Below are 263,324 nucleotides of genomic sequence, written 5' to 3'. Positions count from 1 at the left end.
CGCCAGCCCTACACCTCTATCCATTTCAAATTGAAGTGCCCCCCCGGGCTTTTAGTGGGATAACGGTAATTTTGACGGGATATATCCACTTTTGGGGGGCGTAGTGGTCAGCGACAAAAAGTGTACTGAGGCTTGTGGATCAACGCCTAGGCGTACGTTGTGCCTGTGCGTAGTGCACTATAAATCACTGCGCTTTTTTGCACGTGAGCAATTTTTTTGACGACCCAAATAAATTCCTGGCTACGGGCATAGTCCATTGCCATAGCCCATCAAAGTTGAATACTTTTACGGAATTTACTTGCTTGATTTTCAACAAATGAACCAACCTGGTCAGTCACGGTGGTAATTTCTGATGACTTTGAGATTTTCTTTCTTTATTGTAAAACCGATGACATCAAAATCAAAGTTAATACTGCTAATAGTACTTTTTATAGTTCGTGCAAGTCAGTTCCAGTTCACTGTACAAATATATAGTACAAAGTCAGCAAGTTTTCTAATTTATTTTGGTTCATTGAATCCCTGATGACAATAACAAACAAATTGACAAATTATTTTGATTATTTGTAACGGTACTTTGCAAAGAGGCAATGGCATACAATAATGATTTATACATAATTCTAAATGATATTCTTAAGGAATCGGATAGCAACATTTGTACAGTATTTTTGTGGGACCTGAGAGTACATCAGACATATCGAATTGCATTCTGAATACGAGGAATGTCCTTCTGATATCGAATAATTTTGATTTTGTGTTTGTTAAATATCGCGATATAATACAATTAAATCAATGAGAAGAAAAAACATTAAAAATATGTTCCCTGTTCTTAGTTCTGTTTAAATACGCACATTATTGGTAAATATCTTAATTTTGGGTATAAAAAAGTGTTATCCCAGCAAAATTGGACCTGGAATAATACTCATTTGCCATTTTTTCCTTGCCCCCCCCACTCCAGTATAAAGAAATCGACACGCCACTGAAAATGAACTGCACATGCTAATCTTCAATTAAGCCTTCATAAGTTTTTCCAACTTTTATGTTCACTATAACAGTATAAAAGATGTCCACCCCCTGCGTCGCTTACCATGCAGTCATATTTCACAAACATTGTGTCCCCTCCACCTTCAACTTCGGATTGACGCCCTGCTACCGAACTGTGACAGAGAGATGGATGTCCACTCTCTGCGTATGTCCCTCAATGCGTGCATCCCAAGATTTGTGTCACGTGACCCGGTTAGTTATGGTCTCTTTAAGGCGACGAAAAAAAGAAAACCTGTTCTACGGGCGGCCGGACCTTTCAAGTAGAGTCGGTCGGTCGGGCTTTTTTTTCTTTCTTTTTTTGGAAATGACCCCAAAAATCATCAAAATCTGTAAATATTTGCAATTTGGGAAAATACACAAAAAAAACATTGTTCCTGAAATTGTCGAAATTTGGGTCGGTATTCATTTGTACAGGAAATTTTTCCCCAATTTGTTCAATATCTGGGTCGGTCGGGCCCGTAGAACAGGGTTTTCTTTTTTCGTCGCCTTACAGAAACTTTTAGCACATCCCCTAGTATTCCTTTAATAGCCAAGCCTTACCCTGTAGAAGATATCCGTATCCCATTTATTTTATTTTTTTGATATCGGAAGATCCGAAAAAGTCAAGACGAAGAAGAATTTTTGACTTGGCACCCCCGGGATTCGACCTTTGCCCCCCGCATGCCAACCACACGATCACGGACCGGTTGCTACACGGGTTATTGCTGCCCGGCCAGTAATTCCGTGCGCATATAACACTTAGGGTGATTGCGTCATCGCAGACCCTGGTATGCATATGCATCGTGGTATTCTGTGGTATTTACGGGTGTTAGGGTTAATATATCTGGAACACCAAAATATAAGGTTTTTCTTAAAGAAATATGGTTTAAAGCAAACAAATAGCCTAAATCAAGCTGTTTCTTTTAACTTCCACTTCAATAAGCAGGACTCTTTCCCCCCTGTTGTGCCCCCACCCACCAGTAAAAACCCAAAATTACGAAAATTTCACCTTTTTGCGGTAATTTTGCGCACAATTTGTTGATTTTGCCCACCCCCCTGAAATTCACTTTGCCCCCTCAATACAACTAATGAATGGTGCCATAAGCTATACTCCAATGACTAGGTCTATACACTTTGTTGATTTCTTTTGATCCGATTTGATTTAGGTCAATGAAGTCAAGCTCAAAGTGTCGCCGAATATTCGAGCATGTATTTGCAGGCATAACCATGCTAACCCCGTGTGATATTCTTTACTTAACCAGTTAACATTAACTGATTACTTGATACCAACCAGTATGTCTTGCAACTACTTTCTCCTTGCCGTGTTCATCTTTCAATTTTTACTCTCCGGTTCTTTCGCGCAACCCGCGAATGTTTCTGTCGACGCCCAAGTCCTGATCATAGGAGCAGGTCCAGCTGGTCTTTTTGCTTCTGCGATTCTAAATGAAAACAATATTACTGACTACATCATAATAGACGGTGCCGATCATTTACGAGGTTATGTGAAGCAAATCACCTTCGGGGGAATAGAATTTGCTCCTGGATTCTTATGGGCGTACGGTACCGCTGCTTTTGATCGATTTGGTGTTCCTCATATCGTGAATCCGATTATTCATCGTATACAGTTTACACTGACGAAGGTGAAGATATCACACGTGTTGCCATCAAAAGAGAAAACAATCTCGATGAAGCTTTTGATTCCGTTACCGAGGCTACCATAGAAGACATCGAGGAAGGAGCGCGTCCTGATTTGTCACAAAAGGCAACGTTAGCTCGTGGTGGATGGATAGCTACTTCGGCAGTTGATAAAGTTATGGAATGGTTTAACTTTGACTTTGCTGAAGGGAGATCGGCTCGAGATACATCAACAATTCAACCATTTCGCCAAGAAGAACTAATTCCTGATGAATATTTCATTCTTGGAAGCTTAGATCCCACGGTGAAACCTCTAGAATCTATACTAACGGAAGAGCAAGTTCGCTTGAACCAGGTAAGTTGGTCACTTTCGTCTATAACTAGCTTTAGCTTTTGTAAATAAACCTCTATTATTAAAGTACAAGCCAGAATATATGACAATGTTGTATGGCAAATATTGGATTGTCAGTCATCAAATGACGCCTTTGGTAGAATAGAGGTCCACATTTTTATTCACATGATTGATCCCTCAATCACTTTGACCCTTTAGAAGGTACAATTCTAGCCATTAAGCCAAATCCCTTAGAAAAAAAAACCGATTCAGGTAGTAGAGACAAAAAGCTTAATTCTAATTAAAGAAAAATTATAACTAACTGTAATGACTCGTTACCTAGGCAACCATTCCGGGATGTACCAGTAGGTCAACATCAGTAGGATTTAATTGGCAATGACCTATTTTGATGTGTTACTTAAGCAAAAAGTCAATATAGGTGGTTCAAACTATTCTTTATTAGAGTTGTTGTACAGAAAGAGCTAATTGAGACCATTCTCATCAACATTGGAGTATTTTTCCATGTGGAGTTCTCTATTTAACCTTCGACCTTTTTCCGTACTCGTAGATATGTGAAATTATATATTATCTGAATCCTTCGATTTCTGATTTTGTTTGTACCACCAGTAGTATCTTTTAAAAAACCACTTTATCTGGCAAAACCAACCTACCTTGATCTGCCACCGGACTATATCATGGTATATGCTATGGTACATTCAATCGACAATCATTGTACAAGTGTACGGGAATTCCCCAGTGTTGTTTTTACAAAGAAAACAAACATTGCACATAGTCATAATCATGGAGCTATTATATCGATGGAGACACAGTAGATTACGTAACGCATAGTTCCTTTGTGCCGATTTGATTTGAGACACAAAGCTTAATTCTAATTCGCTCCTGTGTGTGTTTATAGCGTGTTACGGTCGTGAACCAAACTGAAGGGTACGTCAGGGCAGTCACAGAGGATGGTATCGAATACACAGGCAACTATGCAATTGTAACCAGCACCGTTGGGGTTATTCAAAATGGCGGCATAACATTTGATCCTCCTCTACCACCGTGGAAGTCCGAAGAGTTTTGTCGATTTCAAATGGGGACCATTGATCCAATCTTCCTCAAATTTGAAACCAAGTTTTGGGATGACACAGAGTTCATTTTGCATGCCAATGACAGACACGGATACTATCCAGCATTCTTGAATTTAGAAGCCGAAGGTCTTCACCCGCCTGGAACGAACATCTTGATTGGATTCCTGACGGGAGATGAGGCATATCGAGCAGAATTATTGACAGACGATGAAGTAAAAGCTGAGGTGAGTATTATATGGTTATGCATTTTTATCTTGGCTTATCTTGGGCTTGGATTCAAAGCCAAGTCAAGCCAAGCTAATTATGTCATTATGTCATTTAGTTCTGGTCTTGGAAGTATTTCGATCTTTGACCTTTGAACCGAAGTACGATACTTCTACACATGCATTTGGTTCGTCCTCATATATAGAACTGGTTCATGGTGTTGTCTCTTCTCTTGCAAATCTAAACTAGTTCCTTGACCCATCTTGCACTGAACAGAGACGAGGGGTCATTCTATCTAAATCACATCTTCGATCCTCTACTGAAGACCAACATTAGAGACAGGAGCACCTCCGGTAAAACAATAACATCGCGTATTTTGCTACTTGATTCGGCACGATGCGATTTTATTTTCCCAGGTGACAAAATGTACATAGACTTTTCTCTCGAAACACGCTATATGAGCACGGCGAGTGAGTGAGTGTTGACTTGTCACGCTATAATGAACTCGTTAGAATAGCCGGTAAGAATCACCCGAAGGAGGAAATGGCCAACATTTTTCACTTTTGAAATGCTCTCTTTTTCCATTCAATTCGGTATAACTTCGGGAATTAAAGTCGGATCGTGCCAAATGAGGTCTCGAAATACGCCAAAAAATTACCCATAAAATGATTATTTTATTTGTTACTTTAGGTTGTTTTTGTTTGTAGTGTTCGGATATTTTTGTGCGCAGTATATTTGGATGTTCTTGTAATTTGTATTTGTGACAGTTTTTACCAGTAACAAAGTGTAATAAATAAAATTAATTAAATCCCGGCTATAAATGCCAGATGCCCCTTACAAGCACTATAATATGATAGGCCCTAATTATTCAGACAGTTTTATAATGACAAATTGTATTTAATTACTTTTAACATTTGCAGATACTTGAAGTATTAAGAAACATGTACGGCGATGACAATGTACCAGACCCTGTGGAATTTTATATGTCCCGATTCGCTACGGATCCTCTTCTCTATGGTACCTTCCCTACTTGGCCAATAGGTATCGTTCCAATGGATGCCCAGATGCGCCTGAGAGCCAACGTTGGAAGGGTCTACTTCGCTCCTGCAGGTTAGTTCTGTATTATTTCATTTTAAATGTAATAGGCGTCACAAAATGGGCACGTCTACGAAGTACCACATCGACAGCTATATATGTCGATTATATTTGTGTGGTGAAAGTAGGATTGAACTGCTTTTGGTTTAAATAGTTTGCGTAATATTTTCTCTATTTTAACACTAAACTAAGTAAAGGCATCATAAAATGTAACGAAAATAATTTTGCCTCAACAGGTGCCGGTAGTGCTGAGTTCATTGGTATTTACAGAGGAAGTATTGCAGATGGTGAGGCGGCGGCAGAAGCAGTCATTGGGTGTCTTCTTGAGGGAGAGTGTGATGAGTATTCTCCTGCAGAACCGAAAGCTCCTCCTCTTTGTAGTGACGTCAAACCCTATAATCCAAATAAGCGTCGTAAGAACTTTAACGTGAGACCATAATCAACGGAGGAAAATCATTATTTTGTCGTATGCAAAATGCATGGTGTATGCGTGATATAATTTAACAAAATACTTTGATCCTTACAAGGGAGTAAAAGCCATATTAGTCTGGAAGCAAACTATTGTTTTATTGGCTTAGATGCTTTTGCCAGTTAAAGTGTTTTTCTTCGCTGATTATTATTCTATAGGTGGTACCAAATGAGATTATGGGGGTGTAGAATTGTCAACCCTGTGCAATTCAAGATTTCCAAGGTCAATGTTTATACAGGGGTCAAAATTTAAAACGCATACCAAAATATTCCTCTGTATAGTTTGACCAAGCCAAAAGGTCAAAGGTTAAATTTGAAGAGCCACAGGGGCTAAACTAGATCAAATGCTCCAATTTTGATGAAAATGTCTCAAATTGTTGACCCTGTTATCTAATAAAGAATAATTATAACCAACTGTAATGACTCGTTACCTAGGTAACCATTCAGAGAAGTACCTAAGCAAAAAGTCAATCTGGGTGGTTCAAACTATTCTTTATTAGAGTTGTAGAGTTACAGAAAGAACCAATTGAGACCATTTTTTGTCCAAATTGAAGCATTTTCCCATTTTAACCCCTATGGAGTACTCTATTTAACCTTTGACCTTTTTGCTCCTAACTATACAACGATATGTTGTAGACGTGTGAAACTATATATTTTCTGAATCCTTATTATGACGAGAGGAATACTTTGACATAGGTGTGGACAAAATCGGACACGTTTTTAATTTTGACCAGGGGTGACAATTTTATTCACCCTTCGATATCTGATTTTGTACCATCCGTAGAACAATACTCCACAAACAAAAACACTTTTAAAATCCCTTTCAGTTTGAACCCAGCGAAAGTGTAAAAAAATTAAAATTGTTTATAAATCGCTTAAAAGTGAAGGATAAGTCATTCAAATTGTAATTTGGTATTTTTGAAATGAAAAATTTGGTAAAAAACAAAGAAATTAGCAGTACTGATGAAATTGAAGCCCCATTCAAATAGATTGAGAAATGTAAAAAAAACGTAAAGCAATCTTTATGTTTATGAAGAAGAAAACAATAGACATTATATTCCTTCAGGAAACACACTGCTGTAAAACTTTAGAAAAACAGTGGAAACGAGAATGGTCAAGTAATATTGTTTTTAGTCATGGAACAAACGATAGTAAAGGTGTAGCTATTTTAGTAAATCCAACGATTACATGTGTGATAAGTGACTCGGAAGGAAGATTCATTTTAGCAAAAGTTAGTATCGAAAAAAAGCCTTTTACCTGTTAAATGTGTACGCTCCCAATAATGACAAAGATCAAGTCATCTTTTTGATCAGTTAAGGGGTACTACACCCATTGATTTTTTTTTGCATTTTTTGCATTTTGTGAAGAAATTACAAAAAAAATGGACAAAGTGGTATGCAAAATGAAGGGGCAAATCTTCTCGTTTTATTGGTGGTATCGGTATCAATGTAGCTTACATGCTTTTACAGATAGAAGCCAAAAGGAGGTACATCACTGATGATTTAAATTCACTTCATTTTGGAAAGCTTACTATCAACGGATTTCGTTAAAATTTTGGATATGTGTTGCTAACACATTAGGGAAATAAAGTTGATATGTAAAATGGGAATAAGTGGTTCCTGATTTCTTTTATGACTTCATGAACTTGGTGCTCCACAACTATCAAAAAAGGAACTGGTTAAAATGCTTCTATTTTCAATGTTGAGCTATATTTTGTATTTTTAACTTGCAACATTATTGCACTGAAACTTAATTAAGCCATAGGTAACAGGTTACAACAACCATACTACAGCAATGATGAAAAAAATTGTATTTCTTGTCACCTATACAACCATATTGGGTAGTTTTCCGTAAGCTTACCTTTTGTGATTTTGGTAACTATTTTGGTAACTATTTTACGGTGACCTAATAGCCTTTTCTTCTCCTAACAACTAATGACTATGCATCTATTGTATAAGTGTGTATTTAATTTATTCAGTGTTATATCATGGTAGGTATTTTGCATGCACCACTATAGATTTTCTATAGAGAGTATAACAAAGGATTTAATGTATTCTATTCATGTACCTACTTGAACATTTTGAAAAGAATAAATTATGGTTTGTTATGAAACACAGATCTGAGTTACTAGGTTACAGTAAACAAAAAATATATAGGGTTAAAATGACTTACTAAAATGGTTGAAAGTCACTTTATATGTAGATATATTTTATAAGTTAAGGACATGAGGTGATAAACATATATATGTACTTAATAAATTTGCAAGAAAAAAAAGAAGAGGGGTACTGATGAAAATCGGGGTATTATATCGCCTTAAGCAAATAATATAGAAAAACATGTAATTAAAGAATACTTGATTATATGAGGCGATATGAATTTAGCTATGGATATCACTTTGGATAGAAAATCTAAAAATAATACTATCAATGATGAGCATAAGAATGGCCAAATTTCCCTCAAACGTCTTCTTTTTAAAAACAATCTAATAGACATTTTTCGTACAAGAAACCCTACCAGAATAGCTTACACATGGTCATTTTGTGAAGAAATTACAAAAAAAAATTGGACAAAGTGGTATGCAAATTGAAGGGGCAAATCTTCTCCTTTTATTGGTGGCATCGGTATCAATGTAGCTTACATGCTTTTGAAGATAGAAGCCAAAAGGAGGTACATCACTGATGATTTAAATTCACTTCATTTTGGAAAGCTTACTATCAACGGATTTCGTTAAAATTTTGGATATGTGTTGCTAACACATTAGGGAAATAATGTTGATATGTAAAATGGGAATAAGTGGTCCCTGATTTCTTTTATGACTTCATGAACTTGGTGCTCCACAACTATCAAAAAACGAACCGGTTAAAATGCTTCTATTTTCAATGTCGAGCTATATTTTGTATAAGAACTTGCAACACTATGTCACTGAAACTTAATTAAGCCATAGGTAACAGGTTACCACAACCACACTACAGCAATGTTGAAAAAGATTGTATTTTTTGTCACCTATACCACCATATTAGGTAGTTTTCCGTAAGCTTACCTTTTGTGATTTTGGTAACTATTTTATATTTATTTGCCCAATCCAACTCAACTAGGCAATCTAAATTGTACTCACCATTTACATCCCAAGGTATTTCCATTTCCATTATATATCCAGTAACAGACAAAATATCAAAATTGATGCCTCATTATGACATGTATGATATCACAGACTATCACATGTATTCCAAATTGATGCCTGAATTTGACCTGAACCAATTGACCTATAACCTGACCTTTGATGACCTTATAGCCTTTTTTTAATCTCTTTTCCTAACTACATATTATAGAAGATACATACATGGTGTAGTATTAATTGTCTATGTGGAAGAGATTATTTAGGCCTATTTAATTTATTCAGAGTTATAATCAGTGAGTATATTTCTATAGATAGTATAACAAAGGATTTAATGTATTCTATTCATGTATTCTACTTGGACATGTTCAATAGAATAAATTATGGTTTGTTATGAAACACACATCTCAGTTACCAGGATACAGTAAACAAAAAAATATATAGGGCTAAAATGATTTTCTAAAATGGTTTAAAACCACTTTTTATGTAGAGATATTTTATAAGTTCAGGACATGAGATGATGAACATATTTATATACTTTATAAATTTGCAACAAAAAAAAGAAGATGGGTACTGATGAAAATCGGGGTATTAAATCGCCTTAAAATGAATATAGTAGATTGTAATATTGTACCAAGTATTATGTCCGATCACCAAACAATTATTATGAAGATTTCTTTGAGTGATACCGAGCCTCGTGGGCCGGGTTTTTGGAAGTTCAATAATAGTCTTCTAGAAGATGTTAATTATCATAATTTAATTAAAAGTGTCATTTTAGATGTTAAACGTGAATATGCTAACTTAAATGATCAACAATTTTGGGAATTTATGAAGTTCAAATTACGTATGGAAACCATATCATATTCAACCACAAAAAATCGAGAAAGAAATGCACGTGAAAGATCTTTGAATAAAAGATTAATTGATCTTGAAGAAAAGATAAATAATGAACTTCAAGAAGAAATTGTACACGAGTATGCCGAAGTGAAGAAAAACTTAGAGGAAATATATAAATACAAAGTTAATGGTAGTATTGTGAGATCAAGAGACAGGTATTATGATGAAGGAGAAAAAAGCTCTAAAAAACTTGGAAAAATGAAATGTTTCAAAAAAGGGAATTGATGAATTACTTGTAAATAATGTCCTTAAAACAACATCAAAAGATATTCTTGGTGAAATCAAAGTCTTTTATGAAGATCTTTTCTCAAGTAAACAAGATGGTGAAGGTTATGAAGATATTGAGGAATATTTAAATCAAATTGAGATGCCAAAGCTTTCTCCACAACAGCAAGAGCTCTGTGAAAAGCGTTTGACTTTGGACGAATGTTACAAAACCTTAAAAGATATGTCTAAAAATAAATCGGGAGTGATGGGTTCTCTAGTGAGTTTTACCTATGTTTCTGGGATTTGCTTGGAAATATTTTAGTTGACTCTTTAAATTTTGGTTACGTAAAGGGTCAACTTTCAACAACGCAATCACAAGCAATAATTTCTCTTCTACCTAAGCCTGGAAAAGATCCAAAGCTTATCAAAAATTGGCGTCCAATATCATTATTAAATATCGATTACAAAATAGGTACAAAGGCAATTGCTAAACGAATGGAAGGTGTACTACCAAGTAGTATAGGTAATCATCAAACAGTCAAAGGTAGATATATTGGAGAAAACATTCGTTTAGTTGAAGATATTCTGCAGTACACAAATGATAACCACATTCCTGGTATGTTACTTTTTGCCGATTTGGAGAAAGCTTTTGATTCTGTTGAATGGAGTTTTCTTATGGCAACCTTGAAAAAATTTAATTTTGGTCCAAACCTGCTTTCATGGGTAAAATGTTTTTATTCAAATATTAAAAGTTGTGTAATAAATAAGGGGTTTTCTACTGGTTGGTTTGATCTGACACGAGGTGTTCGTCAAGGATGCCCGTTATCAACAGCATTATTCGTGTGTGTGATAGAAATGTTGGATTTAATAACTTTGAAATGTAAGGATATTAATGGCATAGAACTCCCAAGTGGGGTGGAGCTTAAGTGCTCCTTTTTTGCACATGATGCAACCTTTTTTCTATCCGATTCAAAATCTGTGGATAATCTTGTAAGAGAAATTGATAAGTTTGGAAAGTTGTCTGGTTTGAAGATAAATTTGGAGAAAACAGAATTGATGAAGATAGGAAGTCTTAGAAACTGTAATGATTATGTTTATGGTATTAAACCAACTAAGGAACCTGTAAAAATATTGGGCTTATTTGTTGGTTATGATAGTAAAAAATGTAATGAGTATAATATTCAACCAAGACTCACAAAATTAAAGGACAAATTAGATATTTGGAGACAAAGAGATCTAACACTTAGAGGAAAGGTCTTATTAGTAAAAAGTATTGGTATTTCACAAATGACTTATTTAATGTCCACAGATTGTGTGAATGGAAATGTGTTATCTGATGTTCAAAAGATACTGTATAACTTCTTATGGAATGGAAAACCAGAAAAAATCAAACGGTCTGTTTTAATTGCCCCAAAAGAAAGCGGAGGAATAGAGATGGTAAATGTATTCAATACAGACAAAGCTTTAAAGATAATGTGGCTAAAAAGATTTTTGAGTGAAAGTTATGCACCGTGGAAAGATGTCCCAAATTATTTCTTTAATGAAATGGGAGGTCTGGAGTTCCTGTTACAATGTAATGTTGATGCTTTTGTTTTTCCTACCAATTTCCCCCAGTTTTACAAAGAAGTCATTTTAAGCTGGCAAAGTTTTAAACAATGTAATAACAAAGAAACAATCAATTTGGAAGATGTATTGCATATGCCACTAAGTTATAACAAGTTGTTTTCAAAAGATGTAAACAAGTCTCTTAATAGAGCTCGAACAAGACTAAGGATGACAAAGATTAAAGATATATTAGATGATAAAGGTTCATTTTATTCATACGAAAAGCTTTGTGAAAAATATGGGCGATGTATTGATTTTGTAACATATTACGGCGTTATAAGTAGTTTACCAAGGGAATGGAAATTAGAAATAAAGAAACTTTCTGAAACAGATATTGGAAAACTTAAAAGTATTGAAAAAAACATTTCGTTTAAAGTAAAGAAGTTAACAACTCGTGATGTCTCTAAACAATTTAACATGTCACAATCAACAAAACCAGTAAATCAGAATTATTATGATCGTTTGTTTGATCATGTGGGTAATCTAAATTTGGAATACATTTGGACATTACAGAATGAGATTTTTTCAATATAAAATCCTTCATCGAATTATTCCAAGCAATAGTTATTTAAAACTTATTAATCTGAAAGAGAACGAAAAGTGTCATTTATGTCAAAATAAAGAAACAATTGATCACATGTTCTGGGAATGCCATCAAATAAACTCTTTTTGGAAGGAGATAGAGACATGGTTAAATGGAAAGATACAGACTCGAATACATCTAAGTTACAAAAATATAATTTTGGGACTGGAAGGACATTTAAGGTTCAAAGTGCTAAACTATATTATTCTGAGTGCTAAGTATTATTTATTTAGGAACAGGTTTTCAAATGAGAAACCATACATCGCCACATTTTTACATTTTCTAAGTAAAAAAATTGAAGAAGAAAAAGGTTGTTTTCAAAGAATAAATAAATTGAATATCTTTCGTATGAAATGGGAAGGTTTTGTGTAAAGAAAATAATGTAATAACAAAGTAATTATATATAATATAAATATAACGTATTATATAACGTATATTGTCTTTCTCATGTACCCACGGACAAACAAAGTATTTGAACGAATTTAAAAATTTAAAAATATGCATAATATTGTATTGTTCTAGTCATGTAAGAGATGCTTTTGTATTTGTGTTGTTTTTATTCTTTCTTTCTATCTTTTTTTTTTCTCAAGTTATTTGTCTTGTGTCCTGTTTAATATTAAAGCAAAATGAATAAAAAAACCTGTAGGCCTACTCGTGGTTAAGCGTTGTAGACCTGTGTTGAAAAAAAAAGAAGAAAAAAAAAGACTTGCTCTAAATTATTTTACCAGGCGATTGCGCGTTTAATTTTGGTGTTCAGCAGGTCTAATACGCCACTGAGTGTTCCTTTTGCCCTGCACATTGCACAGCAATTTCATGATTTTCGTGTTTTATGTTACAATGGTAAGTAGGTGAACTTGGGTACCTCCCGATGGCTTTGTTCTTGACACAATTCCTTCTACTACACATTCCAGAAAAATACAGAACTAATGTTTTGGATTTAAAAAATATTATCCGGATTTACCAAATGCAACATAGCTTCATCCTAATCCTTTAGGTAGTCCTAACTGGCAATAAAAGTCAAATTTATATATTTGGTCAATTTTTGGATATAAGGGCCCAAAACATGCATTTTAGGGTGTTTTTCGACCTTTTTCGTATTCTGTGACAATCAGGCCCAAAGACTTGAACAAAGACTAATTTAAAGTTATGCCTTGTAATTTTTGGAAAACACATTTTCCAATCTTTTTCATAACCAAAAATAAGATATAATATTGAGCTAACTCTTACCCTATACTCAAGATTTTGAATGTTTAGACTTGTGCCAAGTCTTAGAATTACCATTCTACCTCAAATTGCAAAAAATATTAAAAGTTTACTTTTTTTGCCAGTTAGGACTAACTAAAGGATTAGGATTTAGCTATGTTTCATTTAGCAAAACAGGATAATATATTTTTAATTAAAAAAATAGTGCTGTATTTTTCTAGAATGGGGAGTAGAATCTGTGTATAGAAATTCAATTTCTGTAAATAATATTCAATGGGACCGAAAAGGTATCGAAAAGGTTAATGCCGACGATGCCTGACATTCCAGAAAACAATCCAGCAACATAATACATTCACGCACTTGATATTTTAACAATCAATTTCATTCGAACAATTTTGAATAGTTTAATAGTATAATTATGTCTACATGATCGCGTGATCTGAAGAAAATGTAAAATATAACATGAAACTAAGAATATCAGAAATATAAATCTTAAAATATACTGACGATTAGGCTTTGGAGCCTCGATTTACGAAGGGTTGGTTACAATTCCACGTCTTACCTAAATAATGGGATGAAAATTTGATATAAAAAGGTCCATTCATTTAATCAAGTGGGTAACATTTACAGCAAATACTATGGGTAGATAATACAATTTAGTAGAAACTAAACAAAGTCACGAGATAAAACAAACATTTTTATTGATATCTTTTATAATTTATCAGGTTTTTTTTTTATTTTCAAAGCTCAAAAAAAAGAATAAAGCATAGAACCTTACACAAAAGTAAAATGGGCGAAAATCATTCACGCAGTTAAAAAGAGAAGTAAACAAACATGTCATTACAATGGTCAGGTATTTTAAAATAATAATAAATAAATAAAAGAATAAGTTCATGAATTATAGATATTGATGAACAGTTAACTATAAGAACTGCCAAGAGATAGTCCAGATGACCAATTGACTATAAGAACTGTCAAGAGATATTCCAGATGACCAATTGACTATAAGAACGGTCAAGAGATATTCCAGATGACCAATTGACTGTAAGAACTGTCAAGAGATAGTCCAGATGACCATTTGACTATAAGAACTGTCAAAAGATATTCCAGATGACTAATTGACTATAAGAACTGTCAAGAGATATTCCAGATGAACAATTGACTATAAGAACTGTCAAGAGATATTCCAGATGACCAATTGACTATAAGAACTGTCAAGAAATATTCCAGATGACCAATTGACTATAAGAACTGTCAAGAGATATTCCAGATGACCAATTGACTATAAGAACTGTCAAGAGATATTCCAGATGACCAATTGACTGTAAAAACTGTCAAGAGATAGTCCAGATGACCAATTGACTATAAGAACTGTCAAGAGATAGTCCAGATGACCAATTGACTATAAGAACTGTCAAGAGATATTCCAGAGGACCAATTGACTATAAGAACTGTCAAGAGATATTCCAGATGACCAATTGACTATAAGAACTGTCAAGAGATAGTCCAGATGACCAATTGACTATAAGATTTGTCAAGAGATATTCCAGATGACCAATTGACAATAAGAACTGTCAAGAGATATTCCAGATGACCAATTGACTATAAGTACTGTCAAGAGATATTCCAGATGACCAATTGACTATAAGAACTGCCAAGAGATAGTCCAGATGACCAATTGACTATAAGAACTGCCAAGAGATAGTCCAGATGACCAATTGACTATAACAACTGCCAAGAGATATTCCAGATGACCAATTGACTATAAGAACTGTCAAGAGATATTCCAGATGACCAATTGACTATAAGAACTGACAAGAGATATTCCAGATGAACAATTTACTATAAGAACTGTCAAGAGATATTCCAGATGACCAATTGACTATAAGAACTGCCAAGAGATAGTCCAGATGGCCAATTGACTCTAATAACTGCCAAGAGATATTCCAGATGACCAATTGACTATTAGAACTGTCAAGAGATATTCCAGATCAATATTTCATTTTTTTAATCCATGACAATTTTTTATTCCTTCCTTTCAGCAATTATTTACATTTTTGTAAATTTATACGAAGCAATCAAAAGAATCATGTGCTGAAATTTACATAAATAAGATACTTATCTTATGAATAACTATGAAGACTCGTCTCACCTATTTAATGTCAAATTTAATTTGTACATGGCAAAGTGACATCGCCCCGATATCTTCATAGTAGAAATCGCCATGGTAGGTTGAATCCACAGCCACCCATGCCCATTTTATTCGGACCTTATGAGATGCATATTATTAGCGAAGTGACCTGACTAAGGCTTCTGACAAGACGGGGTAATTGATTTCTCGCTGTGTGAGCAAGCTTGTATACGACATTGCGGTCAATGGTTTTACTGTCTCCACTTGAGTGAGTGCCGCTATAGCCTGCTGCGCGCTGTAGTCCATACATGACCAACGCAATATAAAATTGAGAGTTCAAAGCGCACGGCCAATTTTCAAAGCGCACGCTAACGACTATAATATCTGTACAACACGTATTTTCAAGTGTATGAGACCACATCTGGTTTCTTGAGAAAAATTCATTTACGGGAGATATTCATCATTTTCGAACCCAGTATCCGAAGATTTTCGTCTGATATCAAAATCGTGCATAGCAATTCACGTGTATCGATCCCGTGTATTCATTTTAATGTCCCTGCTGCACCAAATAATTATTAGCCAGGCGATGTCGGTGTACATGGTTCTCTGGTAAATCGTGATAAAGATCTCATATTAGATTCAATAAACAATCAAAGCAAGTAAACTTGTTTTCATAATGTGTCAATTGTGGTTCTTGTTGAATGCTTTATACAGCTTTATACCAAATTCCCCTTTATACCTACTAACTTAACAATTATGTAGTTTTCCATTAGGGACTGTGCAATAAGCCCCTAATGGCTTCCCAAAAATTGTTTTCCCCGGCCTGCCAAAATGTATCCCCCCCCCCTGTATGCACATGCCAAATATTTGGGTTCCCGATTTGCAAACCTATATTGTCTATATAATGCAAGCTTTTGAACGTTTCTGCACTGTTTTCCTAAGTCTTTTAGAGTGTGTTATTTAAACGTTGTCCCGTAAATTGTGCCAAATATTGCTTGCCCCTCTCAGCCTTCCAAAATTACTAGTTGGTCCCTCCCCTTTGGCCTTATAAACATCTAAAAAAAAGTAACTACCCCTCCCCCTTAAATAATGACCATTATTCAAAAACGGGTAATTGTATTACAAATTTACCACATTTGCAGCAATTGACTAAATATTGACGTCACAGCGTACATTTAAATCAATGTAACCCAAGATTTGAAATTGTATTGATTTTGTATTCAGTGTAATGGAAGGAAATCTGTGTAATGATATCTGAGTGTTTTTGTATTGTTAAAACTTTCAAATCTGGACCTCACTACATTAAGGGCTGGGGTATGAACGTTTGGACAGTATTTATTTTGGGACATTAGAGCACATCAGACATATCGAATTGCATTCTGAATACGAAGAATGTCATTCTGATATCAAATAATTTTGATTTTTGAAATTCGCAATTTAATACACATTTTATGGCAAATCATTAAAAATTGATATTTTGATATTTAACAGTACTTGAAGTAAACTTTACAAATCTGATGATTTATACTTAAAGTGTATGTAGGTGGGATGAAAAGCCGACGATCAATTGAACATTTTGACCTTTCGTATTGAAGATATGGATTTTTTTCCCAAAACACCCAAAAAAATTAGGTCTTTTTGGGAAAAAAAATCCATATCTTCAATATGAAAGGTCAAAATTTTCAATTGACCGTCGGCTTTTCCTCCCTGCTACATACACTTTAAGAATATGTCATTAGATTTATATAATTTACTTCGAGGACTGTTATATATCAAAAATTTGAAAAATATCAAATGTGTCATAAAATTTGTATTATATTGTGATTTTCAAAAAATGAAAATTATTTGATATCAGAAAGACATGCTTCGTATTCAGAATGCAATTCGATAGGTCTAAGGTGCTCTCATGTCCCACAAAAAATACTGTCGAAACGCAATAAATGCTCATTTTAGATCCCTTAAATTGACCGATGTTTTATTGTTTTCTGGACTATCGTATCAAATGAGGTGTCAACATGCGCAGAAATAAATTCGGCTTCCAACGCATTTTACAGATTTGTAATACAATAGCCCCTTTTTGAATAATAGCCATTATTTAAGGGGGGTTACCCAGCAAACACAAAAACGTTTTAAAAACGTTTTTAATAAGTTATATTTTGGTTTTTGGTTTACATAAAAACGTTTTAATAACATTAAAATGTCGGGTTATATAAAGGTCATGAAAACGTTTTAAAACGTTTTGTATGAAAACACACTACCACAATATTTTTAAAATGTTTTCAAAACATTTTTGCCAAATATTTTGTCAACACTTAAATAACATTATGTTAAAATATTTGCATCCAGCAAACACAAAAATGTTCTTAAAATGTTTTTTTCAAAACGTTTTAATAACATTTAAATGTCGGGTTATATAAAGGTCATGAAAACGTTTTCAAAACGTTATTGCAAATATTTTGGGCAAACATTTTTCGCAAAATATTTTTTCAACCCCAAAATAACATTTTGTTTAGAATGTTTTGTATCAAGTTTTCAAAAAGGAATGTTATTAAAACGTTTTTATACCCTTTATATAACGCGACATTTAAACGTTTTCTGTAAAACATTTTTGTTTGCTGAGCAGTAGATTATCAAAAAATGATTTTCAATGTTATGAAAACGTTTTATACCCTTAATATGCCCTTTATATAACCCGACATTTAAACGTTTTCTGACAACCTTTTATAACCTTTTGCGAATGATGTCGAAAACGTTTTGTGTTTGCTGGTAGTTACTTTTTTTGAGATGTTTACTTTATTAATAGACTACTATAATTAAGGGATCCAAAATGAGCGTTTATTGCGTTTCGACAGTATTTTTTATGGGACATGAGAGCACCTCAGACCTATCGTATTGCATTCTGAATACGAAGCATGTCTTTCTGATATCAAATAATTTTCTTTTTTTTTTAAATCACAATATAATACAAATTTTATGACAAATTATAAAAATTTGATATTTTTCAAATTTTTGATATATAACAGTCCTCGAAGTAAATTATATAAATCTAATGATATATTCTTAAAGTGTATGTAGCAGGAGGAAAAAGCCGACGGTCAATTGAAAATTTTGACCTTTCATATTGAAGATATGGATTTTTTCCCAAAAGACCTAAATTTTTTTGGTGTTTTGGGAAAAAAATCCATATCTTCAATATGAAAGGTCAAAATTTTCAATTGACCGTCGGCTTTTCATCCCACCTACATACACTTTAAGTATAAATCATCAGATTTATAAAGTTTACTTCAAGTACTGTTAAATATCAAAAATATCAATTTTTAATGATTTGCCATAAAATGTGTATTAAATTGCGATTTTCAACAAATCAAAATTATTTGATATCAGAATGACATTCTTCGTATTCAGAATGCAATTCGATATGTCTGATGTGCTCTAATGTCCCAAAATAAATACTGTCCAAACGTTCATACCCCAGCCCTTAAAGACAGAGATAAAAAGAATTTATCGCGTCTGACGTCATCTGTCAATCAAATTCGAGCACTGTTTGTTTACAAGTGTCGTGATGATGACTTGCTGGCCGGCGGTACAACCGGGCGCCTTATTGTTAATTTTGCACCTTCAAACATGCAAACCATCTCAAAAGTTAGGTCTTGATAGTAGGAAACTTTCTTTGGCGAAGGCACCATGTCAACAATGGCTAGAAAAGCTGCTTTTTGCCTTGTAAAAGTACGTAATTTTTCGCCATTTGCTGCTATTCCTTTTCTCCGATCAGCACCAGATAGATCGGTCTTCCTTTACGCGCTATTAACCTGTGTAAACCAATCAAAGATCGTAATTGACAGTGACATCACACGCGATAAATTCTCTTTATCCCTGTCTTTAATTATACAAGTACTTTGTAGTTTGTTCCTTTGCGACATGAACTCTCCCAAATACCAAATAGGAGGGATTTTATTTGAGAAATGTGTAACATCGGATCATGGGTTAAATATTGTGCTTCTACATAATTTCTATCGGACTTTGGCGGTATGAACTCTGAAGGGGGACATGACAATACAAAAATGCATTAAAATTGTAAAATAAGTATATTTTTGAGATTTTTTATGTTAAGGGAGTACTTGAAACCAGTTTCGATGAAATCGGGTCATTTTTTAAATTTTGACCTCTGTGTATGAAATTTTTGACATTTGACCTATTCGACCTTATAACTCCTGAACTAAACAACATAGAAAAATTTAACAATTGACTTTTTTATTCCATGTGATGAGACCAACAAGTTGAGATACATTAGAACATGATGGGACTATTTTTACGTTTTGGCCCCACTTTGACCTTCGACCCCTCGTGGCAACCACAGGGGGCACAGAAAAAATGGAACCAATCAAATTTTTATCATTTCAAGTTTAACAATGCCAAAAAATATTGGCTCCACTAATGTAGGAAAATTAAATCCCAAACCCATAGCGCCCTGTACTATATGTTTGTCCACATTCATGGTACACATGTACATGTATTATGAATATTCGATGCAACATTTCTTCGTTATTTAATCTTTCCCCATTCTAAACTTTTAACGAAAGTTTGAAGATGAGTTGTACTAGTAGTATATCATTACTTCAAAATCCTTGGTTATAGAATAGGTAACCGTGGCAAACCATTCCATGGCGGCGACCTGATGGTAGCAGAGGATACAACGCACATCCTCCACAGTTGACAAACTTGGTCCGCTTTTTAGTGGGAAACGGTACTTTTTTGCACATAAGCAAGTTTTGTTTTGTTTTTTTGTTTTTTGACGACCCACACAAATTCCTGGCTACGGGCATAGTCCATTGTCATAGCGACCCCAAAGTTGAATACTTTTACGGAATTTACTTGATTGATTTTCAACAAATGGACTAACTTTGTTTTTTAATTTGTGATCAGTCACAGTGGTAATTTCTGATGACTTTGAGATTTTTCCGGGAGATTTTCTTTCTTTTTTGTAAACCAAATGTCATAAAAATACTTTTTATGGCACGTGCAAGTCAGTTCCAGTTCAATGTACAAATAGTTCAAAGTCAGCAAGTTTTCTAATTTATTTTGGTTCATTGAATCCCTGATGACAATGGCAAACAAATTGACAGCGTCTTTTGTTGATTATTTGTGACGGTACTTTGCAAAGAAGCAATGGCACACAGTCACAATAATACTTGTTATATAATTCTAAATTATATTCTTAAGGAATCGGATAGCAACATTTGCACAGTATTTTTTGTGGGACCTGAGAGTACATCAGACATATCGAATTGCATTCTGAATATGAGGAATGCCATATCGAATCATTTTGATTTTTTTAAATATCGCGATATAATACAAATTTTATGGAAAATTTATTAAAATTTGATATTTTTGATATTTAACAGTCCTCGAAGTAAACTTTATAAATCTAATGATATGTACTTAAAGTGTATGTAGCTGTGATAAAAAGCCGACCATCAATTGAAACTTTTGAATGATATACATTCCCCCTCCACCCCACCCCCTAAAGACCTACATTTTTTTGGTGTTTTGAGGAAAAAAATATAATATGATGGACGGCTTTCGTTCAGTGTTATCATGGATTGTTATTGTACTTCTTCAAGAATTAGCGTGTGGAAATCTAACCTTGCATTTTAAGTTCTTACATTAACGCTTAATATCAAAACCATTTTTATAGGAGAAAGAGGATAATCATTCCTATAAGCTCAAATAAATAATTTTTACATTTCTTGTGTCGAAAAGATTTTCATACTCCATGGAAACAAACATATGCTAGATTAGCCTCATACCGAACCTTGCCTGAGGCTTTCACTTCACTCTTGAATCCCTGTTACCGAACTGTGACAGAGAGATAGATGTATTCTCTGAGTGCGTCCCACAATGCGTGCGTCCCAAGTTTTGTGTCATGTGACCTGGCTAGTTTTGGGCTCTTACAGAAATTTTTTTCTTCTCCCTAAAGAGCTTCCTTTATTAGCCACACCTTACCCTGTAGAAGCCATTTGAAGTCCCATGTCTTTTTAGAAGTGATGCCTTTAATCTCTGCAATAGCACATGGCTCGATATTTTCCCAGTGATTACTAATACCTCTGGAACCCCAAAATGTTTCTTCAGGGTAGACGAGGTATTGTTGGTCGAAGCATCCAAAAAAATTTCATTATCTAATTCAATATAATTATTATTGAAAAATAACAGTTTGATGTTTTGCAAAATTTCATTCTACAAATCATATACTCTGAAAACTTGCTTGATTTATTGTTGTGAATGAGTTTTACAAAAGTGTTGTTGTTTCAGCCCTCTTTACAACATAACTCAAGAAACACAGGACCTCCAAAAGTATATATGTGATATTTGAATTCCTCTACACACTCGCTCAGTGGCGTAGCCAGGATTTTGGAACCGAGGGGGCACAACTTGTAAATGTACCGACGGAAATATTTTTTGCCGAAGGAAGTTGTGATTTGTTGACCCAAAATTTTTTTGCATGGTTTGAAAAAGTGAAAAGCAAAAAAAAAAAAAAAAAAAAAAAGGATTACTAGTATAGGCGGTGCTATCATAAAAACACACAATTTTTATGTAAAATTCAATTTCATTCACAATTTTTAATCATTTTTTTACAATTCTCCCCTTTTTTCTCTCACCCTGGGTAAAAAATAGTCTATTGTTAACCCAATTTTTTTTCACCAACGCCTTCCGTCTACCGACGGCCTTACATGAACCGACGGCCATGACGAGCGGGGGGCACCGGCCCCCCTGGCCCCCCACTGGCTACGCCACTGCACTCGCTATGAAATGATCAATGTAATTTTTGCCAAAGCTCACTACCATTCGCAAGATGCTATGAACTACCAAATCGCAACAGTTTCAAATTGTTGCTAACTTTAAAGCGATATGATTTAAAGCAAACAAATAAATCACACTGTTTCTTTTCACTTCAAAAAGGAGGGGTCAAGCCCATTTTAATATTTCATTGACACAAATATTTTCATTAGAATCAGTGGTTATTGGTACCATACCTACTGACAACTAATGAATGGTACCATAACCTATACTCCAATGACCAGGTCTATACACTTTCTAACAATGAGTTGTATAGAAATAAACGTTTATTCGACCATATACAAGACAATAAATTCCTGGACTTGTTGATCTGATCCAATTTGATCTGAGGTCAATGAAGTCAAGCTCAAAGTATAGCCGAACATCCGAGCAGTATTTGCAGTTAACTATGCTAACTGTGTTATACGCAGTCAATACTTCTCGTTACCCCGTGTGATCATCTTTACTTATCAGTTTACAATAATTGATTACCTGATTCCAACCAGCATGTCTTGCAACTACTTTCTCCTTGTCCTGTTCGCCTTTCAATGTTCACTCCCCGGTATTTTCGCGCAACCCGCGGATGTCTCTGTCGACGCCCAAGTCCTGATCATAGGAGCAGGTCCGGCTGGTCTTTATGCATCTTCGACTCTCAATGAAAACAACATTACTGACTACATCATAATAGACGGTGCCGATCATTTAGGTGGTTATGGGAAGCAAATCACCTTCGGGGGAATAGAATTTGCTCCTGGATTCTTATGGTCCTACGGTACGGCTACTTTTGATCAATTTGGTATTCCTTATCGTGAATCCAATTATTCATCGTATACAGTTTACACAGATGAAGGTGATGATATCACACGTGTTGCCATCAAAAGAGAAAACAGTCTCGTTGAAGCGTTTGATTCCGCTACCGATGCTACCATAGAAGACATCGAGGAAGGAGCGCGTCCTGATTTGTCGCAAAAGGCAACGTTAGCTCGTGGTGGATGGATAGCTACTTCGGCAGTTGATAAAGTTATGGAATGGTTTAACTTTGACTTTGCTGAAGGGATATCAGCTCGAGATACATCAACAATTCAACCATTTCGCCAAGAAGAACTAATTCCCGATGAATATTTCATTCTCGGAAGCATATACCCCGCGAGGGAACCTCTGGAATCTATACTAACGGAAGAGAAAGTTCGCTTGAACCAGGTAACTTTGTCACTTTCGTCTATAACTAACATGACTAAAGCTTTTTTTTTTTTAAATAAATAAACCACTATTATTAAAGTACAAGTCAGAATATTTAACATGTTGTATAGCAAATATTGGATTGTCAGTCATCAAATGACGCCTTTTGGTAGAATAGGGGTCCACATTTTTATTCACCTGATTGATCCCTCAATCACTTTGACCCCTTAGAAGGTAAAATTCTAGCCATTAAGCCTAATCCAGGCCTTCTCAACTGGCGGCGCGCGCGCCACTTGTGGCGCTTGGAGTTAGTCGAAGTGGCGCACGGTAAATTTACTATTTTTTCACATAAATTTGTAACAAAAAAGCGGTGAAAATACCACCGTCTGAGCCTTTAGAATGCCCTAAAATCTCATAGCTTCCGGGGGCGCTGCCCCCTGCACCCACGCGGCTGGGTCTGGACCCTCCAGGGGTTATAAAGTGAGCCCTTGGACCCGCCCGCTATGCGTTCGGTCGCGAACGCGCTCCCTCGGAAAATACTCCCTTGATATGTTGGCACTTCATGATCACTAAAATTTCCCAGTAGGCACTTCAGATAAAGTTGAAAAGGCCTGGCGAGTCAGGTAGTAGAGACAAAAAGCTTAATTCTAATTCACTCTTGTGTGTGTTAATAGCGTGTTACAGTCGTGAACCAAACTGAAGGATACGTCAGGGCAGTCACAGAGGATGGTATCGAATACACAGGCAACTATGCAATTGTAACTAGCACCGTTGGGGTCATTCAAAATGGCGGCCTAACCTTTGACCCTCCTCTACCACCGTGGAAGTCCGAAGAGTTTTGTCGATTTCAAATGGGTACCATTGATCCAATCTTCCTCAAATTTGAAACCAAGTTTTGGGATGACACAGAGTTCATTTTGCATGCCAATGACAGACACGGATACTATCCAGCATTCTTGAATGTAGAAGCCGAAGGTCTTCACCCACCTGGAACGAACATCTTGATTGGATTTCTGACTGGAGACGAGGCATATCGAGCAGAGTTATTGACAGACGATGAAGTAAAAGCTGAGGTGAGTAATGAGTATTACATATAGTTTTGTAGGATTCTTCTGCACATGCATTTGTTTCGTCCTCATAGAACTGGTGCATGGTGTTGCGAATCTAAACTGGTACATGTTTCCTTGACCCATCTTTACCTGAACAGAGACGAGGGGTTATGCTTTCTAAATCACATATTCGATCCTCTACTCAAGACCACGTTGGAGATGGGAGTACTTACGGTAAAACAATAACATCCTGTCAAGATTCTCCCCCCAAGCAAATGGATCAATAAAAGCATCAAAGTTTGAGAAAGCCAGAATGTTTCCGGCGAAACTGTCAGCAGAAAAAAGGTGTTTTTTTCATGGTCTTGACATAAAACTTTAAATAGCTGATTAATCAACAGACCCGACGAACCTCTCCAGTCACCGTTACGTTTCACTGGTTTGTCATTGTAATTTCACTATCAGACTCTATCTTTTTATATTTATTAATTTTAACCAAATCGGTGCAATATTGTATGCTGCGCACATGAAGTATCCGAACACTTGAAACAAAAGCAATAACTTAAAGACACTAAACCTGATTTACCAAATGAAGCAGTCACTTAACATCATTGTTTATCAACAAAGGCGAGGGACTGGTTTATCGATATACTTAAACGAACCGCTATACTGTTCAATGGCTTTCTTGTACTATATGAAATGTGGTGGGTGATTTAAAATGCACGTGCCCTGAGCAAACTGAACAATGGAAATTATTGCTATAATTCGCGCGCATACTGCCGGGCAATGACCAGGGCTCGACTTTTACACACGCCCGCACGCCAATGGCGTGTTCTTTTGCTGTCGAGCGTGTAACTTTCTAAAAGTGCACGCCCGACTGGCGTGTGGAATGTCGATGCTCATATTTGGCAATTTAGCCTAAAACTGCCAATTTTTGAATTTGCTCCACTTTTGCACCAAAGGCCCCCTTCACAATTTTAGCTTCAATATTATGACAAACATTTTCAAGCGCTTCGCGCGTATTTGTACCATAAACTTAATTTGTCGCCAAAAGGTGCTGGATTCACTATACTTCATGTTTTACTCCCCCCCCCCCATGTCAAAAAGAAATCTACGCCAATGTTAATGAAGAACAAATCACAAGCAGGGCTCACATCTAAATTGTTACATGCAAAATGTATTAAGATTACTTGACTATCGTCTATCATCTTCTTTTTCACATTTATTGTAACATTATTTACTTTGGGCTTGTAAAATTTCTGTCGGGCGTGTAACTTTTTAGAGGTACACGTCCGACTGGCCAGTGCCCAAAAAAGTTAAGGTCGAGCCCTGGCAATGACGTCACATGTCAAGTGGTGTATAGATTGAAAATTTTGTTCTACGTATTTTGATACCGCATTCGGCACGATGATGCGATTTTATTTTCCCAAATTATACCAATTTGAATTTTTAAAAAATTGTCACTTTTGAAATGTTCTCTTTTTCCGTTCATTTTGGTGTAACTTGGGGAAATAAAGTCGGATCGTGCCAAATGAGGTATCGAAATACGCAAAAAGATTTACCCATCTAATGATTACTTTATTTGGTACTTTCGGTTGCTTTTGAATACTTTTTGTGGGTAATAAAATTTGATGTTCTTTTTATTTGCATTTGTGATATTTTACCAGTAATAAATAAATAAATAAATAAATAAATAAATAAATAAATAAATAAATAAATAAATAAATAAATAAATAAATAAATAAATAAATAAATGTCAGATCTTCTTACAAGCACCATATTATGATAGGCCCTAATTTGTATTAATTACTTTTAATACTTGCAGATACTTGAAGTATTGAGAAACATATACGGCGAGAAGAATGTACCAGACCCTGTGGAATTCTATATGTCCCGTTTCGCTACGGATCCTGATCTCTATGGTTCCTTCCCTACTTGGCCAATAGGTATCGTTCCAATGGATGCCCAGATGCGCCTGAGCGCCAACGTTGACAGAGTCTACTTCGCTCCTGAAGGTCAGTTTTGTATTATTTCATTTTAAATGAAATGGGCGTCACAAAATGGGCACGTCCACGAAGCACCATCGACATGTGTTACGTAATCGTCAAAGTATCCACATGTGGTGAAAGTAGGATTGAAATACTTTTGGTTTAAGTGATGGGGTATGAACCTTTGGGCAGTATTTATTGTGGGACATTTGAGCACATCAGACATATCGAATTGCATTCTGAATACGAAGAATGTCCTTCTGATATCAAATAATTTTGATTTTTGAAATTCGCAATGTAATACACATTTTATGGCAAATGATTAAAAATTGATATTTTTGATATTTAAGGGCTGGGGTATGAACGCTTGGGCAGTATTTATTGTGGGACATTAGAGCACATCAGACATATCGAATTGCATTCTGAATACGAAGAATGTCCTTCTGATATCAAATAATTTTGATTTTTTGAAATTCGCAATTTAATACACATTTTATGGCAAATCATTAAAATTGATATTTTTGATATTTAACAGTACTTGAAGTAAACTTTATATAGCTGATGATTTATACTTAAAGTGTATGTAGGTGGGATGAAAAGCCGACGATCAATTGAAAATTTTGACCTTTCGTATTGAAGATATGGATTTTTTTTTCCAAAACACCAAAAAAAATTAGGTCTTTTGGGGGAAAAATCCATATCTTCAATATGAAAGGTCAAAATTTTCAATTGACCGTCGGCTTTTCCTCCCTGCTACATACACTTTAAGAATATGTCATTAGATTTATATAATTTACTTCGAGGACTGTTATATATCAAAAATTTGAAAAATATCAAATTTTTATAATTTGTCATAAAATTTGTATTATATTGTGATTTTCAAAAATGAAAATTATTTGATATCAGAAAGACATGCTTCGTATTCAGAATGATAGGTCTGAGGTGCTCTCATGTCCCACAAAAAATACTGTCGAAACGCAATAAATGCTCATTTTAGATCCCTTAACAGTACTCGAAGTAAACTTTATAAATCTGATGATATGTACTTAAAGTGTATGTAGGTGGGATGAAAAGCCGACGATCAATTGAAGATTTTTTCCCCAAAACACCAAAAAACAATTAGGTCTTTTTGGGGAAAAAATCCATATCTTCAATATGAAAGGTCAAAATTGTCAATTGGTCGTCGGCTTTTCCTCCCAGCTACATACACTTTACGAATATATCATTAGATTTATCTAAATTACTTTGAGGACTGTTATATATCAAAAATGTAACAACTTAATAATAATAATTTGTCATAAAATTTGTATTATATCGTGAATTTCAAAAAATGAAAATTATTTGATATCAGAAAGAAATTCTTTGTATTCAGATTGCAATTCGATATGTCTGATGTGCTCTCATGTCCCACAAAAAATACTGTCGAAACGCTCAAAACGCTCATTCCAGATCCCTTAAGTTTTCTCTGTTTTAACACTAAACTAAGTAAAAGTATCCTAAAATGTAACGAAATAAATGTTGCCTCAACAGGTGCCGGTAATGTTGATTTCATTGGTGTTCTCAGAGGAAGTATTGCAGACGGTGTGGCGGCGGCAGAAGCAGTCATTGGATGTCTTTTGGAGGACGAGTGTGACGAGTATTCTCCTGCAGAACCGAAAGCTCCTCCTCTTTGTAGTGACGTCAAACCCTATAATCCAAATAAACGTCGTAAGAACTTTAACGTGAGACCATAATCAACGGAGGAAAGTCATTATTTTGTCGTGTGCAAAATGCATGGTGTATGCGTGATATAATTTAACAAAATACTTTGATCCTTACAAGGGAGTAAAAGCCCTATAGTCTGGATGCAAACTATTGTTTTATTGGGTTAGATGGTTTTGCCAGTTAAAGTGTTTTTCTTCGCTGATTATTATTCTATAGGTGGTACCAAATGAGATTTTGAGGGAGGGGGGACGTGTAGAATTGTCACCCTGGGCAATTCAAGATTTACAAGGTCAAAGTTTATACAGGGGTCAAAATTTAAAACGCATACTAAAACATTCCTCTGATCCTAAAGTACTCAGAAAATGTATAGTTTGACCAAACTCCGAACTATTGTTTCGGAGTTATAAATCAAAAAGTCAAAGGTTAGATTTAAAGAGGCACAGGGGCTAAAAGAGATCAAATGCTCCAATTTTGATAAAAATGTCTCAAAATCTTGACCCTGTTATCTAATTAAAGAATAATAATAACCAACTGTAATAGTTTAGCTGCTAAGCTCCCAGATTTGGTACAATTGTGCACTTTGTGTTAAAAGCATTGGAGTTTCCGCACATGGTCCAAAGTTTATTTTAAGATGTAGAGCCATTTTGGATTTGATCCCTAGTGACCGCTAGTGGTCACGAAAGGTCACACAGGGGTAAAAAATGCTCCAATCTTGTCGAAGGGTACACAAAATTATATGTCTGATTACAAGGATCTCATAAATGTATAGTTTGTGCTATCTACGACCTATCGTTACAGAGTTATTCTATTAAAAAAATCATTTTGGGGTAAAAACAGTACATTTTTGGTTGTACAGGGGTGAAATTTTCAACTTGCTCCGATTTTGCCAAAATTGGTGGCAATTTTTTTGTCTTGACATAAGAATCAAGAAACAGTATAGTACTTACCATCTAAATTGTACTCCTTACTTGTTATTTGCAATGGAAGTCAAATGATCAACAGGGCCCTATATGGCATTTGACATTTTTAACATCTATCTCAGTAGGTTAACACAGTAGATATGCAAAACTATTCTTTTTATGATTTGTGCCAGCTAAACAATTTGCCACCACTTTTGTCAAATCTAGAGGTCACTAGTGTGGGACATTAGAGCACATCAGACATATCGAATTGCATTCTGAATACGAAGAATGTCATTCTGATATCAAATAATTTTGATTTTTGAAATTCGCAATTTAATACACATTTTATGGCAAATCATTAAAATTGATATTTTTGATATTTAACAGTACTTGAAGTAAACTTTATATAGCTGATGATTTATACTTAAAGTGTATGTAGGTGGGATGAAAAGCCGACGATCAATTGAAAATTTTGACCTTTCGTATTGAAGATATGGATTTTTTTTCCCAAAACACCAAAAAAAATTAGGTCTTTTGGGGGAAAAATCCATATCTTCAATATGAAAGGTCAAAATTTTCAATTGACTGTCGGCTTTTCCTCCCTGCTACATACACTTTAAGAATATGTCATTAGATTTATATAATTTACTTCGAGGACTGTTATATATCAAAATTTGAAAAATATCAAATTTTTATAATTTGTCATAAAATTTGTATTATATTGTGATTTTCAAAAATGAAAATTATTTGATATCAGAAAGACATGCTTCGTATTCAGAATGATAGGTCTGAGGTGCTCTCATGTCCCACAAAAATACTGTCGAAACGCAATAAATGCTCATTTTAGATCCTTAACAGTACTCGAAGTAAACTTTATAAATCTGATGATATGTACTTAAAGTGTATGTAGGTGGGATGAAAAGCCGACGATCAATTGAAGATTTTTCCCCAAAACACCAAAAACAATTAGGTCTTTTTGGGGAAAAAATCCATATCTTCAATATGAAAGGTCAAAATTGTCAATTGGTCGTCGGCTTTTCCTCCCAGCTACATACACTTTACGAATATATCATTAGATTTATAAAATTTACTTCGAGGACTGTTATATATCAAAATGTAAAAATATCAAATTTTAATAATTTGTCATAAAATTTGTATTATATCGTGAATTTCAAAAATGAAAATTATTTGATATCAGAAAGAAATTCTTTGTATTCAGATTGCAATTCGATATGTCTGATGTGCTCTCATGTCCCACAAAAAATACTGTCGAAACGCTCAAAACGCTCATTCCAGATCCCTTAAGTTTTCTCTGTTTTAACACTAAACTAAGTAAAAGTATCCTAAAATGTAACGAAATAAATGTTGCCTCAACAGGTGCCGGTAATGTTGATTTCATTGGTGTTCTCAGAGGAAGTATTGCAGACGGTGTGGCGGCGGCAGAAGCAGTCATTGGATGTCTTTTGGAGGACGAGTGTGACGAGTATTCTCCTGCAGAACCGAAAGCTCCTCCTCTTTGTAGTGACGTCAAACCCTATAATCCAAATAAACGTCGTAAGAACTTTAACGTGAGACCATAATCAACGGAGGAAAGTCATTATTTTGTCGTGTGCAAAATGCATGGTGTATGCGTGATATAATTTAACAAAATACTTTGATCCTTACAAGGGAGTAAAAGCCCTATAGTCTGGATGCAAACTATTGTTTTATTGGGTTAGATGGTTTTGCCAGTTAAAGTGTTTTTCTTCGCTGATTATTATTCTATAGGTGGTACCAAATGAGATTTTGAGGGAGGGGGGACGTGTAGAATTGTCACCCTGGGCAATTCAAGATTTACAAGGTCAAAGTTTATACAGGGGTCAAAATTTAAAACGCATACTAAAACATTCCTCTGATCCTAAAGTACTCAGAAAATGTATAGTTTGACCAAACTCCGAACTATTGTTTCGGAGTTATAAGCCAAAAAGTCAAAGGTTAGATTTAAAGAGGCACAGGGGCTAAAAGAGATCAAATGCTCCAATTTTGATAAAAATGTCTCAAAATCTTGACCCTGTTATCTAATTAAAGAATAATAATAACCAACTGTAATAGTTTAGCTGCTAAGCTCCCAGATTTGGTACAATTGTGCACTTTGTGTTAAAAGCATTGGAGTTTCCGCACATGGTCCAAAGTTTATTTTAAGATGTAGAGCCATTTTGGATTTGATCCCTAGTGACCGCTAGTGGTCACGAAAGGTCACACAGGGGTAAAAAATGCTCCAATCTTGTCGAAGGGTACACAAAATTATATGTCTGATTACAAGGATCTCATAAATGTATAGTTTGTGCTATCTACGACCTATCGTTACAGAGTTATTCTATTAAAAAAATCATTTTGGGGTAAAAACAGTACATTTTTGGTTGTACAGGGGTGAAATTTTCAACTTGCTCGATTTTGCCAAAATTGGTGGCAATTTTTTGTCTTGACATAAGAATCAAGAAACAGTATAGTACTTACCATCTAAATTGTACTCCTTACTTGTTATTTGCAATGGAAGTCAAATGATCAACAGGGCCCTATATGGCATTTGACATTTTTAACATCTATCTCAGTAGGTTAACACAGTAGATATGCAAAACTATTCTTTTTATGATTTGTGCCAGCTAAACAATTTGCCACCACTTTTGTCAAATCTAGAGGTCACTAGGGGTCAAATCCAAAATGGCTTAACATCTTAAAATAAACTTTGGACCATGTGCTTCATGTGTGGGCACTCTCATGCTTTTATTAACAAGTGCATGACTCAGCTTAGCTGTACTATAATGACTCGTTACCTAGGTAATCATTCAGGGAAGCACCAGTATGTCAACATCAGGTGGTTTCGTATTGATGGTATGGATCTTTTCCCCAAAACATCAAAAAGATTAGGTCTTGGGGGGGGGGGGGTATGTATATCTTCAATATGAAAGGTATTGTATTGTATTGTATTGGATTGTATTGGATTGTATTGTTTTGTATTGTATTGCATAATACAACAAAAAGTTCCGCCAGATCCGTTACAAAACCAGACGCTATGGGGATACATTTTTTCCATCTACCATCCCTATATGGAACAACTTGTCTGCAGCAACTGTAAATGCCGCTACCATTGAAGCCTTCAAGATCCAAGTCAACAAAGAATTATGCAACTAAAAATTTTCAATTTAACCTGCACGTCCATCCAAGTCATGCTCTTTTAGTCAAGGTTGGCGATGTTGCCTCTACAAGAGGAGATTCTGCTGACGACGACAGATACAGATACAGATACTAAAAATACGAAATAACATAATTTATTAATAATTTTACGTCACCAAACATTCGTAAGAAGTTAAACATTACTGGAAATAGAATGTGAATAGATTAAATTACAACAATATGTTACATCGAATATTCTACATCGAATACTCGGAGTCTGTAGCGGCCCTAACCATAATGCTAACCTGACTGTAACCTTAACCCTAATCCTAACCCCAACATGCCTAACTCTAACAATTTTCTTCCCAATTACTCTTCGGACCTAACTGTAACCTTAACCCTAATCCTAACCCCAACATGCCTAACTGTAACAATTTTCTTCCCAATTACTCTTCGGACCTAACTGTAACCTTAACCCTAATCCTAACCCCAACATGCCTAACTGTAACAATTTTCTTCCCAATTACTCTTCGGATTACTGGACTGTTCCCATCTACATGTATACGTGGTATATGTTCAAATTAAATTTTATTGGGGATTGGCCTCTGAAAAGGACTACTAAATAACAATCTATTCCTGTAGGTGATTTGATGGTAAAAAATTATTAGTTCACAGTAACAGCACTTTTGTGGAATTTAGATTTGTAGTTTGCAACAAACGATTTTAAATTTATATTTCTTTTGGTCATTTTCTGATGACTTTGCGCAAGGTACATGTACCTTACGATGGGTGCTTTATCTTCTTTGTTAGAAATAAGTATTAACGTTAATACTAGTATTTTTATTTTATTACACGTGCAAGTCAGTTCCAGTTCACTGTTAGCGCGAAGTCAGCAAGCTTTTTATTTTTAATTTGGTTCATTGAATCCTTTTATAATTCTATAGAAAACTAATAGACAATGGATGATCCCTGGGGTTATTTTTGAAGTGTAAAACTATTTACAGAATGGTCGACTGCGGATCCGTCGGATGACGCTTTTTCAATGGGAAATGAACTTTGTTGCTTGGATGATGTCACGATGAGGTCAGCATTTATTCCGTATTGAAAAACGTGTTCCGACGGATCTGCACTCGGTCTCGACCGGCCTCTTATTGCAGTACTTTGCAAAAAGCAACGGCACACAAACTCATGAATAATTCTAAATGATATTTTCCTGTGCATACCTTTTCACAGTAGGGTAACAAGGGGGAAAGGCAACATTCAAGAGGGAATGTCAAAGAAAATGGCCAAAAGAGTTATATGTACAAAAAAGGCCTAAAATCTTAAATATTATGGCTGCCAGCATCCCACGGGGGAAAACTTCTCACAGGAGGCAGTTTCCCCCTGCCCCCCCCCCCCTCCTTTTCTAAATTCTACACCAGTGGAGCATGCAAGGATGACTGGTTTGGATCCAAAATATGATTCGTTTTGTTTTTACCAATCTAGTACTAGAGGGTCGGTCAGTATGTAATAAAAGTTGATTTGTAACCCCTTGATTATTTTCGTGTTATCACATAAACACTGTACCTTTGTATTTCAAATAACACATGAACAAATTATATCACATACTTGATTACGTAACAGCATTAGCATAAAATCAATGGTCTACAGTCACTGGCTGAAAATTAGTCGTTTTTGTTCAGGGAAAATTAAGCTGAAATGTGGTATTGTTGTATATTTTAGATTTTCCCGGGAATTAAAGTATGGCGAGTGCTGCCTTTTAGAATAGTAGTAGAACACAAACTTCCAGCACATAAAACCATCTTTGTTGTGCTGGAAAGGTTTTGGTTTATTTATTTATGTGTGATCAAATATGTGACCCGCTCTGACAAAACCAGGAACAAGTCGCATTTTTGACATTTCATGATTTGAATTAAAATATAAGCACTAGACAATAAACTTTAAAATTATACCAAAATTATATAAATAGCATCAATACTCAGTTTCAAGATATGGATAATTTTGTAAATGATACCTTGATATTTTTGCCAAATTCCTATTCTGAGTAATGGGGCAATTTAGTTTCCTGCCTTACACAGGATTGAATAGGGATTGTCATAGTTCAAATGTTATTTATTGATTAAATAAACCTCTTTTTAATAAGTACTTTCAAGTACTTTCAAGCATTTGAAAGTCCACTTCGTCCCACAGTCAATACCATGAAATTAAGAATTCCAACATTTGATTTTTTATGGGAATGTAATAACTCAAAACCATGTCTGGCGACTTGTTCCGGGTTTTGTTGGAGCTGGTCACATATGTGTTATTTTTGACAAAAACAGGTATTTAATTCTTTCTACAAACTGAATACGACACAACTTGTTTATTGCCATACATTTGTGGAGAAATGGCACATCAGTGGTCAGTTTTCAAGAAGGAGGGAGGAAAATACCTCTTTCTAGATGTGCATTTTGGAATACTCATATCATTGGAATTTACATTATCATGAGTATATGTATTACAGACTTGACATTTAATATGGAATACTGTTTCACAAAATTCCAAGACTGGTCTGGAAGGGGTCTGCATAAACTACACGGGCTAAATATTAATTGGGGTGTGTCGGAAGATGGTGTAAAATAATTGTTTGACAGAAAATGTGCTTTCCATTAGTTTACATTATAGCGCTCATAATGGAGTGAATTAGCCTAAAATGGCGGATTTAAGGTGACTGAATTTGATATTTGTGGGGGTAAAATTTCTGAATTTGAGCCACTTTATTCTGATATTATCAAATTTATTGAGGGTTTGTGATATTTACTGAACCCAAGTACCAATACGCGTTCATCAGAACAGACATGTACTTGTAATCTACAATTTTTGAAAGTGGGAGGAGCTTTAAAAATATTGCCCTTAAAAGTGGTACGCACTCAAACATTTTGAATGCCCCCCTGGGGCCAAATGTTATAAACTTACTGAACAAAAAAGAAACATCATGAGTTCATTGGACAACCAGGAATCCGAGCAGTTGTTTTTGTACCATAAGTTTATACCATTTGACCCCAGGGAGGCCATTCAAATTTTCTGAGTACGTACCATTTTTAAGAGCCATATTTTAAGCTCTTCCCATGTTCAAAAATTGATATATTGCAAGCGTATTTCAGCTGTGATTAATGCCAATTGCTGACGAAGTTTAGGAAATATATAAACTTGATAATAACAGAACAATGTTGCATAAAGTCCGAAATTGTGTCCCCAACAAAGCTCAAATTCAGCCTCCCTAAATCCGCCATTTTAGGCAAATTCACTACATTATGAGCACCATAATCTAAACTTATGGAAAACACGTTTTCTATCAAACAATTATTTTACACCATCTCCCGACACACCCCAATTAATATTTAGCCCGTGCGGTTTATGCAGACCTCTTTCAGACCAGTCTTGGAATTTTGCAAAAATATTCCATATTAAATGTCAAGTCTGTATTATATTTGGCAAAGTTTGGGGCTTAAAGGTCTTCTTGCAGGCCTAATAAGCCACTGAGTGTTCCTTTTGCCCTGCACATTGCACAGCAATTTCATGATTTTCGTGTTTTATGTCACAATGGTAAGTAGGTGAATTTGGGTAACTTCCAACGGCTTTGTTCTTGACAAAATTTTGCAGACATAGATATTCAATTTCTGTAAATAATATTCAATGGGACCGAAAAGGTAAAAGGTATCGAAAAGGTTAATGCCGACGATGCCTGACATTCCAACAAACAATCCAGCAACATACATTCACGCACTGAAAATTTTTACAATCAATTTTATTCGAACAATTGTTATGATTTTTAAAAGTATATGTCTACGTGATCGCATGATCTGAAGAATGTAAAATATAACATGGACACTATTAGTATCAGAAATATAAATCTTAAAATATACTGACGGTTAGGCTTTGGAGCCTCGATTCACGTCTTGCCTAAATAATATATGGGATGAGAATTTGATATAAAAAGGTTCACTCATTTAACCAGTTAGTGGGTGACATTTACAGCTAATAGCAAATACGCAAATACTATGGGTAGATAATAAAATTTGGTAGAAAGTAAACAAAGTCACGAAATAAAACAAAAGGAAATAAACATTTTGATTGATATCTTCATAATTCATCAGGTTCAAGTATAAAGAATAAAGCATAGAACCTTACTAAAAAGTAAAATGGACGAAAATCATGCAATATTATACACACTGACAGTGAAAAAAGACAAGGAAACAAGTATGACATTACAATGGTCAGGTATTTTAAAATAATAATAAATAAATCATATTAACTATAAGAACTGTCAAGAGATATTATCCATTATCCCCCCCAGTTTACCCTCCTCATGGCTCATTATTATTGCACAGCCCTTAAAGGAGTATTTCGTGATCCTAGCATCCTCTTTGTATGACATTTTACAGTAGATATCCACGAAAAAAGCTTATTCCCAAAAATGTTTTTGCTGAACGACTTAATCTGCAAGAAATATTTGGTACATAATCATTATGTAGCCAGAGGTTTCCAGTGGTATAAAAATCTCAACTTTTTTTGAGAAAAGTGGGGGATTAGGCTGTGGATCACGAAATGCCCTTTTAATGTATCTTTCATCTATATTGGGCTATTCCAGTTTAAATTCATACACCCCCTATGAAAGACATGGCCTTGATCTCCCACACAGCGGGTGTAAAATTGAATTGTAGGTAACCCTATTTGAAATGCACTCACTGCCCTGTGTGGAATACTGAGGTCATGCCTTCAATAGAGGGTGTATGGATTTCAACTGGAATAGCTGATTGTAGTTTGCAGTAGTCCGACGAGTAGGACCTTTTTCCCCTTATTTTCCAGACTATGATCACATCTCATATGGCGCAAGAAAGACGAATCGCGTAAGTCCAGTGGGCCAATGACCGCGCCGCCCGATAAAAAAACACCTTTTTTTTCGGGCGGGCGGTTAGTGGACTTTCGCGGTCAATCTTTCTTGAGCGATTAGAGTCTGCATGAGTATAGTTGGTAACCGGAAAAAAACAGGTCCTATTCGTCGGACTAGTTTGCAGTGAACTCTAGATTTTACACATGAACGATGAGGAATGTGTCTTAACAATTTGGTAAAATTGTCATGAATTTAATGACTGGATAAGAATAAGAATCAATAATCCGAGTTTAAGCTTATCCCTGGGAAACTTATACTTAGAATTAATAGAATACAATTTTATGATATTTATTACGACCAGAACTGATTGATCAGACTACTTTCTAGTTTGTTCCTTTGCGACATGAACCCTCTCAAATCCAAAATGACTGTCGGAAAGTGAAAAGAATAAAAATTCCCTTTAAAAGGGAAAGCCAGCCTCAATGTAGAAGAGGTCTTGTAATTAGTTTTGGTCAATGTGAAAGGCATTTTTAGGATCACGGCTTACTACATCCATGTTACATGACAGTCCACCAAACCATCAACGGTGAGAAGATGTACACTGGAAACTGCAGAAAACATTAACTCCTAATCTCCTGTCAACTCTTTAATTCATTATTGTTCATTATTATTAATTCATTATTGTTCTCTAAATTGTTCTGTTCTGGTTTTATTTGTCTTTTCAGCTTTTTACCCACGACATTTCAATTTCCAATTTTTAATACCATAACTTACGAACTCAATATCTTCGCTTAGGAATGTCCGATTTTATTGGGGAAAACGGCGTTGTGGAGCAAAATAGCTCTTTATGTGAAAGCCTCCAAATTTATAAGCTGTCCAAAAGATGTCTGTTTTTGACATGATACGCCACATTTCTTAAAGACCCATTCAGTGATCCCAGTGCAAGAGTAAAAAATTAAAATTGTTTATAAATTGCTTAAAAAGAGAAGGATAGGCCTAAGTCATTCAAATTGTCATTTGGTATTTTTGAAATGCCAAATTCGGCAAAAAATGAAGAAAACAGCAGTACTGACGAAGTTCAAGCCCCGCCATTCAAATACTTGTAGCTAATTTTAGATACTGTCAGTATCTAAAAATACAGATTCGTGTAAAATGTCTTATTTTGTCATAGGCCTACACGGCTTTCGGCTGAACCATTCGCAGACTTAGCACATCTATGTAATAACAAAGGTACGGTACCAAAATTTTGATGATTTTACGATCATCCGGATGAGCAAATCACTGAATGGGCCTTTAATAGTAATATTAGATAAGCTGCCTTTAAAAATATTATTGACAATGTTGAGAGTAGGAATTACCTTAAAAAAGGCTCAAAAATACAAGATGCCAGTTATATTCCGGTCTGAAACGATCAGACAATATTTTAAACATTAATAACATCATAAACCCAAATCGTGAAAAAATCACCCCGGGTAGATTTTTGGCTATTTCTCCATTTACGATCCTGCCCAAAAGTGTCTGCTTTCGATATACCACGTCACAAATACTACACTGCACTGACTGCAGGTTTTAGTTAAAAGGGCATTTCGTGATCCACAGCATCATCCCCCAACTTATCTCAAAAAAAGTTGAGATTTTTATATCACTGGAAACCTCTGGCTACATAATGTTTATTGTACAAAATATTTCTTGCAGATTAATTCGTTTAGCAAAGTAATCGTGAAATTTGAATTTCGTTCTGGTATACCAGAACAAAATTGCAACACATTGTCTACACATAACCATGCATAACTCGTAAAGGCAAAATCGGAATCAACTGAAATTTTTAGAATAAGCTTTTTTTGTGGATATCTACTGAAAAATGTCATAAAAAGAGGATGCTAGGATCACGAAATACTCCTTTAATTCGCCATATAACATAATATAAACTCACCTTACATGTACATTTTTTATTTTAAAATAATTTGATATTAATTCGCAATATATAGTTTACTATATGATAGATGGTGGCAAGAACATTTATAAAGGACTGATTACTCACTGCAATCTTCACTCTTGTGTGTTTTGACTGTAAGTTTATGAATCAAATAAAAAAGATAGAAAGTAGCTTCACTTACGTTATGTGTCATTTTATTTATAACATAGAAGTTATTAAATTAATAAAGTAAGACAATTTATTTATCTATAAGTGCATGTCAAATGGGTACATTGATCAATACTATAGGCCTACATGCATAAATTATGCCCATATTATAGCTAGGCCCTAAAAACTTTATTTTGCATCGGATTTTTCCCGTTGAAAAGGCAAAACTGATGTTTATGATAGCAACTATTTCATCAATAGCATTTTGAGTCATTTTTATCCATAAAACGACACATGATAGGATACAATGGATAGATAATTACTTTGACATCAATATGGTCCATATGATGAAGATTTTGATTCTTAGATCTGTTATCAACATGATATCACGCTGTTCAGTGGTCAAGGACCCCAGGTCAAAGACACTGAAATGACATACTTTTCTTCTGCTGACCATATGATGCTGTATATTAACTATTATTGTTACATTTTAGGCCTATACCTAAAACTTTTAAAGTCATATTAATTCAAACATAACTTTGGTAATACTCACTCGTTTTCATTCGTTGAAACGGCAAAACATACTTACTTTTCCTGACAAATCGAATTACAATAATTTTAAAAATTCCACCGCAAAAAATTTAAAAAATAAGTCATTCCAATACCAATAAAAGTTAATCTCTTGAGCAAACAGACCCGATCCCAGAAATATATACCAGCCCGCGAATGGGCTGGCGATATACCAGCCCGCGAATGGGCTGGCGAAAAAGGAAAGATAGGAAAAGGAGAGATATGTCCATTTCCGTTAGTAAGCTATATAGTAACATACACTGTAAGGCTGATACCATTTCATGGTTCAGCAAAAGCAATGAGGGAAGTACGCTCGACTTGTATTCCCAGATATTATTATTAACAAACAAAAACTTTCGTTAGAATACCACATGTTATATTAAAAGTCATTACACACATTTTGTTGAGCCACTTGTGACCAATATTCAAACTTATTATGAAACTACATTTTCCTTATAAACATATTATAATCACCCATTGACCCTGTACTTCACTGCGATATAGTACCACCAAATACTACTAACACTTTAATTGGGAGCACAATTTGCGTCTAATCTAGTATGTTTAGCATAAGAAGGCCCATCACCGATCACTTTGGGGTTTGAAGAAAATCTACGGTTAAACAATCAATCCTTGTATTTGAATGCTCAAGGCATTAAATTCCGAGTATCGCAAGCCATACGGACGGTATATAACGTATTGCGCACACGCGTTGAGGGAAAAAGTCAACTTGTTAAGATTTCAGCCAATCAGAATACTGTATTTTTCCAAAAAAAAGCTCTGATTGAATGTTTGTCATCGTATTGACTTGCAACGCGTTGAGTTTTTCTCCAAACGCGTTGTCGTAATTCTTATGATCCTAATCGCTTAGGTTAGAGTAAGTCAACGCGTTGAGAAAAAATGTTTAAGTGTAAGCTTTCATCCAATCAGCACACAGTATTGAAGAAATCTATAGCTTAGCGCGTCGACATTGTTTTCTCAAAACGTCGACTTTTTTTCTCAACGTATTGCCGCAATGCATTGTGACCATTGTCATATTTCGTCTCTACTATACCTGAATCATTATTAGGTTCAATGGCTAGAATTTTACCTTTTTAGGGGTTAAAGTGATCGGGGGACCGGGGCACTCCAACTTTGGAGGTGACGCGTATGTAGGGCTGTCAAGACCCCCCTTTTCAGCATCGCTGTCATCCAAAGACCCCATATTTTTTACGAACATATGCTCTGTCACCCGAAGACCCCTATTTTTCCATTTGATCTGTCACCCAAAGACCCTTACAAGTTCAATTTGAACAGCAACTTTCATTTATCACTGATTTTGTTACTTTTTTTTTTAAACAAAGAAATTTGAAGCCATTTAGAACTAGAAATTTGATTTTCGAGGTTTCTGTGGCGCTGTTTCGGTTCTCACCCAATGACCCCATATTTTTTACATTTTGCCCTCACAGAATGCCAAAAATCATGCTCTCACCCAATGACCCCATATTTTTTACATTTGCTCTCACCGAATGCCCCTTAGTGCAAAAGTGCCAACCCTACACCTATATCCATTTCAAATTGAAGTGCCCCCCTCCCAGGTCGGGGGATCATTAAGATGAATTAAAACCTTTTTAGACAGAACGCTATTATTTGATGAGTTTAACATTGCAATTTTTGCTATACAACATGATGATGTCGAACAAATATTCTGGCCTGTACTTTAATAATTCTTCCATTAAAGACGAAAGTGACAAAGTTACCTGGTTCAAGCGAACTTTCTCTTCCGTTAATATAGATTCTAGAGATTCCACCAGGGGGTCGAAGCTTCCTAGAATGAAATATTCATCAGGAATTAGTTCAGCTTGGCGAAATGTTTGAATTGTTGATGTATCTCGAGCCGACCTTCCTTCAGCAAAATCAAAGTTGAACCACTCCATAACTTTATCAACTGCCGAAGTAGCTATCCATCCACCGCGAGCTAACGTTGCCTTTTGTGACAAATCAGGACGTGCTCCTTCCTCGATATCTTCTATTATAGCGTCGGTAGCGTTATCATAGGCTTCGAAGAGATTGTTTTCACTTTTGATGGCAACACGTGTTATATCATCACCTTCATCTGTGTAAACTATAAACGATGAATAATTGGATTCATGAAGAGGAATACCTGCTCTCTCGAATGCAGGCTTGCCAGGTGTGTACGCCCATAAGTTTCCAGGAGCAAATTCCAATCCTCCAAAGTTGAGTTTCTTCAGATAACCACGCAAATGATCGGCACCCTCTAGTACGATAAAGTCAGTAATATTGTTTTCATTTAGAGTCGAAGAAGCAAACATGCTACCTGTACCTGCTCCTATTATCAGGACTTGGGCGTCGACAGACACATCCGCGGGTTGCGCGAAACTCCTGGAGAGTAAGAACTGAAAGGTGAACACGGCAAAGAGAAAGTAGTTGTAAGACATGCTGGTTGGAATCAAGTAATCACTTGTAAACTGATAAGTAAAGATATTCTTTACTTATATCACACGGGGTAACGAACAGCTTTGACTGTGTATAACACAGTTTATGGTTATGCCTACAAGTACTGCTCGGATTCTCGGCTATACTTTGAGCTTGACTTAATTGACCTCAGATCAGATCAACAAGTCCAGGAATTTATTATCTTCTATATGGTTGAATAAACGTTTTATATTTCTAGATCTCATTGTCATAAAATGTATAGACCTGTCATGGCAGTTGAATCACCTCCATTAAGGGTAGACGTGGTATTGTTGGTCGAAATATTGATTTTCATTATCTTTTTTATATTTCAGTGTTTTTTTATTTTTCAAGAAATCACACAAAACAGAATTACATAACAATCATAAAATAAAATCACAAAAGATCACCTTTAACAAAAACAAAATGCACAAATAAAACAATATATTATTGAAAAATAACACTTTGATAACCAGTGATAATAATGAATATTATTTCGGTCAATGAAATTTTGAAATAGACTTAACCTCCCCTGACAACTATACACCTGTTTTTGAAGTGAAAAGAAACAGAGTGAATTATTTATTTGCTTTAAATCATATCTCTTTACGAAAACCTTATAGGGCCTATTTTGGTGCTCCAGAGGTATTAATAATCAACAGAACGCCACATGGTTACGGGGAAAATACCGAAAAATAGCCAATTGAGATTCATCAGGAATACAATAATCAAATTTCAAAGTTTTCATAGAAAAAACTCACGTTTTCCACTACAGTTTCGGCAATCCAGTCTGTTGCCTTTGTCAATGGTGTATGCCAATCGATCCTCTGTTGGATGGTATGACGTCATCGGAAGATGATGACGCCTTCTGGATCAATTGGTCATGGACGTGACTCAATTGGTAGGCCCCCTCGTCGCCGTTCATTAGGCTCTCTTTCACGTGGTTATGATTTCCTCCGGATCCAGATAGACTCCCTAATCCATCTGGTGTTTCTAGTGTCGTCCATCGCAAGGATTTTTAGATTGTCCCAGTTATAAGATGGCTTCCTTTACTGGCGTGTTCTGCAGTTGATGATTTCATTTCAATTGACTGCGAGTCCTTTCGTGTCGCTCGATCGAGTGAAGTTTTGGGCCATCATTTTTTTCCAATTCAACTCTGTGCTCTTTTTTTTAGTACCGAACCGGCAGCCCGTTTCACCTGCATAAGTGGGGTTTTCTTGGCAATTATGGCAAGGAAATTCATAAATGACGCCGGGTTTGTCGTCCATTGCTACCTTGTCGTTCGGATGTACTAAAAGCCGTCTTAAACTAGTATGAGGTTTAACTGAAGACGCAACTAGTATGAGGTTTAACTGAAGACGCGATGTTGTGGATGCGTAATATTTGCTGAACACATTCGGTTAACGGTTACCCCCGGGAGCGTAACATTGGCCCTCTAGTTTTATTCTCAGCTGTCTTGCTGGTGGTCTTTTTCTTAGGTTACTGTTTTTCCTTTTTGACCTTATCAATATAGACCAGTTATGGTATAGCCGCACACGTTAAGAGCTTTCTTTACGTGGTCTTCCTCTATTTTCTTGTCCTCCTGATCTGTTACAATTTTATCTTTTCTGTCCTCACAACCCCTAGTTTTTGATGTAATGGGTATTTTGCAAGTAATTCAAATAAATATTATTATTATAAGCTAAGCAACATTGCAATAACGACATTTCTTTGATGATGTTTTCTAAACACGAAATAAAACAAAATTGACCGGGCCGACTTTACGGCTGATTCGTAGTATCCGGTCACATATATTTGTGACATGCCGTTTGTATAGCTGAAAACATTATTTTGAGATGAATGGTTATACCTTTTTATGTACCAATTACAGGTATGTAAAAGTATACATTGCTGTAAAGCTTTAAGAACAGAAACTGACCCAAACCTGAAGTCAGAGTATACTAGAAGATATACATGGTGTAACAATTGGCGTGCCTTTTTCTTTTTTCTCAATTTTGCTCAAATCTGAACCCAAACCAGAAAGAATACAATATCTCTTTGTTTGTCACTTTTACTAGAGTAATTACTTGCAATTCTTAAAATTGACTGTTTTACATAGAAAATGCATGGACGAGCCTGTAAATGTACTCGTTAGTCTAATCAATGTGATGAAATTACACAAAGTCCATAATGATGCAGTTGGTACAATTAGTGACATCAAATTGGTACGAAATAATCATGGATTTTAGTTTCAACGCGTCGTTGTAGACGTATTTACATACATAGTAGTACAAACCAATAAGAATCACATGAAAATCAATGCCTCCACCAATAAATACTGTTGTGAGTCTTAATGACTCATGGCCAAAATGACCTTTTACCCGAATTCACAAGGTTACATGTATACCATGTGTCATAAGTCTGTTCCTCCCCCCATAAGAAAACCATTTTAACATGCTTAAAATTAAACTCACACAATTAATTTGATATTAATTTGTTACTGGTTATTGTTTTGGATTAATATAAATGTCACTTAGCAATTTATTTGAAGTTGTTGTCTTTTTATGGTCGATAACCTCCGAAAGTCTGCAAACCTCGGTTATTGTTGTTTTTCATTGAAAATCAAGGTTTGCAGACCTCTAAATATGTCAAAACATACAAAATTAGCTCTAAAATTCTAGAACAACGGCCTACAAATTCTTTTCGCTGCAATGAGCCTTAAGGTTCATTGCAGCTAGTAGCCCAAAGGCAAATAAACAGAGGGGTACTTCCATATTGATGCTATGCTCCAGGGGAAGTCAGAATATAGGCGGAACGGACTTTCGACACACGGTAAACCGCATTTTGTGATGGTACAACAAAACAATGTCTTTTTTTCTTCTTCAGATATTATTTATTCGTCCCTCTTGCTTTGTAACGCAAGAAGTCAGGATCTTGTGATCACAAATCCCGACTTCTTGTGTTCCTGACTTAGCCAGTTTGAAATAAAGAGAAAGTAAAGATATCAAAATAAAGAAATAGTTAAGACAACTCAGGATCTCAAGAACTCATGAAATCTGTTCAATTTTTACGGCGTTGGTATTTTAATTGTAAGCCCATCCACGTTAGTTATCTCGAGATCCTATTTTCTTGACTTAAAGTCAGGAACTCGTGAACTCAAGCCACGCTTGAGTTCCTGACTTACTGACTTCAAGTCAGGAACACAGGATCACGAGATCCTGACTACATGACTTTAAAGTCAGGAACTCGTGAACTCAAGCCGCGCTTGTGTTCCTGAGTTCCTGACTTCGTGACTTTAAAGTCAGGAACTCGTGAACACAAGCCGCGCTTGAGATCAATCAATCAATCAATCCCTGAAACTTATATAGCGCCTAAAACCAAGAAAACTTGCACTAAGGCGCTGGACACATACAAAGAACATCATATGCAAACAAATGAAAAGAAATACATACATAATATCAATTCAAAATATACACAATTATACTTCACGACTTTAAAGTCAGGAACTCGTGAACACACGCCGCGCTTGAGTTCACGACTTCCTGACTTTGAACTCGGGAACACAAGAACTCAAGCGCCGCTTGGGTTCACGACTTCCTGACTTTGAACTCAGGAAGTCACGAACACAAGAACTCAAGCACGGCTTGTGTTCGCGACTTCCTGACTTTTGGCACGTGTGTTGCTAACGCCATCATTTGATATTATAATGCATGCATTTAGGCTAGTCCAGGCAAAGTCAGGAAGTCGTGAACCCAAGCGGCGCTTGAGTTCTTGAGTTCAAAGTCAGGAAGTCGTGAACTCAAGCGGCGCTTGAGTTCTTGTGTTCCTGAGTTCAAAGTCAGAAAGTCGTGAACACAAGCGCCGCTTGAGTTCACGAGTTCCTGACTTTAAAGTCATGAAGTCAGGATCTCGTGATCCTGTGTTCCTGACTTGAAGTCAGGAAGTCAGGAACTCAAGCGTGGCTTGAGTTCACGAGTTCTTGACTTTAAGTCAAGAAAATAGGATCTCGAGATAACTCAAGTGGATGGGCTTACAATTAAACTACTAACGTCGTGAAAATTGAACAGATTTCATGAGTTCTTGAGATCCTGAGTTGTCTTAACTATTTCTTTATTTTGATATCTTTACTATCTCTTTATTTCAAACTGGCTAAGTCAGGAACACAAGAAGTCGGGATTTGTGATCACAAGATCCTGACTTCTTGCGTTACAAAGCGAACTCACGTGGCCCTTAGTTACTTCCGTACAATTCCATATCTTAAAAGCAACTTAACTTATAGAGTGGCTAACCATCAAAATATCGCACAACGAAAGTTGAACACACGCACGACTTTTTTTTCAGAATTTTTCTTTATTACTTTTTATGTTTCTCTTATTTTTCATCGTTGAACTTATTGCACAAAAGAAACATATTGAAAAAATAAATATTGCACACTAAAAATAAATCAGTTTTAGAGCTTCTTGACTCTTGGTGGTAACAAATAAAGGAAGATGGTCATTAGAGAAGAACACGTTTTTGGTGAAAGCAGTTCTGCACGCTGACATATCTCCTGTCATCAACATAGTGAAATGAATAACAATCTTTTGCATTAAAGGTCTAAATTTAGCAAGGTCTAAATTTTAGACCTTGCTTGGATTTTGCTGACTTGAAATCGCTGCTGTTTGTTTTTACATTTCCTTTTGAACTCTTGAAATAAAACTGAACAAGTTTTATTCTTTGTTTATCAGAATAAAATACTGCATCTGCCATGCTATGGCTGGTCTGCTCAAGTGCCCCGCCAAATGCACGGTGGCTGTGACGGTGGTATAATGAACCCCCGGGGGGCACTCCAACTTTGGAGGTGACGCGTACATGTAGGGCTGTTAAGACCCCCTTTTTCAGCATCGCTGTCACCCAAAGACCCCATATTTTTTACGAACACATGCTCTGTCACCCGGATACCACATATTTTTCCATTTGATCTGTCACCCAAAGACCCTTACAAGTTCAATTTGTACAGCAACTTTCATTTTTCAATGATTTTGTTACTTAGGGGCCTATTTTGAAAAAAAAAACCAATGAAATTTGAAGCCATTTAGAACTAGAAATTCGATTTTCGAGGTTTTTGTGGCGCTGTTTCGGCTCTCACCCAAAGATTCCATTTAAAAAAAAGGTCATGTTCTCACCCAATGACCCCATATTTTTTACATTTTGCTCTCACCAAATGCCCCTTAGTGTGAAAGTTAAGTGCCAGCCCTACACCTATATATCCATTTCATATTGATGTGCCCCCCCCCCCAGGAATGAACCTCGTGTTGCATTATATCACGTAAAGAGCTTGGCCAGGAATGCCTGGAATGCGGGCTAAGTACGTATGTTATGAACTTGACATTCACAGGGGTAGGCCTACTAGTAGAGGGTACATAGATTATGTCATGAAAAGGATATTTATATTTGTTAACATTAACTTAGATTATTTTGAAAAATCTTATTCACTTGTCCTGCAAAAATCAGCGAAGTACATTGTAGGCCTACACTTGCATTTATATATCCTTGCGTATAAAATCCTCGCACAGAAATGGTGCTGCTTTCTCCAAACACTTAACTCCTTGCGCAGTTCTCCAAACACTTAACTCCTTGCGCATGCAGTTCTCCACAAATGGTGTTTCTTTCACCAATCACTCTCTTTCTCCAGGGAACAGGCTTCTTTCTGCACTGCTCCACTTTATTGACAGATGTGTTGTTTTATAAACCAGACTCCACTCCAGCAAGTCGACAGAAGAATATTAATCCTTTGATGAGGAGGAGCACATTCGTGTACTAAATCTCCTTCGTTGCTGTATTAAAATAACACATTATTGGCTATATACAAACTGGTTCAAATGTACCTCCTTTTGAAGCACAACGACAACCAGCACCTAGAGCTTACAAACTCTCTTCATATTCTAAGTGAGAGCAAACTCACTTGTTTTCCACTTTTGTATTCATCAAAAAAACCCATAGACCATTATGTCACATTACAACACTTCCTGTGGGTACTCCCCATATGATGTCATATCTACTTTATATTATCGGGGATTCCCCTTATGGTGCAACCGTGCAACGCACATTGAATAATTTTAGAGAATAAGGGATTCTCCAAACAATCCAAAATTAGATACGATTCAATTTGTTTTGATCAACTTGATGCATGAGAGGGATTTCCCCAAATGTCTCATGAAATAGATTTTAATTTTAAACACATATAAATAATCAAATTAAATTACTCAGGGCACATCACAATACTTACAAATTATAAATACATAAAATACACCATGAGTATAGGCCTACCCATATATGCCTACAACTCGACCAATTATTTTTACTCAGACAAAGCCTATTACGAATGTAATGTACATATATCATATTATCCTTTTTGTAAACCGTAATAATACAATCTTTATATATTTTCATACCATTTTGTAAGTATATTTCTTATTATTAATAAAACATGTATATTCAATAACGCCTGCAAATTTCATAGTAAAATCAGAACAAAATATACTTGTCTCCCCCAATTTTACTCTTTCCCCAGGGCTCATCATTACTGCTGCATTCAAAAAGAAAGTTTGAATATTCCATGTTGGGGAATCCCCACACCATTAATTGTTTCTTTCATTTTTTGCTCCTCTGTGTGCGTGACCATAACCATTAAACCATGACGTAGTTAAATTAATATTCATAAGGCTATAATGGTATGTGCTTCCGTTGAAATATTAGAACGATTTTTTTCAACATTCTTATAAAAATGTATTCCTTTACCGTATTTATTAAAAATGTATATAAATAAGTAATATCCTAAAATTTATTCTGATTTATTTTAAGCATTGTTGGGATTTAAACCTGATAAAAGCATCGACATTTCTTACAACAATCACGATTACTTAGAACTATTTCTTGGCAGCGGAGACACAAAATAAAAGTTTGATGAGTAAAGAGTCACAACCGGGAAATTCATTTTGTTCCCGGGATTTTGTTATTTTGTAGAAAAGTGTACATTTCTTCTGCCGTATTTCCTTGTCTGTTTCCATCTTTCCTTTAATACATAGAGTTGCAGATTGGTAAAAACTTAAATAGCTGTGACTGAATGCATGATATATAAGCACAATGTCTCTGGCAGAGGAGAGAAAAAGGTAAGCTTAAACTAGTCCGAATAATCAGACCATGACTCCATGAGACCCAGAACTAAATACTAATTTACTAATACTAAATACTAATTTCTGACATGATCGTGTTCTGGGTCTGAACCAGACGTGGTCTAATTCTGCATAAAACCGGGCAGCCTTATTTCTATAGATCTGCTGCGCATTCAAATTGCATTGTATTGCATCGTAATTTCATTTGTATCTATGTAGGTATGCTAGGTGAATTCAAATTTGCCATCAAACTGCATCATTTTATATATCAAATCAAAGCCCTTGAGTAAACAAAGCCAAAACTGAAAACCATTTTTTCATAGCACTTTCCGTAGCAAAGTTACATCTTGTCAAAGATTGACTTTCATCAAAAAGTTTCAGCTAGCAAAATTCCCCAAAACGGCATTTCGGGGTGTTTCTAGATCTTAGTCTCATTATGATAGCAGCTTTTTTAATGGAACTGCTATCCAAATCCTCTAAAATTCCATGTGCGAGTGACTTATCACCATAAAAATCATATATTTGGGTCAAGTGAAGTATAGAAAACATATTTATGTACGTTTCCTTCTTCGACCAGTTGTTTTAAATTTCTATGTAAATATGCATTGACATTGTCGGCGAATTTGGCTGACTAGCAAATGTGTTAACTAAGGTTTGCCTGGGTTACCTAAATTATGTTTAAATACACAACATGAACTCACGTGTTTTCAAGCAAATTAAGCCCATAATAGGTGATCAAAAGCGATCGGAATGTTACAAAAGTACAGATCGCATTCAGCTTACTTCATATTAGATGATCTTTGGAAAAATACGGCATAATTTGTCTTGGTGCTTGCGGAATGCCATGCAGTAAAATATTAAAACGTTGCGGCAATTCATGATTGACATTGACATTGACAACTAGCAATCGGAGTGTCCTTCGTATCTTCCGCTGTCAATTTCTTATCCACTCACTAATCCTCACAAAAGCTTTGTGTTGATTACGTAATGTGTGGAGGCAAATTGCAATAAGTACAATGAAATAATGAGTAGGGCGGGCTCCGAGGCGGGTTTCTTCTTCATCTTACGTAACACTCAGTATTGTTCTCCAAAAAAAACCGGAAGCTTGTCATTTGGCGCTCTAGCTGAAATACAGCAAGATGTAAGATAGTAAATGTAAACCTGTATTTTAGCTAGAGTATCTCGAGCTAGTCTGAACTGTTTCCATTTGAAATCTTGATGCCAAATTGGACAAAAGAAGCACATGGTCCTACTTCACAGTTTTTTAATCTCCTATTCATGTTGCGTGAATCACTCTATTGTGGACCATCCTTTACCTTTTGATACTTGATTATTTGGACAAGAGGAACAGTTTTGACAGGCCCTTTGTCTACCTCTCTGTTTGTAAACAAACGAGGAGGTCGAGATTGTCCTCCTCGGCGAATACGAAAGGCAGCGTAAGAGTACGGCACTAAGCCTAAACATGTTATTGTTAAATATTGTAGGTATGCTAGGTGAATTCAAATTTGCCATCAAACTGCATCATTTTATATCAAATTAAAGCCCTTGAGTAAGGCTAATGGAACTTGATTGTTAGTTTCCTATTGACCGCCCGCATCACCTTTTCAATTTGACCAAAACTTTCATTATTTTTATAAAAAAGTCAATTACCGTAGATTGGGGTGAATAGGGACAGTTTTGGCACTCTCTAGATTGTAGTTTTTTTCCTGTAGCCCCATGAGCCAAACTTTTGAGGGCATACACAATGTATTATGTCCACCCATGATGCTTTTTATCCACCATTATAAAAAATTGAATATATGTGGGGGGTATAACCGGTATATATTTTTTTAATAAACTTTTGGTGTCCCTATCAGGGACAGCACTGGTTTTGATAAGGAAAGTACAACTTTGAAGGAGTGTACTTGCATTTTTACCCCCACATGGAGGGAAAAGGGACACCAAGTGGACACCGTAGGATGGTGTGGTAGTGGGGTAGGGCAGTGGGGATGGTAGGTTTAATGAGGCTAGTGGGGTCAGGGTGTGGTATAGTGATTTAAGGGTGGTGGTGGCAAGGTTAAGGTGGTGGGGTAGGTTCATGAGGGTAGTGGAGTAAGGGTGGAGCAGGGTAGGGTGTGGTGGGGTAAGGGTGGTTGTGGCAAGGGTGTCCCTATTCACCCCGTATTAGGTGACTTTTACCTGAAAAATATTTAAAAAATTGTTATAAAAATTCCTGTCAGAATTAATAAATAATCTTTTAGAGAAAGTTGTAAGACCTACATTGTAACAGGCTAGGTCCTGGTGAATTTCCAGCTCATTTTCTAAAATAGTGGCCGTGGGAGCAGGAAAGTTTTGACCACCCCATTTTTTAGAACTTTTTTTAGATAATTTTATTTTGGACACCCTACATCCTAAATTTATTCTTTAACATCTGCTGAACCATTTTCTAAACACTGTTTGATTGCTCTTTCAATATGTGGAAATAAAAAAAAATAAGTGTTTTAAAACCAAATGTGAAAAAATGAGATTTCAAAAACTTTTCTCATTTTTGTCCCTATTCACCCCTGCGTCCCTATTCACCCCAATCTAAATCTGAAAATTGAGATAGAAATAACCAAAATTGAAACTCTCAAGTCTCAAAACGTCTGACATCCATTGCTGATCATAATCAGCCGTTTTTCTTAGTTGTAAGGGTAGAGGATGTGGTAAATAATGGAAATTAACGGATTACCTCATCATGTTTCTAGTGATTACAAAACTAGCAAATTTCTTTTCATTTTAATAGAAACAAATTCAAATCTTTTCTCAATCTGTTGCAAAATGTCTGTAATGTCTGTAATAATGATCTAAGCATTTAATGGTGACATCCCGCTATCTCTAAGGTCCGCTATCTCTAAGGTTCGCTATCTCTAAGGTTCACTATCACTAACATGTAAAGTCTATGGAGATCAGAATCCCGCTATCTCTAATAGAGAAAAGGGTTCACTATACCTAAAAAAAGGTCCGCTACTTCTAAGGTTCGATATCACTAATTTAGAATAAGGTTCGCTAGTTCTAAGGTTCGATATCACTAATTATAAATAAGGTTCGCTATCACTAATTTTGAATACAGTCCGCTATCACTAATTTATTGAAGGTTCGCTATCTCTAAGGTTCGTTATCACTAGTTCCAATAAAGGTCCGCTATACCTAAGGTTAGCTATCACTAATTTTGTTTCAGGTTCGCTATCCCTAATTAATTAAGGTTCGCTATCTCTAAGGTTTGTTATCACTAATTTCGATTAAGGTTCGCTAGATAGGGGAGATTGGGGTTAGTTGGAACGTGGGGTAAGTTGAAACATTGTATTTTTTTCTGACACAAAAAATTAATTTGGTAAAATACTGGCACCTAGTAATAGGTATTAGTAAGGGTCATCCACCAAATTAGCAACAGCACTGATGCCCCACCAGTGTTGGCTTGGGAAAGGAATATCTGTTTTTGACTTACTGACTAATTTTTATACCCCTCAGAAAAGATGTGTTATCTCCATGGTGTTTGAAAATTCAGGGGATTATTTTTTGAGTATCATAAGCACTAGTAGTAAGTCCCAGAATAATGTTAAATAAAAGTTTTATTGTATTTCTTATTTTGTGTAATGAACTTTGAAATGTAAAAATAGGCATCGGGGTTAGTTGAAACTTTTGAGGTGGGGTTAGTTGACACGTGAAAATCGCATAGAAAAATATGGTTAAAAATTTGACTTTTTAAAAATTTGTAACATGTTTACCATTTCTTCAATATTGCTTTAATGTTAAAAAGCAATAATACAAGCAAAAAGTGCACACAGAAAGTACATTTTATAATATTTTAGGCTTCTCATATTTTGGTCCATGGTGACACTCGTCACCTTGTGTCCAAAGTATTGACCCGCACTCCCACATATTTATTTATTCATTTTTTCACACTGATTGTATGTTAAAGGGTGCCTTCAAGGGAAGTATAACCCTAACAACACAATAATTATTATTTTGAAATTTTTACAAGCCTTGTTTCAACTTACCCCAGGGGTGGGGTTAGTTGAAACACTTTTTTTCAAATTTTCAAATTGGATTATATGAATAATCATAAGCAGGTCCAATAAAGTTTAAGGCTGTATTTGTAGCATGTATGTATATGTTTATACTGATATGGTTAGTGTTTCTTGAAAGTAATCGGTTTGTGTTAAAAAGACGATTTTGTGAAAAATGTTTCAACTAACCCCAATCTCCCCTACCTTTTTTGCGCTGTTTTGGGGAATTTTGCTAGCAGAATCTTTTTGATGAAAGTCAATCTTTGACAAGATGTAACTTTGCTATGGAAAGTGCTATGACAAAAAGGTTTTCAGTTTTGGCTTTCTTTAGGCCAATGGAACTCGATTATTAGTTTCCGATTGGATGTTTGAAAAAAAGGACGAGGTCTCTATTTCATTATTCATTATTCGGTCTCTTTTCATTATCCATTTATGTCAACAAAATCAATGATTTTATGAACAGCTTTCTCCAAATTTAGGTACCCCACCACAGTACCAAAGTATATATTGTTGATGAAAGGCCATTATTAAATGCTTAGATCATTATTACAGACATTACAGACATTTTGCAACAGATTGAGAAAAGATTTGAATTTGTTTTTATTAAAATGAAAAAGATGAAATGAAAGTTTTGTAATCACTAGAAACATGATGAGGTAATCCGTTAATTTCCATTATTTACCACATCCTCTACCCTTACAACTAAGAAAAACTGCTGATTATGATCAGCAATGGATGTCAGACGTTTTGAGAGTTTCAATTTTGGTTATTTCCATCTCAATTTTCAGATACGAATAAATAATTTTAAATCACTACCGGTACTAAAATTGTAAACATTCTGTTTCAGGGCTCAACAGTTATGGCTTCAAAAGTTGAAGAAATTCGCAGAAGTTGAAAGCTGGTATAAACGTTTTCCACTGCTCCCTGAGTACAGCCCAAGGTAAGCATGCATGAAATGTAAGTGGACTAGTAATGGATTAAAGTGGCTGGCAATAGCCCATTAGCCCCCAGGGTCACAAGTTACGGTTAAAGTTAGGGTTTAGGGCATTCTATACATTTAGGATTAAGTATTTTTAAAAGAGAGAAGAGGCCAATTAAGTTGGCTAAGCAATTTTCCATCTTCGCAACAAGCTCAGGGCCCAATATACTCTTATCTTTTTGTTCTATACTTGTCCCTCATGGAGCAATTTTAAATGATTACGTGCTAATTTAGGACAAATGTGCATTTGTTTGTAAGTTCTGTATGTCATCTCATAGGCAAGGCCAACAAGGTGATGATGAATTTAGGCTACATGTAAAATGCTACTATGACACAGTGCACTTGTTTGAAACAATGTTTGTTGCAGGTTAATGGATCCATCTCCATTGTGGCACACATTTCCTCGCCAGAAACAAGCCTTTGATTTTACTGCATCACACCCAGAGGTAAGATGATATTAAAAAACACGGGATATTGGTAGGGATTAGGGAAATCCACAATGGAGTCCGTACATGTTTTTTACTCATTCAAACTATTTTTCATCACACCCAGGGGTAACATGAATGATGATGTTGAAAAAATGGGGTACTGTGAATGGGGTTTCTAGATAACTAGGAGTATAGGTACCTGGGGCTATTTGAGGCTCAGTAATTAAGCCATAATAAAATACTAGCTAGAGGCCTTCTGGTCGCTAGGGCTAAAGTTTGTGCAGCTTGTAATTGGCAAAAAAGAACGAGATCATAACATTGTGTATTGATATAGAATTGCGAGCATGCAGTTGGGCACAGCACTTACGCTAGTTGTGCATTGAGTAATGAGTGACTGGCGCACGCTAAATATGAATTTAGGTGAGCATAATTTGGGACTTTATTGACACGCGCAGTAACAAAGCCGATAATATTTGCTATAACTTAAGCTGAACATTACAAACTTCTGCATTGGTTCATCTATGGTTTGTCTGGACTTTCTAAAAAATAGACCTTTTCCAAAAAATATATAATGGTCAAAAGGATGTTTCTAGCATGAAACCCCCCAAGAACTGAGGATCTGTATTAATTTGCACTGTGCAATCCATCAGATCAGGTCACACAACCCCAGGCTTGGAAATATGAAGCGCCGGACCAGAGACTACTTTGTAAAAAAAAATAGCCCCTGGTTCACAGGGTTTTACAGGGAACCAGGGGCTATTTTCAATGAACCAGAGGCTATTCAATGGATGGGAAAATTTGTGTACATTTTGATACCTCGCTGATCAGGCTGGGAAATAAGAAGCGCCGAACTAGGGGCTACTTTATAAAAAAAATAGCCCCTGGTTCATGGGGTTTTGCAGGGAACCAGGGGCTACTTTCAATGAACCAGGGCTAAATGGCCCTGGTCCCCACTTAATATTTCCCAGCCAGCCTGCACAAACCCAACAGTTTGGTATAAGCTGTAGCTGCATGTCGTAAATGATTTGCTGACCTGAACAGACATGGCATGTTCTTTAACCCCCTGAGCACTCCCTGCCGATCTAACATTGCCTCTGATTGGTCAATTACATGATATCTTCACTTTAATCGCCAATCAGAATGGAGCTTTGCAAATAATTCACCCCAATTTTTTTGTGTGATGAAATTATTCTAACAATGTTGCTGATTGGTCCATTTGATAATGGAAACTTCTTTTTGGCCAATCGGCAGGTAGTTCTCATGGGGTTAACATGGAATTTTCTATTTTCACTCTCAATTGTCTCCAGGATATCCATGTGTTTGCAAAAGAAGAACCGGTACAAGACTCGGGAATCAAAGGTCTGCGTCGCTATTTCGTAACCAACTACCCTCAACTGTGGCATGTGATACGTAGCTTTGCTGACCTTAACAAGCATGCGTCATTTTACGAGGTCATACCTGAGGGCGCTGCGTGCAAGTTGTACTTTGACCTTGAGTTCAGCAAAGAGTTAAACCCAGATCATGACGGGAGTAAAATGGTCAAGACATTTACTGAGGTAGGTCCGGAAATAGACCCTCCCTCGGGTCCATGGAGAACGACTGGTAATGTAGATTACATAGCATTAAAAATCAACCCAATACATGGACCCTCCCAGTCTGTAAGCAATTTGCCTACCAGTTCCCACAAAATGCTGGGAGTTCACTTTTACGGATTTGGAGTCACGCAATCTTTCTATATACCGTACCACGTCCATGTTTTCACTACATTACCGTTTGTGTAAGCGACTAAAACAACGATATTGTATCCGACCAATCAACGCAGCTTGGCAGCACGGGGATATTTGAAAAGCCTTCCCTAGCTAAATAATGTGCAAACATTTGCAAACCGCACGCGATAATATACATAATATGGACAATAGGCCTAAGTCCGAGTCGAGTGGTTGCCTTTTATTATTGCTGCGTACCATGGGTCTATCAGACGCGTGCCACTTGAGCTCAATACCTCTCAGTTGTTGACAAGTGTCCCATCCGATCTTAAGCGTCACATCCCGCGCATAGCTTTGTGCTACCATATTTGAATTGAAACTGGGGGCGGGGCTTTCGTAATTGACATCAGAATCCCCAGGCTCTGTTGAACGAATATTTGGAAGGAGATCTGAAACAGATTGGACCAGTCGAGGATTCAGCGCTCAATGTACTTTCGCGTTCACTAATAATACGAGTATGTTTCTATATTGCTGCACTGACTGTGTGTGTAATCAGTGGCGTCGATTTGTGGATGAAGAGGAATGGGTTTTTGGCATTGAGAAAACTAAGGGGGGGGGTTACAGGAATAGGGCATTATGTAATTATTTATTGTTAATGATTATCCAGAGATGGAACTGAACCGAGACTGGGGCCAGTCTAGTCCGGAAATGGCTGCATGATTGGTTCACAAGTTTTTAAAGGACAATAGAAATTGTTTTCATTGTTAATATTCTATGTGTGAGCTCAACAATTGCCAATAAACCACATGGGTATTCAAAACCTACATTGGTACATGTACATCCATTTCAAAAATTATAGAAATGATTTTAACCACTGTGGTGGATCTAAATTGCATGTCATATTCAAATAAGAATGAGATTACATAAAGGTTTTCCAAGAATAACAAACAATTTTCAACTTTCACTTTACATTTTATTTTCCTCCATAGTTCGTGTGCCAACAGGTTGAAGACACATTTCATCTGAAGTGCAAGCAACGCCACATTATCGACTTTGACGCTAGCACAGAATCTAAGTTCAGTAGACATCTGATTTTCAATCTCCCAAAGGCAGCATTCAAGGACAACATCAACGCAGGTAATTAATTATGCAACTACCTTTTCTTGTATCAGATTTCGTTATAATGAGGGTTTTATTGTAGTATAGCCCAGAAAAGAGGTAATTACTCATTCAACCATGCTATGGCCAAAGAATGCTAACTTCCAGCACTGTCAACATTTGCCTCATTCAAATTATGTCACTTACTGGAAAGCTGGACTAAACAAGGTCATCTGATAACTGATTCTCCATCTGGCTTTATGACAAACTGGTCATCTCAAGGACAGGGAAAGAATGTCTCTTACTGAAAAACTAACAATGTCATCTGATATTTCATTCCATCTGGGTCAACGTCGTATACCCTTGACTTTATGACAAACTCACAAGCTGGTCACTTACTGGAAAGCCAGCCTCAACAAGTTCACCTGGTTTGAGTCTCTTCTTGGTCTTATACCATCGTCTTTATGACAAACTGGTCATCTCAGGGATGGAAAGAATGTCGCCTACTGGAAAGCTGGACTCAACAAGGTCACTTGGTGTAACTGGTCCTCCATCTGGGTCATATACCCTCGTCTCATGACAAACTGGTCAACTTTGGGGCAGGGAAAGAATGTCACTTACTGGAAAGCTGGACTCAACAAGGTCACCTGATTTGACTGATTCTCCATCTGGGTCATATACCCTTGGCTTTATGACAAACTGGTCATTTTAGGGATGTGGAAGTCACTTAATTACTAGAAAGCTGGAAAGAACTCCTTTAGGAACTAAAAGCTATCAAGAAGTGCTGAAACCTTAGATCTATTGTGTGTGTTTTGTATCTCATTGTCTGTACAGTTACTGGCCTAATTTATAGCGACTTTCTCTATCTGTTCTGTTAATTCCAGGCAACTTTGTGCATCATATCTGTGATGAAATTACAAAGCAGATTGCAGGAGCATCAACAGATGGTGACAAGATTGAGGCTAAGAAGCCAAGGTTGGAAAGCAATGATTCACCTCTTGGAGAAGATCTCTGTTGCTTGATGATCAAGGATAAAAATGGAGAGGATATGCTGTTTGTGGATCAAGGTAAGGTGTCCTTAAGATTAGCAACACTATTTTAAACTGTTGTGATTTGGTCATTTTGCTCATTTTTGTGGGAGCAGGTCACATGCTTCACCCTAGCAGTGTGAAGGTAATGCGAGACACAAATGATACATATGTGGATTGGAAATAAATGATGCCAGTATATGTATAATTGGCTGCTGAGACACAGTGAGATATGGGCAGGTGAGATAAACCAGTCTACCCCATATGAACTCGGGTATACAGTGGTATAGTTCTGACTTTTTCACTCTCTTTACTTTACTTTATTATATGTTAGTTTGTCAGAGCTTAAAAATCACTTGTGAAATATACTTAAACATTTTGATCAGGCTTGAAGAATTTAATTCATACAAATAACATTTTGTGTGAAATGGTTTTTTTAAGGATTCTTGTTTGGAAAATTGAAATTTGCAATCTATTCAGGTTAATGTTGTTATTCTTAATTGCTCCAATATTGCTGCCGACAGGTGTTTATACCAGAAACCGTAACTTTCGTCTGTACAAGTGCAGCAAACTGAACAAGGAGAACCCTCTTGAATTGGCATCATCCAATACGTACATGCCAAGGCTAGACATCGGATCACCCAAAACTAAACGCAGAGAGGAATATCAGCTGTTTCTTGATTCCATTATAAGTAATGTGAGGTGAGGTAATAATTAATTAATCAATCAATATTTTTAAATATTTAAAAATACATGTAGTGGAACCAGAAAGAGCTTTATTTTGATGAAAACCCCACCATAATTGGAATTACGGTTTCAGAGATATGGTCATTTTAGTATTGCATAGAACAATATAATACATTCTTATTCAATGGGTGCGTCTTGTAAAGAATTCACGTAATTTGATTGGTTTTCTGGTGTATAATATCTCACAATAGTTGATTGTGATATTAGTCAGGGCGCGTGCCGCCACGCAACGGCGGCACGCTTGTTGCTCCTCAATGATCGCGCGATAATGCGTTCGCGTAATACACGTGCAAGAACTAAGAACGCGATTCGGCGGCTTAGATGTTCGTGATGGTTTCGTTCATTTAAAACAACAGGGATGTCCACACAAAAGTAACTTAAATTTTTTCTGAAAAAAGGCAGTTTTTCTCGCAAAAATTACATTAAAACTGAATAAGAATGAGAATAACAGATAGGATGTTGTCTTTTGCCTATCCAATATCGTGTCATAATCGTAGTGGATACCCGGCTGCGCCGGCATCCACTACTCAAAATATTGGCCAGCCCATCCATTATGACACGATATTGGATAGGCAAAAGACAAAATCCTATCTTTTATTCTCTAAAAGAATGTTGAATACTATTATTGGCTGTATCTCAAAATCAATATCAGGGACGAACGACTCATTTAGCTTGATCACATCACATGTCTTCCAATTCTAATGAAGGCCCCTATACACTGTGCACAACTTATAAGTTCCCCCTGATACTTTTTATAATAAGTCAAAAAATATTTTACGAAATGTAAAAATGTAAAAAGATATGTATAGCCCTCTTTGTTTTACCTCTGTGGACCAAATTTTAGCATCAAACATTATTGCGTTCAGTCACAATGGTTAATTATGTGAGAAAACAAGTTAAACGTTGCACCTGAGCCCATAGCAGTCAGGTTTTCTTTAACAAACACATGAATAGGCCTGGCCTGCTGTATTGTTTGAGAGTTGACTCCTATGGACTTAGATGCAACTTTTAACACAGTTTAAAACTGTCTGTTTTTTTACATAATGAACCATTGTGACTGAACGCAATGACATGTGACGCTATAATTTGTTCCATAGGTGCAAAACAAATAAGGCTACACATGTCTTTTTACAAATTTGCATTTTGTCAAATATTTTTTGATTTATTTTAAAAGGTATTTAGGGGGAACTTGTAAGTTGTACGTATAACTGTGATTTCCAATACAATATTTTTGGTCCATGCATCATGTGAATAACACCTTTGCTATGTAATGCAAGCAATCAGACTTGTAGTGACTCGACTCGAAATGACTCGACTCGACTCGAGTTTTGGTGAGTCAATGACTCGAGGCAAGGTGACTCGACGACTCGACTCGACTCGAGGGTTGATGAATCGATGACTCGACTCGACTCGAAATTTAATGACTCGACTCGATGACTCGAGGCTTGTGACTCGAGTCACCGTGGCTGAATCGACTTTTTAAAAATGACTCGAAAAGCATGTCTTCTTTTCACGTGTTATACTCACAGGTTCTCTTCAGATATTCAGGTCCTTAGTTTTGAGGGTGATGAGAGCAGAAGAAAGACGGCAACTACCCTGGGTGATAAGACAAAAGCAAATGAAACGGAAGCATCAGGTAAGGCTGATTGTAAAAAGGGATGATGGACGAATGGAATTGTTAAGTCTTTGCCGGAGTCAGGCTGAGTGTCCAAAACTTGAATACATGTATGTGTAATTACAATCCAACACAGGTTCACTTGTCAGTAAGATTTACTAAAGTATGACAAGCTTTTGTTCTAAGGTACATGTAGGTCGTGCTTGGCATCAATATACTGTAAACGTTCGCCTAATGGCGCACCTGGGCTCCTTTGCCTTGGGAGTAAATTTCATGTACAAATAGAGAGCTCTCTCCTCTAAAAATCCCTACAAGACTTAAGGGTAGGTGCCCTTATTTGCTGACGGAATTTTTATGGGAGGGCACTTTTAATTTGTGTCTAAAATTCCAGTTATGTCAAGGGAGCCCATAGCGCCATTAGGCGAATGTTTACGGTATTAAATAATGTATAGATAAATTATGATATGTTGTGTTTGTGCTTTTTAAAAGTCACTTTAAACCTACTGAGTTAGACTTGTCACAGAAAACAACATGAAATATATACAGGCCTTGCCGTCTAGATTTTGAAGGCGAGTAGTCAATCTTGCTCTAGTATGTATTGGTCTAATCACTCTCTGAGGTCTGCAGTGGCATAGATTTCTTTTTGAAATGGGGGATGGTGTTGGAAAAACTTTCTTGTGAATCATACAGCACCTTTTGGCGATAAAAAAATTGCCATATTGAAGCTACACTGGTGAAATATGGTGCTGAAATGGAATAAATTTGTGCGAAGCGCACAAAAATTGGCACATTTTAGGCTAAAATGGCCAAATATGAGGTTAAATGGTTCAGAAACCCACATAGAGGAGTCAACATGGGGGGTTATCGATTGTATGGAACATACCCCTATCAAAATACGGGGGGGGGGAGTTATACTCCATTTCCCGGGATCTACGCCTATGTAGGTATGAAAGATCATACATATAGCAATATGAAACACTTAGGTCTACGCACTGTTGATAACACACTCTCGATCGTTTTCAGGGATTAAGGCTAATTTATTAACGATAAATCGAATACATTCAGTAGATTCAATTTTTGAGTGATTCACAGCGGGCAATATTTAGTGTCTATGGCGAGTGGAAAATCGCTCACTAGAAATTGAGTTTGGGCGAGTGGTTGCATGCGAGAGCGATCGTTTGCCTCAAACGGCAAGGCCTGTATATATATGGATTCATTTAAAAAACAAGCATACCATTACCTAATAGTCTAAATTTCATTAATCATTTTTACATTTTATGCATATTTTTCACGGTATATTTTCATTGATAGATAAATCTACAGAGCTCTTGGAGGGTTTCCACCACTCACCCTACCCAGACATAGACAAATTCATCAGGACCTGCGTGACACAAGGCGGTGTCCAAGGGGATATCCGTAGATGGTTGTATTTCACTCGGGGACAAATGATTATCTATGATATCAGCAAGAACAGGTGGTGTGGTAACATAGGAAGACAACACAAGAGTAATAACATTATGTGAGTATACTGCATATATGTGTGCATGTAATGTGACATGATCAAGGGGAATGAGTCACATGTCGGCAATTTTCAATTAGAAGTTTTTTACATCATTTTCTGGCAGTTTATAAATGCTACATTTTGATGCAAACCCCGTCAAAATCGGACATCTGGTTACCAAGTTATGAGCAATTTATCAATGGCTGAAAACAATATAAAACAAAAGAATTTGAACATTGTTTTTGCCAATATCTCCAAAACAATATTAGCGACATCCGACTCATTCCTCTTGATCATGTCACGTATGTGTGCATGTAGCCCATTTTAAATCATGTTTGCTTTAGTTGCCAGGAAAAGAACATAACAAATTTGCCAATAAAAAACAAACAAAAAGTTTGCCTGAAATGCAAAATAAAACAGAAACTACAATTCATAGCTTTTCCCGCCAACAAGAAACAAACAACAGCAAACAAAAGACTTGTATTATTATAGCACAGGTGTTTTGCCAAGTGTTACCGAAGGAGTCTTTCTTGGTCTAGGGAATTATTAGCCAACCTGTTAGGATTTAGAGCAAACTGTCAGGATCACAACATATAGTTGCTTGGTTTGACTGTTGTTTTAGATAAATATACCATTATTGTCATTTCAAAACAAGGTTCTACCATCAAAGTGTGTGTTGTGTGTGCATAACCTGTGTTGTGTGTGCTTACTCCTTTCGCATGCATGAGGCTTTACAACAGTCTACTGGCATGTTACAAAAGCACGCAAAACAAAAATGTACTTTTTGTGCGTGCGTTTGCAAGGAGAACCTCGTTTTGGTAGCAAGATGGCAAATCCATGCAGAGTCAATACTGTAAAAACTTGATAATTAACATATGTGCTTACTATCGAGAGCTTTTGAAAACATGAAATTGTACCATAGTCTGGCGCTTTACCAACTGAGCTAATGGGGTTGAGACACAAATTTGCAGGTTTACTTGTTTGTATATAACTACTAGTATGTGTATCGATGATTTGCTCAAAACCCTTCACACTTTTGTGGATGGGGCTCTTCATGCATTTGATTGATAGTAAGCACATATATATGCAAACTATCAAGTTTTTATGGTATTGGCAGTAGCTTAAAAACTTACCAATTGAAAAGATCTGGGCCTCAACTTATCAAGATGTCAGGCAAAATGTACGCGCATGACACATTTATATCTGTTTTCCGTTTAGGATACTTGTTGATCTCAAATCGGGCATCTACTATCAGAAATGTCACGACCCCGTCTGTAAAACGCAAAACTACAAGTCTCCGGAACACCCTATCCCACCAGATTGCCTTCCAGCATTCTTTGATGAATTTGAAGACGACGTACTCCTAGCAGCCACTCAACAGGCAGAACAGGATGCCAAAGTAGTAACATGTGTACCCGAAGGTGGAGCAAAAATGGGAGGTGCAGGGAGTGATGACTTTGATGATGATGAACTGTTAGCAGCCACTCAGCAGATTGAGCAGATGCAAGCACAAGTGGAGAAGAATGAGGAGGAGAGGACAAGTGGTAGAGGGGTAGGAAGTAATGGTGTAAGAAGAACACTTGGTGGAGGTGATGAAGCTAGTTGGCAACAACAGGACAATCTTGATATTACTGATGATGAGATGCTAGCTGCCATGAGTGAATTGGAAGACAGTGGTATCGAGAGTACGGATACTTGAAAAGACCGGTATTATTCTGAGTCTTTGTCAAGTGTTTGTGTATGCACATAATAATGAGAAGGTACTGAAAGTGATGCAATCTGATCCAGCAAGGCCAAATAAGGTGGAAATTGTGAAATACAGGCAAAAATAGGAGCAAAAAACACTCAAATACCTAAGAAAATTTGGAATCCAAAAGCTTGCACAGGTACACTATCGCCAAGGTACCTGACTGTAATCATGGTAATACATGTGACTCAACTTTCAAAATTTCCTCCATTGGCCTGGTTAGATCAGATCATGGCAGTCACATATGTGATCTGCTACCACGAAATGAGAGTCAAGTCGCAAGTTGGTTGTTTCAAGACATCCTGGCTACTGGAGTTGATGTTCTTTGTTTGTCGCGCACCTGTACAAGCCAGTAGTGTGTCCTTCATGAATGGCCCTTTGTACCCCTATTCACAATGGACATACAGACAGTACTGGCTTGAACAGGTGCATATGAAACAAAGAACACCAATGCCAGGGCATCTCGAAACTACCAACTTGATACTTTACGCTCATCTAGATTGCAACGTTTGAGTGTTTCTACATGTCTGTACCTCTTCCCTTGTTCTTCTGCAGTAGTGAGTTGTTAAAACTCAAGCAGTCACTACCAAAGGTGACATTAATTAAGAAAATTGGAACCAGGGGCCACTTTGGCAAAAAGGTGGCCCCTGGTTCACCAAGATTGGAGTGAACCAGGGGCCACTTTGGATGAACCAGGGACCACTTAGGGGTGAAAATAAGGAGTGATGGACCAGGGGCTACTTTTAGTGCATCTGCTTAAACAAATTTAACTAGGAACCAAGGGGCAATTCCAATCACCCAGGGGCCAATAAAAATACAAATGGATGAGTTAAATAAGCACTAGTTGCTTTGAATTTAATATTTTTGGTTCACTCTCCAGGGGGCCAGTTTTGTGAGAAAATTGTCCCCTAGTCAACTAAAATTGAGATGGACCCAGGGGCCATTTCAGAGTTTCTGGGGAGCAAACAGCTCCAGTCTCCCACTTATTGTCACCTTGGTCACTACCTTTATTCTATCATTTCTATCCAAAAACTTGCATTAATTTTCTAAACATTCTACTGCAGTGCACCAGAAATCTGAAGCGGATTGATAACTGTTCAATGTATCCAATCCATGCAATGTTTAGAGAATAAAAGTATTGTTTTGAGACCCAGCTGTGTATCCCTACTAATAATAATTATTGTACTATTATTTATATTTCTTATAAGTTTGGCTTTTATGCTATCACTTGTATAATATGTATATAATTTTGGCATTTTTATTTTGTACATATGTATATAATTATAATTATGTTTATCAGGGCATCCAGGGAGACCAGCACTTTTGTATTGAAGGAAGTCTTAACAAATAAATGAATGGAAAATATAATAAATCTGTCGCCTGATAGAACACAGGAGATACCATTAATTTACATGGAACAATGTGGCATAACACCAAGTTGTTCATATAAAAATAATGGTATATCCGTGTTCTATCAGGCAATTCAATTGATGTTTGCCTGGGTCTGAAAACAATACTTTTATTGTTATTCTTAAACAGATAAACCATAAAACCAGGTTTGGATGTTATTTACATCCACTTTTTATGGCCATTTTTATCAAGTTCAACCAGCCACCTGTGCACAAAATTGGTGAATCCATTGAGTCCTTCAGACGCATATATTGCTCCGCGTTGAGGCACAAGATCACTGCGCGCATACCATGTTACGCCCAACAACAACTGTTCTGAAAAGAATTAATTTTCAAATTTCAATTAATTGTTAGTAGTCTTCATTGGAATAATGATTCCAATCTTACTTGAACAGCATTATATGTGTAGCAGGGCCTAGATTTCATCTTGGTTTGCGAGAGTTAAAATCCATCATAGTCACTGCACTTACTGTACACAATGTATGATACAATGAGAGAAGTTGATTAAATAATAAAATTATACATGTAATTGACATTTGTATAGTTAACATTTTGTAGGGAACATCAATATGGGTGTGTTCAAAGACAAAATGTTGAATATTGAACTGTTAAAAAGCTTCATTATAACAAATTAAAATCATATTTACCTATGGTCAGGACAGTAATGCACTTGCTAAATGTGAATAAGCAGCTTTCATGTCATTCCGTTCTTTGTTATGCCACTTCCATCATACATACATACCGTATTTCGTCGAATAAACGCCCCCGGGGGCGTTACATTTTCCCAAGGGGCGTTTATTAGAGGTCATTTGTAGCACGACAATTCCCGTTAAAATCATTAGGTAAGCTTAAAAGTCACGCTAAAATGACGAACTATGAACTTTTGACACTGACCTTTGGTTCACTTCCGGTGTTCCGATGCAGATTTTCGCCAATTATTGACGCTATTATTGACCATGTGGGAACTTGGTAAGCTTACTACACAAGATAGCATGGAAATATCGAATTTTTGAAACATCTTGGTTGAAAAAAAGTGGTGGGGGGGCGTTTATTTGAGGGGGGGACTATTTGACGAAATACGGTACATATTTATAAAGCGCCTTTAAAATTTATCAAAGCTCTGAACAAGGAGAGAAAGGATGGAAAAAAGAAACACAGAAGGAACAAGAAAGAAGCTAACTGAAAAGGTGAGTTTTCAGTTTCTTTCTGAAAACTGGAATTGATGGATCATTTATCGGAAAATTTATTGATCAGAAGTTCCTAGCATCAAATCGCATCCAGTTGACTTCAAGGCAACTTTGATACAACATAATGCTAGTCATGGCTGAATACTTGCAATTTGTACACTGCAATTGCTAGTGTGAAATATGGGTGACAGTGTGACTCATCAACTTCTTATTGAATGCAGTGGTCTTTTGCAACTTGCCCTATAGAAATAACATTTTGTTGTTGAAGAGCAGCATTGTCAATCCATAGGGTTTGCTGGAAAATATCACAATTGGAAAACAAAACTATCACTTAATTGCGCCCTGAATACTCAATGTAATATTTTTCAACTAAAATGTGAACTGATCTGGTCCATGGGGCCAAAGGAGGCATTTTTTTTAAATTGAGTTTCGCGAATTATTACTCTAATGTATACATTGTATAAATTACCATAATACTGAAAACATTACAAGGTCTAGCATACTTGATTCTAAAGTTATGAAGTTTTGTGATGTCTATTTTCTTATGTATTTTCTTATTTTTTTACTACATAATTTTGCCTTTTATTTCAATTTCAAATTCGCCACATTTGGTCTCCATGGACCAGATTGTGTCACAAATACACTTACGGCATAAATACAACAAACATTTGTGATGATTACGGGTTTTTCATGTTAAACATTGTACCATCTTTAAAAAGGTTCATGTTAAACTGAAGATTTACTCAGTGTTCAGAATTTCTTTTAAAATATCTTTCCACATTGTTGTCTTAGATAAATTATTGCACTGAAAAAAATGATCAATGGCACAATAGTAGATACTATTTCCATTTAGAAGGGAACCCTGTTACCTGCATTAGGAACCAAAAAATAATTGTATTGGTGAGTTCACTTATGACTGAGTTGAGTATTTCTTACATGTTTGGAAGAAACTTGTTTAGCTTTCTTCATCATGTTTGTAAATATGTACATTTCAATACACTTGTAAATCAACGAGTTGTTTTAATAAACATTTAACATGTTTTGACAATTATGTATTATACTAAATTCCATGTTTCATATTTATTGTAACTGAAATATTGAAATATTAAAACACATAGACATATGAAATATTTCTTTGGTAATTTATTGGTAAGTTTTGTTTCAAAAAATATGTGGTCACAAAACTTCTTGGTATATGCATGAATTGTCATTATTTGCCATAGAAGTGATACATGAATACAATTTTTTAACATATTGCCTTGCACTACAAGCAGGTTGCACTCATCACATGTGTATGTCTGCAATCATAGATTGAATACAATACCATGAGCCATAGATGTCAAAGAACAGGGATAAGGACCTGGATCGTAATTCTAGAAATTCTTATCATGCTAATCACTCGCACCCATAAGATTAGTATCTTTGAAAAGAGCGGTAATTTGTATTCAATCTATGATTGCAGACACAATCAGGTGTAATGAGTGCAAACTGCTTGTAGTGCAGCGCGATATATTCAAAAATTGTTTAAACCTATTGCTATTATGGTAGTTAGTCCTGTTACATCATCATTTATACAGCGAATAGTGATGCTGGTTCTATTTATCAGCAAGACTTCAGAATATTCCTACTATCCAACCAGATTGTCTCAAGTTGATAGTGATGCCATGTTGGATTTCGCAGTGACAGATTTGAATCGCACTAACCTAATCCCGCGGGTCATATACATTCGCATAGAAGGGCAATTTGTCTGTACGCTGGCAATGCAACTGTAAATTCACTGATCAGAATCTGCCACTGCAAAATCGAACATGGCATTGCTCTCAACTTGAGACGAGATCGACTATAAGTGATTCAATCAGTTCACACTTTTGTATTTACACAATATACTACATTATTACTGAACATTTTCATCAGGACTGTTGTAGAATCATAGGAGAAATTTCAAATTTCTAGTCCAAGAAATTAGTACTCACTATGGACACATCAAAAAGTCTGCAAGGCATTGAATCATCCACATGAGTAATGTTTTATTGGACTAGAAATATGAAATTATGCCTACTACGATACACTACATAGGCCAAAAATGTGTTAAAGAAAGCTGATACTTGATGTAGCTGTAAAAGGGTTTACTGTTGCTTGTAATAACTACTCAGCACATTCATCAACTCTGGCAGAATACTATCCAAGACACTCGTCCCTCTTTTACTGACTCTCATCCCAATGTTGTCCATATCTAATAACCCCTCCTTTATTAAAGTTTTTACAACATCACTTTCTTTGAAAACATCCTCAAGTGTCGATGATCTAATAGCAAACTCCTTCCAGCGACTCTCTAAAATGCCTTGTTGAGTCCTCAACCCAGACATGAGGAGTTCCAATAGAATATCCTCCTGCGATTGTGGTGTCCTTTTTCTTGTACCGTGACCCCTATGTTCCACCTCCCACATCCAGGGGTTAGGTTCCAAAGTTTGAATTCTTGCTTCTCTTTGTGGACGAAGACAATTCAACTCGTGCGTTCTTACATTTCGATAATCACACTCGTCAATATTTTGAGGAATAAACCTGCCATGGCGCCTGGTCCAACTCCTATGTATTGATCACCATTCCAGTACGATTTATTGTGTTTGCTCTCAGCACCATTTCTAGCAAAATTTGACACTTCGTATCTAACAAAACCTGCATCGTGTAACATATCAACAGCGCCCTCGTACATCTCTGCCATTAAGTCCGCATCGGGCATTGACACTTTCCCTTGTTCGTTCATCTTGAATAATGCTGTGCCTCTTTCTAAAGTCAACTGGTAGATCGACAAATGGTTGTCACAAATTTCAAGCATGTTTCGTAGTTCTTGTTGCCATGACAACTGTGTTTGACCCGGCCTTCCAAAAATAAGATCCGCTGACACATGACCTGGAAAGAGTTGAATTGCTTCTTTGATGCACTGGATGGATTCATCGGTGGCGTGGTCTCGTCCTAGGACATGGAGATCGGCATCATTCAGAGCCTGTACTCCTAAAGATATTCTGTTGATTCCTGTAAGAATAATATATCAAAGCATAATATTAAAATAATTTCAAAGAAACTTCTGTGCTAATTGTGTATTGTGAGATTTGAATGGAAAGTATTTATAGCAGTAATAAGTTTTCCCATTGGCAAATCGACTGCTCAGTGCAATAGCTGCCATGTGAAGCTGCCATGTGTAAATGTCAGAATCAATATACTGTGTAAATTGCCAAATGTTCACAGGGTGGGATCATGGATGCCTGATCTTCCAGCCTTTTACACTTTTTCAAAATCACTGTTCATGTTTCTAACTGTATTTCTTGTACCGCTCCGACATATTAAAACAATATTATCACGTTATTAAAGTGATAGGCAAAAAGCTAGGGATTGTTCTGCCACGCAGATCCCCAGAACTGGAATGAGCTTCCGGTCTGTGTCCCCTTTCAAACTTCTACATGTACTGAAAGTGAAAACTCGTTTGTTCCCAGGTTAATTGTTTGCATTATTGTATTTTTGTCAAGTGTTGTGTTCTTTGCAGAGTGTCCTTAATGCTCACAAATAATAATAAATAATAATAATAATAAATAATAATAATAATATCATCAAATCAAATTTCCCCAACCTTACCTGCACTTTTAAAATCCTTCATTTTTGATGTCTCAATTGAAGTAGGATTTGCTTCCATGGTGATCTCGGCATCATCACCCAGCGCAGTCAACCCAGCAACAGTGTCAATCACATCATGAAGAGTAGATGGCAATGCAAGGCTCGGTGTTCCACCACCAAAGAAAATGGATTTGATTCTTTTCACACCACTCAATTTCAGCAAAGTTGCTGTTTCTGTCACTAAGCAGTTGCGCATTCTCTTGTGATCTGTATTTCGATCGATATACTTATTGAAATTACAATATGTGCATCTTCTTTGACAGAATGGCCAGTGGACATAAAGAGTTGCTTCTTGTTGCCATGGCAATTGCTTAACCTCGAATTGTGATAACTGATGTTGTCTTCGAGTTGCTGTGTTTTTTGATGAATGGTGTAAGAAAGAAAAACTGGTTGGAGTTGGTACCAAAGTTTGTGGAGAAAATAGGTTCCAAGCTCTAAGGCATCTTGGTAGAAAAATGCACGTCATTGCACAACATAATCTGAAATAAAAACAGTAGATTTTCAGAATGTTCATTATAACACTATGAATGAATGATAAAGTTGTATTAATTAATCTACTGGTCTACATTCGGGTGTGTGAGGATGCTTGACCAGGCATAGTGCCGACTGCGGAGAGCAGTAACACCGGGGGGCACTTCAATATGAAATGGATAGGTGTAGGGCTGGCACTTTCGCACTAAGGGGCATTCGGTGAGAGCAAAATGTAAAAATATGGGGTCATCGGGTGAGAGCCTGATTTTTGGCATTCGGTGAGAGCAAAATGTAAAAAATATGGGGTCATTGGGTGAGAACATGACCTTTTCTTTAAATGGAATCTTTGGGCGAGAGCCGCAACAGCACCGCAGAAACCTCGAAAATGTCTAGTTCTAAGTGGCTTCAAATTTCTTTGTTTTTTCAAAATAAGTAGCAAAATTAGTGATAATTGAAAGTTGCTGTTCAAATTGAACTTGTAAGGGTCTTCAGGCGACAGAGCATGTGTTCGCAAAAAAATATGGAGTCTTTGGGTGACAGCGACGCTGAAAAAGGGGGTCTTAACAGCCCTACATACGCGTCACCTCCAAAGTTGGAGATGGCCGAGTGGTAAAGGCGTTGCGCTGCCGGCCGGGAGATACGATCGACAAGGGTTCGAGCCTTGGGCTTGCCTTAGGTGAAAATTCTCTTCCCTCCCAAAAAGTTCCTATATGGTCAGAAATCCTTCAATTCAGTTCAGAAATTTAATTTCAGAATTTAATTGAAGAATTTCTTCTCGCTCCCATACACTGCTTATCACGTGCAAATATAGGTAGTGTATGTGCTTCGTCCGTGATTCGGAAGTCACGTAAAGCCGTTGGTCCCGTGTACAGGAAGAGTCAAACCCTGTGCACGGTAAGTGTCAGAGCTATTCGAAAAGAGAAGGGGGACCATCCCCGGTTCTGATATCTGCATTCAATCCTAGGTTCCAGGATCATGCATAGGTAAAACTGTGCACGTAAAGCCCGTGCGTTGATACTCAACCATTTGAGGTAAGCACGTATAAGGAAGGAAGGAAGTGAGTTACACCTATTTGTCAAAAATAATGTTAAAATACATTCTTATTCAATGGGTGTGTCTTGTAAAGAATTCACGTAATTTGATTGGTTTTCTGGTGTATAATATCTCACAATAGTTGATAGTTTGTTGCTCCTCAATGATCGCGCGATAATGCATTCGCGTAATACACGTGCAAGAACTAAGAACGCGTTTCAGCGACTTATATGTTCGTGATGGTTTCGTTCATTTAAAACATCGGGGATGTCCTCACAAAAGTAACTTAATTTTTTTCTGAAAAAAAGGCAGTTTTTCTTGCAAAAATTACATTAAAACTGAATAAGAATGAGAATAAGCGATAGATTTTGTCTTTTGCCTATCAATATCGTGTCATAATGGATGGGCTGGCCAATATTTTTATCGTAGTGGATAACGCCGCGCCGGCATCCACTACTCAAAATATTGGCCAGCCCATCCATTATGACACGATATTGATAGGCAAAAGACAAAATCCTATCATTTATTCTCTAAATGTATTTACAACAAGTCAACATGCCGGTCATACAATCAATCATACCCTACTATCCAGAGAAGATGAGAAAATCTTCTGATCTATCAAAACAAGCAAACCATCCAAATCTGATCAATTATGAGGCAATATCCTCGGTTTTTATACCGGAATCAATATTATATGCCCCCAAACCCGAGGATTGCCCATCGATGATGCTTGTAAAGTCTTATTCAGATTTCATTTGACAGCTTAACAATCGCGTATACGCGCGCGACGTCAAGCGTGTGCATTGGATCTTGTGCAAATAATACGCACTGGACGGCTAGCAGTACGCTTAATTTGTAAAAGGGAATCTGATGAATAAGACCAGAGAAGATGAGATTACACGATACATGTGTGCATGCAAACAAAATATAAACATGAACTTTGACCTATCATCTGGGCTTTAAATGTACCACCTAAGTTAGTAAAAATAAATGAATGTGCATTTTACAAGAAGTCCTATTTACACACACCATTTCTTTTGTATTGAGTTATTTCAAGTTCAAGAAATATTTATCTTGATCAATTGTTTTATAAGTGCTAGTTTTCATACTTTTATTCTTTACCTTCATTTGTGAAAAAAAATATTAAATTTACTAAAGCCACTGAGCTACGAGTGCTTTTTTTAGATCTGTGTTTTTAAAAGCAAGAATTTTTTTAATTAAATTTAATTGATTTTTAAAGTTTTGTGTGTATAAACTAATCAACTTACTCCGAATCAATTATTGCAAACAGACCAACATCATTTTGTACACTTTAATTTGTACAATATTTTCCAAATTTATGTTGATTTGTTCAATATTTTGACATTTTTGGGACTGTGAAAATATATCTAGAAACACTGTTCAATTTCCGGCAACAAACGTAAAATCGCGAAATCGTAGCAAATCAATTAATTAACGAGCTCACGATCACAATTGTATTCAAGAATTTCACATATTTGCCAAAAAGTAGCCACGTAAACAACCACATAGTTGATATTAGGAAAGATCAAATAATGAGTGAACTAAGGCACAGAGAGGGACATGGCGTAGAAAAGGCTGAGGACGAGGTGAAAAACGAGGAACCTGCAGCGCCGAAATCATCGCCTTCGCGATCGCAACCTGCTGCCAACCAAGCCCAGCAGCTGCAGCCGGATCAGCCTGTTGAAAACGAGGTAAGCCTACAATTATAATATTCTGTCGGTCTCAGTGAGTGTTGTCATATCAATCAATCAATCAATTCTGGACTTCCCACCTCTTGTTTCAGGTGCACCGCTTTATGCGTGAATGTCACTGGTAACTCCACAGACGAAAACACGGCTATATTCGTCAACCTCCTATATTCGTCAACCTCCTGAATTTGAAGATTGCTGTTAATACATGGTCATGATCAGGGACAGACTTATGTTTCAGTTTTCTACTGGCCCTCCGGGCCAGTGAAACGGCAAATCTACTGGCCCTGCAATAAATTTACTGGCCCAACTTTTTCAATATGTTCTACTGCAAAAAGTGCAAATAAAGAAGCATGTTCCCATGCCCGTAACCAGGGGGCAGGTGGTGAACACCCCCTCGCCAAATGCCAAAAAAAGTCCCCTATTTTGACCCAAAAAGTCCCATTCACGAGCGTAGCAAGCAAAAAAATAGAGGTTTTCAGTCCTTGTCGGTCAAAAAAGGTCCAAATTTTGAACAAAAATTACTTTTTTTAAATCCTGGTTACGGATGTACCTGCACGTTCCAATGCGACTTTTAAAGTTACCAGTTACCAAACTTGACACATGTTACTTGTGTGTTACATTATTTTATTATATGCCACCATGGACCCTAAAAATCTTTTTCCAGGATCTATGGTGCCACTTTAATTCAAACAAACCTGAACATTTTTAATTGTTTTGTACTGAGCGTACTCAATATGGAGAGACTAGTCACTAACACAAGTTCAGTCAGTAGTTCCAAAAGTTCACAAAAGAAAAGGTTCAAGTACCGGTATGCGGTATTTGCGATATCGCTACCATCATCAGATAGAGCATGCATGAAAGAGCTTGAAAATAGTATGTAGGTACATAACCGGAAAAAAACCGGGCGTATATTTCCAACTTGTTTGCAACGCAAGGATAAGAACTTGAAATGTACAAAAAATCATTAAATAAAAATATAAATTACACACAGGTGACAAGTGGGGCAGAAACTGTGTCCAATTGTGTCCATCGCTGATTATATCTTGCCTCATATATGAGTTATAACAGGATCAAAAATCTAGTGGCCCGCCGGGCCAGTATTGTTGGAAGTTTACTGGCCCGAGGCAAAATCAACTGGCCCCGGGCCACCGCTTAAATCCGGTCATGATGGTGGAACATGGATGATAGAAATTTAATATACGTCGAACAACTGAATACATATGCATATATGCACAACGTGTGGACCAATTATGTATTTTTGTAAACATTTTAGGCCTATAACAAAATGTATATTTCGTACAATTGTACAACCTATAAAAGTTACCTGTTAAATCAAAGTGTCCGCAAAAAACTGGTCATAGCAAGTATCTTTGATGCTGAAAACTAAGGATATTCACGCAGGGACAGGCCGAAAACCTTACCTCGATCGTAAAATCCAGCCCATGCATGTCATAAATTATTCATTATTTCATTGTGTAAATGTCAGTGATTGTGTCCATGTATTGTTATTGCACCTGCGAGAGCAGTTGTCAAGCTGAATTTATACTCGATCGCTGGATCACCACGTGAATTCGCCTCTCGAAAACCTCTACGAGGTTGTTAAGCATCGAGCACGCTGACTGGCGTAGCAATTATCAAAGTAGTATTGTAAACCAATCAGGTTAGACATACTTTACTGGCGAGTCACATTAGGGTCAGTCCATCTCAAATCACCTAATGGGTTGGCTGGTCACCCTCTCAGATTTTGTTTAAGGGGGAACTACACCCCTGCCCAATTTTGTGCCTATTTTTGCATTTTTCTCAAAAATTATAGAGCATTGATGACAAGTAAGATATGTATATAGGGGCAAGGACTACAACTACTGCACTGGAATTTTATTTCAGCACAGACTTAGTGGGCGTCACGATGATAGTCCCCTACACAACCAGATTGTGTTGGTCTGACGCTTGTCGATCCTAACAAACCTGTGATAGTCACATACAGTCTGGCCTGAGACTAATTTTATACACATGCGATGACGTATCAGCCAATCGTAAGCCTTGTTCAAACAAAATTTTTGATAACGGGTCAAACTAGGATTTCAATTTTTTATTAATGAAGTTCCATGTTGTTTTGAGGAATAACACAGGAAGTTTCGAGTTTTATTTCAACTGGTGGTGTAGGAAGGTGAGTCCTTGCCCCTATAATATACATATCTTACTTGTCAACAATGCACTATAATTTTTGAGAAAAATGCAAAAATAGGCCCTAAATTGGCCAGGGGTGTAATACGGGACTTTAATAGTCCGCTGATCGTATTATTATCATGATTATTGGTGGAGCTTAACACAGCTGGGATGTAAAAGCAAGACATATAGTAGGCCTATACATTACTCGGTTTATACGTCACTGATTCAATGATACACATGTGACATGCACACAATGTTTTGCCATCACCCGATCGTTGAACTCTGAATAAAACCACTTCAGAATTAGTCTTTTATGATTGTGGTATTTTACTAGTACCGGTACACCAATTGGCATTACAATCATGCAAAAAGTAGAAATTCAAGAAAAATTGAGGGTGTCGCTGTGGAGTAAATCACACATTACGCTTCATGTCTAAATAAGTTTGCAGTTAATACGGTATCTAGTAAAAATTACAGTAATATTGACAACCTAATTGTGCCATCCATGCATTTATTCATTCATACACTGTATACGTACATCATGATGAAATTTTGAGATATTGTGGTGAAAAATTATTGCAAATGTGTGATTTCCAATCATTTGTAGAGCCAAGATCTCCCTGTGCTTTTGTCAAGACTCTGGTTAGCATTTGTGTCCATATACTTACACTTTACATCATGATGAAATGCATGGCATATTTTGACATTTTGTGGTGAAAAATTATTTCAAATGTGGCATGTGTGATTTCCAATCATTTGTAGCTAGCCAAGATCTCCCTGTGCTTTTGTCAGGACTCTGGTTCATTTGTGTCCATCCTTGACATACAAAAGTGTCTGTTACAATTTTTGCTGAACCATGAAATGGTATCAGCCTATAGGAGTGAATGTTACTTACTAGCTTACTTACTAACTGACTAACCATTTGGTCTAAAATGGACATATCTCTAAATGCCACGAAGGTATGACCCCCCAAGTGGTGTCATATGAAAGAGAAAAATGTAAAGAATATAATAAAAATATTTCCAAACGTCAGAGGTCATCTAGGGGTCACAGGGGTCAAAAAAGGTCATTTTAGCTGAAAATGCTCCGATTGAGCTTAAATTTAAATGCAATGATCCTTATGACATTCTAAACATGTTTAAAACATTTAAAAATTTATTTTAGGTCATTAAGGGGTCATAAAGGGGTCAAAGGTCAAGTTTTTCAAAATGCTTCAATTGAGCTGAAATTTAAATGCAATAATCCTTATGACATTCTAAACATTAAAAAAATATTTTCAGATTCATTTAAGGTCATGCATTAAGGGGTCAAAGGTCAAGTTTTCCAAAATGCTCTGATTGAGCTGAAATTTAAATGCAATGATCCTTATGACATTCTAAACATGTTGAAAATATTTTAAAATTCATTTAAGGTCATTAAGGGGGTCATACAGAGGTCAAAAGTCAAGTTTTCTAAATACCAGCTTCCCACGATCAAGGTATATTAAAACGGCAATTAATGAAGCAGTCCTTTTTAATTAACACCACTCGGGCGGTCATACCTTCGTAGCATTTCGAGATTATGTCCATTACAGATACCGGGTGACAGTGGTATACGCCTACCACAATACATGTAGCCTATACTGCCGAAGCCACATGGTTCAGCTATGGTGCGGTTATCACTCTAGTTTTTCATTCTCACTGCAATTTAAGATTTATTTGTCTCCTACATGTATGTTACAAGTCATTTGTCCAGGAAAGTATCTGTAAATATTAATTAGTGTAGATACATTTTGTAGAAGACAAAAGAGTACCGAAAAGTTCTATTCGTTCTATTTTTAGTACCAAACCAAATTTGTTTTTGATTTTCAAAAGGTTGGTGACAATCAATCAATCATTTTTCAAAACTGATAGAAAATCCGTTTTGAAAAATGTCCATCCGTGATTAAATCGATCAGCCGTTAAACACATAACTTTGCATAAGTATTTAATTTTTTTTTTTAATCAACCATGAATGATCACAGCATTTAGCTCTAGGTCCAGGGATACCCCAACACCCCTCCCCCCAAAATCAATTCCAAGTACATGTATTGTCCCACCCCCACCCCAATTTTGAAAACATTTTCACATAAATAATAGGGCTTTAAATACGGATGACCAAATAATTTGGCGGATGACCCGATTTTATGACATGGTCATCCGGTGGTGGGGGGGGGAAGCAATTTTTGGCACACATTCATGGGGCACCTTTAAAAACAAAACACTCTAAAAAGGCTTATGTAAACAGTACGAAATGCTTTAATATGCAAATTTTCCTGCTCGCTGCACTCGCAAAATTTATGTGTCATGATCAAGGGGAATGAGTCACATGTCGGCCCTGGTCGAAATTGAGGGGCAAGCAATTTTTGGCACACATTCATGGGGCACCTTTAAAAACAAAACACTCTAAAAAGGCTTATGTAAACTGTACGAAACGCTTTAATATGCAAATTTTCCTGCTTGCTGCACTCGCAAAATATATGCGACATGATCAAGGGGAATGAGTCACATGTTGGCCCTGGCCGAAATTGAGGGGGGGGCAAGCAATTTTGGCACACATTCATGGGGCACCTTTAAAACAAAACACTCTAAAAAGGCTTATGTAAACAGTACGAAATGCTTTAATATGCAAATTTTCCTGCTCGCTGCACTCGCAAAAGATATGTGACATGATCAAGGGGAATGAGTCACATGTCGGCCCTGGTCGAAATTGAGTTCTACACAGGTTTCTAAAGAGGACAATTAGCTTTCAGAAACTGAAAACCCCATGTTGATACGACTTTTCTTTGTGAAGTTACGTCAATTTATCAATCGCTGAAAACAATATAAAACAAAAGAATTTTAACATTTTCTATGCCAATATCTCAAAATCAATATTAGCGACATCCGACTCATTTCCCTTGATCGTGTCACATAGGGCCAGAGCCAAAAATGGTCATCACTCAACCTAAAATTTAGAAATTGTCACAAGAGTGAATTTCTCCTCTGGTTTAATAGACTACTAACCAAAGATTATGAATCGGCAAAAAAAAACGTAAAATTTGCCCGTCAATTTCGGACTGCAAGCAATTAAATACACATGTAGCGCCCTCTTGGTGTGGCGGGACGGAATTGCTAAATTTGATGTTACTACATATTTTAAAAAGATAGGATTTTTTTGTTTACGGTATTATAAAGGTCTTCTGTATAGACAATTTCAGCACTAAAAAGAAATGTCAGTAGACTTTACAAAAATAAAGAAATAAATTAAAATATGTGTAAAATTCCGTCCCGCCACATTTTGAGGTGATTTTTTTACGTTCCGGAAGGGACGAAAAAAAAAAAATTTAGTCAAAACTTTCCAAAATATCAACTATTATGGTAATAAACATTCCTGAGTACACAAAAATTGAATTCATCAACTTTGCTAGACTCAGAGCCATTTTAACTTCTTCTTTTTCAGACCTTTTGTGGTAGGATGCCAGCAATAAGGCTATTTTCAGGGTCTGTGGTGTAAAACATGGCCCTGCCACATTTTGAGATGATTTTTTTAAGTTCAGGAAGGATGAAAATTTTCTTTCTCAGTTTATATTTTGCAATAATTTTTCATTGGAAGTGAAATAAAAGACAATTTTATCAGTTTTAAAGTGAATCAATTGCTTTTTTTCTTGATTTTGACATGGTGGACAAAATTCCGTCCCGCCACATTCCGTCCCGCCACAATGACATGATTTTTAAAAATTAATGAGCGTACTATAAAGAGGGGGGTGAATTTTATAATTCCTTCCATAACAAAAGAAGGTAAGTTGAAGTTAATACCAATGTTAGAAACAAATGTTTTATCCCAATACTTTTGATAAAAATTAAACAAATGTACTGTGTTCACAAATACATGAAGTTTATCATTCCGTCCCGCCACATCAGTGAATTTGTGTTACCGTGGCAACATGTTGATTCTTTGGACTATTTTTCTTGCGTGTGAATGAAGTCTGTAACTTACTTGTTTATATTAAGAACATGAAGAATCCATAAAATAAACAGTCACAGAGCTACAATTTAAAAGGTCTATCAAAATTCCGTCCTGCCACAAACGGGAATTTTGGCTCTGGCCCCATATGTATATGGCCATGCGTTTTAACCTCGCCGACTTTTCGTCACACGCTAATTTTTGACATTCGCGACACTCTTTCACCCTCATATGCCCATATTTTTCAAACCATACCCCCCAGCATGATAAAAGTATACATTTTCTGAAAGGAAATTGAACAAGGAATCCAACAAGAGTCTCAGAAACACTGTCAGATGTAAGGTTCTAATGCTACATTTATGTGAATGAGACAAAGCATAAACTGACAGTGGTACCGGGGTATAATGTCAACATTTCTGTGTTACCCCTGGATCTTATTTTATGTCATTTTCTAATAGATCAGAGTAAGGGCTTTCCTGCAGTATATAAATGTATGGGGGTTATCACTTTTGTAAAATGATACAACCCTTCAAAAAGTGACCTAAATAGGATTAATTTTTCTTATTGTCTTGGAGAACATTGGCCTATCATATACCCTATAGCAGCTAACTATTTTAACTTTGTACAAAATAAAAGTGTAGATAATAATGTCAGCTTTCTTTTGATACCAAATTTATTGATAAACACTCATTTTAAAGGAAAATGGCAACACATTTGCACACCGACTGCGAGGCTTCCAAAATAAAAACTTCATTTACAGTTTTGTGCAGAGTGCCCCGCTACCTCCACCACCCCTGCCTTGGCAAATTGGATTGAGTCCCATTCTATAGATGTTCAAGATATCATATTGACACCTTTCCATAATTAATAATTGGTGTTTTAGCTGTCATTTGATACCAAATTTACTATCAAATCTTTTTTTATTCCAATGATACAATAAAAAAACTAATGACCACAGTGAAAAATGTGACGCCATTCACCCATTTTAGATGTCGAGTTCAAAGCACTTGCCCCTATCATAAGCTCAAGGCAGTTTATTGTTTCAACTATTTTACTGAATAAAAGTTCAGATAACAATGTCAGCTTTCTTTTGATACCAAATTTATTGATATACACTAGTTTTTAAAGAAAATTTCAAACTTTTTGCACTTTCGAGGCACCAAAATGAACTTTCCCATTGAGTTTGTACATAGTGAGCCGCTGCCACATGAGCCGCTGCCGCCACCACCCCTGACTTGGGTCATTGGATTGAATGCCATTCTGCTTCTGTTCAAGATACCTTCATATAACTTTCTATAGCTCTTCATTAATACATTAGCTTTCATTTGGTACCAAATTTATTGCCATAGCTTCTTTACTTTCAAAGATATACTCAAAAAACAAAACGATCATGGCGAAAAGTGTGACACCACCACCCTTTTTGGGTGTTCAGATCAAAACGCATGGCCATATACCATTATAGGTTTTAAAATTGGGATCCCAAAAATTTTGCATGTGCAAGGGGGGACAAGCAATTTTTGCCGGGCTAAGAGGTTTTTTTGGCAGGCCGTTTGGAAATTTTTATCCGGGGGCTTATAATTATTGCACAGCCCCTAATAATAATAATGTTTATTTGAATTACTTGCAAAATACAAATTGTACATGCCTGCCCTCCCAGGCTGGCCCATGAAATATTTGCCCCCCGATAATTCACCAACCATTGATATAGATTTAATTTTAATTTTAATTATTATTACTGACCATATTCCTATTTTGACCGATCAACTTTTAGTGTGACAACATATCTGTGCCATGTTACAAATTCCTTATATAAAACAATATCAAAACAAACAAAAATACAGGGCACATGCAGCCATTGAAAATATATATCATGAATTTAGCATTTTGTAAGTATTTAAAAACTAGCATTGGTTTAGTGAATGGTGATGCGATGCTGATTACACTTCAGAACCAAGTTGAAATTACTCTACACAAAAGACAAAAATCAATAATTCAGGCTTTTTATAGTGTTTTTCTAAATCAATTAATTTTTTGCCGTATACTCTGCTTTAAAATATATATTTTCATTTCAGTAAATGTGCTGCCACTTACCACCTATATGTATCTATAGCATGTGTGAGTGTAGACCCTCCCTCGGGTCCATGGAGAACGACTGGTAATGTAGATTACATAGCATTAAAAATCAACCCAATACATGGACCCTCCCAGTCTGTAAGCAATTTGACTTCCAGTTCCCACAAAATGCTGGGAGTTCACTTTTACGGATTTGGAGTCACGCAATCTTTCTATATACCACGCCCATGTTTTCACTACATTAACGCTTGTGTAGCGACTAAACAACGATATTGTATCCGACCAATCAACGCAGCTTGGCAGCTCGGGATATTTGAAGCGTCTTCCCCAGCGAAATAATGTGCAATCATTTGCAAACCGCTCGCGATAATAATACGCAATATGGACAATAGGCCTAAGTCCGAGTGGAGTGGTTGCCTTTTATTATTGCGCGTACCATGGGTCTATCAGACGCGTGCCACTTGAGCTCAATACCTCTCAGTTGTTGACAAGTGTCCAATCCGATATTGCGTAACATCCCGCGGCATAGCTTTGTGCTACCATATTTGAATTGAAACGGGGGCGGGGCTTTCGTAATTGACATCGGAATCACCGTGCTTCGTTGAACGAATATTTGGAAGTGAGATCTCTAACAGATTGGACCAGTCGAGGAATCAGCGCTCAATGGACTTTCGCGTCACTTATATAATACTGAGTATATTTCTATATTGCTGCATGGTTGACTGTGGTGGGTGTAATTAGTGGCGCCGATTTGTGGATGAAGAGGAATGGGTTTTGGCATTGAAGAAAATAAGGGGGGTAGAGGACTTTGGCATTTTTTTTCATAGGGCATTATGTAATTATTTATTGTTACATTATCCAGAGATGGAACCGAACCGAGACTGGGGGCCAGTCTAGTGTGAGTGGTAACAAGGTGATTTATTGATTTACACCTCCGAACCAAGCTGAAACTTGAATACATGTACGTGCAATTACATTGTGGAAAAGATAAATTGATGACAATTTGCCTGACAGTTTGCTACTTCGGTTTTTATATAATAATAATAATAATATTTTATTTTTATATAGCGCAATACATCAAGCGATCACAAAGCACTTTACTCAATAAAACAAAGTTATAAATGTACAAGATTTTTAGGATTAAAAGACATAAAAACAATATTTTAGAAGGCAAATATATATAAAAAATACCAGAAACAGCGAAAGATACACAATAAATCAATCAAATAAAAGACCTGAAACAAAATATATTGCAAGAGGGAAATGCATGAAGCATTGGAGATCGAGAACAAGACCGACAAATGCAATATATTGAGTAAAAGTCAAAAACGATGCCAATGTGATAAAACACAAAATAAAAGCAACATACATGACATGGCCTACCAAACGAACATTGCAAATGTTGCTTTGAAAATCAAAATTACCATCCTCCAAAATGCATATTTTCACTTTAAAAAATTATTATGACAAACATGAACATAACATAAATGCATTTTATTTTTTGACCAGTGCTGTAACATACTTGTGCTGTGTACATGTATGTGGGTAGTGGCTGTTAGGGTGGATGGGGAGGGGTGTACAAACATATAATACATGTATGTTAGGGACCATTCACAACCACTTGTTAGGGGAGGGCTTGATGCAAAAAGGGGGGGCCCTTAATTTTTTTTACCCTCCTAAGGGGAGGCCTGAAAAAAATTACCGGTACCACATATTTTCCAGAGAAAATTGAGTGTATCGGCCTATGCTTTTCTATGGGGTTGACCCATAATTTTCATGTCGAAAAGGGGGGCCTGAAATTTTTGAGGTTTGAAAAGGGGGGCCCTGAAAAAATTTTGCGATTAAATTTTTTTGCATCAGGCCCCCCTAACAAATGTTTGTGAATGGTCCCTTAATCTGATTGTAAATAAGATCTGTGCTATTACTGCTAAGACATTTACGTCAGAGATGTAGGAAATTTAGCTAAAAAATCTTTTGATTTTGATTTTATTGGTAAAATCTGGAAGCAATTCACTCCACAACATTATCAGTCATATATTATCAGTCAGAAATCAGCTTGAAAATATTATATGAACGCACACATTCAATCTCTTGTATCCTCTAAAACCAGAAGCAAAGTAATAGCATTATTTATTTTCCTTTCGACAATAAGTGGAAAAAGCTATTTCTGAACATTCATTCACCTTGACATTTTTTATTAGTAATCAGTAATACGGTTTAAAACAAAATATTTACAACACAAAAAAATTATTGTTGATAGTATTATATAAATTGAAAATAGGAATGTGTTTCTTTTTTCGGCAAGTGACAGAGGAGGAGGTTTTAATTTTTGACGTCAAAGCAGTACAAGCATGTTCACTCAAAGACTGCTACTGTCTGCTGAAATTGCATATTACTAGTATTGTAATTCCTGAACCAAACAGCAGTGAATTTTGTATAATAATATAAAGGCGACTTTTTAATGCACTTTATAAATTTTGACTAAAGGTACTTTGAATGATCTTGAAAGGAAAAGACATTTATATGATGATAGTTATTTTGAATCCATTCCACTGGGCTTTTACATGGATTCAATACTGCCTGCAGACTGCAGTCATTGAAAACATATATGCCTTCAAACACAGGCCTATGGTGAAAATCAGTCCCTGGGAACTGGATCACATAGCCTTTGGCATTGGTAGTACATGCCATAGACTTTGTGTTGCGATCATTTCGATCGCGGTGCAGAACTCAACAGCGTGATCCAGTTGACATGGTGATAATCAGATTACATGTGACACTTCGCTGGCGAATAGCAAGCGAGTACATGTACTTTGGCATTCATGAATTAATGGTTCAATGCACATCAATTTTGATTTGTGGAACAGATTAAAAATGAGGTGTGATTTTCAAATTGTTAAGTACAGTTAATTCAGAAATTAAGGTTTTAAATTTAGGTCACCAATATTTAGCATGTCAAAAGGCGAGCCATTTTTTGGTACATCAAAAGAGGCAATAAATTTTTCCCATTAAGTGGAATTCACCCCACCCCCAAAATTCTGGAGAAACCTTATATTTCAGAGCCAATTATTCAGCTAACATAACATTATTTTAACATAAATATTACATTTTCTTTTCTTTTAATTTTTCAGAAACCAAGTGACCAAACAGCTGATGGGGAGACAAAAGAAAAACCTGCACCATTGCCGGATATTCAAGAGCCACCAATCCCGGCACAGAAAGATGTTATTCCTGAAGTCCTCAAAGGATTATCCCCTAGGTAAATGTCTGGTGGCCGAGTTGTGATATTTTGCTAGTGATGATACTTGGTCCAATTCCATTGCATTCATGTATGAAATTCACAGCTTTCAGTATATTAACCCTATAATGGGCACTCCTCCTAAAAAAATTTCAGCAGTAAAATGGTGATCATCGTGATGGCAATGAGTAAAATGACCAAAAACAGGACGAAAAAATTGACAAATGTGTCTTTGCCCCCTCACAATAAAAGACTGGCTATACGGCTGATGGGCACAATTAGACCTTTCCCCCTTCTTCCCATCATGCCCTATTCCAGAGGAAACATCGATCCACTGTATTCTCATCTCCCTGGGGATGTAGAGTTCTGTAGATTTGCACTGGTGCCTTAATCAGAAAAAAAGAATCTTCTTGGCTAAATTATGCAGTTCATGAATCTTCTTTGCAATGCAGTTCACTAATAGTATTTGGCAGTATTTGAGCCCCTCACCAGCACACGTGCATGGATTTTTCTAGCATGCATAATTTTCTCTACATTAAGTACATAATTATACGCAATATATTTTAATGTATCATTCATGTATTGTACCCAAAAAAACAGGTTGCAAAATCTGGTGATTCGTGGCATGTATGGTTTCCTTATGGTCACTGGTTTTACCATAATTATCTATTTTGGTCCTGTGGCTTTAATAGGACTGGTAAGCAGTGGTATTAGTGAACCAACGTTTGTCCATATTAAAAACAACAGAGAGGTGGCTTGCAAGGTGTTTTTTTAAATTAGAAATATTTTGCATACTGTAGATAGAAACAAGCACAAATGATATGAACATGAGATAAGCAGATGTAAAAAGATTTGATAAAGTTTACGAGATTACAATTTTTACATGACACAAATTTCAAGAATAATATTATTGTTTAAATCTTACTACTTAACAATATTATTCTTTTTAAATTATTCTTCAAATAAATTAATTACATAGTAAACTGATTTGTAATTCATTTGTCAAGCCTTCGCATTTTAATTTATGCTGAAAATCCCTTTCTCTGAAATATTTCAAATCGGTTTTGGGTGAAATTCAAGTAGTCTATTTTTGTAAGTGTATACCACATACATGTACATGTACATGTAGGATGAAAAGTTACCCGATTAGTCAAACGTAAAAATGAATCTTGATATTTATCTGATTATCAAACCGATAAACTCATCAGTTTTGCTAAAGTGGCCAATTGCATTTTAAACAGAAGTTTACTTCTTAAAATTATGTTCGTCAAGAATTTTGTGTGTCTCATTTTCATATCAAAGATGCAGGGGATAAAATTTAGCAACCAACACACTTGGTCGAAATACAGGCTAAAAATGGCTGCCTTGTGGCTATTGGGCTGGCTTTTCTAGTTGAAATCCATACGTGTACCCGTTATGGAAGACATGACCTTACAGGCTGGGTTTCAGAAAAGAACGGCAGTCTATTGCTCAGATTAACACAAGCGCCCTGTTAATGAGCGACATACGCGGAGCTTTGTGTTCACTTCAAGGGCGCCAATCTGCATCGACCAACGATTTGTCGCACAATCCGCCAATCAGATTATCGGTCTGTTGCTATGATTGTCAGACGATTGATTCAGCCAATCAAAACCTCACATCCGTGTTTACACTCTGCACGCTCTCAAAATGTAAACAAGTGCCGTTCTTCTCTGACATAAACTTTAATCATCCACACAGGGAGTGTGAAATTCAAATGGGGTTACCTGAAAGGTAACTGGGTCAGTCCATATCAAAACAGATTGAGTGTACACCCACCCTCTTGGATTTTGCTCTCCTTTGGCTCAGGGGTACCTTTCATGGATCCCTAGGTGAGGTCACAAGAAAAAATTCAAATTCCATTTCGTTTGCGAATGGCGGGCAATCAAAGTTTGGCGACCTCGACCAAAATTGGGAATTTAAGGGTCCAAATGACAAAGTGCTCTCTTTGAGGGCACTTTCTTCTTAATTGAATCAGTTGTGATCCTCTTTTTGAATGTGGTCACTCACTGGCTGTGTCTGAAATACCTAATGCCAAAAAAGATAGAGTTCGGAATTTCGTTGGGATTTCAGAGGGGGTGAAAATCAGCACTTCGTTCTGTTCAATCAAATTATCTTGATTTTGAAGGACCCATGATAATGTCACAGTGCACTTATAGGTCCTAATTATGTTCAGAATGGATTAACCATATGCCAATGTCTATGAGCAATTCAAAAAAAGAGAAATTTCTAGACCCCTACAGAATTTTAGGCCACCCCTAAAGTGGTTCAGCCACAAATGGCGCTTAAAATCTGCAAATTTTGACCCCCAATAACTTTAGGTGTACACCAGATATGAATTTCTAGTCTTTTGCATCTGAAAGAATGTAGTTTAATGTTACTAGGAACATAAGATTTGTTTTGTATTTTTTGTGTTTTAGTATTAAGTTGACGCTTTCAAAAATAGTCATTTTTGCCTAACATACCATGCATACAGGATACGGTACAAAATGTCAATTTTAGTATGATATTTTTTATATTTTTGATCACTTTATAGCCATTTGTATTATTGATCCTGATATTTCAAGTTGCTTTTGAGTCAAGTAATAAGAAAAAACTACTTTCTAATCCTCTGTATGGATTTTTAAGGGGGTCAAAAATGCACTTCCTGGCAACGATGCACATGCAAAGTACAGGTTATGGGGGTCAAATTTTCAGAATGCTCCCAATTATGTCAAGTAATATATCAAATTACTCGTATGGTCATGAGGATTCCAAAAATGTATAGTTTGTTATGTGTCAGACTTTTCAGGAGGGCGCTATGACGAAAAATGTTCATAGGTCAACGACCTTTTTTTTTTTTTTTCATAGTTAACAACGTCTGATTTTGGTAATTTTGGTGTCTAATTATATATGTTTTCTTGCATGAGAAATACAACTAAGCAAATTAATAAACTATACAAGGAACCGATGACCCTCTTTTGCAACATGGCTGCCAAAAGCATCCATATTGTAATAAGGAGGTCATTGGTTACTTGTACAGTTTTTTAAGTTGCGTAGTTGTATTTCTCATGCAAGAAAACATATATAATTAGACACCAAAATCACCAAAATCGGACGTTGTTAACTATGTAATAACAGGATAAATAAGACAATTTGCTATAAAGTGATCAAAAATAGAAAAAGGGTATGTTGAAATTGACATTTTGTACCCATAACCTGTACATTATTAGTCAAAATTGGGATTTTTGGGACCATCAACTTAGTATCAAAACACAAAAATACAAAACAAATCTTATGTTCCTAGTAACATTAGACTACATTCTTTCAGATGCAAAAGACTAGAAATTATATATCTGGTGTACACCTAAAGTTATTAGGTGTCAAAATTTGCCGATTTTAAGCGCCATTTGTGGCTGAACCACTTTAGGGGGCCTAAAATTCTGTAGGGGGTCTAGAAATTTCTCTTTTTGAATTGTTCATAGACATTGGCACATGGTTAATCCATTCTGAACATAATTAGGACCTATAAGTGCACTGTGACATTATCATGGGTCCTTCAAAATCAAAGATAATTTGATTGAACAGTACGAAGTGCTGATTTTGACCCCCTCTGAAATCCCAAATAAATTCAAATCAATCTTTTTTGGCATTAGGCATTTCAGACACAGCCAGTGAGTGACCACATTCAAAAAGAGGGTCACAACTGATTTAATTAAGAAGAAAATGCCTCTCAAAGAGAGCGCTTTGTCATTTGGACACCTTAAATTCCCAATTTTGGTCAAGGTCGCCAAACTTAGATGGCCCGCCATTCGAAACGAAATTGAATTTGAATTTTTTCTTGTGACCTCACCTAGGGGTCCATGAAAGGTACCCCTGAGCCAAAGGAGAGCAAAATCCAAGAGGGTGGGTGTACACTCAATCTGTTTTGATATGGACTGACCCAACTGCATTTGCAATCTTTACGTGACCCCATGTGTAGAAGATTAAGGTAATGTCTTCCAGGGGGTGTATGGATATCAACTGGAACAGTCCATTACTGTACATGTATCTTACCAAGATTGTTGTTGCAAGTATGGTATTGATTCTTTTTCAGATTTGACACTTGCTGATAAGTGGCCAAACATGTTTGCATGATTTTTGAAATAAAATGGAGCTCCATAAGATGCATAAAATGTAATATCTTTTTGTCAACTGGCAAAGTACTATACTGCTAACCTCAGAAATCAGAGAAATGAAATCTTTTAAACATATAATATGTGATGTGATCAAGCTAAATGAGGCGTTCCCTAATATTTATTTTGAGATAGCCAATAATAGTATTCAAATTCCTTTGTATTCTAAACACATTCTCTGAAACTGTAAACTTGTCCTACATGTAATTGTGATAGCATTTTCATTGAAATAGTGCTCCGAAAATAGCATATATTATTTAAAACCTGAAATTTGATGTTGCTTGAAAACAGACTCGTTTTGCTTGAACCCATTCGCATTAGACATATTAATCATGCATACATGGGCTGCATAGGTAGTGTCCTATATAATGTTCAGTTCAAAAGCTTTCCTGTCAGAATAACCTACACGATACTGACGATAGTCCGTATGCCTTCTTCCTCAAGGCAGTAATTTAGCCTGATATTTTTTATTGTATTTTATTTATGTAATGATGATAAGTATATAAGTATACTTTCAGAAAGAAAATGATGTTAGAAACCAAAACTAGCATTACAGATTCTTGCAAAAATGGACAGTTTTTGAGAAAATCACAAAAAATATGATTTTTACTTGACTGCCTTGAGGAAGGCATATGGACTATATAATGTTTCATCTTTTGTATTTCAGTTTGGGTTACCTCTTTTTGTTGCTACCTGTTCATGTTGCATTTCCATTTGTCACTCTTGCAGTTTATATTGAATTCACATTCTCTCTGAAATTCCAACCTGCTTCTTTTTTTTTCAGTAAATGTCACAACCCCAAATCATAGCCCTGTTATTTATTGCAGCAGCACCAATAACATTGCTGTGTTTTCTGTTTGTTTCTATCTGTTTTCTCTGTAGATGGCAAAACTGGATAATAAGGGGAGTGTTCACATGGGCTATGATATTTGGTTATGCTTTCTTAATTTATATGGGACCAGTAGCACTAGCAAGTTTGGTAAGAACATGACGTCACTGTTCTTTAAAACTTTGTAACTCCAATAGCTGCCATGTGTGAAATATGTACAATAAATATATTGTATTGTACATATTTTACACAGAGCAGCTATTGGAGTTACAAGGTTTTGCCAGAACAACGACAATAATATTTCTGGCAAGTTAACACATCATTGCTATATCCAACAGATTTGCCAATGGGTTATTCCAGTTGAAATCCATACACCCTGTATGGAAGACATGACTATATAATCTCCTACACAGGGGGTGTACATTGTAAATTTCAAATGGAGTATGGAGTTAAATAGTTACCCATTCAGGTAACCTTATTTGAAATTCATACTCCCTGTGTGGAAGATTAAGGTTATGTCTTCCATCTACAGGGGGTGTATGGATTTCGACCGGAATAGCCCAATAAACTGATCGTATGCAAATATACTTATGGAAATATATTCTTAAACATCTTGCTGTTGGTGATGGAAAAGTTTCCCCCATAAATGTCTTCTTTCAAAAATTGCAGGCACTTTTTCAAAAAAGCAACATGTCATGTTTCAAAGAATTCTCAAATTTGAACAAAGGCTTGGAATTGAAATTCTACATACATAATGTTGCTGCCGGTAAAATGTTAAAAAAACAAAAAAACAAAACATTTAAGTTGGTGCACTCTGCGGCATATTTTGTTACAGTTTCGATGTGAAATGGAAACTTATTGTATTACCATGGCACACTTCCTGTACAGCACATACGATACATTGTGACTACATGAATACCTGTCATGTTCGTTTTCTCTGCAACAATAGTTGTTGAGATCAGTAAATTATTTGACCTATATATCACATAATTATTTCATGACTACAAAATGAAATGCAACTTGCTGAAGTGTGCCGGTAGAACAAAATCTGATGGATGTAACTTGTGTTTTTTTAGTAAACAATAATGTCATGTGTTTAGCTTGTTTAGAGTTAGTTTTAGTAAATCAGGTTTATGGTTATATAACCTCACCCTCTTGGGGTATTGTTTTTCTTAGTTTTGGTAGCTATTCTAATAATGTAACAAGAATTAGGTCATGGATCATTAAAACATGGAATTTTAACAGAACATTCACAGTGATTTTTAGATGTGATAAAACACACTGTTAACTACATGTAGGATCATACTCTGGTATGTGTGTGCAAGTGAGTACTGTTCGGTGTATGTGGAGGGGGCTTTTGTAAACACTGGTAAACAATGACACACAAGAAATCTCTGTAAATGCAGATGCAGACAAATTGGGGACGTCCACAGTTCTTGGACGGTGTTTCTACTTCTTATTTGAACACGGCATTTAAAAGCATTATGAGCAATGACCTCAGTTGGGGGTGTAGTGTCAGTCCGCACTTCGATGGTAAAAACTTAACTATGCTCCATGGTAATACAAAAGAAACTCACATGTGTCCACAGTTGGAAAGTAAAAACTCAGTAGGGTGGGTTGACATCCACAGCTGATGGTGTTTACATGTAGGTGAGGGTGGGGTATGTGTGGAGGGGTGTATGTTTGGGTGTAGGGGTGGTGTAGCTGGATGTGCATCATGAGAGAGTACTACATGTATTTGAGAGTATATGCATATGTTTATACAAATAGTGTTACAGCTTTTTAATTCAAGTTATTGGACAAATCTTAATATTTCAAAATATACTTACAATTGAAATCGGATATCTATCAAAATTACTCGGAATATTGTATACTATTTGCCAAATTGTCTGTACGGTTATTTCTATTTAAACATATTCTTCAACAAGAATATATAAGTATTGGACGCAAAGGTATTTCCCATATATTTACATGCTTCATATCTGATAGCCTTGCAGTTGTACATATATACAAATGTATCTTATGTTCATTTCACCATGTTTACTTCTTATTTTGTTTCAGATCATCTTAATAGAGATGATGTGCTTTCATGAGATCATCAGAATAGGACACGCTGTCTACAAATCGGAAGGACTGCCCTGGTTCAGAACACTCAGTTGGTACTTCTTGCTGAGTGCTAATTATTTTGTCTATGGCCAAAGTCTGCAGGACTATTTTGGTATAGTATTGAGGAGAGAGTTGGTTAGTATCATGAGTAAAATGCCTCTAGTCTGCCCTACTAAGACAAGGGCACAACTGATGATTAATTATTTTAAGATAATTGATGAAGACTGATTAGTTTCAATTAAATGACTATACATTTACATCAATGTACAGAGGATCGAGGTGTTCTTTGATCAGCTCGTAATCGGCGGGAATTATTAGGCTTTTACCACTACGCCGAAAAGTAGACCCATCTTAAGAGTGATATAGATGATCCGCCTGTCTATATTTTAGAAATTAGACAAAGTACAGGTTTTCAATTAATAATTTGTAATACTTCTGGCGAGATGAGATGTCACAAGACAATTCTCGATATTGATATTAATCCACGATTACGAGCTGATCAAACTAAAGAGTTATAACAGTTGAGTTTGAAATGAAGAAGTTACCGGTATATAGCTATTATTTTTTACTGCCCTGATTATTGACCAGATCTGATTATACTTTTTTTTTCAAATTACATAAATGTTTCCCACTTTGTTGAAATTATATTTAGCAATAAATTAATGAAAATGATACATTATTTGAACTTTTCAAGATTGGTAAGCTTTTTTCTGTTACACGATCCAACAAGCATAACACTCATAGTCATTTGTATATTTTCTCTGTTTTACTACAGGAGTTTCTTCAGCCATTTATTGATTATTATCGTTTCATCTCATTCTGCATGTATATGTTTGGTAAGTTGTTATTTGCCAGCGAAGTGGTTATATAACTTCCTGGTAACTGGATCATGCACCATTTTGGAATTGATAGTACATGCCATAGACTTTGTGTTGCGCTCATTTAAATTGTGGTGCAGAACTCGAAAGCATGATCCAGTTGACATAGTGATCATCGGATTACACGTAACACTTCGGTGGCGAATTGCCATCCCATTTCCTCATTCTTAGTCAGTGGGAGTGGTCTAGTTCGTAGACACATTTCTGATTGGACAATCGCATGATTTCGGGTGCCGTCTATCAGGCCGTAGACGACCCCACGTCATCATGCGTCTTGATAATGTGTAACACGCGTGTAGAGTGCGAGAATGTATCGCGCTGGATGCGTGAGACTAGTGCGGAATCTGCGAAGCGCTTAGCAGTACGCGCAACAGAATATGTGAAGTTGTAAACAAGTTTCGTTCATTTTATAATGAGGGGAGTTTTTATGACGGTAACTTAGTTTTTGCTTTAAAAAATTGTTTACAGTTGTTAAAATAATATTTAACTGACTAAGAATGAGAATAAGCGATAGAATTTTTATTTTGCCTATCCTCTACCTATGATGATACAGGCAGGTCCAATATTTTTATCGTAGTGGATACGGCTGCGCATCAACTACTCAAAATATTGGACCTGCCTGTCGTCTATCACACGGTAGAGGATAGGCAAAATAAAAATTCCTATCGTTATTCTCTAAGTATTAGGCTATTCTTGTTGAAATCCGTTCACCCCCTATGGAAGACACTGTTCACTTTACACTCCAGGGGTGTAGATTTCAAATGGAGCCACCCATCCAGGAAATTCACACTCTCTGTGGGGAAGATTAAAATCATGTCTTCCATGGGTGTGTATGGATTTCATCTGGAATAGCCCATTATTTTTTGGGTAACTTTTTAGTACCCTCCACAGGAAAGGTTAATGTAGTTGTCAGTAAGGGCATAATGTTGCACTTGAAATGCAGGAAGGTCATAAGTGTTTTGTTATTATAGTCCTCTTGCTCTATGAAAAAGGAATAAAATCTAGGACCTATTACTAGTAATTATCCCTTTGGTCAAATCCACTCCCAGCTGGACAAGCCCACCCCAATGATAAACCACAGTAGACAAGCCAAAAGATAGAAAATTGTTATGTAATAATGGTATTATGGCACACTTTTCACACTATGTTGAAAGCTGTATCAGCAGGGGCTAATTGGAAAGATTAGTGGTTTTGATAATAATTCCTTTTTCATAGAGCAACCAGACTATACTTAGACTAATTGGATTTCTGGAAAGGGGGCCTGGAGAAGCCATCAAGGTGCAATTTTTGTTAAAAGTTTTACACACTGATTCAGTGATTTTGATGGCTATTTTGCTTTTACGCAAATCAGGAGGTCAAAACATCAAAACATTAAAATTATTTTTGATATCCATGATTTTTGGATTCAGCATACCCAAATTGACTTTAAAAGACAGATACTGCTATAACAAAAATCATACTTGAAGACTTACTTAATTACTTTACAGAAATTCAACTACATGTAGTCTAACTGTGCACTTAAAATCTTCTTGCATGTAACTAACGATGTGAAGAACATTTCCAAAACTGTGATTTTTCCAATGTAGTGCTGTTATTTATACAAGTAGAGAAGTGTGTTGGCTGATAGAATAGGTATGGTATCTCATTGACTGATCCAACATTTGTCATGACTCCTTTTACGCAATAATCAATATTTGTGCATTGACCAGTCTACAAATCCATCCCGGAGTAGTGATGGTTGATTAATGTGATCACTGGCAATTAATAAGCTTATTGAAAGTACATGCACAGTGTGCATACTGTAGAAAGGCACAAATTAATGTTGCATGCATTCCTACACCTGGAAATTTGAAGCTAGGATAAGAGGTATAGGTAACTTCTTGACATTAAAGCCATATTATAATATTTGCTGAGGAGGACACCCTCAATATTTTTTTTACACAATTATATTGTACTTTATTAAACCAACATACCCTGCAAAAATCAAGACTCTCTAGTGCTGTAGTGTTGTCAAAATCCAAGATTTTGAATTAAACGCAGGAACCACTGTTTTATTATTACAATGGAATTAATAGTTGAACGCATACACGATGTTCATAACACTACGTACATGGCGTGCGGCACAGTGATCTACACAACAAAGGATCGTACCATAACACGACCGAAGGAATGATACGCAGTATTGGCGAGATCGGCGCTGGTAGTGAATTCCAATTTTCTTTGCTTTGCCTTAATAGTTATTCGGCTCAAAAATAAAAGCGGATATATCTGACAGTAAAAGCTAACATTTTATGGCAAAGAAATGCTAATCCATTTTGTATGAAAATGTTATAATATGGTTTTAACTCTTAACACAGTGGTTTTTGGCCATCGAAAAGGAAAGAAGGAATGAAAAAGGAGCAAAGGTGCATGAACAAAGAAGTTGGAGTTTTCCCACGGGTTTTGACCTCAAGACTTCATGCATGTGTACTCATTAACCCTAACTCTGTAAAATCTAACAAAGCAAACCCACTGTGTATTCATGCATCCCATGTGATGCGATGATGGAATCACTCTTACTCCCCATTCCAGAAAAATACAGAACTAATTTTTTTGGATTAACAAAATATTATCCAGTTTTGCCAAATGAAACATAGTGAAATCCTAATCCTTTAGTTAGTCCTATCTGGCAATAAAGGTCATATTTTAATATTTGGTTGATTTGCGGTAAAATGGTCCAAAAACATGCAATTTTGCATGTTTTCTTACAATTGTAGTGAAAAAATTGTAAGACTTGGCACAAGTCTAAGCATTCAAAATCTTGAGTACAGGCTAAGAGTTAGCTCATAATTTTAATATCGCATGTTATTTTTGCTAATGGTTATGAAAAAGATTGGAAAATGTGTTTTCCAAATATAAGAATGCATAACTTGAAATTAGTCTTTGTTCAAGTCTTTGGGCCTGATTGTCACAGAATACGAAAAAGGTCGAAAAAACACACTAGAAACGCATGTTTTTGGCCCTTATTTCCAAAAATTTGACTGTTATTGCCAGTTAGGACTAGCTAAAGGATTAGGATTAAGCTATGTTTCATTTGGCAAAACTGGATAATATTTTTTTAATCCAAAAAAATTAGTTCTGTATTTTTCTGGAATGGGGAGTAAGAGTGATTCCATCATCGCATCACATGGGATGCATGAATACACAGTGGGTTTGCTTTGTTAGATTTTACAGAGTTAGGGTTAATGAGTAGGGAACTTTGTGTAATTGTCCTAAGTTTAAGACAATTGTGCACAGAGCAGTCTGTCATGAATCTGAGAATATATTCTTGCATTGAAAAATGGTCATACAATTTATCTTACAAGTATATTCACGATCTACCTGTGTACACAGCACTGTGTCATAGTTGGCAGCAATATAGGGTGTATGCTTTGATGTTTTGCTTTACATCATGCACTATAGTTGCACTGTAGTTTCTCATTGTCAATAGTACCACTTGCCAATTAGTTAAATGACGTAAATTGCTTGAACTTGGGTTTGTTTTGCAATATTCTTCACCATGTGCTATCCACATGTAGTCCTTCTAAACAAACAAAAGCGCTATTGTTTACTCAGTTACTGTCATATCGTTCAGCATACAAAGACAGAGATAAGGTAGAGATTAGCTTGGTATATCATAGTTTATATAATGACAGGGATTTAATTGTGTCACACTTGCAAAATACAGACACGTCATGACAAATGTTACATAATACTACATGCAGTATGCATGGCTTTGAAGAATCACAATTTTGAGAGAAATAAAAAAATTTATTATCATTCTTGGAAAGCTATAATATATTTATCAGTCCCAGCTACTTAGAAACTTAGTATTCAGGAAAATTATTCTGTAATGTGATGAGTCGCATAAAGCTACACTTTCGCTTGTCAGTACACCCACAGATATTCATTATATAGTCTGTGGTGCACCAGTCACACAATATACGTAATAATAATAATAATAAAAAGGCATTTATAGAGCGCAAGTAACAAGGTCTCAGTGCGCTTTACAGTAAACTCATACTCTACAACAGCAAAAAAGATATATAAAATACACAGAGAGCATTTTTAAAAATCTTACACTACAGAAATTTATCCTAGACAAAAGTGATAAAATACGCAAGACCAATATATACATAAGTCATGCAAGTAAGAACATAATAAAAACAAGCTAAAAACAGATAAAAAGTCAGAGTCAAGATGGCCAGCATCGACACAATTGCACTCAAAAAACACATGAATTAAACTTGCAGGTATTTCACAGAAAATAAATGAGTTTTTAGCCGCGTCTTGAAGACTGTCACAGTTGGTGAAGAGCGAACAGTGAAAGGCAGATTGTTCCAAAGGGTGGGAGCAGCAGGAATTCCAGATAGGAAAGTCCTGTGCCTTGGCCTTTTGGGCATGCTTGAATTCAGCTGATGCTGGAGGAGTATGTGTTCAAACCTGGTGACCTCACTCATCTTAGCATACACTGAGCTCTCTACTTGTCAGCGTTTATGCACAAGCTCCCTTTTGTATACACTCCTGGAGTGCACAATCGTTTATCTCCATTTCACAGAATGGAATTAGGTGCAGGTGCGCAGACCAATCGACCCTAAATGCTCCCAAAATGAGATTCTCCCCGCAAACGCATGCTTTTTAGCACATTTCTAGCAAAGCATTAAAATCCTTTTGGAAAGGGTATTACCTAATTTTGAGATTACCGTGCAAAGGGTTGATTGTATGCTAGTTACCCTAGCTATATAGTACATACAAGTCATGCAGAAATGAAGTAAATGCAGTACTTGAAAAGCCCTGCTCAGTGCGCTTATTAAGATGTAATGTTTTTGCATCAAATAATATCACCTACTTGTAGTTGAATATATATCAGCAGGTAGATATGGATTTAATCCTGTTATAATCTGGGTATATCATGTATGTAGTAGTAAGATAACAGTGATTTGATTTAACAAGTACCAATTGCAAACAGTTCTATTTTGGTAGCATTTTAAACATTAAATGATGGATTTCATCATCCTATTGGCTATTCCAGTTGAAATCCATACACCCCCTATGGAAGACATGACCTTAATGTCCCACACAGGGGTGTTTATTTTAAATGGAAGTCACCCATTCTGGTAACCGCATTTGAAATTCCCATTGCTTGTGTGGAAGATTAAGGTCATGTCTTCCATAGGGGGTGTATGGATTTCAACTGGAGTAACTCATTATATACTTGTGGTACAAAAACGTCTTTGTCTCTTAAGAAGACTGCATGATGCTATGTAACTCGTACAAATTTTAAAAAGCACAATGTTTTGGAATACCCAACTTACCCGGGGGGGGTACTCAGTACAAATGACCATACGGGGACGTGCCGCAAATATGGGTAGCATTTTCAGCCTTTTGGTATATCAATGGCCCCCTTTTTCAAAGCCTATTTTGACATATGAATGGGTCCTTTTTCCAAAATTTTCTCAATTTTTTCGGAAAATAGCCCAATTTTTCCCTAATCTAGCCAAAATTTTCAAAATTTTCCCAAAATTTTGGGAAAATTTGTAAAAACTAAGACAGTTTGGGTTAAATTCGGCCGAAAATTTTGACTTTTGGTATATGAATGGGTCCAAATTTCTTGAAAAATTGGTATATTTATGGGTCCACTTTCAAATTCTCAGCGGCACGTCCCTACCAAAACCAAACTTGAGTACCCCGGGCCAACTTATCACTCAACACTTGTGATGTGATCAAACAAAATCAGGTGGAAACCAGGGGCGTTTATTCTTCCGTTAATCGCCCCCAAAGGGGAGGGAATAATTTTACCCCTTTGGGGAAGAATTTTGCATTTTGAAAAAGAAAAAAAAAAAAAAAAAAAAGAGGGGAAAAACAGAAGAAAGTCAACAGGATTCAAGGAAAATTAAAAATAAAATTAACTAATTTGGGGGAAAATCTATAACTGGAACATGTATTATTATGTTTTATTGTATTTTTGGAATGAAATAGATGGTCACTGGCTGGCAGTGACTGCTCTACAGGGTGGGTTTATTCATCAAGTGTCATTTAGGGAAGAATTATAATGGGTACGGTACATAACATTAGCATGTTTATGTAGTGGTCCCTTGGCTTTTACCCATTCCCATCCCAAAAATAATTATTTGAGGGAAACCATGGACTTTATCATAAAACAGGGAAAAGTTGGGCAATAGTGACTACTGGTCATACATGTACTATAGGTAATAATGCACAGTTTGCACACTAAGATTAAGGGAGCTCTGCTTTGCATATTTCATACAAAATCCATTTGCTTTTTAGTTTGGACATCTGCCTATCTAGGGAAGCATTTGGGATTCTAAGGGAAGAACCATCAATTAGTTAACAGCTCTATTGTCCAAGTTTATCTTCCCTTTTAAACCTCAGCTTCAGATCCAAATCCTTGATTATTCTTCCCTAGATGCAATAGTTCAGTGGCATTCTCCGAACTCTGCAACAGAAGAATTTTAATTTTTATGCTTTATAAATCAGGGGCATGCGAGTCACCACATGTATAAAAGAGCTGAAGACGCAAAAACCAGATAGCAAAAAGCTCAAAACACCTAGCAAAAAGCTGCAATTTGGGAAGATCCTATACTTTTATACAGAGCAAGTGTACTGGTACAAAAAAAAGCTGAAAATCAAAACAAAAAAGCTGAACTCTCACACCCCTAGTAAATAATAAATCACAGCTAGCTCTGAAAATAATAAAGAGCCTAGAGGTGTTTACCAGCCTGTCTTCCCTTTGAACCATAATAGTCATTAGATGCAATGGTTTATTGTCCAGACTGTACCATCTAGGAAATAATTTGATGTTTTTAGGGAAGACAGAATAGAACAACTCACAACACATCTATGTTCAGTCAGGGAAGGGAGGGAACAAGAAAATAAGGTAAATTACATGTAGATAGCACCCGGGGAGGCACTCGAATATGAAAGTGACATACCTGTGCCCGCCAGCGTATGAAACTAGGGGTCTATCGGTGTGGAAATTTTCAGAAAAAAGGGGGTCATTCAGTGTTGGCAATGTAAAAAATGGAGTGATTTTGTATGGGAGCGCCTAAAATTTCACATCATTGACAATCTAAAAATAGCTTTTTACCCAATTTTACAGTATAACATAGACAAAACTCATTTATTTTGCTCAAAATGTGTGTGAAGTGCGCTGAAATTTCAATTTTGAGGACTAATTGTTCAAGAAAGGGGGTCATTCAGTGTAGGCTACTGAAAAAACCCAGGGTCATTGGGTGTAGGATTTGCCAAAAATAATGGGGTCTTTTCATGGGCTCATGACGTATGTATGTCATTATATGGGAGTGCCCCCCCTTCTCCCCCTCCCGGATATAGCAACCAACCTAAAATTTTCCCTTTTGGTCCATTTTGGGGTTTTCAGTTGGGGAAGAATCTGGGGACGGATGTGACACCGCGCGGTAGGGTGAGGGAATAATTTCAATTTTCTGGAAGAATAGACACCCCTGGTGGAAACTTCAGTTTGCAGACATGGGTGGAAATGTTTAGTATTACTTATGTAATCCCTTTGTTTTTGTGATGACTAAACATTTAAAAAAACCTTTCTGACTATAGATGATAGAAACAGATTTTCGGTGAAATCAAGCTAACAAATGCCTACTTTTAGGAATAAAAAAATGTGAAATTTGATTTGATCTGACTTCAGACTGATTTTGCTTGATCACATCACATTTGTGACCCATCACATCAAAACCGACCACTTCACGGCTGGCTTCATTGGCAGATAACAATTAAAGAAGATTAAAAAATATAAACAAAATAAAAAGAAATTCATGCTTGTTTTGCCTCATAAAACATTTTTACTCTATCTGATTTCAACAAGCAAGGTGTCATTTTAAAGCTTAAAACAGCAGTTTACCCCAGTGTTTAAATCTCCATTTTCATTTCTGAAGCCAAATGGTTGGTTTTGATGTGATGGGTCACATTTTATCTTGAACAGGATTTGAAAGTTAAATTCTGAACACTTGACCTTTATCAGATTTTGTAGGAAATGACTTTGTTGAAATTTAAATTTGATGTTATCTTTTTCTTTTTCCAGGTTTCATCTTATTTGTGCTTTCCCTCAAGAAATCACATTATCTTGTGCAATTTACTTTGGTAAGTATCAAATACATTTGTGACACGATCGAGGGAAATGAGTCGGATGTCGCTAATATTGATTTTGAGATATTGGCAAAGAAAGTGTTAAAATTATTTTGTTTTATATTGTTTTCAGCGATTGATAAATTGATGTAACTTTGCAAAGAAAAGTCGTATCAACATGGGGTTTTCAGTTTCAAAAAGCTCTAAATGTTCTCTTTAGAAACATATGTAAAACTCATTTTCGACCAGGGTCGACATGTGACTCATTCCCCTTGATCATGTCACATTTGTGTACATCCATATCAAAATGATGCACTTGTTCGCTACATGTGTCTCATTTCACATAATAACTAGGAATAAATACCACACTCCATCTCAAGTGGAGGTCACTTAAAACCATCCCCAAGTCACATGGCTAAGGAATGTTCTCTGTATTCCTAAACCATGTGACTTGATTTTAAGTGACCTCCACATGATATGAGTCTGTTATACCTAGCTCTTATGAAAAATAAATGAATAAATGTAGATATTTATATAGCGCTTTATGCCGTAAACAGCCTCAAAGCGCTTTACATTTATTCCGCCGTCATTAGAATATGTCGGAACCACGTTTGCAGCCTACAAGTGGCGCAGGGTCCATCAGTACAACGACTGTGACTACCCCTAACAGCTTCCCATTGCACCTGGGTGGGGTGAGGCAAGCGAGGCAAAGCGCCTTGCCCAAGGGCGCAACACGGTGGTGGGACGGGGAATCGAACCCACGCACGTCGAGCAAGCTCTCAGATTATGAGTCCAAGGCTGTAACCACTGAGCCACCGTGCCCTTGAAAGTTTTAAAAAAGAGACACATGTAGCAGCCGACAAGTGCATCGTTTTGATATGGACGTACACATTTGTGACCATCCAACACAAATGAGCCCAGAAGTCGGCCCTTTGTAAAGTTGAGTTTTTTTACAGATTTGGAAATTATACCTGAAACTTTAAAATGACACTTCAACCAACTTATTGTACGATATCCTGAAATGATGCCTAACAACAGAGCACAACACTGAGAAAACTGCACTTAATTTTATTATTCCTGTTGAAACCAGCTCCAGAAGATTAGTTTTTAGTTTTTGTATAGCTGGGTAACTTTGCAACTGCACAAGAGAAGTATGAAACATTTCAAATTTGAAATTTTGCACTGTAGTTCAAAATCACATTTGCCAACTTCTGGGCTCATTTGTGGTGGATGGTCACATATGTGATGCAGCACATCAAATGGGGGACTTTGCAGGTGAAGTCAATTTTGAGTTTTAAAATGACACCTCATTTGCTAGAATTGATCAAGTTATTCATATTTTATGAGTGAAAAAGTATCCGAAATTCTCATTATTTTCTATATTTTTTGCTATCTATTTTAGTCTATATCTTGAAAGCACACTTCCCCTTTTTGATGTGCTACATTCACATTTAAAATGCACAGTTTTGCAGCTTTTTCAATAAAGGAGTCCTCAAAATACTAGCTTGATCTCATTCCATTATATGAATTTTTGATATCCTGCTCCAATTATGAAAGTATGTAAATAATAGTATCTTCTTCAGTTATAAAAAGACACCAATTTCTATGCAGAAGTCACAATGATATTTTATATATTTATATGTACCCAACTTTGTTTGATTTCTCCTTGTACAGTTTGGTTGGACACACATCGCATTGTTGATAGTAGTCACCCAGTCTAACTTAATCGTTCAGAGCTTATTTGAAGGTCTAATATGGTTTATCACATCAACAATGTCTGTCATTTGTAATGACATTATGGCGTATATGTTTGGTGAGTAGTAAAAGTAATATCATTTGACAAAGTAGCTTAAAAATATATAAAATTTTTAAATGTGTATATCGGTCTTCTCTTCTGTAACTCTTTAATTAGTTTCAACTTCTTCTGGACTAAGATTTAGGAGTGAAGTATATAGTGTTTCCATATCTGCTGAGGCCAAGTGGATCATGTCTTCCATGGGAAATTTCAAGTGGAGTAGCGCATTATATAGCCTACTAGTACTACTACATGTAAACAGTGCTGTACGGTGCGACCATTTTAGGCGCATTGGCGACTAGATTTTTGCTGATGGCGACTAATGATTCAATCCCTGGCGCCAATGGCGACCAACTGCTGAAGCTTTTAATCACCAAAAACAAAACATGTATGTATTTGTACATGTAGCATTCAAGAGTACGAATGTATGCTATGAATATGCATTTATCATGTCTCAATGGGGACTTCCTGGAAAACATATAGGCCTACACTGTACATGCGGCCTATGAAGTATATAGCTTTCGATGGGAATATGTAGATCAGAGTACAGCAGCTATGAACATTCAATGTACATGGCTGTTCAGTTGGCACCTGGGAGCAAAATGTGGGCGCCTAAATTTATAAAGTTAGGAGCCATTGGCTCCTCAATCAGTTTTTGCACCGTACAGCACTGCATGTAAATGCAGTTGATATACAATGTATGTGTTACCAGCTAGTTTGGTGATCAATTACTAAATGGCCTCTAATCTTCTCTCCTAACAGGTTTCTTCTTTGGTCGTACCAGACTAATCAAGCTGTCCCCAAAGAAAACATGGGAAGGATTCATTGGTGGAGGTTTCGCAACAGTTTTATTTAGTGTCTTTGTAAGTATTAGTATTACTCTTTATATACCTCATCTAAAGATTCCTGCCATCTGATTGATTAAAAGCGCGGGCATAGTTTTGACTATGCCCGCAAAAGTAACTATTCCCCGGGCATAGTTTTGTGTGTGCTTTGTTCCCAGCGTAAATGATATTATGCACACGTTAATGTTTTTGCGCACTATAATTACGCGGAAATCGCAGATTGTTATCTGTGCCGTTCACATTGAATCTATTAATTTCTCTTCCCAAAATCGATGCTTTTAACCAAACAGATGACAAGAATCTTTAGATTTGGTATATAAAACAAATATTGACTGCTTTTTATTCGGGGCATGGTTAAAATTATAGGCCCGCAGTGATCTCAAAACATCTCAGATCACCTTGGGCCTATAATTTTAACCATGCCCCTCATAGCAGTCAATATTTGTATACTATGATTACTACAACTTCATAAGTATAGGAAATTTGATATAGCATTTTCAACCAGAATAATGCAGTTAATAGGCTGTTCCATATGAAAACCTGGGAAGATTTTGCAGGTAATTGTGTTTTTGTAAGTATCACCGAGTAGAATTACCACAACTTGATAACATATTTCCTGTCATAATCAGCCTGGGTTTACAATGTTTTGAAAGCATGGTATTTGTTTGAGGCTAATTTTTAATGAAATATTCCCCATGTAAGCTTAAAAATCACAAATTATGACTCACTTCCAGTTGTTTCCGGATTCAAATCTAATATGGCATCACCAATGTAAAGTTTTATCAACTTGAAATTGAATGAATTGGACATAGAATCATTCAAAATTACAGCTTGATCAGCTCGTAATCGGCGGGCCTTTATAACATCGCGGATTAATATCAATATATTTTCTTTCAAGAATTGTCTTGTTACAAGTCGTCAGAAGTATCATGAATTATTAATTAAAGTCCTATACTTTGCCTATTTTATTCAACACACACAATATAGACCAAACAGGTTCAAATGTATCACTCTTAATGTGGATCTATTTTTCGGCGTAGTGGTAAAAGCCTAACATTTCCCGCCGATTACGAGCTGATCAAAGTATAATGCAATTTTCACAGTAAAAGTATTATGCTGTAATGTAATATTTTTGAAAATATACTGGCATGGCATTTTGAGACAGCAGGCAAAAGTTGTTACGATTTGCTTTAAAAAATTTGTTTTAAAAAGTTTATATAAGTTTAATTTTTTTAAATTTTGTATTTACAGTTGGTCAGACTACTCGCTCCATATCAGCTGTTTTCATGTCCTGCATTGGTAAGTATCATGTAATGGGCTATTCCAGTTGGAAGCCTTTTACCCCTTATAGCGGACATGACCTTAATCTCCCGCACAGGGGGTGTATATTTCAAATGGAGTCACTCAGTCAGGTAATCCCATTGAAATTCAGACACCCTTTGTGGAAGGTTAAAGTCATGTATTCCATACGGAGTATGGGTTTCAACTGGAATAACTTCATTTCGCACCAGAAACCAACAAAATGTACATTGTCAGAGTTTCAGCTTTGATGAATAAAAGCTGCAAGAGCGCATTAAAAATTTAACTGGCTAAAATGATAACAAAACCTTTGATATACATGTACAATACTTGTAACCAGATCTGATCCAGTTAGTATTAAAATGGTGTAATGTAGTTCAGACACATGCCAAAATAAAATAAAACAGGAGAAAAAAAAAGACATTGCCACCAAAATAATTTAACACTCGAAGCAGCTTTTTGAATAGGGTTCCTTAATTTTAAAAATCATTTTAATTTAAATTGCGATTTAAGTTATATGATTTTTTTTTTCAATTTAAATCAATTTGCTTGAATTTTATTAATCATGAACAATTCAATGTTGTTTTGGTTAGATAATCATCTACATTGGCCTATTTTTTATGATTTCAAATAATCTATTTGAGTGATAATCATTTGTTTGATTTTTATTTCGTAATTGGAAATGCCAACTCTTAGGCATTGTGTTCAGCCAATTTGGAGTGCATTTTCTTTAGCTTGTGTTTACACCCACTTCTTTTCCCTCCCTCTACTTTATCATTTCTATCAATTGTGAGCCTTTCTGTCATCTGTGAGTGCTTAATGATTTGCTACTTCCCTTTTACTTTACAGTTTGATGATGAAACTCACACTTTCAAGATGGAATGCCAAGCAAGCTATATCTTCATTGACAAAGAATACACAATACCAGGGTTTATTCAAGTTATTCTATCCTTGGTAAGAATCTTGCCATGCAAACATTCCCATTCGTAAAGTACTTCCAAGTGTTGTTGGTGTGGAACCAAATTCATTGTCATTACAGAATGTACAGTGGTAAAATGACGATAATAATATAATATACATGCGATAGAAACTGATATGTTTAGTAAACAAGATAAACGAATGCCTGCAGAATATGACACCAAAATGATAATATATGATCCAGGTTTGCTGCTACCACAATGAGAACATAAATTTGGATAAGATAACCTTATTATTTATTTTATTTATTAATTTTATGTAAATTTATTTGTATTAGATTATAATATATTGTGATATATACCTTATTGTTTGTAATAAACGCTCCCCCTCTAATAAACGCCCCCCCTCCAATTTTTCTGTGAAAAATTGACAAAAATTCCATGCTATATCGTGTGAGTAAGCTTAAAACTGGCATCAGTCAGTCAGTCTTGTCAGCATGGTCAGGGACGATCGGTAAATTGCATGGACAAAACCTTTTATGACTCACACTTCCATCCATTCCATTGCCTAATTATGGTAGAATTTCGCTAGATTCTTGCTTGATGATGTACTTACGGGTGTAATTTTGATGTACTTACCTCGAAAATGATATTTTCCATGTGTGTCGCCATTAGTATAGCCGTAAATCCCTCTTTTCTACAGGAGTACCATCGGGAAATTTAACACGATTTTAAAGTTTTTTTCACTGACAATTCATCTTCGATAAACGCCCCCCTTTTGGAAAAATGCAACGCCCCGGGGCCTTTATTACAAACAATATGGTAGGCACTGAAAAATATTGCAGAGGGAGAATTTAGCTTGAAATATGCTAGGTCCATGTCAATTCATTTTTATGTTGTTGATTGAGGTAAAGGGGACGAACCTGTGTTCACAGGCCTGAGTGCCCATCTTTCTTTCAAACTAAAAGCTATTGGGCCTGACTCCACCATGTAATGTTGCTGACGGGATGGCCTGTTACCTTTCCGGCATTGAATAACACCTGGTGGGGAGAGGCAATAGGGATGAAGAGCATTGCTTGCACAACATGTTGATGCCACAGGGACCCGAATGCATGACCCCGAGCTACATCAAAATTATGAGTTAAAGTCTAAGACCACTGTGTAGTAGATAATGCTTTTCAAAATATTTTTTATGCCAGAATCATGTTTTTATACAAATATTAACTGTTGATGAGTGTGATGGTCGAAATATAATCACGAGGTGAAAGATGAATTGTTCCATTCCACGAGCGGGAACGGCGAGTGGAATGGAACAATACATCTTTCACCGAGTGATTATATTTCGACCATTACACCTAATTAAGACAGTTAATATTTGTTTTATATCACTCATGCATAAATTCTATTACTAAAATACTATTTAAGGTAGGAAATACATTTTTTCATCAACATAACACCATGTTTTGCCATGATATATTTCACATTTTGGGATCCACCCCATTACTAAATCGGCGAGTCCAAGAGTCAGCGCACGGCTTGGCGCAGGCGCGCTACGCCAGAGCACATGATGGTAAAGACTATCACACGGAGAGGGTGATAGTAAAAATGGCAAATGGTAATCAACCAATGAACTGTCTAGAATTTATGTATGAGTGATATAAATTTCATTATCTTACAGGTTGGTTTAAATTGGACGACAGTCATCATGATGCCAGCACAGATCCATGCGTTTGTCATTGGTTTGTTCGCATCACTCGTCAGTCCATTTGGCGGATTCTTTGCAAGTGGTTTCAAGAGAGCTTTCAAAATTAAGGTAAGCGAAGGGGAAACTAAATGGGCTATTGCAGTTGAAATCCATATAGCCCGTATGGAAGACACGACCTTAATCTCCCACACAGGGAGTGTAGATATCAAATGGCATCCCCCATTCAGGTAACCCCATTTGATATTCACACTTCCTATGCAGAAGATTAAGGTCATGTCTTCCATAGGGGGTGTATGGATTTCAACTGGAATAGCACAGTACCCCTTCCAGTTTCGGTATTGTTTATTCAAAGTTCTAACTTTGTTAGAATTAAATTAAATTCAAGTTAAATATTTGCCAAACAGCAGTAAAGTTTTTCATTGTGTGATTACAGATAATGGGAATAAAATAAAAAATGCTACAAGTAACATTAAGGTATGCTTCTCCGTGCATACCCATCAGTGAAGTCAAAGACTGACATACTCCCAAATACCTTTCTTGTATCATTATACAGATGGATACAAAATATGTTATGTATGTACACGTATGTTACAATAGTGGCAGTCTAGCACCCTGCCTGTATATTATGAACATCATAATGTAAACCACCCAGCATCGCATAGCCCCACAATTTGATGCCAGCTTCCATGGCTATATGTATATATATGACATCAGCTACAGCCAAACTTGCCAGCTAGAAATTTACTACTGTTCGCAGATGTTGGTTGCACATAGTGATTATTAGGAAATACAAGTTACCAATGAGCCCAGTAGCAGATATCAATAGATTAAACCAGGCAAAGATAATTTTCTGTATGTTGTGGTTTAGAACCAATTAGCGAGCAGTTCACTTGGCATAAAACTGAATTTAAATATGCCGATTCAACAGTTGGAGCTCATACGTTGGACTTGCAACTGAGGAATTTGTCCAGATGTTGTTGACAAGCGTTTCCATGCTTACTGTAGATGTCATAGTACTTTTCGTGGACAAAATAGTACAAGTACGGTTTTGTTTGTATTAAACACCCCCTCCCACTGCAATAAATATTGAAATGCAAAACTATCCATGCCATATCGTGTGAGTAAGCTTAAAACTTGCCTCTGATGATTGCTAAATAACATCAACAAAACCTATTATGACTCAAACTTTTATTATGGATTTACGTATGTAATTTTGTTGTATTTACCGCAAAAAATATCATGTTCAATGCGGTTTCTGTGTGCCACCACTATCTTGAATTTGAAGCCGGAAGCGAGTGATTCTAGAAGGTCACCGCCGATTTTAAGGTTTTTTTCACTGAAAATTCACTTCTAATCCCCCGCTTTTTGAAAACAATGCAATGCCCCCAGGCATTTAATACAAACAATATGGTGTGTGGTTTAAAAATATTGTGCTTGACTCTGTCTCGCCCAAATATTTTTGAACTCATAGCTCAGCTCAACCAATAACTTTGTGTATGGTTCTCAATCCATCCAATTTATAGTTGTCAACGAATTTGGTTTATTTGTGTTTTCACGTAAATTATACAAACTCTGAAAATATTCAACATAGATTAGTGGAATAAGTTTGGTGTCTAAATCACATAATTTTAATCTGCATATAACTTTTCTATTACAGGATTTTGGTGATGTCATCCCAGGTCATGGAGGTATCATGGATAGATTTGATTGCCAGTTCCTTATGGCTTCCTTCCTTTATGTTTACATTAATACATTTATCAAGTAAGTCAATGTTTGTTTGAGTGAATGTTCTTAGTCTCAATATTTGTTGTTTGTGTGTGGGGTGCAACTTTTTTTGCCTACAACAAAGGACTCGCACGCAAGTCTTGGTACATTCAAATTGGGGACCTACCTGAAAACGAGCACCGTCTGCAGTTTGCGAAGGTCGGTAGGTCAGTTGTCATATTTTGTTCTGTGTATTATACACAGCGATAAACACAAAAATAAGCACAATAGACAAGCAATAGCAATACACAATGTCCGTAGTTGCCAGAAGACACAGGTAGGGTGTGTGTGTATACCATGTGAGTGCGCTTCTGTGAACACCATCAGTGGGGGGATACAACATATGTGAAATCATTGGGTAATGGATTATAAACAATTTTTATCTTTAGGAAAAATAGTTTTCCTATTTCCTTTCAAACAATATAGTATTTGCATACTAGTATACTACTTCTTTTCTATTTCCACAGAACTCCTAACCCATCCAAACTAGTCCAGCAGGTCCTCAACCTCAGCCCAGAAAATCAAGTAGCAGTATATACACAACTAACAGAAGTGCTGACAAAAAGAGGATTAATACCAATAACACCGCCATAATAAAAGAGGAATGTTGCAAAACTTGCAAGGAACATTATGTTGCAAACATTCAAGCTAAAATGTCTGCCAAATTTAGAAGAGTTGAGAACTTATCATTGCAACTGACGATCGGTGGAAGATGTACACAATAGTAGCAACCTCGGTTTTGAAAGTGTAGTCCATTGTTAATAGGTGTCAATGTTGAGTACACATATGAATATGTTGGTAAGCTAACATAACATTGTAGGGGTATTGTTTTGTCATATCTAGCATTATGGTCCTTGACCAAAGAAGTAATTTTCATGCAATTGGCTTTTCCAGTCGAAACCCATACACCCCTATGGAAGACATGACCTTAATCTCCCATACAGGGGGTGTAGATTTCAAATGGAGTCACCCATTCAGGTAAACCTGGTTTGAAATTCCCACTCCCTATGTGGGAGATTAACGTCATGACTCAACTGCTCAGAAGTGGGAAAGTGCAATAGCTGCTATGTGTAGATGATTACAATATATTGTGTGTAAATTGTCAAATGTTCACAGGGCAGCTATTGCACTTACCCACTTCTGGCACTAGAGCAGTCGATGTCTTTCATAGGGGTGTATGATTTTAACTGCAATAACCCAATGCAAGTTTGTCAGGCATTGCTGCATGTGCTATACTTGGTAGATTGCAGCATGTTGAAAACTGTTAATGGTACCAACATACATCATGTCAAATTAACTGTTTTTTATTCACAATATATGTACTGTGATTCATCTACAGTGAGATATTTTATATTGATGTCATATAGAGAATACAGTTAACAGTATTATTCACACATATGGTATTAGGTGCCGGCAATGGCATGAGCATTATTTACTATTTTTAACCATCATTTGACGTGAATATCTTACGATTTAACTTTTGTACACATTAATCATCTGTACTCCCAAAACCCAGTAAGTACGAAATAGATTTTGCAGCTGGTACTCCTCGGCCTATTCGCCCTTTTGGACAGATCCGCCATCTTGCTACCAAAACGAGGTTCTCCCTGCAAACATGTGCCAGTGAGAACCAGTGCATGTCACAATGGGCTTATCCATTTGAGATCTATACCCCTCCTGTGGAAGACGTGACCTTAATCGTCCATGCAGGGAGCGTGGATTTCAAATGGGATTACCTGCATGGATGGGTCCATTTGAAATCTACACTCCCTATTTGGGAGATTTTAAGTCATGTCAGGGTGTATGGATTCAACTGGAATACCCCATTATGGAGATGACAAATAGTGTACCAAACACCGGACAAACTTTGACCTCAAGTGTGTGCCTATTTGCGACCTGCGACCTGCGTGTAATGTTTAGGCCAATTATTCACACTAAGCATTACATATGCAAACAGTTAAATGCTCTAGCTTGAAGACACCAATTATTCTTTGATTTTGTAGCCTTGGCCATGAAATGCCAGAGATGCAGTGTTTTGGACCCAATGGTGATAATCCACTGTAACAATTTCTCATAGCTGTATGTATGGAGCTTTGAGGAATTCCAAGCTATCCCAGTCTACCCCTGTAGATGCACTTCTACAGTGGCCAGTAAAGTGGGTCTGAAAGGACAGTTTACAAGAAAAGTATTCCTTATCAGAATGCATTTGGTCAACAACAAAAAAAGGTTTCATTTACTTTTAAGTAAATGCTCATTAAAATGCTCATTTGTATGTTATACTTTTCTCTTGCACTCAGGCTGCAGTGACACTTAGCCTAGCACAGGAATCTATTAACAGATTTTACAGCTTTATTCCATAAGCTGCTTAATTCCTGAATAGAGTCTAAATCATGAATATTTTACACCAAGGATTCACTCACCTTTCCCTTGCCCCTTCCCTTTACTGCCAATGCCCCGTACTGCAAGTTTTTGTAATATTTGATGCAAACAAAGTCCCGGAAATATCCATTGATGGTATGTAGTAAAGTCAATGGTAAGTTGTCAACTCTTTTTGCCAAGCAGTTGTTAATTTGTGTGTTACAAGACATGTGTACAAGATGACTGGATAATAATTATGAAGTCAATAATTTTATATCAAAAAATTATAATTCAAAATAGGTAGAGAAACAAATTACCACAGTGGAATATACAGGGATGTAAATTTTCTGGAACTTTCAGGAATTCTGGAAATTGGGCCATAAACCAGACAGAAGTCATAATTCATAGTGCGTTGAGAACAAGTTACTTGTAGGACCCTTGCATTCTATGCTTCTTTACCAGCAAAGAGGTCTTATGCAATTGTCCATTATGAATAAAGTACATTCAACCTGCTTCAATACAAAACTATCCTTCAACCACCCTCTGATTGCATACATTTGGTTAAATGCTTGTATGGGTATACAACACAACTTTCACATGGGAATGAGACTACATCAGTGATCTTGTATGCATGTCTTAAGCTGAATTTACACTCAACGATGAGCGATTGGTTTTTGGCCAATGAGGGGGCGTGCTTTTCTCAGCATTAAAAAGTGCTCTACCTCATTCGCTTGTCACTTAAGCAACTTGAGTGTATGTTCAGCTCTACTATTAATAGTGACCTGTCAAATCAAGTAGGGGGCGCTTGTCATCGTAAATAAGAAATTGTATAATAATAATGAAAAGTGCGTATTTTTGAATCGTCAGATTGAATTTGAACACAGAGGATATTTTTATTGGATTAAGTGTTTACAAAAGTTACAAAAATTTGCCTTTGGATAATTTTCCTGACAGGCGCCCCCTGGAGATGAAACAGGTCTATTATACCGGGACTTTCAAGTGCAAATACCTTGTGCAAAATGCAAGAGAGGCAAAATAAGTAGAGAAAAGCAGAAAAATTTGCATCGTATGCAATACTTTTCTGTTTCATAATAATATGTATGTATGTATATTATATATTTAAATCGGATCAGATTTATTATGCACATGCACATGGTTAGGAAATACTAATTAAAAATCTTGCTTGTGGATTGGAATTTGTTTGAAAAATAGCCCTTTGTTGTGAGATCCCAATGTGGCACATAATGTGGATATCATTTTTGCAGAATGCTGAATAATGGTGGATTCTAAACCGTCACTGTCTAACATGTGAAGTATTTTACAGTTTCTACCAAAGAAGAACGGCAGTTGTTTACATTTTGAGAGCATGCACAGCGTAAACACGGAACAGGGATGTTTTGACTGGCTGATACCATCGTCTGACAATCATAACAACAGACGCGTTAATTTGATTGGCCGATTATGCGTCAAAACATTGTTCAGCACAAACAAATCTCCGCTTATGTCGCTCATTAACAGGGCGCTTGCGTCAATCTGAGCAAGGGACTGCTGTTCTTCTCTGAAACAGAGTGTAGGCTATTTACTGAGCACGAGTAGCGCCCAAAGCAGAAACAGGTTTTCAATGTTAAAAAATCTGTAATGGCGCCCTCTCTTGACATCATGTATCAATACCAATGGTTGATTCACAGCAATATTTCCTGCGACATTGCAAAAAAGTAAGCCTCATATGCATACACTAAAGAACAGTTTAAAACCTGACTACTTCCATTGACTCAACTATTTGATAAATGTTATGTACAAAGGTGAACTATTTTTGTCCAAATAACATTGACATTAATTTTTCAAAGTCTTGTGCATGCCCTATATACAATTGAAGTTTTACAGAAAATTTTTGCAGTAACAGCCAATATGGTACAGAGACTCGGACGAGTGAGGAGTTTAACACCAATGTCATAATATACTACATCATTTGGGTATGATAGATCCCAATTCACAAGACAAGTTTGTGTATAATAATGTGAAAATATAAATGATGTGACAAGCTAATTATGTATTATTAATTATCACAATGGAACTAGTTTTGATACAGATATAGTGAACTATATGAAGGAAAAATAATAATTTGTGCTATTTTATTGAAGTTTGTTCTGTGGATATGTATTTTTAGTAAATAATCACTTGTAGCAAATTATAGTCTATTGTTTATAATTAAACTGAAGCTTATACTTTAGAGGAAAGCTTATTGCTTGTATTTAGGGGTTGATCTTGGTATTTTTAGTGATAAATTATTTTAGCTTCTGTATTCTTTGTAATTAAGTTTGAAAGATTGGTGATTTGTAATGCTGTTTAGGTTGATTGTGTTATAAAATTTACACATTGAACAGAAATATTTAAGTCAAGAACAACTCAGATTTGTCAAGCCATGGGTCAGTTGGGATATTCCAGTTGAAATCCATACACACTCTGGAAGACATGATCTTAATCTTCCACACAGGGGGTGTGAATTTAAGATGGAGTTAGCTGATGGGTTAATCCATTTGAAATCTTCACCCCGCATATGGGAGATTAAAGTCATGTCTTCCATAGGGGGTGTATGGATTTTAACTGCAATAGCCCATTGCACAAGTAATTTGACTGCTCAGTGCCAAACGTGGGTAAGTGCAATAGCTGCCATGTGTAGCTGACTAGCTGCTATGTGTAGATGAGTACAATATACTGTGTGTAAATTGGCAAATGTTCACAGGGCAGCTATTGCACTTATCCACAGAAATGTAAATATCAACAAATTGTAAAGTTCAATGAAAGTTTGTGATCATGAGTGAAATGTGTCATTACATCCTTAAGTAGAAATCTTCTGCACTTTTTCCCTGATGTAGCATCTGTATTGGGCAAACGAAGGCAGGGTCAGAAATTTGGCAAGAATCTGAAAATCCATTCTGGCTAAGTTTCTCAAGACGAGATTTGCGAGAATCTGTGTAGATTCTTGTAAATATATTAAGTTTATGCACTAGATTCAAGAGAGGGAATCCATATCCATAATATTTATCATCATCTTTGCCGATTTTAGCGTGTGCAGTGTAAACACTGAAGTGGGTTCTGATTGGCTAATTTCATTACATAATGATAAATTGGCACAGCGTTCACTAAACAAGCTGTGCACCATCATGTGACCCACAAAGGACCATGCCGAGATTAAGAGAAATTCTTTTGCTAGGATCCAAATGGATGATGATGATTAAAAAACAGTCATGGACCAGATTTAACAATCAATTAGGATTATTTGGATCATTTAATGTAGCTTTTCTGTAGTGACTGATTTAGTTATTTGAAGTAATGTTAGAAATGGACCAAAAACAACCATGGATAAATCCAAAGATAATTTGATTTTAAGAAACACACTTCCAAGATATAGTCATTTTATTGAAACCTTTTTCAAGATATTTGAAAAGCCTTTTTACCAAGGTATTATATAATCCAAGGTATTTGTCAAAACTATAAACGTAATTATATTCAAACGTATTTTTGCTAGTTTTTTCCTATGTTAACATTCCATCTGGGGTGCATTTTGCTTACATTTATGCAAGTCCTTTAACCCATGGCAAGTCATCCGTAGAAATACAATGAGCTTTGGACTTAAAATGATGGGTGTAGCACTGACAATGCATTGTAAATGTTAGCAAACTACACTGGTTCCACAGTGAATATATATACTGCGCCAATAAAGTATCCTTACACTTGGAAAAATAATCACAATTTCAAAACTGAACAATATTTGGGCAAATTTGTTTTTTTAATAGATGCACTATCTAATTCTGCACATTATGACACCACATTGAATCCAATGTGACCTCAAGAAGTAAAGTTACAAGCAAGTGAATAGACGAAGGTCCAGTTTTAAAAGTGACAAACTGGCCTATACAAGGCGCAAAAAGATTCCGACAAGCGCAGCAAAGAGACAACACAGTTTCTTCAATGAAGCATTATTTAAAGCAGTTTTTATTTCAGTTTTTACTTCTCTGTACTTTTTATAACTTTCACTTTATTTGTCAGTTCTTTTGTTTCAGTTTTCTTTTGTTCCTTTTGTTTTAAATTAAAGCCAAACGCATAAGTCATTCACCACTCTCAAACCAGATTTGTGGTCTGTGGAGTTTTGAATAGGCCAGTGTGTCACTTTTGAAACCGGACCTTCGTCTAATCAAATGCTTGTAACTTTACTTCTTGAAGTCACATTGGATTCAATGTGGTTTCAACAACTCTTCCTATACTTTTGTACAGGAGCCAACCGTTGTTAATCCGTGATGAACCCACACTTTTACAGTAAGCGTATACGCGAACGCCAGCGCACATCCGTGTTACGCGTGAGCACGTAAAATTCGTCATATCTGGAATCGCAGTGTGCGTATCACGCTTACAAGTTGAATTCAGCATTTTGGAAGTATCGGATAAAGATTGCCGTTTTATTCAGTTTTATTGCTGATATCAACAGAAATCACCGATCTTTTTGTAAGGCTGACTGTCAATGTTTAACTGACATTCCTTATGAAATAATCATGTGAATTATACGATCTGTAGCTTGTTTTCATTGTTGAAAGGGATTCAATCATGTTTCACCGTTGTTCATCGCCGATTAACAACTCGCGTCCGGCGCGTCTGCGTGGTTTACTTCGCTTGGGCAGCTAAAGCTGCCCTCGCAAGTAAACCACGCAGACGACGCTGTCGCATCGTCGTTAATCGGTGATGAACAACGGTGAAACATGATTGAATCCCTAAGTCATAATGTGCAGGATTAGACAGTGCATCTATTAAAAAAACAATTTTACTCCAATATTGTTCAGTTTGGAAATTGTGATTATTTTTCCAAATGTAAGGATACTTTATTGGCGCAGTATATATATATATTTGTTTAAAATGATCAGTTTAGAAACTTCCAATCAATCTTGCCAGTTTACTGACAATCAAAAGTAATGAAACATGTACATGTATGAGCTTGACAAGCCTAGCATGAATTTCCATTCATATCCTCAACTCTTACTTGATGACATATGTAGGTCCCAGTCCAATTCCTTGTTGGATGATTAATGCACTAACTGCCTCAGATATATTAAAGGATTGCGTGACACAACGACTTTTGTGTGCACATTTTATCCAATACAATGATTCACATGTGCAACTATCATATTTGCACAGCACATGGATTTTCACTGCTTTAATCTAGTAAACATTTTGCTTTGGACCTTTGAATATTCCTCAGGGGTGAGCTCATTGAGTTATACCTTGCTTTGCTAGCGCCAAAGACAGAATGTTTTCGCTTTGTTTTTCGCAATGCCGTCCATACACCTGATGTGCAGTTATCATCTCTAATTGTTAAATTGAGAAGAAAAGTTCCAAGACTGATCTGAAACTAGGTTGATAACAAAATTCGGGTTTATGAACAATGACTATTCCCAGAAGATTTTGACAGAGAACAATAATGAATTATAATATAAGAATTCTTGGTAATAATGCATCTAGGCCAAGTAAAAAAAATATTGTGTTTCTCGTCCCCTCGCCAAGATCAATTTTAATGCTGCATCAATTTATTGTTTGTTATTTTCAAAAATACTGTAAAAATTCAGAGAAAAAAGTAATAAATGAATATATCATATCTATTTTTTGTGTGTATCCATCATTTTCAACTATTTCTCAATGAAAAAATACTACGCACAACACTATGAAACATAAATACTAAATACTATATATTACAAAAATATGATCAATAAGGTATGTCCATCTTGAAAAAAAAATAACCAAAAAAGCAAGAATAACAAATAATAATGGCCTCCCTCGCTGATATAAGAAAAAAGTCTTGCCGAGAAACACATTTTTTTTACTTGGCCTAGGCCTTATACAACAAAACTCTGCATATAGTATAAGTATGAAAATAAGGTTGGAAATATCATGATTTTATAAAAGTCAAAAAAAAAATGCAATGATTTAATCCTGGGGGTGCACTCACATGTAAAGGTGGTACATGTATGTGCGGCGGTCAAGGGCCCCCTTTCAGGCTCTCCGGCAGTTCCTTCAGCCCCACATTTAGATCTGCTTCAGTTCTCTGAGCCTCAAACTCTGACAATATGATTGTAGGTCTTTAAGCTCACATTTGGCAAAAATGGATTTTGTTAGCTCCACAGCCTATAGTTTGGCCCTAATTTCAGTTCATAAAGCCCCTATTTTGCCCCGAAAATCATTTAGTTCCCAAAGTTGCGCCGCACACTCCCTACCAAAATTTATGTTGAGTGCCCCTCCCCACCCACCCCATCCGATTTATTATTGCACAGGCATAACATCTCTAGACGATGATCCACAAGCCTTGACACACTTTACAGGTACATGCAGGTTAAGGATGTTTGCGGGTTATGGAAGAATGGGTCATTCCATTTAAAATCCACACTACCTCTGTGGAAGATTTAGCTATAGTCTTCCACAAAGGGAGTATGAGTTTCAAATAAAATAGACTATTGGGTAACTTCCATTTGAAATACTCACTCCAGTTGTGGGATATATAAGTAAAGCCATAATACAGAGGAGTATGGGTTTCAAAATTACATACCCTGGCCAATTACATTTGAAAAACATACTCCCCCTGTGGAAGATATTTCCAAAATCTTCCACAGGGGTAGTGTGGGTTTCAACTGGAATAGCCCAATATAGGACACCCACCTGCTGTTTGCCTATATTTGTCTAACTGTGCTATAGTGTTGAAACTGGGAGTGGATTTTCATAATAGATGAATGGTAAACCTGTTGTAATGTTTACACAGGGACATACTATAGACTCATGATCCAACATAACAATATTGACTTTTCACAAATCACAAAAAGAAAATTGAACAAAAGACAGTGTGATGTCAAACAAACTTGAACTTCTGTAGTAGAGTGGTGTATTTCCAAAGTGTAGTATTTGATTTGTTTTAACATGTTAAAATATAAATTTGCACTTTGATGTCTGCCATAGGGCCCTCTTGTTATATAATATTGCTTATTAACCTGCTGATTGGTTACAAGAACACTATTTTGATTTATTCAGCCAATCAGCAACATTGTAAGAATGGTGGTAGGGCTGATGAGGCTTAAACCCATGAGTACTACCTGCTGATTGGTTACAAGAAGACTATTATGATATATTGAGCCAATCAGCAGCATGGTAAGACTGAAGAGGATTGAGCTTAAATATATAAGCTGTGTTTTAATTGGTCATTCAGATGAATATATCTTATAATCTACCAATCAGAAATGCTGTAAGAATGGCAGTAGTTCTCATGGGTTAAGAATCAAGACCTTTAGGATTAGGATACTATTCGGTAAAAAGAGTATTTTGCGATTCTAGATTTCAAGTGGTATAAAAATCACAATTTTTTTTGAGAAAAGATAAGGATGAGGATATGGATCACGGAATGCCCTTTTAAAGACTAATTGTAATATTTCATGAAGGTATATGATTATGAAATTGGATTCAAAATGGGTAGAAAATAATCATGCAGTAACATTTATTTTGAATACAACTCAAAATTACTACATGTACAAATCTTAATTTTGTAATATTAACAAATATGATTATATTTGTTATAAGAAAATTATTCAAAGAGTTGATATTAAGTGGTTAATGGAGGTCAAATTGCAAACTTGCCTTGTTGATGTGGTGCACAAAATGATGGCGCAATCAGTACAAATTTCTACAAAGCATGCACAATTTTGCAATCTGTACATTAAGTATATCCGAAATTAGACACATTTTGGCTCGAACGAGGTAAAACAAGACATGATGCACACAGTAGAGACTGACCGATCAGATCGGGAGCTTCCTAATCGGGCCGATTATTAGCTTATCGGTAGTGATCTGCATCGGCCGATTTTTCCTTCATCCGCCGATGTAGTGCACCGATCACCCAATATCATGAAAGTAATTGTTGAAGCTTAACAAGTATTCATTTATTGGTATATTTCTTTCTTTAAATCAAGCGAAATTTAGCAAAAGAACAAGCTTTGTAGGCGATAAACATATAAAATCATACCGTGATTCAGGCACGCAGCTGAGATAATCAGGTAATTTCCGCATGCATACTTCCGGGTTACACACGCGCGCCAGTGTCAGATTGAGAGAGCTACGGGCGCGTGCAAAACTCAACACTTCCGGGTTACACACGTGCGTGTCAGCTACGGGCCGTGTGCAAAACTCAATACTGACTTGAACGTAAACACAATATTAAAATGGGGCGATCGAATGATTCGACGGACTCGGATATCAGGGGGAAAAGGTAAATTGAACTTAGAATAATCATGGTCAAATTAAGTATTGTAAATGAGCACGGAGTGTAGTTTTGTGCTCAGAGCATACATAATTATGGTAATACTTTATGCATAAGTACCCTTTCAACATACAGGTGAAATTTACTCATGGCGATGGCAGCCATTGTTTACAATTGGGGAATTGGTAATCGGTGATCGAATCGGCAGATCAAAGAGGGAATTGATCGGCCAATCGGCCGATTCAGATATGGACCTGATCGGTCAGACACTAGCACACAGTAGCTTTTTTGGTCACATTCTGTCATGAGTTTGAACTAGGGGAAAAGTCTACACTCCTCTAGACTGGATGACACTTAACTGGTGATGTAATGCCTACAAGAAGATGTGAAAAAGTGAAGGTATACATATAATTGTATAAATATTTATTCCATTTTAACATCATTGTATATTATTACAAATCATTTTTGCAGTTTTTGTTTATTTTACCTCACATATACGTTCATACAGTCACATTGTTTTTATCAGAATGCTATTATATTAATTTGGTCATAAAATGTACAAAATTAGATATTATTTGTAATATGGTATTGGCACCATAGTTATAATGGACAAGTTATAAATGGATGGTGGTTTCATTCAGAGCTGAAGTGTGTTAACCTCATGAGAACTACCTGCCGATTGGTCAAAAAGAAGTTTTCATTATCAATTGGCCCAATCAGCAACATTGTTATAATAATTTCACCACACAAAAAATTGGGGTGAATGTTAGATCGGCAGGTAGTGCTCAGGGGGTTAAAAAGTGTGCCAAATATCAGTCGATATGTAAATCATGGTTCAATATTTTAAGAGTTTTACAGCATTTTCCATTTATTATCACATTGGATGTCACATTGTAATTCCATTTGTATCACTTTGATATTGCTGCAAATTGCTAGCATTACTTTTGTATGTTTTACATCAGTAAAAATAGTTTTTAAGAAGTGTAGAAATAATAGGTTTAGATTAGTAGCATGCTTATGGAGCAAACCAAAAGATGGTGGGAGTCATATAAATGTAAATAGTTATTAGGTAGTGAAGGGGTTAAATTTCACTGACATTTTTTTTATCTTTAAAAGCTTTGATTTGATTTTGACCAACTTTGGGTTTTGTTACTTTCTTAAGGCAACTCTTGTAGTCAGACTTCCGTAATGACTTTTCAAACTCTGCCAAACCCTTTATCCTTCCTCTGCCAACATCTAGATGTAATCCTTATTATTAGGGGAAACTCTAGCTTGTTTCCCATGTTTAGGCTGCCATTTGAGAACCAGTGACCAGTGACCTGCAAACTTAAGCCTTCTGATGCTATTAGGTAGTGAAGGGGTTAAATTTCACTGACATTTTTTTTTTATCTTTAAAAGCTTTGATTTGATTTTGACCAACTTTGGGTTTTGTTACTTTCTTAAGGCAACTCTTGTAGTCAGACTTCCGTAATGACTTTTCAAACTCTGCCAAACCCTTTATCCTTCCTCTGCCAACATCTAGATGTAATCCTTATTATTAGGGGAAACTCTAGCTTGTTTCCCATGTTTAGGCTGCCATTTGAGAACCATTGACCAGTGACCTGCAAACTTAAGCCTTCTGATGCTGAGTTTCTCAGAATTTTTTTTTTCAGATTGGCAGTAGTTTCCTATACAGTTCCTAATTGGTTGTGTGAGTTGCCATGGAACATCTAGTGCTATAATATGCAATGCTGGTTTTTTACTGCATGCCGCTTGCACTTTTCTGCAAGCGGTAGTATGACTCTGTGCTTATTGGCCAAAATTGTATCCTGTTCTTATACGTCAGAGCGACACAGCTCCTGAATTGACTTGAAACCAACTTCTAGGGATCTTCCACTTTGGGTAAAGCGGTGAAGTAATATAATCGATATATCGGCTTGCCGCTGGTTACTGCTTGCGTTTCTGGTGTGACTGCACAGTGAATCAAAATTGTTGTCAGAGCTGCAAGTGGCAGGAAAGTATGAAAGCAGCATAAGAAATGTGAATGTAGCAACCATTACAGGAACCATCATGTATTGTTATTTGTTACAGATGGGGACGGGTAGTTTTTTTAAAACTAAACTAACTAGTTATTTTTGTATGGCTTCATTGATCTTGCAGTTTGTTCCCTTAATGGGCTATTCCATTCAAAACCCATACACCCCCTGTAGAAGACATGACCTTCATAGTCCATACAGGGAGTGTGACTTTCAAATGGGATCACCTGAACGGGTGACTCTATTTGAAATCTACACTCCCCCTGTGTGGAAGATTAAGGTCATGTCTTCCTAGTGGGAATATGGATTTTAACAGGAATAGCCCAATGTACCAAGGAATATTGAAGGGGAAGAAGTGATATCAAGTAAGAAGCTAGAATAGTTTCACTTTGGACGAGTCAATGACATCAGTGCTCATTTCATTAGGTGCGCTTCAAATCACTATGTTGTAATGCCCTTTATTCTGTAAACAGTAAAAATGTACAGTGCGAATATTACACAATTATTCCAGGAATATACCGAAGTATTACATCAAGCTCCTAGGAGTTTTTCTTTCCCATTCTAAAGATTCCTTGGTTATGGTACAGGTACGTGGTATGTGATTTGTACTGTACTGCAACATAGAAAAATCAATGTTAAAAAAAATAAAAAATAAAAAATTCAAAAAAAAAAAATCATGTGCTGGTTATCACATGAGATGATGATGTAAGTAAAAAAGATAATGTTATAATTGACAAAATTATATTGTATATAAAATTATATGAAATGTTACTGAGTAGCATGATTATGAAAAAAATATGGGTTATTTGAATTTCAGATTCTTTTTGCCAGAGTAGGATTCATAGATCTCTGGAAGTTTAGTTCTGTTTTTTCATCATATTTAAGTATATTTTAGTGTTTCTCTTGGACTTGGGATAGGAACCAACTTTCACAAAGACCAATAATTTCTATCTGGTACACATTTAATTTTAGTTTATTGCTGCTATTGGGTCAACTCAAGAGAAAGTGATAGACTCTGCACAATCTGAGGTTACTGTTTCGAATCCAGGCTACTTTTTGAACATTGCAATGCATATAGTCAGTCAGGCCCTTAATAACAGTACATGTACTGTACTGAATAAAGCGTAGTATCAACATGTACTCTGATTGAGCATGTTGAGGAAAGTGAACACTCTTGTCAAATTCAAAGATGTTGAATAAGGAGAGCCCAGACTCCACCATGTGTATGTGTCACTCATGGAGGGTAAACCAAGATTATTTCACCATGCTCCTGGCACACAGTGATTTTAAGCATGTGTTTATGATCTGAATATAATGTGTAAACAGTTAGATACATAGAGTAACTCACAGAACCAGAAACTTAATGGTGGTGTAAAATCGGACCTGCGTAAGAAGTTAAAATGACTGTCACTTTTCACTCACTCCCTCCCTTTGTATTCTTAACCAAAGCAGCTTCAGTTATTTGAGCTTTTAGTGTGTATCATTGGGCTGTTCCATTCCATTTGATATCTATACACCCCCTGTGAAAGACATGATCTTAATCTCCCACGGAGGGGAAGTAGGTTTCAAACATAATCACCCATTGTGTCTTCCAAAGGGGGATGTATGGCTTTCAACTGAAATAACTCATTTTATGTTTCATACATATGAAGCATGACCTATAAACAGTCTTGGCATACTGGTCAAGTGACGCAGATTAAACTAGCAAAGAATATACGATGGCTATTACATACTTTATTTCATCAGTAATTATTATGACTGTATATAGGATGGTGCATGATGTTTTGTGTCTCAGGTTATATTGTATTTGATTTGTGTTCATATTGGTATGATGATGATTTAAGTTTAAGGTGAACTGATAATTTTGTGATATTTTCAATTGGGTTTTAGGGTTAAGAGATCTGGCTTTGAACTTCATCCTGTTTGTGTACTTGGTACAATCATTTAAAACCATATTGTAACATTTGCAAAGGAGGACACCCTCAATATTTTTCAAAATCCCGTTTTTAAAATTGGTTGTAATATACTTTATTAAACTAACATACCCTGCAAAAGACTTTAGGTGCTGTAGTTTTGTCAAAATCCGAGATTTTGAATAAAGCGCAGGAACTGGTGTTTAATTATTATGATAGAAATATAAGTCGCATGCATACACGATGTGCATAACACAGTATGTACATGGCGTGCGGAATATCAAGGACCGTACCGTAGCAAAATTCGATGGAGTGACACGCATCAGCACTGGTAATAAATTCCCATTTCCTTTGCTTTACCTCAGTTGTTCAGCTCAGCTGTTATGTCACTAACAGGGGACATATCCGACAGTATTAGCTAACATTTTATGGAAAAGAAATACTAATCTATTTATAATGGAAATGTTACAATATGGCTTGAAGTTTTTCATGTTGTGTAGGTAGGTGGGCCTGGATGATCCTACCATCATGGATTTCTAACATTTGCACTTTTCTTTCCATTACTATTGTGAGGTTCGAATTAGCTGAGCAAAATATTATTGATGACTACATGTTGTCATTGGCTAAATGAGCATATTTTCATCTGTAAGGGTAAAAATTAATGACATTTCTTGTCCGCCATGTGTGACGTATGTAGAATTTCAAATCAAGGTGGCAGTGTGCGCAATGGGCAAACGGTGAATTACCGTATTCGTTCCATGAACCGCTCATGCCCTAGAAGCGCCCACCCAGAGACTACCCAGCAACTTTACAACACATGATCCTCTATCATTATGTGCAGGAGCCAACTACACATGAACCTCCTGATCTGCTTTGTTCTTGGCTCTTTTATTCCTTTCATTTACCTCAGAAAGAAATGCCGCTGAAGATTATGTTCAAACATGTACAGGGTTGTATTTCTTAAATTAATACACATTTTTACCATATGGGCCTATTTCTTTGCACCAATGCGAAACTACAGGTTTAATCAGTTTTAAGAATGTCAAAATTAGCATATATTTTGCTGGCGAAATTACTATTTTAAGGTGGGTACTGTAAGATATGAACAAGATTTTGAACAATATATGGCTCATTCATTAAGTGTATATCCTCACTTTTGTTAGTTGATATTGTTTAAATATGTTGCATAACAAGAAAATGAATAAATATGTAGCATAGAGAGAGAAAGAGGTACCAGATGTCTTACTTATTCTTCATTTCATGGGGTCTAACTGGGGCACATACAATTTTGGTAGGTATGCTCCTGGAATTTTCAGGTGGTTGGTCTTTAGGAACTGACAGCATACCAGTAAAATGGGATCTTTTGGAGTTGCGAATAAGTAAAAAAAAAAGGAGGGGGGTTCTTTTGGAGCTGCAAAAAATCAAAATCAAAACCCCCATAAAAGCAGAAAATGTAATGAATGAAAATTTTCTTTGCTTTACCTCAGTTGTTCGGTTCAAAATTAAAAGGGGGCATATGATATCTGACAGTAAAATGTTTTATGGAAAATAAATACTACGCTATTTTTATGCAAATGTTATAATAATGGCTTTAATGAAAGGTAGTGCACATTTTTACCATACGGACCTATTTCTTTGCACCAATACAAGACTGCATGTTTAATCAGTTTTAAGAATGTCAAAATTAAGAATGTCAAAATTAGCTTATTATTTTGCTGGCAAAATTACTGTATATCATTTTAAGGTGGGTACTGTAAGGTATGACAATTATATCATCTATATAATAGTCACAATTTTGGGAAGATTTTGAACAATATATGGCTCATTCATTAAGTGTATATCCTCACTTTTGTTAGTTGATATTGTTTAAATATGTTGCATAACAAGAAAATGAATAAATATGTAGCATAGAGAGAGAGAGAGAGAAAGAGGTACCAAGTGGCTTACTTATTCTTCATTTCAAGGGGTCTAACGGGGGGGGCACATACATTTTTTAAAGCTGCAAACAAGTAAAAAAAAAAAAAGGTAGGGTCTTTTGGAGCTGCAAAAAATCAAAATGAAAATCAACCCCCCCCCCCCCCTCATAAAAAAGCAGAAAATGTAAAGAATGAACAAGTTAGCCTATGGGTCTTTTAGAGCTGAATTATCAAAATCAAAGAGTCTATCTCCCGGGGTCTATCTGAGCTTTGGTCAAATTTAGGGGGTCTTTTGGAGCTGCGAAATCTAATAAGGGGGTTCTTTCCAAGGGAACATACCTGTATTTGTCAATTCCCCCCCATGCCTCCCGGAAAAAAATTCCTGGTGCTGCCACTGACACTGCGACAAAAGTAACATCTTTTTCTACTAAACTTATTGACCGCCCCAAGTAGCCGAAAAGTTCTCGGTGCGATCAGATGCGATTCAATTTAGAATGGATCTTTTTAAGGCTTCTGGATGGCACTCAAAAAAATGCTCAACACCTCGCTCACATGCTTCCTCGGGATTTTTGCGCAAAAACTGGTGAAAAGAAATTACTCGAAAACTTATAGGATCCCATGCATGTATATAGGATCAAACCTGTCTTATCGAAGGTCAATATTTAAAATTTCGTTTTATTGAACACATTGTTGAGAAAACATGCAGGTTAGAGAATTAGAGAACCAATTAGGCCTACAGGTTCTGAACAGTGGGGGCAAAGTGAATTTCTTTTTTTGGGGGGAGGGGGCAAAATCAACACATTTTGCGCATTGCTGCAAAAAGTGGAACTTGATTTCGTAATTTTGGGTTTTACTGGAGGAGGTGACAACAGGGGACAACGCCCCCCCCCCGGCGCCGCCACTCGTTCTGAGTACTTTTAGTCTATTACCAAAAAAGTTCATTAGCGTGTCCTAAGCTCCTTTTATGTTTTTAACGTTGCTTCAGGTTGCTTAGATCATGATATGTTAAGCAAGAAAACGTCAAGTGAAAAACACTGGGCAAACTACACGTGGATCTATAATGTTTAGAGGGACAATACATTTGGCTGAATCCAATTAGGTGTAGGCCTAAAGGAATTTTCTCTAAAACTAGACATTAGTCCAATTTCTATCCTATACCAGGGGCGTAGCCAGATTTTTTGGTCGGGGGGGGGCAAAATAAAATTTCGAGCGCACAGACGAAAAAAATTACAGATGCATCTTATACATAGAGACTGTATATCTTCGACTGTGGCTTCCAAAAAAGGCTTTATTGGGACGATTTACGCACGTAAAATTGGTATTTTACACTATTTTTGCCCATTATTAGGATGGAAAGGGGCTCTAATTTTACAATGTGCGCGCGTAGCGCGCAAAAAGTTTGTATTTTACACTATTTGGCCCATGATCGGGCTGAATTTTACGGTAGTGCCACTTTTCTTTTCCTTTGACCTTCTGATTTTCTCTTTCATTTTTTGTCAGAAACTTTTTTCTTTCATTTTTTGTCAGGGGGGCACTCTGTCTGCCCCCCCCGCCCCATCGCTGGCTACGCTACGGTGGGCCTATATCAAATTTCATTTATATAGGCCTACGAAATAAAAATAACGATTTTGGCAAAAAACAACAACCGTAAAACCAAAAAAACAAAAAACGTTTTGATAAGTAGGGGCCTAGGCCTATTGATAACTAAACGGGTTTGTTTTTTTATTATATATTATTATTATAATAAATAATAGTAGGAAAAAGTGGAAATTTACATGATTTTGGGGGTTTGCCTCAAAAGTGTGGGGGGGGCAAGAAAAAGCAAGTATCGCCGCCACTGACGGTGGGCCTATATCAAATTTCATTTATATAGCCTACAAGTAAAAATAACGATTTTGGCACCCACCCCGGACTCAAACCAAAACACTTTGGTGAAGAAAGTTCTCAAAACACAATTTTAAAACCATTTTTTTGATTATTAAAAAAATACCAATTAATAGAGGGGTGGTATCCCGGAGGTGGTCGGGGGGGTTCATTGTACCCTTTCGATTTTTATGTATTTTCTAGTATAGTCAGGATCATCATCAGATGCAGAGCAGGAGCAGGCCTGAGTAGCTCCAGCTCCAGTGCACCTGTACCATGCACTGTTGAGTGGATCCATTCTAAGCGCAATCAATTATCGCTGTGCATGTGTTGTGAAGTTTGGCATGCTTACAGAACAGCAATGCAATGCCCAACAACAACCTGTGGAACTTTCAATCGCAAAGATAGCTAGCCATAAAACAACACAACTGCTACCAGCACTTTAGTACCGCAATGGCGGACCTTTTCGACACGGATCCAGAATTACGGGTTCTCGATAATAATGTAGCTGGATTGAGTAACAATATCAACAACGGCTGTTCGAGTCCTGGCGATGAAGAAGTGGAAACTTTGCCGGGATCGTCAGCGGGCGCGATGCAGCAGGACGAACCGCAGGAGGAAGCGGGCACCAATGAGGTGATGATGACGGTGTGTGACCCCGATCACACAGAGGAAAGATTTCGAGTTGATCGTAAAAAACTAGAGCAAATGTTACAAGGTATGTTGGTTTATAAAAACATTGAGAGATAATGGTTTATAATCCTATATTTTTAGCCCGAGCTGAGCTGCTATCTTGTCAAGTTATCAAAACAAACTGACAATGCATGACAGTGCACTACAGTTGACACTGACAGATTATCAATGCAAAACTTGAGACCAATATTCACTATCCGTGTGCCCTCCAGACGACCTTGATCAAAAGAAAACAGTGAAGCAAGTTCAGCCTAATCAATCTATGTTTTATCATTGTGTATTCCATGTTCAAAATTTGAGCTAAATGGCTAGAAGAATCTGATCATTTCCTGTCAAAATTGATACAAACTGAGAAGGAGGGGGGGGGGGGCTTGAGCACTATTGGCACCCCCAGAATGAACAGCCCCCTGTTGAAATCTTGTCTTCATAAGCCACTGATTTAACATGTGCAATACATTGAATTTAGATTAAATTGCAATTTTTATAATTTCAATTTTTAACAGGGGTTTATATGATGTGTGTCCTGTATTGTGGCCTATGAAGGGGTGGAGGGGGTGGGATCTGGTCCTTCTTGTGTAGGGCCAATAGGTTATTTTAAAATTGATACCTTGAAAAGTGGACTTTGATATAATAGGCTAGTATAAATCATTTTGCAACATCTTTCAGAATTAATGTTCAACTTTAGAACAGGTTGGACAGGTGGTGAGCTGGTGGCAGAGATATTTTCCAAAACTTCTGTGGCAATTGTAGTATTTTTACTCATTTTGCAACCCTGACACTCACTGCACAGGCCTTTAAAAATGTGAAATTAGGGAAATTTGGGATTTGGAGGTAGGGATGTATACAATTTCCTAACATGTTTCCTATAATTTCTAACAATGTATTTTAGAAGAAATTTAATGGAAATTGTGCTGTCTTGAAGTTGTAGTGAAATTTGGTTTCTTCCTGTTGTGAGTGCCAGCATAGTCCTTCAAGAATGACTCTCGGCTTGAGAAGTTTAAAACTATACTAGTATTGAGGCAAAGCATAGCTCTGGGCAACGCCTTCGGCCTCGTTGTTCGGCTTCGCCGAGCCCCCCACAGTCCTTCATTCTTGAAGGACTATGCCAGCATAGACCAGGGTCATAGCTAGAGTAGAGCGGAGGGGGTGTAATGTATGAGGGATAGACTTGTCTGCATCCTGCAAGAAGGAAATTTTGTGTATAAATCACTAATATCAGCAAATTTCAGTGTGTGTACTGAAATGATATTTGTTAGTTTAAAAGTTTAAGGTTGATTATGCATAGGCTTAGTAATTTTTGTGCAGGGGCTGGAATACGTTTTCAGCCCCCCCAATAATCCTAGGTGAAGTTAAAAAATTGTGATAAAATAGAGGGAAAATGTGTGTTTGTGACTAGTATACTGTAGGCCTAGGCCTATTTTCAGACACCGAGGGGAGGGGGCACCAATATTTTTAGGTTTCAGCTCCCCCCCCCAATGTTGAAAATCTTCCTTAGCCAATGTTATGTACTGGTATTGGAAAAAGAATATAAATTTTTGGGTCAACTCCCCTCTCTTTTTTTAGATTCTTGAGCACCATGGCAAAAAATAAAAATAAATAAAGTAATTAAAAAATGAGCCAATAATGAGGTCAATAATTCACTTTGTTTAGTGGAAAAAATATTTCTCTATGTAGCATTTGCTTCTGTGATGATTGCTGAATACTGTGAATAGGTCGCGACAAAAACACCAAAAATATCTAAGTTATTATTGACAAACTCCAATTCTTTTACATAATCTTACAATCAATGTCCAATAAATCAATTAGAGACTTTCTGAAGCTGTATCCCGGCTAATAATGTAGAAGGCAGAATCGAACCAAGAGAAGAAAAGACGTCATGTCACACAGTAAACAATGTGTAGGCGTAAATGCTTTATTTTATTATAAATAATAAACCTAGATAAATATGTTGTATTAAATTATAGAGAAGATATCAATGATGAATTTTCTGACTTGTTTCCCAAACTTTCTATTAAAACCGGTAGTTGATTCTACAGCCCTACATTTTGTAGAATTTATTGTAAAATTTATTGTCCTGAACACATTGTCATTTGCACACAGTACTTGCAGTTATCATTTTAAAACATTGTATAAAACATTGTAGGCCTAAAAAGAAAACATGTTAGTACATACCGGTAGTGTAGACTTCTATCGTCTACATCTTCATCTTCATCTTCATCTTCATCTTCATCTTCATCTTCATCTTCATCATCACCATCTTCATCTTCATCTTCATCATCACCATCTTCATCTCCATCTTCATCTTCACCTTCTTCTTCATCTTCTTCATCTTCACCTCCATCTTGATCTTCATCTTCATCTCCATCTCCATCTCCATCTCCATCTCCATCTCCATCTCCATCTCCATCTCCATCTCCATCCCCATCCCCATCCCCATCTTCATCTTCATCTTCATCTTCATGCTCCATCTTCATCTTCATCTTCATGCTCCATCTTCATCTTCATCTTTATCTTCTGATCTTCATCTTCATCTCACCATCTTCATCTTCTTCATCTTCATCTCACCTTCTTCATCACTATCACCATCTTCATCTTCATCTCTCATCCTCCTCAATGTACATGAATTCATCTTCATCCACACATGGCGCTGTGAACACACACTAGATCAAACTACATGTAGGCCTATGGCATAAATAAATGACACTCTGTCATCATGGTCATTACCAACTAAAGCACATGTAGGCCCATATCACATTCTTTGCACACTCACATTCTTTAGGAAATTACCCTAAATATTGTTCACAAATTCCCAGAAACCAGTCTCATTCATCCATGATTCACTCAAGGTTTGCAGGAAATGGTTTCTCATGAGGGCCATGGAAGTTGTCCTTAAAAATTCCCTTAAATAATTAATCATTTTATAAGGCCAAATAAAAAAAATAAACATGTTTCACGTCCCCCCGCTTCCTTTTTTGAGGTTTCTTCAATTTTATTTTTATGTTTTGAAATTCAGTTATAACTTTTCAAAAAATATGTCTAGGAAGTAGAGATGCTTTCTATAGCCTTGCTAATACACAAGAAACACTTTTATAAGGTTTTGTGATAGTTAGAGGGGGTCTCTCTCTCAGAACAACAAATAAAAAGAGGCCTCCTCCTTTTTCCAGGCATTATTGTATATGCTAAAACAGATGGGTATTTACACTGATTTTGTGATAAAATATACAAAATAAAAAGTCCCCTCTTCCTCCATTTTTTCAAAAACTCGGACGTGAAACATGTTTTTTATTTTACTTGGCCTAATGCCATTTTTTCACAAGTGCTGCAAGGTGGTAAGGTGTCTTGATTGAACCAGTAGTGGGAACAAAAAATTCTGGTAATTTTTCGGAAAAAAGAGTGTCATTCGGTGCATAGTTTTATAGTGAAGGAGTACTTCTTCTGTCATTATGTGGTCATGTGCGTCATTACCAACTAAACAAAAGTAGGCCCATATCACATTCTTTGCACACTCACATTCGTTTTAGCAAATAATTAACCTAAAAAAAATAATATTTTTCACAACTTCTCAGAAACAAGTCTCATTCATCCATGATTCACTCAAGATTTGCAGGAAATAGTTTCTCATTCTGGTCATATGGAAGTTGTTCTTAAAACTCCCCTACATTTTTAATAATGTTAAATTTATACCAGATTTTGGTTTTAAAATTTTGTCACAAGTGCTGCAAGGTGTTAGCAGGTGGTTTTCAGCCAATTGTGTTCTTTGTAACTTTGCTACAATTGGCTGAAAACCACCTGAAAAGGAGCAAAGGAATCACCAACTTAGATGGAATAATTGAACCCTGAGGAAGGGAGAAAAGGGAAGATTCTTGTCATTTTAGGAAAAAGGGGACATTCTGTGAGAACTTCAAATCTAAAATATGTGCAGTTTCTATCTACCGTATTTCGTCAAATAGTCGCCCCTCAAATAAATGCCCCCCCCCACCACTTTTTTCAACCAAGATGTTTCAAAAATTCCGATATTTCCATGCTATCTTGTGTAATAAGCTTACCAAGTTGCTCACATGGTCGGTAATAGCAGCAATAAATGGCGAAAATCTGCATCAGAAACCCGGAAGTGAACCAAAAGTCAGTGTCAAAAGTTCATGTTCGTCATTTTAGCGTGACTTTTAAGCTTACCTAATGATTTTAACGGGAATTGTCGTGCTAAAAATGACGAAATACGGTGTTTTTTGATATGAGTTGTTGGGTAACAGCAAAACAATAATGGGGTCATTAGGTGAAAGAGAGTTGAAAAATGGGGGTCAGTATGGCCGCATTCCCCATTTTTCACTTTCAGTGATTCATCCACCATCACATGTTTCAGACAACAAATATAAAGGATATTGACCTGGGTCATGTGAGGGATGTGGTGGAAATTATTTTTGTAATATTTTTTACTTTTTTCTGTTTCATTTGACACCACTCAGGGGTAATACCTTCTTGGCATTTCGAGATATATGAAAAGGACCCATACGAATATTGACCTGTGACATCCTGGGACGGTCTTATGATGAGTGTCACCCCCGGGTGGGGAAATATTTTTATTATTTTCTTTACTTTTTCTCTTTCATGCCACACCATTCTTGGCATTTCCAGATCTATGTCCATTTAAAAGACCAAAAGGTGACCAAAAAGAATACCAAAGGGCTACTCGGCAAGCAGATCCTGTCGGCAAGCAAGCAATTACTAGTACACTCCTAGGCTGGACTCATTGGGCCAGCAAAAACATTCCAAATCCAGCCAAAAAGTTTTTCAAAAGCATTGCATTGCCTTCCTGCTAGCTAACACCCACATGTACACCCTTACATGATAAATAGCAATGTTGACATTAATTTGGCTTATATATTCCACTCTTACTGCAGTTTTCTGGATTGATGTCTACAGAAACTCTACACAAAACCTACAAATTCTTTAAATTTCTCCAAAATGCATTTGTGACAAGAACCACTAAACCAAAACTCTGCATGTTTGTACTCAGTTTAATGCATTTTATATTCAAATTTTTTTGGGTGCAAAATTTGGTGTTTAGTTTTCTTCTGAAATGATTTTCTAAACCTGTTGATATTCGCACACAAAGGGATATAAAACGCCAGTACACACATGTCAGCGAGGGTCAATCCCAAGAGTCAACACTTGATGCCTGCAAGTAAAAGAAATCATTTCCCTTTTAATGTTTAGAAACATTTTCTGCAACTGTATTTAAGATTCCTTTAAGAGTTTGATCAGGTGTTTGGTTGGTGAAAGTCAGTTTGGAATTATTCAACAAAATGTTGACCCAAGACGTATGTGTCCTACATGATGTAACTCTTGAAGAGTGTGTAAATGAAAGGGAAAATCAGGTCATCCCACATACTCAGGTACTGCCTTTTGAGGAGAGCGAGAGCAATCGCTTTTAGTGATTTTTAGCTCTCCTTAGTTGACCATTCTCTCCGTACATTCTGTTGTAAATGCGCATACTCGGCAGTGGGGTTTGACTCCCACCCTTTTTATTTTACCCCCACCCTTTTTATTGAGGCACCCTTTATACTGAAAATTCCTGACCCCCACGCTTTTTACTGAGGCACCCTTTATACTGAAAATTCTTGACCCCCACCACTTTTTCCGCTATTTGTATACTGACAAAGTCACACGCAATTTGGTTCGAGGTATCAAGTACGCCGAATTCTGCACCTATTTCACACATGCGAGTCCGATGTTTTTCTCTCCATTAAGTTGATACATTACGTGAACAATGCAAATGATATGTGAAAAACTACTACTGTACTGTAAAATAAGCATTTTAATGAATAACTGTACTTTTATGGCGTTCAAATGTTGTTCTTGTCATGAAACTTGATGTACGCTATGTTCAGCGACTATATCCTACTTCTTCCGTGCTGCTTCGCTCAATCAATTATGCATGATAATGACGTCACTCATATACGATCAATGTAAAGAAAAATAACACGTCATGGAAAATCGGACATTTGCATATGACGTAGGTGTTTTGGCAGGGCTTCAGGGGAGGATGTTGTGTACATTGCACTGGATTCACGTAAACAAGCGCGAGCCTGCATCAAATGGAATTTTATCTTGCGACATAGTGTGCAAGTTTTGGTGATTTTTCTTGGAACTATGATTATTTTATCATTCAATAAAAATATACTGTAAGTTGGAAGAAGCGCCACGCTTTTTATTTTAATCCCACGCTTTATATCAGTCCAAAAAAAAAAAAAAAAAAGTTTAAACCCCCACGCTTTCACCAATTTTCAGAATTTCGAACCGGCACGCATTATAAAGCGTGGACTGCCGAGTGTGATGCGCTGAACAGCTCTCCTTGAAGACTCCAGAAGAGCTATTTAGTGCTATCCTGCCAATTCCAATAGACAGTCCCTGCATACTATTATGGTCCTATCTACACGTAGTTCTAGAATTGAGCAACTTTTCCAAAATTGATAGCATTACTTCAAAAAGTATTTTGAAACCCCAAATTGCTTATGCTTTTTTACCATACAAAATCAAAATCATTGAAAGTATTCATTTTTCAGTATAGTAAATTCTTTTTTTCTTGAAAACTTTTTCTTTTCTTGAAAAACTTTACATGGTGTGGCTATAAACTGGGATTGTGAGAGATAAGTTGATGAAGTTAATCAGCGTTCGAAATTTTGGTTGTCCGGTTGCCCGGGACAACTAAAAAAGTCGCCAGACAACCAAAAATACTGATTCAATTGTCCGCCAGACAACCATAAATCTAGCCAAAAGTCACATTTGTAGGCCTACGGACAACCAAAAACTTAGACGGACAACCAGAAATTGTAATCTGGTTGTCCGTGGGACAACCATTTATTTTTCCTAAATTCGAACACTGAAGTTAATTATCAGGGTCAGAATTCATTTCACAGTGCAAGAAACAATCTTGATTTTGGCAGAATAAATTTGTGGGATTCATGTGCATATCAACTTCTGTGTGAACTACAAAAGTTTGTGAGACAAATCTGTTCACAAGAATCTTTGCGAGAATCGATTCTTGGATTCTCACCGAAATTCTGACCCTGATTATCTGTAATGCCAAAAAGCCTTGGTAGTCAATCCGGAACACTTTTTCTGATAAATTGGTTAGTCTAGACTACAGGACTACCACTTATTTCGCACACTGCTCCTAATAGTGGAAGAGCTTTGAAGGTTACTGACTTGATTTGTGCCACATTTGTTGGTGAGCTTAGTGTAGATCAAAGGATTATTAAAGATCTACAAAAAGACCATTTTTACACACACAGGCATAATTTTACGATAAACCAAGTTAAACACAACTAAAGCTAGAGTGGTTACCGCACCAGTTACTTCTAAGTTCTTACTTGTTACGGTATATTATAATACTTGGTTCTCTTTCATTTGAAACCACTCGGGGTCATTATACCTTTTCGAGAAATGAAAAGGACCGTAAATATGAATATTTACCCAGGTCGAGGAGTGTTACCCCCGGTGGGGAAATTATTCTTATTTAAATATTCTTTACTTTTTACTCTCTCATTTGACACCACTCGAGAGGGGGGGTATACCTTCTTGGTATTTTGAGATTTGAAAAGACCCATACGAATATTGACACATGTCATATGATGAATGTGATCACCCCCAGGTGGGGAAATATTTTTATTATATTCTTTATATTTTCTCTTTTGAGTTATATCAATTTCAGACCAAAAGATGAGTCAGTAAGTAAGCAAGTAACATACACTTACTTAGCTGATACAGCAAAAACCAATATACATTGTACAGGCAGAGGTTTATTATAGGGGCAAATGACATTGCATCATTTTATGTGCACACCTCTGTTTGCAGGGTCTACTCTATGGGACAAAACAGTTCATAAGTTTGTATGTTGATTATAGAAAACATCTTAACATAGTCACACATACACCACCAGACCCATAAATTCACCAATCTTAGGCAATGCAGGTGTGTATGAGCGTGTTTCTACAGGCGCACCGCTAAGTTACCGCTATATGGATAACGCTATCTTACCGTTATCTTACCGTTTAACCTGCTGTTTCCACAGACAGGTTTTTGCCGTTAAGCGTGTTCATACCGCTTAATGTTTAATACGGTAGTATGGCCAAAATCTTGCATCGTAGGCCTAGAATTTATGCTAGAATGGATTGTTTAATGGTTGATTATTGCTAAATAATCACTTTTTTTTGTTATATTTTGCAAATCAACAGAAAAGTTTTACATTTTACACAGTTTTTCACTATTTTGTAGCATTTACAAATTTCCGTGACCAAACCCCGAATTCTGTGAGTTTTTCTGTTTTTCCGTATCACGGAGAAGTTGTGGCTTTACATAATAGTTTGGACTTGTTATGTTGCCCAGGCTGTTATTAACATTTTTGTCATGTCGTCTGTCCAATTAACATGTTGATTTTGCTCAATAATCGGCAAGTTACCGCTAAGGTCTGTTTCCACAGAAAATCTACCCGCTTCGACAACACCAAAACACTACTACATCGAGGTTTCCGTTGTTGATGAAAAAGAAAAAAAAAAAGGCGTTGGAGGCTGTTTCCACAGGAGTGATTAACGGTTCCATACCGTTTCCAAAACGGTATTTGGCTCTGTAGAAACACGCTCTATGTCAAACTATTTTAACCTCCAACTTGATGTTCAAAAAACAAAATGTCTGAACATTGACTGTAAAATGTGGCCCATAAATGTAAAACTTGCATGTATTGTAATAAAGTTCAGCACTACAATGCATGTAAATATAATATTGTTGGATGTGTGCCCATTGATCATCCTGTCACCCTATTTATTTCCTTTCTAGTTGATATTTAGTACATTGCTCTGTACTTAACTTTTTGACATCAGTGTGCACGTGCTGCAACCAAAGACTTTTTGCTATTAAACCGTGGACGTAACTGATAGGCCTATATTGGGAATAAACTTTTTTGCGGATATCTCCTGAAATATGCTGTTTATAAAAAAAGAGCATCCTAGGATCACGAAAAACTCCAATAGATTGATACTATAATTTCGTCTTGTGACAGCTCATTCCTCATGTAAAGATCTGGAAATGTAAAGTCCCATTACTGCATCGGAGCACCCAGGTAAGCTTATAATAGAGTAGGTGACCTAGGTAACACTTTGGGTTGATTCTTGATTGTGGAAGGGTAAGCCTAAGCTTAACCTCTATTGCAATTTGATGTGGAGATAATGCCATCCATCTTGTTTCGTGTCAACAGCAATTTAGGTTTGGAATAACTGGGAATTCAGCCAAAATTTACTCATTGCATAGGCTCTGGTATTTTATAGGCCTTCATTTGAATTGAAATATAGCTTGGAATGAGCAAGGGCTCTTAAATCTGAAACTTTGCATAAAGCAGACACTCTCAGGATGCATCCTGGATTACATAATGTGTAACTTGGGTTATTCTACTAGTAGGATTATTCATCGCACATATTAACAAGTTTTTAAACAAGCACCAGTCAGGATTCGAACATGGGACGTCCTTCAGCTAAGAATTCAATATCATTTTAGCTAAACTTGTTAAATTTATCACACAGTGGAATTTGCTGCAACTGAAAGAAACATTTCTGAAATTACATGACTCAGTACACCGGTCGATCTTACCGCTTCCGATGTTGATTAAGATACTTCTTGCATCGATCCCGAGATGCGGAAAAACCAATAGTCATTTTGTCCCACATAAATGAATAAATAACAAAACCCCGATCCCCTCGAAAGTGGACTCACCCATTCGGTGACGTCACACACGATAATCACCCTTATCCTCCTTGGTTTCTAGATGAGATAGACGTGTGGATTTTTCTTTACCAACGCTAAGTATCATTACGAACCACAGGACGAGATATACAGTTTGTTTGTTACACTGAGGTAAAAACCAACCAGTATAGTCGCTAGGGAGATAGATTTGACGACATTTTTCGGCTTGAAAAGTGACAAAAACGATCCAAAAACTTAGCTTGTATGTGTGTTTCGGTTCATATACGGGACACACGTTTTCAAAATGGCCGCTTAGGACGCCATTTTATTTTTGTTCTCACGTAAAACAACTATAGCAGACTAGTAAGTTACAATAGATGTTTGTACAGTACTGTGTATACATGTATGGTGAGTGATTATCGCTATGTTTATGGTGTGCTCTATTGTTATATCTTTCAGTACGCGTCTGATGACGAGTTACTGCTAAGAGTTCGGTGGGTTTCCGAAGGGACCAGCCTGACAAATCTTCCCCAAAAGGTTTTCAGTTTTTCATCCCTTTGTATATATATATTTATATCATACCACTACATCAGCGTCAGCCACTGTGCGTGTGGGTCTGTTTATTGGGCTTGAGCTTGTGTTCGGGGGGGTAGTGCTGTACGCTCCCCGATTACTACAATGTCTAGGCCTTGTCAATCATGCCCTTCCCTTGTGCCAGAGTGGGACCCGCATCCACTCTGCTACTCCCACAGGGATTGCTCTAAATCAAATAAGTGTGCTTCCTTTTGCATAGGCTTATCGGACATCCACTTCGAGGATTTAGAAAGTAGCGCTTCGTTTAGGTCTTCGACACAGACAGAAGACGAAGACTAAGAAACAGAAGCCTACAGGTAAGATTGATATGGTAGGTACTAGCGAGGCGGCAAGGGCCACGCTAAGGTAACCTCTGGGGCTCCGGTCCCGGGCAAGCAGGCGGACCCTCCGGGACTGCTAGCGAGCCCGAAGGCCTAGCAGCCAGCGAAAGCACTGACTTAACGCCTAAGCTAGTAGCAGGCAGCAGGGCGGTACTTGCCCTAACAGGCGAGTACCAGTCTACCAGTGAGATCTCTAGCGAGTTTCTTGCAGGTGGACACCCGCAGATTGCTGGCGAACGAGCGGGTCTAGCACCCGCGGAAGTAGCCGGCGACGGACAGTATGCCAAGGGTACCCGGCTTGCCTGGGTTGAATCCTAGCATACAGCGCAGCAGCGGACTTGCCTCGGCCGGTCTGTAGCACGCAGCGCCAGTGGAACCCGGGCTTGCCTGGGTTGATCCACGGCACGCAGCACGCTTTTCGTTCCCGCAAGGGTCGAATGAAAACGCATGGGTTTAGCAGAGACGATACCGGGCTAACGCTTCGGGTGTAGTCTTAGCAGAACCAACTGGGGTTGTCACACGGCAGCGTTCCATGGTGGGACCGCCGAGTGATTCCCTGGGCCTTGGAATGGCTGCCGGCTGTCCTCCGGGACTGGCTAGCGGCTATACCGGGGTTGGGCTCGCAGTCTCTCACGGGACAGCGACCCAAGTGCAAACAGTGGCAGCTACCGAGACGAGCTACGGCTTGACTTCAGTGGTAGCCACTATGCACGCACCCATAGCTGCCGTGAGTGGTCCGCCACACACAGCGACCTTAGGCGAGGCTCAAGAGGTTAGGGTAGGTAGTTTGAACAGCCTGGCTGATCAACAACCCACTTATGTCCTCGAGAGCCAGCAGAGCGTGGGTGATCCATTACAGTCAATGGGTCAATTACCCTCTTATGATCGATCACTATCTATTCAGCGGAGCATGGCTCCATTGATTGATACTGCCTATTCAGGTAGCGAGGTGACTGATCGAGGGTATACACGCTCAGCTACCCGTGATACTAGGCAAGCTCCTTTTAGCCAAGGGACAGCCAGTATAGCGGGTACCCATACACACGGCTTGATCCTCTAGCGGGAACGCTGTGAGGCATGGGTACAGTGGTGCGCAGCCGGGAGCCCTACCGGGCACCTACGCTACAACCACGCAGGTACCGCAGTACTCGTCCTGGTTACCACAGTCTCTGTGGCAACAGGGGGAGGCGGTACTGGTACTGCTGCTCCATGGGGTTTCCCTGGTGGCGGATCCTTTCAGGGTCAGCTACCAACAGGGTATGCCCCGTGGTATCCGCCGCAGGGTGGTTTCTTCCACGGTCTAGCACCGTGGCAAGTGCCGCCTAGCGTTGGGCAAGCAGTACCACCAGTTGTTACCCAACCCGGGCGGCGAGTGGCTAACCCTGATACAGCTCAGGGTAGGCCGCACACTGCTATGGCTAGGGCGACAGCAGCGAGAGCGTCACGGATCCCGGGTGCTATAGCTAGCATCTCGGGGTCTAGCGGAGTACTCCCTCTTCTGCTGGTGTTCAGTTGGCTAGCCACACGGTGGCGACACCTCCCTGTCCACCTTCAGATGCCCGTCGTCAGATCTCTTCCTCATCAGAGAGTGAGTCAGAGTCTGAAGGCGAGGGAAAGGAGTCGGAAGATGACACCAGTAGCGACTCACAGTCTGATGAGGCTGTGCAGCTAGCTTCAGGTATCCTTCCCCGCTTCCCGTGAGGAACTCGCTAGCAATGGTCTACCTGCGGACACCGCTGAGGTGATGAGCCGTGTGGCCCAAGGTTTGGGCCTGGCTTTCTCTCAGGAGGAGTCCGTTCAGGAGGACCAGGGCATCTTTTCAGTAGGATGCCCAGCTAGCTGGCGTCCACACAAGGGTCGCCCGCACTTGCATTCCCGGCGGACCTCAAGGGTAGGGTTCGTAGGGCTGTCAGGCTCGCTGGAGCTTCGACGCCGCGTGCTTGCACGCTTCCACTGCGTGTTTCGCAGGAGGACTACTGAAACCTACCTCAGGGTCCCTGACATGGATCCAGACGCGTTGCCAAGCGCCTGCCGCTAGCGGCCAAGGCGCACGGGTCGTTCTCCCCAGTGGGAGGAGGAGCTAAAGCTCATCGATAAGCGAGCACGCCGCTTATCAGAGTCTCTAGCGTCGCTACCACGCTTGCCGAGCACCTCGGTAGGAAGGTAGCGAACGACCACGGGCAACGCCGAACTTCTTCCGCGAGGTTAATCTGTTAGCGGTGCTAACAGCTAACCTCAACGAGAGTTCTATGGGCCTAGCCCATAGGATGTCATCTCGCCGCCGGGAGAATGCCTGTCTGTCCCTCCAGTCAACTTACGGCTCCGACTTTGCTGAAGCAATGAAGAAGTCTGACTCGGTGGGACAGGGGCTACTTTTGGACAGGCCTTTTGCGCTACGGTGGAGGACCGGGCAAAGAAGGCCACCAATGAGAGCACTCTGAAGAAGTCAGAGGCTGCCCTGACCAAGGGAAGGGCAGTAAGGCAAGAAGAAGCACAAGAAGAAGAAGTCTTCTAAGCGTTCTTCAGCGCCAGCTCCGGCTTCAGCAGGACGCGCACCACAGACTACACCCGAGCCCGAGGCTACTCCAACACCTCCCAAAAAATCTGGGAAGCGCAAGAGTAGTTCTGGATCGTATGGCAAGCCCCCAAGAAGAGCCGTTCTTCTAAGGGTGGCAAACCAGATCGGTCCTGAGGGCACGGGCGGTCGACAGTCCATGCCGGCAGGTTTGGACTTCCACAGGATTCCCCTGTGGGCGGCCGCTGTAGCATTACGCCCAGAGATGGCATGCCATCTCACCGGGCGCCTGGGTATTGTCAGTGGTCAGTGGGGTTACAGGCTGGAATTTACCAGCCACCCCTCGTGCGCCTGCACGATTCAGAGGTCCACGGTAGTGCCGCCAGACGGCCCCCAGCGTCGGGCACTACTATCAGAGGTCACTCAGCTTCTCACGAAGCAAGCGATTGTCCCGGTCTACCCCCCCTTTCACCAAGGGGTTTTGGAGCACTTTTTTCTGGCTCCAAAGAAGACCGGCGACTGGAGGCCCATTCTGAACCTCAAGCCGCTGAACGAGTTCATCAGGCCCAAGAGGTTCAGAATGGAGACTCTCGCTTGGTGCTAGCCTGCCCCATCAAGGGTATGTGGGCGGCATCGCTAGATCTCTCGGACGCATATCTGCATGTTCCGATCGCACCTCAAGATCAGAGGTTTCTACGCTTCAAGGTACAGGGTCAAACTTACCAGTTTCGATGCCTGCCATTCGCTTGTCCACCTCCCCAGAGTGTTTACACTCCTGGTCAGGGCGGTGGCAGCGTACCTGAAGCGCAGGGGAGTCAACATGTGTTGCTACCTGGCCGATTGGTTCAGTTACGGACGCACCCCCCTGGAGACACAGTGTCTCGTGGAGTTGGTAGTCCAGTGCGGTGCGGGACCTGGGATTTCTGATCAACGCCAAGAAATCCAATTTGGTCCCGACGCAGACACCACTATTCTTAGGGGCCCAGATCAACCTCAAGGGGGGGATCGCGGCGCCCTCACCCGAGAGGGTGACGAACATGGCGAGGTGTGCCCGACTCTTGGCCGAGTCAGAGGGAGCACCCGCTGTGGCATGGATGAAGGTTTTGGGCCTTATGGCCAGTATGGTAGACCTCGTGCCGTACTGCCGCTTTCACATGAGGCCTATACAACTACACCTTCTAGCCTTTTACAGGCCCAGTCGTCACCCAATATCCCTTGCGGTTCCGATGTCGGAGATCGCGCGAGAGGAACTCTGGTGGTGGACCCATCAGCCCAATTTGACTCAAGGTGTCAGGTTCCCTGCACCAGCGGTGCGGCCACGTAGTGACGACCGACGCGTCAAAGCTGGGCTGGGGGGCCACATCCACGGGACTCAGTCTCGGGCCTATGGTCGGCCACGGAGACGGAGTTCCATATCAACCTTCTCGAACTTTGGGCAGTGGAGAGAACTCTCCAGCATTTCGAGAAGGTGATCGTGAGATCTCATATCGTTGTCCAAGCGGACAACACAACCGTGGTAGCCTACCTCAACAGACAAGGGGCACCAGGTCACCACGGTTGTGCCTGCACGCACTTCACGCCTGATAGGGTGGTGCAAGGCCAGGCAGATTACGTTGAGAGCGATGCACATAGCGGAGTCACCAACATCCTCGCGGACGATCTGTCACGAGGAAAGGTGTCGGGACCTACAGAATGGTCCCTTGCTCCGCAGGTCGCCCAGACGATCTTCGAGGTGATGTACCACCCCTCGATAGATTTGTTCGCATCTCATCGCAATCATCAGCTGCCGGTGTACTGCTCGAGGGTCGCAGACCCACAGGCATTCGCCGTGGGCGCTCTGTCCGTGAGACTGGGGAGGAATGACTGCTTACGCTTTCCCCGATCTCACTGCTCGCAAGGGTAGTGACCAAGATCGGGAGGAGGATTGCAACGTCATTCTGATAGCACCGTTCTGGCCGAAACATCTGTGGTTTCGACCGATGGTGGATCTACTAGCGGCACAGCTGCGAGTACTCCCCGAGTTACCAAATCTACTCCGGATGCCCGGAGGAGAGGTACCAAGTCTACCACTAGAGCACCTGCAGTTAGCTGCATGGCCCTTATCAGGAACGTGCGGCGGAGGGAGGCTTTTCATCAGAAGCTGCTTCTCTCATCGCCGGGGTAGACGAGAGTCTACCCTCCGTGCACGTATAGTCAGCGTTTGGCTCCCTACTACGCATGGTGCGATGAGAGAAATACATCTCCCACTAGAGCCCCTGTGCCTCTAGTGGCAGATTTTCTGACAGAAAAGTTCAGGTCAGGACTTCAGCAGGCAACGATAGCCAACTATAAGTCAGCCATTCTCTCGATTCATCGAGGATTTGAAGACGGGTCGACTATCAATTCAGATGGGTCCCTAAGTCTTCTTCTCGACGGTATGTTCAACGGCGCCCGCCCGGAAAGGAAGGTGGTCCTCCATGGGACCTCAACACAGTCTTGGAGTATATTAAGGGTCCCCTTTGAGCCCCTGTCAAAAGCGACCCTTAAATACGCCACTCTTAAGGCGGCCTTTCTTCTGGCGTTGGCTTCGGACGGCGCTGCTCAGAGTTGCACGCAGTCTCAAGTCAGCCTCCGTGATTTACTAACAACGGAGCGACGCTGTTTCTTCGCCCGGATTTCCTTGCAAAAAATGAGCGAAGTACATTCCGACACTCGCCCCTCTTCCTCCCCAGTATTGGGCATGGTTCGTCAATAGCTGAAGACAGGTTGTGGTGCCCGGTGAGGGCGCTACAGCACTACCTTGGCCGAACACAAACCTTAAGAGGGGCTCATGACCGCTTATTTATCACTCACGCAGAACCGCACGTCCAGCCGCTAAACAGACTCTGGCACGGTGGCTGGTCCAGGTGTTGGTGGACTCGGGGCGACAAAAGACGCCGCCCCAAGGCCCACTCAACCAGATCTATCTCATCTTCGTGGGCCTACCATAGGGGGTCCCCATAGAAGAGATTTGTCAGGCTGTGTCTTGGAAGAACCCGACGCCCTTTTCCACGGCTTACTACAAAAACGTAAACCAACGACCAGGCGATAAGTTCTCCAGGGCTATTCTGGAGATAATATGGTGGTTGGGTATCAGGTGTTTTTGCGGACAATCAGAATTCCAACATGGTAAGAACCAGTGTTTCTATTCTTAACCACTGAACTTTCAGTTCAGGGGTTTTTGTCTGTTCACGTAGTCTTTCTGTTTCCCGGCCGTGAGGGGGGGAAATAGTTTGACCTCGCGATTACCATGCTACCCACTCTCCCGATCCTTATCAGATGCTGGCCTAATCTTGTACCTCCATCCGTCGGTTACTTGCTAGATGGATCTTTCAGATGTTGATGCAAGAAGTATCTTAATCAACATCGAAACGGTAAGATCGACCGGTGTACTGAGTCTAGTCCCAAACAAAAATGTTTGGTAGACTCATAACCGGTGCGATCTTACCTTTCCGATGTTGATTATCCCGACCCGCCGCCTCTACAAGTTTGGCCGAGTATGGGCTTCCCAAGTTTGTTAAGGGGTGTTTATCGTGTGTGACGTCACCGAATGGGTGAGTCCACTCGGGGATCGGGGGTTTTGTTATTTATTCATTTATGTGGGACAAAATGACTATTGGTTTTTTCCGCATCTCGGGATCGATGCAAGAAGTATCTTAATCAACATCGGAAAGGTAAGATCGCACCGGTTATGAGTCTACCAAACATTTTTGTTTGGGACTAGTATAAATTATAGGCCTATGTAAAAACTATCATAGCTTACAGTGTGAAACTTTTAATATTAAAAGTTTAATTTTTTGATCCAATTATACATAAGTTACTTATCAAGTGAGAAATCCAGCAATAAAATCCCAATTCTTAAGTTAGTTTTATTCAACTTTGATTTGTCAAAACTGAAACTAACACAGCTCAACAGTTCATTTACCTACTTTTATGTGGTAATCCCAACACAACTGAATCAATTTTGTCAAGTGAAATTCAAAAGTATGAAATCAGTGAGCACTGGCGTCCAAAGCAAATAAAATCCTGGGCTTTGATCTTCGATAATGACCAATTATTGCATGTTATTGTTGTCATTTATTTGACACTCAAAAAGGTTTGTCGCAGATTGATTCAGTGCAATCAGGTTTTTTTTTCTAAAGGTTACAAACTCCTATTTTGACAAATACAAATTTCCTTTGGTCAAAAGATGAATTCTTTTGGGCATACCAATTTTCCAATTTTTATGGTCCCATTGTATTTGTGGTTGACACAAGAACTCATGTGTAGAATAACTGATTGGTTACAAAAAAATTGTTGTAGGCTAGTGTTAATTACTTACATTGTATTTTGGAAATTTATTGATAAGTCTGATTTATGCAATTTGATGCCAAAGTTATTTAACTTTGTCTTGAAATTATTTCCAGCCAAAAGCAATTTTAATGATGCATACTCGCCAACATAAAACAAACCCATAATTATTTTGAGAACTGTCTACCAAATGTTAAGTTCAAGAGAAATGATTCAAAGCAAATTTATGATGCATTCATATGCCAACACAATAAGGCCTAAAAAGGATTTGCAAATTGACCTTTTCGAATAAAAAATTCTGAAAAATAGGGTTGTGTTTTGTTTTTTTCCCGCATATGAATTTTCATATTTTTCACAAAATGTTTTGCCTGTTTGTAATTTGTTTATTAAACAAGCCTGACAAACCAATATAGGCCTATATAATCGGTACCATCATATTTTGTGGTATACAAGGCAAAAAAAAAAATTGTTGTGTTGCCCTCAACCGTTCTACCCTAAATCCTGAAAAATCAGGGTCGCAATTTTTTTTTTTTTTTTGAATGATGATTTTTACAGATTTGTTCAAAAACTCAATGTTTTTCACTTAAAATTAATATTTTATTGTAAGACTAGTCTTTAATTGTTGTCTAACAGGTATCCAGAAGTCAAAATTGACAAATGTCCCTAATTGAACAAGCATTATTTAATATTTGAGGGGATTTTTAAGAACAGAAGGTTTAAAAAAAAAAAAATAATAATAATAATAATAATCCGACCGTCCTACCCAAATTTCCCATTTTTCCACTTAATGAGGGCAACACAACAATTTTTTTTGGGGGGCCCAATGAACATGTGTTTTTAAATATTGTATGTGGCAAAATATATAATTTTGTTTCAAATACCGACAAACCCTGACTTTGGAGCTTTTTAAGGCCAATACAAATTTTTTATATTTTTATTTTTTTATTTTGAGAATTTTCTACAAAAACATAAAAGTGACTAATATTGTAAGACTTTTGACCATGAATTTTGAGAAATGAATATTCAAATGACCTTAAAATAATCAGTCTAGGAATGTACCCTAGGGCCCTGTAGGGCAATGCCATGTGAGATGTCAATATGGCAGCATGAAGGAAATGTTCATTCAGACTGGGAGAGCGTGGCGCAATGGTTAGGGTACTTGCCTTTAGTGCATGAGGTCCCGGTTCGATTCTCAGCGGTGGCGATTTGCTGGGATATTGACTTGGAAAAAAAGTCTGAAATTAATTAGCAACATCTGTAGATTAAATTGAGACTTCCGCTCTCCCCATGGTTCATTTAGAATTGGGTAAATGAATCATGAAAGTACTCCGTCCTTCGGAGGGGACGTTAAGCCGTCGGTCCTGTGTGCAGAGTGGCATACCTGTACATGTATCTCGCAGCCAGTTTCGAAAAGAGTAGGGTGTTAACCCCTGACTGTTCCCAACCCGTCCCGGCGTTCAAATGGACCCCAATGGAAATAAGCTTCAATAGAGGCTTTCTTGGGTTATCCAGGGTTGTCACAACCCGAACAAATCAAATCAAATAAAAAATTCCCTGGTACAATGTTTGCTCATTTAGGGACGCACCATTAGATTCTCAGGGTGGGGGTAGGAAGTTTTTGAAGAAAAAAAAACTTCACCCACTACATGAGCAAAAAAAACAAACTTTCCCCACCAACACTAAAAAAAAAAAACTTTCCCCACCTAACTGTGTATAAATGCATGAAATTAAAAAAAAAACTTTCTTTCCCCAACCCCAACTTCCTACCCCCCTGAGTATCTAATGGTGCGTCCCTTATGCGCATCAAAACACTAGAATCCATATCAAAACAAATGAGGAAGAAACTAGGAAACCAATTGTTGTAAAATCTTATAAAACATACAAAGCTCTTTCCTTCTTTCCAGTTGTAGAAAGAACTTCAGAAGGGGATTGGCCCATTTAGTCTGAAGGGTGATTTATAGTCTGGTCAGTGGCAGCACCGGGGGAGGGGGCATGGGGGATGATTTTCCCCAGCCAGAACTCTTGCCCCCCCCAGTTGTCTCCCCCAATAAAAACCCAAAATTACGTAAATTTCGTTTGCAGCAATTTTCCTGAAATTCACTTTGCCCATGCCCCCCCTGCCCCCCGAAAAAAAAATCCTGGTGCCACCACAGCCAATGGTTGAATTTAGGGTTTAAAGCATTTTAGGTTAGGGCTACGGGTAAGGTTAGGATTAAGGGTTAGCTGCATGGTAGGATTTGACTTGGGATTAGGTTTAGGGAAGTTTAGGGTTTGGGCTTGGTTAGGGTAAAGTGTAGCTATGTTAAGGATTATAGGATATATAGTTAGGCCCTTTACAATTAATTCTTAGTTTCCTGTTTCCCGCCCGCATCCAAAGTAGAGAATTGCAAAATATTTAATTATTTTATTTTTATTTTGGATTTTCTCTTTTAAAATAAAATTTAATGACTTCCATTTGCTCTTTCTGACTTTGCTCATATCAACTACAACTATAATGATGAACAAACAAAGAACATCTAACTCTACCATTACTTATGTATAAAATCAAACATAATTGTAAAATAATTAAATGCATGGTCCAAATCAAAACGGGTTGATGTAGGCTGCGACCACTTGTTTTAAAATAAAGAAAATAATAGATAATTAATAATAAAAAGTCGCCTCATCCCTTGTTTTCAACCAATATGAAACAGGAAACTAAGAATCAATTGTGAAGGGCCTATACTTATTGCGTTTTTCGGACTAATGATTCTACAGACTGTTAGCAACTGTAACCGAATGAAGAAGTAAATAAAAACATGTTTCTCATCCGGGTTTTATTATCGAAAAATAGGTGTAAATCCCCATATTTGGCACTGTATTTAGCGTTTAGATAATGGCTGAAAAAAGAAGGCTGCATTTTTTTATATTTATTTGTTCTGGTAGACCGTAAGCCCCCTCTAAATGATCACAGAACCTTTCAAAAGTGTTTCTGGTATATAGCAGGGATATAAATTTTAGGCATTCTGTTTGGATCTTACCATGCTTGCCTGTACAAGAGTATAGGAAAATACACATTTTGAGGCAATTGTTAAAGCAGTTTTAGGCATCATTTCTGTAAAAGTTTGCTTGAAATCACCTCTGATATAGAAAGGCTATAGAAAGCAACTTTTTAGACGTCTTCCTTCAACACTTATAACCAACTTAAAAAAAAGTCAGATGTAGAATAGCCCAAACATTGTAGGAGGGTTTTCATCAATGTTGGTGTTCTGACCTTATTGCCCCCTAACAAATGTAGAAATGGCCGTGAACCTCCTACATTTGACTGGTGCTGAGCCCCAGTGCTGGGTATGACATGTTCTTGCCCCTTTCTCGGTCATTGATCTCTCAGAAAATGGTAAGAGTGAAAGAATTATCATGATTTCAGATAAATTTTCAATTTAGATTACTCTCTGTTAGCGTTTGAAGTTCTCTATCCGAGTGTTTTGAGCATAAATGGAAGAATTGATTAATCTAAGTCAGTTTGACTGAAATTCCTTCCTATAATAAGGTTAAATCTTTAAACTAAATAATAGAGACAAGCTTGCAGATAGAACCTCCATGCAAAGGGTGAATCTTCTTCCAAGCTTTCAAATGGCTTTGCAGGTATAAAATTCTATTCATCTTGTGGTTATGATCAATGTCAGTTTATTCTAAACAGATAAGAAGTGGATCTAGTGTTATTGAAAATCTCCTCCTTAAATGTGCTATGTGGGCAAGATGGGGAAAGAAAAAAATGAGATACGAAGCAGGCCCTACATTTTGGATTAGGACCCATCCTTGTATCAAATTTGGAATGTTTTAATCAACAGGTCTCTAACCTCAGCTATTCATGTTTTACAAAAGCAGTGAAAACAACTTTTGAAATTCTGTGAATCTGTGGTCAGTGTCTGGTGTGAGTACCCTGAGGGTGTTTGACATGGTGAAAAAGTGGAAATTTTCGAGCTACCATTATTTTCACGAAACACTCTACATTTATTTTTGCCCTGCAAGCAGCTGCATAATGAGCACAAATAAAAATGGTCCAATATACTAGTATTCATAATTGAAAGCATCTATAGAGTCTGTAAGGAATATAAAAGCAACGGAATCGATGACAAATTGATGAAACACAAAAAAAATCATCATGTAAAAATTTCAAGGGGGAGACAGATGAACAGACACTCCACATCATGGATGCCCTTTTGTATAAGGTAAGGCCTCCTGGGGCCATTTGTAGGGTCATCTGTAAGGTGACCACTTTATTGTTCTGGAGCAAGGAGGTATCTCCCAAGGTCAGTTTTGTTTTGATATAAATCAAGAAATGCTGTCATATTATGACATGCAAACTTATCTTTCTGTTTAAGAGAACTTCCAATTTGTATTGGCTGATACAAATGATACAGGCCGTTCCTTAGCCCGTTCACGTTGCGGTTCCGTTGCCCCACTAGCCTAAAAACATAGATTGCATGGTCGATCGGAGTGTTTATATCGTCAGAGCACCTCGGACTAGTCGTTCCTGTATAAAACTCATGTTTTTAGAAACTTTTGAATGTCAAAAAGGAAAATCAGTGATTTAAGGACTGGTGTCTAAAGGTGTTCATCAATCACAAAGCAATTTGTTCACTATTCTCTTGAACATTCTGTTATAGACTCTAGGTCTGCAATTCCATGAACTTGCAAAATTGTTAACCTAAATGTAAATGTTCATATGCTTTGATGAATACTGTGGAAATAGTTTTCATTGTTGGATAGGGAGCATCAAAGGGGTATGTTGAGTGTCATCTGATTGATGAGCACTTGAGTAGTATGCAGCATTGCATGTTTTCAGCAATTTTCAATGAACTTTAACACTTTTCGGTTTGTGATGCATGTCCCACCGGGGTGGGGTGGGGTGGGGGTAGTAACGGCAGTGACAAGATTAGTTTCTAACATACCCTGTTTGGAACAATGATTGTTGAAACTGTCACTGAACCCCGGGGGTACTCAGTACAAATGACCATACGGGACGTGCACCAAACATGGGTAGCATTTTCAGCCTTCTGGTATATCAATGACCCCTTTTCAAAGCCTATTTTGGTATATGAATGGGTCCTTTTTCAAAATTTTCTCAATTTTTTCGAAAACAGCCCAATTTTTCCTTAATCTAGCCAAAATTTTCAAAATTTTCCCAAAATTTTCCCAAAATTTGTAAAAAAACTAAGACAGTTTTGGGTAAATTCGCCGAGAATTTTGACTTTCGGTATATCAATGGGTCCAAATTTCTTGAAAAATTGGTATATTTATGGGTCTACTTCCAAAATCTCAGCGGCACGTCCCTACCAAAACCAAACTTGAGTACCCCCCCCGGGCACTGAACATTGAAGTTGCCAAGAGCATAAAAAATAAAGCAGTGTATTATATGTGAACATGGATGCTGCTTTGGTCACTCCTGGCCTATGTTTGACATTGGGCCCCCTCCTGCCCATTACTGCCCACAAGCTACATATAACATTGAATAATTGAATGCATGTGAAGCCAACTCAAGGATCATGTGGATGATACATGATGGAATGTATTGTTAAACATGTCCACATAGGATGCAGAAACTCGGAGGAGAGTTTTGGCCGGTGGACGCACACTCCAAGCGAAAGTGAGAGGTTTGACCACCTCAAATCCCCATAATTTAAACCGGAGGGGTGGGGGTATCTTATGGAGCTACGAACAGTCAAAATCACTCTTTTTCTTAGCTTTCTGGTTGAAAACCGTTTGGGTGGAGGGAGGACCCCCAGAAATGTGAGGAATGAGTAATTTTAGGGGTCTTTTAGAGCAGAATTTTTTTCATCAAAATCAAGGGTCTTTCAGCACTCTGTTTTGGTAAAAAAATCAGAGGTCTTTTGGAGCTGCACTGAGTCCAAAACAGGGGTATTTCTGGGGTAGCATACCCGTATGATAATTTGTGTTGAGTCCCCCCCCCCCCCCAACCTCCCCCCGGAGATTAACCTCCAAGAGCACTTCAAGCTCCGAGTATTTTCACACTTAAAGGTTCAAAAACTTTGTGCCTGTCTGAACATGACTATTATTCTGCAGGTCATTTAGGAAATTCCAACTTGATTGAACTTACTAGAACAATGAATCAAAGAACAAAAGATAAAACATTACATCAGCAAAAAGACTCCTTTTTATTAGCCTATATAACAGAACCCGGGAACAGAACATTCCATGTAAAATCGTCACAAACTGTGTCAATAACATTTTTTGGCAGAAACACCATGATCTAATTAGCACATTGGACACTTTGTAATGTCCAATGTACTAAAAGTCAGTCACTCTTTGAGGCTTATTTAATAACATGATGAAATGCACGTTAAAATTGGGATTTACATAGGCCTACATAATCATTAAAAGTCAAAAATTAAAATTGTCTTAAGCTGGAAAGTTAAGATGGTAATTTTATTTAGAAATATGACAGACTGCGCATTGAAAACAGGGCACTTGGACAGTTGTCACTTGGCAAATTCTGTAGGGTGCTCATTAGGTTTAATAGGATGCTAATTAGTCAGATCAGTTTAGGTCTTGCAGTGGCATGCATTAATAGGCAGACCAGGAATGTTCCAAAATAATAATTGTAATAGGTGATTGGACCTATAACTCAAAAGACCTGCAGGCTTTGCCGTTTGAAATTTGCAGGGGAGCTTTTAATCGCTCTCCTTGAGTGCTACAGGAGAGCAGACTGGGAGAGCATTTTACTGTATATATTATTATGTGATTTATATTAATGTTACACCAAAGGTAGGCAATCAATAAAAAGCTCTCCTCAGCTTTATTTGAGGGAAGTGATAGGGAGCAATCGTTCTAGCTCTCCTCAAATGGCAAAGCCTGGACCTGTTGAGGAGGTGAGGTGCACTAATTTAATTCTGCAAAGTTTGTACCTGTACTAATAGGGCACACGCCCTTTTATGATATGACTGTTAATTTTGACAAATCAGAACATCACTGTTGAATAGCTCTACACCAATGCATGTGTTATGGACCTTGTATAGCATTACAAATTGCACTTATTGAATGCACTTATCTACACAATTATGCTCAATTATGATGAATGTTGTGACAGAAATGAATAAAAGATTGACAACATTTTATGCATGCCAGCTTACAATTCCTTCATTCATGTATATTGACTTCTGAAGGACATCATTTATCTTCATATTTGGGTTTGGAGTGCCTTCTTGTGCAGTGCACTCAATGATGATGCATGCTCAGACAGCCGTAGAATTCTTGATAGTTGCAATTCCTAAGTCCATCCCGGATCCACACAACTCCATTGAAGACAGGTCTCGAGTTTGCGTTGCCTGAGTGATGACTTCAGCTTTGGAATTACTACCAAAAGCTTTAGAGTGATCTATGTACTAGTAGTGTGTCAAATCAAAGATACTCATCAATGGTCAAATTCAACCTCTTACATAATTTCACTAAGGTCAAGTTAAGCTCAGCAAAATGACTTGTTCACAAGGTAGTAGGATCACAGGATGAAATCGTAAAATCACCTAATTCTTGGGGATATATTTGGGGATACATTTGGGGACAATTAACCTTTAAATAGGGATTGGAATCCTCAAGATATTTCACACAGTGGATGTCCCCAAGTTTTTGCTTGAGAACTGCGTTGCTTATTAAACAATAACAGCGAAAAGCCCTCCATGTGGATACCTATTATTAAATGATTTGTCAGATTTGTAGAAATTATGCAAACAAACAAATTGCATTGCCCTTAGAGCACCAAAATATCAGGGTTGGTTGAGCAATTTTGTTTTTAAATATAAATATTTAAATATTTAAAATATATAAATATTTTGCCACAAACGCTAGTTTGTACTCGCATACCAATATGTCTGGAATTGCTTTTTAACATTTTGCGAATTTTATACAAAAATATTAAAAGTTGGAAAAGAGCAACACAAATTATTGCAATGCTATGTGCATTGTTCATCATGGGAGAAGAGAAAGTAGAAATGCAGAAGAATAAACATGATCATCAAGGTGTGGTTTAAAAATATTGATGGAGAATGAATTTGTGATCCCTCCAATCTTGAAATGTAGGGCCTAGGCCCCTATATATCTAGCTGTGAATGATATTAAACAGTGTTCGATTTACCTGGATTAGCATAGCAAAATGCTACTCACAATTTTGTAATTGCTACTCAAATCTGAAAGTGAGTAGCATTTTTGCTACACAAAAAAATATATGAAAATCGATCACTGGACTGACCTGAACTGAAAATGGAACATTCAGGCCAAGTGTTTTTTGAATAGTTGGTATATGGTTACAGTGTTTGATTTACCAAGATTAGCATTGCAAAATGCTACTCACATTATTTAGGAATTGCTACTCAAATCTGAAAGTGAGCAGCATTTTTTGCTACACAAAAAAATATATGAAAATCGATCACTGATATTAAATATAGCAGCAATTCCATCTGATATGACTTTCTCTGATACTCTCAACAGTTCAAATAGTCAAAACATGGAAGACTTCCATGGTCTAAACTGGTATTTTCATATATTTTCAGGGTCAGCAGCCTTTTACCACAAACCATGTAATTTTGTAAGAGGGTGCTTGCAATGCAAACAAGTAGTAAGTCAGGTAAATCCGGAGACCTTGCCACCAAACATGAACAGCATTGAGTTGGGTCAGTCCACCTGTTGGCTGCTGGTGTCTGTGTTGATAAGATTTTGTGTGAACAAAATTTCCTCTGAAAAGTTACGTGTTGTCAGAAGGAGTTTTCAGAGGGCGATTTAATAGGCAAAAAATTTTGTTGTGTTGCCCTCAGCGACCGACTCTAAAGCCTGAAAAATGAGGATCACACTTTTTTTTTAACAATATGTACAAAAAATAAACGTTGTTCACTTAAAGTGAATATTTTATTGAAATTGATTATGAAATTGATTTAATATTTGTGGGGATTTTTAAAAATTGAAGGTTAAAAAAAAATCTGACCAACCGACCCAACTCTCCCATTTTCCCCACATGAGGTCAACACAGCAATATTTGTTTTTTTTGGCCTTAATATCATCAACTAGAAAAAGATCTTTTAATGTGACAGTTTCTATAATTTATAGAAACTGTCATGTTAAAAGAACTTTTAAAGTATAAAGTAGACTCTCGTTATAGGGCTTATTATTTGAAGGATCTATGTACACGATTCATATAATTAGGTGGTGTAAATCCTGAGGTGCTATGAAAAATGAGCAGCAGCAAAAAGAAATAAAATAACACACATTAAAATTAATTTGTCAAGTGGTGAATGGTGATGTGTCAAAAAATTTTGAAGTTGCTTTCAAATGGCTGATAAATCACTAAAAATAGTAAAGTACCCTTATATTAAGGGGGTACTACACCCCTCAATAAATTTGTGTCTATTTTTGCATTTTTCTCAAAAACTAATAAAACACTTATAACAAAGTTATGTATATTATAGGGCAAGGAATCCAATTACTACACTGGAATTTCAGTGACCTAAGAAAAGCGGTTCGTTATTTATGATAAATAAGGTACCGCTAGGATGTACCTCATTTTCTATCATATATACTGAACTGCTTGCCTTGAGTCACTGAAATTTCAGTGTAGTAATTGGATTCCTTGCCCCAATAATATACACAACTTTTGTTACCAGTGTGTTATTATTTTTTGAGAAAAATATAAAAATAGTCACAAATTTACCACAGGGGTGTAGTACCCCCTTAAACCATTTTCTTTTGAGAATTATCTTCAAAATGTGAAGAAAACTTAAAGGTTTTGTCCCAAGCAGTAAGATCGTGTTCCCTATTTGATTTGCCTATGCCGGTGACATAAAACAGCCCTCTAGCTTTTTCATTTTTTGGATCGGTAACTAAAGCAGTCTAAAAGTGCACAAATTTAACACGACAAAAAAAAACTAACTTGTATGTGTGGGAAATAGCGTAGCTTGGAAATGATGGAAATCTGAATGACCCTTTAAGTGGGCTTTGTATATTCATCTCGGTTAAATTTATCATGAAATTTTAAACAATTTATTTGACACTTTCTTTCTTTTACAGGACACTGATTATTATCAGAAATTGTAACTTTTTCAAAGGTTTGTTAAAAGGTCATTAGACTGCATCCGTAAGAACGTAGAGCATCATAAGGGTAGCGTATCGTTTAATCCCCATGAGTCTCCAAATTTATGATTATTTGCTTAAAAAGTGTAAAATTCAAACTTTTTTGAGTATTCACTTGACTGATTCAGATGAATGGTGGATAATTTTATTTTAGTTTTGATCACTTTTGTTACTGCTGAGGTACATTTTGATGATTATCAATTTAAATGTGTAGTTTCAGGTATATTTCTTTGATCTGTAGTTCAATGAACTCTACAAGTGATATGATGTTGGGGTGTGTGGGGTGGTTTAAATTCTGCTTTTACCCAATGTAGGAGGTAGTTTGGACCTTTTATTCCCTATTTTGAAAAATGGCTGCATTTGAGTATTTTTGCCACAGAATTAGTTATATTGACTGATATTTTCCTGTTCACCCCCATATTGCAAACACTGTTGGACACTCACTCCACGTGTGACAGAGAGTTTCTATTTAAAACACTAACATATCTACTGCTGATAACAAATTTCTTTATCAGCTATCTACTGTAGATGGTTTATTAAAATTGCTGATTTTGAAACCAACAACCAACATTATAGATGCATCTATCAGTCTACTGACTGCTAATGTCAGCTATACTGTTGAGGGTGAACTATGATCAACTTCATATACGTACTGCTGATAACAAACTAACTTCATCAGCTATCTACTGTAGATGGTTCATTTAAAACTAATGCAGATAGTGACATTACGAGACATTTGGTTCTTAATATTTTCATGTAACCTTGGGTGCCATCAGCCACACGCTCAGCGTTCTTGATGGCATCCACATCTCATATAATTTATAATGCATTTGATTATCTGTATTTAATAATAATTTGTATATATGTGAGAAGAAACCAAATAAACTTGAATTGAATTGAATTGAATTGAATTGAATTGAATTAAAAAATACTATCAACTATCTGCTACTACTACTAGTACTACTGATAACAAACTACTTTGCCAACTACTAATATCTACTGTAGTTTGTTTCTTACTATCAGCCATCTACTGTAGATGGTTCATATTACCAATGGTGAAACTACAAGATATTTAGTTTGTTTTTAAAAACACTTTATCAACTATGTACTTCCGATACCAGACTACTAACTTCATCCGCTATCTACTGTAGGTGGCTCATTAAAAATACCTATTGTGAAATTACAAGATATTTATTTTGTTTAAAACACTTTATCAACCATGTACTGCTGAACAGACTACTTCGTCCGCTATCTACTGTAGCTGGTTCATAAAAACATACTGATGCTGATTGAGAAACTATGAATTACATTAAAAAATAAAAGTAAAGAGTTATTTATGTTATGAAATTCAAAGAAAAAAACAAAAAAATTGTATATGAGCACAATTATTGCTATCAATGTGAAATATCATTTCAAGTTGGGCAACATTTTGAAAGAAAGACTGGACTCAGCAGCATCATGATATACCGGTAATTGTAATAATTATTTGTTCATTCACTGTATTCCTTTGTAGATTTCAAATTACAAGTTCAACACACTGCTTAATTAGGTTTCAATCAATAAATTGTAGCTAATATTGTTTTTATTTTCAAGATAATTACAATCCACACTATTTACAGTAAGGGAATTCCGTCAAACGAAGACCTCGTACTTGTAAATTCCCATTATTCACTTATTTTCACAAGTGGTTTCTTTGCAACTTGTTGCGTTGTTTGGATAGTTAATTTGAGCAAGAAAACCTAACTCCGCCTTGAATGTCCGAGTGATGGAGCGCGGGCAGATTTTAGCCGCTTGAATGGGACAAGTCATCCGTCAGAAATGCCTTTGTGTTGCCCAGGGCATTCAACTTGACATTGTCAAGAGATTTTTATCACAGAACTTTATTTAGTTTTCTACTCCAGACAGGTTAGGTACATGAGCGTGTTTTTTGGAGGTTCTTTTAATCCGTTTGAAATAGGGCGCAACTTCGATTGTGAATGGCTATAACTTCTAGTTAGTTGATCAAAAGCTGCTTTATTGATTTTTTTATGCTATGAGTCATTGGAACCAGGGTTGCTAATTTTTTTATTAAAAAAGAATAATACTTTTTTGGGTGTGTCGCACTCCACTGTATGCTCTGACTATTGACCTACTTTTTCACATGCCGCAGTGTTGAGAAAATATTCGTGCATTATATCCCAAACACCCACAGAGGTGATAGTTTACGGCGAGTTTTGTAATTATTACTTGATTTTGATATGTAAGTAATACGATAAAGTCGTCATAGGCAGTAATGTGTTTGTATTAAAAGAAATAACAAAAATAATTATTTAAGTAATAGAAATACTATTTGGAAATTGCAGCAAGATTTGCAGATGTTTTTATTTGAACAGTACCAGTTCACCAGTTTTGCTAGTTTTCCTAATCTTTGGGCTAAATTAATAGCATCGTGAAGGTCATATATCATTTTATACTGACAGCTTCGGCATGTAGAAATACAGCTTGTATGTGCATTGTGTGCAGTGTGTACATAGGCTATTTACTTTTCAAATCTTTGATGCTTGTATAAGGTATTATAGACAAATTATTAGAATGCATGTGTACCAGTAGAAATGGCCCAGGTTGAATAAAATAAATAAACATATGAATGAATATTTTATTCCTTGGATTATTTTTGTTGGGACAATATAATGCTATAGTTTGACGCTTTGAAATACAGTTATGTTAATCATAATAAAGTTACAAAGTTAAAAAATAATATCGAAATATTGTAAAATCAAACATTTCCCCTCATAAGTTGCAATACAACATAATAAGGAAATTGATATTACAGATTTTTAAACTTTGATATGGAAAGATACCCCAGCCCTGTTGTCTCACCAGAGAAGATGAGCAGAAGTCTTTCTATCTGATGATAAAAAAACCCTCTAGGTATGATTACGAAAATGTTTTAAATAACTATTATCTACAAAAGTTTTATAACCATGTTTTATATAAAATGTTAACATAAAACGTCTTGTGTTATGATGTGAAGGGTTAATATAAAAACAGGGAAAATCTGTTCCAACTGACCAGCAGAGAACAAAGGATAAGCAATAGATCAGATTAAAATCAGGGAAAATATGACACAACCTCCAATGGGGGAATAACAAACGTATAAACGTATAAAGTTAAAAACTCTTTTAACTTTGTTTATACGTTTTGTGTTATTCCCCTATTGGCAATCGATGTTGTGTCATATTTTCCCTGTTTTTAATTGTGAACTTGACTTACTCATTCTTTCATTTCTCTTGACAATTTTTCATTTGCCCACCCTATTCCTTTTAAAGGAATTTTTATTTAAATTTAAAAGGGCATTTCGTGATCCACAGCCTCATCCCTACACTTTTCTCAAAAAAAGTTGAGATTTTTATACCACTGGAAACCTCTGGCTACATAATGTTTATGCTTGCAGATTAATTCATTTGGCCAAAATATCGCCAAATTTGAATTTCGTTCTGATACCATAACTTGCAAAAGCAAAATCGGAAGCAACTGAAATTTTGGGAATAAGCTTTTTTCTTGATATCTACCGGTACTGAAAAATGTCATAAAAAGAGGATGCTAAAATCACAAAATCCTCCTTTAAATCAGATTTATTTGCTTTAAATCAGATTTTTGAGATTTAAATCAATTTTTTTTGTTCCAAGATGTCAGGGGCCCTGAACAAAAGTGAAAATGAAATAAGTGAAAAAAAAGATAAAAAAATGTGTTAAAAGGGCCCGCACTGCTCCTCCTTGTCCATGGGCCATTCATAGCTGTTGCTACGCCCTGTTTATGTTGATAAGGAGGGCCCAGTTTGTGGCCCTTTTACTCCACATATTTTTATTTTTGGAAGTCTTGTGCAATAAAGGTAATTTATAAACGAAACTAAACTTAATTTTAAATATAATCCACTTAGTATTACATTATGACAAATCACTCACATGGCAGCTATTTACTACACACCGTTTCATACCTCAACTATGTTAGGTCATTGTAAAGGAACTACCAAGTGTTAGAATGAATAGGCACAGAATGACCTGTACAAGGAGTTATCAAAGTGAGCTAATTAACGCAAATGCTAAGCTGTCAAGCCAATTATACCCATTTTCAGTCTTGTTGCATTTCACTAGAGCAGACAATAAAAACTTGTGCATTTGTGATTATGGAATTGAACTGATTAAGTGGCCAGTGAGCAGTCAAGGCTAACTCGCATTAGGATATTAAACATGCTCATCCATCATGGCACAGTTCTGCAACCCTAATATGTTTCTACATTCACAGATTGACCTTTGAATGTGTTGGGTACAAAAACTCATACCCACAACATAAGGTCAAATAGTGATCTATACTTCTTAAATGGAGGCTCTATTGGACTTTCCCATTAGATATGAGCCCAGTTTTTGCCTCCTAGGTTTGCTTGATGTTAATTTTATTTGCCTTTTTTTTTTTTTTTTTTGTTGTTGAAAGAGTTTGTGATCAGGAAATTAAAGAATAATTTCTTTTGATGAAGTAATTTTTAATTACTATTAAAATATAAAAATGCAAAAAGTGCAGTGGTAACTTTTACAATAATTTCTATAAAATTGTGAATGCAAATATATTTTAGGTACTGAAAAAATATATCAGTAGGAATAGGAAGTTGGGCATGCAGAGTTGCATTATTGCCGGGTCAAGAATGGTAGATGGTATTTTTACAAGTTTGTCATACATATTTTTTAATCAAGTTTAAAAATACATTAAGTACCGGTACCGTAATCACTATTTTTTTTAGTATACAGTGCAGAAAATTAATTTGGATTAATTTCTAAAACAAAATGCTAAATTCCTTAACATCTTTCCCAGCTGATATTTTTACTAAATTAGCAGTCCGATATGCTATACAATTGAAAACAATCTACAATAGATAGCTGATGAAGTAGTCTGCTATCAGCAGTAGATAGTCTTTATCATATTTTAAATGATATACAGCTGATGAAGTTATCAGCAGTAGATATTCTAAGTTTGGCCGATATAGTGAACCATCTACAGTAGATAGCTGATGAAGATGTGCAGTGTTATCAGCAGTAGATAGTTGAAATTTAAATTTGTCTGATATAGGGAACCATCTACAGTAGATAGCTGATAAAGTTGTGTGTTATTAGCAGAAGATCATAGTTAATATTTTAAGTTTTCCAATACAGGGAACCATCTACAGTAGCAATGAAGTTATCTGTTATCAGCAGTAGATAGTTGATATTTTAAGTTTGAGTTTAATGAACTAGGGACCCATCTATAGCAGTAGATATTTAAAATTTTAAGTTTTTCAAATGTAGGGAACCATCTACAGTAGATAGCCGATGAAGTTGTCTGTTATCAGCAGCAGATAGTTGATATTTTAAGTTTGAGTTTATTTAATGAACTAGGGACCCATCTATAGTAGATCTACAGTCTGTTATATATTGTATAGTTGATATTTTAACTTTGAGAAGTTTAATATGCTCTATGAGGAACGATCTACAGTAGATAGCTGATGAAGTAGTCTGCTGTCAGCAGTAGATAGGCAATTTCATATTTTAAATGATAACATATAGCTCATGAAGTTTTCTGTTATCAGCAGAAGATAGCTGATGTTTGAGTTCAATGAAATGGGGACCCATCTAAAGTAGTGGTGTTTTAGGGCATAAAATTAAAATTGCTTCAAGATTGAATACATACAACAAATTTGATACCATTTCCAGGATGCAAAAAGATTTTGTTACCGGTACCTTATTTGCAGCCCATTCCTGTTTTCCCTTTTCTGCCTGTTAGCTATAGCCTTGCATAATCATTGACAAAGGGTCTATAATCCAAGAAGGCGGCATAACCATGTTTTTCCTTGTACTTCTACAGAACTTATATTTAAATTTAGGTTTGAATGACAGCTTCTAAGAAAGTTCACATTTTTGTGTGGACATAGTTTTATGCTCTCTCTCTCTCTGTTTTCAGTCCTGACCTTCAATTATTGACAAAACAACATAACATTTAATATTATTGATATTGTTGGAAGTGAATATGAAAATACACTAAATAACCTAATTTTTAGTTCCATGGAGATACTTCTTATGGGGGTAGGGGATGATTAATTAGATGGTTGGTCCAATTTTAAAAGAGTGTTTTTGTACCTCACATTGAGGCCTATCACCCAAACATTCTTATTCTAAATTTTAAGTTAATGCTCCATTGGAGCGTATCACAGTGGCCCATAGAAAGTGGCCCATGCAAACGCCGAAACAAAACATTCCAGACCTAAAATTTAACTGGAGTTATAAAAAAAATGTGAGCTTGCACCTGATACCAAAATACCATTTTGTAGGATAAATTGGGGGAGGAGGCTGTCAATCAGGTCACCCACCTATATAATCAAGCAGCAAAATGTACAGTTGTATAAGTTTTTAAGCAAACTCTTGTCAACATAATGCACAATTTTGAAGTAGTAGGCCTACATACATACTCTGCCAGGTGTTGGTAGAATCAATAGTAGCTGTATATTGTCAGTCCCAGGAAATGAGTGTTTGTTGCTGGTATTTAAATGTTGGTTTTGTAATCTGGGCACAAATGTTGACAGAAATGCATATTTGTTGATTTTATTTAGAATTTGATATGTCAACATTTATGCTGTAATGTTGTTGTGACTCAGATGTCAAGTGATGTTGTTGAAAGCTGTTGAAGGAGCAAATTTTAGCCTACTCATGAACCAGAAAAATGGGAACTAATTTTTCTTTTAAATTCAGATTACATTTGAGGTTTCGCAGATAAAATGGCCAATAATTGAAGCTGCTTTTTCAATGATAAAAAATATACATTTTCTATTGTGAGATTTTGTGTAGAATCTGAATCTGAAGTCAGAAATGCAAAAGATGCAACCATTTTCCTCATATGAAAGAATTTGTAGGTGCTTGTTGCATTTACCAATATTTATGGACCTTATGAAATATTTGGGGTTTTTTTTTGACAATTATCCAAAAATGCAATTTTGCCTCTTAAAAATGCAAAATACATCTGTTTGACTGTCAAATTCATAATATAAACTGAGCTCAAAAGAAACTTATAATTTTTACAACTTAGAATCATTAAGGTCATATCTTAAAATACTGTCAATCAAAATGAACCAAAATTACACACAGGATTACCTTAATACTCTACTGAAAACACATGTCAGTAACCAAGCAGTTATCCAACTGACACAACAGCAAAATGCACTGTCATGGGACAGCTTCCTGGACTTCCTTCACTTTCACAGCCCAACATTTGGCACCCAGGACAACAGAGACTGTGAGAATGCACACAAGATCCTTGCACAGATGATAAAACGGTGCTGCTTTCTGCTTTTCATACACTTTTTTCATGAAACAGGGCTGGGCTGTGAATGTGGTCCAGGAAGCTGTCCCATGTCAGTGCATTTTGCTGTTGTGTCAGTTGGATAACTGCTTGGTTACTGACATGTGTTAAGAGTAGAGTATTGAAGTAAATCTGTGTGTAATTTTGGTTCAATTTGATGGACAGGATTTCAAGATATGACCTTGTGAAAAATTATAAGTTTCTTTTTTGAGCTCAGTTTACATACAGTTTTACCCTAGAGGTATATTTAGTCTGCACCCTTCTGCATGCTCACTAAACCAATGCTGAAGAGGAAGGCCTTCAATTCTTCTAACAATGGTGATTTTTGCTTTCATTTACTTTTGCATATACCTCTTGTACAAGATGTTGGGTTTCATTTTAATCTAAACTGAGCTCAAAAAGAAACTTATAATTTTTCACAAGGTCATATCTTGAAATCCTGTCCATCAATTGAACCAAAATTACACACAGGTTTATTTCAATACTCTATTTAACACATGTCAAACCAAGCAGTTATCATCTGACACAACAGCAAATGCACTGACATGGGACAGCTTCCCTGACCACATTCACAGCCCAGCCCTGATTCATGAAAAAAGTGTATGAAAAGCAGAAATCAGCACCGTTTTCATCTGTGCAAGGATCTTGTGTGCATTCTCACAGATTTTTTGTGCTATGTGTCAAATGTTGGGCTATGAAAGTGGAGGAAGTTCAGGAAGCTGTCCCATGACAGTGCATTTTGCTGTTGTGTCAGTTGGACAACTGCTTGGTTACTGACATGTGTTTTGAGTAGAGTATTAAGGTAATCCTGTGTGTAATTTTGGTTCATTTTGATTGACAGTATTTTAAGATATGCCCTTGTGATTCAAAAAAAAAAAAAAAATATAAGTTTCTTTTTGAGCTCACCTGCCAAATCATGAAGCTCCTGCAATCAAGTGGTTAAGATGCAGATCTCTGAAACCTAAGGTCCTGAGTTTGATTCTCAGGCAGGATCAGTATTCCTGTTTTCTTCTTTAAACTATTTTTATGGTAGCAAAATATTGAAACATATGTAGCCCAGTGGATATACTGCCATGATGTGCCAACTGTCCTGATTTAATCTGTTCCTTCAGACCCTTAAAAATAGGAATAAAAATAAAATAATGATGACTATAAAAGACGTCTCAGGTGTTTGTTTTTTTCCATGTCAATGTAATAACTAGGCCAGCCAGGCTAGATATAGCGCAATGTTATTTTAATCATTACCTACAGTGAGTCATAATAATAAAATGAAATAGGTTATCAATATTCCTATTAAAGGCCTTTTCTCAATCGATGCACATAAATATTGATTATTATAGATTACCATTCCAAAACGATAGAAACTCCATAATGTTACATGTATTAAAAGTTGCAACCCAATATGCAGTGATGCCAATGCCATGACTTAGGCACAGATTTGGGCTACTTAAAGATCCCTTGCTGCACCTTAACAAATTGTGCCGGCACTTGCCTAAAATTGGGCTACTTTCGAAAGTGTCAGGCAGCGGCAGTAATTTTGATATATTTCCTTTTGTTTAGCCAAATTATAAAGGGTTTTGACATTTTGAAGTTCCAAATTGCCATTTATTGATCAGTCAGCAATGCGGTTGTCAGTTGCAGTCCTGTGGGGACTTAGGTGGGGACATAATTTTGGAAACTGTTACAAACATGTAACAGTCCTGGCGAGGCAGGGCAATATTTTCTTGTACATCCGCGGGCAATTCCCTACCCCTAAACCCTGGGCAACAGTTGAAAAAAATCACAAAACGTGCATGAATTCTGAGAGCCTGGATTCCCGTGGTAAATGGATAGAACAGATCAGTATTTCCCCTGCTGACAACTCTGCACAGTTGAGAGTAAGTACTCTTTATAACGCCCTGGGTAGATCCCAGGACCTTTGAGATGGGTTACATCCTCGTATAAGTCCCGGCTATGTCCCGGCAGTGGAGGGACCCAATGGCAATGAGCTGTTACATCCCAGGCTAAGTCCTGGCTAAGTCCCTATATTGCCCGGTTCCTGGGGGCAGGGATTACAATTGACAGATGCATAAGTACCAGAAGTTTTATCACTCATAATGCTCTTGCACCAATTTGTTAATGTATGTTTTACATTATGTTTAAAACTGCCTAAATATCCTGTGTATTAGGTGCTTTTTTGGAGTTGCTTGAAATTAGGCTACTTGAGAGTCATTCATTGTGCCTTGGCAAGCCAATGTGCAGCACCTTGGTACTAAAGAGTTTTGGCAACAATGTCCATATAAACTACACAGTATAGACTAATTATAGTAGAAAATATGTTTCTTTTGTAGTGTGCGGGAAGTTATGGAATGTTTTCGAATGCACCCAAAACCATTATCACTATCATTTGGTGATGGGTACATAACTGTACAAGTTCATTAAAGGGGCATGATCCAATCTTTTCATGTTCTGTTTTCTATCTTACATTGAGACATACCAGTAAAACAAGTTAACATTTGTAAATTAATTTTTATTTGTATTGGTTTAGTGGTTGTGATATGAGAAGCAAAAATGTGTATAACATGCTCGGTACGCGGTAGGATTAAGTAAATAGTTCCAGTGTGGTTACCACAATTCACCATATTTTTGTTCAAACCATAACGAAATATATCTTGGGCGTTAAATGTTACTTGAGTAATGAGAATCATGAGCTTTCTGAAATAAATCTCAGTTTTGATGAAGAGAAATGGGGGATGAGGCTGTTGATCAGGTCACACCCTAGCCGCAGTCTGTGGCCCTCGCGGACTTAGCGAGCGCGTAGCAAGCGCAACCGACGCATGAGGCGTTCAACCGAAGCGCATATAGTATATTAATAAAAAATAAAACGAACAAAGACGGGAAACAGTTGTACATTACCCTAAGACAGAGAAATTGAAAAACACTCGGATTTTTGTTGTTGTCGTGTCCAATACAAAACCAACAGTGAATAAATCACCACCTAATCACGCCCGAAACCCGCGAAGGCGGCAAATCCCATTGGTTCACGGGTCGAGCCAAACAATACAAATTTATCTGCATGACAATGATTGACATCTGACCCGTAAACAATAACATGGATTGGCCCATTTCTCAGCAAGGGTAAATTGAGTTTAACTTGTTGCACTGTGTTAAACTTTATTAGCAGCAAATTTTCGGTACTAGCGTACCTTCTTCAGGCTTTATTATAAAATGACACAAGAAAACAATCTAAAAACAAGCAAGAAAATTAATGCGTATATTAATAGCAACAGAGCCCGAAAGTAGTGCTAGTCGCACCCTTTAAGTTCAAAGCTATTGTCTTCTTTAGGCTATTTTGTGTTGACCTTGGTAACGATGTTGGTAGACTATTAGCTATTGAAGTCATGTCATTAGGTGTGAGTAGTTGTAGCAATAAAATACAAAAGAAATTGACATTGGGTTTATTGAGTTTTTTAATCAATTTAGAATGATTGTACTGACACTCCTATAGTGTTGTCATTAGTTCTAGTGCTAAATACAAAAGAAGGTGTTGTGGTAACATGATGACGTCTCTGAAGAAAATCATTAAAATGAGAAGGAATTTAACCACTTCTTTTATTTCCATTCCAAGGCCCATCATTTGATCATTTAAGGGGGTACTACACCCCTGGCCAATTTTGTGCCTATTTTTGCATTTTTCTCAAAAATGATACCACATTGGTGACAAGTAAGACATGTATATTATAGGGGCAAGGACTACAACTACTGTACTGAAAATTCAGCAAATCAAAGCAATTAGTTATTGATTAATTGATCAAATATTGGTTTTCCCTCATTTTTGACTGTAACTCCACAACTGTTGCCTGTGTTGAAATAAAATTTCCAGTGCAGTAGTTGTAGTCATTGCCCCTATAATATACAAATCTTACTTGTCCCTCAATGCGCTATCATTTTTGAGAAAAATGCAAAAATAGGCACGAAATTGGCCAGGGGTGTAGTACCCCTTAAATGTTGTAGGCTTCTAATATCCCATCTTATTTGATCGTCTATACATCATAGGTTCTCAATAGACAGGCCTGATGTGGTGTTTAGCCTTTGAGCAGGTCTAAAATGTACAGTAAGCATAGCAAAACAAGGTGGCAGGCCTGTACCCCGGGGGGGGGGGGTGACGCACCTAAAATGTCAGAATTTGCTAGCATAGCAAGCAAAAAAATCAGGTTTTTACGCTTTTTTTGACAAAAAAGGTCCAAATTTTGTCCACTTTTCACAAAATTGCCCCCCTGGAAACAGGTCCACTTTTTCAAAATCAACACCCCCCAAATGAAATCCTGCATACGGGCCTGCAAGGTGGCCATCAAACACAGAATTCTAAAATGTGTTTGGCCCACTAGCAAATATGAAAAATGATTGAGGACATGTGGCCTACATGCAAAGTTACAGTCATATCCAAACAGAGTAAAGAATATTTTAACTGAAGCATGCATATCTACTGTAGACAGCAGGAGCACAAGTTGCAATTACACAGTGTTATGCCCTGTTTCAAAAAGAACACATAAGCACCTTTTAATGATCTTTTAATGACCACATATGAATATTAGTACCGGTTACTGCAATAAAGCATGAACTGATCACATGCATGAAAATTTTGAAAACATTTTGCAAACAATGTGGATTCGCGAAATTTTCATTAAGTTTGCAAATTATTTCTTTTTCCTTGAGGCCTTGACGAAACTTTTTTCACAAATTTAATGCTGCAAAATTGATAAACCACAAAAGTTTTGTGCTGCAAAAATATTATGCTTTATAGTATCCATTTCATAGATAACCTTTTTCAACAAAACAAGCACCTAATGATTGTCACAAAATACAAGTATATTTTAGGCTAAGTAAAAAAATAAAACATGTTTCACGTTTGGTTTTTCAAAAAAAAAAGGAGGAAGAGGGGGCTTTTTATTTTCTATTTTTATATCGCAAAATTGGTGTAAATACCCATACTTAGAGCTGTTTTAGCGCATAATCCGTACATACAATAATGCCTGGAAAAAGGAGGAGGCCCTTTTTTATTTGTTGTTCTGAGAGTTACACCCCCTCTTATGATCACAAAACCTTCCTAAAATGTTTCTTGTATCTTAACAAGGCTATAGAAAGCATCCCAACTTCCTAGACATATTTTTTTGAAAAGTTATAACTGAATTTCAAAAAATAAAAATTTATTTGAGAAAACCTCAAAAAAGGAAGCGGGAGGGGATGTGAAACATGTTTATTTTTTTATTTGGCCTTATATAAAGGATTGAAATGTTCTTTTCAATTCAAATGCATTTGTTGAAAGCACTTTCAGAGACTTTCTGTAACAAAAATCTGGTGATTGTCCTTTCAACAAGAAATATACTAAGAAATATACTACTTTGGAATTAATTGACTGTTCCTTTCATTAATCACTAGGCACACAGAGGTAAATTTGATCATAATATCCTACACTTTTTTTTTTTATTAACATGCCTGTGGGTTTGTTAGTGGCTAACGGTGGCGTAGTCAGGGGGGCTGGTACCCCCAGTAACGACATACAATAATGTAAAACTTCTGATTATTTCACTATAATAAACCTGAGAAAATGGGTCAAAATTGAGTTTTGTTTTTATTGGTACACCCTGTATTAGTACAATTATCTAAAATCTAATTACACAAGTTTTTAAAATAAAATATGAAATCAATAATTGAAACATCAGATGATGCAGAAGCAGGTCTGGACAATAATCATGAGTAATAGAGTGACCAGTTGATTGCTCAGGAAACCACAGGTTCAATATAGCAGCTACACACTCCTTTCAGTGATATTTTTCTCCAGCAAACATCAATAATGTGCATCAGAAAAACAAGTGCTCCTATGAACTAACTTAGCAACCTAAAACCACAAGTTATTGCTTATGTTATATAAATACAATCTTGTTAAAAAATGTGGTTTATTATTCAATAAATATATTTTTGAAATGATTTAATGTTATGATATCAATATTTGAATTTTGTAATCGAGAATGTGTGTCCGGGTAAATGTACTTTTGTATCAACTTTTCGTGAAGCAGAATGTGGTAGCAGCAGGGCTGAATATTGGGTTTTCTTACACTAGCCATTTAAGGCAGGTCAGAGAGGAGCATGACTTAGTGGTCTTCATTCAACTATTGAGACAAATAAAGCTGACACACAAAAGGAATGGTACATGGGTTCTATAAATGATATCATATAGCTTGATATAAGGGATGTTATTTCTGCCCCATGTACATGATTTTACTCGGGAGGGGAAAAAGGCCAAAACTTTGTTATTGGCTTTAACTCAAGAACCACAAGACCTGTTGAATTATAAATTTGATTATTGGCTTCCTTGGCTAGCTTCCTATTCAATGTATTAATATTAAGAAATACACAGCAATTTAAAAATAAACCAATGGTGGCAATCATGGCAATTTTGAGGAATTTTTATGATTTTTTTTCTTCCCTGAAATTCATTTTGCTCCCCATCCCCCCCCCCCCTTTCGGAAAAGAATTCTGGTGCTACCACAGATCATACATTGTACAGTCAACCATATAGGCCTACTTGTCAAATTACTACTAGAGGCCTACATGTATGATTCTATGGGGTTCAGGGGATTGACCTTTCCATGTATAGAAACACCTCTCAAATATTGTGATTGTGTTGCTCCCATTATTCAATAAATGAGGAAGCAGTTATATTCAAAGTAATATTGACTAACATCTTACTATAATTCACCAGAATCTGTACATCTGTTTGTCTGTACATCTGTTTGTCTGTACATCTGTTTGTCTGTACATCTGTCCGCCTCTTTTCTCGGAGACTAGGGGTCGCACGCTCCTCAAACTTGGTGGGTGGGTGTATCTTGACCCCAGGCAGAACAAGTTTGTATTGGTTGGTGGGTCAAGGTCACCCAAGGTCATCCAGGGGTCAAATTAGTAAAAACTGTTTTTCTCGGAGACTGGGGGCCGCGCGTTCCTCAAACTTGACGGGTGGGTGCGTCTTGACCCGGGACAGAATAAGTTTGTATTGGTTAGTGGGTCAAGGTCAGCAGAGGTCATCTAGGGGTCAAATTAGTAAAAACTGTCATATGGGCATGAAACTTGGTGGGTAGGTGCATCTTGACCTAGGACGGAACAAGTTTGTATTGATTAGTGGGTCAAGGTCACCCAGGGGTCATCTCAGGTCAAATTAGTAAAAACTGTGTCCGCCTATTTTCAAATTAGTAAAAACTGTGTCCGCCTATTTTCTCAGAGACTAGGGGTCGCACGTTCCTCAAACTTGGTGGATGGGTGCATCTGGACCTCAGACAGAACAAGTTTGTTTCAGTTAGTGGGCCAAGATCACCCGAGGTCATCCAGGGGTCATCTGAGGTCAAATTAGTAAAAACTATCGTATGGGCATGAAACTTGGTGGGTACAGTCAACTTTTAGAGTCAAATTTTTGGACGATCATTTTGGTGTCATCCGGGGTCACCCAGGGGTCATCTGAGGTCAAATTAGTAAAAAATGTCGTATGCGCATGAAACTTGGTGGGTACAGTCAACTTTTAGAATCAAATTTTTGGACGGTCATTTTGGGGTCATCTAAGGTCAACTTACTAAAAACTGTCGTTCCTCAAACTTGGTGGGTGGGTGCAGCTTGGTATGAGGAAGAACCAGTTTATATTGGTTAGTGGGTCAAGGTCACCCAAGGTCATCCAGGGGTCAAATTAGTAAAAACTGTTTTTCTCGGAGACTGGGGGTCACACGTTGCTCAAACTTGACGGGTGGGTGCGTCTCGAACCGGGACAGAACAAGTTTGTATTGGTTAGTGGGTCAAGGTCAGCAGAGGTCATCTAGGGGTCAAATTAGTAAAAACTGTCATATGGGCATGAAACTTGGTGGGTAGGTGCATCTTGACCTAGGACGGAACAAGTTTGTATTGATTAGTGGGTCAAGGTCACCCAGGGGTCATCTGAGGTCAAATTAGTAAAAACTGTGTCCGCCTATTTTCTCAGAGACTAGGGGTCGCACGTTCCTCAAACTTGGTGGATGGGTGCATCTGGACCTCAGACAGAACAAGTTTGTTTCAGTTAGTGGGCCAAGATCACCCGAGGTCATCCAGGGGTCATCTGAGGTCAAATTAGTAAAACTATCGTATGGGCATGAAACTTGGTGGGTACAATCAACTTTTAGAGTCAAATTTTTGGACGATCATTTTGGTGTCATCCGGGGTCACCCAGGGGTCATCTGAGGTCAAATTAGTAAAAAATGTCGTATCGCATGAAACTTGGTGGGTACAGTCAACTTTTAGAATCAAATTTTTGGACGGTCATTTTGGGGTCATCTAAGGTCAACTGACTAAAAACTGTCGTATGGGCATGAAACGTGGTGGGTACAGTCAACATTTAGAGCCAAATTTTGGAAGGTCATTTCAAGGTCACAAGGGGTCATCTGAGGTCAAATTAGTAAAAACTGTCCTATGGGCATAACACTTGGTGAGTACAGTCACCATCAGCCAGGTAATCGCGACAGCCGAGAACCGCCAAATACGGGTAACCGCCTAGTAATATAAATAGTTCAATTTGCACTTAGCAGAGGCAGAAGGCTCTTACTGAAAAATATATATTGATGTCCTGTCTAGTCTTGAGTTTTGTCAACAAACAGAGAAGCCGAATGCAGAGAGAACAGCCTTGTAAAATGTGTGTGTGGGGTGTGTGTGTTTATGTCTGGGGTGGGCCTGTGTATTTTAAGGTTGTGTCCGATGATTACCCATGCCACTCCCTTCCCTAGCCGCAGTCTGTGGCCCTCACAGACTTAGCGAGCGCGTAGCGCATAGCGCGAGGTGTTCAATCGAGCACGTAAATAGCAACAGAGCCCGAAAGTAGTGCTATCCCTTCCCCAGCTACCCAGGTGGGGGAAAAGGGGTGTTGATTCAAGGTGACTTTTGAAGGGGGGAAAATTGGACAAAAATGGGTACAACTCTGACGGCTACTAAACATCAGAATGATCAGATGGCTTGACAGAATATCTGATGCAAATTTATATGAAACAACCCAGAGAACTAAGTATATAATTTTCAACCAAGAAACATAATTTTGGAGCAGGAATATAAAGAAACAATGGCTATCATGGCATGTCATGATGTCATTGATAAAAAAAAAGAACTGAAACAACTAAATGAAACTCGAATCTCAGCTGAAGAAAACGCTGCAAATCACATGGGCTGGAAGTGGGAATGAACTTATTGAGGGCGCCATTTCGACAGATGAACACTCCTGTTGATGATGATGATGATGATGACATTAGATTTTCACCATATCGCTTGGTACATCAGGAAGGCCCCATGTCACTTCGGAAAACGCGGTAAAATGAGCGAAATCGCTCAAAAAAGCTCAAATCTGGCAGATAAGCTTAAAATCTTGAAAATGGTGGAAAAAGAGGATAGATTCTGCAAATAATGTTGCAATTTACCATGTTTTCCGAAGTGACATGGTGGCTTCAGGAGTTAAGTCATGAACGAACTTCTTGTTCAGCTTCAAATCTTGTCCATGTGAGCCTTTTCACCCAAGTGTACTGTTTATTTAGTTGCTTTGAAGATGACACTTGTTAAGGTATCGAAAGGTCAGCCCTCTGATAAGGACTTCTGGGAAAAATTTAAAAATCCTATTCAACATATTGAAATTCTGTTGATAAATTGCAAAATGCTTAGGTAATTTATCAAACATTATTTTTAATCTGTATGTTTTATTTGTTTGTTCATTGCAGCACAAGGGGGTTCAGAAACGGGGGAAGAATTCTTTCAACGGGTAAGTTTTTGCATTTTTTGTTCATCTTTTGTCAATCTTTGAATGTTTCTGTTTTTACCGCTTGTAAATGGTTAAAGTTGACACTCCTAAATTCTCCTAATAATAACAGAGTGGTGAAAATTATTAAAGGCAAACTATCCACTGAAAAATGGAGTGCATTAACCCTCACCCTACCCGTGGTTTTTGTGCTATCGGAAGGGAAAAGAAGGAACGAAAAAGGAGAGAAGATGAAGAAGAAAGTCACTTGGCACCCCGGATTCAACCTGGGACCCCTCGCATGCCACGCAGAAGATCCCCAGCATGCAGCTACACAGGTGACGTTGGCCCGCCAACGATTCCCTGGGTATATATGACTTGGTCTGATTAAGGCCATCAAGTCCCGTGGAATGCATGCACGCAGAGCGTTTTTAATAGTGAGCTTTAGTGAGTCCTAGTTCTGTTAGGGTTAAGAAGGCATATAGGGAAAACATGCATGTAGCTTAACCCTCACCCTACCCGTGGTTTTTGTGCTATCGGAAGGGAAAGAAGGAACGAAAAAGGAGAGAAGATGAAGAAGAAAGTCACTTGGCACCCCTGGGATTCGAACCTGGGTCCCCTCGCATGCCACGCAGAAGATCCCCAGCATGCAGCTACACAGGTGACGTTGGCCCGGCCAACGTTTCCCTGGGTATATATGACTTGGTCTGATTGCGTCATCAAGTCCCGTGGAATGCATGCACGCAGAGCGTTTTTAATAGTGAGCTTTAGTGAGTCCTAGTTCTGTTAGGGTTAAATACAATATTTTTAAGGGATGGGGTATGAACATTTGGACAGTATTTATTGTGGGACATTAGAGCACATTAGACATATGGAATTGCATTCTGAATACGAAGAATGTCCTTCTGATATCAAATAATTTTGATTTTTTGAAATTCGCAATGAAATACACATTTTATGGCAAATGATTAAAAATTGATGTTTTTGATATTTAGGGACGCACCATTAGACTTCAAGGGGGGGTGGAGGAAGTTGGGGTCGGGCAAGATTTTTTTTTTGCCGCTTGAAAAGGCAAGCGATTTTTTTTTTCGTAAGCCAAAGGCGACAAGTTTTTTTTTTTTTTTTTTTTTCATGCATTTATAGAGTTTGGTGAGGAAAGGTTTTTTTTTTTTTTTTAGGGTTGGTGGGGAAAGTTTTTTTTTTTTGCTCATGTAGTGGGGAAGTTTTTTTTTTCAAAAACTTCCTCCCACCCCCCTGAAGTCTAATGAGTGCGTCCCTTAACAGTACTTTCTGAAGTAAACTTTATAAATCTGATGATTTATACTTAAAGTGTATGTAGGTGGGATGAAAAGCCGATGATCAATTGAAAATGTTGACCTTTCGTATTGAAGATATATGGATTTTTTTCCCAAAACACCAAAAAGAATTAGGTCTTTTTGGGAAAAAAATCCATATCTTCAATATGAAAGGTCAAAATTTTCAATTGATTGCCGGCTTTTCCTCCCAGTTACACACACTTTAAGAATATATCATTAGATTTATAAAATTTACTTTGAGGACTGTTATATATCAAAAATGTGAAAAATATCAAATTTTAATAATTTGTCATAAAATTTGTATTATATCGTGAATTTCAAAAAATGAAAATTATTTGATATCAGAAAGACATTCTTCAGATTAAATAAATGTTGACTTTTATGTCTGATGTGCTCTCATATCCCACAAAAAATACTGTCAAAACGCTCATTCCAGATCCCTTAAATGAGTTGTAATTTCATAATTTTCTTAATCTTTCTACCCAAAAATTCCACTTGTCATCTCTAATTGAGTTCCACCTGCAGAAAATTTAATAGCCATGGCTGAAAAGAGGCATAAAACCACAATGAATAAGTGTAACAGAATGAAGATGGCATAAACCTCAAAGTGGGGTCTGCTTCTGTTTACCTTTTTGTGGTGTTTCAGGATAGGAAACAACTTGACATGCCAGTCTTCAGTATTAGTAAAAGTTGTATTTTGAACCACTTCCAGGATCTGTGGTTGAACATGTTGGGGAGAGATTGCTGCCTCAAAGCACAGATCCTGTGCTCAAAGTTTGTTGAGGCTTGTATTAAGCCATAATGTGCAGGCGGCGTAGGAAGCGCAACATGTGACGTACGAGGCTGGCGAAGATACAGGGCTGACAGCCCCATTCAAAATACACGGTTAGCAATTACAAATGGAAAATTAACAAACTTGCAGTGTGGTACATTGTCGTACCCCGACGGTTTTAGAGGAAGATAATTTTGCTTTGACACCACATAACAAATTTAGAATTGTTTGTGAAGATTTCATGATTATGTGTTAATCCAATGGCGACCTCAAAATTGGCGATATCGCTTCCATCACCGCCTGATAATGTGTGATTTGCTCCATAGCGACGCCCTCATTTTTTCTCGAATTTATTTTTGAATGATTGTGATTATCGGTGGTGTACTAAAATACCATGTGAAAGACTAAGCATAAAGTGCTTTAATTACAGTAAAATTTAGGTTTTTATAATAAATCCAGAGATCTCCAGTTTTATTCAGAGTTCACTGATCGAGTGATGGCTAAGCACTTTGCGTGACATGTGTATGATTGAATCAGTGACGTATAAATGGTGTGCATATTGTTATTCGTCTTACATCTTGACGTATAAACTGTGTACATATCGCTATTCGTCTTCCGTCTTGTTTTTACATCCAAGCTGCGTGAGGCTCCACCAATAATACGATCGACAAGCTACACACATTGTAGGTGCTGGACTGAAATAGCAATTTTCATTGTTTTACCTCATTTGTTTAGCTCGAAATTAAAAGTAGACAATGAGATCAGTGAAAACTATCATTTAAATAGGAATCTATTCCTTATGCAAATCACACATTATTGCTTTAACATCGCGTATTGATATAGAATGGCATGCATGCAGTTGGGCGCAGCAATTACCCTAGTTGGGTGATGCGTAATGTGTGACTGACGCGCACTTTAATGCAAATTTATGTAATTATAAGATTTGACTTCATTGGCTCAACATTGCAATAGGTTTTATATTTTCCCCAATTGCATGATTTTTCTTGGGAGGGGGGGGTGATAAGCAAAAACTTCAGTTTTGGCATATTATTTGTCATAACTGTATTATATTTAAGCAAAATTACCAAAAGTTATATGATGCCTTAACGGCCTAAGGGCTTTTTGGCGACGGGAAGGGAAAGAAGGAAGGAATAAAGAGAGAAATGGTTTGCTCTGGGTGGGATTTGAACTCGAGACCCCTCGCATGCCTTAAGCACACGGTCGGCGACACCTTGCCACGGGTCTTGGGCTTCGCTGGCCAGCGAAACCGTGCCTATATATCACTTAGTGTGATTGCGTCATCACACCACGTGGGATGCACACACGAACAGCGTATAAATCAAGAAGTATTTTGTAGCACACGGTACGGTTAGGGTTAAGGAAGCATATATTGAGTTTCGATAGTGGTAACCTAACCCTAACGGCCTGAGGGCTTTTCGGCGACGGGAAGGGAAAGAAGGAAGGAATAAAGAGAGAAAAGAAAGAAAGAAGTTGTTTGCTCTGGGTTGGATTCGAACCCGAGACCCCTCGCATGCCAAGCACACGGTCGGCGACACCTTGCCATGGGTCTTCGGGCTTCGCTGGCCAGCGAAACCGTGCCTATATATCACTTAGTGCGATTGCGTCATCACACCATGTGGGATGCACGCACGAACAGCGCATAAATCAAGTAGTATTTTAAGGAAGCATATATTGAGTTTCGATATTGGTAACCTTAAACCCTAACGGCCTAAGGGCTTTTCGGCGACGGGAAGGGAAAGAAGGAAGGAATAAAGAGAGAAAAGAAAGAAAGAAGTTGTTTGCTCTGGGTGTGATTCGAACCCGAGACCCGTCGCATACCAAGCACACGGTCGGCGACACCTTGCCACGGGTCTTGGGCTCGACGCTGGCCAGTGAAACCGGGCCTATATATCACTTAATGCGATTGCGTCATCACACCACGTGGGATGCACGCTCGAACAGCGCATAAATCAAGTAGTATTTTGTAGCACATGGTACGGTTAGGGTTAATGTAGTAAAATATAAAGTGATGAATCAAAAAAAAAATACAAATTGAACATGGCAGCTATTTCAGGTCTCTACTATTAAATTGTAATGTTATCGTTATGACTGACTTCCACTCAGGAGTGAACTATTCTTGGTATCATCAATCATAAAAATTAACCCATTTAATATTAAAAGGTTCCGGTTTTTTCATAAGTATGTCATACTATTAAACATGGGGATCTGCAAAAGATCTATAAAATTCTTATTCTTAGCCAAGCAAAATATCCATTAAATTGGGAGCGTAACAATGTTTATAAAACGTTTCGTACTAACTTGGCGACATGCAAAGATCTCTTATTATTAGGAAATAAAGTAAACCTCATTAATAGTGATCATAAAAAGTTACATTTTAATCTTGCAGACTAGAATTACATGAATTTTGTAATATTTTATCAGAGGTAGATGTCAAACAATGATGTCTGGATTGGTGAAAAGATGGAGTAAGTTCATTTGAGTGTAAAATCTTGTTCACACAGGTGCTTTATATTAAGATTATATCTACTTAGATCATGATAAACATGAGAGATAGCACCAAGTTTACTCTGACTGAGTTCCGCCACTAGGCCAAAAAAAAAAAAAAAAAAAAGTTGTTTGTTTGTCCTCCACCGCCCGCTCCTCAGTTTAAGGCCTGACCAATTTTTTTTTTTTTTTTTTTTTTTTAAATAAATAAAAAATAATTTTTTTTTCAGATTTGGAGTATCTCTGGACCTAGCTAGAGCTAAATGCTAGTATCTTTAAAGGTTGAAAAGAAAAAGCCCACCAAAAAACATTTTGTATCTTCAATAATATGCAAAGTTATAATTTGTGTTCGTGTCATAGTCTATTATTATTAATGACTTCGGATTTATATCCATTTTGAAATCATTAAAAGACTATGACATGAACACAAACTATAACTTGCATATTAAAGAAACAAAATGTTGTTTTTTTAAGTCACCATGAATGATATTGCAGGTCCAGGAATATGCCAAATCCAAAAAAAAAATTAAAAAAATAATTCCGCCCGCCAAGCACCTCCTCTTTCAAAGCTGTGGAGGACAAACCATTTTGGCCCTATCTGACTTGACAATATTGGAAACTGATTTCTCTCAAAGGTGGCTCTTTCTTGAGCAGTGGTCTACTGGGCCATGGAACCATGGGAACAAATTCATTCCAATCAGAACTCTTGCCCCCTGTTTACCCCAGTAAAAAAAATGTAATTTTTTGCAGCGTTTTGCGCAACTTGAAATTTGTTGATTTTTCCCCTGCCTGCAATTAACTTTGCCCCCATACACCCCCCCCAAAAAATACTGCCACTGTTCTTGAGAATAAAATCCAGAAAGTGATAATAAGGCCAAAAAAAAAAGTTCTTTGTTTGTCCTCCACAGCTTTGAAAGAGGACGTGCGGGCGGGCGGATTTTTTTTCTTCGGATTTGGCGTATTTATGGACCTTGCTAGAGCTAAATGCTACAATCATTCATGGTGACTTAAAAAAAAAACATTTTGTTTCTTTAATATGCAGTTAAAGTTATAATTTGTGTTCATGTCATAGTCTTTTAATGATTTGGTAGACTTTTTTTTATTTTCAAACATGAAAGAGGTCCAGAGATACTCCAAATCTGGAAAAAAAAATTGAATTTTACTTATTTTTATATAAAAAAAAAAAAAAAGGAAAAAAAAAAAATATTGTTCAGGCCTTCATCTGAGGAGCGAGCGGTGGAGAACAAACAAACAACTTTTTTTTTTTGCCTAATGGCCATTATACAATATGGGACATGCTCCCACCATGCCCACGAAATGAGTGTTATTAAAGACAGTTGGGAGTTTCCCCAGGGAGTTTCAAGTCACTTTCCAACTGTTGAGTTGCTGTTCTTTGGTTGTTGAAGACATCAGTATTGTCAGTGGTATGTCCTTTGGAACATCAATTCTGAATAGCAACTCGACAGTTGGAATGTCTTGAAACCGACTTAACGCTCATTTTGAGGGAGCAGGTCACATATATGAACGCTGGAGCACATCTTCATCATCAGGTCGCAACCCCCAAGTCATTTATATGATCCAAGAATCTTAAGGTGTATAAACTACTATGTGAATATGATCACATATAGGCCTAAAGTCAGACTTAATCTGCGAAGGCTTTTGACTCTTAGGGTCAGGCTGAGTCAGGTAATTGAGTGGTGAAGCGTTATTCATGTTATTGTGTATGTTCAGAATGTTTGAAGTTGCCAAAATGTTTTAAAACATTACATTTACAAAAATTATATACACAAGAACATTATCTGTAATATATGATAGTATTAAAGGGTCAATCAGTTTTTCTGTATAATTTATTTTTCTGCACCAAATGATTTTTTTTACCTTCATGTTTATGAAATCAGATTTTGTCTAGATTGCATTCATGGTTGCCATTCGCAGGGTTTGGCACATTTGAATTATTCCAAAAATGCAAAAAATTTGATGAATTTTAGGATATTCTGATTGAGCAAATCACCGATTGTACCCTTAAAGTTAAATGGTGTGTGAGAATGTTCCAACTTCCAACACTTGGATCCATGTCAAATGACTGATTTAGTAAAATGTAGGAACTTAACACAAATTAGGAAATTCAAGTATCTATGTCATACAATAATAAATTAATAATACATGTAATAAGTGCCATGAGGATGTCAAGATTTGTTGATTTCCAAATGGGGGGGAATATGCATGTTACGTTTATTGGGCTTACCACAGTCTGAGACTAGTCTCAGCCACAGTGTACACCACTGAACACAGACTGACCATACACTCTTAACTTATGGACATTGTTTATTTACATATATATGCGATTTGCCATTAATACTGACCAAGCATGGATGACCAAAATTCTCTGTTGTCCAATTCTTTTACACTGCAATTTCTCTTGAAGCCTTGCAATCCAGGGAATCTTGATCCTACTTGTGTTATGCATTTTTACATCTTTTGCAATAAACCGGTGGCAGAAAGGAACTGGATGACTGCCATTGATAAAAATATTGAAATCTGCTTTTCAAGTATGATATTTTAACATCACTCTTGAGAAAAGCTTTCTCACTTGGGAGAATATTCTGCACCTAGGAGGGAGTGGTAGCTTGACTGGCCTCTAACCTGTGTGAATGAATGAGTTTGCGGTTTAGCAACTTGAGGGATGAGTAAGATTAGGGTTATATGGGTGGCCTCTATTCACCACCATAATCCTTACCAAGATAAGATGAGGGTTGCCAAACCCTCTATTTGGTAGCCCAATTTGGATTATATTTTAGACCCCTATCATTATTAATAGTGTCAAAATGCCTTCATTTTGGGCTATTTTTGTAGATGCGTGTGGCATTTTAAGTGTTTCACCCATGAAATGAGCTGCCAAGTTTCGGTCGGCAACCCTGGATAAGATGAAAAGAGCCCAAGACACTATGAACCACAATGGCCTCATCCCACTGGCATAGTTCAATAACCTCAATTAAACAATCATAGAGGCAAATTTGACCTCAAGTTAGAGAGTATGAGTTTGTATACCCATATTTTTCAAAGGTCATTCAATGAATGTGCAAATGTATTAGGGTTAAAGAACTGTGCCCTGATAGATGAGTATGTAGATCCTAGTGAGAGAAGTGCTCAACTCTTTAACTATGTTTACACTGTGCTGAATTTGTCAGGGAAGTTGGTTTGGCTTTGACTTTTGTCCAAGAAATAGCATAAATTAATTGGTGTGGCGAGTGTTTAACTCTATTAATGAGGGGTACTCAAGTTTGGTTTAGGTAGTGGTGTGCCTCTCAGAATTCGAAATGGACCCATCAATATACCAATTTTTCAAGAAATTTGAACCCATCAATACGCCAAACTTTTTCATGAAATTTAACACAAATTGTCTTAATTTTTACAATTTTTCCCACAAATTTGGGGGAAATTTCTATCATTTTGCCTAAAGTGAGGCAAAATTAGGCCATTTTCCAAAAAAAAAAAGAGAAAATTTTGAAAAAAGGACCCATCCAATTCATTGATGTATCAAAAGGCTGAAAAATGCTCCATGTTTGCGGCAAGTCGCTGTACGGTCACTTGTACTGAGTATCCCCATTTGTACTGAGTATACACCCTGCTCCTGTATACCTGCATGTATGTGGCTCTACGCAATTAACTTTACATGCACGATACAATACTTTACCCACCGCAATACGCACCTGTGTCACTACCGAGCTTGGGGGAACCAATGTATAGCCTGGATATGTTCAAGTTCATGTACAATACATGTACATATAAATACCAAGCGATACAATATTGTAGTATAAAACTTTGCCATTGAATTGAAAGGTTAACCTTGTACCTATGCAAGCATAACCTTTTGTCAACATTGTGGCATAATTCTATAAATCATCTGATAGCAATATCAACATATTATGTCACAGTACTATTGCAGACCTGAGAGAAGGGTCTGTGGTATCAAATAACATAACAGGGTTTCCCCCCAAAATACATGTTAGAAGCATTTCTCTGGAAAAAAAAGTCACACTATTGGAAGAAATCTTCATAAATGAATCTAGTTTTTCCACAAGGCACCATTTTCTGAATCAGTGTACCCATGCACATATTTTTGGGGGGCTTTGGGGTGCCAGCCCCCTGGGTAAAAGCAGGGGCGGCCAAAACGAAGGGCGGCGGAAGAAGAAGGGCGGCAAAAACGAAGGGGCGGCAAAACAATTAGCAAAGAAAAAGGGTGAAAAAAATTGAAAAAGTATAAACATTTTATTTTTTTTTTGCTCTTCACTTTGACAAAAAAAAAAAAAAAAAATTGGGTCAACCTTTTCGGGCTGTTGGGGAAGAGGCGGCAAAATGAATTTTCTTCACCCCGGGATAGGAGCGGCCACGGTACGCCACTAGTACCCATAGACCCTGAAAAACATTTTTCATGGTCTATGGTGTACCAAGGCAGGTAACATTAGCTCTGTGGGAACGTACCGGGTACGTGGGTGATGCTGTTGCCGTATGCTTTTCCCGTAATCTGTTGTCCTGCATGATCCACCTCCTGATGTGGATATGCCGTATCAAAGCAGACGATGTTCGCTGTGGAAACAAGTGGGTAAAAACTTTTTTGGGTACTGGCATGACGTTTCGCGTAACAGAATTTGCTTTCCGGACTTCTGGGTCGTCAGTGAAAGGCTGTGCTGTGAAGAAAACACATAATATTTGCTCTCGGTGGAAACATGTAAAATTTCTAATCGGCGTGCCAAAAGATGCTTGCCCATGTCTCATCTGGCTTACCCCAATCTCGGCTTGCCAAAATTGCTTGGCCCCCCTTTCGGCTCGCCAAAAAATCCCCCAAATTTATCCTCCCCCAGGACTTATAATTATTGCACATCCCCTATGGTAATGATGATGAAACATACATTCTCCTGATATATCATGTAGGCCTATCCTACATCATAGATCTATGCCTACTGTACACCGTCAGTGTCAACTCTCCACAGGGACATTTATTGCACAGAACAACAATCATGATACCTGGATGTTTTTAGGAACACAGTTCCTCAACCAGTATACATGATTTACAAGTATATTTACAGCTATTTCACCTCTTCACTATTTGTACACACTGCCCTTATAACATATCTAGTATATCTTACATATTGTAGGGCCTACATCATCATGAATTCTGAGATTATTCCCTTATTCTGCCTGATAGCTTATCTAATATCTGTTAGAACTATTTAACAAAGGGGGTCATAGGGTTATAGCAAAACAGAAAGGGGTTCATTGGGTGAGGAGAGGGAGTTGAAAAATGTGGGTCAAGGTGACCCAGATCCCCATCACCCATTTTCAGTGAGTATCCCCCATGGCTCCCCCACCCCTGAGTATCAACTGGTCATATTTTCTTCTCATTGGCCTGAACGAGGGACCCTGCAATGATTAGGCCTATGTGTTCTGGGGACTAGTTCTTGTTCTAGTTTAATACTTCTCAGCTCCTTATTAGGGCCAAGCAAAAAGGACTCTTGAACCTAGAGACGATGAGTGCAGATATCAGAACCGGGGATGGTCCCCCTTCTCTTTTCGAATAGCTCTGACACTTCATCTAAACGTGCACAGGGATGAATCCTCCTGAACATGGGACCAACGGCTTTATACGTGACTTCCGAATCACGGATGTCGCACATACACTACCTATAGCTGCACATGCTAAGTAGTGGGGGGGTGAGAAGAAATTCTACAATTAAATTCTGTGATGAAACTAAATTTAATTGAAGGATTTCTGACCATATAGGAACTTTTTGGGAGGGAAGAGAATTTTCAACTAAGGCAAGCCCGTCCGGCAGCGCAACGCCTTAACCACTCGGCCATCTAGGAAGATTACCTATTGTCTCATGAGATAGGAGCATGTAAAAAGGAAATTGGCACATTTTCTGTTACCAAAAATCATGCTTGCCCCCTGTCATATGGATAACCATATTAATATACCCCTGGTGCCCCTAATAATAATAATAGCAGCTGCACTTTTCTTTTGTTATATAATTGGCAACTATCAGTAAGATAAGACATACCTTCATGTATGACTTTGCAATGGTCCTGAATGACTCCCTCGAGTTTATCAAAGGAGGGACATAAAACTATGATATGTAATTATGTTTGTAGGCGTGTGTTAGAATAGGCCATATATTAGGGACCAATCACAATGCGCTTTTCCAATGAACTTTGCCATACCCCTGCAGGGACTGCCTTTTGAGAGGAGTAAGAGCAATCACTCCTCTACAGCTCTTCTTAAGTTGCATTTATAAGAGCAATTTATAGCTCCTCTAGATGACTCGTTACATTCTTTATGCTTTAATGGCCACATGTGCAAACAGCTTTTCTAAAGCTCTTCTTGAAGAGACCAGAAGAGCATTCTACAGCTCTTCTCCCATTTTCAAATGGCAGTCCCTGCCCCTGTGGAAAATCTAAGAAAAGTCTTTCATAGAGGGAGTATGTTGTCCAAATGGAATTTGTTATGGTTGATTGTTTTTTAATCCCATACTCCCCCTGTATATACCTCTATCTTCCACAACTGGAGTATTTCAAATGGAAGTTACCCAATTTTGGAAGTGAGGGGAGCGTGAACTTTCAACCATATAAATCTGAGGAAATTATAATATTGCATCTATGAATCCCCTTTTGTTTAGGCACTGAGTTTTTTCTTGAAGATCAAAACCACAATCTTCTAAAGCATGAAAAACATGGACTGTGAGATAAACTTTTTTAACTGTGGCATTACTTGAAACTTTGAATTTACACACACTGAACAGACACTAAACTGTAAAAAAGGATCAACAATATTAAAATCTAACACAACCAAATGTACTCTATTGTGTCAGGCACCCTTTGGTACCGGCAGACTACATGTCATGGCTCCCTCTGTTGTTCACTAACAAATTAAAAAGTTGCATGTAAGTGCAGAAGTCGGACTGGTATAAGATTCCTGATAAGATTCTAAGTATCATTGTTCATAGCTTCCACAGCTCATTGTATGGCATTCCACAGCACATAAATATTTACAACAACTTTGAACTGTGAAACAAAAGAGTGCCTTAATTCATTAAAAATGAATTATAGTAAGCTATTATTTACCTCGATCCATTAGAAAGCGATATATAGTTATGAATTATTGTGAAAAAAAAAGAAGCCATTTGAAGTTAAAAGGGGGGAGTAACCCTATTGGTTTAGGATATCGATCTGATTGTCTATAAACTTGCATACAATGTCAAATATTGTCCCTAGTTTATGCATGCATGTAAAAAACAATAATTTCGGCATAAATGTGAATAATTAGCAAGCCAGTAGGCCTACATTGGTACGTGTGAATTATGTGCATAATGTGGTCCAGCATAATTGTAAACAGCAAAGCATGCAAAGGTACAGGCACGCATTCAGGGGGCAGGCCCGGCCCCACCCCTCCTCAAAAAAAAAAAAAAAAAAAAAAAAAAAAGGAGAGAAGAGGAGAGAAGAGAAAGAGGAAAAAGGAGAAAAACAGAAGAGAAAAAGGGAGAAAAGGAGAAGGGAAAAGTTAAATTGCACGTAATTGAGTTGGTCCATGTCTAAATAAACCGCACTGTCGGGTCAATCAAAAGTATAGGCCCTATAAATATATAGGTCTGTGATTATTTTAGGCATTGCTTGAAGGCGGGTCCTCCACCCAAAAGCATGTGAAAATTATTGCGGGCCCGCCCACACGATTTCTTTGGAAATACATCGATTTGGAACGTAAAATTTCAGGATGGTGCTTTCAGATGATCTATTATATAATACCAAAATCTCATCAACGATGAGGTACATCGGCTGTCGATCCGGTCACAGACCTATAAGTTTAAAAGTGTATTAAACCAATCAGTTTAGGCATGCAATGGTTAGAATAGAGTAGTTGCAGATCTGAAACTTTTTGCAGCGTTTACATCGGATGATGATCTGCAGGCAAATGATAATGATGCTAATATGGTTATATAGTTTGTCATAATTGGTCATACTATTCTAAAGTAAATTTTTTAATACTTCCGTGGTCGAGTATGTGATGGTGATGATTGATCACGTAGAAGAGGTGAGGTCTCCTCCCTTTCTACATGCCAATGACCATCAGCCAATTGACATTGTTTTCGCTTGTGTACGCTGGACACACTGCACAGACAGCGCCCAGTGGAAGTATTAGAAACTTTACTGTAGTACTGGTAAATTAACACATTATGTCATACAAGAAGGATCTCAAGCAAACCCAATATCCTGGCAAGGTGGTAGCCACTAGCCAACCACTCATCCACTCATCATTTTGGACAGGCAGGTTGCTCCTGGGACATGCAGGATTAATGCCTCTGGCAGATGCTAAATTCTAAAAAAATAATGCTTGAATATCAAGGTATAGCAATAACTCTTTCTTTGAATTGACCAAACTCCCAGAAGGTGAAGAGGTCTGATTTATGTTTTCAGGGTCAAATTTTGGACAGGGAGTTTTGTTGAAAATGACGGGCACTTATCAAATCCTACCTAAGACCCTGTATGCTGGTAAACTCATTGAAATGACCTGTGAATGTATGTGATGCGAAAATCAAATGTATTCCACATTTTAAAAAGCCTTATGATAATGATATTGGTGAAAAAGATTAATTCAAACTGATGGTTTGCTATATTTGTAATGTTTACACATAATCCCAATTTACTCCGAAATGGAATTGGCTACTAAGGAGCAGTTTTCTGAAGCTATTCATTCATTGGCTGAAAGTTTTATGCCAAGGTTTATTTATAGAGGGCTCGCTCCTATGATCCAGAGTGTGAAAGCAACAGGTATGCTTGCAATAGAAGATAGAGGGCTCACTCCTGGTACCTGTAAAACAGAAGATAGAGGGCTTTAGTGTATTCATTCTCTCTCAGGTTTAGGGGATGGTGCCATGGTGCAATCACAGATATTGGGCTACTAAATTATGGGGGAGGAACAACGATTTTTTGGCAGGCCAGTAGGGTGAGGGGCACAAGCATGTTTTGGCAGGTCGAAACGGATGGGGGAGACGAGCAATGTTTGGCACAGACAGTTTGGGTATGTTTCAATATTATGCCCTAAAAAGATGTAGAAACATGTTAAAAAAACCTTTCAAGTGTCCAAAATTTCTTTGCTTCCTGCGTTCACATCACATGATTTAGACAATTCAAGGGGTTCCCCAATATTGGGCATGTGTAAAGATGAAGGCAACAATTGTTGGCACATCGAAAGTGTGGAGGGCAAAGATTTTTGGCATGGCCAAGGGGGTGCAAGCAATTTTGAGAATTCACCACCATGGGACATGTATAATTATTACACAGTCCCTAAACCAGTTGCTTTGTGTAGAGACATGCTTGGGTCCTGATGGGACCAGGCTCAAAGAAAAAAAATAAACAAGGCTAAATGTCCATATAAAGCATGTTGGTTATGTATGAAAAGAAAAGGGAGAAACTGATAAATCAAGTGAACAAGTTTACTGTTAGCTTTTAGATCAAGAAATTGAAACTCTTATCCTGACTGTGACAGGTTGTTTTGTTGCCCTGATTAATTGATAATGCATTGAAAATTATTTATGTTGTTCAAGTTTGTTTGTTTTCCTCTCTATTTCAGATTATGGAAGAAACTGAAACACATATTTCATGGCCTTCCAAATTAAAAATTGGTGCTAAATCCAAGAAAGGTAAGATGAGTCTAACTATAGAGGGTAGAATAAAGGGAGTATGGACTTTGCCGTGTTTGCTTGTTGAGGAGGAAAATAGTGTACCTTCCATAGATATTACACCCAAAGAGTATATGGCCAGGTACTTTGGTATATTTTAGGGGGATGCCCAAAACAGCGCGCAGCGATACCTTTGGAAAATCCAACTACAGCATTCCACCAGTAATGATAAGTATACTGTGTCTCATCTCAAGTTGAGTGAGTAATGCTATGTTCGATTTTGTAGTGGCAGACTTGAATCTAGTGTGTTATACATGGTTGTGTCGCCAGTGTGCGGACAAATCGCCTGTCTTCGCATGTGTATGCCCCTGGGATTAGGTTAGTGCTTGCAATTTGAATCTGCTACCACGAAATCCAATATGGTGTTGGTCTCAACTTGACATGAGACACAGTATAGTCAAGCTGGCTTCAGAGTGTTGGGAAAAAGTTATTTCAAATACTGATTCTTGTTCTTTTTTCCATGAGGAAATGCAAATGGTGGTCTTATGGTCTGTGGGTAGATAAAATGCATATAGCAGCACACTAAATTGACACATGATTTTAATCAAGAGTAACATTTTGTAATCTTTCTTTGCAGACCTGCCATGCCGTATTTCCTCGAATAGTCGCCCCCTTCAAATAAACGCCCACCACTTTTTGCAACCAATATGTTAAAAAAATGCTGATATTTCCATGCTATCTTGTGTAGTAAGATTACCAAGGTGCCTTATATGGTGTCGGTAGTTGGCGAAAATCTTATCGTAAACCAGTGAAAGTGAACCGGAAGTCATCATTCCTAAGTTCATAGTTTGTCATTTCAGCGTGAGTTTTAAGCTTACCTAATGATTTTAACGTGAATTATCGTTCAAAAAATGACCTTTAATAAACGCCCCCCTTTTGGAAAATGCAACGCCCCCGGGGGCGACTATTCGAGGAAATAAGGTATATCTTTATATCATCAACCTGCAAACCAAAATTGTGCATGGTTCTCTTGTTACAAGTCCACTTTGTTTAGCATAAAATTACTCCATTCAGCATACTTTAACCCATTGTTTCAAGATGACCTCTACTGATGCACTCCTACCCCTTATTACTCACTCCATTTTGGACAAAGTGATTTTTTGTGCGATAAATACCTGAGATAATTATGATAATTATTTCACGAGTTCACTTTCAATTGGGAACAAATACCTGAATACTGCATTTGACAAATATATTTCGGTAATTCTCTGTGACGACTCCTGTAATGAAGTGAATTTCAAATGAGTGTTGAATGAAAAGAGCTAGAGCTGAAAGAAGCAAACAGACCTTTTTCCTTTGCTTTCCTTTCCTTTCCTTTCCTTTCCTTTCCTTTCCTTTCCTTTCCTTTCCTTTCCTTTCCTTTCCTTTCCTTTCCTTTCCTTTCCTCTTTTCTTTTCTTTTCTCTTTTCTTCTCTTCTCTCCTCTTTTCTTTTCTTTCCTTCTTTTCATTTTGTTTCTTTCTTTTTTCCTTTTCTTTCTTTCTTTCTTTCTTTCTCTTTCTTTTTCTTTCTTTCGCTCCTTCCTTCCATCCTACCTGCCTGCCTGCTTGCTTGCTTGCTTACATGCTTGCTTGCTTGTTTGGATCAATGTCTAGGTCCTGTGCCTCTGTGTAGCTTGGTTTGGTTTGCTTTGCTTTGCTTTGCTTTGCTTTGCTTTCATGCCCTTTCCTTTTCCTATCCTTTCCTTCCCTGTCCTTTTCTGTCCTGTCCTGCTGGAAATAGATAAACCAAATAAAGCTTTTTTTTTTCATTTTACAAGATTCATTGTACATTGGTATCCCACATTAGAATGTCATCGAAAGTTGGGGACACAAATGCATAGTTGGAAGATGGTAATAGTGAGATACCAATTTCTATGAGACAATTCTAGCATAACTTTTTCACTGTTGATATGCCAACAGCTTATTGCATAGACATGGCCATGATAGATAATTAGCTTTCTAAATGATTTCAATTTCACCCCTGAATTAAAACCACCAAATGTTATGCTGGTGTTGATTTCATTGGGGCACGTTCCTGGCAGACAAGCCAGCACTGTGCTTGGCTCATCATGCGGAAAGGCTACAAGAGCCTCAATCAGATCTTTTCAAGTGCAAAAGAATCGATTAAATTTTGTTGTTAGGCCCTGGAATTTGTTTTTTTGCTTATTATACAAAAGGGAGATCATAAGGGACACAACATTTTACTTCTAGGGGGAGCTGGAAGTAGAGATTGGGGCAATTTTTTTCACTGTCAAAGTTTTTTTTTTTTACACTTGCCTAATTGTTTTAAAATTATTATCATGCATTATTGTATACACAGTTAGGTGGGGAAAGTTCTTTTTAGTGGTAGGGGGATTTTTGACTTTTTTTTTGCACGTGTAGTGGGGATTTCTTTTTTCAAAAACTTCCAGCTCCTTCCCCTCACTCACAAGTAAATGTTGCATCCCTAAACAGGGAAAGTATTGAAGATCAAATCTGTTGTTAATGCTCTGCGTGCTAGCCATGCGCTTCTACGGAAAAAATTCAAGTTTTGAAATTTTTTCTCAAAATATCAAGAGCTATTGTAAGAACTACTGAACCAATAGTAGGCTTGTTTGTACTCATTTTAATGCATTTTTCAAGCTGATTCCAGATATGGTCATCAAAATTCACTAATTTCTGAAATTTTTGAATTTTTGAATTTTTTTTAAACATGTCGTCTGCAGTCGACACCCGCGTGAAGGGAATTAAGGTAGGAATGCATGCTGATGTGTTGTTTGTGGCTTATAAACATTTATAGGAGTGGGAGGCTCAATCGGCTGAGAAATATGTTATTAACTTCTGCTGATTAATAATTTTTAGTTTTTGAAACTATAACAAACACAATGCTCTCACCCTCCCCATACACTTACTGGTAAGCCCCTCCCCCACCCTAAAAACAAACAAACAAACAAAAAACAGACTTTCACTTAAAATATGGACCTAATCAGGATATGATACACCAAGCAAACTGTGGATAAATGACTCTGTAAGTAACTCTTTAAATACATTTTAGATCTTCTGCGACCTTTTGAGGTAGGTTGTACACCGTGGATGTCCACGTTTGGTCGTTTGTCGATTTCAAGTGCACACACACCCCTGTTTGTATATACCTCCGAATGAGGACCTCGACTTAACGAGGATCTAACCGAGGACTCACACACACGTTTTTAATTGACACACCGTGGCACCTTGGTCTGGGGCGGACATTTTAAAAATTAATTTAGAAGAGCAGCAACGACATCACTTGCATTACATTCCAGATGTTAAATCTACATCATATGCAAAATTTGAGGAAATTCGCACGAGTCCATTTTATTTTAGGGACATTTGTCTATAACCAGTCTTTACATGTAGCCCTATGGAGAGAGTGCCCGTTGAGGGCACTATAACCCCTATTTTTGGAACAAAATGTGATTTAAAAAAAAACGGACTTGTGCAAATTTTCTAAAATTTTCAGAGTGTGTAGTATGAACATGTAGAAATATAATCAAGTAGTTGCCCTACCTGCTCTTCTCCGAAAAAATAAAAAGTCCTATACCTCAATGATAATGAAACCTGGGTGTGGACCTCACACAGACACACCAGACAACTTACATGTACTATCCAACTGTGACCTGTCCTATACCCCATATGGGGGACCTATCATATATGCTATCTTATATGCATATTTGCATCATTTACGTCATCCTGGTCATAGTAACAAACCGAGGACATCCTTGTTTGGAGGTGTGTCCTCGTTTTATGGTATGTATCCATGCGCGTACGCAGGAATTTCTAAAGGGGGTGTGATGATAAAAAACTAACAAAATAAAGAAATGACCGCGTAGCGGTCATCCCGTCGCGCTTGCGCGACGCAGGGGGGTGTCTGAGGGGGGATGTGCCCCCCTCAGAATTTTGAAACTTTTGCAAAATGAAGACCTATTGAAGCGATTTGGTGGACAATTTTGGCACTATTAGTGTGTAAAATTTGAATTTGAAAAAGCCGACAATTTGTGACATGACGGTCCATGAAGCCTTTCGTGAACAAGTTTTCCCTACAGTTGTAGGCCTATTTAGTGTTAAACACAAATTGGTAAATGTCGAAAGCAGAAGCCAAAATGGCTACTTGTTTATCCACTACACAGGGGGTGTCTGAGGGGGATGTGCCCCCTGAGAATTAAGAAACTTTTGCAAAATGAAGACCTCATTGAAGCGATTTGGTGGACCATTTTGGCACTATTAGCATGATTAGTAGTGTGTAAAAATTTAGTAAAAATTTAGTTTGAAAAAGCCAAAAATTTGTGAAATGACGGTTCATGAAGCCTTTCGTGAACAAGTCTTACTTAAAGTTGTAGGCCTATATATAAATTGTGTTACAAATTGGTAAATGTCGAAAGCAGGAGCCAAAATGACTACTTGTTTATCCACTACACAGAATGCCCCCCCCCCCTTCAGAATTAAGAAACTTTGCAAAATGAAGACCTAATTGATGCGATTTGGCGGACCATTTTGGCACCGTAGTGTGTAAAATTTTAGTTTGAAAAAGCCGAAAATTGGTGAAATAACGGTCCATGAAGCCTTTCGTGAACAAGAGTTTTCCCTCCTGCAGAAGTTGGAACATTTTGCAAAATGAAGGTCCGATTGAAGCCATTTGGTGCATAATTTTTACACTATTTAAATCATTGCTTCAAACATATTTACGTACGTTGCCGGTCAGTCAATACCGGGTATAGGGGAGAGAAAAATTTGACTGGGGGTAGTTAAGATATCTATAGGCCTATGATAATTTGATATTATGTCCCCTATGCCATGCTCATCTCCCTCCTCTCCTCTTCCCCCTCCCATTCTCTCTCTCTCTCTTTCTCTCCCTCTCTCTTTCGTTGCCTTTTCTCCCTCCATTTTTTATTTTTTGGACAAACCCAAGGGGGGTGTTTCACACACGTAACCCCCCCCCTGCGTACGCCAATGTATGTATCCATATGTAGGTCCTCGTTTGGAGGCATTTACAAACGCATCCACTCCCCCCATTTGCAGTCCATGTACATATGTTTGACAGCAAGTCTACAGCAAATATTATGAAAACCCATGGTAACATACTATTACTAAAAAGTTTTTTTCATGTGCATTCTTCAAGTTGGAGAACTAGGTCCACAGACATTTTGTTCTTTTTACAAACTTTGGTGCAAATATAGAAATCATTGTTGTGTTCACTTTGTTTGGTACGACTCATCGTCATGACAACTGAACACAACAAATCCTGAAAAGAAAATTAATTGATTCGACAGCACTAACACAATGTGGGAAATCCTTGTAGTGGATAATGCAGAGGGGAGTTTGTTTTGCCGTCATACTATTGCGTCCCACTGATATTTTGTGTTTTGATAATGTACTCATGCTGTGAAATATTTGATTCACAAAAGAGTACAAATTATGAAATTGGTTTTTATTGTCCAATGGAACTGATATTTATGAAAACATTACTACAAGAGTGGAGTCATACACATGACTGGTAATTGGAGGTTCAAAGCCATTCTTGTCCAAACTTTCACCTGTCTTGTTAAAACAGCTAGGTATCGACATTTAAACTTTTTCATTTTTTTTTCATATTCGTTTTTCTTTTTAACCCTAACACTGACAGGGCTTTTTGGTGCATGGAACATGAAAGAAGGAAGTTTTGGAGGAAGCCCCACCAGAGCAGTTCTTCTGTGATGAACCAAACCTGCCTGGTTATTAAATTAATCAGTGACAAGGTTATCTCTGAATTTGACAGGTGCTAATTGATGTTTTAATGTTATTGCATCAATTAGCACCTGTCAAATTTAGAGATAACCTTGTCATTGAATAATTTGATAACCAGGCAGGTTTGGTTCACCCCAGAAGAACTGCTCTGGCGTGGCTTCCTCTTTAAAGAAGAAAATGAACAAGGAAGTTATGCTTCCCTCAGGATTCGTACCCCAGACCTTTGGTAGCCATGGGTGTTTTGCTGGCCTGGCCAAGGAAACGTGTGTATATGACTTTGGGTGATTGCATCATCGCATCATGTGGATGGGGTCATTCAGTGTGGGCTCAAAAAAAATATTGGGTTTCATTGACAGTGAAAAATGACTTTCTGGTCAAAATTTGGAAAAAATGCTATTTTGAAGCTAAAGTTGCCATAGATATGATAAATTTGTTCAAAATGCACACAGAGCACACAAAAATTTGCTGATTTGGTGTCAACTACATATACTAAAAACTGGGGCGAGGGGTGGGGGTCATTGGGTATTTTGTGAAATCCCCTAAATTTCTTGGGGGTATATTTGGGGGGAAACTTAGGGATTGGAATCCTTGAGACAGTTCGCACGGCTGAAATCTCCAAGTTTTTGCTCGAGAACCATGTTGGTTTTTAGGCCCATTCAGTGATTTGCTCATCCGGACAAAAGTAAAAAATCATCAAAATTCAGAATTTGGTACTTTTGTCATTGTCATAGATGTGCTAACATAGCCTGCTAGTGTTTCAGCCGAAAGCTGTGTATTTAAGACAAAATAAGGCACTTTACATGAATCTGTAATTTATATACTGACAGTATATAAATTAGCCACATGTATTTGGATGGGATTTTAACTTTATCAATACTACTGTTTTCTTTGTTTTTGCCAAATTTTTCATTTCAAAAATAACAAATGACAATTTGAATGACTTATCCTTCACTTTTAAACAATTTGTAAACAATTTTAATTTTTTACACTTTCCCTGGGATTACTGAATGGGACTTTATGCAAAAGCCCACCTTGTAGACATGCCGGGATTCTGATACAATTTGACATCCTGTCTATTCATCGAAATTTGCCATTTAATAGTATCAAAATCTCATAAGAGTCCAGTAAATGACATCAAAATTCACCTGACAAGTGATTTCAAGTGTTTCAAGCAGAGATATTTGTACCATATAATACAATTTTCAGTGTGGTCGCATAATTTATTTCATAAATTCAATACTCATTATGATAATTGCTACTGCCATGATTTCATTGAATGATTTTATAAAGCAAATGAGATGTATTTATAAAATGTATATAATTAAAGGGTCACTGACCTGTGATTTGGATTTTTGTTACAAACTACACAGGTAAACAGCTATATCATAACAGTCTAAACGCAGGACAACCGATTCTTTTGTTCTGCTTAGTCGCGCTAAAAGTCGATCGATACATGTTAAAATCAGCACAATTCCGAGATGCACCTTTTTGCTATGAAATTTATTTTCTCGGTCAAATATAAAGCAAAATTTTTTTTTTCTTCAGTAATGTCAAATAAAAACATAGTGCTTGGATGAACATTTTTTTAAAATCCTGGTGTTAAAATTAAGCATCAAATTGTGTCTTTTAGTGTGATATTTTTGATTTTTATAGGCCTTTAGTTACGCCCGTGAGCTTTTTACAGAATTCATTTTTAGCGTCTCAAACTAATATAGTTTGCTAAAGAAAGATATTTCCCACCTCTGTAAAGCACATCGTGTGGGTCTATATATTATAGTTTTGTCAGAATTTCCGTTTTTATTTTACCCTTTTTCCTTCATCCTCCGAAAATGTCAAAATCAGTACTTTATCTCGAGAGCAACCAGCTGAATTAATCGATATTTCAATTGTTGTCAACCAGGTCCCTTTTCCATTGAAAACCAGGATTGCCTGACCAGCGATTTGGTAGCCCAAATCCCCAATTCTGGTAAATGAGGTGAATTTTATGGGTATCTTGGGAGAAAAGTGTCTGAACACTAATTTCTAGGGTCTTATGATGGACTGATTCATCCAGGTTAAGTAGGAATTTATTTTCAAAATCCTCAGCTCAAGGTTGTGTATCTAACATTGACAGGAGATCAGTCGTTTGTGAGTAAATCTGCACTGGCACCAGAATAAAAATTATATCAAGTAATTAGTCATTATCGTAAGCTTTCTATTGTTTATTACAGAAGAGTTTTTGTTCCGCCCTTTGTTTCATTTCTTTATTAACATCAGTTCAAGGCTTTTTAGAAAATTAAGGTGTTTTTTTTTTTTTATTTGGATTGATTTTATTTCACATGCCTGAAATACAACAATTGAAAAGACAATTACAAGTATAGCACCATGGATACAAAGGAAAAACAAAAGAAACCAAGGCTGTCAGATTTATCCAAAAAGAGTATAACAATCAAACTAATAAGAATTGCTGTTAAAGTATAACAAAAGTTTACATCGTATTAAAGTCATATTATAACATTTCTGTAAAGATAGATTTGTATTTATTTTCCATAAAATGTTAGCTTTTACTGTCAGATATGTCCCCTTTTAATTTTGAGCCGTACAAGTGAGGTAAAGCATAGAAAATTGGAATTTACTACTAGCGCCCATGCATGTTACTCCCGCTGTTGTTACGGTACGATCCTCGGGGTGTGTGTGTATGTGTATCCCTTACGCCGTGTATGCGTACTAATGCATATGTGTTCGACTAATATTTCCATCGTAATAATAAAACGCCGGTTCCATCGTTTTATTCAAAATCTCGGATTTTGACAAAACTACAACACCTAAAGTTTCTTTATTGACTAAAGTACATTACAATTGTGTAAAAACCAGAATTTAAATTTTTTTGAGGGCGTTCTCCTCAGCAAATGCTATAATATGGCTTTAAAGCGCATTATTTTGTGATTGTTTGCTTCCCTCCTCCTCAATAAATGAGGTGAATTTTATGGGTATCTTGGGAGAAAAGTGTCTGAACACTAATTTCTAGGGTCTTATGATGGACTGATTCATCCAGGTTAAGTAGGAATTTATTTTCAAAATCCTCAGCTCAAGGTTGTGTATCTAACATTGACAGGAGATCAGTCGTTTGTGAGTAAATCTGCACTGGCACCAGAATAAAAATTATATCAAGTAATTAGTCATTGTTGTAAGCTTTCTATTGTTTATTACAGAATAGTTTTTGTTCCGCCCTGTGTTTTACTTCATTATTAACATCAGTTCAAGGCTTTTTGGAAAATTAAGGTTTTTATTTCCAGATTTGGATTGATTTTATTTCACATGCCTGAAATACAACAATTGAAAAGACAATTACAAGTACAGCACCATGGATACAAAGGAAAAACAAAAGAAACCAAGGCTGTCAGATTTATCCAAAAAGAGTATAACAATCAAACTAATAAGAATTGCTGTTAAAGTATAACAAAAGTTTACATCGTATTAAAGTCATATTATAACATTTCTGTAAAGATAGATTTGTATTTATTTTCCATAAAATGTTAGCTTTTACTGTCAGATATGTCCCTTTTAATTTTGAGCCGTTTACAAGTGAGGTAAAGCATAGAAAATTGGAATTTACTACTAAGCGCCCATGCATGTTACTCCCGCTGTTGTTACTGATACGATCCTCGGGGTGTGTGTATGTGTATCCCATACGCTGTATGTACTGTGCATATGTGTTCGACTAATATTTCCATCGTAATAATAAAACGCCGGTTCCATCGTTTTATTCAAAATCTCGGATTTTGACAAAACTACAACACCTAAAGTCTCTTTATTGACTAAAGTACATTACAATTGTGTAAAAACTAGAATTTAAAATTTTTTGAGGGCGTTCTCCTCAGCAAATGCTATAATATGGCTTTAAACCGCATTATTTTGTGATTGTTTGCTTCCCTCCCCCTCCAGGTGGGTCTTCTTGATATTGATTGGGTTGGGATGTTCAGCTTGAATTCCCAAAAATGATTTCTAACCAAAATGAACTTGCTTCCTTTACAAAGCAAAAACAAATGGACATTTTTTTACAAATTTTGCTACGAAATGACAGAGAGATTTTCAAATTATCAGATTTGTTGAGAAAATCGTGCTGAACAATGTACCTTTTACTCTCAAGTCAGTTGTTTGGCAATTTTGGGACCCATTGTTAATTAACCCACTGGACACTACTGGTTATATAACAGCATTTCTGATTGGTTGATAACTTGAAATGCTCATTTCAATTGCCAATTATGACTAGGCTTTAAACTATTTATGGTCAAACTTGGATTTTCAGATGATACCTTTTTTTTGATTGGTTCAAAATTGGACACACTATTCATTTTGGCCAATCGGCATATAGTTCTCATGGGGTTAAACCCTTGTCAGCCACACATCCTGTACCAACTTTTCCTATGAATCCCCTCCCACAGGTCCCTGTTGCTCCTAGCATTATAGGTTAACTAGGCGGTTACCCGTATTTCGCGGTTCTCGGCTGTCATAGTTATTGGCTTTTGCAGATCTCAAACCTGGGCTTCCTTGGCCAAAGTTACACCCACCGACCAAGTTTGAGCTCCATAAGCAATTTGAAATCTTTGTGTTTTGACCTATGACCTCTCTCCACCGTAGGTGACAAAAAGGTCACAATGGAACTTTTGTTTGTTAGTCCAATTTCCACCTACCCACCAAGTATGAGCTCCATAGGCAATTTGAAATTTTTACCTTTTTGACCTTTGACCTCTTAACCGTAGGTCTGAAGAAAAGATCACCGTGGAAACTTTTGTTTGTTAGTCCAAGGTCCACCCACCCACCAAGTTTGAGTTCCAGAGGGCAATTTGAAATTTTGACCTTTCTTGACCTATGACCTCTTAACCGTAGGTCTGACGAAAAGGTCACCGTGGAAACTTTTTTGTTTGTTAGTCCGAGGTCCACCCACCTACCAAGTTTGAGATCCATAGGGGCAATTGAAAATTTTGACATTTCTTGACCTATGACCTCTTAACCGTAGGTCTGACGAAAAAATCACCGTGGAAACTTTTGTTTGTTAGTCCGAGGTCCACCCACCCACCAAGTTTGAGCTCAATGGGAGCAATTTGAAATTGTTACCTTTCTTGACCTATGACCTCTTAACCGTAGGTCTGACGAAAAGGTCACCGTGGAAACTTTTGCTTGTTAGTCCCAGGTCCACCCACCCACCAAGTTTGAGCTCCATAGGAGCAATTTGAAATTGTTACCTTTCTTGACCTATGACCTCTTAACCATAGGTATGATGAAAAGGTCACTGTGGAAACTTTTGTTTGTTAGTCAAAGGTCCACCCACCCACCAAGTTTGAGCTCCATAGGGGCAATTTGAATTTGTTACGTTTCTTGACCTATGACCTCTTAACCGTAGTTCTGACAAAAAGGTCACCATGGAAACTTTTGTTTGTTAGTCCAAGTTCCCGGTTCCATCGTTTTATTCAAAATCTCGGATTTTGACAAAACTACAACACCTAAAGTCTCTTTATTGACTAAAGTACATTACAATTGTGTAAAAACTAGAATTTAAAATTTTTTGAGGGCGTTCTCCTCAGCAAATGCTATAATATGGCTTTAAACCGCATTATTTTGTGATTGTTTGCTTCCCTCCCCCTCCAGGTGGGTCTTCTTGATATTGATTGGGTTGGGATGTTCAGCTTGAATTCCCAAAAATGATTTCTAACCAAAATGAACTTGCTTCCTTTACAAAGCAAAAACAAATGGACATTTTTTTACAAATTTTGCTACGAAATGACAGAGATTTTCAAATTATCAGATTTGTTGAGAAAATCGTGCTGAACAATGTACCTTTTACTCTCAAGTCAGTTGTTTGGCAATTTTGGGACCCATTGTTAATTAACCCACTGGACACTACTGGTTATATAACAGCATTTCTGATTGGTTGATAACTTGAAATGCTCATTTCAATTGCCAATTATGACTAGGCTTTAAACTATTTATGGTCAAACTTGGATTTTCAGATGATACCTTTTTTTTGTTTTGTTCAAAATTGGACACACTATTCATTTTGGCCAATCGGCATATAGTTCTCATGGGGTTAAACCCTTGTCAGCCACACATCCTGTACCAACTTTTCCTATGAATCCCCTCCCACAGGTCCCTGTTGCTCCTAGCATTATAGGTTAATGTTAAACATTTTGGATACTATAATATGATAAGTGTTAGGTAAAGGATTCCGGAGTTTATGCTATATGGCTGCATTTAGTCATTGGCAGAAAATGCAGAAAGAAATTTCGAAAGGTTCAAACACCATTTCCATGATCATGATGATGCATGTAAGGCTAAAAATGAGTTGTCAGTTATCATATTGAATCAAAATTATCGCCAAGTATGAATGCAGTTAATGACGTCCCTCACGCTGCGTTTGTTGACTTTATGTGCTAAAAATCAGGGCAAAAGCAAGTCAAACAACAGGTTTTAAAAGGTTGGCTATGGCAATTGGCAAAGTTCATCAAAAGTGCAAAAGTCAGGAATGACTCAAAAAAATTAATCATCTGTGACCAATCCAGTAATGAAAAGTGTCAAAATGTATGACTATTATACAAAGACCTAATCAACCAAGCAAACAGGTAGTCCTAGATGATACAAGAAAACAAATACAGCCGGAATTACCCCTCCACCAGTATAACTTTGCTTGGGAATTTTACCAGTTTGACACTACTTCACAAAAGGGAGGGACCCTATTGCCTGTTGCCTGTTTAGAAATAGCAACAGTCGCCAATTTGGCCAAAACTCTGTGGGCCTTGGGTATAAAAATGGGTCAAACTTTCTTGGAAAATTGTTTTAAACATGTGTCCACTTTGAGTTTCTTGAGAGGCTTGTCAGCTCTTGTCCCTACCCAAACCAAATTTGAGTACCCCTCCCTGGGTTGATAGGGTAGTGGCTGTACAGTTGCATTAGCTTCAATCTGTCTTGAAATGAGGGGGCAGATAATCAGCCTGAATAGTCAAAAAGTGGCTGAAAAGAACAAAAAATGGATCATTTTGCTGAATGGTGGGGGGACGTGTCCCCTGTCTTCCAGGATTGATGCCCGCAATCAGTGGTGCACCTTTTTTTTTTTGAAGGGTAGGATACAAAGTGAATTCCATGCGCTCTTTAAAAAAAAAGGTTCTACATACAAGACAGCTAGGGTCTTTCCTTTTTAATTTACAGAACATTTTTCATGTCTGAAAATGGTAAAATCCTTTTTAGGTAGACATTGTAGAACTTTTAAGAACTGATTTCTCTGTCATGTTTGTTTTGTGGGGAGGAGTAGGGAGAAGCCAAAGTTCAGGCATGAGAATTTTCAGGTTTAAACCTGAATTCAGGCTTTTTTGTTGTCGAAATTTCCGCACTTTCTTTTAATTTCAGCCTGTTTTTGGCCTTTTTTGCCCAATGCACACACTTTTTCAGGCTTTCTTTCAAACATTCAGATTTTATCATGAATGATCATTCTCATGCCTGAAAGTTGCATGTTGCTCAAATTGGATGTTTCCATGCATATGGTTAGCAACAGTGTTCAAGTAATCTGAACAGAAATATTAAAACATTTTTTTTTTTGGTCATCGGTTTCAAAGTTCCCATAGCCTTCTTACTATGATTAATGTAATGAGAAATATGGTGAGATAATTATTAAGGGAAAGTATTAGTCATATCTATTGGTCAGCACACTTTTTTTTTTCAAGACAATGTTTATTTTTGTGGCTAAGTCACTCCACCCAATTTGGTGAATGTACATGACTTTTTCTCATAATTTTATGTCTGCAATTGTTAATGCTCTATTGCTCCATGCCTTTAGTATTAATTACAGTCGTTAAAATCAAGGATGTGACCTTTTTTCAATAAAAAAATGGAAACAAAAGTGGTGTATTATGAGGGTTGTAAGAGAAATAAGTGTGGGTATTGAAAAGCGTGATCTAGCCTACAACAGGGTGTTAATTGCGTGTTATGTGCACATTACAGGCACGGCTGAAGAACTTTACTGTCATTCAGTGGCGTAGCCAGGATTTTTATATTGGGGGGGCAAGTTTTTAGACACCAACCGACAAGTAAAATTGACAATTCGAGCGTAGCGAGCGAAGCGAGTGTAGCGAGCAACGGGTGGGGTCCAGGGGCCCGCCTTAGGGCCCCTGGTGGGGTCCAGGGGAGAAGCCCCGGCTCTGAGGTTTTAGCGTTGTGGAGGCCATTTTTCATGCATGTTTTACCTTTATATATAGCATTTTGTTCCTTTAAAATTGAGTGAAAATCACTAGATTATAGATAGAGAAGGTAAGGAAATAATGTTTTAACATGTTTTAAAGAGAAAGGTTGCTATTTCATATAGTGTTTGAAAGTTTGAAATAATTTACGTAGGTTACACAGTGCGCCGGTGTGCCTAAATACCATACAAAGTAATGTTGAATCAAATTTTCACATTACTGACACTTTTAGTCGGACCCAAGTTCACATGGCCGAAGATGCAGATGCATGATTTGCAGAGGGCCGGCACTTAGTAGACCACTCAAAATGAACCGACGGTCCCGTCTGAACCGACGGAATGGCATATTGGGGGGCAATTGCCCCCCTTGCCCCCCCTCTAGCTACGCCCACTGCTGTCATTTGGTCACCAAACAGCCCGTCATTTTGCAATCATTATAAAGGTTGGACATGTTTCTGCACACACCCCTATTATTGTCTTTGAAAAGCTGGTCTCGTATTTCATTTTATTTTATTTTCTTGTTTTAAAGTTCTTTCTTTGCACCCCCTCCCCCACTCAAAGGGAAAATCCTGATTCTGTTTAAACAGGGTTTCCCTGTTTAAATATGTACACATTTGGTAAACACCTTAATTTGGGTATAAAAAAAACTTTCCCGGGCAAGTTTCACTTCAGTAGTATCAAACTGGAATTTTTGTGTGCTGGCCGTGCGCATATATCCCAGCAAAATTGGGCCGGTATAATGCTCACTGGGTAATTTTGTTTTCTTTGCCCCCTCCCTCGACAAAAAATTTCAGGCATATGCCACTAGAAATGAACTGCAAACTACTTCAATTGGACCTTCATATATTTAATTTTTTTCAATTTTTTCCAACAACAGTTTACACAATAATGGTGTAAAAAGTGTCTACCAAATGCCTTTATTTGGCACCTATTTTGCAAAATTTTCCAACGACTGAGTGGGACACATCCCCCTCAGAGACCCCCCTTCTGTGTCACGCAAAACTTTTGGGGTTCGTGCATTAGACACATCAACATCTCAGTATGCATGCATTATTTGGTACAATTTCACTCCCAACAAGTGATACACATTTATTAACCCTAACAGTCATAGATAGCACAAAATACCACGATGAAAACCACTGCGCATGCATGAATCCCAGGGTCTGCGATGATGCAATCACCCTAAGTGTTATATGCTCACAGAAATGCTGCCCGCAACAGCGTAACCTGTGAAGCTACCGGTCTGTGATTGTGTGCTTGGCATGCGGGAGGTCTAATGTTCGAATCCCGGGGCTGCCAAGTTACTTCTTTCTTCATCTTCTCTCCTTTTTCTTTTCTTCTTAAACTTCCGATAGCAAAAAACAGGGTTGGGTGTTGGGGTTAACCGATACATATATTAACCGATAATCAATGATTGATTATGCATAAATAATATGTATAATCAATCAATTTAGATTGATAATTATCAATAGGTCAGTCAGGATTTAGTTCTCTTTGAAATTTGATGTATAAGTTCATCATAAATTATAATCCATATACTTTCATTTTATTAAAGAGTCTGACATGTGGATTAGACATAATTTTGACATAAGCCTGTTGACAAACAGGTAACAATGAAATTTGCCAATCTATTATATCACGCTTGATCCATCCAATAAGTCCGGAGATAGGCCGATCAATATCTTCCTTTCAAAGTGTAATAAAAGTCACTCTATAACTGATGAGGTCAATATTCACAAAAAGTAAGATTCAAAACAAAAACATCCCTGGAGATGCATCAAAGACAAATGAATTAAAAACAGATTTATTATCAAAAATTGAAAGTTTACATCAGTATGAGATATTTCAGCTTCAAAGTATAAACCAATATTTATACAGTCAAAAGATATGGTCAATTATGTCATATTGAAAACTTGTATACTTGTAAAAGTGTCTGACTAAAAATATATTTGCACACAAACAAAATATAAATCTTGCGTTTTCATTTTATCCCGAAGAACCTCATCAATGTTTTGTTCCCAAAAAGCTCATGTCCTTATGAAGGTATTGATGTGTTATAAAATATTTATCATTTAAAGAGGGCGCCCTGCCAGAAGTTCTGCTGGGTGAACCAAAGCTGCCTGGTTATCAAATTAATCAGTGACAAGTTTATCTCTGAATTTGACAGGTGCTAATTGATGTTTTAATGTTATTTCATCAATTAGCACCTGTGAAATTCAGAGATAACCATGTCACTGATTAATTTGATAACCAGGCAGGTTTGGTTCACCCCAGAGGAACTGCTCTGGTGGGGCTTCCTCATTTAAATTCAAAATGGTTGTAACTGCATAGTAATAACAAAGCACTTTCAGCCTTCTGACATTAGCAAATGTGTTTTCCGAAAATTATAATGTATAACTTAAAATTAGTCTTTTACAACAAGTATTTGAGCTTGATTGTCACAGCACACAATGAGCCTTATTTCCAAAAATTGACCAACAGGATTGTAGCTACAGTGGGTGGTGGTGGGGCGGCTAGAGCCAACCACTCAGCTGCAATTTTAGCACTGGAGCCCACCACTCAGAGTCCAAAATTGCACAATTTCATTGAATTAGTCACGAATTTGGTCAATTTTGAAAACAAATGGCCAATTATGTAAGATTTTCATTAAATGCCATGGCCAGCACTGAAAATATCCTAGTACAACCCTGTTGACCAAATATTAAAATTTGTTGCCAGTTAGAACTAACTATCAGGAATAGGCTTTAAGGGGGTACTACACCCCTGCCCAATTTTTTGCATATTTTTGCATTTTTCTCAAAAATTATAGCGCATTTGGGACAAGTAAGTTATGTATTTTATAGGGGCAAGGACTACAACTACTGCAATGGAAATTTTATTTCAGCACAGACAACAGTTGTGGAGTTACAGTCAAAAATGAGGGAAAACCAATATTTGATCAATAAATCAATAACTACTTGCTTCGACTTGCTGAATTTTCAGTACAGTAGGTGTAGTCCTTGCCCCTATAATATAAATATCTTACTTGTCAACAATGTGCTATAATTTTTGAGAAAAATGCAAAATAGACACAAAATTGGCCAGGGGTGTAGTACCCCCTTAAGTTATGTTTCGTTTGGCAAAACTTGGTAATATTTGTTTAAATCCAAAACAATTAACGATTAAAACAATTAATAATTATTAGTGCTTTATTTTTCTGGAATAGCCTAGCACCTTAGCAATTGAGACTTTTTGACTTTTCCGGTAAAATATCTCCACAAGTTCCGTTTCATTATTTTTGTAACCTTGTTTTTTTCTCACCTTTGTTTAAGTTCTATTGTTTGAAACAAAAGTTATTTATTCCAAAATAGTAATTATTTGTCCACACAGGGCGGCAAAACACTGCAATGACGATGATAATCAAAAATAAAAATTGAATTCACAAAACTAGAAATTGTTGTGGTTTGATTTTACAGTGAGAGTTATGGCGTACAAAAAGACCGTTGTTTGTGTGTGGTGTTTTGGCCAATTTTGTAGGATTGCAGAACAATAAGTACCATGTCAAATTTTGAACGGGTCCATCAGTGGGAAAAGTAATAATTGTGAGTGTAAGAATAGATTGGCAAGTGTAACTTTTATTTAAATAGTGTACATATTTCCCAAGATTAAATTCAAACTTGTGGTATTGATAGCTGCTTTATGGAATTATGATTATAGAAATACAAAAGTTGTACTGTAGAACAAGTAGCTTAAAAGGGCATTTCGTGATCCATAGCCTCATTCCCCCACTTTTCTCAAAAAAAAGTTGAGATTCTTATACCACTGGAAACCTCTGGCTACGTAATGTGTATGTACCAAAAATATCGTCAAATTTGAATTTCGTTCTGGTATAAATTACAACAGTGGCCTAGTATGAAACAGTATAATACACATAATCATGCATAAGTCGCAAACGCAAAATCAGAATCAACTGAAATTTTGGGAATAAGCTTTTTTGTGGATATTTACTGAAAAATGTCATAAAAAGAGGATGCTAGGATCACAAAATCTTCCTTTAACATGCACATAATATACGTATACCAGAATCAAAATCATATGAATATAATGGCCAAGACTTATTTCCTGACCTTTTTGTTTAAAATTTCGGGTGTGTGTGTATGATGGAAAATCAAAATTTTCAGTACAAGATGGGGGTGTCATAAAAATTCAGCCTACAATACGGGGGTCATAAAAATGGACTCCGGTCACTAACATTATCATGACCCCCCTCCCCACCCCCTCCCGAAGAAAATGACAGCCCTTACTGGTCAGCTGCTCTTCCAACTATACTTTGATAGCCTGGCTTCAGCATTTTGCTTAACCCCATGAGAACTACCTGCCGATTGGCCAAAAAGAAGTTTTCATTATCAATTGGACTAATCAGCAACATTGTTAGAATAAGTTCACCATGCAAAAAAATTAGTGTGAATTATTTACAAAGCTCCATTCTAATTGGTGATTTAAGTGAAGGTATCATGTAATTGACCAATGGCAATCAGAGGCAATTGTTAGATCCGCAGGTAGTGCTCAGGGGGTTAAGCCTGGTCCCATCAAACAAACAAATCAGCAGGTTGACTTTAAAAAAATTAATCAAAATAATTCCAGAAGGAGCTATTTTTGGAGTGGTTCACAATGCTATTGTTAGGTTAGCAAAAGAGTATGGAATTATGAGATAAAACTGGAAGTACCTAGACACAGGTGTCATGAAGCATCATTGTTTTTTAGGTGATATTGTTATCATGTAATCTTAATAGGCACGTATTAGTTTCCAAATGAGATTACAATTTGTTTTTGGCAAAGAATGGTGCTTTTTGTTGTTGTGACAAAAGAGATTAATTTGTTTTCCGATTTATGTGTGTGAAAAACAGGATGGTAGTTGGTACCACCACTTGAAATTCCGAAACAGAATTTCTGAAAAATGCCTTTTCTGGTTTAATACCAGACTTGGTAGATATTTTGACTTTTTCAAAATATCATACAGTACCCATATTTTCGGACATTGATTGCCGATTTCGTGATATCCATATGGCAGCAGCCATTGTTATTGACAGTATTTAAAGTTTTCTTAGAAATTCTGTCTTGTTTGTGGAGCACTGCAGCACTGCCAGATAGATGGGGATTTAATGGCAATTGTCATTTTAAAAAAAACTCTAATTAGTGCCCCCCCCCCCCTTTTGGAAAATTCAATGCCCGGTTGATTTTAATTAGGGAATACAGTATACCGCCCATAAGCTTCATAATTTAATGCATTAAAGGTGAGTGTTTTAGTGGTTACCACTTTCAAACACTATTTTGCTAGCTCACACTGTTAAAACAAAACATATATTTTGGGTCTAAAATATTTATTACTTGGGTTATCCTGGAAAAAAAATGGGAGAAAACAATAATAGGAGCCTTTATCTGATAATAAATCTGCATTTTGATCATGTTGATGGGGTAAAATGGGGTGGGCTTGCCCGGGGGGGTCACTCTCATACCAAAGTGGTACGCATGCTCGTCCCCAAAAACGTCGAAAAAGGGTTGATTTTTGGCCTTGTGGCGGCATCGACGTTTTTAGAAAAAAGGGTGCTTTTCAGGTAAAGTTTTTACGTTTAGGGTATATTTTTCATTTTCAGTGGGTTTGTTTTAGAATTTACGCCATTTAGGGGTGCATTTTAATTTCTTACGCTGAATTACGCCATATTTTAGGGGTAAGATTTACAGAGCCTTGCGCCAATAAGGGGTGAAATTTTTCCACACTGATTACGCCATTTAGGGTACATTTTTGAGGTGCTGGGACGAGCATGCATACCACTTTTGTATGCGAGTGATCCCCCCGGGTGGGCTTGTTGCTGTAATTGCTGTTAAGCAGGTCACACACCTTTAGTGTGTTAGGGGTGCAGGGGTGTGTGTGGTATGTGTACAGATAGGCATATGCTGTGTTTTATGTGGGGTTGCGGCTGTAGAAGTGATTTTACTCAATCAAGACATGATTGTTATCCTCCCTCCCCTTGTATCTCGCCATGTGTAACAGGAAACACTTTGCGGAAAGGGAACATAATAGATATACAGTATTTATTTAGGTAAAATGTTTAAGATTCATTGTTTGTGGTCCCAAACTCCCCTGTTACCGCACACGTTTGATACCACGGGGACAGTTGTCCCCATGGCATAACCAGGGGTGACATCAAGAGGCAGATTGCAGGAAAATCATTATTTGCAAGTGGAATTGGGATTGAAAGAATAACCAATGAAAGGTAAAGCAGTCCCTTTTGGGGTGTCATGACAATCCTGGTGGGACTGGGAACATGTACCCCTACTTTTTGGCAAAATGAGTAACATTTCTTCCTATTCAGCCACTTTTTGACAATTCAGGCCAAATGTACCCCCCTCCACTTTTCAAAGCAGATTTACGCTGCTGCGTCCAACCAGTACAAATATATTGTGAACCGGGATTTTGCCCCTTGTAGCGTCCAGACTGGTTACAATTACATGCCTCACTAGCCCTCCATTTGTCCTTTTTGATGCTGCTGCTTTTTGCCCTTTCATATCTTTTTTTTATGAATGAGGTTTTTTGACGGTCAAGCCAGACATTTCAGAAACGGTGCAGTGAACCTTTCATTGACATTGTTGTCTGTGTTGGGAGTACTTGGGGGCATACATTATTAACAAACATCCGTGCATAGTTGTATAATTATGTATCAAAATGTTAATACATGCAGCAGCCGTCAAAATGGGTTGCATTTAACAAGATCATTATATTGGCAGGTGGGAATCAAAGGTTAAAGAAATGTTATGCATATTCACATGATCTTGAACTTGACTTCAATCACCCACTTAAAAGTGCAGAGTAAAGTGGTATGAATATGGGTACTAATTAATCAAAAGGGGGGGTTGATTCCCTCTTGTAATTTCTGTCAAAAGAGATTAGGGATGAAATCAAAACTCGACCGGGCGGTTGATCGCCTGTTCCGTCCGGTTGCTATTGTTCTTAACAATGGTAACCGGCCGGTCAAGTTATGATTTCATCCCTTAATTAGTTATATCTCAGTTTGAAATCAGTAACTATTTAGTAGATTTAGTCCTTAGATTTAGCTATTAAAGGTCTGTAGCCAGAATTGTTTTGTGGGAGGGTCTGACTGGATTTCTTCATCCCGGCCTAAATCAGACCACCCTCTTCTGAAAAAAGTTCTAAAGCTACACCACTGATGTAATGAAATTATACATAGAAATCAGTCGCAGTCTAAACTGTCCAACTTGGTTCAATAAAGGAGAAATCCAGTGAACATAGTATATTTGCCGGTACTGTCGCTAAATACTGCACGTGTACCTTCTCCACCACGTAACCACACTTCATTGCCAGTGATCAACTGCAGTACAACGGTAATTGACGACTGATGAAAATCAGTATCAGCATCTCGAATATGCGCAACCGCAATCCGCCCGCCATCTTTGACCAGTTCAATCCAATCATGGGTTACTGCGATTATTACCTCCAATGGTACAAGCAAACACGTATGTACCTGGGAATTGACACGTGAACCTATGAGTTGCTGCATCATAATGGTTGCCAATGTTTGTTTCTACCAAGTCGAATGTTAATGTTTCGCCTGGACTTAGAGCTTGGGAAGATATCTTCAAGACTGTAAAAGCTGATTGTCTTATTACCGGAGCTTCACCTTTACTGCCCTTCTCACCGATCAGTCCTGGTTGACCGGCAAGCCCCGGAACTCCTCGCAAACCATTTGGGCCAACTTTTCCAGGTAAACCTCGCAGTCCAGAAGGCCCGGGTCCTCCCATCGCACCACTTGGGCCCTGGGGGCCGGGCAAGCCCCTTTCACCGGCAGGTCCGGCACTTCCTGTGTCACCGCGATCTCCTTTCAACCCATCCCTTCCGGGCAGGCCGTTGTTACCTGGGGAGCCGTTGTTGCCGGGGGATCCGGGAATTCCATGACCGGGTATACCCGGGATGCCGGCGGGGCCTTGGCAGCAGGAATTACAGGTCTCTGATTGGGTGGATTGTGATGTGACTCCCAACAGGAGACTAGGGACAATCAGGAAGAGTGATGCGATGATTGGTAGGTGTGTGTACATGATGCAGCTGTGAAGATGAAAAAACAACAATACAAATAAATACAAATAATGATAAGGTTGTGGTTCCCTTTTCATTATATGTTGAATGAAGTTGTAGTGTTGTGGATTTTAAGGTAGTTGTATTTTAGGTGCCGAGATTGCTAATGAGGCTGAATGCGAAATATAGGGTAATGAAAATTTAATAGTTGCACTCAAATATAGACCTTTACCTCGTTTCAGTTTTAAATTGTGCTTTTAGCCTACTTTTTCTTGTGTTTTTTGCCATTACACATTCAGTTTTTTAAACAAAGAAAAGGTGCTATGGCAGTGACGTCAGCCTTTGAGGCATCTGTTTCATGGGCGTAGCTATGCGGCATCTTAAAATGCATGCATGTATATGCAGTGCCACCGACAAGGGGCGTTAAAGATATGTGTGTAACCCCTGGGCCCGAGGTCCTAGGGGCCCCGTAAAAATAAATAAAACATAGGCCTACATAAATGAGCCCATAAAAGCAAAGAAAAGACACATCAGGGGGCCCGTAAAAAAAGGGGGCAGTGTGCGTTCATTTTACCCCCAGGCCCGTAATGGCTCTCTTTGAGCGAACACTAGCTATTTGATCCTGCGCTAAAGGATATGCACTGACGTCACTGCCACGTTAGGGTGAAAAATTGTATAGGATAGCTTTGGGGGGCTTTATTAAGAAAACAGACATCATAACATCAAGGGCTGCGCATAGGATGGCCACAACCACTGCACTACACACACTTCATAATGAGCAGATGAGCTCGAGCAACAATCTGCATGTTTCTACTGAGGGCCAAAGTCAGTGCCATGCCGTGCCGTGCCGGGTCATACCGGGTAACAAGCCCAGTAGAAACGATCTGGGTAATCGGTTGCCGTGTCATGCCGGGTCATGTGCTCGCTTTTCGTGATCCACCTCTTGAGGTGGATCATGCCGGTCAAAGCGTGTAATCCGCGCGAGTAGAAACGAGCCGTGTGATCGGTTGCGGTCGAGGTCATTCGTGTTGCAAAAATAACGTGATTTATATTCTGCTTGTATAGTGTATAATGTAGTAGGTTCCTTCTTTCTGATATTATATACACTGGCATGATGTGTGACTCGTATGAACTTGATGAAGTAAAATGGATATGACTTTACTTAGTCTAGGCCTACTTCTTTATAGTTAATGAGTTGGTTATATTTTGGCTGTAAATTATTTATCATAATAGCCAATTACTAGATCCACTGGTTAATTAATGCAATTTGTATTTTACGAAAACACTAAATTGTGATTGTAGGTCATATGCCATGAGCTGCCATGCGTAGACATTTAAATTTAGGATAGGCCTACAACCGTCAAATCTGTTTTCCATACTTCCGGTTTACAGGAAAAAGATGCCGTGCATCGTGCGAGACACGGCTTTCTGGTCTCAGTAGAAACAAGCTGGGTAACGGTGGCCGGATTGTGATCGGTATTTTGTGCCCGGAAAATAGCGAGTCAAAAAGCCGTACACTCAGTATAAACTAGACCCTCCCTCGGGTCCATGGAGAACGACTGGTAATGTAGATTACATAGCATTAAAAATCAACCCAATACATGGACCCTCCCAGTCTGTAAGCAATTTGCCTTCAAGTTCCCACAAAATGCTGGGAGTTCACTTTTACGGATTTGGAGTCACGCAATCTTTCTATATACCACATCCATGTTTTCACTACATTAACGCTTGTGTGTTTACTAAAACAACGATATTGTATCCGACCAATCAACGCAGCTTGGCAGCGCGGGATATTTGAAAAGGCTTCCCTAGCTAAATAATGTGCAAACATTTGCAAACCGCACGCGATAATATACGCAATATGGACAATAGGCCTAAGTCCGAGTCGAGTGGTTGCCTTTTATTATTGCGTTGCACTATGGGTCTATCAGACGCGTGCCACTTGAGCTCAATACCTCTCAGTTGTTGACAAGTGTCCCATCCGATCTTAAGCGCCACATCCCGCGCATAGCTTTGTGCTACCATATTTGAATTGAAACTGGGGCGGGGCTTTCGTAATTGACATCGGAATCACCGTGCTTCGTTGAACGAATATTTGGAAGGGAGATCTCTAACAGATTGGACCAGTCTCGGAAGCAGCGCTTAATGGACTTTCGCGGTCACTTATAATACGAGTATATTTCTATATTGCTGCATGGTTGACTGTGGTGGGTGTAATTAGTGGCGCCGATTTGTGGATGAAGAGGAATGGGTTTTTGGCATTGAAGAAAATAAGGGGGGGGTTACAGGACTTTTCATATTTTTTTCATAGGGCATTATGTAATTATTTATTGTTACATTATCCAGAGATGGAACCAAACCGAGACTGGGGGCCAGTCTAAGTATAAACACGCTGAATAATGAGACTGAAAATAATGTGCACTTACCAGTGTGATGTCAAGTTGTATTCCAAATGTCTCTGAAGACCATGCAAAAAGACCATGCAGCTCACAGATTAAATACCTTGCCTTTGTGAAAACAAAATTTGCTTATATCATGTGGTGAATTGCAGTGTCCTATAACACATTGAATGGATGTCCAATTGCAGCTTAGGCCAAAAAAAAAAAGTTGTTTGTTTGTCCTCCACCGCCCGCTCCTCAGATGAAGGCCTGACCAATATTTTTTTTTTATTTTTTAAATTTTTTTTTTATAAAAATAAGTAAAATTCAATTTTTTTTCCAGATTTGGAGTATCTCTGGACCTCTTTCATGGTTGAAAATTAAAAAAAGTCCACCAAATCATTAAAAGACTATGACATGAACACAAATTATAACTTTAACTGCATATTTTTTTAAGTCACTATGAATGATTGTAGCATTTAGCTCTAGCAAGGTCCAGAAATACAACAAATCCGAAAAAAAAAAAAAAAAATCTGCCCGCCCGCACGTCTTCTTTCAAAACTGTGGAGGACAAACAAACAATTTTTTTTTTTTTTTTTATATCAGACTGAAGTTTGACAGGCAAAATCTTTGCTTTTAAATGTACAGTATGGAATAACTTTATTATCCATGAGGCAACCAATCCTCTGATTGGCTGTGGTGTCTCAGTTTCTTTTCCATATTTGGTAAAATATGTGCATTTTCGTATTTTGGTAAAATTTGTGCCTGCAACATTATGCAGAGGTATGTGAGTTGCCTACAAACTGTAACCTTTATTTTTTAAATTGAAAAATTACCTGATATCACAAAATGAGTACAAAATTGACAAGATGATTTTCTGAGATATTCATGATTTAAAGTCCTTATTCTATATGCTTTAACAGTATACCAAACATGCTATGGTTGCTCCTTGCTTCGATCTTCAAAAGTCCACATTTCCTCCAGAATTTCTTTTGTTTTCTATTGATGTTCGCTATATTTTATGGACAGTATCTTGTAATAGTGACTTTACATCCACTTTGTGGGAGTAGTATGTATAAGAACTTGAGATGCTCTGATGTAATATTTGATATTTTGCCAATTCAAGTGAACCAAACCAGAGTGCCCCCCCCCCCTGACAAAAAATGAAGAAAAAAGTGCCCCTCTGACAAAAAATGAAAGAGAAAATCAGGAGGGCAAAGGAAAAGAAAAGGGCAAGGAGCCCTTTTCTAGCAAAAATTCAGGGCCAAAATAGTGTAAAATATAAAATTGTCTAGCTTACGCCACAAGCACATTGTAACAATAAAGCCCTTTTTAGCCGGATAATGGGCTAAAATAGTGTAAAATACCATTTTTTTTTTAGCTTCTACGCACATCATCCCAATAAGGCCCTTTTCGGGAGACATACAGTCTCTATGTATTGTATTTTGCCCCCCCCCCCCCGACCAAGAAAGTTGGCTACGCCCCTGCCTCATTTGTTTGAAATAAGGCCATCAACAAAAAATCAAAAAATAAAGACACAATGATCCAAAAACGCAAGGAAGATGCAAATTCAAAAGTTGCAGTTTGCTCCTCTGCATGCCCTATCCATTTGTACAAGCGTTCTCGAACAAGAGAACTAGCACCTTAATTTTCATAAGCACATAAAAACCAGTGTCATGCTTTCATTGATAGGAATATAAAAGTCCAACTTTTGATTTTATGCATTACTTAGGTTTTAGACTGTTTCTTTAATTCTCAACTAACTTCAATAAATGAGGTATTAAATCAGAACTTAAGGGTATACAAGGTATTGTTGGTCGAAGCAGCCAAAAAAGATTTTCATTATCTTAATCAATATATTATTGACAAATAACACTTGGTTGTTTTGCAAGAGTTATGTACATTTTACAAAAGTGTTGTTGTTTCAGCCCTCTTTATAACATAACTCAAGAACCACAGGACCTACAAAAGTATATCTGTGTTATTGAATTCTTCTACACGCTCGCTACGAATTGAGCAATGCAATTTTTGCTAAAGCTCACTACCATTCGCAATACGCTGCGAACTACTTTCTTTTTGGCTGCTTCGACCAACAATACATCGTATACCCTTATGACTACAACCCCAATATCACCCTCCCCTCAAAATAGGAGGATGACATTATGTAACCCCAATATACCAAGTAACATGTTCAGTTGAGTTCCAAATGTGAAACATAATGATCCTTGCAGATGGCATGGTTAGATTTTAGATGTTGTCAGGGTGTTGATGCTAATCTGTTTGTTGACAACAAAAACTAGTCCACCCTTGCTGTAAGCAGAAAATGGACTTAGCAATCTCATTTGGAAAATTGATTTTTGCTAAGGGTCAACAACCTAGCGGACAAAATAAAAGCTTTGAAAACAGAGTAGAACAAATATGTACAAGCATTCTATGCACTTTGTTGCAATTCTTATACAAAATAACAACTTAATGTTTTGTTATATGCCTTCAAAAACACTGTCACATTATATGGGTTGACAAATGGAAGCATTTGTGCTTTCGATGTTTTGGGTGATGTTTTGGTTGGTAGAAAATGGTATTGCAAAGCTTTTTATGCCACCACAGGAGGTACTATTATGTTTCCTGGTTTTCCATCTTTCCGTCACTCCGTCATTCCATCCGTCATTCCATCCGTCCCTCCGAGCTTGCGAGTGCAAATTCTCAGATCTGGTAAGGCGTATCATGATGTGATTTGGTGGAGGGGTGGTAATTAGCTCCAAATTCCATAAGGTTTTTGTCGCAAAATATGCTAATTTGGTACCTAATTAGCATAAATTTGCATCAATGTCCCAGATTGCAATTTCTCTGAACTGGTAAGGTGAATAGTGATGTGTCCCCCGGGTGGCAATTGATGGTCTTTAATTTCCACCAGGTTTTTGTCGCAAAATATGCTAATTTGGTGGCTCATTTGCACATATTTCCCCAAGTGAACGCGTCCTGGTTAAAATGATGCATGTCAAGGTGGAGGCATTGGGGCCAATGCTTTGCGTCGAGAACCGCGCAACCCAAGAACTGCGAAATTAACTACTTGATTGATTGATTTTGTTGCAAGTATTTCACCAAGATAAAAAGTGAAGGAAGTGGACAATACTGGAATAAAATAGGCAAATCAAACTCCAATTCTAGGACCTCTCACCAAAAAAACCCTATGTGGTATCAAATCTATCCCTGAAAGACTCCTAACGTAGAGCCCCCTCCACAACTGGCCTGAAACACAGGGTACTTGGCCTAGAACCAAAGACCTGTAGTTCTACCTACAACAAAGTGCATCATCAGTGACTTGGCACAAGGTCAAGCTCCTCCTTCTTCCTCGCTGTCAACATACACCTTGTCCTTCATCATACGGCTTCAAACTATAGGGCATAAGATCTCAGACATCTGGACTTAAGGCATGGGATGTCCAGCAGTAGTTGACCTTCCAGGAGACATGTCATCATGTCTGCTAGAATGCACCCTTCTGGTGATTTGTCCTTCCAGGCATGCCTGGAGCAGCCCCAGAAATCCTTGTATAAACATTTATATATATACTCGTATGAAAAGAAATATATGTTAGTGCATCAAAGGTTTGTCAATTTTATGAGATGAAATTAAAATTGGGGAAATACATACAAATTTCAGGAGGAAAATGTACACCCGGGGGGGGGGCACATCAACAAATTTTGTTGGGTATGTTCGCGTTGGTGGGTCTTTGGGAGCTGACGTCGTACAGGTAAAAGGGGGTCTTTCGGAGCTGCGAATAAGTTAAATGGGGGTCTTTTGGAGCTGCGAACAGTCAAAATCAAGGGTCTTTCTTGGCTTTCTGGTTAAAAATCGCCAGAAAAAAACCCCAGAAATATGATGAATGAGCAATTTTGGGGTCTTTTAGAGCTGAAATTATCAAAATCAAGGGTCTTTTCGAGCTCTATTTTAGTCAAATATAAGGGTCTTTCTGAGCTGCGAAATCCAAAAAGTGGGGTCTTTCCGGGGGAACATACCCATATGGTCATTTGTGTTGAGTGCCCCCCGGGTGTACAGCTATGTTACTTCATTTTCACTTTTAACTTTCACTCATTGTCATAGCCTTAGACAACAGACATCTTGAGGGCATTGAGACGTCCAGCAGCAACAGACCTTGCAGGAGACTTGTCACCATATAAATTCACAACTACTAAGATAGTCGCCATCAGATACCACACGGACGTCTTTACCACAAATGATCAATCCGCAACTTTTGCACTTAAATATTTTACCATGTTCACGATGCTTTAAAATGAAACTTACTTTGACAACATTAAAGAATGAAACTATTTTGACAACATTATAAAACATGTTGTGGATTAAGTGTGTACTTAAACCATTTTCACTTTCCTCCTTTTCCTGGAAAGGGCCAATAGCAATTTATCTAATAAATCACAGAGACCTTCCGATCCTGTAATTCCTAGACCCTCATCTTACATATTTCACCCCAGGCCATATGATGTAGTAGCCTAAGACAATAGCCATCTGGACTTTGGGCAGAGGATGCCTAGCAGCAGTTGACCTTGCAGGAGACTTGTCATCATGTCTGCTATCCTCACCCTGTGGCAAATGTCCTGAGCAAGATCTATGCCCTGTGGCTAGTGCCTTTGCCTGGGGCTTGTCCTGGAATACAACACACAACCACAAATTATTTATAGGTTTACGCACACTTTCGATTTCACTCGTAAAATTCTTTTTCTGTCTTTTACCATCAGTTGAGGAACTACTTAATTAATGATTAATGTAAATTAAAAAAAAATTATAATTAAAATTATTTTCCCTTGCTCTCTTCTGAATGTGCATTAACAGTTACAAAATGTCCCCCTTGTTTACCTCTCTGGTGACATTTCCAACTAAATGACACAAAAGTTTGATGTCCTTTTCAAATTCTCCCCGTGGCTGTTGGTATTTTGTACCAGTCATCATTAGCATCCTGCTGTTGTGTTGAATGCCGAGTCGCAATCTGACCAGCATGGCTTCGTAATTTTCCCCTATTAACCTCTTGCCAATCGCCTTCCGTATTTCCAAATCATTCACTGTACGTACCACCTGTAAGCCTCATAGTCATAGGTGTAGTTCTTCAATGTTCTAAGTCATGGCTGAAGCATGTAACTTTGACTTTGTGTATGAGTTTGTTGAAGCAGTTGAAGACCCTTTCATGCAGTTCATCACTCAGTTAAACCAGCAGAGTTGTGGTCCATCATTTTTATTTGGAAGAACATTCAAAAACAATATGTAGCAGAAATATTCATTTCTCTCATTGGATAGCAACATCTTGAGGAATCACTTGCATTTTCAAGCAGTTGCAGAAAAATTGTGAGGAAATTGGAATTACTTCAGTTTTCAAGCAGTTAGAGAAAAGTTGTCTTTGGAGGACATAACAGAAGTATTATTATTATTGCCTGTTGGTGACAACATCAACATCCTCATCTTTTTACATCGCTATGGCTACAGTGAATGAAAATACTAGTGTAATAAGCTGAGAGACAGTGCCTAAACAGTGTTTTGCAAATGATTATCTATTTTCACCATATTTTGGTGTCGTGGTATCCATCAAACACAGCAAGGCGTGTTGGTATACTTAACAATTTTCACAGTCACCTTGACATGAATGGATATCGTCCCCGTGGGATCTCTAACGTAAACCATATTTCTTGGAATTTGTGAAGTCGTGTTACAGGTGATCTGTAAATATTGTAACGGAATATATATATACAGCGAGTGGCAGGCAACAAGGATGGGGAAAAGAAAGTCAGGTATATGTAAAATTTTGTTCTAAACTGGCCTCAAAAAGAAACTTATAATTTTTCACAAGGTCATATCTTAAAATCCTCTCCATAAAAATGAACACAAATTGCATACAGGATTACTTCAATACTCTACTCTAAACACATGTCAGTAACCAATCAGTTTTCCAACTGACACAACAGCAAAATGCACTGACATGGAACACCTTTCTGGTCCAAAATTCACATCCTAACAGATTTCTGTTGTTGAGTTCCAATTATTCGCCTGTGAATGTGGTCCCGGAAGCTGTTCCGTGTCAGTGGATTTTACTGTTGTGTCAGTTGGACAATTGCTTGGTTACTGACATGTGTTAAGAGTAGAGTATTGAAGTTATCCTGTGTGTAATTGTTGTTCATGTACAGGCGAATAATTGGAACCCAACAAAAGAAATCTGTTGGGATGTGAATTTTGGTCCAGGAAGGTGTTCCATGTCAGTGCATTTTGCTGTTGTGTCAGTTGGACAACTGCTTGGTTACTGACATGTGTTTAGGGACGCACCATTAGATTCTCAGGGTGGGGTAGGAAGTTTTTCAAAAAAAAAAAACTTCACCCACTACATGAGCAAAAAAAAAAAACTTTCCCCACCAACACTAAAAAAAAAAAAAAAAAAAAAAAAAAAAAACCTTCCCCACCTAACTGTGTATAATGCATGAAATTAAAAAAAAAAAAAAACTTGCCGCCTTTGGCGGTAAAAAAAAAAACTTCGGCAAAAAAAAAAAATTCTTCCCCCGACCCTAACTTCCTACCCCCCCCCCCCCTGAGTATCAAATGGTGCGTCCCTTAGAGTAAAGTATTGAAGTAATCCTGTGTGCAATTTTTGTTCATTTTTATGGAGAGGATTTTAAGATATGACCTTGTGAAAAATTATAAGTTTCTTTTTGAGGCCAGTTTATTGTTGATTTAACAATTTTGTTTGAATTTGATACTTGTGGAAATCATGATGGGCTACAGTTTTCATGCAGTACTCTTTGATTGGCATGTGCAGCATAGAATTACTATATTCAACAGGTTTCTTCAAAACTGAGCTATTCAAGTTAAATTCCATACACCCCCTATGGAAGACGTGACCTTAATCTTCAACACAGGGAGTGTGAATTTCAATTTGGGCTACCTAAACAGGTGACTCTATTGGCTTATGAAGATTTTCATCATTTTGGGGGCTGAAAATTTAATCAAATTTGATTTCCCTCTATTTTATCACAATTTTTTAACTTCACCTAGGATTATTAGGGGGGAGGGGCTGAAAGGTATTCCAGCCCCCCGCACTAAAATTATTGAGGGCCCCAAGGTCCCCCCCAGTTCCTAAGCCTATGTTCTATTTGACATCTACACCCTCTGTGTGGGAGGTCTTATCAATGATAGCACCTTTAAAAGAGGAAATACATTTCAAAACACATACATTTATTGTCAGTTTCATTTAAAAAGGTATAAAAGGTCATGTTTTAAAGAGTGTAAAAGGGAAAAAGATGCCTGCAAAAAGAAAAACATTGTCATTCATGTGTTGAAAAATATTTTGCCCCGACAAAAGACGACAAAGGTGCTTTTGAAAATCACAATATTGTGTTTGTGTACAAATTGCAATTTTGATAGAATAGAAAGCACAATCGTGATTTTGTTCTAGCCCTATCTATACATATATCTACTGTGATGAACATATTCATTGTATATCGGGTAATGTCATGGATAATTACACAAGTAAAACATTATGTATATACAAATCTTCTTTGTCGCATAAAAATGCCAAATAAAATAAAACGGTTCAGTGTGAAGAAAGCAGACTGATTTTTATGCCTCATTTAGTGGAAGTTCATGCACATACAAATTTCAACATGTGACTTACTAATTGCCGTATTTCGTTGTTATCATTTCCATTCCATTGTTGTGCTGTATTACTTCAGGAGTGTTCAGATGGTTATTATAGAATTCTTTAGGATTGGCTTACTTGAGAATTGCGATTCCTAAGTCAATTTCCGACTGCATGTCTACAAGACCCGGGGGGGTACTCAAGTTTGGTTTTGGTAGGGACATGTCGCTGAGATTTTGGAAGTGGACCCATAAATATACCAATTTTTCAAGAAATTTGGACCCATTGATATACCAAAAGTCAACATTTTCGGCCAAATTTAACCAACATTGTCTTCACAAAATTTTGGGAAAATTTTGAAAATTTTGGCTAGATTATGGAAAAATTGTGCTGTTTTTCAAAAAATTGAGAAAATTTTGAAAAAGGACCCATTCATATACCAAAATAGGCTTTGAAAAAGGGGTCATTGATATACCAGAAGGCCGAAAATGCTACCCATGTTTGCGGCACGTCCCCGTATGGTCATTTGTACTGAGTACCCCCCGGGCTACAAGACTCCACTAAAGACTGGAATTGTGTGACTTACTAATAAGGCCTAAAAATATTGTTTGATTGGCGTAATCCGACCTACCCTAAAATTAGGCCCGAGTCAATTTCAGACTGCATGTCTACAAGACTCCACTAAAGACTGGAGTTGTGTGACTTACTAATTAGGCCTAAAAAATATTGTTTGATTGGCGTAATCCGACCTACCCTAAAATTAGGCCCGACCCTAACTTTTTTTATTAATAAAAAAAAAAATAATAAAATTTTAAAAAGAAATAAAAAGAAATAAATTTTAAAAAAAAGAAAGAAAGTTCCAAAGCCTTTATCAAACGAATTATTTTTTTATGTTACGCCAATCAAACAATTTTTTTTAGGCCTTACTGTATTTCGTTGTTTTCATTTCCATTCCATTGTTGTGCTCTATTTCTTTTAAGGAGTGTTCAGATGGTCATTATAGAATCCTCAATGATCGGTGTACTTAAAATTTGCATATTTAAAAATATGCAAATTGTCCTGCTCGCTGCGCTCACAACATGTGGCATGTGCAAGGGGGGCCAAGAATTTTGGCGGGCCAAGAGGGGGGCCAAGTGATTTTTGGCGGGCCGAGGTGGGGGGGCAAGCGATTTTTTCGGGGGTCATGGCCCGGTCATGGGAGGCAAAGTGAATTTCAGAATGGCAAAGTCAACAAAAGTGCCGCAATAAGTAGACATTTTCGTAATTTGGGGTTTTTACTGGGGGGCAAATTGAAGAGTTCTGACTGGGGGAATTTCCCCCATGCCCCCTGGCACCACCACTGGCAATAGAGAATTGCAAAGTGGCTTATTCACATGGCAGAGTAACACTTGAGGATCATTTAAGGAATACTTGGGGAAATTGCAAAATCTCCTGTTTTTCTTGGGGATATATTTGGGGACAAACTTAGGAATTGGAATCCTGAAGACAGTTCACATGGCAGATTTATGCTTGAGAAACCACATTGCTTAAGCAAAAAACTCTCAGTGAGGATGTGCCTAGTTTAGTAATGTTTGTGCAATATTGGCCTGCTCTGTTTTTCACACTTGATTGTATATTTTACTAGTTAAGGGGTACTACACCCTGCCCAATTTTGTGCCTATTTTTGCATTTTCTCAAAAATTATAGCGCATTGGTGACAAGTAAGATATGTATATTATATGGGCAAGGACTACAACTACTGCACTGGAAATTTTATTTCAGCACATACAACAGTTGTGGAGTTACAGTCAAAAATGAGGGAAAACCAATATTTGATCAATAAATCAATAACTACTTGCCTTGAGTTGCTGAATTTTCAGTGCAGTAGTTGTAGTCCCTGCCCCTATAATATTCATATCTTACTTGTCACCAATGCGCTATAATTTTTGAGAAAAATGCAAAAATAGGCACAAAATTGGCCAGGGGTGTAGTACCCCTTAATAGAAAGTGAAGACAATTTACCGCCAGACTCAAATCAAGGGGTAGCTGCCATATGTCATGTGTGTACATTGTAGCATACATAAATTTCCAAATGTCTATGGGGCAGCTTAATTGCATAAAAGGTTGACAATTTTTACTAGAAAATCTTATTGCTTTGTAATGGTTTTTTTTTTTTTTTTTTTTTTTTTGTGGTACCTCACACCTCTTGCTGATGGCCAATAATTAGACCCTATTATTACAAGTTGTTTATCTGTTTTAACATTGCCACTAATGCCAGGGTCGTACCCAGGATTTTTTTGCAAAGGTGTAGATTTTGAAAAAGTGGACCTGTGTTCCAGTGGAAGGCAATTTTGTGAAAGGTCGACCTTATTCCCAAAAGTTAGACCAAAAAGTTTTGGACCAAAAAGCATTAAGAACAGATTTTTTAAATTTTTTCTACGCTCGTAAATTGTGAACTTTTTTATACTTTTAAAACATGCCACACAACACACCCTCCCCTTCGTATGGGCCTAAACATTGCTATTGTTTTTAAAAAAATTTCAAATTTAGCTGAACATTTTGAGGTTAACTTGAAAGTAAATAAAGAGATCCCTCCTGTTGGCAAAAGAAAATGTCTTCAGCTGACAACAGAACAGCCTTGAGACCTTTAAATAAAAAAAAAATACAAATCTTCAAAGAATGTCTTCACAAATCACAAAAAAAGGAAATGTAAGTCTTGAAGAGGGTTTTATAAAATTATAATAGATGAAATGCACCATAAATCTGTAACTCTTGAATACCCAAATATAATACCAGATTTTCATAAATGCACTGAAAATCTTTTAAATATTTCCCATTATTTTCTCAACATCTTTCAAATCTGTCCTCTTCATCAGCCTATTGTCCATTTAACAGCCACCTACATAATTTCATCTCAAGAGCCAAACAATGGAAGAGAAAATATATCTCAAGTATTCTTGTGTTGGTCCTGAGTTCCACTTGTTCCGTTCCTGAGTTTGCTTACTAAAACCACTGTCTTCAAAGTAACCCATTGTTATTCTCTTTCACATATTGAGTGTGTTCAATGGATTCACTCATTGGCTATTGTTATCAGGGTTTTGTGCTATAATGAATTGTATCCCATAATGCAGTGTGGTATTGGAAGTTTGAATAGTGACTTGTCATGATTTTTTTCGGTGTATTTTTGTTGTCGTCAGTTGTGGAGGAACGGACTGATTTGCGCTATAATAGCTGCAGTGCTTCAAGACTAGCTCGATGTACACAACTTTAGAAGGCTGCCAGGCCCGTACGTAGGATTTTTTGGGGGGGTGCTGATTTTAAAGAGTGAACTTTTTTTTCGGGAGGGGGGCACGATTTTGTGAAAAGTGGACTTTCTTTCCAAAATTTGGACATTTTTTGACAAAAAACCCATAAAAAACCTGATTTTTTTGCTCACTGTACTATGCTCGCAAGTTCTGAAATTTTGGGACTTTTTGCACACTTAAGCATTTTTTATGACCAGGGAGTGTGAATTTCAAATGGGGTTACTAAATGGGTGACTCCATTTGAAATCTACACACCTTGTGTGGGAGATTAAGGTTGTGTCTTCCATAGGGGGTGTGTGGATTTCAACTGGAATAGTCCAATGAACGCTTGAGTAATTTGCACGCTACTGGATGCAGCAATGCATTCTTGGAACAGATTAAATCAACTTTTAGTATGCAGCAAGTTTGATTTGCTTTTCGGTTCTGTTCACTGTGTTCTCTCAACTGAAAGTAGTCAGCTACTCAATCACATTGGTATGCCCGGTGACCACAAATTGTGTATTGATATTGTACCTACATGTAATAGGCCTTGGTTGCATGCTCGGGCTTCCAGCGCAAACTGACCGGACCGGACTCTGTATGTGTGTTTGTGTTCGTTTGGATGACACAAATGAGACTAATGAGGGGAGTAAAGTAATACGAGGAAGCACACTGTGAGTTGGTATAGACGGAGGTGGATTTAGATTGACTTGGCTCATTGTTGTGGAAGAATTTACACAACATACCGTTAACTTTCTCACATTAACACTGCATGGGAGATAAGGATAGACAGATTTGACATAGTGGGATAAATGGTATATAATACAAATCAAGCGTCGTCGGACATGGCAGTGATATCGCAGGTGATTGTGTAATACATTGTACCAAGTTTGACTTTTGTCTGGATACTTTTTGGAATATATGATATCCACCACCTTACCTGCTTTGTACCTGCTCACCACAATGTGTTCACCTTTTAGTTGTCTTCTGAAACTTTCAGGGATATAAACTTTGAAGGACCACGCCATTGCATTTTTACATTATACAGTGACTGGTGGATTGTTAAGCTTACTTAATATCTGTAGACCTTGTGTTTACCATAGCATTGTGCTGAAAAATTACCTTCACCCACCTGTGTACATTGGATGCATTAGTTGAATACTTAATAGTGATTGACAGCAGAAAGCAAGAAAGCAATCCATCTTCCATTATCTAATGTTGTAATCTACTCTTTCTCTGGAGACGTGACTATCTTCAGCGGAACATGATTTTATGTTACCTGTGCAAGTGATTATTATTATTACATACATGGCATTATTGTTGTAGCATTGTTCACCAAAGAACTGGATATGTTTATTGTTACTACTGGCAGGTGGAAGCATTTTTACACCGGAATCTTTTTTTAGTGGATACATACACATTATCAGGCTGTTGTCTTTTGTGATATGTTAGTGGAGTGTAATAACATGGAATGGGTGTCGTGACATGAAAAACTGATTTGATTTCGGTGATGGTGGTCATTCATGTACATGAAGTATACTTTGCCATAAACTGCAGTGTGGAAATGTTTTACAAGCTCTTATTTTGATTTTGGAAGTTCGACACCATTGAAGTTATTCAAGCTTATGCAACTATAGAAGCAAACACAGTGGAAATAATTACTCATTAAACTTGTAAAAACATAACTCGGCCGAATGCAAACAAACTAGTGCAAAATTGTTTTGTGTTGCTTTTTGGCACTTTTTTGCAACTTCATGAAGTCTAGATGTTTTAATGGAGTTTTTCCGACTATGGTTTCGCACTTTTGTCACTTGAAAGTTGAACTTTTTGCATCATGATGACATCATTTCGATTCAAATAGTTAAATAATAACACTCTCACCACAGTACGTGTTATACTATAGGATACATGTAAAGTATCTCGCCATGCTCCAGCAGTGCCGAACTAAAACATTAGTCATCGGGTACTTTTCACAAAAAGTTTTGGACATTATTGTATGAGTTGGATGAGTCAATCCATAGCTGCTATTGAAAGAAATTATCTGCATATGAATGCTTTATACCAGAGAGGATCAGTATTAACTTTGCAAGACCATGGTTTGGTCAGATTTAGCTGAAACTGTTGATGATACCAATACAGTTTGCGGTGCAGGCATCCATTTTTAGGATATTTTACATTGGATATTTTTACTAACACTTTGTCAAGATGTCTCATTTCAGGCAGAGAGGTAAGATCATAAAACATGGAAATAAATTATATTTAATTTCCATATTATAATTAAATATGAAATATATAAAGGTTTAAGAAAGGTATTTTTTTGGTGCACTGGGGGGGGGGCAAAATGAACACATTTTGCGCAAAATTGCCGCATATAAAGTGAAAATTATCATAATTTTGGCTTTTTATAGGGGAGGGGGCAACTTGGGGAAAGAGTTCTGACTTTGGGAATTTGCCCTCCCCCTGCCGCCACCATTGCTATACACAAACTCCAATGATTTCACACAATGAATGTAAAACAGATGGTGCAAAGTAATATTATTGTCATTCATTACTACCATTTTACAAATATGTTTCATGAAAATAACTTTTTGTTTTTGTTTAAAAGAAACAGATGCACATTTAATACACGATGCACAAGTATGTGGGCTTGCTCGAGGTGATTTCACACGCTTGTTTGTGTGTTAAGAAACGATACGCAAATTTGGGTTATTTATGTGCAACATTGGAAAATACTACGCACTTTGCGATCAGTTGCGAGATCTTAATGAAATTTGCATTCGGTTGTTTACAAATTACAAAATATGATTGGATCACACACATTGCGTCTATTCCTGAGGTTATGAATACTTTGTTGTGACTTAAAAGTGAGAGGATACAAATTGTATATTGTAACATCATTGTTTCCAAGCATCCTAGCAACAAACCTCGATTATACCCAGTAGTATTATTTCTTACCCATGTATATATAGGAAAGACAGTGGCTAAACATACTTTGATTATTTGTTTTGGCCACAAGGTACAGTACTTTAGTTTGAATCACAGTAAAAGAAATTCTACTTTCTGCTATTTCTGTTTAGTCAAGTGTTTGCACATTTAGTAAGTCTTGTGTGCCAATAGTGTTGGCCTTAACCAGTGTTAACACACCCAAATATAACAGCTAGCTGGTATTGTTATTAATGCATCTCAAAATGGAAAGAGTGGACACCTAAATTGAAAGAGGAAGTCGTATGAAAGTGATGTTTTGAGTAGACAAAATTTCATTTGTTTAGTTCCTGCACATTTCATCATGCCAGGGGGGCCAGGTTCTCTTGGAAAATTGCAGTAATGGTAAAAAGAGGACTCCCACAAGAAGCCTCGAAAGCAGGCACCCAGGAGCCATTTACCCAATGGTCATAACATTTTTGCTTCTGGTCTACACCAAAATCCTGTAAACCAGGCTTTACATTTTTTTAAGAATATAGCCTGGTATATAAAGCGGGTTTTGTATTTAATGTGTACAATTAACATTTAAATGACTCTTAGCTCTTTAAAAATGGCTCCTGGTTTACTAGATAATCACATGACCAGGAGCCGCTTTTTCCAAATGTGTGGCTCCTGGTCCAGATCTGCTTATTTCGAGCCTTGCTCCCCAACAACATAATGTAAACATGGGGCCCCGAAAGCCAGGCCCCCTCAATCTCTGGAATCTATAAGTTTTTGCGATGTCAAAAGGAAGTATGGGACAAATTGATGTTATTGAGATATGGCGCAAAAACCTGATTTTCATTGATTTATTAAAGATTTTGCGTAATATTCATACTATATGGTGCTCTGGTATGTTGAATCAGTGTACCTTATCAACTATACTTTGATCAGCTCGGCGGGAATTGTTGGGTTTTTACCACTATGCCGAAAAGTAGACCGCCATTAAAAGTGATATAGTTGACCTGAATGGTCTATATTTTGCATGTTAAAGAAAGTAGGCAAAGTATTATAACTTCAATGAATATCTTATGATGCTTCTGGCAAGATACCACAAGACACTTCTCAAAATAAAACATATTGATATTAATCCGCGATGTTATAAGGCCCGCCGATTACGAGCTGATCAAAGTATAGTATAAATTGCATTAAAATAATGATACTAGACGTAACTTTACGAAGGGTCCCTGTAGTAAATCTCTATTACTTATGAAGGATGCAGTTCACAAGTAAGTTTAGTGAAATGGAACTTAAGACTTGTCGTAAGTTATGAACGATTTCGAGACTTACGAAGCTTCATAAAGTTTAGTGAAATGGAACCCTGGTATGCTTATGCGTGATCAAAGATGGTGCATCTGTACACACGCAGACTGCGACAAAAGTACTACTGACATCACTGTCTTGAAGAAGCCAAAATGGAGTGCAGAATAGTTTGGCTACATGTACGGCAGCAGGGACAACTTGATACATATAATTATAATAAGAACATTGGAATTTGGAAGCAAACTTTTGAATATATTTTGTATTCTCATCGAGGAGGTCTTGTTGAAGGAGAGCTGAAGGGTTCTTATGCGTGCCTAGCTATTCTTTGAGTGTAGACTATAGTCTGCCAGTGATGCCAAAACTACATGTTTTTATCAGCAGTGCTCAGGGTCAATAGTCTATAGTCTGTATATTCCCAGAATTCAAAATGTGTGCGTTTTGCTTTTCATGACATGTTTGAAGAACATTATTTGTAGATTTTTATCCAGAATATTTACTACTGCTACCTGCTCATCAGAAAATTGAAACATGTATATTATGTGGAATCTTACCTTCGCACATTGAAATGTATAAAATGGCAGAGATGTCCAGTGAAATGGTCACTGAAAGGCCTATTCAGAGATTTGCTCATTCGGAAAATCGTAAAAATCATCAAACTTCAGTTTTTACACCTTTAAAAGCATATGTGCTAACATAGCCTGCTAGATATTTTTTTTAAAGACAAACTTGGACATTTTACATTAAGTTGTAATAGTTCGACGTGGAATATGAGGATATTTCTTGGAAATTAGGAAATGCTCTGAGTATAATGTTTTAAAACAGATTAATTGACTAGGGTTAATATGCCTTTTTGTTTGGAGCAAATTGGACATGGTTTTCATAATACATCAATTTATATTTTCTTTGTAGCTTATTGTTTTTCTCAATAGTCTATGTAGTGAATGAGCTAAAATGACTGCAAAGGCTCAATATGTAATTTTTGCCAATATTTTGCTCACAATCAATGCATAATTATGTTCAAATTACTTTTGCTTTGAAACTTCGTCAAAGTGTTTAGTTCTAATTTGTTATATTGTCTAGGCTCTAGCCACCCTGTAATTTGCATCATTGCATAATTAATGAGCTAATTTGCAGAAATACTACTTAATTATGCAAATTAGAGGGTGTAAGACGGTCCAATTGTTTAAACACATATATATTTTGGCAGGATTGAAATCACATCATTTGGGATGCATGGGTTTGCGGTCACATTGTGCTGTATTGTTTTGTATGGTCTAGTAGTGTTAGGGTTAATAAGAAAAAAGAAGTCACATAAGGCCAAATAAAAAATAAAACATGTTTCACGTCCCCTCCCGCTTCCTTTTTTGAGGTTTCTTCAATTTTATTTTTATTTTTTGAAATTCAGTTATAACTTTTCAAAAAATATGTCTAGGAAGTAGAGATGCTTTCTATAGCCTTGCTAATATACAAGAAACACTTTTATAAGGTTTTGTGATAGTTAGATAGAGGGGACTATCTCTCAGAACAACAAATAAAAAGAGGCCTCCTCCTTTTTCCAGGCATTATTGTATAGTGCTAAAACAGCTAATTTATGGGTATTTACATGTACACCGATTTTACACTGATTTTGCGATAATAAATAAAAAATAAAAAGCCCCCTCTTCCTCCTTTTTTCCAAAAACCCGGACGTGAAACATGTTTTTTAATTTTACTTGGCCTAATTTGATTCTTGCTTGACCTTCCGCATATGAAATGACTTGTTGCATACAATGAACTGGATATTTTTATGCAGATTAGCTTCCTACAATGTATATAGCCTGCGAAATAGTGTTCATTAAAGTTTTCTGCTCTGATAGTTCTAATATGAAACTAATGGGGTCAATTTGTATTTCCAGAATAATATATTGTCAACCTGTGCGACCACTACAAATTGGGCTACCCACTATGGAAGACATGACCTATATGAGAACACAAAAAACTGCATGTTTTGGGTAGAACAGTGTACTTGCTTTGGGTAAATGCTTGTTTTGGGTAGAACAAGGTATTCACTTTGAGTAAAATTCTGCTTGTTTTGGGTAGAACAATGTACTTGTTTTGGGTAGAAAAATGGCCGCATCGGCATGGTACTTGCTTTGGGTCCATTTTAGACATGGACATTTTTTTTGGACATGTTGGAGGGTCATCATGGCATGTGACTCTCTAAAATTTTCAAAAACTATCAGTTAAAGCTCCTTGCATACATGAAGGCTACTGTACAGTATAACCATGGACTCATTTCTATGCTTAGTACAAGACACTCTCCAGGACTCTCTTAATGGTTAATGAAGCAATCAAGATCATTGTTTTAAATTATACGATCAATTTCAAATGTCCCCAGGCAAGATGGGGACATATATCAAGTTCCACTGGTGACAAACCAGTCCTTGACAGATGAATTTCACTGGACAATGGTGTTATGTGTGTATCTCAGTAGGAGGAATAAGAATAGCAGTGATTCATTGATGCAGATGTAACCACAGCATCTCGTATTATGTTCTCTAGATGTCTATAGCTGATATGCTTGCTGCTACAGACTCATATGAGATGAAATCAAGCAAAATAAGCAGTGGCGTGCGCAGAGGGGGGGGGGGGGGGGCACAGGCCCCCACTTTTGTTGGTCATTCGGGGGACGGTGCAAAACGTCAAAATTTGCCCCCTCAAAATAGGATTCCTTGGCCTTTAAAATGCTAAAACCCCAGAGCTTCCGGGGGCGCTGCCACCTGGACCCCTGCCAGTGGCCCTAAGGTGGGCCCCTTGACCCTACTTGTGAGGGGCTTTGCGGCAAGCCGCTCGCAGTGCGGGCATAGCTCGCACCTTACATTCCTAATCAGACTCCATTCGGGGGAACTGAACAACCTGGCCCCACCAGCTCCCACCACTTTCAATGTGTTGCGCACGCCACTGAAAATGAGACCAAAACCAATTACTTCCAAGTTTGAATTTTCTATTTGAATTTATTTTTTTAATACTCAAGGGGGGGACACTTGGAATTTGTACTAAAAAACTGCTGAATTTTACTCTTTTAGGGTGATTTTATTGAAACATTGATCCAAAATGTCTAAATATTTCTGTAGAAACCCACTCCATTCTCTAGGGCTGGGAAACACATTACTCCTCAACTGAATTCCAATAAACATGTTTTAAAAAGTGCCTCTTTAAAATGTAGAGAATAATAAAGCACCACAATATCCATAAGCAGTCACAGGAGGGGATTGACTAACGGGTGAGTTTTGTGGGCTTGCTTTAGGGCCTCTGTTGTGGATCCCTGCTCTATGTGGCCAGCACATCCCATACATGTATAGGCCTATACTTTTAAAACATGGATGCCACATTTTGTTGCAATCTTGCTGTTGCTAAGATATGAACTATAAACAAAGTAAATTGAAAACAAGAGACCTGTGTGCTTGTCTAGTGAGCATACCTCTGTATCAACTTTCAAAACATCCGACTCGCTGCATGCGCTTGATGGCATCACAAACTGTCAATTGACACACATTATGTAACCCCAGAGAAGATGTATTACACTTCCCACGATGCATTATTTTTTAGTTCTTATAGTTTTTCGGTGTTTGTAGGCTATGCAGTTCAACATGGGTCTTTAGTAACAAAAAGTATCTTGATGATCAGAGCACATCCTAACCTTAGAAATTATGGTAATTTGTTGCCTATCGTCCCATGTTGTCTATTCTCAACATGAAAAAGCCATGTTTACAGCAGGGAAGTGAAATGTCTGTGCAAATAAATAGGAGTGTCATTTGATTTTCGAAGTGGTGTCATATGTTGCAAAGGATTCTGGGAAGGGTAAGAGATCTTCTCTGATGTAACCCTATGAGAGTAACCCTAGAGGTGAGTAAAGGGATGCTAAAATAATGAAAAGGCATGACACTGCATAATATCAGTAAGAAAAGGGCATGAATAAATATTCAAGACAATATTGTTCTTGCTTTTTTCTCACAAATCTGGTACTGCAGCAGAATACTGGATTTTGATGCTGCTTTTTTATGGGTGTCTGTAGTTTTGCACAGGATTTTTTGTGGAATTTCCAAAATGTGTCCCCCAAAAACTCCCCCGCAGCCCCAGAACTCAGATTGAGTGTGGATGTGGTAGAAGCAGATCTTATATTTGCTTGTGTATTATGGGTACTAGTGGCAGAGGCTCTACCTTAGAGCTAGCAAGAAGTGGACTTCAATCCCTGAACTTTTGAGGGATATTTTAAACATACTACATGTAACTTGAAAAAGTTGTTTCTTCTTGAACATTTTTTCTCTGAAAAGTGGATTTTCATATTTTTTCTCTGGGGAGGGGGGCTGAGTATGGGTCTGATCGGAAGTAGTAGGAGCTGTTGTGTGAAATTTTTAGAGAAAAAAATCTTTATGATGTGAGAGGGTTGTAAACGCTATGGTACCTTGTGAATAGCGTCCTAAATACCTGTTTGTTGTTGTTGTTGTTGTTGTTGTTGTTGATGTTGTTGTTGTTGTTGTTGTATAATTTTCTTGCCAACTTTTCAGTGTACATACTAAAACAGGTGTACATTTCCTTGATATAAAATAGACATACATAACAATGCATGAGACCTTTTGGGTTGCAGATAGCAAATAAATTAACAATGATAGTTTCCGTTTGTGATGAAATGTTGTTGAAATTGCCATGCAAGTTATTTTGCTACTGGTGTGATACCCAAGCTACATAGGTGTTTTAGTCACACTTTGCATTCAATGTTAATTGTTATACATTGTATGGTGACACCAAGGGGTCTGCAAGTTTTTTGGAAGTTAGAACATTTTTGTATTCTTTTTAAGTTTAATTCACAGTAATGCATTGAAAAACATTGTTCATGTGATATTTGCATGTCTAATGCAATCAAAAAAGTAGTACAAAACAGAAAAGCACAGAGAATCGGGTTAGCCATGTTATAAAATTGTATTGTGTCATATTGCTTACATACATGTAGTTCAAGTCTTGTTTGTATGGTATGCAGGCCTGGGAAAAATGTTCCTTTCCTATCCAGCAAACATGCAGTACTGTAATGTAGGCCAATATTAAAGTCTAATACTGGGCCCCCGGAATTAGTCTAATAACGGTTAGCACACCGGTGTGATACTGGGCCAGTACTGATGCTAAACTGGACAAGTAAAAATTTCTGTTATCGAGCTTGTTCTCCCCTTTCCCCCTTTCACTCATACTCTTTCATGACTCTGTAAGTTCAGGCTCAACCAGCAAATATACTTTTCCAGTTTAGCACCAGTACTGGCCCAGTCTGACACAGGTGTGCAACCCTTTTTTTTTTTTGGCCCAATTCCGGGACCCAGTATTGGACTTTATTGGCCAAGCACTGCAATGTTTGCTGGGATATGGAATGATAAGATCAATCCCCCACCCAATTTATTGTATGTCTTTGATTGGGAAAGCTAAAGTTCCCTTCTAATGCTAAACTTCTTCCTGGGAAGGAGCTTCCAGGATTGTCTTCTTACATGTACATGTACATGTACATGTATATCCCAGTTGCATGATGGTTGAATTGGAATTAAGATTATGTGATGACTTGTTCAGCCTATTATAAGATAGTTAACAAATATCCATTTTTTTTGTCTTTCAGATCCCCATATTAAAGTCACAGGGAAACCAGGGAATGTGGCATCTGCTAAAGACAAAATCATGTCAGTTTTAGACACAAAGGTAAGCAGACTACATGTACACAAATAATTATAATCCACAGTAACAGAAAATATCAGACTTGCACACTTACTGAAACTTGCCACAATCTTGATTTTGACAGTATCAAAATTCTATCAATTAGTAACAGAATAGGCGCAAGTTTTGATCTTGTTTTTGGTACATTATTTAAATGTGTATCAAATCGTAATTTGATTGAGTTAATTTGTGCAGTGAAAAGTGTAACAAACTCTCCCAATTGATCTTGCCCTCCCCTGTTGCTTACCCCCCCCCCCCATATAAAAAAATAGGAAATTACAATTTTGCAGAAATTTCATGATTTTTTACCCTTCCTTAAATTTGCTTTTCTCCCATGCCCTTCCTCTGGAAAAACATTCCTGGAGCAGCCACTGCTGCTAAAGACATGTCAGTTTTAGACACAATAGCCCTTTAGAGCCTTTAGACTGTGGCAATCCAAAAACCAGGCTATATCATAGGCTCTGGCTATATCCAAAGAAGTGCTAAACCCAATGACCGCTCCTTCAGGTAAAGCGGTCACTGGGTTTTAGCAGTGCTTGGGGTATAGTGTGATTAAAAGGCCCTATAGTAGGGCTAACACATAACTAGAACACAACACAAGCCACATTGCCAGAAAATCTTAAGACTTCACACTTGCTCCCTCAGAATTATTATCTCTCCTTCAACTTTTTTTTCTGCAGAGCAATAGAGTAACCTTAAAAATGGACGTCTCCTACACAGAGCACTCGCATGTGATTGGAAAAGGAGGAAATATTATTAAGAAAGTAATGGAAGACACCGGATGTCATATAAATTTCCCGGATTCGAACAGGGGTAAAAAAAAAAAAAAAAGTAACCAAGTATCTATTGCTGGACAGGTGTGTGGGGTGGAGAAAGCCAGATTTAAAATAAGGGTAAGTGTTGTTACTACATCAACGTGCTATGAAGAGGAACGCCCCCCCCCAGCCATGACTGAATCCTTTGTCTTCTACTTCTTCTTATTGTGGACACACATGCTATACCATTTTTTCACCCAGATGTGGGTCGATCCTTCGTAATTATTTCGTGTAAGCTAATCCTAATCCTAACCCTAATCCTAATCCTAACCCTAATTTTGTGTATAATTACATGAAGGAGTAACCCAGATGTGGCAGTGACGTCAACACATTGAGGCAGCTGTTTCGTTCGCGTATAATGCAGCATCTTAAAGTGTGTGTGTATGTACGCCAGTGTTTTGAGCGAAAAATACTAGCAATTTGAGACTGCAGCCAATGAAATGTGCACTGACGTCACTGCCACATCTGGGTGAAAAATTGTATAGATAATTGTGTTTCAGCCAGAGCTGGATACAACTCTTAGCAATATCATTGTTCTCTGCAAGGTCCTCAGCTTTGCATTCTTGTTCCAATAGAGGGCATCACAATTACAGAACACAGTAGAATTGTTCATAAATGTCAAAAACTATGTAACATTATAACTTGATGTATTTCTCATTTTTAACATAATCTTGTGCATTTTGCATTTAACCCATCCTTGACTTGGGATGAGTGCTATATTATACAATTCATTACAGCATTAATACACAGTTACCCCTATGATATTATGTCCAATGCTATACAATGTTCAAGGAGCAACCTTCATGTGGATTGTCAGCTAGACTATATCCTCTTCATGAAAAAAGTTTCATGCAGTCCACATGATTTTCATTTCCATTAAGAATAATCTCTAAATTGATTGCACTGACAATACCTGCTGAACATAAAATCGATAATAGGCCTAATTTATAGTTAACTGTATATTTAGTGTCCACATCAGTTCCGGGGCACTGTGAATTCACAGACTCCTCCGAATTCACAGAACGTCTGTAAATTCAAATACTCTCACTAACTTCTTACTGCATTTTCAGCTAATTTTCTTTCAAGGTGCTTACATGCAGTTGTTTACCTATATTGTTGTGGTTTAAACATTTGAGGAGTCTGTGAATTCACAGCGCCCCCGAACGGATATAATGTCATCCATCTCAAAGTTTTGAAAATATTGATATCTTTCTCTGGTGTATTTCAGTGGTATAAATTAATTTTGTTATATCTTGAAGTTCTCATTTTAAAGTTAATTAAAAAACACCACTCTTAAAGAGGATTTTTACAATCACATAACTTTTCAAAAAATGATTTATTTCTCCCATGCAGGAATTACTTCCTCTGGTGCTATTCTTTGAGCTTCCCATAACATGCACCCCCATGCCAGATATGAACTCTCCCACCATCCAACAAATTGTACAATCATATAATGTGTCGGTCAACATGAAGCAGAGATCACGGGGGTATTCAACTACGGTGACAGTGCGAGGGGCTAGCAATAATGCTGCAGGGTTGAAGGAAGGAACGCTGAGGCTAATGGAACATTTGACAGGGAGTTTAGGGGTAAGTATCACTGCACCCTGTGTTTACAGGGTGCAGTGACAATTTCTCTTTCAAAGTGACTTGTGGCCAGACTCCTGTGTATAATTGTTGTTGTTGGAAGGGGTCCGACAGTCCTCGCAGACAAGGAGTCTATGAAGTGAAGCAAACAGGATTAAGTGCCTTGTCCATAGATACAATATGTTGGCTGCGATGTGACTTGAACCAGTAACCTACAGGTCTGGTCATTTATCCCACAGACTACTACAGACCAATCGCAACCAGTCAAAGCCCCCATGTTTTGTATGCTGTGAATTCTCTCATATTCATGAGGGCCGATTTTTCATTGGTTCTTGTCTAACAATCACGCCAGCTTTGTGTGCCTTGGAGCTTTGTAAAAATATGTGGTACATGCGCAGCAGTTTCGCCTGTCGCATTTCATGGAACAATCGGCCCTCATTATCAGGTGATGCTGAGACTTTGACTGTTTGGAGTTGGTCTGTTATCTCTTTCGTCCATGGCTAAGCCACAGGACACGAAATTCTACCGTTTATTTATGACCATCGATGGCATGCTCAGAAACATTCAAATGTAAGAGCACACTTGAGGCTGAGTATGGCTGAAATAAGCCCAAAATAGGCAATTTTGCATGATGTTACAGAAAATCCACCTCCGCTGGGCATGCCATTAATTGACAAAAACATAACATAGTTGTCTGATTTGCATGAAATGAGGTATGGTAAAAATCTTCTGACATATCCAGGCAACTTGAAGGAGAGGGGAGCCCCTAAGGTGACTTCATTTCAACAGGGTTTAAAAAAAAAGCCAATAAGCAGAACTCGTGAAGAAATGAATAACTGCATAATATAATTAAGGCATCAAATCAGTTTTGGATGTTGAGTATAATATTATTGTTGTGTTTATTGTAGTGCTGAAAATAACCTGTATCTTTTATTTCCCTCCCCAGGTAACTCTACCAGTGAGCACACAGATTGAAATAGCCCCGCAACATCACCAATTTATGATTGGTAGGGGTGGTCTCAACATCAAGCAGATCATGCAAGGCACAGGGGCTACCATACACTTCCCAGATCCAAATAATGCCCAAAGAAAAAGCTCAGTGTTTGTCTCGGGATCCATTGATTCCGTGATTATCGCAAGACATTTATTGATGGTAAGTTGCATGTGTGACGATCATTTGTACTATCAAATCAAGTCAGATTTAAAGAGGAGGCCCCACCAGAGCAGTTCATATGGTGTGAACCAAACCTGCCTGGTTATCAAATTAATCAGTGACAAGGTTATCTGTGAATATGACAGGTGCTAATTGATGTTTTTAAAACATTAAAATGTTATTGAAACATTAAAATGTTATTTCATCAATTAGCACCTGTCAAATACAGAGATAACCTTGTCACTGATTAATTTGATAACCAGGCAGGTTTGGTTCACCCCAGAAGAACTGCTCTGATTGGGCTTCCTCTTTAAAGGCCTAGGTTTATAACAAATCATTCAGATGATATGGTTCCAGCCAGACCTCTTTGCTGATTTCTGCAATAACATTTGAACTTGACTGTTTGCCAACTGTTCAATTTAACAATAAGAACTATCATTTTACCAATCAGTGGCACCAATTTCCTTTTGATATTGGGGGATTGGGATGACTTGTAAAATACTTGAAGCAGAGCAAAATTAGTTCTTGGGCTACCAGAATCACTTTCCTGGTACAAATGGCCATAAAATGTTGCATTTTCAAAGTTAAAGTGGACAAATATGTGGCTAAATTTGGTCAGATACACATACATATATGCATAACAATAGGTAGGATGAGAAGAAATTATTATAATATTATTGTAACCGTAATAGTAAGATTTGCAATACTTTTTTTTTCTATAGGGTTGTTTACCTCTGGTGCTCATGTTTGATATTAAAGAAGATGTAGAAGTGGAGTCCTCCAAATTGGCTCAGATGATGGAACAGTTGGATGTATTTATTAGTGTAAAACCAAAACCTAAACAACCTAGTAAGGTAAGAAAGCTATAATTAATGGTTAAAGTACCATTTGTTTTAAAGACTTGTAGTACCCATAACCCTACTTGAGTCCCAATTTCCGTGCTTGTACTCGTACCTATGGCTTTGGACCTGGACCATGGCCTGGGACCTGTACCTGTACTCAGGAACCGGGACCCATACCCATACTTATGATGGGTCCCAGTACTACAGGTCTGCCATTTGGGTACATTCAAAATGCTATTGTAACAGAAAATAGATGAATTAGAGATTGAAGACACACCATTGGGGTGATTGAAGGCACCATTGGCCTTTTTTTGACCATGGTCCCGATTTTTTTTGCTTCAGAAATCTGTTCGTTTTCACTATCCATGCTGCAATTTTCAAGACTTCAAATAATATGTATGACCCCATTTACAGTAACCAGTTCATGTAGGGAGGTGGAATAATAATAATGTTGCAAGAAATCTATTCCAAAACTGGAAGCTGTCTTGGACTTTCAGCTTGAAATCTGCAGGTGTTGACTAAAACAAATCAGAATTCAAACCTTCATGTAAACCCAATGTGGTTTTTCACAATGGTTTCTAAACATGACGTTTGCTTTCTTTGCACTTCAAAATTCAAATAATGGATATACCTTGTCATCAGCAAAAGTTGCATTTGCTTCTAGATGGAATTTTTTGCATTGTTTTTTGCTGACAAGGTGATATCAATGGCAAACACTAAAAATGTGTTCTATATGTTCTCGTAGTATGTCAATATGAAGTATAAAAGTGTAAGGGACCTTAAATTGAGCCTTGTGGAATACCACACATAGATTGATGTTTTTCTTTATTTTTCTTTGCAGTCTGTAATTGTCAAAAGCATTGAAAGAAATGCGCCAAATATGTACCTAGCGAGGCAAAAACTACTTGGACAGGAGTGTGAGAGCTGTGCTGCACATCATGCAGGGAACCATGGTCGAGGACTTAATGGGACGACACTGCCACTCACAGGGCTTAACGTTGGCTCAATAGGTAGGGATTACAAGTTATTTGGTTGATTGATCGATCAATCAATTGATCGATCTATCAATTGATCAATTTATCAGCCAATCTTGTATGTAGAGTAAAAATTGAATAAACAAGCCAAAGGTACAAAAGGTTACTATTTCAAGTAGTATATCAGGTATATTTCAAGTAATATTTTGTCGGTCGACATGATGTCACTTGCGATAGATCGCTTCTTCCTATTGGTTGCTTTCGCCGAGATTTGCCCGTTCCATCTCGCTCCCTCTGACACGAAGGGGACATTTAACATTGCACTCAATGGGGAAAATCATGATCACAAAACATGCTATAAAATAAATACCTCTTGATGAAACAATTCCAAAAGTTTGATTTCTTATCAGAGGAATCAACTTTAAATAATTACCAAGGCAAATTGGTATTTTCTGTGCTGAGAAAATTGACTTGAACTGAAAGGCTCTGTACAAACCAATAGGGATTTCGCGAGGGTGTCCCCTTTGACAGACATGAGAAATGGGAAAGTGCAATAGATGGAGCAACCCCGACTGAGAGGATATCAAAAGTACAAGTGATTGAAATTAGTTCTGTCTTTTATGCCATATTTGAGTTCTGTTACATCGCAAGAAGGTTGTGCTCGTTTTGGTCATGCCATAGATTTCTAATAATATCCTTATTATTAAAAAACAATAGGTAATCGGATACTAACATATCTCCAGATAATTCCTATTAGTATTGTTTTGTTCACTACCCCACAATTATTACCAACGGACAGGCAGAAACAACCCTTCCCATGCCTCCTTGAGCACCATCTCCGTATCAGTGTGCGTGCAATCACCATTTCACAGAATCGACAGGGATTGATTTCTGCACCAAGCAGGGGTTCTGTATCATATCGTGCAGAGGTTAATATAGGGTTATGTACAAACAATGATACTGATAACTTGGTTATATAAGTGGTGGTTCAAAAATCTATGGTTTGAAGGAATGTTATGATCCAGCGATGGTTTGTCCTTCATCAAATAAGTTCTTAGGAAATCAAATTTTGGAGGCTTCTTGGGGTATACATGTGTTTTTATTTCTGTAAATTGTGGAAAGTTCAATAAACTCACAAGATTATTTGATTTTCGTATACTTTTCAACAAACAATGCTTGGTCAGGTGTTCTACTTTAAAAAAAAAAGAAAAGAAACAGTATCCAAAAAGGGCTTATTTAACAAAAAATATTATCCACCTAATTTTACCCGACAATTATTTTTTTTAAAGGGGCATGGGGGCACTCAACATTCATTTGGCACTGAAATTTGGGAACTGAGAAATCACTTTTTGATCAAATATGTTCTTCTGAACAGAAATTTTTGGGAAATTATGTCTAGTGAACTAAATTTGGGCCATATTATAGGTTGTGCAGGAAAATATTTGAACTTAAGAGCTAAAAATTTTGAGAGATCTAGTCAAAGTGAAGCTAAAATACTGGAGCATGATCCTGAACTGATTCTGAAAACTGGGATCTTTGACTGCCACACATACCCATCTCACCATTACATGTGATTGCCTCCCCCCCTGTCCCTGATGAGGCCCTTATAATGCCAAATACTCAAATCGTTTTGACTGACCTCTCTATTTTTAATCGTTTTTTATTAGCACTAGCGTGTCCAGGGGGGGCTTTGGGGGCTTCAGCCCCCCGCACGCACGGACCCCGAAAAAAAAAGAAGAGGAGAAAGAAAGGAAGAAAGAAAAGAAAAGAAAGAAAAGAAAAGAAAGAAAGGAAGAAGTAAAGGAAAAGGAAACAAAGAAAGCCAATGATAGCCAACGATATTTGAGCCCCCCCCCCCCACTCCCTTCCCCGCTTAATGGATTTAGAGTACCCGGTATGCCGCCATATTACAGGCCTATGATACGTCAGAATAAACGTAGGTAATCCAGGGGAATGGAGGAGATATGCCGCCAACATTTTAAGTGAGATTGGCGGGGGGCTGGAGTATCCTTTTGCACTGCACCTCCCAAAAAAAATCACATAGGCCTATACCTTTTTTTCTTGATAATTTGGTGAATTTAGACTAAAAGAGGGCCTGAAATTATGCATTTTAGTTCACCAAATACACAATTTTACATAAGGGGCCCCATAGGGGGCCAGCCCTCAGACCGCCGCAAATGCTTGGCCTGCCAGTGTTGACAAGCTTCCTAAACCCACGATCCAAAAATTGTGCATATGTGATGCGATCAAGCAAAATCAGTCGGAACTCAGAAATATTGATTTTGAGATATAGCCAAACAAAGGAACTATTTCCTTTCTATTATTACTATTACTATTCTTGTATTGGACACTCTTTAATTGCTCATATCTTTGGAACTGATTGTTTAATTTTAATGGAGTTTTCTGTAACATCTACCTTTGTAAATGGTTTTTACTATCCCATAAGAAACTGAAAATTTAATATCTCCGAGTTCCGACTGATTTTGCTTGATCGCGTCACATATGGTTCTGGTTCTGGTTCTGGTTCAGGTTCAGTCGGAATCACAGTCAAGCTGCATCTTCTCCAACATTCTTTGAAGATTTGGGTGGTCAATGTGCCGTGTGTGTCTCTCGTAACTTCATGGAAGAATAAATTAATTACTTATACATGTAGCTGCTTGAGGTCCTACTTTTGACCCCAACTGGTTCCAGTCTGTAATTGTTCTGGGAATGAAGCTGTATCTGTGGACGTCTTTCTTTACATGCGGCCGGTAGATCTTCTGTGATCCCCTTCTGTTAGCCCTGGTGGTCTTTGTGAGTTGAATGATGCTATCAGCCTTGATCCCCACCTCGTTGTTGATGATTTTGTTCATCATCTGGATTCTTGTTTCTTTCCTCCTGTGTTCTAATGTCTCCCACTTCAGCTCCTCTATCATCTGAGTGACACTATCCCTTTGTTTGTAGTTGTTGAGGCAAAACCTGGCAGCTTTCCTCTGGATTGCTTCTAATGACTGTACATCTCCCTTCCTGTATGGATCCCAGACACTACTTGCATACTCCAGTGTTGGTCTCACAAGAGTTTTGTAGGCATTCTCTTTGATCTCCCTTGAACTTCCTTCAGTGTTTCCCCACAGAAAGTGTAGGCCTTGTCAGGTGGTAATTTGCTGTTAGAGATCTTCATAACAGAGCATTTGCTGGGGTTGAAGGACATGGACCAGGTGTTTTGCCATTCTTCTAGCTTGTTTAGATCTTCCTGCAATACTTCAAATTCCGCTGTTGATTTCCCGATGCATAAAGTACGCAATCGCTCTGCGAAAAGTCTTGCAGTACAGCGTAGATTCTCAGGAAGGTCGTTTATGTATATCAGGAAGTCTAGGGGGCCTGTCACGGTACCCTGAGGAACACTTGATATGACTTTCTTTGATTCAGATGTTATGTTATGATATATGTATATGATCGATGTGATTTATTTTATATAGAGTAGACACTTTCTAATTTTTCTGCGGACTTTTTGGAAACTTATATTGAATGTATTTTGATTTTTTTTTCAAAAATGTCTAGTCCAAATCAACCAATTTTGGCAAAAACAGAGCTGGTTTTTCAATGATATGGGCAAAATATTAACAAAATATTCCCCAAAAACACATTTGGGTCATCCGGCTGGTATAGAACTACCTATATTGGTATCGTCTCATCGCCTTTTTTTTTTAGTATTTTGCGCCTAAAAGTATTTACCAATTTGCATGATTACAGTTTCAAAATTTGTCCACGAATGGCTTCAATTTGGGCCTTCATTTAACCCATTTTCAGATTTTTCAAACTAAAATTGTACACAATAATAGTGCCAGAATGGTCCACCAAATGGCTTCAATTGGGCCTTCAGTTTGCAAAAGTTTCTCACTACTGAGGGAGGCACAGCCCCCCTCAGACACCCCCCTACGTCGCGCAAGCGCGACGCAATATACTTAGTGGCGCAAAAAATTTCGATTCAGCCCCCCCGCAGTAACAAATCCTGCACACGCCCATGATTAGTACACACATTTAGTGCTCCAAACATTTCACACTATTACCAGCCTATTTGATCAGCTGTTAGGTATCCTATATAGACAAGAATTTGACAACCTGTTGGATCATTATCAAATCAAAAAAGCACATTCTTAACAAGGAGTTCAATGCTCTATCTCAAATTTACTTATTACAATTGCCCAAGGAGAAAGTTCAGTGCACATGATGGTTGGAGGAACTGTGTCTCAGTATGGAGATTGCAAATCAGCAGGCAAATTTTTCTTGAAATTTTGGTTTTATATACTGGTCTCCCAGTAATGAAATTGGAAATGTTTGGTGGTGAAATTATGCAATGTTGCAAATTATTACCCCTGGTCCACGATCCCTAATTTGCAAAAGCAGCTAGTATTTTTTTTTTCGTAAAAAAGAAATGCATGTTCTCTAAATATTGTCATCAAATGAGATTAAAACTTAAATTCTATACTGCCTACCAGTTCAGTTCATAAAAATTAAACTTCTACGCTACTCAAATTTGGTACATGCACTCACTGTCGGAGGGTTTTCACCTGCTTGACCGGAGTCTTCAGTTCAGTTCTAAACTTCTTGGCCTGAGTGGGCAGGAGAGGGGGGGGGGGGGTCACTGACATAGATATTTGTGTTTCCTCAAACACAGTTGTGCCATCTAGTAAAACATTTCTCATTGAATGGTACCTATGAGTTGCAGTTCATAACAAGCAAATTATGCAAACAAGCCAATGAATAAATGAACATATTTAGTGAGGGGCAAAACTAAACCAAAAAATAATGATTTGATAGTATATACAGTACCAACCTTTCATGTAACATGATAAATGTCGGTGATTGAACGAGCACACTTCAGCAATTATTCCGATGCCATTAGGATATATCAGAATCATTTTCGCTTCACCAAGTCCGCAACTAATACGCAAGTACTCTCAGCTAACTTAGATTGTGATTACCCCAGCAGCTCCCCATTTTACACCTGGGTGGAGTGAAGCAATTGGGAATTAACCCGCAACCTGTGATTATGAAGCTCACGAACTAACCATTAGGCCACCGTGCTTCCCAAATATAATGTTTTGATGTAACTTCAGTTTCTTCTCTTCACATTGATCACTCTTCTTTATAGGTATGTTAGGCCAAGGTGGTCTTAACATAAACACAGCTAACATACTGAGAATTAATGGACATAATGGTCTTAGTGCTGTACCTAATGCTTCACATAGTCCAGCAGCAACCAGTGCAACAGCACAATGGATGGGTACATCAAGTACAGCAGCAATTCAGCAAGGTAAAAGACATTTCTTGAACTCTTGAAAGAAACATTAAGTCTAGTTATATGTACATAAAACTACAAGAAAACATGTGAAAAGCTGAAGCAGATAACCTTGCCAACAATGCTAGACATATATAGACCATTCCTATAATTTGCATTTTCCTGCCATTGATGGGGTGAACATCAATATCGTGCTTTCTTTATTTTACAATATGTGGTGTGATCAAGCAAAATTAGTCTGAAGTCAGACATATTCAATTTTCAGTTTTTATAGGATTGTAAACAGCATTTGCAAAGCTACATTTTGCCAAAAACCCCATTGAATTTGGACAACCAGTTCAAAAGATGTGAGCAGTTACAGAGTTTCCAAAACAATAGGAAACAAAAGGAAATACTTCCTTTGATCACATGTTATATTGATGTGATATCGATGTTCACTCCACCAATGACAGGAAAGTGCCAGTCATAGGAATGGTCTATTAAATCTTAAGCAGTTGTTGCTGAGCAGGGATCTGAACCATGGACCTCTCAATGTCGGATTGATTGCTCTATCACTGCTTGAAATCGCATCTGAATTGCATCTCACATATGGTAATGGATTCTTGGGTAGAGTTTAAAAGTTTAAATGTGTAGTGTAGGAGCTGTTGTCAAGTGTGTCAATTGATTGTCTCTGTGTTTCGTTCTCAGGTTTACAATCCACAGTTCCACCAGTATTAATGCAACAGGCAGCTATTAATTCTCTCCTTCGTCCGCCCACCAATCCTCTACAAGTAAACCAAACTACAGCTGGTCTCATACCATCTATACCAACAACGCTCACCCCTACCATATCGACATCCCTCACCCCTGGACTCACTACAACATCAGTAACCCCAGGTTTGCCTCCATGCACCACCCCAAGCATAGTACCCACCCCTACGTTGGCAACTTCACTATCAACACCATTGCATTCAACCGCTTTGAGTCCAAGCCCAGCTCCTGCTCAGGCATCATTTGCATCAGCTTTAGCGTCAACGGTTTCAAGGCATACAGCAACCTCACAGATACCAAGTGTTGTTCATGTGACAAGTGCTCTTCAGAACTTGACGCCACTGGCATCTTTGACCAGCGGTGTCGCACCCCATCTGACAATGATGTCACAACAGACATCGCCATCTACACAGAGTATACGACAGGCTCCTACACCAGTATCTTGTATCAGTGCAACAATGCCAGAGGGTGTTATGCCACCAACATCAAAACTGGCAACAAGGGTCACTCCAGCAGCACTGCCCACCACTAGCCCTCCATCAATGCCAACAGGATTTATACCAACATCAATTCCTCCGCCATTGTTGCCGCCACCCAAATCAACATCAGTCACCCAGCTTCAACACATGCAAGCAGCAGCAATGTCATTAGCACAGCAGAACACTGTCCACAAGCCGTCCCCGCCACCTGGATTCTTCCCGAGACCAGACCCGGCTGCTGTGTCAGCACAGTTGGCACAATTGGACATGGGGCGTGTTAACACTGCTGCATTATTACATAACAATAGTAACGTGGACTCATCAATGAGACATAGTGCCTTTGTGAGAGTATCTAGACAATTAAAAGATTCAGGTAAGATCGCCACAGGAGAACCTATTCGCTGACGTAGTGCACATTAGTATCCATTTAATACTTGATCAAGCTTAGGCTCGTACACCAATTCTGAATTATGATATGCCATAGGCTTTATGTTGCGATCATTTCAATCAGTGGTTCATACCAAAGAAAGCGTGAGCAAGTTGACCTAGCAATGGTCATTTTCTAACGTGCACTATGCCAGCGAATATGTGACACAATAAGGTCCATGGAGGCCAAAGGAGGCATTTTTGAAAATTGAGTTACTTTACTATAATTACCCTTACCAAACTTGAATGCATTCATGTTGTATTTGGAATGCATTCGGCAGCATTGTGGTAGAATGCATTATGAATTCAAACAACCACAACCTATATAACCACAACCATAAGGTCACAAGCTTAGTTTTTGTTGTCGAATGCATTCCGAATGCAAAATAGCATTCGAGTTGCCCTCAATATGCAAGAAATATTTAAATGAGTTCCGAATGCATTCTGAATGCATTCTGAATGCATTCGCTGAATGCAGCGAATGCATTCTGAATGCATTCGGATGCAAACGCCAATACATTGTTTCCTGTTGCATTTGTTTTCAAACGAATGCATTCAGATTCAAACGAATGCATTCAAATCAATCGAATGCATTCAAACAATGTAATGCAATTGGAGCAATGGGCATGCATGTCTGATGATTCTTTTATGCTGCAGCTACTTGTTTTTTCCAATGAGGTTTTGCATTTAAATGATGGGAACTTTCATGCATGGGTCAATCTTACCTTGTTTCATGTGGTTGTTTGACGCTTTAAAAACACTCAAGATCTACTATATTTGTTGATCGTGACGGGTGGTGATCCTCCGAGCCTTAATGGGATTCCCGACACTGTGTGGCAATCCTCCGCTGTGGGAGGTTTAATTGCCAAACACTGTATGGTGATCCCCCGAGCCCTCGTCCATCGCACACTGTGTGGCAATCACACATGGAGGCCGTACGTACATTATCTACAAAATGTATTAGTAAGGGGCTGTGCAATAATTACGAGCCCCCAGGGGGTAAAATTCCAAACAGCACTCCCAAAATTGCTTGCTCCCCCCTCTCGTCCTGCCAAAATTGCTTGCCCACCCTCGGCCTGCCAAAAATCACTTTGCCCCTCCTTGCACATCATGCCAAATTTTTGGGATCCCAATTTGCAAACCTTAATTATTAATGGTCGAGCACAGCTAGCAGGAAAATTTGCATATTTAAGCGTTAATTTCCAAGCGTTTTATTCAAAAGGCACCCCATAAATGTGTGCCAAAAAATTGCTCCCCCCTTTTGCTTGCCCCCCCCCCCTCTTGCTTACGTTCCCCCCTCTTTCAGCTCGCCAAAACTTTCTTGCCCCCCCCCCATTTTACCCGCCCACCAGGGCTCATAATTATATTGCACAGCCGAAGAACTATATAAAGTGTACAAATTCTCACTTACTTGCTTGTACTACATGTATACGTATGTACGTACATATGTACTCTATGTACTCTATGTACAGCATACAGAGATACATACACCTGGATTACATCTGGCATAATATTACAAAACTGTAATAGCTATATGCCACAATGACCATTTATATAAGCTTATAAGCTTACCTTAATTGTTAGATTCATGAATATTCTCCTCTTGGAGTACTAGCTGTTGCAATTAATACCATTTCCTATAATAATACTGCACATTGATCTAAATATAGTCCAGAGCCTTGGTATGTATTTTATTCACAAAAAACCAAACATTTCCTGTGGTAATATCACAATACCAGCAGCTCACATCCATACAACCAGGAAGCTAGTGGAGACTATAACTGCCAATATCAACTGCCACTTTTGTAGCATAATTTGAAAAAAACATGTGATGATCATGTGATCATCATTTGTGGTTGGATTAGAATGCAACCGAATGCAACACGAATGCAAAGATTTTTGTTGAAAATAGTCTAAGTCCTTAGTTGTCAGATCCGAATGCAAAAATACCACAAAAATGTATATATTGCATTCGAAAGGATTAAAAAAATTTGTGGTCTGTTGCATTCAATGCATTCAAATGCACAATACCACAAAAAGCCACATCACTACCACAATGGTAAGATACGAATGCATTCCGAATGCATTCTGAATGTAATAATTGCATTCGGGTTTGGTAAGGGTATTACCTTATACAAACACAAGTCTATCGTATACTGAAAACACCAAAGGTCTAGCATACTTGGTTCTGAAGTTATGAAGTATTGTGATGTGATGTATTTTCTTATTTCTAACTACACAATTATTTTTGCCTTTATCTCAATTTCAAATTTGCTGAATGGACCAAATCTTGTCACATAAGGTTCATTAGGTTTGCAAGAAATATAACACGTGGGTCATCACTACAAAACTGCGTCATGATTACTGACCGGAGGTTTGGTCATCTTGGACAGTGACCAATATGAGTGAGAACAAGGATGATGAGCGTGTGGCGTGGTATGATTGTTCGCACCAGTCATGTACCATGTTGCTCTTACTTGTAGCGTATTGAATGCGGTGTCCACTGCGTGGCCAAATATGTGACGTGGTCACGTGTCATGTCAAAAGGAGACACTTTTGGGCAGGTTTTTTCATATCTTAAATGTAGAGATATTTTGCTCCACAACGCCATTTTCCCCAATGAAATCGGCCATTCTTAAGCAAAGATATTGAGTTTGTAAGTTATGGTATTGTAAAATTGGAAATTGAGATACCAGCCTTTAAAAATATTATTGACAATGTTGAAAGTAGGAATTACCTTGAAAAATGTCTCAAAAATACAAATTCGCTACAAACCCAAATTGTGAAAAAATCACCCGGGCAAATTTTTGGCTATTTCTCCATTTAGGATCCTGCCCAAAAGTGTCTCTTTTTGACATGACATATCACATATATGTTAGATATTTGTTATATACCTTTTGATAGTCGCGCATGATTGATATTTTGTGAAAAGTTGTCCTGAATAAGACTATTATTTAGTTGGTGTTTCTGGTTGAAACTGAAAGCACACCTCAAAATGCTCTTTAAAAGTTGAAACTGTAGATGCTATCTTTCAACCTCAATTAGCACTAGTCTTATATGAAGTTGACTGTGTTCTATGCAAATCAAGATTTAATCAATTATGTTTTCAAACAGATGAAAGTTATGCTGTAACTAATAATTAATGATTCAACATTTTCCATGTTAATTTCTCAGGAGGCAGTCATAGCAACACCAGCAGTAGTTGTAGCCCAACTTCCAGTCCCAGCAACAGCCCAATTGACCTCATCGCCACATCAACGACCTCACCCCTCAACCATCTATGTAACAATAACAACAAAATGGACATGATGACTAAAACAATCCATCAGCAACTACCTTAATAGAGCTTCTATCAAGGAATAACAGTATTTCACCCAATAATAGCGGAAATTTTGCCTCTGTGTTTGGAGGTAATGGACTCATTGAGCAGATCTCGCCTAGTAATAGTGGAAATTTTGCATCTCGGTTGGGACAGCATATTTCACCAAGCAACAGCGGTAACTTTTCGTCGTTGTTTGGATCCGGTGGAGGTGTGCAACAAGATCAGAATGGTTTGAATAGGTATGTATTGAACACTGCCAATATTGAACTATCGGCTATTTTGATTGGTTACATACATGGCTGTATCTTGTATTGAGCCAATCAGATGGTCAGTAGGTTGGCTGAATGGGTTTAAGCTTAAAAAATTGATTGGTTACTCACAGGATTATATCTTGTATGAACCAATCAGGGGCTCTGTAAGAAAGGCAGTAGTACCCATCAGGTTAAACATTTATAGCACCAATTTCTTCAAAATAATCTCAAAATGTGTTTATTCAAGTAAGAGGTCCAACTAATGTCCACTGTGACCAGACAGGGGTGCTTTTAACTACAGCTGATTTCAGCTTTTTGGCGCCCTCTACGGAGGCGCCAAAATATAGGCATGACTTTGTGATTCTTTGTGAAAAGCTTCTAATTTCACTCTTGCTAGATTGACTTCGCAATTGTTTTGCTAAAATTATGCCCAGCTCAGAAATAAAACCACAATTTGCTTGGATTTTATTTTATTATTGTTTTCTGATATGCACAGGATAAAATGGTGAGCGTATATTCTTTGTTTAAAATACAAAATTAGGATTTATAAAAACACCAAATAAATCCTGACCTTTGTATGGGTTCAACCAGTTTACCGTGTGCCTTAGAAACCCGAAAGACGGTGACATTTGACCATACACTAGGATCCACAACATGCTCATCTATCATTGGAACAGTTCTTAAGCCCTAATACATTTGTAGGCCTACTTTCATCCTTTGAAAATTTGGGTACACAAACTCATACTCTGCAACTTGAGGTCAAATTTTGCACTATGATTATGTAATTGAGGTTATTGGACTATGCCATTGGGATGAGACTATTGTGGTCCATAGTGATAAGAACAATTAACGAGGACTCTACTGATGGCTTTTGTTTGCTAATTACCATAGAATCTATATAGCGGTTATTGCAAAAGTTGCAATATGGTGGCACAGTTGGGCGGAAAACTGTATGCAAACAACACGGCATATTAATTATACATGTTCTACATTGTTGTATTTTAAAACACTGAAGACCAAAATTGACGTTATTGCCATGATTGGATCATGGAGGTAGTAAGCCTACTACAACTCTGGCGGAAATTGCGTTTGCCACACCAGGGCCACACCAGCACGTTCTGGTGTTAAAAGCACGCAATCGAAGCTAAATATGGGATAGTTCCGTACTATTTTGTATAATAGTTGCAAATGCACATTCAGATTACACTTGCCCCTTCCCCACCCCCCCCCCACCCCCCCATTTTCCAATGATGGGAGACTGTAATGTAGAAATGATGACGATTTTGTCCAAATCAACATTGCAATAGGGGAGCGGGGAAGGATGTTGGTCAATTAACGCTCAGGTGTGGCAACATTTTTCGCCAAGGTTGTAGCTATACTACCTCCATGATTGGATTAAGTAAATAACTAAATCCTGTTATCTACCCAGCAATGTTTGCTTATCATAATAATTGTAACAAACTGTAGACAGAAAAGGCAAACAGACAGAAATTTAGAGTTTTAAATTAGAGAGTTGACAGGAAGTTGTAAGAGTTAAATTGTTATGGATATGATTGGTGTAAGAACGAAAAAGTTGAATGTCAGATCAAAGTCATCCGAAGTGAATTAAGTAATGTCAATCACAAATTGTTACAGGTCATTTGAGGTGGACTAAGTTTATATTTGGATTGTCAGAACACCTTCCCCAATCAGACACATTTCTCTTGTTTGGCTTGACTTTGCAAAGAGCGTCTAATTTCGGTCTTGCTAGATTTACTTCGCAACTGTTTTTTTGCTTAAAAGTATGCCCAGCTTAGAAATAAAACCACAATTTGCTTGGATTTTATTTTATTATTGTTTTCTGATATGTTCGGGATAAAATGTTGTGCGTATATTCTTTGTTTAAAATACAAAATTAATGGACTTCTTTCTATGCTAATATTACATTATTGTTTTAAAGAGAAAAAAAAAGTATCCAAACAGTTGGGCGCCCATTCCTTTTTAAAGGAATTTTTATTTGGTTTGATTTCAGCTTTTATTTTTTACAATTGTCTTAATGCTCTGGACAAAAGTGTAGGATCTTTTCAAATTACAGCTTTTTCATCTCTTTTTATATGTGGTGACTCCCACCAGAACAGACATTTCTCCTCTTCTTTTTCTCCTCCTTCTCCAACTTCTTTTCCTCCTCTTCATACCCTTCCTTTCATTTCTTTTTATCATCTTTTTCTTCTGCTTCCATTTCCCTCTAGTCCAAAAAGTATCATTTTATCATTGTGTTATATTGAAAGATGTATATAAAGTTAAGCTTGTGCATAATTTGCCGTTAATACCACCATATGTGCATATTGTTTAAATTTTACTCCATCGTCATACAGATCTGGCAGTAGACCTTCATCAGAGTCTGGAGGCGAGTCAGATAGTTCTGACAAAAGAGCCCCTGGTTGCGAAAGGAGAACACGAGAAAAGGAACGGGAAAGGCAGTGGGAAAGGGAACGAGAAATAGAGCAACACAGGCAGCAAGAACTGGATGGCCTGATGCAGGATGATGCTGCTGTTACCTATGAGCAGAAGAAACTGATGGCAAATAAAGGTACAGGAATTGAAGGTTGTTTTCATCCCCCACCATTATAAACACATCCCAAAAAGTAATTACCCCCTTTATAAGCCCAATCGCCATTGTAACTTCCAGTTTTTGAGATCAGTTTTGGGACACTTTGACCTCTGACATATCAGGGAAATTGATGTAATTATTATTAATTAATTTATTATTGTCAAAATGTTATCACTAAAAATATTAACATTATTAATTTATACAATAAAGTTGTTTGTTGGGTTTGTTTTCATTCTTGTAAAACATTTTAGATTATATATATTTTGTACACACAAAAACCAATTCTTCTGAATTTTTCCAATAGGTCAGAGAGCAAAGTGTCCCAAAACTGCAAAAATTGTCCCACAATGCATTGCAAACTTCCTATGCCAATTTGGCTTATTATGAGGCAATAACTCAAAATCTATGGATTAAATTTTAAAACTGAAATAATAGAAAGAAACCCATTTTAGTTAACAAATTTTGATACCACATTTGTCTGCATATCACAAAATGTGTAGCCATGGTGACACCTTGAATGAAAAAATATGCAGAATCAAAAGTTGCACTAAAAAGATATTCAAGTCAGTGTACCATTCGCTACTTGCATGGTTCCACCATTGTGCACTATGTGCTGGGAAAGCCTCAAACTGGCAGCATACATGAATGGGAATTGAACCAGTCATATAGCATTTTGTGTAAGATTACGTAATTCTTCCTTTCATGTATGCTGCCAGTTTGAGGCTTTCCCCACACATAGTGCATTAATGGCGGAACCATGCAAGTAGCGAATTGCATTCTCTACATGACTGCAGTGGCGGCGCCAGGAATTTTTTTTCGGGGGGGGGGCATTAGGGGGGCAAAGTGAATTTCAGGGGGCAAAATCAACCAAGTTTGCGCAGAATTACCGTAAAAAGTGGAAATTTTCGTAATTTTGGGTTTTTTCTGGGGGGAAACAGTTCTGACTGGGGGGGCATTTTCCCCCCATGCCCCCACCCCTGGCGCCGCCACTGCATGACTGGTCAATGATGACCTGCAGTGACAAGTGATGAACAGGCACTCAAGCAACATTTTCAAAGGATTTAGGTGCAACTTTCAAATCTGCATCATTTTCATTCAGAGGGTCACGATGGCAACACATTTTTTTATTTGGTCTAATTGGCTTCATGCATATTATAGATATTCCAAGATATAAGTACAGGGCTATTCAAATATCAATCATTTAGTTTTCTTCCATGTTGTTTACTTCCTTCATTTTCATGTAATGCCTTTGTTTGAATCATTGTTATTCAGCTATGAAACAAAAGCCAGTAGTGAGTCAGCCAAGGACACCAACAGATACTTGGAGTGGTCTAGGTTTCTCTAAATCCATGCCAGAGTCAGCCATCAGGGAAGCGAGACAAAAGAACGGGTTCTCATTGTTTCAGAGATCTGCACTACCTACAATGCATGAGGTAAAACCTTGGGTGTAATATTTCCATAGACTAATAAAGGGCTGTTCCAATTAAAATCCATACACCCCCTATGGAAGATATGACCTTAATCACCCACACAGGGGGTGTAGATTTCAGATGGAGTTGCCCATTCAGGTTACTCCCATTTGAAATTCACACTCCCTATGTGGAAGATTAAGGTCATGTCTTCCACAGGGGGTGTAAGGATTTCAACTGAATAGTCCAATATAAACAGATGATACACCAACTGGCAAAGATCACATCATCTGTTAATGAGGGCTGATCAACGAGAGTGAGAGAGATCAAAAATGTTGTGCCCACTCTGGGCCTGTTACGGCATGGTTTTAAAGCACAGTCTTGATGTTGCCTAAACGCAAAGCTGTGTTTGATTTGTTAATATGGGCACGGGTGATAAATAGATCAGCCCTCATGAATATGCAAGAATTGTCATTGCATACCAAGATCTTCTGCGCTCTCCATGGCTCATTTGGTTAAGGCGGAGTAGGTAATTATATAATATGTAGACCAGGCTTCCTCAAATAGATTTGTTGAAGCGCCACATGAAATAAAAAAAACTGCAAAGCGCCACTCAATGGCTGCTTGAAGTCGCTGGGTAGTCAGAGGAGGGTTTCCCCCTCTGAAGCTATCGATTTTTAAAATTTGAGGTGCAAATGACGCCATTTGGTGCAACATTTTGTACTATTTTAGCCTGTCTTTACAAGGATAACATGGGAATCGCATTGTTTATTTATTTTTTGTTAAATCTAAACGGCGCCGCGCGCCACTCGGGAAGCCACGGCGCGCCACATGTGGCGCGAGGGCCGCTATTTGCGGAGCCCTGATGTAGACTAACCCTGTGATCCTGAGGAAGTTGGACTTTCTTCACTGCATGCCCAATACCAGTAAATCAGTATTAGCTTTTTGGGGGCATCAACATGCCAATATTATATGTGTACATCCATATCGAAACGATGCACTTGTCGGCTGCGACATGTGTCTCATTTCACATATTAACTAGGAAGAAATACCAGACTCATCTCAAGTGGAGGTTACTCCAAATCACATGGTTTAGGAATACAGAGAACATTTTTTTTAAACCTATGACTTTGGGATGATTGGAAGTGACCTCCACTTAAGATGAGTCTGGTATTTATTCCTAGCTATTACCTGAAATGAGACACATGTAGCAGCCGACAAGTGCATCGTTTTGATATGGATGTACACATATGCTGTCAACTAACCACCAATTATGAGGGTATATGAAGTCCCAATGAAGAAGTTCATTTTACTAAGACAAAAGCTGCAATGAAAAGTAGAAAGATTGCAAATTTAACACTCTTCACGCTGGCGACTGCAGGCGACATGTTTCAAATTTTGTTTAAAATTCAAAATTTCAGAAATGTAAATTTTCATGAACATATTTGGAATCAGCATGAAAATTGCATTAAAATGAGTACAAACAAGCCTAGTATTAGTTCAGTAGTTCTTAAGATAGCTCTTAATATTTTGAGAAAATATTTCAAATTTTTTTCTGTTGAAGCGCATGGCTAGCACGGAGAGCATTAAGCAACAAGGATAACAAGATTTAATATAACTACCACCACCCAATGAGATTGGGGTTAGGATTTAGGGTTAGGATTAGGTTTGGTTTTAGGGTTTAAGATTACAGTAAGGATTAGGGTTAAAATTAAGAGTTTGAATTCAGGATATCATTATGATTGCGTGGCAACCACTATTATGAAGGTGCTCCAAAAACTTTGTCATCAATATATTATAAGTAGCATAATTGTGACGTGTCATGTCAAAACCAGACACTTTTGGGCAGGTTATCATTTTTGAGGTTTTTACATATCATAAATATATACATATTTTCCTCCACAACGCTGTTTTCCCCAATGAAATTTGAAATTTCTAAGCAAAGATATTGAGTTAGTAAGTTATGGTATTATAAAATTGGAAATTGAGTTATCGGCCTTTAAAAATACTAGCGGGAAACCCGCGCTTCGCGCGGGTCCCCGCTAGATGAGTAAATGGAAGTGTTCAAACAGGAGTAATTACTGTACAGATAGACTCATTGAAAATTCCTCATTCCTTCCGAATCATCTTGGTAATCTAGTAACCCCATCCCGTACCCTAAACCACAACCCCGTACCCATAGGACCTATAATCCATCCAAAGTAGGCCTACCATTTTGTGTCCTTCTTTCTTTTCTTTTTCCCCTCCCGTACCCTTACGATGTCTTCTTAGGCCTAATCCCATTATCCCAGTATCACCATAACCCGTGCGCAAGTTGGCTATGCGCACGCCGCACCCGTGCGTGCAAGTCAAGCGGCGGGCGTCGTGTACGCCGACGCGCTAACGGCGCGGCCGGTTTATGCTAGACATGTGGACGCATTGGTTGGCATTGGCCGTAAACAAACTACCGCTATAAATTTGCCCGAAAAAATAACTTTTTTACTGATTTTGAGGCCAATACTTGACCGTTTTCAACCAAATAAACTTTAAACACATCGTCTATTCCTCGATTTCCTGTGTGAATTTGGCGACATTTGGATCGAAACTGACAGAGCCTTTATACGCATACATAGATAGATACATACAACATTCCCCTATTTATAGTAAGATTATTGACAATGTTGGGAATAGGAATTACCTTTAAAAATGTCTCAAAAAATACAAGATGCTTGTTATATTGCGGTCTGAAACTTTCAGACAATATTTTAAACATTAATAACATCACAAATTCGCAACAAACCAAAATTGTGAAAAAATCAACCCCGGGCAGATTTTTGGCTATTTCTCCATTTCCGATCCTGCCCAAAAGTGTCTGCTTTTGACATGACACGTCACAATTGGTTCATATGTTTTAACCACCACACACATGTTGTTATTACAGTCCAGTATAACAGAGGAAGAAGGATTAGTTGAGAATGAAAGCAGCTGGCCCCCTGACAGGACGTCCTCTGATGCTCAACCAGCCTCGCCAACATCAGGAGAGTTTAACCCAACACACAGAAAGAAAAAATGTAAGCAAATGATTAAATTTGTTGTTCATTTTTAGAATGAATTGAGAACAAATGACATGCTAAGGGTAGATTGAGTATCATATAGGAACTGAAGTGGTCATTTTGGAATAAGAAACTTTATTTTGATAGGTATGTGCATTTGAAGTTTTTACTGAGTCATGGGAACTGATATTCTTCCAATGGAATCTTTTTGATGTAGAATCTTGTTTTCATCAGATTGATTTCACATACTGTAGTTATTCTATTAGTCGCCCCCTCTAATAAAAAGCCCCACCATTTTCTAAGCAAAATGTTAAAAAAGCTAAAATTTTCATGCTATCTTGTTTAAGCTTACCACATGCACAGTCCACACACAATTGGTAATTACCGATAATTACATCACAAACTCGGAAGTCATCATTGATCCTAAGTTCATAGTTCGTCATTTTCGGGAATCATCATTGTAAAAAAGACCTATAATAAATGCCCCCTCTTTCAGAATTGTTTTTGCGGGGGAAGAGGGGGGTTAATTGAGTAAATATGGTATTTTCCTCTTAAAGAGCACATCTTTGCCTATTCCAAAAATGCACTAAACTGAATTTTGATAAATTATAAGGTATTCTGATTCATGGCAAATCACCTATAATCCTTTCTAGTGGAATTTGATGTCAGTCAGTCCAATTTGATCAAGGTGATAATCTTAGCTGGATCACCAGTGTATATAATCCAACCTCTCTAGCATACATTGATCATTGTATGTTTTCTTTTACCCCACAGATAATCCATACGACCCACTGAGCCGTAGTAACTACATAGACAGTACGTCGTTACCACGGTATACTAAAGGCCTCTGGTCAAACGGGGACATGGATATCAATAACAGCAGTAAAAAGGATGATAAACAAGATTTGTCCGAGTTATTCATCAAACTTGGTCTCAGCAAATATACCAATGTCTTTCAACAGCAAGAGGTGGGTACATGAGTTATGTTATGTGAGATGTTAATAATAATATGTGGCAAGAAAAGCAAGAATCAGAAATATGACACTAAGTTAATGAAGACTTAGCTGGTATGTATTAATTGTACACGTTGGATGCACCTTCATGAAATGCAGCAGTGAAGTTATGGTTTTGACTCAGAAGAGATTTGACTTTTTTTTAGGGTAAATCATTTCCCAATGGATTATCTTATCTGCAACCAGCAAACTTTGATTTAATGAATATTTGCATTATACATGTAGTGTATTGCACCGATGAATGGCTGAAGTGTTCATGTACAAACCTTTGTAGTGCTTAAGACATTAACTATCAAGACATTAACCAACAACTATATAGGTTTTTGCCGATATATTCATAACCTCATTAATAAACGCGATGCGTGCGATCCAATCATATCTTATTATTTGCGAAAACGCGAACGCAAATCGAGGTCATTAATATCTCACAATTGACCGCGCGTAATTGTTCCAATGTCGCACACAATTGACTTCTGCGTCGCGGTATTGTCGTCCAACAAACTGCTTGCTGCGCTGGCTGGCTGCAGATTTGGATTGCGCGCTACCATATTTGCACAGATTGTGATACGCACTTTTGTTATTGGTCGTTCTGTTTTAGCCTGATCGATTTTTGGCAAGGGAAGATGTAAAAATCATCTATTTTTATAAACTTTTGAGCAAACTTTTGTGTTATTTTGTAAGGTGAAGAGATTAAAGTGACGGTTATGAATGAGGTTAATAACTTTGCATCGGTAATATGTCAGGCATTGTGAAAAATCTAAACATTTTGCTTTGGACCTCGGAATATCCCTCGGGGCTACGCCCCTCGGGATATTCCTCGGTTCCAAAGGCAAAATGTTTAGATTTTTCACAATGCCTTCCAAATAACCGATGCGCAGTTATTAACCTCTAATTCTACACTATTTTTGGGGTACCTTTTGTAACAATCTATCATGGCAGATTTTCTACAGTATGACACATGGGGCTTTTATGAGTCCATCTGCTTAATCTATTTTTTTGGACATCAAAGTCAATTAATGTAATCATATATAATGTATCAGTGAAGATGAGACTTTGACTTGCATCAATTGATATGATACAAGATACTTCCTGATATTTCTATTCCTAAATAGGGAAAGAAATGGAAATAATATTATTATTGCTTTGAAGAAATATGTGTGTGTGGGGTGGGAGGATGTTGATTTGATATAAATGGATATTTATGCAATACAATTTGTTGGTTGTCTTTGCAGATTGACCTTGCGACCTTTTCAACGCTCACAGACAGCGATTTGAAGGAGCTAGGTATAAGCACTTTTGGAGCTAGAAGGAAAATGTTGTTAGCAATATCAGGTAAATATTACTAATTGATCGTATCATTTTGGGTTTGGGTGTTTTTCATCAGCAAGACTTAAACTGAGACCACATTCCTACTCGTTATCAACAGAAAAGATATTTAAGTTTTACTAGAAAACCAGAGAGCTTAGAAATTATTTGGATTGGTTGTATTATGCTTCTTGGCAAGGTCCTTCCATGCTGGCTGACATGGTCATCCTGATTATCGTGTGAAATGAACAAGTCATGTAATGCTATGCAGCTTGTTCAGCAAACTACAATCAAGGACAAATATAGTTGGTACACTTTGACAATATGTTGGAACGCTTCATTGCCGCTCTGCTAGTTCAGTGAAATAAGTATAGCTATGTTTGAGAAGTACAAACCTTCCCCTTGCCCCTTCCCTCTCCAATTCTGCGCAATCAGTATAGGGGAAACTGCATGGAGATCGGGTCAGATCCCACTGTCAAAATTGCTTTTATAAACATTTAATGAGAGGAGAGGGGCGGTGATTTATAGTTAATATACCAGAGTGTGCCAATACTAGTTTCCTTGATTGTAGGTGTTGATATTTCATGGCATGATTCAATTAGCCAATCAGAACCCCACCTCTGTGTTTACACTGTACATATCGCCAGAGAGTGCAAAAGAAAGTCGATAAATGGATTAAGTACATCAAAGTTATATATTTAGGAAAACTATAAAATACAAAGTAAAACATTGAAAATCAATGCCATTGGCAAAACTGAAATTGATTCTTGTGTGAAAATCATTTGGTCCCAAAGTAGATACAAGGCTTCAAATAACAGTTAAAGAAGTTTGTCACTGTTTGACAAGGTTCAAACTAAGATAGTGTTAGGGAAGTTTATTTGGTAGGCCCAACATCTAATTTGGAGAGTGGGTGACCCGATTAACAGCCTTACCCCTCCCCCCTTTACCCCATTAAAATGCATATCAGTTGAAAGCTCATATTTTTCTCATAAGTCCAGGGAAATTTTAGGTGTGAAATATGTTTCATTTAAATAGTATGAACAAACATAAACATGGTACTTTGGTGGCAGTGTCTTTGCTAGTCAACCGTCTGCCTGAAATTTTAGACAGGGAGTTTGCTCCTGGGACGGGCAAAATTAATGCCTTTGACAGATGCTACATTATAATTTTAGGTGTTTAGAAAGGCTATTGATCCTTTTAGTAGACCAGATTTTGAAAACAAGGCCATAGCAACATATTTGAACTCTTTGAAACCCCAATGGGCTGAAGAAGTCTGGTAAATGTTTTAAAGGTCAATTTAGGACTGGTAATTTTATTCAAATGATGGGTAAACCACAATTTTAGCTAAGACCTTGTTTGGTGGTACAGCTCCCCCCCCCCCCCAAAAAAAGGTCTTATATAAGAAGGTGATAGGCCTTGAAGTGAGGTACAAAACTGAATGTGTTACATTCAGACCACCTATCATTAAATCAAATAATGAAACATGTTGTTTTCTAGATTATCATTTATCCATTTACTTTTCTATTTTCTTCCATCTTTAGATTTAAACAAAAATCAAGCAAATTCATTCCAATTGAATGGAACCAATGGCTCAGCCTTTGGCGATCAAACAAGTAACAATCATTACAACAGTAACCAAAGAGGGCGCTTCATGAATCCAGCACGGGTCAACGAAACTGCGGCTAGCTGCTGGTAATAGCGGATATGTGTAATGGACAAAAGGACCAGTGCAAAGTGTGCTACTAAATGCCACCACATGAACAGTATCTATCCAAAGAGGGCGTTTCATGAATCCATCGCAGGTCAATGAAACTGCGGCTAGTTGCTGGTAATAGCGGATATGTATAAATGGTCGGCAGGACCAGTGCAAAGTGTGCGGCTAGTAGACATAAGTGAAATGCCACCATGAGAACAGTAATTAAAAGAGGGCGCTTCATGAATCCATCGCAGGTCAACGAAACTGCGGCTAGCTGCTTGTAATTGCAGATATGTGTAATGGTCAGCAGGACCAGCACAAAGGGTGCTGCTATAGTAGACATAACTGATGAATCAAGTAATGCACTGTCACAGGTGATGAATGAAATGTTAACTATTGTGCTGGTAACAATGAATATTGGAATCACAGTAAGAAATCCATATGGGCTAATGGATCATGACTATGGCCACTGAGAGTATTCAATGCTGAAGATGTCCACTTGGTTTCTGTTTATATCATAAACAGTACACCTTGACATCCAAATTGGTTCACTGGTCAGCTCATAAACAATTTGATTGACCGACAGATGAAATGGATTCCAGTTGAAATCCATACACCGTCTATGAAAGACATGACCTTAATTGTCCACACAGGGAGTGTGTGAATTTCAAATGGAGTTACCTGAATGGGTGACTCCATTTGAAATCTGTACTCCCTGTGTGGAGATTAAGATCATGGTTTCTCTAGGAGTGTATGAATTTCAGATGGAATAGTCCAATGATACATATGAACTTCATATTATTACTATCAACCATGATATAGCAGTTGACTTGGTGATAAAAGATGCTTAAAGAGGATGAAAGCATATGGTAAATTTTGTATAGATATTTTGTACAAATCATTCCGTTGTAGTTTTACCATTGAAAATCACCTAATGAATTTTGACACATTGTTTACTTTATTTGGCCTAAGGATGTGCTGCCATTTCCTTTCATGATAAAGGCATTTTTCAGTTACCACTGCATGTGGTTCTGTTGTATGTTGTGAGTAGGTATTATCAGCCTATAGGCAAACTGTTGGAGTGCAAGCTAGGTGAACCGATTGGCGATTTTTAATGTGCAACATTGTAATTTTATACGTATGCAAAGTGTGTGTGTTTTATATCCCATCATGGATTGAACACTGTTTTAATAAAAGGTGTATAGGATATGATAGGTAGGGTAGTGGAATACATCAAGTAGCAGATGAAAAGTGTGAAATATATCAACGTGGAAGACAACAACAAAATTTGTTCATGCATATGCGCTATCTAGCGGTGCGTGGTTGGTCGAGGGCAGGCTGTAAACAATGTTTATGCCCGGCTGCATAGTGTGATGATCGCGATAGAAAAGAGGAAAATTACATTTATTTTGGGTTATTTTTGTGATGAAATACAATCACCGCATATTCTGGTATGTATGACTGGTACAACAAGAGAATTGAAGGCATAAACAATTTATCATGGCAACAATTCTGTTAATGCACTCCTATAATGTTACCTGCTATGCTGAACTACCAGGGAAAGCGTATAGTAAAAATTATATTTGATTGAACACGGGTGCTAACAGCGTGCCCGTAATGCGGAAGTGAATACAATCCATGTCAGATCGAATACTGTTGTTGGCAGCCGTGTTCATTGAAATGAAATTTTTACTATATAGAATCCATAAATCTGTTTATATACTGCGCCAATAAAGTATCCTTACATTTGGCAAAATATTCACAATTTCCAAACTGAACACTATTGGGGTAAATTTGTTTTCTTAACAGATGCACTATCTAATTCTGCACATTATGACACCACATTGAATCCAATGTGACTTCAAGAAGCAAAGTTACAAGCATTTGATTTTAAAAGTGACAAACTGGCCTATTCAAAACTCCACAGACTAGACATCTGGTTTGAGAGTGGTGAATGGCAAATTTATGCGTTTGGCTTTAATTTAAAACAAAAGGAACAAAAGTAAACTGAAACAAAAGAACTGACAAATAAAATGAAAGTTATGAAAAGTACAGAGAAGAAAAAACTGGAATAAAAAATGCTTTAAATAACGCTTCATTGAAGAAACTGTGTTGTCTCTTTGTTGTGCTTGTTGGAATCTTTTTACGCTTTGTATAGGCCAGTTTGTCACTTTTAAAACTGGACCTTCGCCTATTCAATTGCTTGTAACTTTACTTCTTGAGATCACATTGGATTCAATGTGGTGTCATAATGTGCAGGATTAGATAGTGCATATATTATAAAAATAAATTTTCCCCAATATTGTTCAGTTTTGAAATTGTGATTATTTTTCCAAGTGTAAGGATACTTTATTGGCGCAGTATATATAAGAGTCTTTGCATGAATTTGGCAACTCTCGAATTTCTGCCCAATATGACTCATGAGGTATAAGTTGTCATGTGTTTGCAAACTTGGTCTTAATTTCACTTGACATCACAAAATCAATCGCAACAAAAACGCAGATTTCAATATCATTTTCCTAAATATTTTCAGGCTGTCAAGCGGAAAAACAATCGTCAACATGTAATGCAAAGTATTATGTACATATAGTTAATGTGAAATTGTATTTTGTACATAATTATGTGAAATTAGCAATTTAAGTTCAAATATTATTTCTTATTCGTACATATTAATTTTTGTTGTAATATTTTTAATTTTCTTTTGCAATAATGTTGTTTGTTACTGTGATAACAGTATCTGTATTTCAAGATTTCACTCAATTAAGGGGGTACTACACCCCTTGATAAATTTATGACTATTTTTGCAGTTTTCTCAAAAACTAATAAAACACTGGTAACAAAAATTATACATATTATAGGGGCAAGGAATCCAGTTACTACACTGGAATTTCAGTTAAGACAAGTAGTTATTGATTTATTGATCAAATATTGGTTTTCCCTCATTTTTGACTGTAACTCCACAACTGTTGTCTGTGTTGAAATAAAATTTTCAGTGCAGTAGTTGTAGTCCTTGCCCCTATAATATACATATCTAACTTGCCACCAATGCACCATAATTTTTGAGAAAAATGCAAAAATAGGCTCAAAATTGGCCAGGGGTGTAGTACCCCCTTAATATGAATTATGAAAATTGATCTAAAAAATTTAGATTTTTTCACTCAAATGGGACCGATCTTGAACTTAGCAAGTTAACAATGTGCTGTCAAAAAATAAATAGAAGTCTGACAATATCCAAAATTCTTTTTATGTTGTAAATGACTGATCACAAATTATTTTATGATCTAAACAAAGAAATAAACTGTAAAAGTTGAATTTTTTACTGAACATTAATTTTGCACTTTTCATGCTCAGTACAGCT

The 263,324-nt window shown here is 37.4% G+C and overlaps 7 protein-coding genes across 7 annotated transcripts; 5 read left to right on the top strand and 2 right to left on the bottom strand.

The window, feature by feature from the left end:
* The first annotated feature begins 2,607 nt into the window (after positions 1-2,607).
* Positions 2,608-6,842, top strand: LOC140170658 (uncharacterized). Its single transcript, XM_072193913.1, has 4 exons — positions 2,608-3,010; positions 3,903-4,301; positions 5,202-5,391; positions 5,613-6,842. The coding sequence occupies exons 1-4, from the start codon at positions 2,834-2,836 to the stop codon at positions 5,813-5,815; spliced, it is 969 nt and encodes a 322-aa protein (XP_072050014.1). The 5' UTR covers positions 2,608-2,833; the 3' UTR covers positions 5,816-6,842.
* Positions 6,843-22,926: 16,084 nt separating this feature from the next.
* On the top strand, positions 22,927-32,409 carry LOC140171033 (uncharacterized). The gene is made up of 6 exons (XM_072194214.1): positions 22,927-23,619; positions 24,273-24,671; positions 26,470-26,659; positions 28,163-28,339; positions 30,616-30,806; positions 32,260-32,409. The coding sequence occupies exons 1-6, from the start codon at positions 22,927-22,929 to the stop codon at positions 32,407-32,409; spliced, it is 1,800 nt and encodes a 599-aa protein (XP_072050315.1).
* A 33-nt stretch (positions 32,410-32,442) lies between these two features.
* Positions 32,443-42,355, bottom strand: LOC140171032 (uncharacterized). The gene is made up of 2 exons (XM_072194213.1): positions 41,657-42,355; positions 32,443-32,523 (listed from the first exon to the last, which is right to left on the bottom strand). The coding sequence occupies exons 1-2, from the start codon at positions 42,353-42,355 to the stop codon at positions 32,443-32,445; spliced, it is 780 nt and encodes a 259-aa protein (XP_072050314.1).
* Positions 42,356-49,230: 6,875 nt separating this feature from the next.
* On the top strand, positions 49,231-66,747 carry LOC140171827 (DNA-directed primase/polymerase protein-like). Its single transcript, XM_072195160.1, has 10 exons — positions 49,231-49,501; positions 54,380-54,472; positions 54,879-54,957; positions 56,247-56,495; positions 57,635-57,782; positions 58,628-58,810; positions 59,296-59,473; positions 61,048-61,154; positions 62,445-62,652; positions 63,853-66,747. The coding sequence occupies exons 1-10, from the start codon at positions 49,476-49,478 to the stop codon at positions 64,331-64,333; spliced, it is 1,752 nt and encodes a 583-aa protein (XP_072051261.1). The 5' UTR covers positions 49,231-49,475; the 3' UTR covers positions 64,334-66,747.
* Positions 66,748-67,845: 1,098 nt separating this feature from the next.
* Positions 67,846-72,999, bottom strand: LOC140171829 (radical S-adenosyl methionine domain-containing protein 1, mitochondrial-like). Its single transcript, XM_072195161.1, is given in 4 exon segments — positions 67,846-69,549; positions 69,552-70,010; positions 70,608-71,125; positions 72,735-72,999. Coding segments are annotated over 3 exon segments (1,410 nt in total). The 5' UTR covers positions 71,113-71,125; positions 72,735-72,999; the 3' UTR covers positions 67,846-69,103.
* Positions 73,000-73,452: 453 nt separating this feature from the next.
* LOC140171826 (phosphatidate cytidylyltransferase 2-like) lies at positions 73,453-111,645 on the top strand. Its single transcript, XM_072195159.1, has 13 exons — positions 73,453-73,861; positions 85,198-85,325; positions 90,359-90,455; positions 92,367-92,546; positions 93,187-93,247; positions 101,382-101,440; positions 103,100-103,238; positions 103,983-104,083; positions 105,317-105,364; positions 106,214-106,318; positions 107,960-108,094; positions 109,644-109,747; positions 110,218-111,645. The coding sequence occupies exons 1-13, from the start codon at positions 73,703-73,705 to the stop codon at positions 110,342-110,344; spliced, it is 1,443 nt and encodes a 480-aa protein (XP_072051260.1). The 5' UTR covers positions 73,453-73,702; the 3' UTR covers positions 110,345-111,645.
* A 16,826-nt stretch (positions 111,646-128,471) lies between these two features.
* On the top strand, positions 128,472-262,646 carry LOC140171825 (protein bicaudal C homolog 1-like). Its single transcript, XM_072195158.1, is given in 19 exon segments — positions 128,472-128,817; positions 173,486-173,526; positions 187,718-187,787; positions 232,950-233,029; positions 233,725-233,937; positions 235,213-235,446; positions 236,390-236,596; positions 237,319-237,450; positions 238,280-238,448; positions 243,547-243,708; positions 244,381-245,295; positions 248,523-248,671; positions 248,674-248,909; positions 251,276-251,490; positions 252,784-252,944; positions 255,841-255,970; positions 256,727-256,920; positions 258,198-258,297; positions 259,812-262,646. Coding segments are annotated over 19 exon segments (3,828 nt in total). The 5' UTR covers positions 128,472-128,552; the 3' UTR covers positions 259,967-262,646.
* The last annotated feature ends 678 nt before the right edge of the window (positions 262,647-263,324 follow it).

The sequence above is a fragment of the Amphiura filiformis genome, chromosome 15 (assembly GCF_039555335.1).
Source record: "Amphiura filiformis chromosome 15, Afil_fr2py, whole genome shotgun sequence".
Lineage (NCBI taxonomy): Eukaryota > Metazoa > Echinodermata > Ophiuroidea > Amphilepidida > Amphiuridae > Amphiura > Amphiura filiformis.
The sequence above is the reverse complement of the archived record's forward strand: the minus strand, read 5'-3'. Positions and strand labels throughout refer to the sequence as shown.

What these genes read in the sequence shown, in the direction of transcription:
- LOC140170658 (XM_072193913.1), top strand. Translation starts at nt 2,834, where the DNA reads ATGGAATGGTTTAACTTTGACTTTGCTGAAGGGAGATCGGCTCGAGAT. An exon ending in AGCAAGTTCGCTTGAACCAG is followed by an intron (nt 3,011 to 3,902) that starts GTAAGTTGGTCA and finishes GTGTGTTTATAG; the next exon opens with CGTGTTACGGTCGTGAACCA. An exon ending in GGTCTACTTCGCTCCTGCAG is followed by an intron (nt 5,392 to 5,612) that starts GTTAGTTCTGTA and finishes TTGCCTCAACAG; the next exon opens with GTGCCGGTAGTGCTGAGTTC.
- LOC140171033 (XM_072194214.1), top strand. Translation starts at nt 22,927, where the DNA reads ATGTCTTGCAACTACTTTCTCCTTGTCCTGTTCGCCTTTCAATGTTCA. An exon ending in AGAAAGTTCGCTTGAACCAG is followed by an intron (nt 23,620 to 24,272) that starts GTAACTTTGTCA and finishes GTGTGTTAATAG; the next exon opens with CGTGTTACAGTCGTGAACCA. An exon ending in AACGTCGTAAGAACTTTAAC is followed by an intron (nt 30,807 to 32,259) that starts GTGAGACCATAA and finishes TACAACAAAAAG; the next exon opens with TTCCGCCAGATCCGTTACAA.
- LOC140171032 (XM_072194213.1), bottom strand. Translation starts at nt 42,355, where the DNA reads ATGTCTTACAACTACTTTCTCTTTGCCGTGTTCACCTTTCAGTTCTTA. An exon ending in AGAAAGTTCGCTTGAACCAG is followed by an intron (nt 32,524 to 41,656) that starts GTAACTTTGTCA and finishes TCGTATTTTTAG; the next exon opens with TATCTGTATCTGTATCTGTC.
- LOC140171827 (XM_072195160.1), top strand. Translation starts at nt 49,476, where the DNA reads ATGTCTCTGGCAGAGGAGAGAAAAAG. An exon ending in TGGTCAAGACATTTACTGAG is followed by an intron (nt 56,496 to 57,634) that starts GTAGGTCCGGAA and finishes TTTCCTCCATAG; the next exon opens with TTCGTGTGCCAACAGGTTGA. An exon ending in CAAGGACAACATCAACGCAG is followed by an intron (nt 57,783 to 58,627) that starts GTAATTAATTAT and finishes TGTTAATTCCAG; the next exon opens with GCAACTTTGTGCATCATATC.
- LOC140171826 (XM_072195159.1), top strand. Translation starts at nt 73,703, where the DNA reads ATGAGTGAACTAAGGCACAGAGAGGGACATGGCGTAGAAAAGGCTGAG. An exon ending in ATCAGCCTGTTGAAAACGAG is followed by an intron (nt 73,862 to 85,197) that starts GTAAGCCTACAA and finishes TTAATTTTTCAG; the next exon opens with AAACCAAGTGACCAAACAGC. An exon ending in TGTTTTCATGTCCTGCATTG is followed by an intron (nt 105,365 to 106,213) that starts GTAAGTATCATG and finishes TTTACTTTACAG; the next exon opens with TTTGATGATGAAACTCACAC.